The 288,358-nt window shown below is 44.5% G+C and overlaps 6 protein-coding genes across 10 annotated transcripts in view; 4 read left to right on the top strand and 2 right to left on the bottom strand.

Moving 5' to 3' along the window:
• PYGO1 (pygopus family PHD finger 1) overlaps window positions 1–11,500 on the top strand; it is a 17,545-nt gene extending 6,045 nt beyond the window's left edge. Inside the window, exons 1-3 of one of the 2 annotated variants that reach the window (XM_040342731.1) lie at window positions 1–202; window positions 8,543–8,628; window positions 9,719–11,500. The exon at window positions 1–202 is cut by the window's left edge and continues 122 nt beyond it. In XM_040342731.1, coding sequence (XP_040198665.1) covers window positions 175–202; window positions 8,543–8,628; window positions 9,719–10,777 — 1,173 coding nt within the window. In that variant the 5' untranslated portion in view covers window positions 1–174 and the 3' untranslated portion in view covers window positions 10,778–11,500. The remainder of the gene's footprint in view (window positions 203–8,542; window positions 8,629–9,718) is intronic. The other variant, XM_040342730.1, reaches the window with a different exon arrangement.
• A 37,476-nt stretch (window positions 11,501–48,976) lies between these two features.
• Window positions 48,977–109,796, top strand: DNAAF4 (dynein axonemal assembly factor 4). Its single transcript, XM_040342729.1, has 9 exons — window positions 48,977–49,173; window positions 55,010–55,157; window positions 57,058–57,191; window positions 58,901–59,108; window positions 70,392–70,519; window positions 76,918–77,027; window positions 87,958–88,111; window positions 101,793–101,898; window positions 109,578–109,796. Exons 1-9 carry the CDS (start codon window positions 49,051–49,053, stop codon window positions 109,688–109,690), a joined length of 1,224 nt encoding a protein of 407 aa, XP_040198663.1. The 5' UTR covers window positions 48,977–49,050; the 3' UTR covers window positions 109,691–109,796.
• Window positions 109,797–115,269: 5,473 nt separating this feature from the next.
• C3H15orf65 (chromosome 3 C15orf65 homolog) lies at window positions 115,270–115,617 on the bottom strand. The gene has a single exon (XM_040341548.1). It carries the CDS (start codon window positions 115,615–115,617, stop codon window positions 115,270–115,272), a length of 348 nt encoding a protein of 115 aa, XP_040197482.1.
• Window positions 115,618–133,660: 18,043 nt separating this feature from the next.
• Window positions 133,661–218,220, top strand: CCPG1 (cell cycle progression 1). Of its 3 annotated transcripts, XM_040342724.1 has the most exons (11): window positions 133,661–133,827; window positions 134,547–134,707; window positions 148,885–148,950; window positions 153,785–153,896; window positions 153,974–154,053; window positions 166,410–166,677; window positions 187,131–187,379; window positions 190,795–190,916; window positions 195,419–195,544; window positions 208,644–210,025; window positions 217,086–218,220. In XM_040342724.1, exons 3-11 carry the CDS (start codon window positions 148,891–148,893, stop codon window positions 217,249–217,251), a joined length of 2,565 nt encoding a protein of 854 aa, XP_040198658.1. In that variant the 5' UTR covers window positions 133,661–133,827; window positions 134,547–134,707; window positions 148,885–148,890; the 3' UTR covers window positions 217,252–218,220. The 3 variants fall into 3 exon arrangements, with proteins under 3 accessions (XP_040198658.1, XP_040198657.1, XP_040198656.1); XM_040342723.1 differs by lacking the exon at window positions 134,547–134,707; XM_040342722.1 differs by lacking the exons at window positions 133,661–133,827; window positions 134,547–134,707 and adding an exon at window positions 134,424–134,483.
• Window positions 218,221–218,222: 2 nt separating this feature from the next.
• PIGB (phosphatidylinositol glycan anchor biosynthesis class B) lies at window positions 218,223–278,661 on the bottom strand. Its single transcript, XM_040342725.1, has 12 exons — window positions 278,244–278,661; window positions 275,127–275,262; window positions 271,598–271,715; window positions 269,512–269,616; window positions 267,349–267,479; window positions 267,123–267,263; window positions 251,496–251,547; window positions 241,358–241,569; window positions 238,376–238,440; window positions 236,740–236,941; window positions 232,216–232,396; window positions 218,223–218,816 (listed from the first exon to the last, which is right to left on the bottom strand). The coding sequence occupies exons 1-12, from the start codon at window positions 278,368–278,370 to the stop codon at window positions 218,697–218,699; spliced, it is 1,590 nt and encodes a 529-aa protein (XP_040198659.1). The 5' UTR covers window positions 278,371–278,661; the 3' UTR covers window positions 218,223–218,696.
• Window positions 278,662–278,733: 72 nt separating this feature from the next.
• PIGBOS1 (PIGB opposite strand 1) lies at window positions 278,734–282,397 on the top strand. 2 transcript variants are annotated; one of them, XM_040342726.1, is made up of 2 exons: window positions 278,734–278,809; window positions 282,181–282,397. In XM_040342726.1, the coding sequence occupies exon 2, from the start codon at window positions 282,224–282,226 to the stop codon at window positions 282,380–282,382; it is 159 nt and encodes a 52-aa protein (XP_040198660.1). In that variant the 5' UTR covers window positions 278,734–278,809; window positions 282,181–282,223; the 3' UTR covers window positions 282,383–282,397. The 2 variants fall into 2 exon arrangements, with proteins under 2 accessions (XP_040198660.1, XP_040198661.1); XM_040342727.1 differs by having other exon boundaries at window positions 278,741–278,823.
• The last annotated feature ends 5,961 nt before the right edge of the window (window positions 282,398–288,358 follow it).

The following is a 288,358-nucleotide window of genomic DNA, read 5'->3' as shown; positions in this document are numbered from 1 at the left end:
CGCTGTGACACGCCGAGCCGGGGCACTCCTCGGAAAGTTTACAAAGTGCTGGGTGGAGGAAGAGGAGGAGGGGAGACGAGTCCTCCAGACAGGTCTGAGCTCTTCCGGCTCCATGTGTGTGATATGTCCGCAGGAGCAGCCGACTTCCCGCTGTGAGCCGCTCCGGGGCCTACCATGGAGAAGTCACTGTGGGACAAGGCAGGTGGGTCTGTCCTAAGAGTCCTCCTGTACCTCTCTTTATTTACAGCTGGGCTTCAGCGTGACACGGTGACCGGAAACCCACCGGAGGAATGACAGGGAGTCACCATAGGGGACACGCATGTAGACAGGAAGTGTCTGCCAAGAGGAAGCAGAAGATCAGCAGAGATTTTTATCAAGCTTCATTTTTTTTTATTAAGCTTCATTTTGTGTGGTTAGGGGGGGGGGGGGGTCAGTAAAAATGCACTGTTATATTATAGCTGCTGAATTTTGGCACTGTCCCAGGAGGCCGCAATGTCAGCACCCCAAGCTGATTCGTCCATCGGCTCCGTTGCAGGCATCACGAGTAAGGGAAACCGCTACTGCACATGCGTGAGTCGCGCTGAATGGTTCGTGTTGTCTTCTGTAAGGATGAGCTCCGGTGTGTTCACACAGCCCATGTGCAGAGCCTGCCAGGAAGTCGGCGCTGCGCTAATCACAGGCAGGGAGACATATTCCCGATCTCTGCAGCCGAGAATCGGGACACTGTCTCCCTGTCTGTGATTAGCGCAGTGCCGACTTCCTGGCGGGCTCTGCACGTGGGCTGTGCGAACACGCCGGAGCTCATCCTTAGGCCCCATACACACGAGAGGATTTATCCGCGAATACGGTCCAGCGGACCGTTTCCACGGATAAATCCTCTCGAGGATTTCCGCGGATTTCTATGCGATGGAGTGTACTCACCATCGCATGGAAATCTGCGCTGAAATCCTCTGGCGAAGACGTGTCGCGCCGTCGCCGCAATTATGACGCGGCGACGTGCGCGACGCTGTCATATAAGGAATTCCACACATGCGTCAAATCCTTACGACGCATGCGGGGGATCCCTTCGGACGGATGGATCCGGTGAGTCTATACAGACCAGCGGATCCATCCGTTGGGATGGACTCCAGCAGATGGATTTGTTTAGCATGTCAGCAAATATTCGATCTGCTGGAATCCATCCCAGGGGAGATATATCCGCGGAAACAGATCCGCTGGAGTGTACACACCATAGGATCTATCCGCTGAAACCCATTCGCTGGGATTTTTCAGCGGATGGATTCTATCGTGTGTATGGGGCCTTAGTCTTCTGACACACACAGGTCCCAGAAGAAGCGGCGGCCCGTCCACCTAATCTACATGCAGGGCGCCAGACACATGGATTATAATGGGGTGATTAGAGCCTGAGGCTCAAATTGGTTTACAAAAAAAAAGGGTTGGCCTGGGGTGCAGAGCACTGTGCCCACCCAGTTGTGACCACAGCAAATTAATATTCGCTATTGTAGTCCTGATTCTCCTTCTGGCCAAGGAAGCGGGTCCTGAGACCCAATTGGTGTCTTGGGACTCCCGGCCAGTCGGGTCTCGTTCTCAGGATCCACTTCCTGTTCGGCCGAGAGAAGGAACGGCCTGGAGTGAGCAGCAGCCATACCCCGGATCCTTGTCACCCGTCTCCCACAGGGGGATTTCCGCCTTTCTGTCTGTCTCCCTGGGGGCTGGATGGTGCCAGAAGACGGGGAAAGGGGGAGAACCCCATGCAACCGCGGAAGTGATGTACCAGAAACTGGGGTCAGTTGTTTGAGACAGTTCTCTTTTTTGCCTTGAACTCCACTTAAGCCCTGGATAATTTCGCTGGCCAATGACCAGGCCACTTTTGCAATTTGGCACTGTGTTGCTTTAACTGACAATTGCGCGGTCGTGCGACATGGCTTTGGTAAAAAAAAATCGCAATAAGCGTTTGGCTTGCGCAAAAGTTATAGTGTATACAAAATGGGGGGGCAGTAATGGCAATCGGCGAATTATTATTATAAATTCTCTTTTTTTTTTTTTTTTTTTTTTTTTTTTTATTGTGACTGCGACATTATGGCGGACACTTTTGACACCAATTTGGGACCATTGTCATATTTTTTTTTTTTTTTTTTTTTACAGCGATCAGTGCTATAAAAATGCACTTTTTTTTTTTTCCCCAGTAAAAATTGCACTGGCAGTGAAGGGGTTAACCTGTAGCGGTAAGTGTGACATAGGGAGTGCTTCTAACTTTTAAGGGGCGTGGCTTGCCGTGACACGTCGCTGATCGATTTTTTTTCCCCATGACAGGGAACAGACTATCAGGGGAAGGACTGGGAGATGTGTTTTACGCTGACATGTCCCCGTTCTTCGGCTCTGTGACCCGATCGCAGGACATCGAGTCCGCCGGCGCGGTCACGGAGCTCACGGCTCACAAATTAAAGGGGACGTGTATATCTATACGTCCATTTGCGCATCCGTGCCATTCTGTCGACGTATAAATTTGTGCGGCAGTCAGGAAGCGGTTAAGCTGCAAAGGAAAGGGTTGTTTACAGGGCTTGGCAAATATGCTTGGAATCTAGGAGCCAGCTAAAAAAGTTGGGAGCCAGGTGTTTATTTTTTTTTTTTTAACGACAAAGCTTTTATTTTCAATATAAAAAATGATGGCATGGCACAGTGGTAATAATTGATGGCACAGTGGCTATGTTTGATAGCATGGCACAGTGGCGACAATTGATGGGCACAGAGTGGCTGCAAGTGAACAATATCAATATGCCTGTGCCCTAACTCAGTGGTGCTAGTGTGAACCATAAGTGCAACAATCCTATAAATTATGTTTTTAAATTATAGTCTTTCTGGCTTCTCTTACCATAACCTGCTGTTCGCGCTCTGTGTGATCACGTGACCGCTGTGTTTACTCTGCAGCCTCCGGCCAGCTCCTTTCCTGTGTCTCCCCGTGGCAGTGACGGAGGTGGCACCGCCCCCTCAGAGGAATTACCCAATCCCCAGGGCGAGAGGCGGCCGGAGGCAGAGCGCCCGCAGCCTATCTGTTCTCTCTGCTTGTATCATCCCCGACCCGGCACAGCTGACGGCGGCTCCATGACATCTATCCATCCCGGCCGGCAGGCAGCTCGCCTCGCTCCAGACCCCTCGAAGCATAGGCCGCAAAGAAGCCGCGGCCTCAATTAGTGGCCATCGCTGCGAGATCACGTGATGGGGGGGGGGGGGGGTTTGCGCGGCCGACGCTCACAGGATACCCCAGCTCTGCTGCCATGGGCGCCAGGTCGATAATTTTCTAAATGTTTTGCGCCTACGGCGAAGTCCACCCGATATATAGTGATCGGCGTTTGGCAAGCCTGACCAACATGACGCATTCTGGCAAATGGGGGAAGCGCCACAACTGCTTGTGGTGTGTTTGTGAGGAGGCATCTCATCACTTCCTCGCTACCTGTCTGTAGCCTTCATAACACGATCCAAATGCAGATCATGATTGGACACACCAAAGATCAGCTGAAAATATAGGGTTTTCAGCGTTTGGTGAGGTTGAAGACCTCACACAAGTCTGTCAAGTCAACGTGTGTGTGTGTGTGTGTACTTTTTAGTATTAATAATATACAGGATTTGTATAGCGCCAACAGTTTGCGCAGCGCTTTACAACATCAGGGCAGACGTTACAATACAGGAGGGATCAGAGGGCCCGGCTCGTTGGAGCTTACAATCTAGTAGTACATTGTCCCTGTATGTTGTAGTTTAGGGGCCCATCTAATAATAAAAAAATAAAAAAAATCGCTGCCTTTGGAAGAGGATTCCATTCCCTACCACTCTGACAGTAAACAACCCTCTACGGAGTTTAACCACTTGCTGCCCACGTAACGTCATATGGCACTGCGGACTTTGAGCGGTGATATCTGAAATGATGGCTGCAGATACAGGCATCATTCAGATATTAGAGACAGCGATTCCCTTTACCGTAAGAACAATCATAGCGGCTGTTCAGCCACTTGATTGTTCTTGTAGGCATCGTGAGTTGCCTTCCTCCCTCTGGTGCTTCTCCCGGCTCGCCCTTGCCATCGGCGAACTGGAGAAGGAATCGACCTGCGCTGGATGCTGACAGATTTCCGGCGGGCGAGATGGTGCCGAAGTCTCTATGATCGTTTGGGCATGATGTTATGACGTCACACCCAGCCTCTGACACTGCCTCGGCTGGGAAGCCGAGAATAAAAAAATAAAAAAAATCTGGGGATTTATTGACCCCATGTCTCACTGTAAAGAGGATCTGTCATGCCTATTCCTAATTACAAGTCATGTTTATATTCCTTGTAATAGAAATTAAAGTGATAACAAATCTAAAGTGTGTCAAAATAGAAATGGTAAAATTAACAAAAGAAGCATGAGCGAAAGCATACGTAAGTCGCACCCACATATGTAAACAGCATTTAAACCACATGTAAGGTATCACCGCGAACGTTGGAGCGAGAGCGATAATTCTAGCATTAGACCAACTCTGTAACTCAAAACATGTAACCAGTAAACATTTTTAAGTACCAAAGAGCGTGTGCAATTTTGAAGTATGACATGTTGGTGATCTACCGTATTTTCCGGCATATAAGACGACCTTTTGTACTTAAAATGTCCCCCCAAAAGTCGGGGGTCGTCTTATATGTTGGTACTTGTATGCAGCATCAGACGTTGGGCGTCCATTGTTCAAAAGCCACGCCTCCTCCTCATCCTGTTCCCTGATAGGCAAACTCAGTTTCCCAGCAGAGCCTGTGTTCAGTGCTCCGCCTATCGAGGACGTCCGTGATAGGCAGAACAATGAACACAGGCTCTGCTGGGAAACTGAGTTTGCCTATCACAGATCAGGATGAGGAGGAGGCGCGGCTTTTGAACAATGGACGCCCGAAGTCTGACTCTGCATACAGGGATAAGGTATGGAGATCGGCACAGTGAGATAGGCAATGGGCACAGTGAGGTGAGTCGGAAGGGGGTCATTTTTTAAGGTGAGTATATCCCAAAACCAAGCTTTTAGCTGGAAAATTAGCCTTATACGCCGGCAAATACAGTATTTACTTGGCGTAACATCTTTCACATTATACAAACAAATTGGGCTATTTTTTTTTTTTTTAATGCATTAACCACTTCAGCCCCGGAAGATTTGGCCCTTAAAGACCAGGCCATTTTTTTGGCGATGCGTCACTTTAATGCGACGTTGTACAAAATTGACGTCCGTTTAAAAATAAATAAATAATTATTCACAAATTAATTCACAAATAGAGGTTTCTTCTAGTGGTATTTGATCACCTCCTGGGTTATTTTTATTTCCCGCTATAAAATATTTGTACTTTTGCTATAACAAAATATCACCCCAAAAAAAAAAAATCGATCTCCCTGACAGGCATTCCAATTCTATCCAAGACGGGGGGTGGGGGAGTTTGCTTTTACTGACTGTCTAAAAGTAGCGCTGAAGGCAGAACCTTTTTTCTTATTTTAGAAAGTTTAAGTTCACATCTATGCAGGCCGGGAACATGTGTATATTGCAAGTGTTCCTGCACCCAAAACGTACTGGTCTTTAGTAAGCTGCACAGGGGTGCCATTAATCGTTGAAACTCCAGCATTGTTTTAGGTGCATGACGACTCATGGTGCTGTTGCAACAGCATGTGACTCCATGGGGATGCCCTGTGGGTGTGTTTTTGTGTAAAGGGTAAGTGAATTTTTTTCCTTGCAGGTATAGCAGGCCATTCAAATGAATGGGCTGCTTTTTCCGCGCAACCATGCCTGGCATAGATGGGAGTCCAGCCATTGGGCCAGCTTACACTATAAATTATAAAAGCTGCATTCTAGCCCATATGTTTTTTGCATGCTCTTGCCAGCCCATGCATTTTAATGGCTAGAAGTATGACAGGCCTGTGTCCACTCTGCATACACAGAATGGACACAGGCCACTTCACTTTACTCTATGGAACCCCCCCCCCCAATCCTTCTTCCTCCTTTTTTATTTTTTTATGGCTATCCTGTGGGTTAGCTGCACTTGCCATAGACTTGTATTATATCCTGCAGGTGTAGTGCCCTTTCTGTGCACCAAACCCACAGGTAGTAACAGAAGTCTATGGCTCAGTGCAGGTTACCTGCAGGTGCGTTGCATCTGTGAATCAGTTTGAAAGCAGCCCAGTAACCACTGCAGACTAGATATGCCCATATACACGCTGTGATTTTAGTAATAAACTAACCTTAAATAGCAGTCTTCCATTCAGGTACTGCTGACTGTTGCGGTCCCAGGCGGAGTGCATTTGGTATAACCCAGCCTGTGACAGCAGTTGGCGCTATACAGTAGGCATAATCGGCTTATTCGACTGCAGCCGATTGCTTCATTCACAACGCTGATGCTCTGGGATGGCAGGTCAGCAACCCATGATCTGGGCTTGCCAACTTGTCGTCCCAAAGCAGGAGATCCCATTGCCTTACTACTTCAAGCCTTTTACTTTTCAGAGGCAGAAATTAAGAAGACTTGGCTCTATGATCTATTTCCAAGTGCTTGTCGTCTTGGCCTCTCTAGAATGATATAGATTTGACATTTGCTGATTGTCTTTATACAAAGAGCAAATACATGACCTCCCTCAATGTCCTCGTATTGTCCCAACTGCATGTAATGTCAGTGTTTTCTAGGAAATCTACAAGTCGTATGTCTTGATGACCTCTAGTGAATCTGACTGAACTGAGACACTGTTGGAGTGCTTTTGAAAAATGAAAGGCCATGAGTGTATATGGCCATGGTACATTTCAGTTGAATGCACTGCGTACTCTTCATGCATCAAACCCATGGAAACTAATACCATAGGTGAAGGTATAAATGCAGCCATTGGAACTCTACAAAGAAAGAAGGGATCTTTGTGCTACAAATAATGGAACATGCTGTACCTGTCATTGATGTCATTTTTTATCTGACTTTTTTTTAAAGGAGTATTATAATCTTGCCATCTGTGCTCAATGGGGAGATTTCCCATCACTTGTACTATAGCCAAAACGCGTAGTGAACGTAAATTTCTCCAAAGGCAGGGGATCCCTGGTAGTCACCAGATATAACCCCATTGGCTAACTGTCTGCAAGTAGTGATTTTTGTATTGACTCCACCTCCTGAATCTCCCCCTCTCAGCACCTCTGTAGTTCAGAAGGCAGGCTCTATGAAATGTGTGACACGGCAGTGTGTGCTGGATATGTGTCAAGGAAGTAAATATATAGAGATCTTCTCAAATTAAGTTTACAATTTTTCAGATTCCATAATGATACAGTAAGACACACATATGTGCATCCAGGAGGTGGGCTTTATTCCTGGGCACTCCATGTACAGTATGTGTTCTTGTGTATACAGCACAGAGACTGGGCTCTCACCAATGATCAGGACTCCCAGTTCACGATGGCCAATCAAAGGCTATCACAGCGATCAGGTTATCACAGTGATCAGTCACTTAGCAGCCCATCCAGTGTTTTTATTTCTCCTCTGGATGGAGAGACAGAAACATTGTAGCTGTCTCTCCTTACAGGAGTTTTTTATTTTTTATAAACTAGTTGGTTTGATTTAAAAAAAAAAAGCAAAATGCACACGAATACACCGAAGATACATTTATTGTGGTGATGTGTACAGTTTTATGAACATATGTCAAAATTTGGTCTGTTGAGATTATTTTTTACCCCTCGGTCATGAAGGGGTTAATGGGAGTAGGCAAGAAATATAATGTGAAGAGAAGTATATGATTAAATTGACCTGTAGATGCACTTTAAGCTGAAAGTTTAATTGGGCTTTAAAGAGGAAGTAAACCATGATCGGTTTTACTTCCTCTTTGTTCCCTGCACAGTAAAAGCATAATGGGCTAGTATGCATCGCCCTCCGGCTTTGCTATTGATAGTAGTCGCGTGAAGTCCCTCCCGTGTATGCGCGCAAGAGCCGCCGGTCACGGCACTATAGAAACTGCATGAATTGTGCCCTTTTTACTTTTGGTTTACTGTGTTTCAAAAACCAGCAGTGAGTTTTGCTAAAGTCTAATTTTGGATATTTTTCTTCACTTTCTGCCCCAAAGACAAAAGTGAGTTAAAATCTGGACAAGTACCCCCTCTAAGATTCACCCTCCTGTTCTTGTGACAACTGTAACATTTTTGAATTTCCTGTACATTCTGGGCAGGTGACATTGATCACCAGAACAAATGGAGGATATGTCTCTCCAACATAGACATAGGCTTCTTTCACAACCTGACCGATGTTCCAACCCAACCTTTCACTGTCCAAAATAAAATACGTTTTGGCATTATGTACTTCTTATTCCAAATGAGTCTTTCAATCAAATGAATTATTCTTTCATTTTAAACGCACTAACAGTTGTCAAATTTTGTTGCTGTGAATTTTTGGTAAAATGACTGTCTGTAAAAAAATATATAATTTTTTTTTTTTTTTGTGTGTGTGTGAACTCAAACCTGGTCGGGCCAAGTGCTACAACAGATGTTTTTGTATATTTTGTACACAGAACATATGTGACCTCTATTTTACAGGTGGTATCGGAGGATTGGATGGATTAATGAGATCCGGCCCACAAATGGGATGTCCCGAGAAGAAGAAGCGCAAGGCCAGTGGACAGGTACATGCTACATTAAGTATCCATAAGTCTTATTTCTGAATACTGTTAGCCAGATTCCGGTCGTTTTTTCCTCTGAGTATCATGTTTGATTCTGCCTCCCTTAACGTTTCTACCTGGGGTCTTCCCAGAATAAATGGATTGCCTGCCTACATGGTATGAGTTGAGTATCCCATCTGTACTCCCTGTGTGTTTATTTTGACATTTCCTTCTTTCCACACTCCCCTACAGGTAGCTGCCCTCTAAGAGAATTGGGTTTCAAAGGGTACTTTCACACTGGGGTGCTTTTCAGGCGTTTTAGCGCTAAAAATAGCGCCTCTCATGCCTCCCAAAAAGTGCTTTTACACTGGGGCGATGCGTTTTCAGGATGGGAAAAATCGGCAGCAGCACGGGCACTTTTAACCCTTTTAGCCAAAAAGTGGCGCTATATATCATGTAGTTATCCCAGAAGCTAAATAGTTTAAAGCTGCATTATGGCTTAACCCAGGGGTAGGCAACCTTTTTGAAAGGTGGAGATCTACCTGAGCAACAAAGATATATGAAAGGCCTAACTAAATGGTAGGGAAACCCTAGAAAAAACATTTCACTGTAAAATGTACTTGGCCTACGTTCAAAAAATGGGGTGTGTGTGTGTGTGTGTGTGTGTGTGTGTGTGTGTGTGTGTGTGTGTGTGTGTGTGTTTTTTTATTTATTTTACAATTTTTGGGGGACTTTTGTGAATGTCATCAGGGGTCTAAACGGACCCCAATGCTCACTTTTGAGATGGGGATTGAGGACCCGGTCCTCAATCACCTTCTCCATCTCTGCAGCCTCAGCTGCACAGAATGAATGAATAAGAAGGGCCCTTTCCAGTCTGCACAGGGAGACACAGGGCTCAAAACCCCCCCCCCCCCCCAAGCTGCTGCAGGAGGAAAATTCAGGGGGATCAGTTTCAGTAAATGCCGTCCCCACTCCAGGTTTCAGGGGTCCGCATGTAAGGGATGAAATCTACTTGTCCACCTGCCCATGATCAATGGGCGGCTTAAACAAAATGCTTGCTTTGGTAGATTTTCTAGAAATGGAACACTTGTTTATTTTCTTTCTTTTTCTTTAGGGATCCTCACTTCCTCCCCAATCGGAGTTTGCTCCCCCAACAAATACAAGCTCGGATCACCTCATCGCCAGCAATCCATTCGATGATGACTATAGTATACCTCCTATTTCAAGTTACACTTATTTTGGTAAACTTGGATATTCCAACATTGAAAGCTTTAATACTTTCAGGATGCCTCCAAATACCTCACCAAAAAGGCCTTCCCGCAATGTTGGCAACCAGATGTTAAGAGATCAGCAACCACCTTTTACAAAAGACCCAAGGGTGATGGGGAAATCCTTTCCCTTTAATTTGGGAGCGCAAGAGAAATCCAGTTTTGAAAGCGAGTCATTTTTTTACAGTGGGTTAGGACAAACGATCACAATGCCCGGACAGCACTTTAGAGCCAACCAGAATGATGAAGACCTCCATCGTATGATGAGTCTAAATTCTGCTCCAAGAAATGACTTTCAGCTTGCTTCTTACAGGCCCCAAGGTGTTAAAATGAATGTCATTCAAATTGACAGCAATAGTTCATTTAATCCTGCCCAACCACACTTCATGCCTTCAAGAATACCCGGCTCCAACCAAGGTTCAGTTCTTGTATCCAATAACAATTTGAGATCTGCTGGACTTCATGACAAGCTAAATCTGGATATACACTCTCGCCCTATATCAAGCCCAAACAATATTCGGGGTCCAGAACATTTTCAACCCGATGTTGTAGACCTTTCTGATTGTGTCCAGATTAATGGAATGCGTAACAGACCGGCACTTTCCAGACTGGCAAAGACAGATGTAACCCCTAGTGAGAAATGCAATAGGTGGCTTCTCCATTCTGACTTTTGTGGTACTTTGTCAACAGATAATTTGCACCCGTGTGGCATATGTTCTGTCGAAGTAAATAATATTGCGGATGCAATAATGTGTGAAGCCTCTTGTCGGAAGTGGTTTCACCGAACATGTACAGGGATGACGGAGATGGCCTATGCTCTACTTCGTGCGGAGCCCTCTGCTATTTGGGGCTGTGATACCTGTATGTCAAAGAAAGATATTCAGCTAGTGCGCACCAACAAGTAGATCAAATCATTAACCCTTTATTTTTTCATTATTCTCTTCCAATAAGCAAGACGGGTACAAGGTAATCAACTCCTGTATAGTGTGCTGTAAACCAGAGCAATGAACCCAAAGCTACAGGCTGTTTGTACCTGACATTGCAAAAACTGCTCTATCAGCAGTAGATCAAGATTAATCATTGCTCCTTTTTTCATGCCGAAGAACAGAAGCAGAATCTATTGTATCAAATTCATGAAAATTGACATTTGTGGTTCTATCCAGATTTTTGGAGTTCTCTTGCACTAAATGGATTTTCCTTTTTTATTAGAGGGCTGCTTACAAAGACAGTTCAAACACGTAGACCTCAAAGGAACTTGGTTATATTCTACTGAAAAAACCTTTATGTTGTTGGGAATGATACGGTTATGCAGAAGGTTAATACTAGAGATTGTATATTTTTTAAGAGTGGCACTTAGTACACAATCCCTTTTGAATGTGAGTTCTGAGTAAAAAAAGAAAGTCTTGAATATTTATAAAAAAACAAAAATGGCACTTTGAATTAACTTCTTGATTTTTAGATATTTTGTGAAACTGGTTTATATAGTAGCATCGCCTATATTTCAAAAATAAGTGCCTTTTTATTTCCAAGATGTACTGTAACAAACTTCACAAAAATCAAGCCTGCCAATAAATTACAAAAGTGTAATTTTGAACAGACTATATGCAATAAAGACCAAATATCTAGAAGGGTGCTTATTGTATATTGATGAATACAGAGCAACCTTAATGGTTGGTTAGAGCAAACCTTTAGTTATAAAAGCTCTTTAACGTAACATAAATTAATGGGGAGGGGGGGTTTGGGGGGGAGAGAAACGGATATCTTGAGGTGCCACTGCCTACCGCATGGTGTTCTGTTCAGACCTCCAGGGTGCACCCACAACTGCTTATGCAAATGCAAACTTTTTGAAAGTCTGATCATGTGTTTGTTCTTCAATGCGCATGTTGCTTTTTAGTGACCACAGGTTTGGTTTTTCAGGTTGATAACACCACAATCATACTTCTGTATTTCCGAGTTGAACTGGAATACTCACCTCTATGACCATATCTGCATGATTGCGTGGTCAGAGATGGACTGTATTCAAAGTTAGTTTCTGAGCAGATGCCCAAATTAATATAGTGTAAAACACAATTCGAGGGTCATTGGGTCTTTAAGTCACATGTCCGCCCAGGTTCACAATGAACTGAACTCGCACGATCTCACTCCCGCTTGTCAGTCCTGATTTCGGCCACAATTGGAGACATCTGTGCAGGTTTCTGCACAGATGTCAATGTAAATCACGTCCCGAAAATCACAAAGTAGTACAGAAACTTTTTGAAATTGATGTGGCGTTGCACGATTAGGACGGTGCCATTGCCGCCAACTTGACATGTCAAATCGCTCCAGGGTGCCACAGATTTTTGTTTATCTGATTCTCTAATGCTCTGTTCACATCTGGGGTTTTGGCATCTAGGGTAGAAAATCCCTTTGATTCTCCTCACAATCCCAAATTACATTAGTGGCAAAACGCACAATACATGTTTGGGTGCCACTTTAACATCAAAATGCAGTGCAGTTTTGCTGTGAATTGTTGCAGGATAGATAACAGCAAACCACATCACGTGAAGCTTGCCACCTAAAAAGGAGCAGGAGCTTCTTTTGGATGACAAGCTTTGTGTGATGTGGTTTTCTGCGATTTATAACGCGACCGCTGTGGAAAAACTGCACTGTATGTAGGTCTCATTAAAAATGGATGGCACCCAAACGCGTGTGGTGCATTTTGCTACTATTGCAGGCAGAATTGCAATGATTCTGCTGGAAAGCCCACAAATGCCAGATGTGACAGGGCATAATTTAACTCTTGGCACTTTACAAGGTGGGTTTTGTCTGATGTACAGCCTTGCTGTCCTTAATTCCCAGCAAGTTGTGTGAGCTCCAAGCCTGGCTCGGAGTAAGGCAGAGTGGTCATTGGAGTTACTGATATTTGTGGAATAATGTCCTTTGTCAGTCTGTCCTCACTTGTAAAGCTGATTTTACCAGAACATGCTGCGAGATTGGAGCTTAAGTTCTCTGATAGAAATGACAAAGACAGACTAGTAAGTAGAAATACTTTTGGCTCCATTTTTTTTGTTTTTTATTTGTGGCACTAGAGTTCCATCTCGCTAGGTTTTTAAATGAAAAATATGTATATTGGTCACAGAAGCCTAATTTTTTCAGGCTTTATTCTCGGACTGATCATAATTACGTGATTATTTATTTTTTGAGTATTTAATCTTCCCGGCCTGAAGGCATATGAACGACCAGCTTGTGGTTCTTTCAAATAATTATTTATCCCCATTTCAAAAATGTCCACTTGAGAATTGGGCTGCATGTAGAAAAGGGGATGCCTGTATCTGCCACTGTATATAAATGACTTTAGTTGTGGTTGTCGGGCATCATCAGATAATGCTTCATGATCCTCTTTCATTTGGACATTTCAGAAGTTTGTACTAATACTGTAAAATCCTGCAGGACTAGAGCTTTTGAGCCACTGTTCTGAATGTACGCCTAGACATAATGTACACAGTGGCTTATGAGATTAGTGTGTTTTAATTCACCTTTTATAATTTTTAAGCCATTGGTCATACTGTACTCCTAAAGGTCACCAGCAATGGATTAATACATATGTGGTAAGGAGATGAAATGATGTATCGTATGAGAAGGCTTTCCAATTTTGATCAACAATAAAACTTTTTCAAACTGCCTCAAAGCTCCATGTAAATTTTTATTTTTATTCTGCAAAAGATGTTAATTTGTGTATACATTTTTTTTATGGAGTAAATAAGTGGTTCTAAAGGCTCAGAGTTTTTTTACCTGCTATGCGTGAAGCCCACCCTAATGCTCGCCTGGGTCCCATCTCGATCCAGCAATATGCACAAGAGCCTTGGCTTACCATGGACTCTCCCTCCTCATTGACTGAGACAGCAGACATTGGCTTCTGCTTCTGTCAATCGCAGCCACTGAGGAGAGAGATGGTGGGGCCAAGCTGTGGTTCTGTGTGTGGCTTGGGTGCCCCCATTGCAAGCTGTTTGCTCTGGGGCACCTCTGCAGGAGGGAGGAGCTAGGAACACCAGTGAGTTACCTCAGAGAAGGATCAGGGTGGTCCTGCAAGACCACTTTACAGAGCAGGTGCATTTTTTGTTCTGTTCAGAAAAAAAAAAAACTTGTATTCAAATACAAGGCATGATAGATTGCACTGCATAGGTTTTTGCATGATCTGTCTGTAGTGTGAGAACTGACATTTCCAGTAAATAAACATATATCCCTGGATCTCTCAGTCATTGCTCTGCAGGTGACGAATCTAAAACAAATGGGCAGTGTTTAACAGAGAGCTCACCATGCAGCATTTCAGCACATTACCACTCCCAGATTTGTGATGCTACAGAAAGGAAATTGCAAGGCATGCATTGGAAGCTGTGTGATCTGAAAGTGACCTGTCCCTGGGGGGAGCAAGCAAGCTGAATTAATACATGGAGAATCGATCAGTCATGACACTACAAACTGCAGCCACAACATGTGAGCCCATCATTACAAGTAGGGTTGTCCTGATGCCACTTTTTTTAAGACCGAGTACAAGTATTTATTTTTATATATATATATATATATATATATATATATATATATATATATATATATATATATATAATCACACACACACTGCTTTCTTGGGGGGGGTGTGTGTCCCCTTTTTTTTTTTTTTTAAACCGGCTCCTACTGCGGCTCTCCATCCTGACAGAGGGGGTGGAGGAGGACATGGAGGGGGGAAGCAGCGGCACGGAGGGGGAGAGCAGAACGGCAGCGGCACAGAGGGGTGAGGGGGGGCATGGAGGGGGAGAGCATGAACCGAGGAGGACAGCAGCGGCACGGAGGGGGGGGGGGACACAGGAGCATGAAGGGAGAGAGCAGAATGCATGGGGGAACTGGAGGGTACAGGGAAAGTTAGGTATCGGGAAAAGTATCGGAGCATTTCCCCCCCGAGTACAAGTGCTCTGGGGGAAATGCTTTGTATCGGGACAACCCTAATTACAAGGTAAGGCAAACTAATAACACCAGGAATATAACTATACTAATAACTAGTTATAAGTATTATACACTTTGAAATGTTTTAAGTAAAACTTGCACTATTTTTCCCACACAGACATTTTAAAACGTCTTGGGAAAATCTCTGCAACTCGGCTGACTCTTCTTTCACCTCACTGAGAAGCAATAAACAAGTACTGTACATGTTGAATGAGTTGCCGCATAAAGAACTTTGTAGGCTTGTAGATATTTCACTCCCTGACCTTTTTTCAGGTTCATAGCTGAATCACTAAAGGCCCGTTCACACGAGCAGATATTCTGATAACAATTGTCCAATGGATGTGTTTTGTCTGACTGTCTGTATATTGAAAGTCCCAATGAGCACAGTGGCCTCCATCATCTGTAAATGGAAGAAGTTTGGAACCACCAACACTTCCTAGAGCGGGCCGCCTGACCAAAATGAGCGATCGGGGGAGAAGGGCCTTAGTAAGGGAGGTGACCAAGACCCTGATGCTCACTCTGACAGAGCGCCAGCGTTTCTCTGTGGAGAGAGGAGAACCTTTCAGAAGAACCACTATCGCTGCAGCACTTCACCAATCAGGCCTGTATGGTAGAGGGGGCCAGACAGAAGCCACTCCACAGTAAAAGGCACATGACCGCCCCCCTGGAGTTTTCTAAAAGGCACCTGAAGGACTCAGACAATGAGAAACAAAATTCTCTCGTCTGATGAAACAAAGATTGAACTTTAGCCTGAATGGCAAGCATCATGCCTAGAGGAAACCAGGCACCGCTCATTACTAATCCCTACATTGAAGCATGGTGGTGGCCGCAGGAACTGGGAGACTAGTCAGGATCGAGGGAAAGATGAATGCAGCAATATACAGAGGCATCCTTGATGAAAACATCCTCCAGAGCGCAGGAGCATGCTTGGTCTGCTAGTGACGATGTAAGCAGTCGCCATTATGGCAACAGAGTAAAATCGGGTAGACTGTGTCAATTTCTGTGTTTTGTGGACAGATTTTTATAGCTTTATATAGCGTATTTATTAACCACTTAAGCCCCGGACCAATATGCAGCCTAAAGGCCCAAGGTGTTTTTACAGTTCGGGACTGCGTCGCTTTAACAGACAATTGCGCGGTCGTGCGACGTGGCTCCCAAACAAAATTGGCGTCCTTTTTTCCCCACAAATAGAGCTTTCTTTTGGTGGTATTTGATCACATCTGCGGTTTTTAGTTTTTGCGCTATAAACAAAAATAGAGCGACAATTTTAAAAAAAAAGCAATATTTTTTACTTTTTGCTGTAATAAATATCCCCCAAAAACATATATAAAAACATTTTTTTTCCTCAGTTTAGGCCGATACGTATTCTTCTACCAATTTTTAGTAAAAAAAATCGCAATAAGCGTTTATCGATTGGTTTGCGCAAAATTTATAGTGTTTACAAAATAGGGGATAGTTTTATTGTATTTTTATTTTTTATTTTTTTTTTTACTACTAATGGCGGCGATCAGCAATTTTTTTTGTGACTGCGACATTATGGCGGACACTTCGGACAATTTTGACACATTTTTGGGACCATTGTCATTTTCACAGCAAAAAATGCATTTAAATTGCATTCTTTATTGTGAAAATGACAGTTGCAGTTTGGGAGTTAACCACAGGTGGCGCTGTAGGAGTTAGGGTGCACCTAGTATGTGTTTACAACTGTTTGGGGGTGTGGCTGTAGGAATGACGTCATCGATCGTGTCTTCCCTATAAAGGGAATGACGCGATCGATGCGCCGCCATAGTGAAGGACGGGGAAGCCGTGTTTACACACGGCTCTCCCCGTTCTTCAGCTCCGGGGAGCGATCGCGACGGAGCGGCTATAAACAAATAGCCGCGCCGTCGTCCCGGATCGCTCCCCGAGCGGACCCGACCTCCGCATGTAGCGGGGGGGGGGTCCCGATCGAACCCCCCACCCGATAATAGGCGAGGACGTACGTGTACGCCCATGTGCCTGTACATGCCATATTGTGGACGTATATGTACATGCGGGGGTCGGGAACTGGTTAAGCAGGCTAGGCTTATTACAGTATGGATTATTTTTTAGGTACAGGGAGTTTTACTTATTGTGACCAGTATCTTCAAGCTGATCTCCAGCTTTTAGTGAAGTTTAAAGTGGAGTTTCCACCCCAAAATTTATTTTTCATTATTGTGCTCATTAGACCTAAAAAAGTAAAACCTTTTTTTTTTTTTTTTTTTTTTACTCATCTGGAAATGCCTGTTGCTATGCGGTCCCACGAAATCTGCCTTTTGAAAGCACCTAGGATTCTGACATCATCTCCCTCTAATGCTCCTGGGAAATGTCTGTCATCATTTCCCAGGATGCAGTGCGCTGTCCAATTATCACTCCCCATCCAAGACTTCCAGGAAGTAAGTGCCTGTAGGCTTCACAATGCCCACAAGCAAAATGACAACGGTGTAGACATAGTTTTAAAAACTATCTTTTTTGAATATCTATGCGGATTTTAAAATAGTAAGTGACCGGATTTATATTATAAAAACGCAGGATGAAAGGACATACATTTTAAAAAATGCTAATTGTGGTTGGAACTCCGCTTTAAATAGCTCAAGCTGGTCCAAACAAACTATATACGGTACTTCACTAAGACGAGCAGAAGTTCTCCGCACTGTATGTAGCCTCAGTTGCATACAGTGCTGTGTATGGGGACTTCCTTTCCTGCTCCACCAGCAAAATCAAGTCAGGCTGAGCAATGTTTAGCCTTTCAGAAGGGAGCTTTGTATTTTATGAATGAATACAAAGCTTCCTCTGACTGGCTTAATTGCCAATCATGACATCATCGCCCACCTCTCCGACTGAGCCAATCAAATGAAGTTTTGTCTTCATTCATAGAATATAAAGCTTCCTGTGAAAGGCTGAAAACTGCTCAGCCCACCTCCGATTTTGTTTCCTGAGGCTACATACAGTGCTGAGAGCCCCTGCAGGTCCCAGTGAAGTAAATCATTGGTATGGACTAGCTTGAAATATTACACGAAGGTCTGGAGATCGGCTATCAAGCTTATTGATGGTCCTTTTTTAGGGATAAACTTGGAATGAAAAGAAACCATCATGTTTAAAAGAATTTAGGCCCATATTATTTAATGCTGCAAAGCATGGTGTATCACTAAAGCCCTGGTCATGTTCACATCTGGCGTTTTGGGATCTCTTTCTGCCTGTGATCCAAAATCGCATTGCAATAGTGGAAAATTGCACTACATGTGTTTTTTGTGTAAATGCAGTGCAGTTTTGCCAGGTGATAAAAGAGCAGGAGCTTCTTTTGGACAAAAAGCTTTGCAGTGGGATTTATCACGTGGCAAAACCGCACTGTGTTGGGTGCCATTAAAAATGAATGGCACCTAAACACGAGTAGTGGGTTTTGCCACTACTGCAGTGCAATTTGGAATCGCCAGAAAAATTGCAGCGATTGTCCGATGTGAACGGGGCCTAATGGTCACATGTGGGGGTTCATACCCATTGCCAACACAACCCTTATAGATGTCCCCAAATACAGAGTGTCTGGTTTATACATTTTCTAGGGTGAGTAATTCTAAATATGAAAAAGGGGGAAACTGCTGTAGCGTACAGACTGAAAAATAGGCAAAATATGACCATGCAGTATAATATGAAAAGGGTTTATTGGAAATTGTGATTCAAATGTATAGCCTGACATCCATGTAAATGGATCAATCCTCCAAAATTGGAAAAATAGCACAAAACATAAAGACATATGTTCCAGTCTTGATGAAGTTCGCGGATTGGTGGACAAAACGCAAGTGTCAACGGAGTGATGTCATCACACCCGGAAGTGTTACCAGGGTGTCCCCATGCTATGCCGATACACACGTGCTGACAGCTCATCACATAGCCAGCTTTTTACTGTTCACCGCGACCTGTGAGGACAATGGTACTAAAAAAGGGAGAGTACCTGAGCCATTTCCACTCTGGTGAAAGCACAGCTACATACTACTGAGCAACCTGCTCAAAAAGGAATGGCAATTGGAACCATCTGAAATTATCAGGAGAAGGTAGAGCAGTAAGTCAATCTTGACATGCAGGAATGAAATTGTGCGATTTCCTCATATCCACTGAGACTGCACTGAAATCTCTGTGTCGCATCAATTAATTTGGGTTATCGCATTATTCAGCAACCCACATAGGAATCAATTGGCACATTAATATTGGATATCAGAACCAATTCTCTCTTAGATAATCCATTTGGAATTTTCATCACCCTTGGTAACCACCGGAATTGTTTTTTACTTGTGTATGTCTGTATGTTTTGTGCCATTTTTCCAAATTTGGAGGATTGGTCCATTTACATCACAGGTGTCAAACGCAAGGCCCGCGGGCCAAATCCGGCCCTCCAGGCCATTTCATGTGGCCCTCGCACCTCTCCTGCAGCTGCAGGAGAGCTCCAGCCCTCCTCTGGTCCTACTCCAGACACTTACTTTCTGCTTTTAAAGCGGTTGTATACCCGCTGTCTTTTTTTTATTATTATTTTTTTTTTTTAAACCTGAAAAACAAAAGCCATAATCAGCTAGTATGCACCGCATACTAGCCGATTATGAAATACCTTGGAACGAGGTGAGAGGAACTTACCTGGTCCACGCCGAGGGAGATGTCATCTTTCCTCAGCGTGTCTTCCGGGTATCGCCGCTCCAGCGCTGTGATTGGCTGGCGCGGTGACTTCTCTCCGGCAAGATCTGGTGGCTGCCGGCCCTTTAGCCGAGGATCCCCGCTGCGCATGCACCACTGCAGTCAGCGGCGCATTGCGGGGGGAATATCTCCTAAACCTGTAAGGTTTAGGACAGGGATACTCAAACTACGGCCCTCCAGCTGTTGAGGAACTACACATCCCATGAGGCATTGTAAAACTCTGAAATTCACAGACATGACTAGGCATGATGGGAATTGTAGTTCCTGAACAACTGGAGGGCCATAGTTTGAAGACCCATGGTTTAGGAGATATTCTTATTTTTTTTATTTTTTTGATAGGAGATATTCTTTATACCTACAGGTAAGCCTTATTATAGGCCTTATTATAGGCTTACCTGTAGGTTAACCACTTAAAGACCTCAGGTGTTTTTCAGATTTGGTGTTTGCAAGACTAAAACATTTTTTTCTGCTAGAAAATTACTTAAAACCCCCAAACATTATATATATTTTTTTCTAACACCCTAGAGAATAAAATGGCGGTCATTGCAATACTTTTTGTCACACCGTATTTGCGCAGCAGTCTTACAAGCGCACTTTTTTTGGAAAAAATTCACTTTTTTGAATTAAAAAATAAGACAACAATAAATTTGGCCCAATTTTTTTATATATTGTGAAAGATAATGTTACGCCGAGTAAAATGATACCCAACATGTCACGCTTTAAAATTGCGCCCGCTCGTGGCATGGCGTCAAACTTTTACCCTTAAAAATCTAGATAGGCGACGTTTAAAAAATTCTATAAGTTGCATTTTTTGAGCTACAGAGTAGCTCTAGGGCTATAATTATTGCTCTCGCTCTAACGATCGCGGCGATACCTCACTTGTGTGATTTGAACACCGTTTTCATATGCGGGCGCTACTCACGTATGCGTTCGCTTCTGCGCGCGAGCTCGTCAGGACGGGGCGCTTTAAAAAAATTTTTTTTTTGTTTTCTTATTTAATTTTATTGATTTTATTATTTTTTACACTAAAATATAAAAAAAAATAAAAATGATCACTTTTATTCCTATTACAAGGAATGTAAACATCCCTTGTAATAGAAAAAAGCATGACAGGTCCTCTTAAATATGAGATCTGGGGTCAAAAAGACCTCAGATCTCATATTTAGGCTTAAATGCAAAAAAAAAAAAAAAAATGAAAATTTGTCATTTAAAAAAATGACAGAAAAAAAATTGTCTCTTTAAGAGGCTGGGCGGGACTGACGTGTTGACGTCACTTCCGCCCAGCAGAGCTATGAGGACGGGTGGGGGCCATCTTGCCCTCACTCAAGTCCTCACTCTCCTGGCGGCAGCATCGGATCTCCTCCGCCGCTACCGACGGCTCCGGTAAGCGGCGGAGGGCGCGGAAAAGAGGGGGGGGGGGGCCCTCTCCCGCCACCGATAACGGCGATCTCGCGGCGAATCCGCCGCGGAGACCGCCGTTATCGTTTACACGGCCGCCAGCTGAAAACATGGATATCTCAGTTGTGGCAGCAGCTGCTGCCGTTACTGAGATATCCATGTTTAAAAAGAGGACGTATATATACAGTGGGGGGTCCGTAAGTGGTTAAAGTGGTAGTACAGAGTTTACTACCACTTTAAGCAATGCATCCAGCTTCTTCCCAGCAGCAGCATAAGGAAAGGGGGTGCACTGTGATGTAAGGGAGAGTGGGGGACTCAACTTCTGATGGTGGGGTGGCTCTTGACATCTAATGTAAGGGGAGGGGATGCGCTGGACATCTAATCTTACAGATACAACCGGCCCTTTTGAGGGCAATCCTAATGCGACCCACGATGAAATTGAGTTTGACGCCCCTGATTTACATGGATGTCAGTCCATACATTTTATCACATTTCTAATGAACCTTTTTCATATTATACTGCATGGTCATCATTTTTTCCTACTTTTTAGTCTGCACTCTGCAACTGTTTCCCCCTTTTTAATTGACCTCTTGGCATAGACCACACCTAACTTGGCGAGTCAGTGAACAATTAACTCCTCGTTTCCCTGGGTTCAGCTACCCACCATTTAAATTCTACATATGCTTTTCACAGCCAGTAATGCAGAGGAAAGATTCTCATTTTTCTTGTATTCCACTAAACAAGCTTGAGTATTTACAGTAAACACAGGCTCTCTGGCATTGGCGGTGATTCCATAAGGGTGCACGGGCACCGTCCCCTCTCTCCAGCCACACTCTCTGACTAATGGATAGAATCATGCATAGCATGAATCTATCCATGGCAGCCGCTGCCATGCCCTATTCCGGTGCCTGAATTACAGTGACGGGGGCGGCGGGTGTTTTTGAAGCACCCGATTAGAGCCATAGGCATCCAAAAAAGGTGACCTGCGAGCGCGTCCACTCGGGTGTGTTAGAACAGCGAATAAATATTTGTTTTCCTAACACTGAACCGCCTCTCTGCAAAACAGGTGCTCGGGTCTGTTACCCATCACCTGATTGGCTGAAACAGGCACTGTGATTGGACGCCTGATGGGAGGAGATTCATAGAGGACGCCCCTCGTCGCCGTCACCTGCTGATCCACTGAGACAGGGTAAGTGCTGGGCAGACAGCGAGCGGGCACAGTGGCGGCATTTGGGCACATTGGCTGCGTTTGATGGGCACAGTGGCGGCTTTTGATGTTGTTGTTGTGTGTGTTTTTATTTCTATTTTTTTTCAGTTTGTTTGCGCCCCCCAAAAAAATTTGAGCACCAGCCGCCACTGCACTCTGGGCTAACTGAACAGATGTACTCCTTCAGCTAATCATCTAAATGGTGAGTACAGACTGCAGTTGCCTAATCATCAATTGACTAGCAGACCGCCCCGGTTCACACCGAATGCGGCTTTCAAATCGTGCAACTTCAGCGTGATTGCCGACATCTGTGCAATATTGTGCAAGTCGCACATGAAATCCCCAAAAATAGCGCAGGAACCTTTTTTCAAATCGGTGCAAGTTGGGAGTCCTCACCGATTTGAAAATTGGTTCCATAGGCACAGCTAAGGTGCGACTTTTCATGCGATTTTTGAACTGCCAAATTACATGACAATTTGCACCGGTGTGAACGGGGGGCTAAAAAAATTTAAGTAGTAGCATATTAACTTTTTTTTTCTCAATGAAAACTATTTTCTGTCCTTAAGCCCAGGTTTACACTGGAAGCGTGATTGAAATTGTGCAGGTTCAGCTGAACTCGCACAAAGTCTCGACTTCGGGGGCGATTTCAGAGACAACTGTGTAGGTTTCTGCATAGATGTCTATACAAATCACACCTCGAAGTCGCCAAAAGTAGTACAAAAGTACAGTAGTACTTTTGAGGATCGGTGTAGCGCTACACCGATATGGACAGTGCAATTTCTGGCAATAGCTGCCGATTTGACATGTCACATCGCATGCCAAGTCACTGAAATGTGAACCTAGGCTAAAGTTACATTCTATATAGAAATGAGCATTCGACTCGGGCAGGTGCATACCCCCTGAGTAGTTCACACCCTGTCACTTTGCCCCGGATTCTAATTGCTTGTAATGGTTTGTCCCAAACATCGGTAGTAAGGCTAGGAATTATTATATTATGTAAATTTGAATAGACACTGAGGATCTTGTTGACATATAAGCAACAGCTGCGATCTAAACAGTCATTTGTCTGTTGTAAATCACCATTGTGACCATTATAGTGTAATGGATGTCATTCTATTTGCATAACTTTGTCAATATTTACAGAAGATATTAGCAGGAAAAAATAAACTCTATGTGGAATGTGTGATTTCTAATACACTATTTTGTCAAAAGTATTGGGACATCTGCCTTTACACACATGGGCCCGTATTCAGATAGAATGCTCTATCTATCTGCGGGCGTAACGTATCTTAGATACGTTACGCCGTTGTAACTTTGGGCGCAAGTTCCGTATGCAGAAAGAACTTGCGCCCTTAGTTAAGGCGGTGTAACGTATGTGTGGCGGCGTAAGCCCGCCTAATTCAAATGGGGATGTTGTGGGCATGTTTTATTCAAATCTAAGATGACCCCGCGTTTTTTAAGTTTCTTTTTTAACGGCGCATGCGCCGTCCGTGAAATATCCCAGTGTGCATTGCTCCAAAGTATGCCGCAAGGACGTATTAGATTCGATGTGAACGTAAATGACGTCCAGCCCTATTCGCGAACGACTTACGCAAACAACGTAAAATTTTCAAAACTCTGCGCGGGAACGACGTCCATACTTAACATTAGCTACGCCTCATAAAGCAGGGGTAACTATATGCCGGAAAAAGCCGAATGCAAACGACGTAACAAAAAAAGCGACGGGCTGTCGTTCGTTTTTGATTTGGCGTAACTCCTCATTTGCATATTCCTCGCGTAATAATACGGAAGAGCCACATAGCGGCCGGCCTGGAATTGCAGCCTAAGATTCGACGGTGTAAGTCACTTACACCTGTCGGATCTTAGGGATATCTATGCGTAACCTGATTCTATGAATCAGGCGCATAAATACGACTGCCGGACTCAGAGATACGACGGCGTATCAGGAGATACGCCGTCGTATCTTCTTTCCGAATCCAGGCCATGAACTTTAACCACTTCCAGACCTTAGGTGTTTTTCAGATTCGGTGTTTGCAAGACTAAAACATTTTTTTCTGCTAGAAAATTACTTAAAACCCCCAAACATTATATATTTTTTTTTTCTAACACCCTAGAGAATAAAATAGTGGTCATTCCAATACTTTTTGTCACACCGTATTTGCGCAGCGGTCTTACAAGCGCACTTTTTTTGGAAAAAATTCACTTTTTTGAATTAAAAAATAAGACAACAATAAATTTGGCCCAATTGTTTTATATATTTTGAAAGATAATGTTACGCCGAGTAAAATGATGCCCAACATGTCACGCTTAAAAATTGCGCCCGCTCGTGGCATGGCGTCAAACTTTTACCCTTAAAAATCTTGATAGGCGACGTTTAAAAAATTCTACAGGTTGCATTTTTTGAGTTACAGAGTAGGCCTAAGGCTAAAATTATTGCTCTCGCTCTAACGATCGCGGCGATACCTCACTTGTGTGGTTTGAATACCGTTTTCATATGTCGGCGCTACTCGCGTATGCGTTCGCTTCTACGCGCGAGCTCGTCGGGACGGGGCGCTTTAAAAAAATTTTTTTTTGCTTTTCGCATTTATTTTTATTTATTTTAGAATTTTTAACACTGAAAAAAAAAAAAAAAAAAAATTATCACTTTTATTCCTATTACAAGGAATGTAAACATCCCTTGTAATAGAAAAAAGCATGACAGGTCCTCTTAAATATGAGATCTGGGGTCAAAAAGACCTCAGATCTCATATTTGGGCTTAAATGCAAAAAATAGAAAAAAAATAAAAAATGTCATTTTTTCAAATGACCAAAAAAAAAATTTGTCTCTTTAAGAGGCTGGGCGGGACTGACGTTTTGACGTCACTTCCGCCCAGCCGAGCTATGGGGACGGGCGAAGGAGATTTTTCCTTCAGTCCCGTCCCCGCTCACCAGCCGACAGCATCCGATCGCCTCCGCCGCTACCGACGGCTCCGGTAAGCGGCGGAGGGCACGGGAGAGCGGCGGGAGGGGGGGGGGCCCCTCTCCCGCCACCGATAACGGCGATCTCGCGGTGAATCCGCCGCGGAGACCGCCATTATCGGATTCCAGACCGCGCACCCTAAAGATGGATACCTCGGTTGTGACAGCAGCTGCTGCCGTTACCGAGATATCCGTCTTTAAAAATAGGACGTACATCGTCGTGCGCAGGTCTGGAAGTGGTTAAAGACATCCCAGTCTTGGTCCGCAGGGTTTAATATTGAGTTGGCCCACCCTTTGCCGCTATAACAGCTTCAACTCTTCTGGGAAGGCTGTCCACAAGGTTTAGGAGTGTGTCTATGGCAATGTTTGACAATTCTTCCAGAAGAGCATTTGTGAGGTCAGACACTGATGTTGGATGAGAAGGCCTGGCTCACAGTCTCCACTCTAATTCATCCCAAATATATAAATGTCTTTAAATATTAATTAAATATAAGTCCATATAACACATCAAGTAGGTTTGTGAAAAAATAATAATGGCTTCCAATCTTCCACCACACCCGGTGTCAGTGAATCCTCTCCCTTCAGATGCAAAACTCACCAACACAAATTGCCTTACACTCTCGTGTTCGGCGTGTAAGGCTGCATTCACACCTGAGCGTCGGTCGGTCGTTTTTTTCCGGCGTTTTGTCGCACGTATTCATGCTTATTTGCGCGTTTGCATACAGCGTCGTCCGACGTTTTTGTGCTTCAACGTTTTTTATTTTAGCCAATAGGAAAAATTATCATCTTTTCATCACTTGTTGCTATGTTGGTAGATTTTTTTTATCTTCTGCCTGGGTGAAAAGTTCTATTGATTAAAGCGACGAAACGCCCGTAGCAAACGCTCGTTGTCGCACTAGTCGCTTGAATCAAGCGTTTCCATTACTTTCTATGGGAAATGGAAACGCTCAAAAATGACCAAACCGCCCGATACACGCAACAAAAAAGGGTCCAGAACTTGTTTGAGCTTCAGGCGTTCGGCGTCAGGCGTTTTTGGAGTGGAGATGTGAACCATCTCCATAGGGAATAATGTATTTTTTTCCCCTCTAGTGTTTTTGAGCGTCACGCTTCAGGCAACAAAACGCTCAGGTGTGAATGCAGCCTCAGGCGTTCGGCGTCAGGCGTTTTGGAGTGGAGATGTGAACCATCTCCATAGGGAATAATGTATTTTTTTCCCCTCTAGCGTTTTTGAGCGTCGCGCTTCAGGCGACAAAACGCTCAGGTGTGAATGCAGCCTAAACGTGTGCAAAAATACCTCACTGGTAGGTATAGCAGATAATCCCAGTTCCAACCAATTCACTGCCAGAAAGCTCCGCAAGTAAATAAAAGAAGTGCTCAAAATAGCGTGATACCGTAAAATCAGTTTAACTACTTGCCGACCTGCCGCCGTCATTCTACGGCGGCAGGTTGGCTCTCCTGCGCGAGAGCCCGTAGCTCTACGTCGGCTCTCTCGCAGGTAACCAGAGATGGTTGTGTGTGAAAATCTCAGTAGATCAGAAGTTTGTGATTGGCTTATAAGCAATTTGTGTTACCAACCAATTGAGCAGGTGTACCTAATAAAGTAGCAGGTGAGTGTATATACTGGAGAAACATATAAGGGTAAGGCCTCTTTCACACGGAGCGGACCGTTTCCGGGTCCGCTCCGTGTGTCTCCGTCGGCTCAGCGGGGATCCCCGCTCAGGGACCGTGCAGGGACCGCCCTGTCTCTGCTCCTCTGTCCCCTATGGGGAACCTGATGCAGACGGACCGTCTGTCCGTCTGCATCAGTTCCGCTCCGCCGAACGGAGGACAAATAGGGTTTCTTCCGTTCTGAAAAGCGGATCCCGACTGACGCGGATGCTCCATCCGCTAACGGACGCGTTTCCATAGGGATTCATTACAAGTCCGTTAACGGACTTGTAATGAGCGGACGAATGGTCCGCTAGTGTGAAAGGACCCTAATGGCAGAAAAAGACTAGTCAATTAGTTCAGCCCCCCCCCCCCATTTTATTTTATTTTTAATTCGGGGGTATTCTTTAGTTTTCTGTTTTTGAATAAAAAAAATGTTATTTGTCATTTTAAAATGCTGCATCAATATTTCAATATTCTAAGTTGTTGTTGTTGTTTTTTTTTTTTTTTTATATATATATATATATATAAGCTGCATCTCAGTTGAATGGCCATTTCAATGACTGGTATTTTCATTACTGCATTATAATTTTAATGTATCCATTTCTGTAAACAGTGCATACTTGATCTGGGTTACCAGACATTTGCATAACCACCCTTGACACTGAACTCCTTGCCAACGGCAGCTTGTTGCCATGCAACGTAATGGGACAAGATATTAATGACATTATCTTTTGAGCTGGCTGCACTCTAAGGAATACATTGTTTATCTGATGCAAAGAAATCCAGTTAATTGGCAAATAAGTAACACCCAGTTACAATGGGCATCAATCAGCGGCAGAATGTACGCCGAGAATTATTCGGAGACCCGGGTTCAGGTCCCAGAGGAGACACTTTTCTTGCAAAATAGAAAAATAATAGTCCTGGGTAATTCTACACTTTTTAAATCGGTTACAGCGCTATATTCACAGATTTAAAAAAAAATTAAACTGTTATTAAAATGTTTCTAACTTCCTTACTGGGCACTTAAACCCCCCTCCTGCCCAGACCAATTTTCAGCTTTTAGCGCTTGTGCACTTTGAATGACAATTGCGCGGTCATGCAACACTGTACCCAAATTACATTTTTATCATTTTTTTCCCCCCACAAATAGAGCTTTCTTTTGGTGGTATTTGATCACCTCTGCAGTCTTTATATTTTGTTAAAAAAACAATCAAAAGACCAAATTAAAAAAATATATAATTTTTGTTTTTCATTGATGTACGCTGATGAGGCTGTACTGATGGGCACCGATAAGGCGGCACTGATGGGCAGCACTGCTAGGTGGCACTGATGAGGCACTGACTGGCACCACTGGTGGGCATTAATAGGTTGCAGTGATGGGCACTGATAGGTGGCACTTTATTTTACTTGTGTCACTGTGGGTACTGGCAGGTGGTACTGGTGGGCACTGGGGTCCGATGTCCCTCACACAGGAGCTGGTGATGGCCTTTTTTTTTGTCCTCACATTGTCGGCGAGAGGAGAAAAAAAAACGATTACCGAGCTTTGTTTATATAACGTGATCAGCTGTCATTGGCTGACAGCTGATCATGTGATAAGGGGCCCGAGACTGGCCCCTTACTCGGATCTGTGATCACCCGAGTCTTAGTGAATCGGTGATCACATTGCGTGCCCTGCGGGGGGCGTGTGCAAACGAGAGGACGTCTATTGACGGCCTCCCGGCAATTGGGGTCCACACTGTATCCGTCATTCGGCTATATCGCTGACGCGAAGTGGTTAATTTACCAGTTGGTCGCAACAATGCTCATTGATTACCGCTTCTCTTGGGTAAGATTAAAGGTTTGGTGTGGCCGGCATGCGGTGGAGTAGGCGGGATAATTAGGGTAGAGACGGGAGTGAGTGTGGCTGTGTCGGTGGTCAGAGAGGTGCGGAGAGAGGACGGTGAATGTCTTGTACATGAATAGTGTGACAGAGGTGACACTGGCAGCAAATGATTACATCCATGTGAGATACACCAACAACCATTTTATCCATGAGGCCGCCATTTGGGATTTTTAGCTCTCCACTGGATATTTCATCAGTGTGGTGGGGTCAGTCCACCTCAGCTCCTGGGGGCTGTCACCTTCCCGGCCACCTCTCTGCCCTCCTAGCATATGCCTATAGTCATTGACATATCTACTTCTACTTCATACCTTGCTCCTGAAGAGTGGCAGTAGCCATGAAACGCGTTGAGCCAATAGATGCCCCCCTTCATACTCGCTGCTACTGTACCACCTATTATTTTATATATCGATTTCATTTCTTATCATTCAATCATGGCTATAATTATTACAGAGACATTTTAATTAATTTGGTTTTGTACAATGTCTATATTATGAACCAATTATATATTACTAGGAGCCAATAGATGCCCCCTTGGTCAATATATGAAATTTTAACCACTTGCCGCCCGCCAATGACAGATTGACGGCGGCAAAGTGGTTGTAGAATCCTGATGACGTTCTCAGGATTCTGAGCCGCTGCACGCCCCTGGGGGCGCGCATCGCGGCGATCGTTGTTGCGGGGTGTCAGTCTGACACCCCGCAACACCGATCTCGGTAAAGAGTCTCTCACGGAGACTCTTTACCACGTGATCAGCCGTGTCCAACCACGGCTGATCACGATGTAAACAGGAAGAGCCGTTGACGGCTCTTCCTCACTCGCGTCTGACAGACGCGAGTAGAGGAGAGCCGAACGGCTGCTCTCCTGACAGGGGGGGTTCACGCTGATTGTTTATCAGCGCAGCCCCCCCTCGGATCGCCACACTGGACCACCAGGGAAGCCCACCCTGGACCACCAGGGAAGGACAAACTGAAAAAAATGCCACAAAAAAAAAAATGCTAAAAAAAAAAAAAGGCTGAAAAAAATAAAAAAAAGATGCCAATCAGTGCCCACAAATGGGCACTGACTGGCAACATAGGTGCCGCCCCACAGTGTCCATCAGTGCCACCCCAGTGTCCATCAGTGCCACCCCACAGTGTCCATCAGTGCCACCCCACAGTGCCCATCCATGCCCAGTGCCCACCTTTCAGTGCCCATCTGTGCCACCCATAAGTATCCATCAGTGCCACCCATGAGTGCCCATCTGTGCCGCCTATGAGTGCCCATCAGTGCCGCCCATGTGTGCCCATCAGTGCCGCCCATGTGTGCCCATCAGTGCCGCCTATGTGTGCCCATCAGTGCCGCCTATGTGTGCCGCATACCAGCGGCGCCAATCAGTGCCACCTTATCTGTGCCCATCAGTACTACCTCATCGATGTCCATCAGTGCCATCTCATCAGTGCCGCCATATCAGTGCCCGTAATTGAAAGAGAAAACTTACTTATTTACAAAAAAATTAACAGAAAAAAATAAAAACGTAATTTTTTTTTCAAAATTTTTAGTCTTTTTTTAGTTGTTGCGCAAAAAAAAAAAATCGCAGAGGTGATCAAATACCACCAAAAGAAAGCTCTATTTGTGGGGAAAAAAAGGACGCCAATTTTGTTTGGGTACAATGTAGCATGACCGCGCAATTGCCATTCAAAGTGCGACAGTGCTGAAAGCTGAAAATCGGCTTGGGCGGGAAGGTACGTAAGTGCCCTGTATGGAAGTGGTTAATTACCAACCATTTTTTTTATACCAATTGGAATGTACCAACTAGGGTTGTCCCGATACCACTTTTTTAGGACTGAGTACAAGTACCGATACTTTTCTTTATGTACTCGCCGATACCGAATACCGATACTTTTTTTAAAATGTGTCCCCAAATGCAGCCATGTCCCCTGTATGTCCAGCCATGTCCCCTGTATGTCCAGCCATGTCCCCTGTATGTCCAGCCATGTCCCCTGTATATCCAGCCATGTCCCCTGTATATCCAGCCATGTCCAGCCATGTCCCCTGTATGTCCAGCCATGTCCCCTGTATGTCCAGCCATGTCCCCCGTATGTCCAGCCATGTCCCCTGTATGTCCAGCAATGTCCCCCGTATATACAGCCATGTCCCCTGTATGTCCAGCCATGTCCCCTGTATGTCCAGCCATGTCCCCTGTATATCCAGCCATGTCCCCTGTATGTCCAGCCATGTCCCCTGTATGTCCAGCCATGTCCCCTGTATGTCCAGCAATGTCCCCCGTATATACAGCCATGTCCCCTGTATGTCCAGCCATGTCCCCTGTATATGCAGCCATGTCCCCCGTACCTACTGTTAATCACCACGGTGCGGGGAACATTACAGACAGCGTTCGTTTGAACAGCTGTTTTCCCCGCCGCGCATAGACACTCCCCCTTGCTCGCGATTGGACAGATCCGTCCAAGGGGGAGTGTCTATGCGCGGCGGGGAAAACAGCTATTCAAACGAAAGCTGTCTGTAATGTTCCCCGCAGTGATTAACGTTGTAGCGGGGGGGAGGGGGGAAGTATTCTATTCTAGTATCGGCGGTATTAGCGGGAGTACGAGTACTCCCACTAATACTCGGTATCGGTCCCGATACCGATACTGGTATCGGTATCGGGACAACCCTAGTACCAACGTATCAAGATTATATTTATATATTACGGAGACACGTTCCAATGAATTGGCTTCTTTTTATTGTTTCTAGTATGAACTAATCATGTTGTTTTATCTCTATTATTGATACTATGAATTGTTGGAACTTATGCAATATCAAATTATTTGACTATTGTACCAGGGTTATCATGGTTACATAGTTAGTCAGGTTGAAAAAAGACACAAGTCCATCAAGTTCAACCATAAGAAATAAAATAATAAAAATATCGTACAATCCCATATACCCAATTCCATACCCACAGTTGATCCAGAGGAAGGCAAAAAACCTCAGCAGAGCATGATCCAATTTGCTACAGCAGGGGAAAAAATTCCTTCCTGATCCCCCGAGAGGCAATCGGATATTCCCTGGATTGACTTTACCTATAAATGTCAGTACCCAGTTATATTCTGTATATTTAGGAAAGAACCCAGGCCTTTCCTAAAGCAATCTACTGAGCTGGCCAGAACCACCTCTGGAGGGAGTCTGTTCCACATTTTCACAGCTCTTACTGTGAAGAAACCTTTCTGTATTTGGAGATGAAATCTCTTTTCCTCTAGACATAAAGAGTGCCCCCTTGTCCTCAGTGTTGACCGTAAAGTGAATAACTCAACACCAAGTGCACTGTATGGACCTCTTATATATTTGTACATGTTGATCATATCCCCCCTTATTCTCCTCTTCTCAAGAGTGAATAAATTCAGTTCCTCTAATCTTTCCTCATAGCTGAGTTCCTCCATGCCTCTTATCAGTTTGGTTGCCCTTCTCTGCACTTTCTCCAGTTCTCCTATATCCTTTTTGAGAACTGGTGCCCAAAACTGAACTGCATATTCCAGATGAGGTCTTACTAATGATTTGTACAGGGGCAAAATTATATCTCTGTCTCTGGAGTCCATACCTCTCTTAATACAAGAGAGGTATGGACTTTGCTCGCTTTGGAAACCGCAGCTTGGCATTGCATGCCATTATTGAGCTTATCATCAACTAAAACCCCCAGATCCTTCTCCACTACAGACCCCCCCAGTTGTACTCCCCCTAGTATGTATGATGCATGCATATTCTTAGTCCCTAAGTGCATAACTTTACATTTATCTACATTAAACCTCATCTGCCACTTAGTCGCCCAATTAGACAGAGCATTGAGGTCGGCTTGTAAATTGGAGACATCCTGGAAGGACGTTATTCCACTGCATAGCTTGGTGAATCTGCAAAGACAGAAATGTTACTTTTGATCTCAGACCCAATATCATTTATAAATATATTGAAAAGTAAGGGTCCCAGCACTGAACCTTGGGGTACACCACTCATAACATTGGACCATTCAGAGTAAGAATCATTAACCACGACTCTCTGAATTCTGTCTTTCAGACAGTTTTCTATCCATAGAAGAAGTGTAGTGAAAATTTTTCACAAACAGATACAATTCTAACCATGAATGATGTTTTTGTTTGGGAAAAATTGTACTTTACAATTATTGCACATGCATTATCTTACAAAAGTAAGTACACCCCTCACATTTTTGTAAATATTTTATTAGATCTTTGAATGTGACAACACTGAAGAAATGACACTTTGCTACATTATAAAGTAGTGAGTGTGCAGCTTGTACAGTGCCTTGCAAAACATATTCACCACCTTGGCTTTTTTTTTACCTATTTTGTTACATTACAGCCTTTAGTTCAGTGTTTTTTTTTTTTTTGTTTTTTTTTTATCTGAATTATATGTGATGGATCAGAACACAATAATCTAAGTTGGTGAAGTAAAATTCTAAAAATATATACATAAAGCTATTTTTCAGAAATAAAAAAATGATAATTGGCATGTGCGTATGTATTCACCCCCTTTGTTATGAAGCCCATAAAAAGCTCTGGTGCAACCAATTACCTTCAGAAGTCACATAATTAGTGAAATGATGTCCACCTGTGTGCAATCTAATGCCCTGTACACACGATCGGTTTGTCTGATGAAAATGGACCGATGGACCAGTTTCATCGGACGAACCTATCGTGTGTGGGCCCCATCAGTTTTTTCCCCATCGGTGAAAAAAAATAGAACCCGTTTTAAATCTTTCGTATGGTTAAAAAAACAATAGAAAAAAACAATCGTCTGTGAGGAAATCCATCGGTCAAAAATCCACGCATACTCAGAATCAAGTCGACGCATGCTCGGAAGCACTGAACTTCATTTTTCTCAGCACGTCATAGTGTTTTATGTCACCGCGTTGAACACGATCGAAATTTTAACCGATGGTGTGTAGGCACGACTGATAAAAGTCAGCTTCATCGGATATCTGATATAAAAAATCCATCGGTTCGTTTTCATCAGACGAACCGATCGTGTGTACAGGGCATAAGTGTCACATGATCTGTCATTACATATACACTCCTTTTTGAAAGGCCCCAGAGGTTGCAACACCTAAGCAAGAGGCACCACTAACCGAACTTTGCCATGAAGACCAAGGAACTCTCCAAACAAGTGTAGCGCTACCTCCGCAGGAGCCGCTGGTTAGATTTGGGTCGGCGTGTTACCTTCTGTGATGTGTCTAGGGGTAGTGATGATGATGATGATGATGAAAGCAAATGACGGAATGTCCAAACAGCAGGGTTTCGTTTTCTGTGCTTTTATTCTTGCCCAACACGGCAAACAGTGAACTTGAGGTAGATAGAGAAAGGTTGGTGAAGAAGAGAAAGTTGCAGATTCAGGCTTGGATACAACAGAAGCAGTCCTGCTTCGCATAACACTCTACTTTCGTCGCCTCTCGGCCGAGAGGGTATGGTGTACCGGGACAGGCCTCTCACACCGACCTGGCAGCCAGGGTATCACTCGAAACTTGAGGAGAAATTAAGTCTCTGCCACAAACTTAATAGAACTGATGAGTCAGAACGGGACCTCTGCCACAAGTCCCTTCTCCAGAACATAGGTAGTGAGGTAAATAATCCTTGGTAAATTAGTGCCTGAATCTCCCTCAGGTAGTCTCTCAAATGGTCACCGACTGACAGGTTGCCATCAAACAAACTGTCAGTGTCCAGTCACCTCGATCCCCGATGGATTATCTAGGCCCTGTTGGATCGCCTGCCTCCGGGCTCACCTCAGACTGACTCCCCATCGAACAGCACAACTCGCTTGGGAATTCTTCTTCAGAATTTTGAGGACCCAGTAGATGACTGGGGCCCCGCCACAGCTTCAGTTGTTCCGGGCCATCGTGGTCCTGGAACTAAGGACACCGCATAGCACGTGCGCCCCGGTAGGCCATATCGCCGGGGCCCGTGATGTGCGCACACCCTGAAGGTGGGTGCCGCACCCGGAACCAGCAGAAGACGACCCCAAAAAATGGCGTCCGCTCTAGAAGTACCCTCCCCCAGCATGCCCCGCGAGGTTGAAACTCCTCTGATTGGCTGCTGGCAAGTGGCGCTTCAGACTGAACTCCACTGCTGCCACCTGTCGCCCAGAGATGGAAAGGTATCTCTGGAACACAGAATGAACTGGCAGTACAGCCCAGCTAGAGTAGAGGCCTAATTTACATGAATTAGTTAGATGAGAGTAAACTAACTCTCTCATCCCCCTCTAAATTTTTTACAAAATATATCTAGCAGAATACATATCGGCCTAAACTGATGAATACATTTAGTTTTTTTACAGTTTAGTTTTTGCAAACGTTTTTAGCAGAAAGTAAAAAAAAATGTTTTTTTCAAAACTGTCGCTCTGTTTGTTTTATAGCACATAAAATAAAACACAGAGGTGATCAAATACCACAAAAATAAAAAAAGAACAACAATGTTGTTTGGGTACAGTGTCGCATGACTGTGCAATTGCCAGTTAAAGCGATACAGTGCCGTATCTCAAAAAATGGCTGATCACATGTGTGGATTTACGCACAGCTTGAATTAGCGCTCCAATTTTTGAGTATTTACAATTAATAAGTAATCTGATTTTAATTTTTCCGGAGCACTTACACTTGAGAGGGCTGAAGCACCTAGACCTAGTGACCCCCCACCCCCCAGGTCATAGTTCATTAAATGCCCTTGGACCGCTCCAGTATGGTATCTTTAGGGTCTTGTTAATGGGAAGATTGTTGTAACATTTTAACCACTTCAGCCCCAGAAGAATTTACCCCCTTCCTGACCAGAGCACTTTTTGCGATTCGGCACTGCGACGCTTCAACTGACAATTGTGTGGTTGTGCGACGTTGCACCCAAACAAAAGTGTCCTTTTTTTCCCCACAAATAGAGCTTCCTTTTCGTGGTATTTGATCAACGTTTTTTTTATTTTGTGCACTATTAACAAAAAAAGAGCGACAATTTTGAAAAAAGCAATATTTTTTACTATAATAAATATCCCCCAAAATATATAAAAAAAATAAAAAAATTCTTTCTCAGTTTAGGCCGATACGTATTCTACATATTTTTGGTAAAAAAAAAATCGCAATAAGCGTACATTGATTGTTTTGCGCAAAAGTTATAGCGTCTACATAATAGGGGATAGTTTTATGGCATTTTTATTATATTTTTTATTAGTAATGGTGGCGATCAACGATTTTTATCATGACTGCGACATTATGGCAGACACTTTTGACACTATTTTGGGACCATTGTCATTTATACAGCGATCAGTGCTATAAAAATGCACGGATTAAAGTAATTTACTGTGTAAATGAAGCTGACAGTGAAGGGGTTAACCAGTAGGGGGCGATGAAGGGGTTAAGTGTGTCCTAGGGAGTGATTCTAACTGCGAGGGGGGCTGGGCTACAAGTGACACGACAGTGATCACTGCTCCCGATGACAGGGAGCAAAAGATCAGTGTCCTGTCACTAGGCAGAACAGGGAAATGCCTTGTTTACATAGGCATCTCCCCGTTCTGCAGCTCCGTGACACGATCGCGGGACACCGGCGGACATAGAGTCCGCGGGTCCCGTGGGCACGGCCACGTACAGCGAGAAATTCGCAGCCGTGCCATTCTGAACATCTACTGTTCTTATTCTAGTCTTCTCATGTATGGGACTCCCCATTCCATCATCCATGATGGCCCAAGTCCTAAATGGGTTAGAAAAAAATAAGACTTGTCGGTTTGCAGAAACGCTCTCTAATGGATCTGAATATAGATGTGTTCTTTGCTGTCAGTCCATCTGTTAATGTCAATCAGGATCTTTCGTCTATTTACTGTTTTACTCTTGGCAAGGGAAGCACATTATACTGTCAGTCACATAAGCCCTCGCCAGCGTAGAAGTATAGAGACTGATATCCTGGTGACAAGATAACTGGTATTACTTTTCACTTGAGTAAACAGACATGGTTGAATAATGTATTCCGGTGATCGCTGTCATAAACACTTATTTCACTTCTCTGAGTTCATCTGCGGGTAATTTATTCCGTCCTTGGGCCTGTGGTAACCTGTCTTCTTCTATGTAAGCTTAAAATTGTTTTACCAACTGTGCAATGCAAGCCTATGCAACTGGAATAGCTCATTGGTTATTGGTGGTGTAATAAAGATGCTTGGTTGCGTGCAGGATCATTTATTTCCAAATAAAATGATGATCTTTTCACGGTGCAATATTGAACATGTTTGCCAATCCTGACAAAGGAGAAGCATGCACACATTTCATTAGGGTGTGCACCCCAGAGTACAAAAACACATGCGTGTATATCAGAGCAGTGGATGGTGTCAGTAGGGCAGTGGAGGGTGTCAGTAGGGCAGATATTGGTGTCAGTAGAGCAGAGATTGGTGTCAGTAGGGCAGTGGACTGTGTCAGTAGAGCAGAGATTGGTATCAGAAGGGCAGTGGACTGTGTCAGTAGAGCAGAGATTGTTGTCCGTAGGGCAGTGGATGGTGTCAGTAGAGCAGAGATTGTTGTCAGTAGGGCAGTGGATGGTGTCAGTAGAGCAGAGATTGTTGTCAGTAGGGCAATGGACGGTGTCAGTAGAGCAGAGATTGGTGTCAGTAGGGCAGTGGACGATGTCAGTAGAGCAGAGATTGTTGTCAGTAGAGCAGAGATTGGTGTCAGTAGGGCAGTGGACGGTGTCAGTAGAGCAGAGATTGTTGTCAGTAGGGCAATGGACGGTGCCAGTAGAGCAGAGATTGGTGTCAGTAGAGCAGAGATTGTTGTCAGTAGGGCAGTGGACGGTGTCAGTAGAGCAGAGATTGTTGTCAGTAGGGCAATGGACGGTGTCAGTAGAGCAGAGATTGGTGTCAGTAGGGCAATGGACGGTGTCAGTAGAGCAGAGATTGGTGTCGGTGTCAGTAGGGCAGTGGACGGTGTCAGTAGAGCAGAGATTGGTGTCAGTAGGGCAGTGGACGGTGTCAGTAGAGAAGAGATTGTTGTCAGTAGGCCAATGGACGGTGTCAGTAGAGCAGAGATTGTTGTCAGTAGAGCAGAGATTGGTGTCAGTAGGGCAGTGGACTGTGTCAGTAGAGCAGAGATTGGTATCAGAAGGGCAGTGGACTGTGTCAGTAGAGCAGAGATTGTTGTCCGTAGGGCAGTGGATGGTGTCAGTAGAGCAGAGATTGTTGTCAGTAGGGCAGTGGATGGTGTCAGTAGAGCAGAGATTGTTGTCAGTAGGGCAATGGACGGTGTCAGTAGAGCAGAGATTGGTGTCAGTAGGGCAGTGGACGATGTCAGTAGAGCAGAGATTGTTGTCAGTAGAGCAGAGATTGGTGTCAGTAGGGCAGTGGACGGTGTCAGTAGAGCAGAGATTGTTGTCAGTAGGGCAATGGACGGTGCCAGTAGAGCAGAGATTGGTGTCAGTAGAGCAGAGATTGTTGTCAGTAGGGCAGTGGACGGTGTCAGTAGAGCAGAGATTGTTGTCAGTAGGGCAATGGACGGTGCCAGTAGAGCAGAGATTGGTGTCAGTAGGGCAGTGGACAGTGTCAGTAGAGCAGAGATTGTTGTCAGTAGGGCAGTGGACGGTGTCAGTAGAGCAGAGATTGTTGTCAGTAGGGCAGTGGACGGTGTCAGTAGAGCAGAGATTGTTGTCAGTAGGGCAGTGGATGGTGTCAGTAGAGCAGAGATTGTTGTCAGTAGGGCAATGGACGGTGTCAGTAGAGCAGAGATTGGTGTCAGTAGGGCAGTGGACGGTGTCAGTAGAGCAGAGATTGTTGTCAGTAGGGCAATGGACGGTGTCAGTAGAGCAGAGATTGGTGTCAGTAGGGCAATGGACGGTGTCAGTAGAGCAGAGATTGGTGTCGGTGTCAGTAGGGCAGTGGACGGTGTCAGTAGAGCAGAGATTGGTGTCAGTAGGGCAGTGGACGGTGTCAGTAGAGAAGAGATTGTTGTCAGTAGGCCAATGGACGGTGTCAGTAGAGCAGAGATTGTTGTCAGTAGAGCAGAGATTGGTGTCAGTAGGGCAGTGATTGTTGTCAGTAGGGCAATGGACGGTGTCAGTAGAGCAGAGATTGGTGTCAGTAGAGCAGAGATTGGTGTCAGTAGAGCAGAGATTGTTGTCAGTAGGGCAATGGACGGTGTCAGTAGAGCAGAGATTGTTGTCAATAGGGCAATGGACGGTGTCAGTAGAGCAGAGATTGTTGTCAGTAGGGCAGAGATTGTTGTCAGTAGAGCAGAGATTGGTGTCAGTAGGGCAGTGGACAGTGTCAGTAGAGCAGAGATTGTTGTCAGTAGGGCAGTGGACGGTGTCAGTAGAGCAGAGATTGTTGTCAGTAGGGCAGTGGATGGTGTCAGTAGAGCAGAGATTGTTGTCAGTAGGGCAGTGGATGGTGTCAGTAGAGCAGAGATTGTTGTCAGTAGGGCAATGGACGGTGTCAGTAGAGCAGAGATTGGTGTCAGTAGGGCAATGGACGGTGTCAGTAGAGCAGAGATTGGTGTCAGTAGGGCAGTGGACGGTGTCAGTAGAGCAGAGATTGTTGTCAGTAGGGCAGTGGACGGTGTCAGTAGAGCAGAGATTGTTGTCAGTAGGGCAGTGGATGGTGTCAGTAGAGCAGAGATTGTTGTCAGTAGGGCAATGGACGGTGTCAGTAGAGCAGAGATTGGTGTCAGTAGGGCAATGGACGGTGTCAGTAGAGCAGAGATTGGTGTCGGTGTCAGTAGGGCAGTGGACGGTGTCAGTAGAGCAGAGATTGGTGTCAGTAGGGCAGTGGACGGTGTCAGTAGAGAAGAGATTGTTGTCAGTAGGCCAATGGACGGTGTCAGTAGAGCAGAGATTGTTGTCAGTAGAGCAGAGATTGGTGTCAGTAGGGCAATGGACGGTGTCAGTAGAGCAGAGATTGGTGTCAGTAGAGCAGAGATTGGTGTCAGTAGAGCAGAGATTGTTGTCAGTAGGGCAATGGACGGTGTCAGTAGAGCAGAGATTGTTGTCAATAGGGCAATGGACGGTGTCAGTAGAGCAGAGATTGTTGTCAGTAGGGCAGAGATTGGTGTCAGTAGGGCAGTGATTGTTGTCAGTAGGGCAGTGATTGTTGTCAGTAGGGCAGAGATTGTTGTCAGTAGGGCAGAGATTGTTGTCAGTAGGGCAGTGGACGATGTCAGTAGAGCAGAGATTGTTGTCAGTAGGGCAGTGGATGGCATCAGTCGTTTTTTTTTTATCTTCAATTTTTTAATCATATTTTTTATGATTTTTTTTTTACAATGTTTTTAGGAGGGTTTGGTGGGGTATCAAGGGTCTAAACAAACCCCTGATGCCTCACTTTTGAGACTGAGAAATGGACCAAGAACAGAGCTTCCCCAGTCCCTTTCGCTGCAAACTCAGCTGCACTGGACAGGGAACAAATGGGAAGGGCTCTGTGCTGAGAAGCTTCCTGTTCATGCACAGACTGAAGCATAATAAACAGTTTTCTATGCTTCAGTTAAGAATGAACACAGAAGCGATCGGTACTCACATTCAGAAAAGAAGGGGGCTGGTAAATTAAATATTTACCAGCCCCTTCTCCCGTTCTCCTTCTTGAAACATCCCCTACAACAGCTGGAGGAGAGCACGCGCCTTTGTGTAACTTAAAGTGGAGGTTCACCCTAAAAAACATCTATATACCATTACATCCAGCATACTTCCGACATGTACAGTATGCTGGTATTTTTTTTTTTCCCGCTGTACATACCGTCTTATAGTTCTTTTTCACCCGGCTTCCGGGTTCTCACTCTAGCGGGGAATAGGCGTTCCTATGAAGAGGCGTAGATGATTGAAGTGCGGATAAGGCGCGTCACGCGTTCCGAAAATAGTCGGACTTGGAATCAGCTCATTTTTTTTGAACAACAAAAAAATTAATAATTTGTGGTCATCCTAACTTTCACAGAGCTGCATCACAGAACTTCCTGCTTTCTTGCCTAGGCAAGATTACGTAGAGTCCTCCGGCTGTGTCCTGGGATATCCATGTTACCCATATCAGGAGGCAGTGTTTTTGCAAATTCCGCATGCACAGTCACGACACCCACTGCCAGACGCTTGAGAACTGACGGAGACCTAGCAGCATGTCTGTGCATGTGCGGGGGGGGGATTCCTGCGCACACATGGTGCAGGTCTAGATATCAGATCCGAGTGTTGGACTGGGTTCACACAGGCAGGGCCGCCATCAGGGGGGTACAGGCAGTACACCTGTAAGGGGCCCGAAGGTCCCCAGGGGCCCGGATGGCAACCCCCTTTTTTTTTATTTTATTTTTTTTTAGATTTTTTTTTTTTAGGGGTCCGAAGGTCCCCAGGGGCCCGGAGGCCCACAGGGCCCCATATGGAAACTCCCCCTTTTTTTATTATTTTTTTATAAAAAATATATATATTTTTTTTTAAATATATTTTTATTTTATTTTTTATTAAAGGGCCAATTTTTTTATTTTTTTTAGAGGTCCAGAGGTCCCCAGGGGCCCGAAGGCCCCCAGGGCCCTGGATGGCAACCCCCCCTTTTTTTTATATAAAAAAAATTCTAATATATATTTTTATTTTATTTTTTATTAAAGGGCCATTTTTTTAGGGGTACGGGGGGCCCGGAGATCCCCAGGGCCCAGGATGACAATCCCCCTTTTTTTATAAAAAAAATAAGTATTTTTTTATATATCTTTTTATTTTATTTATATATATATATATATATATATATATATATATATATATATATATATTTATTATTATTATTATAGGGCCCAGAGGTCCCCAGGGCCCCGGATGGCAACCCCCCTTTTTTTTAATAATAAAAAAAAAAAATTATATTTTATTTCTTTTTTTTCTTTATATATATATATATACACATATATATATATATATATATATATATTATTGAAGGGCTCACTCAGAGGTCCCCAGGGCCCCATGTGGGAAAACCCCTTTTTTTATTTTTTATAAATGTTTATTTTATTTTTTTCTATTATTAAAGGGCCCAGAGGTCCACAGGGCCCTGGATGGCAACCCCCTTTTTTTTATAAAAAAATAAAAATCTGAGGTCCCCAGGGCTTCTCAATTCGCACCAGCCCCCCCCCCCCCCCCCCGCTTCTCAATTTCAGGCGGCACCCCCCCCCCCCGGTTCTCTGCTCCAAGGGGCCCATGCCTGAAGCTGTGTAAGGGGCCCCATATTTCCTGATGGCTGCCCTGCACACAGGTCCAGCTGCAGTTTGCAGTCTGGTGTCTTGTGCATTTGTGGGCACTGGTCCTAGTGCGATTCAGGTGCAAATGTTTTCCTGAATTCGTACCTGAACCGGACCCAAAAACGCACAGGGCCCTTTATAAATTCGCAGCCGCCCCAGACATGTGAGAACTGGCTCCATTGAAAGCCAGTCAAACTCACATGTTATGCGAATTGGATGTGGTGTGAAAACGCATTCCAATTTGCATATATGTAAACCCGGCCTTACCTGTGCGCATGCATGGAAAATCCCCAGAGCATGCACAGATGTGCCATAAGACCTGACAGAGACCTTCAGCATATATGCGCACATGTAGGATACTTAAAGATGGTAGTGTGGAAAAGAAGCAGTCGGATGAGGTTACCGGCGGGGTATTTACTTTAAACATGTGGCTTCCTTCAGCACAGATAAAAAGTAATTATGCTAATTTTTTTAACTCTGTACCTCCTGGTGACTCTAGGACAGCCAGACGCTATCACATGGGTGCAGGGAAGAGTTCTCAACTCGGTGTAAGCTCCAAAAAGACTTGGAACTTGAAGAGGGCTGTGTTTCCTCATTGCTACAGTGGAATGGAACAGCAGATGAGGGGACATTAAAACGGAGTTCCACACAAAAATGGAACTTCCTCTTTTTGGATCCCCCCCCCCCCCTGTGGTGACACATTTGGCACCTTTCAGGGGGGAGGGGGGTGCAGATACCTGTCTAATAGGTGGATTCAGAGTGAGTTACGCCGGCGTATCGGTAGATACGCCGTCATAACTCTGAATCTACGCCGGCGTTAATTTAAGAGTATTCTGGAAACCAGATAGGCTTAAATTAGGCTAAGATACGAGCGGCGTAAGTCTCCTACGCCGTCGTATCTTAAAGTGTAATTTTTAGGCTGGCCGCTAGGTGGCGCTTCCATTGAGTTCGGCGTAGAATATGTAAATGACTAGATACGCAGATTCACGAACGTACGCTTGCCCGTCGCAGTAAAGATATGCCGTTTCCGTAAGATACGCCGCGTAAAGATAAAGCTGCCCCTAGGAGGTGTAGTCAATGCTAAGTATGGCCGTCGTTCCCGCGTCGAAATTTGAAAATTTTACGTTGTTTGCGTAAGTCGTCCGTGAATGGGGCTGGACGTAATTTACGTTCACGTCGAAACTAATACGTCCTTGCGGCGTACTTTGGAGCAATGCACACTGGGATATGTACACGCCCCCCCCCCCCCCATCCTCATTTGAATTAGGCGTGCTTACGCCGGCCGCATTTATGCTCCTCCGCCGTAAGTTAGGAGGCAAGTACTTTGTGAATACAGTACTTGCCTCTCTGACTTAAGGCGGCGTAGCGTAAATACGATACGCTACGCCGTCTTAAAGTTGCGGCGCTCTATATGAATCTAGCTATAAGACAGGTATTTGCACCCACTTCCGGGCTTAGACTCCTGTGGGAGTCTACACCACAAGGCTTCACTTCCTGATTCCCTCACTTCCTGATTCCCTCACCGAGCATGGTGGCGGCAGCATCCAAGGACCGAGCGATTTCTCAGCCTCGTCTGCCGACATTGCGGGCGCGGTGGACAGGTCAGCAGCTGCAGTATTTGTAGCTGCTGGCTTTTAGAAAAAATAAATACATTTCGGCTGCACCTCGGCTTTAAAATCAAGATTTGCTGTGCTATTGGAAATATTTAGAATTGTTAATTGTGCCTGAACATTTATATTTTGTCTGGCATTCCTCCTAAAAATATCTGTGTACTTCCTGGTAAGTAACGGTGGCCAGGCAGCCCCGTGGCTACAGGCTTATAGCTGTGTAAAATACACACACACACACACACCACACACACACCTAAGGTGACCTGTGTCTCCAGGTCTCCCAAGATTTGGGGTGAGATTTGGTGATGTCACTACTGTGCTGCTCATTGGTCTACATACTAGAGAGGCTCTGTGAGGAAGCAAAACCCTTTTGAAAATGTAATCCATCAATGTGTTTATGTAGCAGTGTGTATTACATTGTATGACATTTGTAACTAAATCTCTTAGCAAGGTAGCCTGTTTGTAAGCTTCAGTAAGACATGACCTCAAGATCCCTTTCACACTGAGGTGGTTTTCAGGCATTTTGGCACTAGAAATAGCCTCTAAATAACGCCTGAAAACCGCCTCCCATTCTTTTCAGTGTGTCTTTTCACACTGGGGCGGGGCGCTTGCGCTAATCAGGAAGTGTGCACGGCGCTGCGCTAATCACAGCCAGGGAGACATTTCTCGATCTCTGCAGCCGAGCATCGGGAAATGTCTCCCTGGCTGTGATTAGCTCAGCGCCGTGCAGACTTCCTGGCGGGCTCTGCACGTGTACTATGCGAACACGCTAGAGCTCATCCTTAGTGAAGATGTCAGCAAGAGCAATTTGGCTACACCCACTGTTTGCTGCGGGACGCTATGCGCACCGCATTACTACTCTCCTTTGGCTTGAAGAAAAGGTGGCAACCCTAGCTGCAGTTTCCTCACACCGCGGGTGCAGTGCAGTGTACCTGCAGCATTCCTGGGTTTGCTGTGCTTAGCCATAGACTTATATTATATTCTGCGGGTTTGGTGCATTTTCTGAATGTAGGAGTTATGGTGAGCCTTCAGAAAGTGCACCACACCTGCAGATATAATAGAAGTCTATGGCGAAGCGCAGCTAACCTAGGAAAATCGCAAATGCACTGCACTCACGGTGGTGAAGAGAAACTGCAGCACATCAGCGTGAAAGCAGCCTTATAGGGGCTCAGAACAGTAGGGGGGGGGTCATTTACATTTGTAGTTTGATGTGTTTTTACCACTCCCCCCTTATATGTTCAGTCATAGTTTGTGTTCAAATGGAAAAAAAGCCGCTCTCTAAATGCCCTGCAACCTTGTGCAGTACAACAAACAAGAGGTTAAAGCAGGCAGCGTTGTGTTGCTTTCTCACCACCTACTTTAGCCCCTTGGATCCCACACAAGCAGTTGCGAGGTGCTCACAGAGTGTCCCCATTTACTTAAGTGGGTCACGATTGGCAGGTGATGGCGCCCACCAAAAGCAACAGGGGGTTTAATTCCTGCTGCGGCATGTGTGCACCTTTGGCTGCTGCCTTAGCAGCTAAAGGAGCAGATATTAGGGGTGGAAAATCCACGACGCAACCGCAGGGTTTTTTACATTTTGCAAACAGGTCATTTTTCTTCTTCATTGATGTGTGCCGATGAGGCTGCACTGATGAGGTGGCACTGATCAGGAGGCACTGATGAGGCTGCAATGATGGGCACTGGTAAGTGGCACTCATGATGAGGCACTGCTTAGCAGTACTGATGGGCACTGGTATGTAGGTGGCACTGGTGGACACTGCTTAGGAGCAGTGGCTGTCAGTGTGTGGGACAGATGTCCCTTTTACATGAGCTGGTAATTGGCTTGTGTTTTTCTCGTCACTCTGCCAGCATCAGGTGGGGGGGGGGGGGGGAAAGCTGATTAGCGGCTTCTGTTTACACTTGATCAGCTGTCATTGGCCGACAGCCAATCGGTGATCACATCACAAGGGAGCGTGAGCACAGTCCATGTGCGCCCTCCTGGCAGGGGTGGATCCAGAGTCTAATCCCAGGATGGGTACTGCCAAATTTTTTGCTGGTAATTTGTCAGGGAAATTGCTGATGTTGGTGCTTCAATCATTGAAGCGCATAATTTCTATTATTACATTGTAATGTATAAGGAAATAGTTCAACTCGCCCTAATGCTGAATCAGTGAGAGCCCTGAATGTGTCACTTGCCACCAGATGGGGATTGCCACTTGCTACGTCGCCTGTTATCAGATACCGCTTGCCACAGTTGCCTGTCACCAGATGCGGATTGTCACTTGTCACAGTCGCCTGATGCAGATTGTCACTTGTCAGTGGCCAGTGTCCCTGTTGTCCCAGATGTCATCTCTCTGCTGTCCGTGCCTGCACAGTAATGGCAGTCTTCTGTTAGATGCAGAAATGCAGGGGGACAGTGAGAGACAGTGGAGTCTCCAGCTTTCATATTTAGGGGGGCACAGGGACAAAAGTAGGAAGGCCAACTATAAAATGCAATTATACACACACCCACAGCCAGGTAACAGGGTGGATGCAGCCATGTGTAGGGGAGCACAGGGGGAGAGCAGCCAGTGATAAGGTCCTGTCCCTCTATGGAAGCCTGCATCCCTGCCACCCCATATCCCCATCCCCCTCACTCCCCCCACCTGGAGGTAAGTTCTTACCTTGGGGGGATACATAGCAGAATGACTGGTACTTTCTCTCTGACTCCCTCTCCCCTCTTCCTCCGCCCGCTAGGCATGTTGGGGGCTGCATTACACTCTCAGGGAATCGTTCTGGGGCCTGCTGGTATCCGGGACTACATGTCCCATAATCTTTTTTGTTGTTAGTTTCCCAGTCATCGACCCTGAATGCAGCCAATAGGAGCGGGCATTGCCGGTGTCTTGTCGAGCTGGTTCCTCCATCGATATGGTTCCTGCCTCGACTGCACAGGCGCAGTAGGAGGCCACGGAAATCTCAGAGCCTCAACAGCTGATTGTCAGCTTAGACGAGCTCGCTCCAGATGCCTGCGTATACACGGCGCTCTATAGTACACGCCTCTCTACGCAACAAGGGGTGGATGTGATATTGAGCAATGCTTTTTTGATTGGTTATCCACGCTGCTCTATACAGCAAGGGGCGGATGTGAGACGTCTATTTTATAAAGAAAAAAACATCCCCCAAAAAAGGACTGCTCAGTATCACATCCGCCCCTTGCTGTAAAGAGCGGCGTGGATAACCAATCAAAAAAACACTGGTCAATATCACATCCGCCCCTTGCTGTGTAGAGCGGCGTGTACTATAGAGTGTATAATCAGCCATCGGGAGCGAGCGCGTCTACAGCTGACGAACAGCTGTTCCCGCTCTGAGTTTTCCGTCGGCTCGGATTGCGCCTGCGCACTCTGGAAGGAACCATATCGATGGTAGGAACCAGCTCATCAGAACACGAGGTGAATGAGAGCTGTTCAGCTCAAGGAGGAGAGGGAGGGGTGAAATCCACCACAGCTGCGGCTCTGCCTGTATCTCTTCACAGAGCCTCTCAGTTTCGGCGCTGCTGCCCTGTGGCAGCAGCGCTGATGGAATTTGTGAGGGGGGGTGGTCGGCATCAGCACAAGCTACAAAAAAAAAAGGCTTTTTAATTGGGGGGGGGTCACAGTATAATGTCACCACTGCTCTCTGCTCGCTTACCCGTGGCGGCGGTGGTCCACTATGTCACCGACAGCCTGCTCACTATTTTCTCGGGTGGGAGGGCAATTGCCCCGCTTCCACCCAGCAATTTAAGCCTGCGCTGTAGCCATCTTTTGGCTATAGTGTGGGCATCCGATGTGAGGAGGTGACACTATGCCTGGTGATCTTTGACATCTCCCATGTTGTTCAGGTAGACCTCCACCTCTTTAACCACTTCCCGCCCGACCTATAGCCGATTTACGTCCGGGAAGTGGTTTTGAAATCCTGACTGGACGTCCTGCAGGATTTCATGCCGCGATCGGTGGAGGCTCTTTACCACGTGATCAGCTGTGTCCAATGACGGCTGATCACGATGTAAACAGTAAGAGCTGTTGATGGCTCTTCCTCACTCGCGTCTGACAGATGTGAGTAGAAGAGAGCCGATCGGTGGCACTCCTGACAGGGGGGGTTCGCGCTGATTGTTTATCAGCGCAGCCCCCCTTTGGATCGCCACACTGGACCACCAGGGAAGGGCAAAAAAAAAAAAAGCCTTGAAAAAAAAAAAAAAAGCTTTAAAAAAAAAAAAAAGATGCCAATCAGTGCCCAGAAATGGGCACTGACTGGCAACATGGGTAGATCAGTGCCGCCCCACAGTGTCCATCAGTGCCACCCAGGTGTCCATCAGTGCCACCCCACAGTGTCCATCAGTGCCACCCCACAGTGCCCATCCATGCCCAGTGCCCACCTATCAGTGCCCATCTGTGCCACCCATAAGTGCCACCCATGAGTGCCCATCTGTGCCGCCTATGAGTGCCCAGTGCCGCCCATGAGTGCCCATCAGTGCCGCCTATGTGTGCCCATCAGTGCCACCTATGTGTGCCCATCAGTGTCGCCTATGTGTGCCCATCAGTGCCGCCTATGTCTGCCCATCAGTGCCGCCTATGTGTGCCCATCAGTGCCGCATACCAGCGCTGCCAATCAGTGCCACCTCATCTGTGCCAGTCAGTACTACCTCATCGATGTCCATCAGTGCCATCTCATCGGTGCCCATCAGTGCCGCCATATCAGTGCCCGTAATTGAAAGAGAAAACTTACTTATTTACAAAAAAATTAACAGAAAAAAATAAAAACATAATTTTTTTCAAAATTTTCAGTCTTTTTTTAGTTGTTGCGCAAAAAAAAATCGCAGAGGTGATCAAATACCACCAAAAGAAACCTCTATTTGTGGGAAAAAGGACGCCAATTTTGTTTGGGAGCAACGTCGCACGACCGCGCAATTGCCATTCAAAGTGCGACAGTGCTAAAAGCTGAAAATTGGCCTGGGCGGGAAGGTGCGTAAGTGCCTGGTATGGAAGTGGTTAATGTTGCCTACCCCGACCCTACAGCTGACGCCTCATTACAGCTGGCGTCTGTTAGCCATTGCAGAGGACTCTATCTGTGTGAGGTAAATGCTCTGACTGGTTGCCTCCACCTCAGGAGCCCCGGGCACAGCCCATGTCTCTCACAGAACCCCAACCTTGGCTGTGGCTAATATGACAAGTAGAAGAGTCCCAGGAACAATCCATACATTCTCCCAATATCTCCAGTGGGACACTAGTAGGGGGATTTATTCCAATATAATTGCCCCCAGTTTCTAAGTCTGTGATAATGTGCAGGGGAGGAAACCCCTCACTGTCACCATAGACCTCCCAGGACAGGTGACAGAGGTGTGTGTACAGTGGGGAGGACAGAAGACATGTTTGTATTGTACAGTACAATTAATTATACAGCAGTCAATGGGAGTTCTGTTATGTCACATCGCTCTAATCTCCCTATAGAGGTGAGCCCGCCATCTGCACGAGGCTCAGTAAAACACAACACGTCATTCCCGCTCCCACCAATCAGCGGGAAGATGTACACAGCCGGATATGGCACTGCTACAGAATGCGGAAGACACCAGGAAGTTGTCAGTTGCCATAGCAACAGATGATACCGTTCGAACCGGGAACATGCCGATCATAGTGAAGGATTTCACCTGGCAGCAGACTGAGAAGGAGATTTTTATATCTGTGCCGCTAAAGGGAGCCAAGGCGTGCCAGAGTAATGTGCTCTGTACCGAGGACTACATCAAGGTGAGGTACTGATCACCTCCTCCTACTGAAAAGTCTGACAGTCATTGGGCACCTACCAAAAAGGCTAGAAACCTGGCTGTCAGGCACCTCCTGAAAATGCTAGATGTCTGGCTGTCCTGCTTAACGCCTCCTGAAATTGCTAGGCATCGGACTGTCATATGCATCTCACGAAAATGCTAAATACCTGGCTGGCTGTCATGCTGAACTCCTTCTGAAATTGCTAGACGCCTGGCTGTCACGCCGGTTGATACTTTGCGGCCTGGAACAAGCACGTCTACCAGGAAAGTTGTTTGGCAATACTCCTAATCTGCCTACTTGTTGTGGGCTAGTAATCCAGGGTGGAAGGTACTGAAAACACTGAGTCAGCATGACAGCCAGGTAGCTAGCATTTTCCCTAAAGGTGCGTTCAGCCATGGCAGCGTCCATACTTCCACACTACAGGTTTTCCTAAAAGGTGCATTCACACCTGCTGATGTGGGAAGCCCAGGGGCTGCCTGCTCAGGGCTAATTGCAGGAACTGCCGCTGGGGTCCTCACATCTAATGGCCGGTGATCTGATGATCTGGTTCCGGCTATCAAGATGGTTCCTGTAAGGACTGCGCAACGGACTTGCCAACGGAAATCTCCGAACCTCGGCCGGCATCCAGGGCGACGTGGAATTTGAGGAAAGTGGCCAGTCGGCCTCACGTCGTCGCTTCGCTCGGCCTCCTGGCTCTTTTTTTAACATCCTCCAATCCACGGGGATGTTAAGGAATGAGCCTGGATGCCGGCCGAGGTTCGGAGATTTCCGTCGGCAAGGATTGCGCATGCGCAGTCCTCGCAGGAACCATCTCGATAGGGGAACCTTAACGACAAGTCACCGGCAGTGTGTTTTCTCCGGTGTGGATGACCCCTAAAGCTGGACAATATTTCAATTAGGGTTGTCCAGATACCGATACCAGTATCGGTATCGGGACCGATACCGAGTATTTGCGGGAGTACTCGTACTCGCGCAAATACCCCCGATACCTAAATAGAATACTTTCCCCCCCCCCTTCCCCCCCCCCCCGCCGCTGCCGCCGCATCGCCGCGTCGAGGGCCATGGCTAGAGGGACATTGCTGCATATGTGAGGGACATGGCTAGAGGGACATTGCTGCATATGTGAGGGACGTGGCTGCATATGTGAGGGACATGGCTAGAGGGACATGGCTGCATATGTGAGGGACATGGCTAGAGGGACATTGCTGCATATGTGAGGGACATGGCTAGAGGGACAGTGCTGCATATGTGAGGGACATGGCTGCATATGTGAGGGACGTGGCTGCATATGTGAGGGACGTGGCTGCATATGTGAGGGACATGGCTAGAGGGACATGGCTGCATATGTGAGGGACATGGCTAGAGGGACATTGCTGCATATGTGAGGGACATGGCTAGAGGGACATGGCTGCATATGTGAGGGACGTGGCTGCATATGTGAGGGACATGGCTAGAGGGACATGGCTGCATATGTGAGGGACGTGGCTGCATATGTGAGGGACATGGCTAGAGGGACATTGCTGCATATGTGAGGGACATGGCTAGAGGGACAGTGCTGCATATGTGAGGGACATGGCTAGAGGGACATGGCTGCATATGTGAGGGACATGGCTGCATATGTGGGGGGACATGGCTGCATTTGGGGACACATTTAAAAAAAGTATCGGTATTCGGTATCGGCGACTACTTGAAAAAAAGTATCGGTACTTGTACTCGGTCCTAAAAAAGTGGTATCGGGACAACCCTAATTTCAATGGTTAAGGATCTAATACAGCGGGATTCTGCTCGGCTCTGCGTTGCTCCACCCACAGAGTTGTGTCATTCAATCACAGAAATCTGTTAATAGGGGAAAAAATAAGTAATGTCTTCTACAGTGGCATATGGGCTGCAGTTTTCAATGGAACATAAGCGTGATGACGTCACTTGTAGTCCATTGATCGAAGGTCTTCAGTACAGATCTGAGCTGCAGCAATAGTCTACAGGAGCCAGAGCATTGCACTCCCCATCCACTCATCATGGTTGCAATTCTTCCAAGACGCCAATGCAAAAAATAAATAATGCATGCAGTTTTTGCAATATGGGTGCATTTTTTATTTAATTTTTTTCAAAAGGTTTAAATTCTCCTTTTTAAAAATTGAATTCCAGCTATACATATTTTATACATCGTTACATTCTTCAGGCCTGGAACAATGTAACTATGTAATAGTATGTATATACTCTACCTGGCCTATGCCCCTGGAAGATGGAAATTACTGAAGAAGACACCGCAGCTCCCATGATCTCCACTTGTTTCCAGGTCCTGTGCTGAGCAGCTGCATTGTGAACACAGGTGGTTTGGTTAGCCTCTCAACTTGGGTGCCATTCACAGAATGCTTTGCATTTTCTGAATGAATGTAAAGCGTTCTCCGATTGGACGAGCTAGAGAGGCTGGATGGTGATGTCATGCTCTCCACTGTACAATCAGAGAAAACTTAGCATTCATACAGAAAATTCAAATAGCTAGAATCAGGTAGAGTTAGGTCGGCGTATCAGTAGATACGCCGACCTAACTCAGAATCTGCGCCGACCTATGTTTAAGTGTATTCTCAAACAGAGATACGCTTAAACATATCTAAGATACGATTGCGCCATCCTATCTTAGGTTGCAATATTTAGGCTGGCCGCTAGGTGGCGCTTCCATTGCGGTCGGCGTAGAATATGTAAATCAGTGGATACGCCTATTCACGAACGTACGCCCGGCCGATGCAATACAGATACGCCGTTTACGTAACGCTTTATCAGGCCTAAAGTTATTCCAACAAATAGTTGGAATAGTAATGTTAAAGTATGGCTGCCATTCCCGCTTCGAAATTCGAAAATTTTGCGTAAAGTCGTCCGTGAATAGGGATTTACGTCCACGTCGAAATCAATAGGCCCGTGCGGCGTTCGTTGCCGCAATGCACACTGGGAAATGTAGGCGGACGGCGCATGCGCCGTTCCCAAAAAACGTCAGGTCAACCTAGATTGAAATAAAACACGCCCCCTCAGCCTATTTTGAATTAGGCGCCCTTACGCCCGCCCGCTTTAGGCTACGCCGCCGTAACTTAGCAGGCAAGTACATTGTGAATCGTGTACTTGCCTCGCTAACTTACGGCGGCGTAGCCTAAATGCCATAAGCTACGCCGCCGCAGGTATGCGCTCTCCATCCTGAATCTAGCTAAAAGCATTCATGCTGTGTGGCAGACCTCCTAAATGGTGCCCGTGCTGTGCGGCAGACCTTCTGTGCTCACTAAGCAGCAAGGCAGCCACTTGGTGCGGGGCCCAGGAAGCCAAAGGTAATTCACTGGAGTTGCGATGTCTGCTTCAGTGATTTCCAGGGGGATCAGCCAGGTATGGTACTATACATAGGTCAAAGATAGACCACAGGAACTACAGTATGTATAAAATATCCATACATGGAATACACTTTGGAGGTTTTTTTTACTGCTTTCCTGGATTTTGAAGTCTTGATTTTACGAATGGTAAAGGGGAAGATCACAATCCAAAAATGTGGAAGCCTTCGCCCTGTTCCTTCACTGTAATAGGTTAAGCTAGAATTGGTTGTAAACCCTTACATTCCAGTGAAGTGACGGGCTTCAGGGATTAAACAAATCCTCCTATATACCGTGCCTTGAAAAAGTATTCATACCCCTTGAGATTTTCCACATTTTGTTATGTTACAACCAAAAACCAAATTTTTTTTTATTTGATAGACCAACACAAAGTGGCACATAATTGTGAAGTGGAAGGAAAATTATAAATGGTTTTCAATTTTTTTTTTTTTTTACAAATATGTGAAAAGTGTGGCACGCATTTGTATTCAGCCCCCCAGTCAATACTTTGTAGAACCACCTTTCACTGCAATTACAGCTGCAGATCTTTTTGGGGATGTCTCTACCAGCTTTGCACATTTAGAGAGTGACATTTTTGCCCATTCTTGTTTGAAAAATAGCTCACGCTCTGTCAGATTGGATGGAGAGCGTCTGTGAACAGCAATTTTCAAGTCTTGCCACAGATTCTCAATTAATACACGTATAGTGCAGCGATGACACATGTAACGTGACCTCAAAAATAAATTTAACATTGTGATATAATGGAATATTAAAGTTCATCAAAAAATAACATAACATCTAAAAAGAAAGGGGAAAAAAAAACAATAAATAGTGAAAAATAGATTTCAGTGTCCCAGAAGGGCAATATGCACAAGTGAAGAGTAAAACAGATAGCTACCGTGTTTCCCCGAAAATAAGACCTAGCGTTATTTTCCAGGAGGGTTGCAATATAAGCCTTACCCTGAAAATAAGCCCTAGTTTAAAAAAACCTGTAAAATCCTATAATCCACTATATTACAGTAGAATATAATGTACAATGTGTGTGTTTCTGTAATATAATTGCGGGGGAAGAGAGCTCTGGCGGGTCACAGAAGCGCAGAGCGGCGCTATAACGAAGGTATTTGGCACAATTGTATTACAGAAACACACATTGTACATCACATAATACTGTAATACAGTGATTTATAGGATTTTACAAGCATTTTAACTCAGTTCACACTGGGGATTCCTGACAGGCAGGGAGAGAGAGGAGGAGAGAAGACAGCACATTACATGGTAAGACCTACCCCAAAAATAAGCCCTACTGTGTCTTTTGTTGCCAAAATGAATATAAAACCCAGGATTATTTTCGGGGAAACACGGTATATGTATAGGAGAGCTTCCTCAGATCCTCTGTGTTATCCACCACCAATGTAGAAGATAGCAGCTTACCAGAATGTGGTGGCTTGCAAACTAATGGAAAAGCCAAAAGCACTGTAGGGGAAAACTTTCCCTGATGTATCCATAGAGGTGCTGGCGGTCCTGGAGTGTTTGGAATTACCATCTCGTACCCGATGCCAGCAAAATCGATTTGGTGCCATAGACTCGCTCGGAAGCAGCCAACATCTGCCAAACTCTGATGAACTGAACAACTTTTGGTCTTGGATGTAGGCCAGGATCCAGTCTTCTTGCTTGGGATGAAATAAAAGGCTCTGTATGTAAAAATTGAGTCAGTACTTTTGGTAGGTGGCTCCTTCGTCAGAACGAATTAGCAGACTTCTTTCAATCTCTGGGTTGGTCAGCAGCATGATCTGGGGGTCAAGGCAAGGGAGTGGCTCTATGTTGTCAGTCTAGAACAGGAGGTATGGTCACTGGCGGGACCTCCAGATCACGATTGGAGGGAAGTTATGCCGCGATACACACGATCGGGTTTCTCGGCGGTGAAAACACAGCCGAGAAACACAACGGGAAAACCGAGGACTGGCTTGGTTCCTTTTGCCTGTGTACACACGGTCAGTTTTCTCATCCAAGAGAAAACATGACAGTTTTCCTGGTGAGAAAACTGATCGTGTGTACGCGGCTTAACACACCCTCCTCCACACAGCAAATAGGAACAGAGCTGAGGTTGTCAATCAGCTGGAGGTCTCTCCCCTGTCACTTTTTTTCTCTTGGTGTCGGGAAAACTTGTCAAAAGTGATTCATGCTGATAGCAGAGGAACAAAGCAACAGAGAGAAATGACACTTAGTGCTCTTAATTGAGACAAGTACTCGCTATAGAGGAATATGCTTTGTTCTTATTCCTTGTCTGAAGTTTACAACCACTTTAACTACATACTTAAAAAATGAATACTACCAAACTGGCTTTGGATTGGCAGAGTGTGGTGAGTTAAAGAGTGAATGGTAGAGAGTGGTGGGGGCTGAGCTGCCTTTTTCTTTTATCTTACGATAATGAATAATAACCTGTTTTGTGTTCTTTTTCTAATATATAGGCAAGTTTTCCTCCATTCTTGTTTGAATTATTTCCACTGTCACCTATTGATGTTGACAAAAGTAGTGCAAAGATTGGCAATGGAGTCATCCTCTTTACCCTACATAAGCAGGAGCGGTCTATTTGGGACACCCTGTCTCCTGCTAATAGTAAGTATGTTCAAAGTTTTTTTTTTTTGCAGCAACACTGCAAAACAAGAGCCGTAAGACTGCATTTAATATGAGTTGCATTTTAAATAATACCTTTCTTGCTCTGCTTCCTAAAGTGTTTGTTAACCCCCCCCCCCCCCATCAAAAGAAATAGATCCTGCTCCTTTAAAGCATGTTATATGACACAGTGCTCGTCCTGTGTCATTTGGCCCCCTGCAACACCTAAAAAACCTGGCTGATCCTGCCAGTTTCTACCCTCCCCTCTGTAAACTGAACAAGGTGTATGATGGCTGCTGAGCCCTGACACCGGGTTCAGTTTACATGCCTCTGTCATCTGCATCCCTGCTATCTGTCTCCTCTCTGCTCCTGTGTCCTCCTATCTGAAACAGGCAGATAACATGAGCAGCATCTGAGCACAATGAGCAGATCCTATCAATGGATCACTGCTCCCTGGTAGGCAGAGAACGCCTAAATGTACCTTAAAGCCTCCCTTGTATGCAGGGAAACCCAAAACTTTGCTCGCACTTTAGCACCTACCAAAGAGGCTGCTACATCTGTATGGGACCCCATGGTTTCTAACAGCAGCTCTGCCCACACCGGTCGGCACATTGTATTCTGACAGCAGGTCCCACTAATTGGCTGTTGCCACGGAAAAAAAATAAATATTCCAACATGTACCTTCAACAGAAGTCAATTAAATGATCGACTTCTGTTAAGCGGGCATAGTCGCAAACTGATGGAAATTCTCCCAGTTCAGTGTGCAGTATAAAGGAAGTTACAATACAATTGAAGCCAAAGGGGGGCTAAGCTGGCTGCTTCCCGCTGTCCTGAATGAAAAAAACTGAATTGATTGTCCCATCAATACTTCTGAAGTGTATGGGGGTGAATGCCTCCCTGCTGCACTATTGTATTCTGACGACAGGGAGACTCTCCCTACCACTGTCTGAATACACAGATCAACGCTGGGGCCCTGTTGCCTGCAGTGCTGATTGAGCCGCTTTTCTCTGACAGAATAGCTTAAAAGGGTTGTAAAGTCTTGCCTCCTCTATGCAAGGGTTTTGCACAAAGTGGACCCGATCCTCCTCTTCTGGGGTCCCTTCCCTTCGCCACCTCCTCTTCTCGCGTGCCCCAGCAGAGAAGCACTTTTCCTGGGGGCACTCCTGTGTCCTGCTGCTGTGTCCATTGACACAGACAGCAGTTCCCGGCCCCGCTCCCGCATCATTGGACTTGATTGACAGCAGCGGGAGCCAATGGCTCCTGCTGCTATCTACCCAATCAGGACCCAGAGACAGCAGCTGAAGCTGCTGGGCTCATCCCTGTCGCTGGAAAGACTGGGTTCAGGTAAGTAAAAGGGCTCTGGAGGTCTGCTGCAGCACAGGAGGTTTTTCACCTTAATGCATAGATTTTTTTTTTTATTGTGTTGTACGAGAATTTTTGTCACTTTAGTAAACTTTCCATTTTTGATATGTGACTAGCAAGCAAATAAAAACACGGATGATCTGCCATTCGATTTTCAGATTGTGTGTACGGGCCATTAGGAGGGTGCAGACTAGTTCTGCAAGGCTGGAGAGGGGAGGGTCACTACATCAGGGCTCGACAAATCCCGGGCGCCAGGTCGCCATGGCGACTAGAAATAGGGTCCTGGCGACTTGGCTTGGAAGGGGGGGCAAAAAAAATAAAAAATTAGTCGGGACATGGCGCGTTTTCTGGCTCCTAACTTTTTTAGCTGGCTCCTAGATTCCAAGCACATTTTTCAACCCCTGCACTACATTTTAATAAATTACAACTGTTCTTGAACTAAAAAATATGCAGATCTTTTATGTTCACTTATGCAGACCCCCTAAAAAAACATGTTTAGCTACAAATACATTCAGTGTTTTTATTTTTTCTTATTTTCTAGTGGAAAAGGAAGCAATGCAGAAAGTCAGAGAGAAAGCTGTTGATAGAGTGCAGGAGAAAGCTAAAGAAGATGCAGAGGCCAAAGCGATGAGGAAGAGAGAAAACGAGAAGTACTCTCTGGAGGTCATGATGAAGGTCAGTAACATATATGTCTGATTTAATAAAAAGGAGCCCATGTCATGCCATTACAGAACATTTCCATAGTGAGACGGATTCATGCATCTGTAGAGGGGCTTAACATCGCTCTCAGATGTCGCAGAGGAACTAACGTGACTGATGACTTCTTATGCCTCACTGACACACAGCAATTTAGACACTTTTTTCCTTACTTGAAGTACAGGTGAAAGATCACATGTTTTTGGCCCCATAGACGCTCTAAAAAACATGCATCATCAAGTCTAGGGGGCCAAAAAAATGAAATTCTGCCCATAAGAATCTTGTGTATTTTTTTCAGCTTTGCGCTACATGCGATTGAACACACAAGTGCGATTGACCCTGTTAGGAATAATACGATTGTTCTTCTTGAGGTTTGTTGAATTTCGGGAAAGGTGTGAAACTCTCAGGTGTGAATGGGGGGCTTACAGATAAGCCTGGTACAGCTCAGGAGGAGCTTCTGTACTAACTATCCAATGTTAGTACAGTGATCTCCCCTGCTGTGCTATTGTGTTCTGACAGGGGGGCAGCCCTCCCGCCAGAATACTCCGGTCAGCACTCTCGGCCATTGGCTGATCAGGAGACCTTTTTCGGTCACGCTCCTTCGACAGAAGCCGGCCCGACTGCAGTACCCACGGGCTGAATGACGGCCAGTTTCTAATGAACCGGCTGATGCCACCTAAGATTTGGCCAGTATGTACTAGGCTTTAAAGTGATTTTAAAGGCCCATTTTTTTTATTATTATTATATAATGATGGCTCTGTATCCCATATACAGTATAGGGAGTCATATTCACATTGATTTAAAAATAAAAATAAATGTTAAAATTAGGGTTGTCCCGATACCGATACCAGTATCGGGACCGATACTGAGCATTTGCGGAAGTACTTGTACTCCCGCAAATGCCAGATCCGATACTGCCGTCGCCGCCGCAATGCCGCCGCATACCGCAACGCCCCCGCCGCCTATTTAATCAGCGTGCGGGGAACATTACAGCTTTCATTTGAATAGCTGTCTGTTCCCTGCCACGCCGCGTATAGACACTCCCCCTTGCTCGGGATTGGACAGGGTGATCTGTCTATCAAAGTGCAGATCACCCGTCCAATCCCGAGCAAGGGGGAGTGTCTATACGCGACGCACGCTGATTAACTAGGCGGCGGCATCTAGGTATGGGGGGACATGGCTGCATATGTGGGGGGACATGGCTGCATATGTGGGGGGACATGGCTGCATATGTGGGGGACATGGCTGCATATATGGGGGGACATGGCTGCATATGTGGGGGGACATGGCTGCATATGTGGGGGACATGGCTGCATATGTGGGGGACATGGCTGCATATGTGGGGGGACATGGCTGCATATGTGGGGGGACATGGCTGCATATGTGGGGGACATGGCTGCATATATGGGGGGACATGGCTGCATATGTGGGGGGACATGGCTGCATATGTGGGGGACATGGCTGCATATGTGGGGGACATGGCTGCATATGTGGGGGGACATGGCTGCATATGTGGGGGGACATGGCTGCATATGTGGGGGACATGGCTGCATATGTGGGGGACATGGCTGCATATATGGGGGACATGGCTGCATCTGTGGGGAAAAAAAGTATCGGTACTTGTACTCGGTCCTAAAAAAGTGGTATCGGGACAACCCTAGTTAAAATTATTTTAACCTTTTTTTTAGATTGACGAAGAAGAAAGAAAGCAAATAGAAACTATTAAAGAAGAGGAGAGGCGGAAAGCGAGTGAAGAGCTGGAAAGATTTAAGGAACGACAGAGAATAGAAGAGCAGAGGAGAATCCAGGAGGAGCAGCAGAGGAGAGAGGAAGAGAAGAGAAAAAATGCTATAAACAAATCCAAAAATGCTAATAATCAAAAAAAACATCCACAAGGTAATCTAGTTATTGTTATAGGTGACTGTCATTTACATAAAATGTTGTGTGACAGTGACTGAACTATTTATTTATTCTCCAAAAATAATCCATACACATCCACTACTTAAAGTGGTGTTCCAGCCACAAACTTTTTTTTAAAAGCCAGCAGTTACAAACACTGTAGCTGCTGACTTTTAATAAGGACACTTACCTGTCCAGGGAGCTTGTGATGTCGGGCCCCCTGTGGCCGATCCGTCCATTAGCTTGGGTGCAGGTGCCGCCATTGTAACTAAGGGAAACTGGCAGTGGAGCCTGCAGGTTTCACCGCCGGTTTCCTACTGCGCAAGCACAAGACGCGTGGCGCTTTCTGAATGGCCCGTCATCTTCTGGGACACACAGAGGTCCCAGAAGGCAGCGGGTGAAGGAGGAAATTATGCCGTGGGATGAAAGTAGACTCAGTACTTCACATAAGGTAAGTAAAAATAAATAAAAAATCATTATCCAAAAACAAGTGGTGGAGGGTAGGTCATTCCTTTCAGAACAAGTTGTAAAATAGGGTTGAACTCCGCTTTAAAGTAGTTGTATAGACAGAAGTATTTTTTTTTTATCTTTATGCATTCTATTCCCCCCCCCCCCTCAGCCCCCCAATACTAACTGAGAGGAAATTGACAATATATAGCCTATATTTACATTGATACAGAATATCAGCTAAAATATACACATAGCCATAATCTTTTATATAGCAATAGTTAGAGTTCCTCTGTAAGTAGGAAAATTACTGGTATAGGCCCAGATTCTCAAAGGAGATACAACGGCGTATCTCCAGATACGCTGTCATATCTCTGAGTCTGAGCGGTCTTATCTATGCGCCTGATTCTTAGAATCAGTTGCACATAGATTTCTATTAGATCCGACCGGCGTAAGTCTCTTACGCCGTCGGATCTTAACTGCATATTTACGCTGGCCGCTAGGTACGCAAATTTACAAACGTACGCCCGGCCGACACAGTACAGATACGCCGTTTACGTTAGGCTTTTGCCAGCGTAAAGTTACCCCTGCTATATGGTGGCGTAAGTGCGGCGTACCAATGTTAAGTATGGCCGTCGTTCCCGCAACGAAATTTGAAAATGTTACCTTGTTTGCGTAACTCGTCTGTGAATGGGGTTTTTTTAATTTACGCTCACGTCAAAACCAATACGTCCTTGCGGCGTATTAGGAGCAATGCACACAGGGAGATTCCCACGGACGGCGCATGCGCCATTCGTGAAAAACATCAATCACGTCGGGTCACAGAACATTTACATAAAACACGCCCCCCCTGTTCCAAATTTGAATTAGGCGGGCTTACGCCGGCCTATTTACGCTACGCCGCCGCAACTTACGGAGCAAGTGCTTTGAGAATACAGCACTTGCCCGTCTAAGTTGCGGAGGCGTAGCGTAAATAGGTTACGTTACGCCCGCACAAAGTTACGCCAAACTACGAGAATCTGGCCCTAAGTGTACAAACACCTGCCAACCCTAGGCCACATATCCTGGGATAAAAGGGATGACATTTGCTATAGCAAGAATTGTGGTAGATGTGTTATGTTATTAGCTATTGTTTGCGTCACAAATGTGACATGTCTTTTGTACTCTTTTTAACCTTGTATGTATCGGGGTAGATTTGATAAACTCGTTAATTGATTGGGCAATGGGGTGTTGGGAGGGTGTTAAGCTAAGGGGAGGTTTTGGGAGGTATAGGGAAATCTTGTGGTTTAAAGTTATAAATTGTCTTCGATGTAAAAAATTTTATACACAATCATTTTGAACCCATCACTGTGTATTGGTAATTTTTGATTGTCCGGCTAGCCAAAGGTTCACACACAGAACAAACCAAGGGTGCACCCGGGCTGAGGATCCCTACACTAACCTGATCCCATCTCGATCCAGCGATGTTGCAGGAGAGACTCGGCTGTCCAAGACTCTCCCTCCTTATTGGCTGAGACAGCAGTGAAGCGCCATTGGCTCCCGCTGCTGTCAATCAAAGTCAGTGAGCAAATGAGGAGAGAGAGGGGGTGGGGCTGGGCCACGGCTCCGTGTCTGAATGGACACAATGAGTAGCGACTCTGGTGCCCCCCATAGCAAGCTGCTTGCTGTGGGTGAACTCTACAGGAGGGAGAGTCCAGGAGTGACAAAGAGGGACCAGAGAAGAGGAGGATCGGGGCTGCTCTGTGCAAAACACTTCACAGAGCAGGTAGGTATAACATGTTTGTTATTTTTATAGAAGAAAAAAAAATAAGACTTTAGTATCACTTCGAAAGCGGACACTTTCACCCCCTTCCTGCCTAGGAAAATTTTCGGCTTTCAGCGCTGTCACACTGTGAATGACAATTGTGCGCCCATTAAACACTGTACCCATATTGTTATCATTTTTTTCACACAAATAGAACTTTCTTTTGGTGATATTTTTTTTTTTTTACTAAATAAATGAAAAAAAAACTTGTTTCTGTTTTAAGATTTTGCAAATAAATAATTGTTCTTCAAAAATTTAGCCCAAAATGTATACTGCTACATTTCTTTGGTGAAAATAACCCAAATCAGTGTATATTATTTAGTCTGTAGGAAAGTTATAGAGTCCACAAACTATGGCATGTATTTGAAAATCGATCAATCCTGATGTACTGATACTGACAGCCTAATTCTAATTCTTGAGGCCTGAAAATGCTAGAACAGTACAAATACCCCCAAATGACCCCTTTTTGGAAAGTAGACAGTACAGGGTATTTAGTAAGAGGCATCGCGACTTTTTTGAAGTTTGTAATTTTTTATCACAATTATTTTCATATATGGCAGTGATCAGGGACACTGACGTATATATTTAAAAAAAAAAATGCACTGACCACAGCAATACAGTGTTACCATAGTGATCAAGATTTTTTTTTTTTTTTTTACACATTATGATTGTATATACCAGTGAATTTTGTTGGTATAAGCAACCATTTTTACTGAAAGAAACTGGTTAATTAGGTATCAGATCGTGCCACTGGGTTGCCCTGCGAGAGGCGTGTTCTTAAAGGACGTCCCAGAACAACAGTGCTCCCGCCTGGCCATTGTTTTACTATAGGCCAGGCGGGAAGGTGTTAATGGCCCTATAATTTATTCTTCATGAAATTATTTCATACTGTGCATTACTGCCTCTTAGTAATGTCCTTTGGAACAAGCAGTGCACATCAGTTGTGATCATGCACATTCCTATAGTCCCTAGTCTTGGGGGGGCCCAACCAGTGGCCTGCGGAGCCCTCTGATGTGGCCCACGACCTTCTGCTCTGGGATAGAATAAAATAGAATACTGTTATTAAAGGTCAGTTTATTACTAAGATCACAGGGTATATTTGGGCATATCTGTTCTGCAGTGGTTACTGGGCTGCTTTCAAACTAATCTGCAGATGCAGAGCAGTGCACCTGCGGGTTACCTGTTATTTCTGTGAGTTTGGTGAGATTCATGAAAGTGCACCAAACCTGCAGAATATATTAGAAGTCTATTGCAAAGTGCAGAAAAGCGAAAGGTAGACTGCATTGCACCCGCGGTGCAGGTAACCGCAGAGCATCAGTGTGAAAGCAGCCATGGGCCCCTTTTACATAGTCAGTCAGTCTGACCCAATTGGACCCTCCATTCACCTCTAAGGAGTGGCAGATGTAAACCAACTTGTGTCCTACCTCCAATCCGATCAGGCTGTGTCCGTGTCCGCTTTTCATATGCAGAGCGGACACGGAACTGCCATCCGCCCGCTCCGCTGATTGTGGCCCACGACCAGTTACCAAGTCGCTTAAGTGGCCCTCGCTCCTCAAAAGGTTGGCGCCTTTGTCCATCTCAGAAGTGAGCTAGAGAGGATGGCTACCTCCTAAATACAGCATACAAAGAGATCCCTCTGGTGGGACTTTTAAGGGCAGAAGCTCCAAAGGGATCAAATATTTTGTATAAAAAATACATTTTATTAGAAATGGTTAAAACAGGAAGTTGGAAAGTACATAGGTGTACAACTACAGTTGATGCCGTTGCAAACAATGGTACACAGTAATTACAAGACATATAACCACCTTTTCTATCTGGTGGAACATGCATATACTGAGTATACCCAACGCATTTCAAGTTATAGCTATATATCCACATGATACTAGTGTTTTACCCATAACCACTCACCCCTGAAGAAGAGGATTAACGCTATACTGTGTACCATTGTTTGCACCGGCATCAACTGTAGTTGTACAAATATATCCAACTTCCTTTTTTAAAGCGGTGGTTCACCCTCAGTGACACGATTTTACCATCGAGACAGGCATTGTAGCGCGAGCTACAGTATGCCTGTCCCGATTTTTTTACCCCCGTACTCACTGTGTACTCGTACATTATAGATTTCGGCTCCCGCGGGGAATGGGCGTGCCTATGGAGAGGGAGGATGATTGACGGCCGGCCCTGGCACGTCACTCTCCCCGAAGACAGCCGGAGTAGGTCTCGGCTCTTCACGGCGCCTGCGCACAGGCTATGCGCAGGCGCCGTGAAGAGCCAAGCCTATTTCGGCTATTTCCGGAGAAGCGTGACGCACCAGAGCCGGCCGTCAATCATCCTCCGTCTCCATAGGCACGCCCATTCCCCGAGGGGAGTCGGTATCTTCGATGTACGAGTACACGGTAAATACGGGGATAAAAAAATCGGGACAGGCATACTGTAGCTCGCGCTACAATGCCTGATTTTATGGTAGAAGAAAAAAATATATATTTTTTGGGGTTTATAGGGTGAACCCCCGCTTTAACCATTTCTAATAAAATAATTTTTTTTATTAGGGCTGGGGAAATTAAAGATTAATTCCTCGATTTAATCTTTAATTTTTTTGATCGATCAAAATTCTTTACATCGCTGGACAGTGAGACTTACCCTGCTGAATGCTAACAAACTGCACCCATTGGATTGAGGTACCTCTGCATCTGTGGAGCAGGAGGATGCATCAGGCTCCATCAGGGGAAGGGGGCAAAAATAACCATTGTTTTCCTGTCCTAAGCAGTTTTGTGCAGACAATTCTTTGTGTATCGGCAACATCTGTTCCGTGCGAAAGACTGTTCAGTTCTTCAGGGTATATTGTCAATAAAATGCGATCATGTCTGCTTCCAGAAAATGTAAACACTCGGGTATGTCTGCGTGACTGGCTAAAGTGATGCCTACTTGCCTACTATAAAGTGACTGACAGTCAATATACTAGATAAGTTTTATAATTAAAGTTAAACTAATTTTCTACGTTTTTCTTAAAGTTTAATAAGAAAAAATTACTTACGTCAGTGCTACAGTTTGAATTTAAAATGTATTTGTGTGAAGTTAAGTCATGAATTGTCGGGTGATTGTATATAGTGTATACCACATTTAGCAATGCAGACTTTAGCTCTGACTAATGCAGAGTTGCAATGCAAGGAGATCAGCTAAAAGTAGTTGAATCTGAATGTGCGTTATAATTAATCGAAATTAATCGATTAAAAAAAAAAAAAAAATAATCGAACACGAAAATTTTAATCAGTAACAGCCCTATTATTTATACTAAATATTTGATTGCTTTGGAGCTTCTGCCCTTAAAAGTCCCACCAGAGGGATCTCTTTGTAGCTTGTTTGATTCATGGATGTGGGCACCATCTCCTACCCTTTCCCAATAGCATTCAGCATACCTCTAACTTTCTACATACAGTAGGACCATGTGGAACGATGATAACCCAACTCTCTAACAGGAAGTCAGATAACGGCAGCATAAAAAAAAAATAATAATAAATAAACAGAATTTTTTTTAAAGAAAATTCAGAGAAGGTCGAAAGTAACAGAAGATCCAATTTTTTATAGGAATACATACTTGAATGAAAAAAATGTTTTATTTAATTATTTTTTTTACACCAGAGTTTAAACCTAGAGCAGCAAGACATGGTACCCATACCTGTACTGCAGTGATGAGTATTACCGATGTATGCTTCTTTTCATCATCATCTTTTTTTACATTACTTTCTTGGTTAGACAGATATCATTACTCATGCTAACAGAATAGAAGCATGCTAAGTAATGAAGGAATTTCCCAATATGAACAGTCCTGACTGTCTCTGCAGGTAAATAAAGCTGTGTGTAATGGCTCTTGCCATTGGCATTGCATCAGAAAACGTTTTGCAATGACGTAGGAAGATTTATGTGACGTTATGTTACATTACATTTTTTTTACTCAGCAGCCATTCATTGATGTATTCATAGAAACCTTTACAAACCTAAATTATGAGATAAAATGTATCTAAATAAAGGAAAAATGGGGAAAGGGTAACCAACCCTGGGACTTTTAGAGGCGTCGAATTAAATAAGTCATATAAACATAGTAAAACATTTTTTTTTCTATTTTACAAAATCGAATATTAAACTTTAAACACAAATAGCCATCCCCAAGGACATAATATGCTCAACAAGTGATTTGAGCAGCTGTGTCCCACAAATAGTTGTATCTAAATAAAGTAAAAAAAAGCCACATAATTAATTTAGCATGTGCTTAGTATGTGTATGTATGAATGTGATTTAGGGACCTGAGATTGTAAGCTCCTTGAGGGCAGGGACTCATCTGAATGTACAATGTCCATGTAAAAGCACTGTGTAAATTGACTGCGTTTTACAAGTACCTGAAATAAATAAATAAATGTCAATGATAAAAATATTAGTCTATCATTTTTGAAGCAAATAGCGGTTTGTAAAATCAACACCTAGAGATTTTAAAATGATGACATGACAGTTACTGTATATAAATTTTACAGGCAAGTTTGTTGTGGGTTGTAGATTTTGTTTGCCCTCTAGTGGTGAAATCAGGAACACTTCAATAAAATGTTACATGATTACTATATAGTACAATCATTAAAGGGTAACTCCACTTTTGTGGGGGGGGAAAAAATAGCAAATAAAGAAAAAATATAGCACATATAATTTTGACACTAATCATATTGTAATGGAATGTTATTAAAAATTACCTTTTTTTTTTCAGTCTGCAGCCACTGTATTTTCTGAGAATACATTGCAATATAGCTACATGGAGTTGTTCTGTACACAAAGTGTGTACTTACCACCTCCAGAAACATAATTTCCTGCTTGTGTGATTGGCTCACCAATTGTCCCAGAAGTCTGCCTTAGATAAAAGTCATATTTCAGGCATTACCTGCAACAAAAATTTCATTTTGGGAGAGATGCTTTCAATAGCAGCACGTCTAAAGGGATGCAGGCCCATGCAGATGTCCTCATTAGTGTCCTGCAGCTACACACCTGACATTTAATTGTGAAACCACTCCCATTTAGACTCACTATGACGTCCTCTCAGGAAGGGTCAACCTTGGGTCGAGCAGCGCAACTTGTCACTGGTCGTGTCCACTTCCGAAAAACAGCGCCCCCCCCCCCCCCCCCTGCTGAAGGTTGCCAACTGTGTTACCAGAGGGGGGAAGGAAGCATATAAGCAGAGGTTCCACTTTTGGGTGAAACCCTTCTTTAAAGCAGAGCTCCACCCTAAAGTGGAACTCCCGCTGATTGGAACCCTCCCCCCTCCGATGTCACATTTGACACCTTTCAGGGGGGAGGGGGGTGCAGATACCTGTCTAAAGACAGGTATTTGCACCCACTTCTGACCACAGTCTTGGGTAAACTGCGGGCATGACGTCACCTCCTCCCCCTTCCACCCCCCCCCCCCGTTGTGTTCTGGGAACACTCGACTCCCAGGACACAGCAGGAGCCAATCGGCAGGCGTAGCGCGACTTGCGAATGCGCCGTAGGGAACCAGGCAGTGAAGCCGGAGCGCTTCACCGTCTGGTTCCCTCATCGAGGATGGCAGGGGACAGCAGAGTGACAAGCGATCGCTCGTCCTCTGCTGCGGACGGCGCTGGACTCCAGGACAGGTAAGTGTCCTAATATTAAAAGTCAGCAGTTGCAGTATTTGTAGCTGCTGGCTTTTAATATTTTTTTTTTTCAGTGGACATCCGCTTTAAGTATGTTAAGGATAAGTTCACTTTTGGGAACATGTTACAGCTCCGTGTGTCTAAATGAATTCCATGCCCTGACATTCTAATGTACTGTACACACGATCAGATTTTCCGTTGGAATAAACTCTGACGAGTTTTTCTGACGGAATTCCGTTCAAGCTGTCTTGCACACGGACACACCAAATTCCGACCATCGCGGTGACGTAAAACACTAATGCCACGTACAGACGGTCGTTTTTTGTGATGAAAAAAAACGACGTTTGAAATCATGAAATAAAACGACGTTTTTGAAACATCATTTTCAAAAACGATGTTGCCTACACACCATCGTTTTTTCACAGTGCTCTAGCAAAGCGAGGTTACGTTTCACCACTTTTTTCCATTGAAGCTCACTTCATAACTAGCTTCTGGGCATGCGCGGGTTTAAAAACGTCGTTTCAAACGTCGTTTTTTGCTACACACGGTCAATTTCTGTGAAACAAAAAACGACGTTTTGAAAAACGACACAAAAAATTCGAGCATGTTCGAATTTTTTTTTGGTCGTTTTTTTTAAGACATAAAACGACGTTTTGCCCACACACGATCATTTTGAATGACGTTTTTTAAAACGTCGTTTTTTTTCATCACAAAAAACGACCGTCTGTACGCGGCATAAGACAAGCCTAGAAAAATGAAGTTCAATGCTTCTGAGCATGTGTCGAATTGTTTCCGAGCATGCATGTTTTTTTCTCTGTCGGACTTCCATACAGATGAACGGAATTTCAGAATTTTTTTCTGTCGGAAAAAGTCAGAAATTCCGTCTGACTTTTTCCATCAGAAATTCTGATCCTGTGTACGAGGCATTGGCTGTTGTCAGGATGTAGTTCTCAATGAACTACCACAGCACTGTGGTAGTTCATTGAGTCTTTTTGTCTGATGCCGCGTACACACGATAATTTTTCGGCATGAAAAAAATGTTGAAAAACGTCATTTAAAATGATCGTGTGTGGGCTACACATCAGGTTCTGAAAAACGACAAAAAAAAAATTCGAACATGCTGCATTTTTTAACGTTGTTTTAAACGATGTCGTTTTTCGGGTTGTAAAAAATGATCGTGTGTGGGCTAAAACGACATTAAAAACCTGCGCATGCTCAGAAGCAAGTTATGAGACGGGAGCGCTCGTTCTGGTAAAACTACCGTTCATAGAGTAAGCACATTCATCACGCTGTAACAGAAAAAAAAGCACGAATCGTCTTTTACTAACAAGGAATCGGCTAAAGCAGCCCAAAGGCAAATAGAACTTCCCCTTTAGAGTGCCGTTGTACGTTACCGCGCTTTGTTCATCATTTTTTTAAAACGATGGTGTGTGGGCAACGTCGTTTTTAATGATGAAGTTGGAAAAACTTTGTTTTTTGGACATGCTGAAAAACAGAGTTTTTTTTCATGCCGAAAAATGATTGTGTGTACGCGGCATTAGAGTATCAGCTTACCTGTAGGGGTAAACCGATACACTGACGGCATGCAGGACACCTGCATGGCATCAGGTATCTGCTGATCGCTGGTGCAATGCTTTGCAGGCTCCTACTACAAAATATAATAAAGGCACATTTTTTTACCTGTGCAAAAAATGTGCATTTTTTTTTTTGTTTTTTGTTTTTTTAAGTGAACTTAGCCTTTAACCATTGAGGTGGTTATTACATATATCACATATTCTACTTTTGGAAGCTTGGTGGTTATGTTAGATTTGATGGGGCAGCATTCACGCATGAGAGTGTCTGACAAGACCAGTTTGGTTGGTTCTGCACAATAGCTGGAATATGGAGCCCCCACTCTGTGGAAAACATATTTGAGAGCTGGATGCTGCAATTACTTGGAATACCACCCTGTTCTTTTAAATTTATAATGGTTTTTATTAATTGATTGCTGTTTTGGTTATTTCCCCCATCTTTTCCTAAAGAAGCGGGTTCTAAACCCAAGAGACGCATTGAAGTTTGATATCTTGCTAAGGACCTGGTATGGAAACTTGGATTAACAAACAATTTACACATTTATATTGATGTGTTTGGATATCTGGCGTGAACTACTGTATTTTGCAACTAAAACTTTGGTTTAAGGTCAACTAAACCTTTAAAAGGTATGCGCTTTCCTCAATCAGTTGGACGTTCACATAATTTTGGTGGATGTAGTAAAAAGTCAGTAACTGTAACGAAACGTCCCACACTCCGCTAGAGTGCTTTAGTCATATACCACTTCCTTCCAGTCTGAATATAGATATCAGATATTCCAACCGCTAACAAGCACAAAACAAGACGATACTCGTTGGTTTGCTGAACGTGGACTGTTTATTAGAACAAGAATACAAGTCTTATAATACAGTTAAAGAGAAGGTTCACCCCTCCTGCTCAAATTACTCAATTAACAATACACCTGTAACCAGAAACTTAAATTAACATGAGCTAATTAACTAATACCTTTAAAGCAGCCGATGTGACTCCCTAACTACAATACACATTATCATACGTATCAACACAGAACTCCTTCATACAATTGCAGGGTTACTTGGCACAACCAACAATGGGTGAAAGAGAAGCCACACTAGACTCATTGACATTATAGCAGACAACAGACAGGTGGCTGGAGTTGACATCGGCATCTAACAGTATGTGTCCCAACATTATGAATCGGTCACTATTTCTAATATGGCATATACAGGGTTCCCAGAGTCTGTGTCTTGGGGGGGACATGGACCTGAATCCAAAGTAACACCACCTCAGGGGTCCCCAGGCATACAGCTCACAAAGAGCACCTTTTCCCAAATGCCAGGGCCCATAATCGGTAGCCAAAAGGCTAGCATTCAGTCCCCTCCAAAAGCCTCTGTCCCGGCTAGGTCTGTCACAGTAACCTTTTCATTGTCACTGATCCCTTTTATTGATCCTCAAGTGCTAAATTTCTATCTCTTGTCAAAATATGAATATTGTTATTAATGATATAGAATTTCTGTCAAATTATTGATTGTATCAAAATTAAAATAAGGTTTATTCCTCCCCTCCTAACCCCCACAATAAATGAAATATCATCTGACAACAGGCCTTGTATACCAATATGCTATGAATAAGAACCGGTTTAATCCTTCCAACCCGCTAAAAGTATTGCTATGGGCAAAACTTTAATTTTAATTTTGGATAGATTAAGGGAGGGTTATAACTGCTGTCAGATTTTTTTTTTTTGCCAGAAGAGGCCAGAAGAGTTAGGCCTTTATGTGGTCATTGTGCTAAAATGAAAAAAACAGTAACCAAATATTCTGTCTTATTTTTCAGCAGCTGAAAAACCTGGCAGTGAAAAAGTTTTGCCTCCCACCAGGAAAACTGGCAGTATAAAAATTCAGTTCACCCCCCGTGTTTTCCCAACGGCTCTCAGGGAATCTCGTTTGGCAGAGGAGGAAGAGGTAAGCAGCTATATTGCCCGAAGGATGCAGTTGTTCAAATTACTGATTAAAGGATTTGCAAGCCCAAGAACAACATCTTAATATTTGGCAGCTTTTCAGTTCTTAGATGTGTTGGTTCCATCGGTTTCCTTCTTTCAAGCCAAGAACCCTCCCTAGAGAAAAATACCTGTGGATCCTGCTAGATATCCAGTGTCACTGCAGCTTCTTGTGCACCGTACTGTTATTTTAAACAGTAACTTTGTGACTTGCATTGACTCAATACAGAAGTCATTTTGCAAGTCGCCTCTGAAGTCGTCTTGAGATCGCCTTGCCGAGTCGCCCCCAAAGTCGTGCCGCCCCTGTGTGAACCGGCTCTAACGGTGAAGAAACCTTTCCGTATTTTTCTCAAATAACTTTTTATTGAAAAGATAAGATTGCTTACAACATACAGGAACATATGATACAGCATAGGGAGAGATAAGGAAATAAGGCACGCATCTGCCTGTGTTACAGGCATTCAGGTAGTAATTAATGCGGACCGTCTCCGCGTACCTAGACAATAGCTAGCACAGAGCCGAGGTTGAGAATGCCATATCATAGCAACACATACAAGTACATTGCAAAAGGTTAAAAATGGGGGGAGTCACAAGGGTACTCCCAATAGGAGGGAGAAAGAAAGAAGGGACAGAAGAAAAATAAAATGAAGGGTAGAGAGGGAAGTAGAGGGAAACGTCATCGAAGTAGCTCATTTACCTGGTCACGGCGGGTCCTCCCGAAGGCGCCATGGCCCCCAGACAATGTCGTGGGCTTCTAATCTGTCCTGTATCCTGGCAGTCATTCTCTCCATCAGCTCCACATCCCTGATTCTAGCGTGCAAGGCCTCTGTGTTAGGGGGAGAGCGTTTTTTCCAATTTAGGGCTACAAGTCAGCGGGCAGCCGTGAGGATATGGCGTGTTAACTTTCTATAAGGCATAGAGGTTCTCAGGGGAGACCCAATAGGAAGAATTTGGGGGACATAGGGACCTGTGTGTCCAGAAGGCGGCTCAACAGTCGCTGCACCTCGGTCCAGTAGGGGGTGATCAACGGGCAACTCCAGTAAATGTGGAATTACGGAGCCTTTGTCTCCCTGACATCGCCAGCATCGATCAGAACTAGTGGGGTATATGGTGTGAAGCAACCTTTCCGTATTTTAAGATCAAATCTCTTTTTCTTCAGACGTAAAGAGTGCATTTTCCTAAAGAAGTGGGTTCTAAACCCAAGAGACGCATTTAAGTTTGATATCTTGCTAAGGACCTGGTATGGAAACTTGGATTAACAAACAATTTACACATTTATATTGATGTGTTTGGATATCTGGCGTGAACTACTGTATTTTGCAACTAAAACTTTGGTTTAAGGTCAACTAAACCTTTAAAAGGTATGCGCTTTCCTCAATCAGTTGGACGTTCACATAATTTTGGTGGATGTAGTAAAAAGTCAGTAACTGTAACGAAACGTCCCACACTCCGCTAGAGTGTGTCCTCTGTGATGGCCTTAAAGTGAATAACTCAACACCGAATTTACTATATGGACCACCTACGTATTTACACATGGTGATCATATCCCCATTTAATTTCCTCTTCTAAAGAGAGAATAAATTCAGTTTCTCTAATCTTTCCTCATAGCTATGCTCCTCCATGCCTCTTCAGTTTGGTTGCTCTTCTCTGCAGTTTCTACAATTCCCCAATGTTCTGGTGCCCAAAACTGAGCTGCATATTCCAGATGAGGTCTAATGATTTGTACAGGGGCAAAATTATAAATCTCTCTCTCTCTGGTGTCCATACCTCTCAATACAAGAAAGGCTTTTGCTTAGTTTGGAGCCCAAAACTTGGCATTGCATGCTATTGTTAAGCATATGATCTAGCAGAAAACCCAGATCATTTTCCACCATTGACTCCCCAGCTGTTCTCCTTCTATAGTTACATAGTTAGTCTGGTTGAAAAAAGACTCAAGTCCATCCAGTTCAACCAATGCTATCTTCTGTGAGCTTTAAAACTATAAACATTGAAAATAAGGCCCCTTTCACACGGGCTGTCCAATCAGGTACGCCTGTTAGTTTTTCAGGCAGGCCTGATCAGACCATCCATTCACCCCTATGGTGAGGCGGATGTCAGCAGTGACATGTCCGCTGACACCCGCTGCTATCCAATCCTGTCCGCCACATCCAGATGGATGGTGGTCCTGTTTTTCATTCATCTGGTAGATTGGATGGGCGGTCCATTTTCATTTGATTTCCCCATAAAGGAGAGCGAGACTCTGTTCCCTCCGCTCTGCACAGTAAGTGGAGACAGACCTGTCTGAGTCCACCAAACAGATCCGCCCGTGTAAAAGGGGCCTAAGAAGTAGGGGAGATGTTTGTAGTCTAAATCAAAAGTGCTGCCTAGGATGACAACACTGCTCCTATTAGATGCAGTACAGTGAGTGAGCGTTTTCACCCAAGGACAGGAAGCGTGTTACTGACTGGATAACCAGGTCATAAAAAATTGGTATGCCTGAAAAAATAATATGAGGTGCCACTCTTAAGAACTGGGAAACTGCAAAGTAATAGATTTTTGTGTTTTGGGTCTAGATATGCGTTAAGTCAAAGAACTGCAGGTCTTTTGCTATCCATAAAATCCTCTGGAAAACACGGATTCATCTTCATCCTAAGCATCTTCTTTCTCCTGCTTGGGATATAGGGGGAGGTAGGCTGAGCAGCCAAGATTCCCTTTATTCCACCAAGGACTCAAAGTGGCACTGGAGGTTTCCAAGGCTAGCTGGGAGATAGTCTTGGTCGGCCTAGGGACTTCTTCCAGTTGGGTATACCATGAACAGGACCCACATTGATTGGCTCTTGAGAAGAGAACTGGCTTACTCCATGGCACTTCTTTTAAGAAACACGCTGCACCAGGGGCGGTGTGGGAAATATGCATGGAACGTGCCTTTCCCCCACTGGGTTCTAGTGCGAACCGATTCTTGTTGCTTATACCTGCAACTGTCTATAAAAAGTTTGGACACAATAAGACAAATACGTTTTTCTGGAACATCAATGGTTTGCTTCACACCTCCCTCATCAAGACATGAGCTACTGTCTGTCCAGAATGTCAGCCTTTAACCACTTAAGCCCCGGACCATATTGCTGCCTAAAGACCCAAGGGGTTTTTACAGTTCGGGACTGCGTCGCTTTAACAGACAATTGCGCGGTCGTGCGACGTGGCTCCCAAACAAAATTGGCGTCCTTTTTTCCCCACAAATAGAGCTTTCTTTTGGTGGTATTTGATCACCTCTGCGGTTTTTATTTTTTATGCTATAAACAAAAATAGAGCGACAATTTTGAAAAAAATGCAATATTTTTTACTTTTTGCTGTAATAAATATCCCCCAAAAACATATATAACAATTTTTTTTTCCTCAGTTTAGGCCGATACGTATTCTTCTACCTATTTTTGGTAAAAAAAATCGCAATAATCGTTTATCGGTTGGTTTGCGCAAAATTTATAGCGTTTACAAAATAGGGGATAGTTTTTTTGCATTTTTATTTTTTTTATTTTTTTTACTACTAATGGCGGCGATCAGCGATTTTTTTCGTGACTGCGACATTATGGCGGACACTTCGGACAATTTTGACACATTTTTGGGACAATTGTCATTTTCACAGCAAAAAATGCATTTATATTGCATTCTTTATTGTGAAAATGACAGTTGCAGTTTGGGAGTTAACCACAGGGGGCGCTGTAGGAGTTAGGGTTTACTTTGTGTGTGTTTACTAGTGTAGGGGGGTGTGGCTGTAGGAATGACGTCATCGATCGTGTCTTCCCTATAAAGGGAATGACGCGATCGATGCGCCGACACAGTGAAGCACGGGGAAGCCGTGTTTACACACGGCTCTCCCCGTTCTTCAGCTCCGGGGAGCGATCGCGACGGAGCGGCTATAAACAAATAGCCGCGCCGTCGTCCCGGATCGCTCCCCGAGCGGACCCGACCTCCGCATGTACCGGGGGGGGTCCCGATCGGACCCCCCACCCACGTCTAGCAGAGGACGTACAGGTACGTGATTGTGCCTGTCCGTGCCATTCTGCCGACGTAAATGTACATGAGGAGGTCGGGAAGTGGTTAATATGCAAGTTTAAAGCTTCTTTGTTACATAGTTTCATAGTTGGTGAGGTTGAAAAAAGACACAAGTCCATCAAGTCCAACCTGTGTGTGCTTTTATGTTTATATTACATTGTATATCCCTGTATGTTGTGGTTGTTAAGGTGCCTATCTAATAGTTTTTCAAAATTATCAATCCTTCCCGCTAAAACCACTGCTTGTGGAAGAGAATTCCACATTCTTACAGTCAAGAACCCTTTACACAGTTTAAGGTTAAACCGCTTCTCTTCTAATTTTAGTGAATGGCCGTATGCCTTTTTAAATTCCCTTTCGTGTAATAGTTTTATCTTCGTTGTGGGGTCACCAGTACGTTATTTGTACATTGAAATCATATCCCCTCTCAAGCGTCTCTTCTCCAGAGAATAAGTTCAGTGCTTGCAGTCTTTCCCCATAGCTGAGATCCTCCAGTCCCCTTTATCAGCTTTGTTGCCCTTCTCTGGACTCTCTTCTGTTCCAGCACATCCCTTCTGAGGACTGGTGCCCAGTACTGGATGGTATACTCCAGGTGAGGCCGATCCAGAGTCTTGTAGAGTGGGGGAATTATTGTTTTATCTCTAGTGAATCCCCTTTCTAATGCATGCCAATATTCTGTTGGCTTTGCTTGCAGCAGCTTGGCATTGCATGCCATTGCTGAGCCTATCATCTACTAAGACACCCAGGTCCTTTTCCATCCTAGATTCCCCCAGTGGTTCTCCCCTAGTGAGTAGATTGCATTCATATTTTTGGCACCCGAATTCATTATTTAAACTTTTTCTACATTAAACCTAATTTGCCATGTAGTTGCCCACCCCATTAATCTGTTCAGATCTTCTTGCAAGGTTTCCACATACTGCGGAGAAGCTGTTGCCCTGCTTAGCTTAGTATCGTCCGCAAAAACTGAGATTGAGCCGTTTATCCCATCCTCCAGATAGTTTATAAATAAATTAAATAGGATTGGTCCCAGGACAGACCCCTGGCCGTCCCCGCTTTCATCATCCTCTGGACTTGCCCCCCATAGCCAGTTTTCAATCCATGTACTCACCCTTTGGTTAATGCCGGCAGACCACACCCTAACATTTCTTATTACATTCTTTGTAAAGTTGGAATGCTGATGATCCTTTGCTTTTATATGCATTTTAACGTTGAAGTTAAGCCACCCAGGACTTTTATTAGCTCTTTTAAATGTATTTCCCTTTGAGATGCACTGGCCAATGCCTTTTTATTCAATAAGCTCTTAAAGCACTCTCACTTTTCCTCCATGTTATTTGTTCCTAGGATTGTATCCCATTTAAAATCTTGTAGCAAGGAGTGCAGTTTAGCAAGTTGGCTCTTTTGAAATTCAGTGTCTTTATATTATCCTTGTGTTTCCTATTTGTGTGATTTATGCTAAAACTAATTGACCTGTGGTCGCTGTTTTCTAAATTGCCCCGTATTTCCGCATCCACGATCAGGTCTGTATTGTTGGTAATCAGTAGGTCTAGTAACGCATTGTTTCTTGTTGGTGCATTTATCATTTGACCCAAAAAATTGTCCTGCAATACATTTAGGAAAAGGTGAGCCTTAGCTGAATGTGCGGTTCCTTGCGCCCAGTCTTTGTCTGGATAATTAAAATCCCCTATTATAATGAAACTTCCCATCCTTGCCACCATTCCAAACTGTGCTAGGAGATCTGCCTCCCTCTGGTTGGGGGGTCTATAACATACTCCCAGTATTGCATTCCTTTTGGTTTCCTCTCTTTTGAAGCTCTAACCATAAGGATTCCACCTCCTCCCTAGTTCTATTAGTGATGTCACCCCTCACATTCACTTGTATTTAATTTTTGATATACAGGCATACCCCTCCCCCTTTTCTACCCTCCATATCTCCAATATAGGGAATACCCCTGAATAGATACCAGCCAATCTGTTAAACCAAGTCTCCAAAAATTCCAACAAAATCTAAATCCTTCTCATACATAATCAATAAATAACTTATATTGCAGCAAATGTATTTATGGGATTGTTGGCAGAATAAAACAGGCTGGTAGTTATGGAAGTTTTTTCTGTTGAGCTCTGTAGACACATTTGGTCCATACTGCTCACAAAGCTCCTTCATAGATTGTCACCAGACATAATACAATAAGCCTTGAATCTCTGGCTTATCTCTGACTTTTCTGTAAACTCAAGATGTCTATTAAAAGTTGTTCTTTTTGAAGTGGAGAACTTTGAATACAAAAAAAGAATGTTGTCTGTGAAAGATCACGCCATGGTCATTTTCTGATTTGTATTATAGTGGTTGCAGAAGCAGGCAGCAGCGCGCAGAGCCATTAACACGGAGAGCCTTGAGATTCAAGACTTAAAGGAAGAAGAAAAAAACCCTGAATGGCTGAAGGACAAAGCAAAGTACGTCAATTATACAGTTTTCCATGAAATGCATGAAAGCGAGACGTATGAAAAATTCCTGAAAAGTGACATATAGAAAGTTAGAGAGTAACTAATTCTGTGCTTTGAGAAATATTTGGTGAAATAGATGGAATTATCTTTCTCATAGCAACAAGTCAGCTACTGGCTTTATGCAGTCTAGTTTCACTAGATGAGCGGTGATTACTAAGGGCTTACACACAAGGTTACCTATGGAAGCCATTTTGCATTCAGCCCAGCTTGGCTCTTGTATAAAAATTGGTTACCAGTACCAACTAGCCATGTGATTTCATCTATTTCCCATGCTGCACTTTATAAGCGATCCAGAAGCGATTCAGTTCGCATGCGCCGCGCTTTATACGTTTTTCATTCATAAATGACTTCAAGAATCTCAATAGTTGCTGCGAACAGAAAATGTTTTACACACGTAGGACAGAAAATGGCCTGTGTCCTTTAGGCCTTGTACACACGAGCAGACATGTCCGATGAAAACGGTCAGCGGACCGTTTTCATCGGACATGTCTGCTGGGATCTTTTGGTCTGATGTGTGAACACACCATCAGACCAAAATCCCCGCGGACAGAGAACGCGGTGACGTAGAAGACACCGACGTTCTCTGACACGGGAGTTCAATGCTTCCATGCATGCGTCGAATCAATTCGACGCATGCGCGGGATTTCGGGCCAGCGGACATGTCCGATGAGTCGTACTAACAATCGGACATGTCCGACGGACAGGCTTCCAGCGGACAAGTTTCTTAGCATGCTAAGAAACTTTTGTCCGCTGGAAACCTGTCGGCTAGGGCGGAAAACTGTCCGGTAGGCTCTACACACGGTCGGACATGTCCGCGGAAACTGGACTAGTTTCAGCGGACATGTTCGGTCGTGTGTACAAGGCCTTAGGCCCCGTACAGACGACCGAACATGTCTGCTGAAGCTGGTCCGCGGACCAGTTTCAGCAGACATGTTCGGTCGTGTGTAGGCCCGAGCGGGCAGGATTCCAGCAAACATTTGCCTGCCGGGCCTTTTCCCAGCGGGCAAATATTTCTGGACTTGTTTTAAAACAGCCTGCTGAAATCCTGCCCGCTCGGACATGTTCGGTCGTCTGTACAGACCTACCGTACATGTCCGAGCGCCCGCCATCCCTCGCATGCGTCGAATGACTTCGACGCATGCGTGGAAGCATTTAACTGGCAGGGCCGCCCACGTTGCCGTGGAACACGCTTAACCCCTTGATCACCTCCTAGTGTTAATCCCTTCACTGCCAGTGTAATTTTTACATTAATTAGTGCATTTTTATAGCACTGATCAAAGTAATAATGTCACTGGTCCCCAAAAAGTGTAATTTGGGGTCAGATTTGTCCACCGCAATGTCTCAGTCCCGCTAAAAATCGCAGATCGCCGCCATTACTAGTAAAAACAATAAATATAAATAAAAGACCCTAAATCTATCCCATAGTTTGTAGACACGATGGCCCGGATTCTCGTAGCACTTACTTCGGCGTATCTACAGATGCGCCACGTAAGTGTAAATGTGCGCCGTCGTATCTATGCGCCGTGCCCATAGAACTAGATACGCCTGAAAATAGGCTTCCTCCGACCAACGTAAGTTTCCTATGCCGGCGTATCTTGGGTGCATATTTACGCTGGCTGCCTCATTGCAAATATGCAAATGAGTGAGATACCCCGATTCACGAACGTACCTGTGCCCGGCACATTAATATACGTGGTTTATGTAAGTCGTACGTCCGGCGTAAAGTTAAGCCACATAAAGCAGGTGTAAGTCATGTTAAGGTATGGACCAGGGAACAGCCGTCGTATTTTACGTTGTTTACGTAGTAGTACGTGAATGGGGCTGGGCGTAGGTTACGTTCACGTCGTAGGCATTGAGCCGTCATATCTTAGGGAGTATATTCGACGTGATTCCAAGCATGCGCCATTCGTTCGGACCATCATTTGCATGGGGTCACGCTTCATTTAAATGGATCACGCCCACTTTCCACCTACTTTGAATTAGGCGTGCTTACGCCGACGAATTTACGTTACGCCGGCGCAACGTTGAGAGCATTTGCATTGTGAATTGGGTGCTTGCCTCTCTGCTTTACGTCGCCCGCCTAAAAATGCACCGATCTACCTGAATCCGGCCCGATTACTTTTGCGCAAAAACCAATCAATATACGCCTATTGCGATATATTTTTTTTTTTTTTTTTTTTTTACCAAAATATGTAGAAGAATATATATAGCCTAAACTGATTAAATTTATATAATTATTTATTTTTGGTTATATATTCTAGCAGAAAGTAAAAAAAATTTAATAATTTTTTTCAAAATTTTCGCTATTTGTTGTTTATAGCGCAACAAAATTTAAACCGCAGAGGTGATCAAATACCACCAATAGAAAGCTCTATTTGTGGGAAAAGAAGGATGTCAATTTTGTTTGGGTACATCGTCGCACAACCGCGCAATTGCCATTTAAAGCGACGCATTGCCGTATCGCAAAAAAATGGCGTGGTCATTAAGAGGGCAAATCCTTTCCGGGGCTAAAGTGCTTAAAGCTCATGTGCAATGAAAAAGGCAGGCTTCCCAAGATAGGAAACAAGTAAATAATATAATTGCTCAAAGTGTTGTTTAATAAATTAAATTCAATAAATGAAATAAAATAAATAAAATAAATAAATAAAATAAGCAATTTAGTCTTTTTTATCATTGAACATTTTTTTTAGAACAGACAAAAACGTAAGCAACATGAAATGCCAGTCTGAACGTTCTTCAAAGTGAGTTGAATATTCAGCTTGTGGTAGATTGGTCTTCATCTTCAGCTGAAGAAAATACAAAGGAAGCCCTAAACATCAATAGAGAGTATCAGTATTAGTCTCATTATCTCATCCACTAATGTAAGGGAGAGTTTGGGGGGTCTTTCTCCCTAAACACTTCCTAATAGCAGCCAGCACACTTGGCTTGGCTGGTAATATTGACAAATTAAATACTTTACTGGCAACTTTGCCAACGTCATTTCACAGTATTATTTCCACACTTCTGCATCCTGCTGCTCATAGGCCTCTCGGTTGATTTACTAAAGGCAAATAGGCTGTTCATTTTGCGAGAGAATTCGCTCCAGAGCTTAGTGGATGAAGTGAAGCTCTGCTGACATCTACTGTATCATCTAATGATGCGCAAGCAAAAATGCTGTTTTTACTAGCTTGTGATAAAAGTCAAAATTCACTAGATTTGCTAAGCTTTAGCTTGCAGTCAGAAGAAGGCAGTGGACATCTTACTACACCCAGCTACGTCTTGAATTTTACAGTAATTTTAGCAATAAAGTGAGCGTATATAAATAAATATAGTATATTGACATCTGTGATGCTGTTTGGATGTTAAAATTTGAAAGGCTAAAGTTTTAGCGCTGAGCAGTGCGGGGTGTACCAACATGGCCTCCCCCAACTTCCTACTACTGGCATCCAGCTTCTTTCACAATGTAACAGCCAAACACCATCACAGATGTCAACATACTGGGCCAGATTCACATAGAGATACGACGGTGTATCTCCTGATACACCGTCGTATCTCCTGATACGCCGTCGTATCTCTAAATTGTGCCAGTCGTATCTATGCGCCTGATTCATAGAATCAGTTACGCATAGATATGCCTAAGATCCGACAGGTGTAACTGTGTTACACCGTCGGATCTTAGGCTGCAATTCCAGGCCAGCCGCTAGGTGGCGTTTCGGTTTATTTACGCGACGAATATGCAAATGAGGAGATACGCCGATTCAGAAAAGAGCGACCGCCCGGCGCTTTTTTTTTACGACGTTTGCGTTCGGCTTTTTCCGGCGGAGAGTTATCCCTGGGTCTATGAGGCGCAGCCAATGTTAAGTATGGCCGTCGTTCCCGCGACTAAATTTTAATTTTTTTACATCGTTTGCGCATACGGATGGACGTAATTTACGTAAATGTCGAAACCAATGACGTCCTTGCGACATCATTTGGAGCAATGCACGCTGGGAAAATTTCCGGACGACACATGCGCTGTTCGATCGGCGCGGGAACGCGCCTGATTTTAATAGTACACTCCCCCTAGCCGCGGAATTTGAATTCCGCCGGGAGATTTACGATACGCCGCCGCAAGTTTTGAGATAAGTGTTTTGTGAATTACCCACTTGTCTCAAAAACTTGCGGCGGCTAATCTTAAATCAGATAAGTTACGCGGATCTAAAGATCCGCTAACCTATGTGAATCTGGCCCTCTATATTTATATATACTCGTTTTATTGCTAAAATTACAGTGAATTCAAGACGTAGCTGGGTGTAGTAAGCTATCCGCCACTGCCGCCTTCTTCTTACTGCAGATATTCTGTCAGATTAGCAAACCTGGTACTGGTGGACGCATGTGCAGCTGACGGAACGTCACTTCCACTACCTAATCTGACAGGTCACCGATTCTGACGGAACACTGGCATCTACTGCTGGGTGCCAGTCTTTGTACATTGTCATTGGCTGGCACGGGGTGACGTTACTCCTGCGCATGCACAGGAGTCAGTCATCTTGACACACAGAAACTGTGCCGGTGGTTTAAGGTGAACTGCACATGCACAACTCTCTTTACATGCCATAGAAGACAGCAAGACAGTGAGCAGGCAGGGAAGTATATCCTTTGCAGAACTTTAGTTCCACTTGAAAGCTATGTTAATGGCCAGCACAGAAGGTAGCCTGATATTATTTCCAAGAAGGTACACATTTTAGCAGTATATTTACTTTGCATTTATTCACCCAGCAAGATTGTTAAATTATTTCAGTTTTGGATAGAGTACAGAGGGATCAGAACCGCAGTCTATTTGTATTGCTGTATTTATGGCCCAATTCAAGAGATTCACCCTCTCCATTTGTTCTGTTTACCATTGAAAGTGAAAGTGAAAGAAAATAAATGTGTAAGGAGGGCTACCTGCTTATCATAATCCCTTGGTGTGTTTCAACTGTAGTTGTTTGAATATACAAGTCTTGAGTTTCCATTGGTTCTTCCTTGTCCCCAACCCCTCTATGACAAGGCTAAGGGGAGTGTCCCGAATTGTGTTTAAAAGTGTATGTTTGGTACTTAAGAGTTTTTGCTCTGCATGTTTAACCCTCAACACCCGTGTGGCTTGTCTCGTGATTGAGGGGTTAAGGGCTGATTATGGCAAGTATGCAGACTGCGGGTGCGTTTGGAGGACAGGAGACACAGGTCCATTTGGGGTATCCGAGATCCGTCACAAGAACTATAGGCAAAACTTTTATTTTTTCATTTTGAATAGAGCAAGAATATACCCCATGTCCGATTTTTTTGCCATCTGTGTCTCATTGCGGAGATTTCGCTTCACTTCCAGGCCCAAAGCCAAAACAGGAAGTGAGAGGAAATCCCCTGCAAATTAAGAGAATTCCTTGGGGACCCCCAGGTCACCAGAACTAGTGAACCCAATGGGAAGATTTCCCCTCTATTACTTTTCTGGGGACAACCCAATTTGTGAAATTTGTTTTTGTTTTTATTTCGCTTTTAGTGATAACGGTAAACAAGACAAATCTCCCAAATCTCCCTAAAGCGGAGCTTCACCCAAAAGGGCAAGCTCTGCTCGTCTGCCTCCTCCTCCCCATCCGCTGCTACATTTGCCAACTTTTGTTGGAGGGGGGGGGGGGTGACCAGGTACCTGGATTTGACAGGTACCCGCTCTTACTTCCGGCTTACCTTGCTGTGGGGAAGTATGCCGAAAGTTTGGCCCCCTCCTCCTTCCCCCCCCCCTCCCCCACAGCTAATTCACAAAGTGCAGTGCGATTTGCACAAATGCAGTAGAAACCAGCTGTGAAGTCGCAAGGTGGAGGCTCCAGCACCTGTGAGAATCGGCTTGGGTGAGGACAACACTGGATGCTCGGAAAGGTAAGTTCCCTAATAGTAAAAGTCAGCAGCTACAGTGTTTGTAGCTGGTAAGGTTTCATTTTTGGGGATTGGGGGCCGGAACTCCCCTTTAAGGAGGGGCATAGACGGCAATAAAAACTGACAAGTGTCCTAATCCCTCTTCACTCTATCCAAAGGTAAAAAAAAAAAGAGTTTTGCCTTTTAGTTTTCCTTAATTTGCAGGGACTTCGTCTCACTTTCTGTTTGGCTATGGGACAGGACATGAAGGGAAATTTCCACAATGGGATACAGATGGCAGTAAAAAAACGGACATGGTTATAACCCTTCTTGCTCTATTTAAAATGGAAAAAAAAAAAAGTAATTTTACCTATAGTTCTACACCTTAGCTTTTCACTTTAGGCCTACTTTAAGTAAATATATAGCTGGATTCAGGTAGGGCGGCTTAATTTTGACCCGTAAGTCAGAGAGGCAAGTGCTGTATTCACAAAGCGTAAATGGGTGGGCCTAAGTGCGCCTAATTCAAATAAGGAACAGGGGGGCGTGTTTTATGTAAATGATTCGTGACCTGACGTGATTGGCATTTTTAACGAGCGGCACATGCGCCGTCCGTGGACATATCCCAGTGTGCATTGCTCCAAAGTACGCCGCAAGGACATATTGGTTTCGACGTGAACGTAAATTACGTCCAGCCCCATTCACGGACGACTTGCGCAAACGACGTAAAAATTTAAAAATTCGACGCGGGAACGACGTCCATACTTAACATTGGCTAGGCCAGCTTTTTGTTCGACTAACTTTACGCCGGAAAAAGCCTTACGTAAACGACGTAAAAAAATGCGCCGGGCGCACGTACGTTTCAGAATCGGCGTATCTAGCTCTTTTGCATATTCTACGCCAAAATCAACGGAAACGCCACCTAGCGGCCAGCGTAAATATGCACCCTAAGATACGATGGCGTAGGAGACTTGCGCCGCTCGTATCTTAGCCTAATTTAAGCGTATCTGTTTTCCAGAATACGCTTAAATTTATGACGGCGTAGATTCAGAGTTACGACTGCGTATCTACTGATACGCCGCCGTAACTCTCTCTGAATCTAGCTAATAGTATAGTATAGAATATAGTATAAATTGCTGTTAGACATCTAAGGCCCCGTACACACGAGAGGATCTATCCGCTGGAATTGATCTGCGGATCAGTTCCAGCGGATAGATCCGCTGGTGTGTACAACCCAGCGGATCTTTTTCCGCTGATTTTTTTCGGGCCGACCGATTTCCAGCAGATAAAAATTTCTTAGCATGCTAAGAAATCTATCCGCTGGAATCGGCTTCAGCGGATCGATCCGGTGGTCTGTACAGACTCACCGGATTGATCCGTCCGATTCCCTCCCTCGCATGCGTCGTAATGATTCGACGCATGCGTGTGTATCCTTGTATGACAGCGGCGCGACACGTCATCGCGATGGGATTTCGGCGCGGATTTCGATCCGATGGTGAGTACACTCCATCGGATCCAAATCCGCGGAAATCCCCGAGAGGATTTATCCGCGGATACGGTCCGGCGGACCGTATCCGCGGATCAATCCTCTCGTCTGTACCCGGCATAACAGTAAGTTAGAGGTGTAAATAACAGATTAAAGGTTGAAAAATCTAAACATATGACCATTCATACCTTTTTGTATATGTCGTCTCCTCCATATTGAGCATAGATTCGCCATTATCTATCCCAGAAGGGTTGTCCATAATAGATTGCTACTGTAAGGAGTATATGATGAATGGTTTCAGCTGTGAACTTGTAAAGCTCACAAGTTGTAGTGCGCCCTTCAATCTCTGCTGTGTTATCTGCAATGTTGGCAAAAAACTCCTCCATTACTGCTGTGTTATTTTCCATGTTGGTGAAATCGTCTTCCAACACTGCTGGTGTCCCGAATTCACTATCTAATAGTGGTGCCAGCATAAAGAGCATTAGGATTTCAGCCAATACAACAAGTATAGATTTCTTCTCCATTGCGGAAAAGTCCCGCATCCCTTCAGTAATACTCGAGCGTCTTCTCACAGAAGTGTCCCTAAATTGAGGACGGGTAGCAAATATTGAATCAGCCAGTTGACACTGAAGAGTGGTCATGAAATGAAGATTGAGGCTTGGGTCAACAGAAACCGTTACAGCTTCAACTGCCACTCAGGTGCAGGGTAGCATGAGACACTGGTGAGAAGGTCTCCTGCTACTCTGCTAGTTAGATAAGACTCAGACTCCTTTCACACGGAGGTGCTTTTTTGGTGTTTTAGCGCCTGAAAAGCACCTCTCAAGCCACCCCAGTGTAAGCAGCATCTTTGGGGCGGTGCGGGAGTGGTGTATACACCACTCACAAAACGCCTTGCCAAATAAAATGAATGGGCAGCGCTGCAAAGCGCTTCGGCAGTGGCACAATACGGGCGCTATTAACCCTTACTTCAGAAATTTAGAATCCCATTTAAATAAACCCAGGTTGATGCCAACATCCCAAATATTGCTAACAATAGAAGTAGGTACCCACTGGGATTTTAACCACTTCAATACCAGGCACTTTCCACCCTTCCTGCCCAGAACAATTTTTATCTTTCAGCCCTCGCACACTTTGAATGACAATTGCGCGGTCATGCAACACTGTACACAAACTACATTTTTATAATTTTCTTCCCACAAATAGAGCTTTCTTTTGGTGGTATTTGATCACCTCTGCGGTTTTTAATTTTTGCACTATAAACAAAAAAATACAGATAATTAAAAAAAAGGTAGGTGGCACTGTATAGGCAGCACTGATGAGGAGCTACTGACAGGCATTACTGAGTGGCACTGATTGGGGCACTGACAAGCATTACTGATGGGGCACTGATTGGCACTGTTGTGGGCACTGACATGCGTTTATTATGGGGACAGGCTGGCAAGTGTTGGGCACTGATTGGCAGCTGTTAGGCACCTTTTGATGGGGCTGTGCTGATAATCAATGTGCTGATTATCAGCACAGACCCCACCCTTTGACAGGGCGAGCCTGCTGATGATCGGCCTTAGCTGTCAGCGTGAACCAAGGAAAGACTTTTACCGGCACTTCCTGGTTCACTTAATGATCAGCTGTGATTGGTCACAGATGATCACTTGGTAAGAAGCTTCTGTCAGAGGCTACATACCACGATCACAAATGCAGTGTGTCAGACCAACACAAGGCATCTCTGATCACTGCGCTGCATGCCCTCGCGGGCGCGCCCCGGCTGTGTTATCCTGATCACGTCATATGACATCCTGTCAGGATTACACAACCACTTTGCTGGCATCATTCTGCTATATGTTAACGGCAACTGAGTACACAGATTAGTTAGAAAATGTTATTATACATTGTTAAATATTGGTGCATACATCACCATACAATAAAAATGGTATAACAGAGCTGATTGAAATGTAATTATCTCCAGATACATTGCCCGACACGTTTCAGGACCTGTAAAGAGTCCTTTCCTCAGGGGCTTTCCATAAGAAGCTTATTAGACAACACTCTAGAATAAAACACAGCAAACATTAAAAATCACATGACAAGTACATCATGGGATTGTCAGATAGGTAAAATAAAGTAGCAGTAGCAAATAGCACCATCCGAATCGCCATCCCTTTTTAGGATCATCCCCCAAAACACATTGGAACAATACATCTCCCCACATTCATACTTCCATCTTCCCCATTGAATAAGCAGATTATGGTTATGTATAAGCTGATTGTTGTAATATACTAGTCGGGTAGATGTATTGCGGCTACCTGATTATGTACAATCTGACAGCCAATCATTGCTATTTTTATCCTCTTGAGGAGGCAATAGTCCTCTTTTTACTATGTGTTTGTATTAAAAATATGAAGTTTTAAAAGTTGTACATATATTTTTTTTTCCAGGGGGTTAATACTATAAGCACCTTGAAAGTCCAACTCACCCTTCTTTTCTATTCATTCATGATATTAAAGCGGAGTTCCACCCAAAAATGGAACTTCTGCTTTTCGAATTCCCCCCTCCGCTGTCACATTTGGCACCTTTTGGGGGGGGGGGGAGATACCGGTCGAATCCAGGTATTTGCTCCCACTTCCAGGCATAGATCGCTGCAGTATCCACTGCAATTTACGCCATGTCAGGCCCCTCCTCTGCCCCCCCCCCCCGCTGTCTTCTGGGAGACACATGGGTCCCAGGAGACAGAAGGAACCAGTGAGAATGCACAGCGCGACTTGTGCAGTAAGGAAACAAGAAGTCAAGCCGCAAGGGAAGGGAGTCACCGCTCCAGGTGGATCTTTAGCAGACAATTGGAGGAACCTCCCAGGAGTTGCTGGCAATGCACTAGGCAAACATGGAAAACATGGAAATCGATGGACAGCCGCATTTCGGATAAACTTGAGGAAGTTGTCTTTATTGATAAAAGTAAGACATGTACATCCAAAGATACAGTCACATAAGGGGACAACCGACGCGTTTCACACACAATTAGTGCTTAGTCATGGCTCAAGGCTTCACTTCCTGATTCCCTTACCAAAGATGGCGGCGCCTCCACCCGGGAGCCGAAGGACAGATCGGCTTCGGGTGCCGACATCACTGGTGCCCTGGATTGTGTCCATAAATTAAAAGTCAGCAGTATTTTCAAACAAATTTCATGTGCATGTGTTTTTTCTTTAGAAAATTGCATCCCTTCCAAAATTGAATGTTAAAAGCAAACAAAATTTTGAAGTACTTTCAACAACATCGGTCAAGTCACCAAATTCCCTATTAGTGAACCTGTGTAGTTTTAAAAACGTTGGTTGTAAATTACCAAGTATATCATGTCAAAGGTAAATTTGCCTTCAGTGATTTCAGATATTCAAACTTGGCTCACAATTAATAAATCTTATAGTAACCATTTCTGTGAGGTACAAATTCAGTAAACAATTTTGAAAGGTTATCCGTGTCTACTGCAATTTTGGAGTTTACAAATTGACTAATTACCGGTAATTTCTATACATTTTTCTTTCTTTTTGCTTCTTTTGTCTACAGTAAGTTGTTTGTTGCCGGTGATTATCTTGCAGCTGTGGACGCTCTGAACCTGGGGATACGAATAAATGGCAAGATCCCAGGACTGTACCTTAATCGATCAGCCTGCCATCTTAAATTAAGGAACCTTCATAAAACCATTGAGGATGCCTCCAAGGTAAACCTAGGCGACACACTGCGTAGTTCTCAATGTGTGTTTATTGCGCACAGCAGGGAAAATGCGGAACTATTGTATGAGCACAAAACAGTCGGTAGCCTGAACTTTTCATGACCTTCAAAAAATTTATTTTATTCTGCTGTATTATGGATTGCATTCCAATCTTTGAAGAGTGTGTCTGCTTGTTTGGTTATTTGCTAATGATTTTATTACAAATGTTTCTTTACATATCGCCTCTAGCTTTAAAATAAATACAGGTACTACCAATTTATATTTTAAAGAATATATATCAATGAACATCACATATGTGAGAGTCATTGAAAGGCTGCGCACCCCAGTTACAGGATTTGGAGAGACATGGAGGATTCCCCGCTGGTTTTTTTAGCAGCAAAAGAAAATTAGTCAATGTAGGTGTTAAAAAACACAAATGTATTTTTATTAGCAAAAAGGATTTCACATTGATATCATACAAGAGGTTAAAATATGAGCTCTGGTGTACATCTAGCGAGAGAAGTATTGGCTTGATTCGGAATAATATACATCAAAGGCTAATACATTTATAAAACATATTTACATAGAAGTACCCCAATGCATTTCGACCTTTAAAGCCCTGTACACACGATTGGATATCTGATGGAATCTAATCGATGGATTTTTTTGTCAGATATCCAATGAAGCTGACTTTCATCAGTCTTGCCTACACACCATCAGTCAAAAATCCAACCGTGCCAAAACGCGGTGACGTACAACACTACGACGAGCCGAAAAAATGTAGTTCAATGCTTTCGAGCATGCGTCGACTTGATTCTGAGCATGCGTGGATTTTTCTCCGATGGAGTTCCACACAGACGATCAGATTTTTCTATCGTTTTTTTATCCATAGGAAAAATGTAAAACATGTTCTATTTTTTAACACCGATGGGAAAAAAGACCGATGGGGCCCACACACGATCGGTTTGTCCGATGAAAACAGTCCATCGGCTTAAGGGTTTCGGTTTTTTTCAGGGGGTTCGCACTTCGAGATATGATATGTTGTTGAAACACTTTTCTTTCGATGTATTTGTAGAGAAGTACGAACCCCCTGAAGAAGACCGAAGACCTTAAAGGTCGAAATGCATTGTGGTACTTCTATGCATCAGATGGTGTAAATATTAGCCTTTAATGTATATTATCCAGAATCAAGCCAATACTTCTCTCGCTAGATGTACACCAGAGCTCATATTTTAACCTCTTGTATGATATCAATGTGAAATGTAGCGGCTTGCTCCTTTTTGAGCTGGCGCTGCTGTAAATTTAGATGAAAGTCTGAGAGTTAGTTTACTCAGACGTGTGATTTTGAGCAAATTTGGCTTCTGTTCCAGCCATGGCTGTGCTGTGAGTGACCACTATTGTTCGCCTGGAGTGTGGTTGTTACTTCAGGCCAAGGGTGGCAGAAGCTAGGTCAGGGTGATTTGAGTATTTCCCCTCGGCAGCCAATCGGTGGGGTTGATCGTCCCGCTGTGCATGCTGGGGAGGGGCACTTAAGGGACAGACGTCACTGGACTGGAGTCGTCGATCCTGAGTCTGTCGTCCCATCACCCCCCTGTGTGGTCCTCCTGGCCAGGGGTAAGTGTTCCTGTAATCCTGGCTCCGGGACCACGTTGGTCCGGGTTGTGATCTTCTGAGTAGGCCCAGTAGGCAGATTGGGTCTACGCATTGGAAGGAGATCCTGTGCTGTCCGTCCTGAGGGAGGAAGCCACTTGATGAGGGACCTATCTTGGAGAGGACCGAGCATGAGGCTGGTGTCTCAAGAGAGGCCTTGAACTTCATCGAAGGATGCACCGTTTACTGAAAGGCTTGATGGTGATCGCCTGTCAGTTTCAAGTTCTACAAGAAGTTAACAACAAAACCTGGGGAATGCCCAGGGAAAAACCAAGCCTCCTTGCCGACCAGCCTGCAGAACAACCAAATTAACCTGTCTAACAGTATGCGTTAAAAACAGGGGTTTTGTCCGCACGCATTTGCAGACGCATGCGTGAGCCACAGAGCCGCGCCAAGGCACCCTGTAATCTGTGGTCCTAACACTAAACAATGAGCGTCCCCACAGTGGAGGCACATGCATTCTACATGCATCACCATTCTACAAGAAGTTACTCTGGAGAGATCCGGGTGCTGAATCCTGTACTGTGAGGATTCTGGACCGAAAATTGTCTCCATCTGTGAGAAGGTCTGTGGCAGAGACTGTACCATTTTCCGTGTGTCACCCCGGCTGCTGGGCTAGTGGGAGAAACCTGTCCGGGTGCGCAGGGCCCACTCTGGCTGGAGTGGCGACGAGAGCTGTGTCACTGGAAGCAGGAGTGTTTCCGGATTGAAACTACGCACCTGAACCTATCTACCTGTTACCCTTCCACCTCTTCATTCACTTATTTTATTCTTTTACCAAGTTAAGCAAATAAATCTTAGAAAAAGAAGTGCAAAGTGTGGACTTTGAACTTTTTCAGCTCTCATTTAGTACCCTGGACAGCGAGGAAATAAAGGTAACATGCCGCCCAAAAATATCCAGCAGTTCCTTCGGGGGTAGTGCTACACTAATAAAAAATAAATTGGTGTTTTTTAATTTAAAGTCCACTATGAGTCCATAACTATATGTGCACAAATAAACAATTCATAAAAATCCAGCAGTGCCATGTTAAATTGATCAATATCTTCCCAGTGAGTTCCACCACCATTCAAAAAAAATCTGCATCTTACCAAAGCACAAGACCCCAAATTATAGGAGGGGTTGTGAATGCTCAGTACATCCCGGGTAATGTCAGCCACAATCTGGTCACACAGCCCAGCATATGTCCAGTATGCAGAAAGAATGGATAGAAACCACAAAGCTCACCAACAGGGAAAATGGCTCAGCCGAGCTAAAGCTAAACCCCTTAAGGACGTCTGTTCAGACGAAACGCGTTGTGATGGGGCTTATGCTGACTTAATCACACCACCTGACCGCCGGTGGTGTGTCTGTAATTTGTGAAGAGCTTACACATTTGTTCTAAGTGAGTACCTTCCTTTCAGTATATAAAAAATGTTGGTGGTTTTACACTATGGAGCATTTATGATGTTTTTTGCCGGTGCTGAGTCATTTTCCATGTTGGTGAGCTTTGTTTTTTCCATCCATTCTTTGCAAAAGATCATAAATGCTTCATAGTGTAAAACTGCCAGAAGTATTTATTATCTGAAAGGAAGGTACTTGCTTAGAACAAACGCGTAAGCTTCTCAAAAATGTGAATTGGGAAATATGCCCTGCACCAACATGTTTCATCTAAAGAAACGTTCTTAACCACTTACCCCCCGGACCATATTGCTGCCCAAAGACCAGAGTACTTTTTGCGATTCGGGACTGCGTCGCTTTAACAGACAATTGCGCGGTCGTGCGACGTGGCTCCCAAACAAAATTGGCGTCCTTTTTTTCCCACAAATAGAGCTTTCTTTTGGTGGTATTTGATCACCTCTGCGGTTTTTATTTTTTGCGCTATAAACAAAAATAGAACGACAATTTTGAAAAAAATGAATATTTTTTACTTTTTGCTGTAATAAATATCCCCCAAAAATATATAAAAAAACATTATTTTTCCTCAGTTTAGGCCGATACGTATTCTTCTACATATTTTTCGTAAAAAAAAAATCGCAATAAGCGTTTATTGATTGGTTTGCGCAAAAGTTATAGCGTTTACAAAATAGGGGGTATTTTTATGGCATTTTTATTAATATTTTTTTTACTAGTAATGGCGGCGATCAGCGATTTTTTTTTTTGGTATTGCGACATTATGGCGGACACTTCGGACATTTTTGACACATTTTTGGGACCATTGGCATTTTTATAGCGATCAGTGCTATAAAAATGCATTAGATTACTATAAAAATGCCACTGGCAGTGAAGGGGTTAACACTAGGGGGCGGGGAAGGGGTTAAGTATGCCTGGGTGTGTTCTTACTGTGGGGGGGGGGGGGGGGCCTCACTAGGGGAAACACTGATCCTCGGTTCATACAGTGTATGAACCGAAGAAAAGCATTTCCCCTGCTGACAGGAACGAGAGCTGTGTGTTTACACACACAGCTCCCGTTCCCCGCTCTGTACCGAGCGATCGCGTGTGCCCGGCGGCGATCGCGCCCGCCGGGCACACGCACGGGAGTCGGGGGCGAGCGGGGGGCGCGTGCGCGCGCCTCCGGCGGCGCGCGTGCGCCCCTAGTGGCGGCTAAAAGGTAGGACGTCATAATACGTGATCTCGCCTAGGAGAGCCACCTTGTGGACGTATTATGACGGTGCGGCGACGGCAAGTGGTTAAGAGGATAGGCTCAAGCTCAGCCTGTTGGTGAGCTGTGTGGTTTCTATTCATTCTCTCTGCATACTGGACCTATGCTGAGCTGTGTGACCAGATTGTGGCTGACATTAATTGGGATGTACTGAGCATTCACAAGACCTCCTTTAATTTTTCCTTGTGTTTGTTTTTTGTTTTGTTTTTGTTTTTTTTCTCCTTCCTTCTTTCTCTCCTTTGCCTTGTGTTTGATTTTTTGTTGTTGTTGTTGTTGTTGAAAGAACTCACTGGGAAGCTATTGATCAAGTTAACATGGCACTGATGGATTTTTAATTTTCGCACATATGGTTATGGACACAGTTGGCTTTAATTTAAAGGCACAGTGACCTAACTGTGTCATTATTTTGTTAGTTTTTTTTTTTCACTGCTAAAGGTTTTTGATTACGATTATTTGATGATACAGTGCAAAATTGTGTTAATATATTTTGATACACATTGGTATGTGTATGTGTTTCTTGCAGCTGTATACACGTTTATGTTTTCACATATTCGCACCAATTTTTTTGTTTATTTGAAAACAAATGAAAAAAGTCTGAATAAGAGAAAAACTTTTAGTAAGCAACCCCCACTCCATGCTTCCTAAATGGTAGGGTTGTCCTGATACCACTTTTTTAGGACCGAGTACAAGTGCAGATACCGAATACCGATACTTTTTTTTAAATGCAGACACGTGTCCCCAAATGCAGCCTTGTGTCCCCAAATGCAGCCTTGTGTCCCCAAATGCAGCCATGTCCCTTAATTCAGCCATGTCCCTTAATGCAGCCATGTCCCTTAATGCAGCCATGTCCCTTAATGCAGCCATGTCCCTAATGCAGCCATGTCCCTAATGCAGCCTTGTGTCCCTAAATTCAGCCATGTCCCTAATGCAGCCTTGTGTTACCTTAAATTCAGCCATGTCCCTAATGCAGCCTTGTGTCCCGAAATTCAGCCATGTCCCTAATGCAGCCTTGTGTCCCCTAAGACAAAGCCAAGTCAATCCCCCCCCCCCTCCCCCCGCCACTGCCGACATCTAGTTACTATGCGCTGGGGTTACACAACAGCTTTCATTTGCATTTGAATAGCTGTGTGTTCCCGCGCCGTCATGTATAGCCCCTCCCCCTTGCCCAGAAACTTTGATAGACAGGTCACCCGTCGTATCAAAGTGCCCAGGCAAGGGGGAGGGGCTATACATGACGGCGCGGCGGGGAAACACACAGCTATTCAAATGCAAATGACAGCTGTTGTGTTCCCCAGCGCATAGTAACTAGATGTCGGCAGCGGCGGGGGGGATTGACTTTGCTTTGTCTAAGGCGGCAGCGGCAGCAGCTCTCCTCTCCCCCATATGAGGACTGCTGCTCCGCTCTCCACCCCCTCTCCACCCGCACTCCACCCACTCTCCACCCGCACTCGGGAAAAAAAAAGTATTCTATCAGGCATCAGGAGTATTTGCGCGAGTACAAGTACTAGCGCAAATACTCGGTATCGGTCCCGATACCGATACTAGTATCGGTATCAGGACAACCCTACTAAATGGCAGGACGTTGCAAGGGCATTCCCAACACCGAAGGATCGAGCAGGCCAGCTTTGTACTGTCCTGGCATTTTATGGACTCAAGAAATGAGTAAAGCCCCATACACACTATTGGTTTTCCTGCAGGTTTTTCTCTTCAGGTTTACCAAAACCATGTAGTGCAAGGGCCTGCCTGATTGCATACGAATTGAAACTCTTAAAGGGTTAGTAAAGGAATTTTTTTTTCCTTTAAAATAACAAACATGTTATACTTACCTCCACTGTGCAGTTCGTTTTGCACAGAGTGGCCCCGATCCTCCTCTTCTGGGGTCCCTCGGCGGCTGTCTCTGGTCCTCCCCGCAAGTTCTGACCACAGTAATGCGAGAGAGCTCGCATGGTGGTGAGTAATTGCGGGCGCGCTCCCGTGATACAGCAAGTGGCCATAGCCGCTCACTGTATCACTCGTCCCCGCCCCTCGGCACGCCACGTCACTGGATGTGATTGACAGCAGCGCCAGCCAATGGCTGCGCTGCTCTCAATCAATCCGCTCTAGCCAATCAACGGCCAGGCCAAGCGGCGAAGAGGATCTTGGGACCGAGCACAGGACTTTCGAGGGGTCAGGTAAGTATAACGGGGGCTCGGGGGGGGGGGGGGCAGCATTAGATGTTTTTTCACCTTAATGCATAGATTGCATTACGGTGAAAAAATGTTTTACTTTACAACTCCTTTAAGGTTTGACCTCATATTAGATGGTTTTGGTAAACCTGAAGAGAAAAACCTGCAGGAAAACGAATGGGGCTTTAGGCCGTCAGTACATCAGGATTGATAAATCTTCAGATATATCCCATAGTTTGTGGACTATATAACTTTCACACAGACTAAATAATATATACAGATTTGGGTTATTTTCACCAAAGAAATGTAACCGAATACATTTTGGACTAGATTTATAAAGAACAATTACTTATTTGCAAAATGTAAACAGAAACTCAAAAAAACATGTTTTCTCTTTCGTTCATAGACGGACACAGCCTTCATTGACCTTAGGGTTATGCTTCTTCCTACCAGGAGGCAGAATTCTACAGCACTTAAGGTGTTAAAAACTTTCCTTCATGCCGCTCCTCCCAGGGGGCGTGGCTCCCCCAGGCATAACCCACACCCTGCTTTAGCAGCCTCAGCCTCAGTTTGTTTTCTGCCTAACGACAGGAGGTCAAGGCTCTCTCTGGAGTTCCTGGACTCTGGAGTTTTTTTCTGGCGATTTTTCTCGCTTTTTTATTGTTTTGTTCCTGCATTTTGAATCCTGCGATTCTTCTATCAACAGCCGACTGGGTGACAGGCTGGGTCCTCGACCCTTGTAGTCCCCCCATGTTCGGCCTTCGAGCGTGTGCCGGCCCTCAGCTCAGCTTTGGGACGTCCACGACAGGCCCCATTGCTCCAGGGGCGGCCGGGGAACTTCGGTTCTAGGGCACACATATGACCGGTCTCTATGGCTTTGTCGCAGTGTGTCTGGCCGACAGCCATGCCGTTTACGGACGTTGGTTCTGTCTGGGATACCTCCAGCCGGGTAGTCGCAGGACAGGTAAGTAGTGGCCCCTTACTCAGGTAAGTGGTCTGGCTGGTGGTTTCCCTGGGGAGGTCGACTGAGGGTCCGCCCTGCTTTCCTCTCTCCCCTTCCTCTCCCTCCTTCCCCTGACTGGGTAGTGGCTGTGAAGGGGGGCCTCCTGGGTTTTCTTCGTTACCACCAGAGCCCGTGTGTTGTTAGGGGGACTGTGTTGTTACTCTGGGGGGTGCTGCTGTGTGCTGCTGTGTTCTATGAGGTAATTTTTACCTCAGACAGCGGCCATCTTGGAAATCTCCTTGGTAACGCTGTGATTCTTTTCTGAGGTGACAAAGCACAGTGACAGACAAAGCACAGCCAGTGCTGCTGTGTTCTATGAGGTAATTTTTACCTCAGACAGCGGCCGTCTTGGAAATCTCCTTGGTAACGCTGTGATTCTTTTCTAAATGTGACAGACAAAGCACAGCCAGTGCTGCTGTGTTCTATGAGGTAATTTTTACCTCAGATGGTGGCCATCTTGGAAATCTCCTTGGTAACGATGTGATTCTTCCCTGAGATGACTCATCACAGCCTCTGGTCTCTTTTACCAGTTTTTAGTGCTGTGAAACGCTGTGAATCTTCCATGAGGTGAAGACACATTATAACAAGCACATCAGAGCACACCTGAGGTTTTTTTCAGCTCCCTCTGCAGCTGGGTGGGGTGGTGAATACCGGGGGCCCCCATGCTCTGCAATAGCAGCAAGGAGGTGACCAGTGGGTTTTTTTTTGTCCTGCCTTGCAGGGTGGGTGACTCAGCGCTGACACTATGGAACTCAAGCTATGCCTGAGTTAACCCTTAACGCCCCTCCCCCTGCCACATCTGTTATGTTGGCTGTCCTGGGTTTCTTGCCAGGTTTGAAGCAGCTAGTGCCCGGATGGGGGGTAAAAAAGCGCCCCCTCCCTGAAGCCTGCTTCTGGGGATGACACAGAATCGCTGTTTTTTTCTGGTTCTGTTATGTCAGAGGCTGCGGGTTTAACCCTTATGGATAGTGAGGATGACTCTGCTGCAGTCAGTTGCTGGCAAGAATTTGTTGGAGCTCTTGTTTCTGCGGTGCGTGAGACTCTAAGAATTGAGGATGTGGCGGAGACACCTCCGTGTCAGTACCAGCACACTACCACGCACCGCTGAAGGGTTTCCTTGTGTTCCTTATTTGGACAATATGTTATACAAGGAATGGGATGCACCGCAAAAAGTTTGTCAAAAAACTTTGCAACCTGTTACCCCCTTGAGGGGGGCTTTAAAAAAAAAAAAAAAAAAAGTAGGTCTCTCCTCCGCCAGTGGACCCAGACTGCGCATGGCCACCACGTTGCCTGTGGAAGGGGCTCCTGCATTTCAGGATCCCGCTGATAGGAGAGTGGAGGCCGTGGCCCGCTCCCTATTTACGGTGGTGGGTTCGGCGGTGAGGCCGGCTCTGGCCGGGGCCCTGGTCAGGCCCCGACTTAAATGGCGAAGCTCCTGCTGCAGGAGCTGGAAGAAGGACCTCTAAGGTGGCCTTGGTGATGGCCGTTAAGGGTGAACGGTCCTTTTGGGTCTTCCCTGACTGGCATCATTGAGGATGCCACGGGTGGTAAGCGCATGCTGTTCCCACAGTCTGGGAAGGGCTAGGGACCTCGCCCTGTACAAGGACCCTCCTTGCCTACCTCCGAGCGTTTTTTCGCTCGCCCTGTGCGGTGGGGGTAGGTCTACATGGTGCTTGAATCCCCGCTGCGGGGTAGCAGCGCACCTGATACCGCATGCCTAACAAGTCTGCGGACATACCTGCTTCCGCCTGAAGGTCTGCTCCCGCCCGTGTCTCGGGTGGGAGACTGGCTTCGCATTGCAAAGTGTTTTTTCCTTGGGGTACAAGATTGAGTTTCTCTCTTGTCTGCCAAACAGGTTTTTTCCCTCCGGCTTCTGGCCTCCTCCGGTTCGCCGGTTGACTCCGTCGGGGGCTGTCCAGGATCTTCTGGTCAGGGGAGTGATTGTGCCAGTTCCCTCGTTGGAACGGTCTCGGGGTTTTACTCCATTCTGTTTGTGTCCCCACGGAGGATGGGGCCCGGTCGATCCTGGGCCTCAAGTCCCTCGTTTTGTTTTGTCAAGGTGGTGTCGATTCGCTTGGTAATAGCGGCACTTCATCAGGGGGATTTTCTGGCATCCTTGGATGTCATGAACGTGTACCTGCATATCCTCAAACCACCGGAGATTCTGTGCTTTGCGGTCGGGGGGGGCCATTTTCAATGGTGTCCTTCCCATTCGGCGGGTTTTCGCCAAGGTGCTCATCCCGATACTGGCCCGGCTGTGACAGCGGGGGTTTGTTATAATGGGATGTCTGGATGACATTCTCCTACGAGCTTCTTCGAGCTCTGCATTGGTAGAGCCGTGCCTATCACGTGTCAGGCTCTCCGAGTGTTCGGCTGGTTTCTGGATTGTCCTGAAATCAGGGTTGATTCCGTCTCAGGGATACCTGGGACTGGTCCTGGATTCCTCCGGGGCGGGAGTGTTTTTCTCCTAGCGGAAAAACTTCAGACTCTGCTATCTGCTGTGCAGCAGTTGCCGACCCAGAAGCGGTCATCTCTGCGATTCTGCAGGAAGGTTCTGGGTCAGTTGGTAGCCTCTTTCGAGGCGGTTCCGTATGCCCAATTTCACGCCAGGGTACTACGGAGGGAACTGCTGTCACGATGGGACTAGCTTCCGTCATCTCTGGATTACCAGATTCAGTTTAGTCATCTGATCATGTCTCCCCTGGTGTGGTGGCTGGCGTTTCCGGTGCTTCGGGCCGGAAAGTCATTTTTCTGCAGGCCACTGGACAGTGGTCACAACGGATGCCAGCCTCTCCGGTTGGGGAGGGGCGCTTGGGGCACCCAGTCAGCCCAGGGGCACTGGACTCAGGTGGAGTCCTGCTTACTGATCAACGTTCTGGAGCTCCGAGCAATCAAGCTTTGCCTTGCCAGGTGGTCCCTGGATCTACAGGCCTGACCGGTCAGGATCCTGTCCGATAACACCACGTCCGTGGCGTAGGTTGATTATCAGGGAGGCACACGGAGTTCTGTTGCAGCGACGGGGGTCGCGCGCATCCTTTTCGGTGGGCCAAAGGGTCCGTTCCGGCTCTATCGGCTGGGTACATTCCGGGAATACGGAATTGGCTAGCCGACTACCTAAGTCGCACTGCACTGGGCCAAGGAGAGTGGTATCTCCACCCGCAGGTGTTTCGGGGTCTGTGCCGAAAGTGGGGCACTCCGGACGTGGACCTTCTAGCGTCCCGTCTCTATCGGTAGGTGCCACGGTTCGTGGCCAGGTTTAAGGACCCGTGGGCGGACGCGTCAGGCGCGTTGATGGCTCCTTGGGGTCGCTGTCGCCTACTTTACACCTTCCCTCCTCGGAAGCTTCTTCCTCGCCTGCTGCGCAGAGTAGAAACTGTAGGGATTCTATCGGTCCTGATTGCCCCAGATTGGCCGCGTCGCTTCTGGTACGCGGACCAGGTGCGTCTGCTGGCAGACGCCCCCTAGCGTCTTCCCCTGGGAATTGATTTTCTGTTACAGGGTCCGATCTTCCACCCTGTTTCACAGCCACCGGCCTTAGCGGCGTGGCTGTTGAGAGCCAGGTGCTTAAGGACCGAGGCCTATTGGGCTTGGTGGTCTCTACCGTGCTGCCTGCACGGAAGTCTACCTCACGTAGGTTTTTTCCTCATACATGGAAGGCCTACTTCTCTGTGTGTGGGGAGATGAACTGGCACTCTCGTACATGCGTTGTGTTCAGGATTCTGCTGTCTTTGCAGCAGGGAGTGGTTCAGGCTCTCGCCTTACGTACGGTTAGGAGCCAGATTTCTGCTCTGGCTGTTTTTACTTGCAGCGACCCTTGGCATTGCACTCCTCGATGCGTGCGTTGGGTCAGGGGGTCTGGCAGGTGGCCCCTCCGGTGCGCCCTCCATTACCCCCATGGGACTTGAATTTAGTCCTTTCAGTGCTTCGGGATGCTCCCTTTGAGGACATTCGGGAGGTTTTTTGTTTATTGTCACAAAAGGTGATTTTATTTCTGGTAGCAATTACCTCGATCAGAGGGGTGTCTGTCTGTTCTGGCGGCCTTGTCTTGCAAGGCTCCCTGCTTGGTCATCCGTAAGGATGAGGTGGTGCTGCGGCCGCAGCCGTTTTTTCTCCCTAAGGTCGTTTCGGCTTTTCACTTGGATGTGGACATTGTTCTTCCATCCTTATGTCCTCAGCCGAAGAACCCGAAGGAGGCCTCTTTACATTCTCTGGATGTGGTTCGGGCCCTTCGAGTTTACTTGTCGGCGACAGCTCCGTTCCGGAAGTCGGACTCGCTGTTCGTGTCTGTGTCCGGTCCCAGTAAGGGCCTGGCAGTCTCGTCGGCCACCATTTCCAGGTGGATCCGATAGGTTGTGCTTCAGGCCTATGCCCTGAGGGGCGGGCGCCCCCCTTTCGGGTCATGGCGCATTCGACCAGGGCGATCGGGGCCTCTTGGGCTTTCCGACACCAAGCCTCTGTGTTACAGGTGTGTAAGGCTGCGACCTGGTCGTCGGTCCACGCTTTTTCAAAGTTTTATATGGTGGATGTGAGTGCATCTTCTGATGCCTCCTTCAACCGCAGGGTGTTACAGGCGGCAGTTTAAGGTTGGAGTTCCTCCGTTGAGTAACTCCGGTTTTTGTTTGGAGTGTAACCTGTTTTTGCTGTGTTATTTTTCCCACCCCTCGAATTTTTTGACACTGCTTGGGGACGTCCCTAAGGTCAATGAAGGCTGTGTCCGTCTATGAACGAAAGAGAAAAAAGGATTTTTGTACTCACCGTAAAATCCATTTCTCTGAGTTCATAGACGGACACAGCACCCACCCCTCCTTTGTTTGTACTGCTTGTTACGAACTGAGGCTGCTAAAGCAGGGTGTGGGTTATGCCTGGGGGAGCCATGCCCCCTGGGAGGAGCGGCATGAAGGAAAGTTTTTAACACCTTAAGTGCTGTAGAATTCTGCCTAAATCTCCTGGTAGGAAGAAGCATAACCCTAAGGTCAATGAAGGCTGTGTCCGTCTATGAACTCAGAGAAATGGATTTTACGGTGAGTACAAAAATCCTTTTTTTTTCTTTTTCAATGTTTCCGTCTTTTTTCGTTTATTTAGCAAGAAATAATAAAAAAAAACCCTGTGGTGATTAAATACCACCGAAAAAAAGCTCTAGCTGTGTGAACAAAATGATAAACATTTAGTTTGGGTACAGCGTTGCATGACCACGCAATTTGTCATTCAAAGTGTGACAGCGCTGAAAGCTGAAAATTGGCCTGGGCAGTAAAAAGGGTAATTGCAATTCAATACCACCCGGTATTGAAGTGGTTAAAACCTGGTATTTGCATAATGCTGGAATGATAGCTTTATTCCTAGAAAAGTTTTTTGATTAGACTTTGGGCCAGATCCACAAAGAAGTTACGTCGGCGTATCTATTGATACGCCGCGTAACTTCTAGGATGCTCCGGCGTATCTTTGTTTTGTATCCACCTGAATGGGGGCTAGATCCGACTGGCGTACGTCTTAGTACGTGTCGGATCTTAGGTGCATATTTACACTGGTAGTTTACGCAAGACTTTTTTCGGCGTAACGTTACCCCTGGGTCTATGAGGCGTACGCAATGTTAAGTATGAACGTCGGGCCAGCGTCGAATTTTCCGTTGTTTGCGGAAAACGTTTGCGAATAGGGCTTTGCTTAAATGACGTTCACGAAAGCATTGACTATTTGCAACGTGATTTCGAGCATGCGCACTGGGATACCCCCACGGACGGTGCATGCGCCGTTAAAAAAAAACGTAATTTACGTGGGGTCAAGTTGAATTAACATAAAACACGCCCACATCTTTGTCATTTGAATTCCGCGCCCTTACGCCGACACATTTACACTACGCGGCCGTAACTTACGGCACAAATTCTTTGTGGATAAGAAACCTCCGCACTAAGTTACGGCGGCGTAGTGTATCTGAGATACGTTACGCCCGCTTATATTTACGCCAAGGTACGTGGATCTGGCCCTTTGTGTTTTATTAGATTGTCACCAAATTTGAACTTTAGCTTTTTATGTTACAAATCATAAATGTGAGATAACATATGAGGGTATCGAGGAGCAAATGTCATATAATTATGAGTGAGCGGTTTTTCAGGATTTGCATCTTTTTAGCACTGTGACTTTTTTTATAAACCAAGTCATTCTCTAGGAAACTTTCTATTTCTACCATAATTGTCATTTGATTTTGTTAATGAACTTCTTATTGATGTGAATTATTTTAGGCCCTGGAGCTACTGACGCCACCTGTTCCAAACAATGCTTCTGCCAGACTCAAGGCTTATGTCAGGCGTGGAACTGCCTTTTGTGAGCTAGAACTCTACGTGCAAGGTATGGATTCTTCATATTGTCTCAGATGCAAAGATCTAATGGCATTGACTGCAGCTGATGTAAATTGATGGTTTATTCATAAGGATTCATTGACATGTGTTTCTAATGCACTGCACTTAGATGCATTCACTGTATTGTTTTGTATTCATCTAAACTCGGCACTATAGTAATTAATGGGGCCATACACACAGCAATGTCTACAAACATACATTGAGAGATTATTAGCCACTTCAGCCTTGGAGGATTTGGCTGCCAAATGACCAGAGCACTTTTTGCGATTCGGCACTGCGTCGCTTTAACTGACATTTGCGATATCGTGCGACGTGGCTCCCAAACAAAATTGACGTTGTTTTTTCTCACAAATAGAGCTTTCTTTTAGTGGTATTTGATCACCTCTGCAGTAAGGATGAGCTCCAGCGTGTTGGCATAGTACACGTGCAGAAAAATCTGCACGGCGCTGCGCTAATCACAGCCAGGGAGACATTTCCCGATCTCTGCAGCCGAGCATCGGGAAATGTCTCCCTGGCTGTGATTAGCACAGCGCCATGCGGGCTCTGCACGTGTACTATGCGAACACGCTGGAGCTCATCCTTATACACACGTTTTTTTTTGTGATGAAAAAAAAACGACATTTTTAAAAACGTCATTTAAAATGACCGTGTGTGGGGAAAACGTTGTTTTATGTCTTCTGAAAAACGACAAAAAATTTTTTTGAACATGCTTAAATTTTTTATGTTGTTTACAACAAAGTTTTTAAACCTGCGCATGCTCAGAAGCAAGTTATGACGCAAGCTTGAATGGAACAGAGTACCGCCGTATGTGCTGAACGTAACCGCACTTTGCTAGAACCTTTTTGAAAAATGGTGTGTAGGCAACGTCGTTTTTTTCATGAGAAAAAACAATGTTTTTTTACAAGACAAAAAACGACCGTGTGTACACGGCATCACTCTGCAGTTTTAATATTTTTTGCGCTATAAACAAAAATAGGGCGTCAATTTAGGCCGATACGTATTCTTATAAATATTTTTGGTAAAAAAAAATCACAATAAGCATTTGTTGATTCGTTTGCGCAAACGTTATAGCGTCTACAAAATAGGGGTTTAGTTTTATGGCATTTTTAATAATATTTTTTTACTAGTAATGCCACGATCAGCGTGACTGCGACATTATGGCGGACACATTGGACACTTTTGACACTATTTTTGGACCATTGTCATTTATACAACGATCAGTGCTATAAAAATGCAGGGGAAGGGGTTAAGTGTGTCCTAGGGAGTGATTCTAACTGTGTGGGGGCTGGGCTTACTGTGATAATGCTTTATCAGATTTGTTTTCACATTCAATAGCCATATAAAGGGCCAGATTTGTTACTAGGCTTAATGGACGTGCCTATAAGTGGCAAAAAGGCAAAGAGGCAGCTTTCTGTGTTTCTTTCTCATCAGTTACATTTTTAGAAACCTGCATAAGGATATTCAGGACAGAACAAGGCAAATAAGAAAAATATTTGTCCAAAAGAAGAGTTGCTTTAGGTACCAACGTTTGTGTGCTTGATCATATGGGTTATAGCAGAGATCTTCAAAGTACAGCTCATGTGCCACATTCCGAGCGCTAAGACTGAGCAGGGGCATAGATTTAAGGGGACTTTCTGATGGGGACACAGATGTAAAAGGGAACACATATGTAAAGGGGCACTCTGACAGGGACACAGATTTAAGGGGGGGCATTTTTATTCAGCCCCCTTTACTCTGATTTCCGGTTGGTTCCCTAACTAAACTTTAGTGGAACCAATTGCCTTCAGAAGTCACCTAATTAGTAAGTAGTGTCCACCTGTGTGTAATTTTATCTCAGTATAAATACAGTTGTTCTGTGAAGCCCTCAGAGGTTTATTAGAGAACCTTAATGAACAAACAGCATCATGAAGGCCAAGGAACACAGCAGACCGGTCAGGGAAAGCATTCATCAGAGAAGCAGCCAAGAGGCCCATTGTAACGCTGGAGGAGCTGCAGAGATCCACAGCTCAGGTGGGAGAATCTGTCCACAGGACAACTATGAGTCGTGCTCTCCACAAATCTGGCCTTTATGGAAGAGTGGTAAGAAGAAAGCCAATGTTAAAAGAAAGCCATAAGAAGTTCAGTTTGCAGTTTGCGAGAAGCCATGTGGGGGACACAACAAACATGTGGAAAAAGGTGCTCTGGTAACTATTTGGCCTAAAAGCAAAATGCTATGTGTGGCAGAAAACTTGCAGTGCACATCACCCTGAACACACCATCCCCACTGTGAAACATGGTGGTGGCAGCATCATGTTGTGGGATGGTTTTCTTCATCATGAGTAACCATTCCCTACTTGGTCAAAAATAGAAGAAAAATCTTGGTTTAGGATATACTTTAAATCAGCGTAGCTTAAGCTGGCCATCCACACATTGAAATTCGGCTGGTTCAGCAGGGAACGGCCAAATTTCTATCAGTGTGTAGAGGTCCCTGCTCAACAGAAGTCGATCATCTTAAAGACTTCTGTCGAGGGTTAAGATGGAAAAATGTTCTTGATCAACAGCTGCAGCCATTGATCAGTGTATTCTAATACTGGTGTGGGTGTAGCTTTCAAAATACAATGTCCCAGTCGGGATAGATTTCTTCATATATCTCGTTTGTGTGGATAGAGGAATATGTTACTTATTTTCTTTTTGTTCTGCCTAATGGCGTGATGAAAAAAAAAAAACTATCAGTGTATGGGTTGTAGGTAGGTGCAGTCTACTTTCTCCACTGCAGAGGCATTGTACGGGGAGAGGAAATCACGGGGAACATGGCTCCTCTATGGTTTCCTGGGTCAATGGGGAAGCTATCCAGTTAGATGCTGCCGCCCCATGTGACTGGTGGCCATCTTGGGTCTATTTTGTCACTGGCGCGCCCTTCGCATGTGGGTAGTGTAGGGACAGGTCATCTGTCTAAAGCAGGGGTCTCCAAACTGTGGCCCGAGGGCCGGTTGTGGCCCTTTGCTAGCTTTCATCCGGCCCTTGGGGCAGTGTTGCTCCCAACTATTTGAGGCACTATTCCTCCCAATGGCACCAACAATGGGGCACTATTTCTTAGACTAATATCAATGATGGAGCACTATTCCTCCTCCTACTGCCCACTAACACTGGGCCATGTTTATTCTCACTGATGGTTGGCCCTGGAGCATTTTCTACCCCGACTGGTCAGAATTTGGCCCCCCCTGAAGTCTGAAAGACCGTAAACTGGCCCTTTGCTTGAAAAGTATGGAGACCCCTGGTCTAAAGGGACAGTGATTGGTGGCAGGGAAAGGTTCTAGACTAGTAGGGAAAGGATAGGGACATGCCATCCTTCCCAGAAAGTCACCATTTGGGTACAGACCGGCCAGGCCACATTCCACCCCTCAAGATAGATGCTGTTGGCACATCTAAAACCTGCTCCACTACACACTGCTGTTATATGCCATGGGTGTTCCTGGTTGGGTGCCTTCCCGCCAAAATTACTGGATTCTACATTAATACAAGTTCTGTCCTCTGTATGACGGACCGCTAGGCGCCCTGCATGGGTGCTTCTGCCAAGATTCAGCTTTCTCCACTCTGGAACCAGGTATTATAGCTGAGCATTGCACCCAAGACCTAGACGACACTAGCTTAGGTGCAAATTGGAACTGACTTTATTGTAAATTCCCACAAATCAGGTAAGAGCTTGATCACATTACCCTAAACGATGTTGGCAGAGACCATCATGGCTCACCATCATTGTGATACTGTCATCTTGCATTATATACCCGGACATCTTCCTGAATGCTTGTAGCTCCCTAAAATGCCAGGGCCCATATTCAGTAGGCAAGCGGCTGCCCTGCAGTCCCCTCCAAAAGCCCCTGTCCCAATTGGGTCTGTTACACTCTGGAACTGGACTCTGAGTGTTTACTGCCACCGTACCACACTGCACCTCCCCACAGGCTGGCTTAAGGCCTCCTTCACATGGCTGTCTGGCCACATACATCAGATTACAGTGGAAAGAATCAGCGGATTCTTGTGGCTGGAGTGCATGGGAATAGCGGCAAAGTATTGACAGGCTGACAGCGGCCGTTACTGTTTGCATTTACCTGCACACCAAGCGGTTACCTGCAGTTAGGGATGGGTGTCCAAGCCTGGACGCATCTAACTTAAAGCCTCATACACACGCACGGTTTTCTCGGCAAGAAACAGCAAGAAAACTGCTGGCAGAGCTTTCTTGCCGAGTAACCATGCGTGTGTACGAGGCTTTGAGGTTTCTCGTCAAGAAAACTGCCCAGAATCTAGACGAGAAAAATAAGAGAACCTGCTCTCTATTTTCTCGCTGTGATTCTCCTACCGAGAAACCCGAGCGTGTGTATACTTGCCTGTCTCCATGGAAACCCGCGCATGCTCGAAATGACTTTGACGCATGCGCGGTAGCTTCCAAGGCATAGGTGGGGTGAAGCAAGATGTCGGCATCGAATGTGACGAGCTCATCGTAGTCATTGACGTCACCGCAATGGTGCCATTCAAAAGAACGTCGGTTCTTTTGAATCGTAAGTGTGTACACTCGGCTGGCAAGAGAATCTTGCCAGGAATCTCGTCAGGAAAAACAACGTTTTTTTCCTGACGAGAATCCGGGCCGTGTGTACAGGGCTTAAGAGTTGGTATTTGGTTGCAATGAGCCAGTACAGACCGTTCTTATCTCAGACACTTTGGTATGTAAGGTCCAGTGTCCCAGGTGTAGAGATGGATGGGTGGATTGCAGTGGCGGTTCGTCCATAGAGGGCGCTGGAGCGCCGCCCCCTCTGGCTCTCACCGCCACTGAAATAACATGGATTCATGCATTGCACTAATCTATGTTATTATCGCCGCTGCCGCTGTTATTCAGATGGACGGCGCTCATGTCCAGCCATCTGAATAACGCCAGCTGGTTGGCTGTACGGGGAATGTCTATCAAAGCCAACAGCTCTGATAGGCTTTCCCAATACAGCCCTCGGGTCCCGGAAGCTTATTCTCGGAGCGCACAGACTGTACGCCCCTTGGATAAGATGACAGGCGTCTCAGCCAATCAGGTTGGCCGGTTCTGGCTAGTCATCGAGGGCGGGAAAAGACATCGTGGGACGTGGATGCCTGACTCCAGTAAAGGTAAGTGCCGGGCTGGGGGGGGGGGGGAGAAAGCAATTTACAGGGCACAGTGGGGACCATTGGCACAGCGGCGACCATTAAAGGGCACAGTATTGACAATTGATGGCACAGTGGCTGCGTTTAATGGTATGGCACAGTGGTGACAATGGATGGCACAGTGGCTGTGTTTAATGGCAATGCAAAGTGGTGACAATGGATGGCACAGTGGTGACAATGGATGGCACAGTGGCTGCATTTAATGGCATGGCACAGTGGTGACAATGGATGGCACAGTGGCTGCGTTTAATGGCATGGCACAGTGGTGACAATGGATGGCACAGTGGTGACAATGGATGGCACAGTGGCTGCATTTAATGGCTTGGCACAGTGGTGACAATGGATGGCACAGTGGCTGCGTTTAATGGCATGGCACAGTGGTGACAATGGATGGCACAGTGGCTGCGTTTAATGGCATGGCACAGTGGTGACAATGGATGGCACAGTGACTGCGTTTAATCACATGGCACAGTGGTGCGAATTGATGGCACAGTGGCTGCATTTGATGGCATGGCACAGTGGTGCAAATTGATGGCACAGTGGCTGCATTTGATGGCATGGCACAGTGGTGCAAATGGATGGCACAGTGGCTGCGTTTGATGGCATGGCACAGTGGTGCAAATTGATGGCACAGTGGCTGCGTTTGATGGCATGGAACAGTGGCTGCGTTTGGGCACAGTAAGACTGCAATTTTTTTTTTCCTTTGCGCCCCCCCAAAAATTTTGAGCACCAGCCGCCACTGGTGGATTGTCTCCTCTGCCCTCCTGCGTGCTGGAAGTGCTGGAAGTTTGCTCTTTATAAAACTAATGGCGTTTTAAACTATGTGCACAGTTAGACAAAGGTTTTTCTTTTTTTTCAATAAGGTTACATGACCTTTAATTGAAACATCATTAAGAGCAATCTAAAGTCATTGAAGAGATTTGTCTGAATACACATTGCTGTTACAAAATCGGGTTCTTTGATTCACTGGCACAAAAGTAATATCGATTAGCAAAGTGATTTTCTCTTCACACTCGATCAGTGTTATCTTTTATCTTTTTTCATTTTTTTTTTTATTAAAATATTTTTTTCATTTCTGAGTTGTCTGATTGTTGTGGGAAATCTTGAAGAAAAAAGTATGAAAAGAGCTTTAGAGCCAAATAAAGGATATATTGTTCACCTCCTCAGCTTTATTCTTACAGAAAGGTCACTCTTATTTATTTTTGATGTTTGGAATTTCTTGTCATCGAAAGTGCCGACACAAGAAATAGATTAAGCTCAAGAGCATTTGACATTGAGGAGAATAATACAAGATGGTTCGAGCCTATCCTGAATAAAGCAATTTTCTCTGCATTTTTCGAGATGCTTTAGTACAATGGAGCCATTATCACTAGACAAGGCAATAAGTACAGTGGAGAAAATGACAGTTCAGCAGTCTTAAACACTTTCATAGGAGCTCTTTGTACTTGATGATACCTAAAAGAATCAGACATGTGTTAATCACTGAAGGACAGTACAAAGTAATTATAAATTGATTATCTGAAGTCTTATTGCTAGCTCTGATGCACCAATGAGGGACAGTTCTTGGTGAGAAAACTTTTTATTCCATTGTTTCTACCATAGTAATTGTGTGTCGTGATAGTCTGTTAGTCCGCGTACACACGGTCGGACAAAACCGATGAGAATGGACCGAGGTTCAGTTTCATCGGTCCAAACCGACCGTGTGTATGGCCCATTGGTCTATTGTCCTTCGGTCCAAAATGTTAAAACATGCTTTAAAATCGAACCGATGGCCCGCTGCCCGATCGGTCCAATAGTGTATCTCGGCGGCATAGTGTATCTCTCACGGCGTAAGGGCGCGGAATTCAAATGCGGCGAGTAGGGGGCGTGTTTAATTTAAATGAAGCGCGTCCCCGCGCCGAACGAACTGCGCATGCGCCGTCCCTAAACTTCCCACCATGCATTGCGCTAAATGACGTCGCAAGGACGTCATTGGTTTTGACGTGGACGTAACTTACATCCAGCCCCATTCACGGACGACTTGCGCAAACAAAATAAAAAAAATTCAAATTTGACGTGGGAACGACGGCCATACTTAACATTGCGTACGCCACCAAATAGCAGCTTTAACTATACGCCGAAAAAAGCCGAACGGAAACGACGTAAAAGAATGCGACGGCCGCTCGTACGTTCGTGGATCGTCGGAAATAGCTCATTTGCATACTCGACGCGGAATACGACGGGAACGCCACCCAGCGGACGCCGAAGAATTGCATCCAAGATCCGAAGGCGTACAAAGACGTACGCCTGTCGGATCTAACCCAGATGAGGATTCAAAACAAAGATACGACGCGGGAAATTTTAAAGTACGCCGGCGTATCAGTAGATACGCCGGCGTACTTTCTTTGTGGATCTGCCCCAGTCTGTCTCCACTCTTCAGGGTACTTATTGATCTTGTGCTGCTGTTACATTGTTTATGAAGGCACACAATAAAGGAAGTTAAATTAACAGTCATTTTGTATCTAACAGGTCTAGAAGACTATGAAGCTGCCCTTAAGATTGACCCTGCCAACCCCAGTCTGAAATCTGATGCTCAAAAGATTCGACTTATTATCCAAGGCTCCATTTCAGATCAGGAATGATGAAATATTTATATCACTTTATCTTCTTTTTACTAATTGCTGGTTGCTTTATTTTTGTGTTTATATGTCTCTTAATTTGTAATAAAACCTTCTGCTGTTTTGTATACTTGTTCTCAGCGTGGCTCATAAAAATCTTTCAGTTTCATCTTAGGGCACCTTTTCCAGTATATAAGCTTAAAGCCGAGTTCCACTCAAAAGTGTTTTTGACGACCGGTACCTGCTCCCACTTCCAGGTGATCGCGCCGTGACACGATCGCCCGTAAGTTCGGCCCCACTCCTCCTTCCTCTGCCGCCGGGCCATTCAGAATGCGCAGCAGAAAACCCGCTGGGAAGCCGCAAGGCTTCACTGCCGGTTTCTCTTAGAAGGAATGGCGGCAGAGGCAGCAGCAGCACCCATGAGCCAATGGAAAAATCAGCTGGGGTGCTGACATCGTGGACTCCCTGGACAGGTAAGTGGCCTAATATTAAAAGTCAGTGGCTACGGTATTTGTAGATGCTGACTCTTGTTTTTTTTCTGAAGGAGGGTGGACCTCCTCTTTAACCACTTATAGACCAGAAGATTTTCCTGCTTAATGACCAGGCCATTTTTAGCGATACAGCACTGCGTAGCTTTAACTGACAATCGCGCGATGTTGTACCCAAACAACATTTGCGTCCATTTTTTTTACCACAAATAAAGCTTTATTTTGGTGGTATTTGACCACCTCTGTGTTTTTTATTTTTTGCCCTATAAACAAAAAAAGCGACAATTTGGAAAAATATATATATATATATTTTTAACTTTTTGCTTTAATAAATATCCCCAAAAATGTTAAAAAAACGAATTTCTTCATCAGTTTAGGCCAAAATCTATTTATCGACATATTTTTGGTAAAAAAAATTGTAATAAGCATATATTGACTGGTTTGCGCAAAAGTTATAGCATCTACAAAATAGGGGATAGATTTATGGCATTTTTGACCATTGACATTTATACAACGATCAGTGCTATAAAAATGCACTGATTACTCTGTAAATGTCACTGGTAGGGAAGGTTGTTAACACTAGGGGGCGATCGAGGGGTTAAATGTGTTCCCTAGTTAGTGTTTCTTACTATGGGGGGGATGGGACTGACGGGGGAGGAGACATATCGCTGTTCCTACTTACTAGGAACAGATGATCTGTCTCCTCTCCCCTGACAGAACAGGGATTTGTGTGTTGCCAATCGTGCCCACTGGCCACGCCCATCAGGTCCCCCGCAGTGCAGGGCCTGCGGCTCTTAAAGGGGAAGACGTACCCATACGTTGTTTTGCGGGAACGTGCCACTTTGCCAACGTATATCGGCGTGAGCCAGTCAGCAAGTGGTTAAAGAGCAAGTCCACCTTTGTTGAGAAAAAAACAATCCCCTCTGGGTAATCTATGTACATTGCAAGTTTTTTATCAAACTTTGTAGCAGAGTCTTACTTGTTTCTGCTCTTAAAGCAGAGCTTTACTTTCTCAGTCAACACAAACTATTTGTAATCCTTATGCTGCTAGCATTAGTAAATAGATAGGAAGGTATATTATATTTTTCTTGTTTTAACCTATTTTTTTTTTTTATTTCTTCAGTTGCTTCCTGGTTTCTGGCCTAGGCCAAAATGATAACAGGAGTCTTCATGTATTTTCATCTGGGGGAGGGGAGGTGGGGTGTTCACAGCTAAGGGAAGATGGATTCCAATAAGTAAATGCTACATAAATCTTCTGCCCTTACTCAAGATGGCTGCAGCTAGAGGGGTGTTTGACCATTCTTCCAGAAGCACATTTGTGAGGTCAGACACTGATGTGAACGAGAAGACCTGGCTTGTAGTCTCTGCTCTAATTCATCCCAAAGGTCTTCTATCGGGTTGAGGTCAGGACTCTGTGCAGGCCAGTCAAGTTCCTTCATCCCAAACACGCTCACCCATGTGTTTATGGACCTCCTTTGTAATCCTTTGACATACTAACCCCCCTTTTCTAGCCAGGGGACTCCTCTGTACCACCCCCTCATCCAGTGCCTTCTCGCACCCCCAACCTTCCTAGTCCTTCTGCACACAACCCCTCTCTTCGGCTGGATTCACACTTATGCATTTTTAGTCCTTTTTGCATTTTGCAGATTTGCACTACAGAACGTGTTCCATAGGAAACCATGATAAATGGGCTGTAGTGCAAATCTGCAAAATGCAAAAAGCACTAAAAATGCATAGGTGTGAATCCAGCCTCATAGTCCTAACAAATGCCCTCCAGTTCTATGCAGGCTCTCCCATGTAAACCGTAGCTGGGATTACTCTCTCTCAGAAAAGGCATAGGCTGTTTGGGCACTGGGCAGGACTAAGAGGGAGACCTCACAGAGCTCCAGCATTTTGGCAGGGGTGCTGCCGCTCTAAGGGTGCCACTACCACCCAATCAAGTCTATTGGGCAGGCAGCGTCCGCTGCATAGTTTGGCAAATACCGGAGAAACAAATAAAAGGAGCGAGACCACACAGCGCACTTTGCTCCTCCCAACTGCCCAATATAAAAGCATTCCCGAGCTATGCTTTAGCTACTGTTGCTTAGCAACATAGCAATAGTAGCTGAAGCGTAGCTCAAGAATGCTTTTCTATTGGGCAGGCGGATGGGAGGAGCAGAGTGAATCAGCGCTAGTGTCCTGCAGTCTCCCTCCTTCTATTTGTTACTCTAGTATTTGCCTAACTATGCAGTTGGGGCAGCGCCATTCTAGATGCGGCGCTTTGGGGCACGTGCTCCCAATGCCCCCCCCCCTCCTAGTTTTGGCCCTGTCTGGTGACCATTATCAACAGCATTAAAAGTGAGAAAAAATTCAACATTTCGAGTTGTCACTAGAACAGAAATAGAAGGTTTATATTCCAATAGGGACACCTGTTTCTGTGACAATTGTATTAGAGGGGATTTACTGCAGTTTGGAGAGATTTCCTCTCACTTCTTGTTGTGTCTACAGGACAGTAAGTGGAGGGACATCTCTTTCATCTATTCCCTATTCTATGTGTACATAAACTCTAAACTCTAAAGACTCTAAATTCCTAACGCTCACATATTTTAAACCTACGGACAGGAACGGGTTTGTACCCACTCATAGTTGCCACCATCCCTCCTGGATAGGGGCAGTCCCCAAAGGACAATTTATGAGGTTGAAACGCAACTGTGACATTGAAGAAGATTTTGAGATTCAGGCCAAGCTCCTAACCACTAGATTTTTAGAGAAAGGGTATTCTGAGGTAACATTAAAACAAGCCTATGACCAAGTGGCGGTTTTGGGTTTTGTTGGTCCCTAAACCCAAGAAAGAGTATAAAAATGAAGTGCCTTTCATCTCTGGGTTTCATAGGCAATATCGCCAAGTGGAATCAGTGTTTAAACGCCATTGGCACATTTTGAGGAAGGATAAAGATCTTATCACATCCATCCCAAAAGTGCCAAAATGTATTTATAAGAGGGCTCCAGGCCTTAGGAATAAAATTGCTCCCAATGTTCCCGATCCACCAAAGAAGTTGGTCACTTTCTTGGATGGATCTGGTTTCCACCATTGCACAAGATGCAAAGCCTGTAGAACCACACGTAATCCTGGTGATAAAAATAAAAAAACGGAGTTCAGATCCAATGTGACAGGAGAATGTTTCAAAATTAAACCCCTGATCACATGTGGATCTGATCACGTTACATACGTGCTCGAATGTCCCTGTAATTTACAGTACGTGGGAAGAACTACACGTCAATTAAAGATTCGTATCAACGAACATTTAGCGAATATTAAAAAGAGTTTTCCTAACCACAGCGTATCAAAACATTTTGCCAGCCATCATGAAAGTGACCCTAGCCTCTGCACCTTTTATGGTATAGACAAAATTGATAGAAATTGGCGAGGCACACACATGCTGCGGAGTGTTTCACAAAATGAAATGAAATGGGTACACAAACTACGTACCATGCAACCATCAGGACTAAACGTTGAACTTGATCTCAACTGTTTTTTGACTGATGATTAACCTAATTTTTCTTCAAATTTGTTCCGGGAGTTTTCAAAACAATATAAAAACATTTTTTTCACTATTTTATGATGCTTTAAATCAAATTTTTAGAACTGGTATAACTTATATATCTATTAGAAACCAGTACCACATTGAATCTTATATTTTTTTAGTGTGAATTGACCTCTATGTATATATAGATTTATCCCTATCCATGCTTTGTATTTGGACATAAGATGCACTTCTAGAGGGAGACGGGGAAAGCCTTTGGGTTCTCCCCTTTCCTATATCATTGTTAATGTTCACATTTATGGTCTGGTTAAACATTATTCCTCACTGTTGGTGCTATCATAGTCAATGATGTACCTTAATTAATGTGCTGAGAGTTGCCTTATATCGTATCTGAGTTATATTATAGTGATCTTGCACATCCGGAGGGATGCGAGAGTAGCGCTTTTCTGTAAAACCATGTTATCCCCCTTTTTTAAAATTTTTAATTGCGGGTTTTTTTCATTATTATTTTTATACTTTCTTATGTAAAATATACCTTTGATTATAGAGTACAAGATATAGAACTTGTTTATATGTTCGCTGTATATTTGTGAGTGTCATCGCGGCACCGAGGCTGAACTTACACTTGATTTTCCATTCAACCAATTACCGGCCCGTACATACTACAAATACCATGATGCTTTAGTGACCAGGCACGCCCCCCTGATGACGTTAGCATAACGAAACGTACGTCGGAGGCAGTCCTGGTCACGTGACGTCCCCCCTGCGCTGTGGAGTGTCGGCAAGGATCCATTGGCGGTGAGATAGCGGCGGCTTCCACCCTCCTTCGAATCCCAAATTTGAAACCGCAGATTGGCGGTAACAAGTCCGTAGCCTCAGTGCCGGATGGGCACCCCCCAAAGTAAGAGGCCATTTGGCTGTTTTTATGTTTTTTTTAAGAATTTTAAATAAACGTTATCACACTATTGGTCTAACTGGCTTTCTTCTCTTGCATAAATATCCCATGTGGAGCTCCTGGATCTTATACTGGTTTGTCCATATCTTCATGTGCGCAGGCACAATCCTGCATAAGCTGGTGTGACCATCTTTTCATTAAAATGGGCAACTAGCTCTGGTAAGAGCAATTTATATATCAAGCACCTTGGGTGGAATTGAAGTTATTAAGAGCGGTGGTGGCACTTTCTCTCCTTGTAAGAAAATCACAACTAACGAAGTGGATTGCAAAATTTTCTTTATTGTTTGGGACTTTTTTTTATTTATTATTATTGATCACATTGGATTTTCACGCTGTTTTTTTCATTGTGCAGCGCTGTCTGCAATATATGGGACTTTATTTTGATTTTATTTGTTATATATTTACCCATTAGGGATTGTTAATTAATTGCCAATCTTAGTTGATTGGTGCATGGCATTATACACATTATCTGTATGGGCCCAGCGCCCTCTATTTCATATTCCCTATTCTATTCAATACAACATACTAAGTGAGGTACAGCAAAATGTTTTATTACAGAAGTCATTCTTTGGTTATTATATTTCTTGGTATTTAGGTTTACAACCGCCAATCTCGGAATTGTACTATAACACTTGGCTATAAAGTGTTGTGCAGGTTGATACAGTCATGTACTCTGTTTCTATCGGTGTCCGTGTTTAACGAGTTATTCCGGTACATCCCACAAGTACCCAGGTGTTCGGAAAACTTCTGAGACACGGGGTAGTGATAACATGGCGCCATCTCGTAGGTGGGACGCAGGGCGCCATATTCACCAGAGGTTGTCTTGAACAGGATGCTCACTGGTTTGGCCTGGAATACATTGCTGGTAGAGAGCTTTGGATTCATTGTACAGGAGAATACCGGATTACCAGGATTTGTACACGTTGTCTTGGTCTTCTCTTTGTCGTTTTCTGAAGCTGGTGTTCGGCCCTTGAAGGAAGACATGTTTTTTTTATCTGTGAAATAAGATTGATAAGGCAGCTGATCAATAATTTCATTCAATTTAGTAAATGAAACAACTCTGCATGCATTGATATAACAACTGAAGGATATCGATCATCAAATACAAAGTCATTCCCTTTTATCCAACCAACTAGAGCTGCACAATTCTGACCAAAATGAGAATCACGATTTTTTGGCTTTTGCCGCGTACACACGATCATTTTTCGGCATGAAAAAAAAACAACATTTTTCAGCATGTGGATAAAACAAAGTTTTTCCAACTTCATCATTAAAACGACGTTGACCACACACCATCGTTTTAAAAAAAAAATGCTCTAGCAAAGCGCGGTGACGTACAACACGTACAACGGCACTATAAAGGGGAAGTTCCATGCGGATGGCGTCACCCTTGGGGCTGCTTTAGCTGATTCCGTGTTAGTAAAAGACGATTCGCGCTTTTCTGTCTGTTACAGCGTGATGAATGTGCTTACTCCATTATGAACGGTAGTTTTACTAGAACGAGCGCTTCCATCTCATAACTTGCGCGGGTTCTTAACATCGTTTTAGCCCACACACGATCATTTTTTACAACCCGAAAAACAACATAGTTTAAAACGTCGTTAAAAAATGCAGCATGCTCGGGGAAAAAAAAATTTCTTTTTTCAGAAGCCGAAAAATGATGTGAAGCCCACACACGATCGTTTTAAATGACATTTTTTTAAAACAACGTTTTTTTCATGCCGAAAAATTATTGTGTGTACGCGGCATCAGGATAAAGATCACGATTATTGCGGCGTAAAATCTTTTACATTATACCAAAAAATGTGGGATAACTTTACTGGTTAGCTTTTAGTTTTTTTTTTATTCATTAAAGTAATTTTTTCCCCCAAAATTGCATTTGAAAGACAGCTGCGCAAATACAGTGTGACATAAAACATTGCTACAACCACCATTTTTTTCCCTCTAGGGTCTCTACATACAAAAAAAATTAAATATATATATATATATATATATATATATATATATATATATATATATATATATATATAGGGCCGGATTCAGATACCTGAGCGTATCTGTCCGGCCGGCGTAACGTATCTCTGATACGTTACGCCGCTCTAACTTTGGGCGCAAGTTCTTTATTCAGAAAGAACTTGCTCCCTTAGTTACGGCAGCGTAACGAATGTGTTGCGGCGTAAGGCCGCGTAATTCAAATGGGGATGTAGGGGGCGTGTTTTATTTAAATTTGGCTTGACCCCGCGTATTTGACGTTTTTTTTTTTACGGCGCATGCGCCGTTCGTGAAAACATCCCAGTGCGCATGCTCGAAAATCCGCCGCAAAACGTCATTGCTTTCGACGTGAACGTAAATTACGTCCAGCCGTATTCGTGAACGACTTACGCAAACGACGTAAAATTTCAAAACTCGGCGCAGGAACCACAGCCATACTTAACATTAGCTACGCCTCATATAGCAGGGGTAACTATACGCCGGAAAAAGCCGAACGCAAACGACGTAAAAAAAAAGCGCCGGGCGGTCGTTCGTTTCTGAATCGGCGTAAATACTAATTTGCATATTCCTTGCGTAAAAATACGGAAGCGCCACCTAGCGGCCAGCCTGAAATTGCAGACTAAGATACGACGGTGTAAGACACTTACACCTGTCAGATCTTAGGGATATCTATGCGTAACCTGATTCTCTGAATCAGGCGCATAGATACGACCGAGCGCACTCAGAGATACGACGGCGTATAAGGAGATACGCCGTCGTATCTCTTTCTGAATCCGGCCCATAATGTTTGGGGGTTCTAAGTCATTTTCTACCAAAAATTTTTTTTAACTTAAAACCAACAAATGTCAGAATAAGGTTTAGTGTTTAAGTGGTTAAACGTTCCTCATTTACATACAGAAGTCTATTCCTTTGATGTAAAGGACAAATTGTTAGAATGTATTGGCCATACACGGGTCCAATTTCAACAGAACTTTCTTTCAAAAATCTTATCTAAGAATTTTGGTTCGTATTTCGCACCATTAGTGGGCTGCAGCAACAGCCGATTTTCGAGCGGCGATCGAATTTTAATAGTCCAACAGGTTGTTTTTTGTTTGTTTTTTAACAAATGATTTTCTATTAGATGATGGGAGAATCCTGCGAGAAATGTACGCGAAAAGAAAATGCATGTGCAAGAAAATAATATTTTTTTCTGTAGGAACATGAGGTGAAATTGAAAATTTGGTCGGTCGAATTTCAAAATCAATGGTGGCACCATCGGATCACAAAACGCATGAATTTTCAGATTTCCAAAAGAAAGTTCTAAGGCCGGGTACACACGGGCAAACATGTACGATGAAACCGGTCCGTCAGACCGTTTTCACCGTACATGTCTGCCCGGGGACTTCTGCACGATGGCTGTACTAACCATCGTACAGAAGTCCGCGCGTAAACAATACGCGGGGCGTGTCCGCGCCGTCGCCGCGACAATGACGCGGCGATGACGCGGCGACATGGGCGGGCCTGCCTTTTAAATGCTTCCACGCATGCGTCAAAGTCATTCGACGCATGCGAGGGACGGCGGGCGCTCGGACATGTACGGTAGGTCTGTACTGACGACCATACATGTCCGAGCGGGCAGGATTCCAGCGGACGGTTTTAAAACAAGTCCAGGAATATTTGCCCGCTGGGAAAAGGCCTGGCGGGCAAATGTTTGCTGGAATTCTGCCCGCTCGCGCCTACACATGACCGAACATGTCTGCTGAAACTGGTCCGCGGACCAGTTTCAGCATACATGTTTGGTCGTGTGTACGGGGCCTTAAGGGCCCTTTCACACGTGCGGACAGTGGGCCCGATTCAGGTAGACTTACGACGGGCGTATCAGTAGATACGCTGTCGTAAGTCCGAATCCCCGCCGTCGTATATTTAAGCGTATTCTCAAACTGAGATACGCTTAAATATTGCTAAGATACGACCGGCGTAAGTCTCCTACGCCGTCGTATCTTAACTGCATATTTACGCTGGCCGCTAGGGGCGTGTACGCTGATTTACGCCTAGAATATGTAAATCAGCTAGATACGCCTATTCACGAACGTACGCCCGGCCGTCGCAGTAAAGATACGCCGTTTACGTAAGGGGTTTTCGGGCATAAAGATAAACCGCCAAAAAGATGGCGCAGCCAATGTTAAGTATGGACGTCGGAACCGCGTTGAATTTTTCAAGTTTGACGTCGTTTGCGTACCTCTTCCGTGAATGGGGCTGGCCGTAAGTTACGTTCACGTCGAAAGCATTGACGATTTGCCAACGTCATTTGGAGCATGCGTACTGGGATACGTCCACGGACGGCGCATGCGCCGTTCGATCGAAACGTCATTTACGTGGGGGTCACACTTAATATACATTAAACACGCCCACAGCTTCAACATTTGAATTAGGCGGGCTTACCCTGGCCCTAATACGCTACGCCGCCGTATCTTTGGGCGCACAATCTTTGAGAATACCATACTCGCCTCTCAAAGTTACGGCGGCGTAGCGTATAGGAGATACGCTACACCTGCCTAAAGGTATGTGAATCTAGCCCAGTATGTCCGTATTTGATCCATCCATTTTCGGATGAAATACGGACATACATGTATTTCTATGGGGTAGCGGATGTTAGCGGATGAACATCCACTGACACCCGATCTCATCGGTCCCCGCTATGGTCCATTTCTGCAGACAGAGGTAAAATCCTATTTTTCCATCCGTCTGCGGATCGGATCAGGTGAACACAGACAGACGGTCCTTGTTCATCTGATCCCCCCATAGAGGAGAGCGGAGATCAGTGTGCAGGGACCGCCCTGTCATCTACCGGCTCAGCAGGGGGGGGGGGGGCAATGGATTCCCTTAGTTTGCATAGATTTCCTCTCACTTCCTGTTTGGCTATGGGGCAGGAAGTGAAGGGAAATCTCTGCAATGGGACAGGGATGGTAAAAAATAAACTGACAGGGGCTATAACCCTCCCTTTACTCTATCCAAAATGAAAAAAAAAGTGTTGCCTATAGTTCTACTTTAAGCACAAATTTCTGATCATTTTATGGAGAGGACTAAGAAGATATAATCATGACAATGGTCCAGCATAAAACAGAGCACAATGAGGAAGGTTTGTGGTCTAGGATGATAGGACAGTCAAAATTAGAAGTGGCGCCCCCCACAGTTGCGGAATGCCAGCTGCCCGCCCGCATACCGGAAGCAGTGCAGGCGCTTTATGGGGGCGCTAAACTCATTTGCCTCTCAGCCCAGTCCACCCCATAAGACTGGCGCTACACTAACAGTGGCAGGGACTCTTTCCGTGCTGCCCCCCTGCAAAGTGCTGCCCTAGGCCTGGGCCTTGTCGGCCTAGGCCAGGATTCAGCGTTGGCAGGGGCGTTTTAGGAGCGCTGTATACAGTCAGTTGATTAGTTACTTGCAAATAGCAGTACAAATATAAGTGGTTACATGTGATTAGAGCCTCCAATAGACCCAGAATACAGCCCGTGCACCCAGGCTCTGTGTTTCTGTGAAGTTTTGGCTTCACACACACACTGGCGGTGGCTAAGATTGTCAGGATACAAGAGTCATGTGTACTCTGACTGGAATCTTAGTGGGCTTTGTGTATTTCTTTCAGATATGTGCAGTATTCCAGTGAGAAACGTTGCCTCTGTGCAGGAACTTCCTGTGTTAAAGAGGAAGCAAACCTAAATGGGCCCTAAAAGTGGTTCTAATGCCTTAAGTTTTTATTTTACCTTAATGTATTCTCTGTATTAAGGTAAAAAACCTTCTTGTACTGCAAAAAACCTGCACTGTTGTACAAAAAAAAAAAAAACGCACATCAGCGCTATACCTTAGTGTGCATGTAGCCTTAAATGGGCTGCCCTATGCATCAAAAACACGCCAAATAAGCTCCTCCACCTTTTCCAGCTGCTGAGCCTAGTGCTTTTTTTTAACTGCATGTCTTGTTGTGCGACAAAATGTGCGTTCACTGGCTGCGTTTGATATGCCATTAACAATTAATGGCACTGTAAACCTGATGCTTGTTTGTGGCATTTTTTTTATGCGCTTTCCTGGAATGTGCACGTGTGAATGGGGCACTAAATTGTTACTAACCCCAGGACTCTGCATTCACTAGATCTGGTCTCCCACACATGGAAATATAAACTGCTAAATAACTTTTCTCATTAGCAATATATAACAGTCTTGTGTAGGGTTGTCCCGATACCGATATCGGGACCGATACTGAGCATTTGCGGGAGTACTTGTACTCCCGCAAATGCCCCCGATGCCAGATCCGATACTATCCCCCCCGCCGCCAATGCCGCCGCATTCCGCAAAACGCCCCCGCCGCCTAGTTAATCAGCGTGCGGGGAACATTACAGCTTTCATTTGAATAGCTGTCTGTTCCCCGCCGCGCATAGACACTCCCCCTTGCTCGGGATTGGACGGGTGATCTGCACTTTTATAGACAGATCACCCGTCCGAACCTGAGCAAGGGGGAGTGTCTATACACGGTGCGGCGGGGAACAGACAGCTATTCAAATGAAAGCTGTAATGTTCCCCGCACGCTGATTAACTAGGCGGCGGCATCTAGGTATGGGAAGACATGGCTGCATATGTAGGGGGACATGGCTGCATATGTAGGGGACATGGCTGCATATGTGGGAGACATGGCTGCATATGTGGGAGACATGGCTGCATATGTGGGGGGCAGGGCCGGCGCTACCACTAGGCGAAGTAAGCAGCCGCTTGGAGCGCACTACCACCTAGGGCGCAAGCGCCAGCTGCGAGTGGGACAGATCAGCAGGGGGATCGGAGCACACTGAGAGCTCCAGAGAGAGAGATGAGCTGGGCGTATCACAGCCAGCTCTGACATCTATCCCCTCCCCTTGCTGCCCACACAGCCAGTTAGAGGAGAGGAGCTGCTTTTACTCCTCCCCTCCTCTCCTTGTGTCTGCCCCGCCCACTCTCCCCGGCACACAGGGGATGTGGGCGGGAATTTTTAAGCACAGCAAACAGAAGGGAAAGATGGAGGAGTGTGATATCCATCCAGTGAGTGAGTACACTGTACACTGATGTAGGGGTGGCCTTCATTCCCTTCTCTCTCTCTCTTCACCTTTCTTTCTTTCTCTCTCCCTATTATCTATCTATCTGTCAGATTATCTATCTATCTATCTATCTATCTGATTATCTATCTATCTGTCAGATTATCTATCTATCTATCTATCTATCTATCTATCTATCTATCTATCTATCTATCTGATTATCTATCTATCTGTCAGATTATCTATCTATCTATCTATCTATCTGTCAGATTATCTATCTATCTATCTATCTATCTATCTATCTATCTATCTATCTATCTGATTATCTATCTGTCAGATTATCTATCTATCTATCTATCTATCTATCAGATTATCTATCTATCTATCTATCTATCTATCTATCTATCTACCTATCTGTCAGATTATCTATCTATCTATCTATCTATCTATCTATCTATCTATCTATCTATCTACCTATCTGTCAGATTATCTATCTATCTATCTATCTATCTGTCAGATTATCTATCTATCTATCTATCTATCTATCTATCTATCTATCTATCTATCTATCTATCTATCTATCTATCTATCTAATTATCTATCTATCTGTCAGATTGATTATCTATCTATCTATCTATCTATCTATCTATCTATCTATCTATCTATCTATCTGTCAGATTATCTATCTATCTATCTATCTATCTATCTATCTATCTATCTTTCTTTCTTTTTCTCTTTCTTTCTTGCTTTCTTTCTCCTCCCTTTCTTTCTTTCTCTTTCTTTCTTTCTCCTCCCTCCCTTTCTTTCTCTTTCTTTCTTTCTTTCTTTCTTTCTTTCTTTCTTTCTCCTCCCTTTCTTTCTTTCTTTCTTTCTTTCTTTCTTTCTTTCTTTCTTTCTCCTCCCTTTCTTTCTTTCTCTTTCTTTCTTTCTTTCTCCTCCCTTTCTTTCTTTCTTTCTTTCTTTCTTTCTTTTCTTTCTTTCTCCTCCCTTTCTTTCTTACTTTCTTTCTTTTCTTTCTTTCTCCTCCCTTTCTTTCTTATTTTCTTTCTTTCTCCTCCCTTTCTTTCTTTCTTTTTCTTTCTCCTCCCTTTCTTTCTTTCTTTTCTTTTCTTTTCTTTCTTTCTCCTCCCTTTCTTTCTTTCTTTCTTTCTTTCTTTCTTTCTTTCTTTTCTTTTCTTTCTCCTCCCTTTCTTTCTTTTCTCTTTCTTTCTTTCTTTCTTTCTCCTCCCTTTCTTTCTTTCTTTCTCCTCCCTTTCTTTCTTTCTTTCTTTCTTTCTTTCTCCTCCCTTTCTTTCTTTCTTTCTTTCTTTCTTTCTTTCTTTCTTTCTTTCTTTCTTTCTTTCTCCTCCCTTTCTTTCTTTCTTTCTCTTTCTTTCTCCTCCCTTTCTTTCTTTCTCTTTCTTTCTCCTCTCTTTCTTTCTTTCTTTCTTTCTTTCTTTCTTTCTTTCTTTCTTTCTTTCTTTCTTTCTTTCTCCTCCCTTTCTTTCTTTCTTTCTTTCTCCTTTCTTTCTTTCTTTCTTTCTTTCTCCTCCCTTTCTTTCTTTCTCTTTCTTTCTCCTCCCTTTCTTTCTTTCTCTTTCTTTCTCCTCCCTTTCTTTCTTTCTCTTTCTTTCTCCTCCCTTTCTTTCTTTATTTCTTTCTTTCTTTCTTTCTTTCTTTCTCCTCCCTTTCTTTCTTTCTTTCTTCTCCCTTTCTTTCTTTCTTTCTTTCTTTCTTTCTTTCTTTCTCCTCCCTTTCTTTCTTTCTTTCTCCTCCCTTTCTTTCTTTCTTTCTTTCTTTCTTTCTCCTCCCTTTCTTTCTTTCTTTCTCCTCCCTTTCTTTCTTTCTTTCTCCTCCCTTTCTTTCTTTCTCCTCCCTTTCTTTCTTTCTTTCTTTCTTTTCTTTCTTTCTCCTCCCTTTCTTTCTTATTTTCTTTCTTTCTCCTCCCTTTCTTTCTTTCTCCTCCCTTTCTTTCTTATTTTCTTTCTTTCTTTCTTTCTTTCTTTCTTTCTTTCTTTCTTTCTCCTCCCTTTCTTTCTTTCTCCTCCCTTTCTTTCTTTCTTTCTCCTTCCTTTCTTTCTTTCTTTCTTTTCTTTCTCCTCCCTTCCTTTCTTTCTTTCTCCTCCCTTTCTCTTTCTTTCTTTCTTTCTTTCTTTCTTTCTTTCTCCTCCCTTTCTTTCTTTCTTTCTTTCTCCTCCCTTTCTTTCTTTCTTTCTTTCTTTCTTTCTTTCTCCTCCCTTTCTTTCTTTCTTTCTCCTCCCTTTCTTTCTTTCTTTCTTTCTTTCTTTCTTTCTTTCTTTCTTTCTTTCTCCTCCCTTTCTTTCTTTCTTTCTTTCTCCTCCCTTTCTTTCTTTCTTTCTCCTCCCTTTCTTTCTTTCTTTCTTTCTTTCTTTCTCCTCCCTTTCTTTCTTTCTTTCTTTCTTTCTCCTCCCTTTCTTTCTCTTTCTTTCTCATCCCTTTCTTTCTTTCTCCTCCCTTTCTTTCTTTCTCTTTCTTTCTCCTCCCTTTCTTTCTTTCTCCTCCCTTTCTTTCTTTCTTTCTCCTCCCTTTCTTTCTTTCTTTCTTTCTCCTCCCTTTCTTTCTTTCTTTCTTTCTCCTCCCTTTCTTTCTTTCTTTCTTTCTTTCTTTCTTTCTCCTCCCTTTCTTTCTTTCTTTCTCCTCCCTTTCTTTCTTTCTTTCTTTCTTTCTCCTCCCTTTCTTTCTTTCTTTCTTTCTCCTCCCTTTCTTTCTTTCTTTCTTTCTCCTCCCTTTCTTTCTTTCTTTCTTTCTTTCTTTCTCCTCCCTTTCTTTCTTTCTTTCTTTCTCCTCCCTTTCTTTCTTTCTTTCTTTCTTTCTTTCTTTCTTTCTTTCTTTCTTTCTTTCTTTCTTTCTTTCTTTCTTTCTTTCTTTCTTTCTTTCTCTTTCTTTCTCCTCCCTTTCTTTCTTTCTCTTTCTTTCTCTTTCTTTCTCCTCCCTTTCTTTCTTTCTCCTCCCTTTCTTTCTTTCTTTTTTTCTCAAAATTATCTATCTATCGGTGAAGATGGGGGGGGGCGCCACAGGCTTTGCTCGCACAGGGCGCCTGAACACCTAAGGCCAGCCCTGGGCGCAACCACAGCCCCTGTTCTGTGTGAGCTCGGCTCTCCTCTCCTAATCGCTCGTTGTGCGCCGCCACCACTAATCCCTCATGTGTCCCGCTGAGCGCCCTGCTGCACTGTTACATCTTCTAGACCGGTCACACAGCGCTGCTCCGGGACTCCTTTGCTCTAGCCTGTCCCTCTGGTGCAGCGCTGTGTGTCTGTGTGTGCAGCGGAGGGGCGGGGCTCAATGGAGATGGGAGCCCGGAGCATTGAGAGGAGCAGCTGACCTCCGTGGAGCGGGAGGATGGCGCTGGCCTGGTCTCCACTGTCTGTGGAGTGCCGAGTGGGGGTTCTGTCTGTGTGGTGTGTGTGAGAGTCAGGTGGGCCAGTCACAGTGTATGTGTCAGGTAAGGGGGGGTCAGTGTGTCAGGTAAGGGGGGGTCAGTGTGTCAGGTGAGGGGGGGTCAGTGTATGTGTCAGGTAAGGGGGGTCAGTGTATGTGTCAGGTAAGGGGGGTCAGTGTATGTGTCAGGTGAGGGGGGGTCAGTGTGTCAGCTGAGGGGGGGTCATTGTGTCAGGTGAGGGGGGTCAGTGTATGTGTCAGATAAGGGGGGTGTCAGATAGGTCACATGTGTTGCAAGGGCAGAGTAAAGTGATGTCAGGGTCGCAGCGGGGAGGGGGGGGTGCGCAAAATTAGGATTCGCCTAGGGTGTCAAAGATCCTTGCACCGGCCCTGGTGGGGGGACATGGCTGCATATGTAGGGGACATGGCTGCATATGTGGGAGACATGGCTGCATATGTGGGAGACATGGCTGCATATGTGGGGGGACATGGCTGCATATGTAGGGGACATGGCTGCATATGTGGGAGACATGGCTGCATATGTGGGAGACATGGCTGCATATGTGGGAGACATGGCTGCATATGTAGGGGACATGGCTGCATATGTGGGAGACATGGCTGCATATGTAGGGGACATGGCTGCATATGTGGGAGACATGGCTGCATATGTGGGGGACATGGCTGCATATGTGGGGGGACATGGCTGCATATGTGGGGGGACATGGCTGCATATGTGGGGGACATGGCTGCATATGTGGGAGACATGGCTGCATCTGTGGGAGACATGGCTGCATATGTGGGAGACATGGCTGCATATGTGGGGGGACATGGCTGCATCTGTGGGAGACATGGCTGCATCTGTGGGGGGACATGGCTGCATATGTGGGGGGACATGGCTGCATATGTGGGGGGACATGGCTGCATATGTGGGGGACATGGCTGCATATGTGGGAGACATGGCTGCATCTGTGGGAGACATGGCTGCATATGTGGGAGACATGGCTGCATATGTGGGGGGACATGGCTGCATATGTAGGGGACATGGCTGCATCTGTGGGGGGACATGGCTGCATATGTGGGAGACATGGCTGCATATGTGGGGGGACATGGCTGCATCTGTGGGAGACATGGCTGCATCTGTGGGAGACATGGCTGCATATGTGGGAGACATGGCTGCATATGTGGGGGGACATGGCTGCATATGTAGGGGACATGGCTGCATCTGTGGGGGGACATGGCTGCATATGTGGGAGACATGGCTGCATATGTGGGGGGACATGGCTGCATCTGTGGGAGACATGGCTGCATATGTGGGAGACATGGCTGCATATGTGGGGGGACATGGCTGCATCTGTGGGAGACATGGCTGCATCTGTGGGGGGACATGGCTGCATATGTGGGGGACATGGCTGCATATGTGGGGGACATGGCTGCATCTGTGGGGGGACATGGCTGCATTTGGGGACACATTTAAAAAAAAGTATTGGTATTCGGTATCGGCGAGTACTTGAAAAAAAGTATCGGTACTTGTACTCGGTCCTAAAAAAGTGGTATCGGGACAACCCTAGTCTTGTGACTTCTATCAGTGTCTGGTTAAAGCTTGTAGGAGGAGTTTTCTTTTTACTCTGACGGTCCTATGAGGCTGCAGGATACCTGACCCTCTGTCTGGACAGTGCTGATTGGTCCTGTGCTGATCATATGCCCCCTCCCAAGAAAAAAAAAAAAAAACTATCTAGCAATACACACCAAACTGAGCATGTGCAGAGTGCCCCTCTGTACTATCAGGATATAGATTGGGGGACAGAGAAAGAAGGGGAGGATCAAAGAGGATAGGATCAAACAGCCTTTTTACAGAATGCGCAGGAATAACCCTTTAGGTTCCACAGTGAGTATAACAAGCATGCTTTACTTTAGACTGATTTTACTGCTGTGGGTTTAGTAACACTTTAATGCCACCCTAAACACAGCCAGCAAATGTGTTTTTCGCAAGCGTGAAAAACACGCATGGTAGATCTGAGGTCTTTTTGATTAAGAGGACCTGTCATGCTTTTTTCTGTTACTGGGGGTGTTTACATTCCTTGTAATAGGAATAAAAGTGACCCAAATATATTTTTTTTATATATGTAAAAAAAAAAGTAAAATAAATAAGAAAAAAATATATATATTTTTTAAAGTGCTCCGTCACGACGAGCTCAAGTTCAGAAGCGAACGCATACATGAGTAGCGCACACATGTGAGGTATCGACGCGATCGGTAGAGCGAGAGCAATAATTCTAGTCCTAGACCTCCTCTGTAACTTAAAACACGCAACCTGTAAATGTCACCTATGGAGATTTTTAAGGGTAAAAGTTTGTCGCCATTCCACCAGCGGGCACAACTTTGAAGCGTGACATGTTGGGTATCAATTTACTCGGAGTAACATTATCTTTCACAATGTAAAAAAATTGAGCTAACTTTACTGTTGTCTTATTTTTTCATTCAAAAAGGTAATTTTTTTCCCCAAAAAAGTACGCTTGTAAGACCGCTGCGCAAATCTCTGATACGTTACGCCGCTCTAACTTTGGGCGCAAGTTCTTTATTCAGAAAGAACTTGCGCCCTTAGTTACGGCGGCGTAACGAATGTGTTGCGGCGTAAGGCCGCGTAATTCAAATGGGGATGTAGGGGGCGTGTTTTATTCAAATTTGGCTTGACCCCGCGTATTTGACGTTTTTTTTTTACGGCGCATGCGCCGTTCGTGAAAACATCCCAGTGCGCATGCTCGAAAATCCGCCGCAAAACGTCATTGCTTTCGACGTGAACGTAAATTACGTCCAGCCGTATTCGTGAACGACTTACGCAAACGACGTAAAATTTCAAAACTCGGCGCGGGAACCACAGCCATACTTAACATTAGCTACGCCTCATATAGCAGGGGTAACTATACGCCGGAAAAAGCCGAACGCAAACGACGTAAAAAAAAAGCGCCGGGCGGTCGTTCGTTTCTGAATCGGCGTAAATACTAATTTGCATATTCCTTGCGTAAAAATACGGAAGCGCCACCTAGCGGCCAGCCTGAAATTGCAGCCTAAGATACGACGGTGTAAGACACTTACACCTGTCAGATCTTAGGGATATCTATGCGTAACCTGATTCTCTGAATCAGGCGCATAGATACGACCGAGCGCACTCAGAGATACGACGGCGTATAAGGAGATACGCCGTCGTATCTCTTTCTGAATCCGGCCCATAATGTTTGGGGGTTCTAAGTCATTTTCTACCAAAATTTTTTTTTAACTTAAAACCAACAAATGTCAGAATAAGGTTTAGTGTTTAAGTGGTTAAACGTTCCTCATTTACATACAGAAGTCTATTCCTTTGATGTAAAGGACAAATTGTTAGAATGTATTGGCCATACACGGGTCCAATTTCAACAGAACTTTCTTTCAAAAATCTTATCTAAGAATTTTGGTTCGTATTTCGCACCATTAGTGGGCTGCAGCAACAGCCGATTTTCGAGCGGCGATCGAATTTTAATAGTCCAACAGGTTGTTTTTTGTTTGTTTTTTAACAAATGATTTTCTATTAGATGATGGGAGAATCCTGCGAGAAATGTACGCGAAAAGAAAATGCATGTGCAAGAAAATAATATTTTTTTCTGTAGGAACATGAGGTGAAATTGAAAATTTGGTCGGTCGAATTTCAAAATCAATGGTGGCACCATCGGATCACAAAACGCATGAATTTTCAGATTTCCAAAAGAAAGTTCTAAGGCCGGGTACACACGGGCAAACATGTACGATGAAACCGGTCCGTCAGACCGTTTTCACCGTACATGTCTGCCCGGGGACTTCTGCACGATGGCTGTACTAACCATCGTACAGAAGTCCGCGCGTAAACAATACGCGGGGCGTGTCCGCGCCGTCGCCGCGACAATGACGCGGCGATGACGCGGCGACATGGGCGGGCCTGCCTTTTAAATGCTTCCACGCATGCGTCAAAGTCATTCGACGCATGCGAGGGACGGCGGGCGCTCGGACATGTACTGTAGGTCTCTACTGACGACCATACATGTCCGAGCGGGCAGGATTCCAGCGGACGGTTTTAAAACAAGTCCAGGAATATTTGCCCGCTGGGAAAAGGCCTGGCGGGCAAATGTTTGCTGGAATTCTGCCCGCTCGCGCCTACACATGACCGAACATGTCTGCTGAAACTGGTCCGCGGACCAGTTTCAGCATACATGTTTGGTCGTGTGTACGGGGCCTTAAGGGCCCTTTCACACGTGCGGACAGTGGGCCCGATTCAGGTAGACTTACGACGGGCGTATCAGTAGATACGCTGTCGTAAGTCCGAATCCCCGCCGTCGTATATTTAAGCGTATTCTCAAACTGAGATACGCTTAAATATTGCTAAGATACGACCGGCGTAAGTCTCCTACGCCGTCGTATCTTAACTGCATATTTACGCTGGCCGCTAGGGGCGTGTACGCTGATTTACGCCTAGAATATGTAAATCAGCTAGATACGCCTATTCACGAACGTACGCCCGGCCGTCGCAGTAAAGATACGCCGTTTACGTAAGGGGTTTTCGGGCATAAAGATAAACCGCCAAAAAGATGGCGCAGCCAATGTTAAGTATGGACGTCGGAACCGCGTTGAATTTTTCAAGTTTGACGTCGTTTGCGTACCTCTTCCGTGAATGGGGCTGGCCGTAAGTTACGTTCACGTCGAAAGCATTGACGATTTGCCAACGTCATTTGGAGCATGCGTACTGGGATACGTTCACGGACGGCGCATGCGCCGTTCGATCGAAACGTCATTTACGTGGGGGTCACACTTAATATACATTAAACACGCCCACAGCTTCAACATTTGAATTAGGCGGGCTTACCCTGGCCCTAATACGCTACGCCGCCGTATCTTTGGGCGCACAATCTTTGAGAATACCATACTCGCCTCTCAAAGTTGCATATGTAGGGGGACATGGCTGCATATGTAGGGGACATGGCTGCATATGTGGGAGACATGGCTGCATATGTGGGAGACATGGCTGCATATGTGGGGGGACATGGCTGCATATGTAGGGGACATGGCTGCATATGTGGGAGACATGGCTGCATATGTGGGAGACATGGCTGCATATGTGGGGGGACATGGCTGCATATGTAGGGGACATGGCTGCATATGTGGGAGACATGGCTGCATATGTGGGAGACATGGCTGCATATGTGGGAGACATGGCTGCATATGTGGGGGGACATGGCTGCATATGTAGGGGACATGGCTGCATATGTGGGGGACATGGCTGCATATGTGGGGGGACATGGCTGCATATGTGGGGGGACATGGCTGCATATGTGGGGGACATGGCTGCATATGTGGGAGACATGGCTGCATCTGTGGGAGACATGGCTGCATATGTGGGAGACATGGCTGCATATGTGGGGGGACATGGCTGCATATGTGGGGGGACATGGCTGCATCTGTGGGGGGACATGGCTGCATATGTGGGGGGACATGGCTGCATATGTGGGGGACATGGCTGCATATGTGGGAGACATGGCTGCATCTGTGGGAGACATGGCTGCATATGTGGGAGACATGGCTGCATATGTGGGGGGACATGGCTGCATATGTAGGGGACATGGCTGCATCTGTGGGGGGACATGGCTGCATATGTGGGGGGACATGGCTGCATCTGTGGGAGACATGGCTGCATCTGTGGGAGACATGGCTGCATATGTGGGAGACATGGCTGCATATGTGGGGGGACATGGCTGCATATGTAGGGGACATGGCTGCATCTGTGGGGGGACATGGCTGCATATGTGGGGGGACATGGCTGCATCTGTGGGAGACATGGCTGCATATGTGGGAGACATGGCTGCATATGTGGGGGGACATGGCTGCATCTGTGGGAGACATGGCTGCATCTGTGGGGGGACATGGCTGCATATGTGGGGGGACATGGCTGCATCTGTGGGAGACATGGCTGCATCTGTGGGAAACATGGCTGCATATGTGGGGGGACATGGCTGCATCTGTGGGAGACATGGCTGCATCTGTGGGGGGACATGGCTGCATATGTGGGGGGACATGGCTGCATATGTGGGGGACATGGCTGCATATGTGGGGGACATGGCTGCATCTGTGGGGGGACATGGCTGCATTTGGGGACACATTTAAAAAAAAGTATTGGTATTCGGTATCGGCGAGTACTTGAAAAAAAGTATCGGTACTTGTACTCGGTCCTAAAAAAGTGGTATCGGGACAACCCTAGTCTTGTGACTTCTATCAGTGTCTGGTTAAAGCTTGTAGGAGGAGTTTTCTTTTTACTCTGACGGTCCTATGAGGCTGCAGGATACCTGACCCTCTGTCTGGACAGTGCTGATTGGTCCTGTGCTGATCATATGCCCCCTCCCAAGAAAAAAAAAAAAAAACTATCTAGCAATACACACCACACTGAGCATGTGCAGAGTGCCCCTCTGTACTATCAGGATATAGATTGGGGGACAGAGAAAGAAGGGGAGGATCAAAGAGGATAGGATCAAACAGCCTTTTTACAGAATGCGCAGGAATAACCCTTTAGGTTCCACAGTGAGTATAACAAGCATGCTTTACTTTAGACTGATTTTACTGCTGTGGGTTTAGTAACACTTTAATGCCACCCTAAACACAGCCAGCAAATGTGTTTTTCGCAAGCGTGAAAAACATGCATTGTAGATCTGAGGTCTTTTTGATTAAGAGGACCTGTCATGCTTTTTTCTGTTACTGGGGGTGTTTACATTCCTTGTAATAGGAATAAAAGTGACCCAAATATATTTTTTTTATATATGTAAAAAAAAAAAGTAAAATAAATAAGAAAAAAATATATATATTTTTTAAAGTGCTCCGTCACGACGAGCTCAAGTTCAGAAGCGAACGCATACATGAGTAGCGCACACATGTGAGGTATCGACGCGATCGGTAGAGCGAGAGCAATAATTCTAGTCCTAGACCTCCTCTGTAACTTAAAAAAACCGCAACCTGTAAATGTCACCTATGGAGATTTTTAAGGGTAAAAGTTTGTCGCCATTCCACCAGCGGGCACAACTTTGAAGCGTGACATGTTGGGTATCAATTTACTCGGAGTAACATTATCTTTCACAATGTAAAAAAATTGAGCTAACTTTACTGTTGTCTTATTTTTTCATTCAAAAAGGTAATTTTTTTCCCCAAAAAAGTACGCTTGTAAGACCGCTGCGCAAATACGGTGTGACAAAAAGTATTGCAATGACCGCCATTTTATTCTCTAGGGTGTTTTGGGGGTTCCAAGTGATTTTCTAGCAAAAAAAAAAAAAGATCTCAGAAAGAGACTCGGTCCTTAAAGTGGAGGTTCACCCTCAAAATTAACTTTTTTGCTAACCTATCTCTAGCCTTAAAGCGGTGTTTCACCCTAAAAAACACGTTTCTATGATAACATCAATCATACTAGCGCGAGCTACAGTACGCCTTTCTTTTTTTTTTTTTTTTCGCCGTACTCACAGTTTACTGCCGATTGACGGCCGGCTATGGCGCGTCACGCTTCCCGAAGATAGCCGAAATAGGACTTGCCTCTTCACGGCGCTATACGGCGCCTGCGCACAGACATCGGAGCTGACTGTGCAGACGCCGTGAAGAGGCAAGTCCTATTTCGGGAAGCGTGACGCGCCTTAGCCGGCCGTCAATCATCTTCCCTGTGCATAGGAACGCCCATTCCCCGCGGGGAGTCTGAAACTTCACTACGGCAGTAAACTGTGAGTACGGTGCCAAAAAATAAAATAAAGGCGTACTGTAGATTGCGCTTGATGGCATGCTAGAAAAAATGTTTTTTAGGGTGAACCCCCGCTTTAATAAAGGCTTGTAGCGTTGTATTTTTTTTTTTAATGTGTACACTTATCTGTCTTCAGGCGCACTTCCGGTTCTTCTTCCTTGCGGGGACTGGGCGTATCGCTCCTTTTCCCTGACGGGGAGCTCTGCATAGATGATTGACGTGCGCGTCATCGCCTTCCGAAAATATCTGACGGGGACTCGGCTCTCTACGGCGCCTGCGGTGTAGAGCTGACTGCGCAGGCGCCGTAAAGTGCCAAGTCCCCCTCGGATATTTTCGGAAGGCGATGACGCGCACGTCAATCATCTATGCAGAGCTTAGGAACGCCTACTCCCCGGGGGAGCGAGAAGCCGGGTGAAAACGACGGAAAAAGTAAGTACAGACCGAAAAAAAAAAAAATCCAGCATACTGTTGATGTCAGCAGATAAAACAGTCTATAGATATTTTAGGGTGAACCCCCGCTTTAGGGGGGTAAATCTTCCCGAGGTGAAATGGTTAATGGATCTTCTCCCAGCGTCACCTCTGTGAGTGAGCCTTACACGGGGCACACATAATCCCAAGGCTTGCACTGTGTATGGAGTAGGATTGTAATATAATATATGATGGATTGTAATGTATGAGAAGCGCAGAGCCCCCTCCAGTCCTATTACCTGTGTCGCCGTCCCCGTCTATCGCTGTGCTGCTGTATATCCATCCGTCTCCATAGCAACCCCGGCCGACCCGGCTCGCTCCGCCTCTTTGTTGACATCCCGAGCCAGGTAGGCGGGGCGGGACTACAGTTCCCGGCGTACCCCGCGGTGTGAGGACACGCCCCCCTGTCAGCTGTCTGTGGAGCGGGTGGCAGCGCAGTTGTTTTTATAGAGACGTCACTCGCTGGGGGATTGGAGGTGACCCGGAGCGGCGGGCGGAGGACGGGAGTGTAAACACGAGGCCTGGGGCTCCCCGGGGCCGGCCTGGCTCACAGCGGTAAATGGGAGGGGAGGGGCTCATCACACTGTCCTCTATGTATGTCACCGCCTGACCTCTGTGTATGGGGTGTCCTGTCATAGATGATCACCAGGAGGGGGGCCTGGATGTGGTTGTCCATGGAAACGTTGCAGCCAATCAGAGGTGGCCATTGCTCACCTCCTATGGAGAATAGAGGGGGGCTGGCACTGCCATCAGGAGTTGTGACTTCACCTGCTCAGGCCTCATTCACACCTGAGCGCCCCACCGCATAGATAGCCCTTCGCTTGGCTTATGTGTGAAAACGCAGACATGTAGCTGGTGGGGGCGCTGTGCCGGGTCCTGGTCTGCGCATGTTTGGTGTGCCATTTATTGGCACCGAAAGGTGTGACACGCGGTTTTGGCGTGTTGCGGGAAGGTGAATGGGCGCTAAGTGATGCAGAACATAAGATGAAGGCCTGGCAGATGACATCTGTAGTTGGCCTACAGGTTCCCCTCATACAGGGTCATGTTTTCTGTGTGTCTGTGATAATCTAGAATAATCTAGAACCCAGCGGGGGAAGGGAAAGGACCTCTGTTGTCATCAGGGTTGTCATTTAGGAGATTAGCCCGACGTCCTGCAGATGCAAGAGATGATGGGAAGTTTCTCCAATGGGAATACCGACTTCTACAACTGGGTAAGAGACTCTTTTACACTCAGTGCCCTCTGAAGAGCTGATCACTTTTGGTTTGCTTTTCAGAGGGCATTTGACAGGCTCAGAGAAGGCGTTATAAAGGGTTCCTCCAGTGGTTTCAAGGAGTTCCTTGAGTAGTAAACAGTGGCGGGTTGATCTCCTGCCTGACGGTGTCCAACACCCCTCTGCAAAGCCAACCTCATGGGACGTCGCTTCTACTTTCTCAGGTAAGTAGCCACTCGCACCAATGATCATGTTGGCAGTCTGTAAGGGGAACATTCACCCCGCTGTCCACCAATGGAAGGGGCATTCCTGCCACTGACCACCGATGGAAGGGGCGTCCCTGCCACTGTCCACCGATGGAAGGGGCGTCCCTGCCACTGTCCACCGATGGAAGGGGCGTCCCTGCCACTGTCCACCGATGGAAGGGGCGTCCCTGCCACTGTCCACCGATGGAAGGGGCGTCCCTGCCACTGTCCACCGATGGAAGGGGCGTCCCTGCCACTGTCCACCGATGGAAGGGGCGTCCCTGCCACTGATGGAAGGGGCGTCCCTGCCACTGTCCATCGATGGAAGGGGCGTCCCTGCCACTGTCCTCCGATGGAAGGGGCGTCCCTACCACTGATGGAAGGGGCGTCCCTACCACTGTCCACCGATGGAAGGGGCGTCCCTGCCACTGTCCACCAATGGAAGGGGCATTCCTGCCGCTGACCACCGATGGAAGGGGCGTCCCTGCCACTGTCCTCCGATGGAAGGGGCGTCCCTACCGCTGACCACTGTCCACCGATGGAAGGGGCGTCCCTGCCACTGTCCACTGATGGAAGGGGCGTCCCTGCCACTGATGGAAGGGGCGTCCCTGCCACTGTCCACCGATGGAAGGGGCGTCCCTGCCACTGTCCTCCGATGGAAGGGGCGTTCTTCTCATTGAGTATAAGTAACATGGCATGACTTCCACTGGTGGTGTGGCTGATGTACGGTGAGCTGTAGCTATCACTTTTAGCAGAGCTTCTCTGAGATCAGATAATTCTTTCAAGGGCTCCTTCATGGCAGATGGGGTGAGAAGGGCTGATATGAGGGGATGGGGGGGTGAGAAGGGCTGATATGGGGGGGGTGAGAAGGGCTTGTATGGGGGGGGGGTGAGAAGGGCTTGTATGGGGGGGGGGGTGAGAAGAGCTTGTATGGGGGGGGGGTGAGAAGGGCTTGTATGGGGGGGGGGTGAGAAGAGCTTGTATGGGGGGGGGGGTGAGAAGGGCTTGTATGGGGGGGGGGGGAGAAGAGGTTGTATGGGGGGGGGGGGGTGAGAAGGGCTTGTATGGGGGGGGGGTGAGAAGAGCTTGTATGGGGGGGGGGTGAGAGGGCTGATATGGGGGGGGGGGAGAAGGGCTGATATAAAGTGTCTGTGGTCTCAGTTGGGTGTGTGTTGCTTCTAGGTTGTCTAAGGCAGTATTGTCTTGGGGTACGTTGGGTTACATCAGCCCCTTGTAGCTCGTCTCTGGGGACTGTAATGTGGAGGAAGTGCAGGTTCCCGTGTGTTGTTTTCGTAGAGCTCGGTTTTGGTTTCCTGTGCAGTAAATCAATCTCCTCACCTCCCAGTACACAAGTGTTGCAGAATCCCTGTCACCATTTCATCAGCTGTGTTACCAAACATTTGAATTCATAAGGAAATGTATGAGTGGTGTGCTGAGGACGGTAACTGTACATACAAAGGACAGCAAACTATTATTGCCTATTCTAGGACTGACTACACAACTTTTAAAGAGCAACTCCACTTTTGTTGAGACAATAATAATCCTGTCTGGGTGATCAATGTACATTGCAAGGATTTTATCCACATTAGCGCTGGACCTATTCTGACACTTCTCACATATATGGAAAAATCTGCATTATTTTGCTTGAAAGTTACTTGGAACCCCCAAAACATTTATATATATATATATATGTGTGTGTGTGTGTGTGTGTGTGTATGTGTATATATATATATATATATATATGTATATATATATATGTGTGTGTGTGTGTGTGTGTGTGTGTGTTATTGTGCAGCTGTTTTTGAAACAGTTTTTTGTTAAAGTACACTTTAATGAATTTTAGTGCAAACACAATATATAACCTGATTTTTTTATCAGCATGTCACGATTTACACAGGAGGTGCTAGAATTATTGCTCTCTTGCTGACATTTTGCAGTGGTGCAATTGCTGTTCACATTTGCGCGCAAGTAGTGGAGGGCAGAGTGCTTTTTAAAATAAAAATGTTACTTTATTTTAAAAAAAATATATTTTTTTTATATATTTTTTTTTTTTCTCGAAACATTTTATTTATTTTTTTTATAAACTTTGGGCCAGATTCACAGAAGAGATACGCCGTCGTATCTCCTGATACGCCGTCGTATCTCCTGATACGCCGTCGTATCTCCTGATACGCCGTCGTATCTCCTGATACGCTGTCGTATGTCTGTGATCCGCCCGTCCTAACTATGCGGCTGATTCATAGAATCAGTTACGCATAGCTAGCCCTAAGATCTGACAGGTGTAATTGACTTACACTGTCGGATCTTAGGATGCAATTCTATGCCGGCCGCTAGGTGGCGAGGCCATTGCGGCGTAGAATATGCAAATGACTAGTTACGTCGATCCACGAACGTCCGCGTTACCCGTCGCTCTAACTTTACGTCGTTTCCGTCGAGATACGTGTCGTAAAATTAGGGCTGAGCCCTAGGTGTTCTAAGCCATGTTAAGTATGGCCGTCGTTCCCGCGTCAAAATTTAAAAAAATCACGTCATTTGTGTAAGTCGTCCGTGAATGGCACTGGACGCCATTTACGTTAACGTCTAAACAAATGACGTCCGTGCGTCACGCGCCTAATTTAAATGGTGCCCGCCCCATTTGAATAGGGCGGGCTTGCGCTGAGCGCATTTACGTTACACCGCCGCAAGTTTACAGCGGAAATGTATGTGAATTTGGCCCTTTATTGCTATCACTAGGAATTACCAACATCCCTTGTGATAGCATGGACAGTGACAGGTATGCTTTACTGAAAGATCTGGGGTCTATTAGACCCCAGATCTCTCCCCTGCCCATAACAAGCATCAGATCAAACCAAGATTGGTTTGATGCAATGTTTTCCCAAGCCAGTAAGGCCTGGTTCACACCTATGCCGTTAGCTTTTGATCCTTTTTGCACTGATTTTTTTGCACATGTGTTTGTTTTTTTTTGTTTTTTTTATTTATGTGTTTTGCATTCTTATGCTTTTTTTTTTTTTTTCCAATTTGTCATTGGGCAGATTAAAAAATATAAAACGTAAATCGCAGGAAAAAGCGCACTTCAGGCTTTTCTGCAGGTTCTCTGTTGAAGTCTATTGAGTAAAAAATTCACAGTTTTACATTTTAAAAAGTCCAAGACCCTTTCCAAAAACGCAGCAGCTGAAAAAAAACATAGATGTGAACGTGTACCATAGGAAACCATGTTAAAGAGGAAGTAAACCCTTATGGCTTGTTTACATTGCTTCTGGTTTCTTAGACCATAGAGATGATTGGGGACGTTCAGTTGGAATATGAAAGCTGAGGAAAGCAGCGTCTGTAAAGGTGATCAAGCCGCTAATTAACAGCTAGGAACGATTTTGCAACAAAGAGCATTGGCTTGCTGAAAGATAAAATACTGGGATGCTCGATGTACTGATAAGTGGAAGTGGTTGACAAACCTTTTTGCAGATTTCTACCTGTTTCTGCTCTGAAGGAATAGCTATTAGTTTGACCATGTCCTTTGGATACTTATTCTGAACTGGAGGGTCTGGTTTATTATAATCACCTGGTGCACTCTATAAGTGATCTGATGAGAAATGTTGCAGGGTCTGCAACCCTTTTAGAAGTAATTAACCCTTAGATAGTATCTCGCCAAAAAATATAGGGCCAGATTCACAAACGAGATACGACGGCGTATCTCCTGATACGCCGTCGTATCTCTGTTTCTAACTATGCGACTGATTCATAGAATCGGTTACGCATAGCTAGCCCTAAGATCCGACAGGTGTAATGGACTCACACTGTCCGGATCTTAGGATGCAGTACCGCGGCCGCCGCTGGGGGGAGTTCTCATTGTAAACCAGCGTCGGGTATGCAAATTAGCACTTACGGAGATCCACAAAGCTTTTTCCCTTCGTTAAGTCGCCGTAAGTGTTAGTTTGCCGTCGCAAAGATAGGGTACCTTTTACAAAGTGTAAAGTTAGTACACCATGTAAAAGTGTACCCGTCTTTCCCGCGTCGCTGTCAAATTTTTTTTAAATTATTATTTTTTTTTCCCGGCGCAACTCTTTTTTACCCGTCGCGATTCACAAAACCTCGGCGCATCGTAACTTCGCGCAAAGCACGTCGGGAAATTTGCGTCGGGAGCATGCGCAGTACGTCCGGTGCGGGAGCGTGCCTAATTTAAATGGGACTCGCCCCATTTGAATTGGCCCGCCTTGCGCCGGCCGGATTACGGATACACCGCCGCAAATTTCCAGGTAAGTGCTTTGTGGATCGGGCACGACGAATTGCGACGGTGTAACTTAAATCGGAAAAGTTAAGTTGCGCCCGGGCTACGTGAATCTGGCCCATAATTTCTATTGCTGAGGATACCCAAAATGTGACTATTTTAGTACAGACTTCTGGGAAATCCAGTGAGCCAATCAGAAGCAGGAAACATCATTTTTGGAGGCATTCTGTACACCAACAGTATACAGAACATCTTCAGGTAGCCATATTGCATTGAAGCTTACAGAAAAAGTGGAGTTGCCCTTTAAGGAAGCTGCTGATTTCACACTATTGCATCACTGTTAGGAAAAGAGCAGTGACATTGATTTGATGTCTGTGTATTAATTCTCGGTATATAAGATGCTGGGACATGTCCCTCTCCCTGGAAGCGGCTTTCTGTAGGAGTTCAGAGTTTAGCCTCCAGTGATATAATTATAGTCTGTATTTAGAAACCAACTCGATGACTCCTCCTAAGGCTTGTTAATCTTGTGACTCTCAGATGCCGTTTGTTCTCTTATGACGTTCTTCTAGGAATTTACTCTTTAAAGTTCACATATTCAGGAACAAAAAGGTGAACTAACATTCTCCACCCTCCCCCGTCCCTGCTGTACTCACCTCTGTGGGTGATGAGTGGTCAGTGCCCACATAGCCCATGTAGTGGTCTGAAGATCTGAAATCCACACCTTCCCGTAGGGCTTGTATGTATTCTGCTACATATTTTTGCGAAAAAATCCCAATAAGTGTATATTGATTAGTTGATACAAACGTTATAGCATCTGCGAACTATGGGATATGTTTATGGAATTTTTTTGCTAGTAATGATGGCAATCAGCGACTTATAGCGGGACTGCGATAGTGTAGCAGACAAATTGGACACTGACACTTTTTGGTGACATTTGTACAGTAATCATTGCTAAAAAAAAATATGCACTGTCACTGTACTAATGACACTGGCTGGGAAGGGGTTACCATCAGGGGCAGTCAAAGGGCTTTGCAGGAACACAAGATCGATGCCTTCCCAACTGACAGAACAGGGATCTGCCTTGTTTACATAGGCAGATCGGCGCTCTGGCTCTCTGCCTAATGATCGGCGGGTGCTGGCAGACATCGACAACACAGATCAGCTCCCGCTGTGTATAATCAGAGCAGGACGCTGGCAGCACACATGCGTGCCCCAAACCCGGAAGTGCAGGATCACGTACTGGGTACGTGATTCTGTGCAGCAGAGCCGCCTTGGCGCTGTATATGTAATACGGTCGGCAAGCAGTTAAAGCGGGAGTTCACCCAAAAATCAACTTTCTGCAGTTAGATCCAGCATACTGCTGACATCTGCAGTATGCTGGTCTTTTTTTTTTTGTGGTACTTATCGTTTTAGCAGTAATTCTTCTATGCCTCCGAGCGGGGATTACTTCCTGGTATAGGCGTTCCCTTCAAGACAAGCAAGTTGATTGACAGCCTTCGATAGCGCGTCACGGCTTCCGAAGATACACGAGTGACGCTCAGCAATTTACGGCGCCTGCGCAGTCAGCTCTACACGGCAGGCGCCGTAAACAGCCAAGTGTCATCTCGGCTGTTTTCGGAAGCCGTGACGCGCTATCGAAGGCCGTCAATCAACTTGCTTGCCTTCGGGAACGCCCATTCCCCGCTCGAAGCCATAGAAGAAATACTGCTATAACGATAAGTACCAAAAAAAAAAAAAAAGACCAGCATACTGCAGATGTCAGCAGTATGCTGGATCTAACTGCAGAAACTTGATTTTTGGGTGAACTCCCACTTTAAATAATAAAACAATTTTTTTACCATTTGCAATATCTCAGTGCTGCTAATTTGCGGCTGCTTTTATTTTTGTGTATGTATATGTGTAAAAAAAACCTGACAGATGTTCCAGTCCCTCTCCATTCTATCCAAAACTAAAGGAAAAAATAGGTTTTGCCTTTTAGTTATACTTAAAGTGGTATTAAAGGTTCAGCTTTAAAAAAAAAATGTCATGCTTACCTGCTCTGTACAATACATGAAGGTAAACAACCTTAATCCTTTACAACCCCTTTAAAATCTCTTCTGTTGCTCTTGGCCTCCTCCAAATTTCCAGCTTCCCTTTTTTATTTATTTTTTTGTTTGCTGCTGTGATCTGACTTCCTGTTAGACCACAGGTGTCAAACACAAGGCCCACGGGCCGATTCCGGCCCTCCAGACCATTTCATGTGGCCCTCGCACCTCTCCTGCAGCTGCAGGAAAGCTCCAGCCCTCCTCTGGTTCTCCTTCAGACCCTTACTTTTTTCTTTTAAGCAATGCATCCAGCTTCTTCCCAGCAGCAGCATAAGGAAAGGGGGTGCACTATGATGTGGTGGACTCAACTTCTAAAGGTGGGGTGGCTCTTGACATCTAATATATGGGGAGGGGATGCGCTGGACATCTAATCTTACAGATACAACCGGCCCTTTTGAGGGCAATCCTAATGCTGATGCGGCCCACTATGAAATTGAGTTTGACACTATGGTGCCAATATATGTAGGACTGTAGCCACCCTCTCTTGTTCCCTCCCAACATGGTTAGTGGGATGTGTAGTGTGTGTGTGTGTGTGTGTGTGTGTGTGTGTGTGTATAGAGCAGTGTACATGACTGCAGCTTACATGCGCTGCTCAGTCCAAAGAAAAGGAAGTGAGAGGGAAAGCAGAGGTTTGGGAGCTCATGAAGAACGTTACAAGGAGGCAGAAAAATACAGTAAGATACAATTTCAAAAAATAAATTAAAAGACCCCCCCCCCCCCTTTATACTTGGGTAGATGCAACATGGAACTGATGATGCATCTGTCCCCCCGCATCTCTACACCAAGAACCAAGTGATTGAACACAGCTGATGGCTCAGTTCTTAACTCCCTGAGCAGAGAGCTGCTGCCTGTCGGTCAGCAGCTCTCCGCTCTGCTCTTTTCCCTCCGTGCTCACTGGAGCGCTGAGCTGTGGAGGGGCGGGTTCAACCATCTCAGGCTCTCAGGGGCTTGCTGAGAGGCTGAGACAGGCATCAATCCAGGCTCCTGGCGGATCCAAATGTCATTGTCGATTTGACGCGGTGCCTGGACTGAACTTGGTGATGTCAGCAGAGAGCGGACTTCAGACTACTCTCTGCTAAAAACGGCTCATAGGAGAGCAAAACAAATTGCCCTCCTGTGACCCAAAGGAGAAGCCCAGCCAAACGAGCTCTGGCTGGACTTCTCCTTCTCCCTTTTAAGGCTTCATGTACACGGGACGTTGTTCAATCTTTCCTGAACAAATTAACTTGACGGCTAGAAAGCGGTGTCTAAAAATGGCTGTTTAGCCACGTTTACATGCCGTGTTTAGCCGCTTTTGCGTCTAGAAGCGTTTGGAATTATTAAAAAAATAACAATTTTAACTGAAAAACGTCTGTAAACGAAACGCTTCTGAACGTGGGTTACCACGTTTAGCCGCATTTGGCGCTTGAAATGCCTCTAAACACAAGCTTCTGAACGCATTTTTTTTTTTTTTTTGGGTTCCAGAAAAAGCCTCTAAACTCGACTGCCTATAAACGACTATAAACAACCCTGTATGTACTGATAAGATGATATGGAGGAGAGTTCACGAGCAGTTGAAAAAAATCCCCAACTGCTCCTAAACGCATTAGGCCTAAGGCCCCATGCACACGAGACGATGGTAAACTCGAGTTCAGAGGCATTTGGGCATTTTTTTCAACTGCCCCTGAACACATTTAATGTTATCCTATGTGTCCATGCACACATTCACGTTTTTTTTTTTGCGTTTTAAAGCAGTTGGGTTTAGGCTAGTTTTTTTCAGACGCAAAATTTTGGGTTCAGACGCAAACGTTTTTGCGTTTCAAAGCTTTGGGAGGGTCTACAATGTCTTTGTTATGAACGCTGATAGCCGCAAACGCGGTTAAACGCGGCAAAACGCTGCGTAAGGGGTGGATGTGTATAGGTTATTTTTGGAGACTAAAGCCTCATACACACGGTCGGACTTCAAACAAACTTTTCAGATTTTTGTTTGAAGGGCGTTGGCCGTGAACTTGGGATGCATACACACGGCAGGACTTTTTCAGCAAACTCCCAAAATCACATGTTTTTTTTCTGCTCTGTACAGCCACCCTTTGGTCAACTTCTGCTATTGTTGGTTGATTTTAACATTGGTTCTGAGCATACGTGTTTGTACTTTGGAAAAAAGTCAGATGGACTTCTGTAGATACGATAGGACTTTGCACCGTAGGACTTTTGTTGCCGAAAAGTTTGTCTGTTTGCAGAGCGATCTTTTGTCCGATGAAAACCGAAAAAGTTTTTTTGAAAACCTGCTCATTTTGAAGTTTGTTGTCAATAAGTCTGACCGTGTGTATGGGCCTTAAGAATAATGTTTGGTGTTGTTTTTAAAGGGTATTTAAACCCAAAAGTAAAACTGTAATCTATTGCAGTTTATCAATTCTTGGATATGGGGACTGCATTAACAGCTTTCCGTCAGGCCATAGTACACAAATGGCCAGGTGGGAGTAGCACCAATATGGGTGGACATGCCTGTATGTTCATCCGCATCGCCCACTCACGTGGGCTCTCCAAAACTCAGAGCTGCGGGATCGGTGACCTGCTGTGTCCACCAGACATAGACAATTACCGATCTTTGTACCGGCTGCTGTGTGTTTACTACTGTGTAAGCTCTGTGATTGCGGCCCTGTACCATGTGATCACTGTGACCATCTACAGCAGGGGTGGCAAACTCAAATTCATTGTGCGCTACGTATACAGTGCATGGGTCAGGATTGCGCTACGTATACAGTGCATGGGTCAGGATTGCGCTACGTATACAGTGCATGGGTCAGGATTGCGCCTAAAAATTCCTCACATCTGTACTCTCTCCTACCTTCCTACCTGGACCAGCTCTGGTACCTCCCTGTATAGGCGGCTCTCTCCCTTTGTATTGGGCTATAGTGGTACCATCCCTCTGTGGGCGGATCTCCTGTGTTAAGTATCAGTACTTTGCTTTTTTTATTTTTTTCACCAAAACTGTAAAATAGCAGCACACACTTTATTAAGAAGAGCCACAAGACGCAGCCCGCTGGATGTGGGGGGGGAAAAAAATGCCCAAAAAGCTGCCAGCAATCTCTGCCACTATGCACAGTCAGTGGCATGCAAAAAAGCCGGCATCGCTGGCTGGAGGGACTGGGGAGGCGGGGTGGAGGTGGAGACGGGGCGGTGGTGGAGGCGGAGACCAGAGCGGCATTGTAAGCCGACATGGCTGGAAAAAAAGTGGAGGAGGAGGCGGACACCAGAGCGGCATTGTAAGCCGACATGGCTGGAGACAGAGCGGTGGTAGGGGCCAGAGTGGCAGCCTGAGATGCGGGGGCGGAGACAGAGCAGAGCAGTATTGATTGTGTTTCTCCCACAGCGAAACATTTGTTGTTCTTCTCTGACCAGTAGACTAAAAAACTGTTGGATGGTACCCCTGTGAGCCAGGTGTAGGAATGCTGGTGAAGGCTGCACTTGCCTGCCGCCTCAGAGCTTCTCGCAAGTCGCCCCCAAAAAAATGCATTTATGCAGGCAGTTTTGGCATTTCAAATCCCACGGTGCTCAGCAGCTCGGGTCTCCTCCCTGGTCTTCCCCTGGAATCCGATAGACAGAACACCAGGGGAAGCCTTTGCGTGCTCCAAGCCTCATTCTCAGGCTGAACTTCCTGTCACAGCAGGAAGAGGTGGAGCAACCCCCCGGAAGTAGGTTGAAAGCATGGAGGAGACGCTGAACCCGCGTAGCTGCAGAGACTGATGCATTCCTTGGCATAGCAGGACTCAGTGATATGCGAAGAGCTAACAGTCTGTCTGAGCCCACCTCATGGACAAGGAGGATGGAAAGACGACACAGGTGGCTGCAGGCAAAAGCAAACCGGGACCGGCTAAGTGCCGTTTTCTTGCCTATTTGGGGGTTATTTGATATTGGATGGTCCCTGGTAATCCACCATGCCTTTCCTCTGGGGAAAAGAAGGGGTCTGCAGCCATGTTATAGGGGACAGCAAGAATGATTATTATAGCGTACGAAAGCTCAGGCATACCTGCACCAGAAAAGTTGAGAGCACACTCAACTAGAGCTCTAGCAACCTCATGGGCCGAAAAAGCAGGGGCCTCCTGGGAGCAGATCCGTAACGCAGCCACCTGGTCCAGTCAAGACACCTTCCTGAAGCACTACAGAGTGGAGGTCCCATCGCAGCAAGACCTAGCCTTTGGTCGAAAAGTGTTACAGGCAGTGGTCCCACCCTAAGGTAGGCCTGTGGATTCCTTTATTATCCTCTCATGTGTTGCCGTCCTGGAAGGTGAGGTGAGAAAATCGACGGTTACTTACCGATAACGGTGTTTCTACGAAACCTTCCAGGACGGCAGGCCTACTTCCCGCCCTGTTATGGGTGGAGGAGTATGTACACATTAATTGGTAAGTACCTAACTGTTGGATAACCCTTGTGAACTGGTGGGAGTATTACTTTACAACTACTGAGGGACATGGGGTAAGATGGGGCCTTATAAACAGCTGTGGTTTGATTGTGTTTCCTGTTGGGTGGAGTGTTTCCTGTTGGGTGGAGCCTATCATCTCTCATGTGTTGACGTCCTGGTTTCGTAGAGACACCGTTATCGGTAAGTAACAGTCGTGTTTTTTTTTTTTTTTTTTTTTTTTTTTTTTAGAATCTTTTTAAATACACAGGCCCATAGGCTTCTTGCACACGGACGTAATAATTTACTGATTTTTATACTCTGGATCTTTACAGCTCTGTGCATTGACCCATAGATGACAATGCACCTGTGTTTAGATACATATAGCTAGATTCACAGAGAGTTAGGCCGGCGTATCAGTAGATACCCCGACCTAACTCGGAATCTGCGCCGTCCTAAGTTTAAGTGTATTCTCAAACAGAGATACACTTAAACCTATCTAAGATACGACGGCTTGCGCCGTCGTATCTTAGGGTGCAATATTTAGGCTGGCCGCTAGGTGGCGCTTCCATTGTGCTCGGCGTAGAATATGTAAATCACTAGATACGCCTATTCACGAACGTACGTTCGCCCGTCACAGTAAACATACGCCGTTTATGTAAGGCATTTTCAGGCGTAAAGTTATTCCATCAAATAGCTGGACTAGTAATGTTAAGTATGGCCGTCGTTCCCGCGTCGAAATTTGAAAATTTTACGTCGTTTGCGTAAGTCGTCCGTGAATAGGGCTGAACGTAATTTACGTCCACGTCGAAACCAATACCTCCTTGCGGCATACTTTGCCGCAATGCACACTGGGATATGTACACGGACGGCGCATGCGCCGTTCTTAAAAAAAAAAAAAACGTCAATCACGTCAGGTCACCCTACATTAACATAAAACACGCCCCCTCAGCATAATTTGAATTAGGCGCGCTTACGCCGGCCGCATTTACGCTACGCCGCCGTAACTTAGCAGGCAAGTACTTTGTGAATACAGTACTTGCCTAGCCAACTTACGGCGGCGTAGTGTAAATACGATACGCTACGCCGCCGCAAAGATGCGGCGGTCTATTTGAATCCAGCTAATAGAAAGAAAAATGCTACAATGAAGGTTTTTTTCACCCATTTGTAAAGGGCCATATTCTTTACTTGTCATGCAGCTTGACTGCAAAATAATGATGATTGTTCTGTAAAAGTTTCTGTTTCTGGGAAGGAAATAAGAAGTTCACTTCCTTTGTATTTCTTGCAAATGTTTCTCTTGCATGTCGGTGATTACAGCTCTGCGGGGTTCGACAGTTTCCATAAAAGCATAGAAGAGTTTTCAGATCTCACAATTTGAAAGGCATTACAGAGCTGTATATAATCTATGAATTCTGTTCTTTATATCGGGGATGGCAGCCCATGGCCTTGCATACAAGAAGAGATTGGTCATGTTGACACTTGTGGTTTATTAGAAGCCAGAAGGTCAGCGCTATGAATAAATGTGGTTTGAATGAAATTAGCTTTTTAATTGTTAGATGGATTTGTAAAGAAACTACCTAACAATTACTGTATATTCAAGTAAAGTAATGGCGTCTTTTTTATTAGACCACTTTTCAGTCTGGATTGTCCTTTTATTGCATTAGTTGGAATGGAAAACGCTCTCTTCTGTACTTGGGAATATTTCATAAAAGTAATACTTTCTTTGAAATGGAACATAAATCAACAGAGGAATTAGCATGACAAATGGTTCAATATAATGACCAAAACACCATTCGGCAAACTCTTCCGATAGATTGCAAAGATGGCTTTTGTCATTGTCTATTAAATTGAAAAACACAAGCGGGACGCTGGAGTTGGTAGAACTAAAGAAACACCATTAATTGAACAATAGAAAAGTTACATGTTAAGTGCACTTTATCCAGCTTGAGGTGGAACATGGAGAAACCATAAAACGTCACGGTGTACAGAAACTGGCCGATCATGCAGTAGAAAGTAGCAGTGCAGCGGCAAATAGAAACGCCAAGGCGGGCAGACCGGCGGCGTCTACGCCGCACGCAGAGGAGGCGAACGGTCAGATGCACAAGGTGATGTCATATGTGGGTGGGCTACTACATGTTTCGAGTGTGCCTCCCCCTTTCTTAAAGCGGGGGTTCACCCTAAAATTTTTTTTTTTTTTCTAGCATACTAGCACGAGCTACAGTATGCCTTTATTTTATTGTTTTGCGCTGTACTCACTGTTTAATCCCGTAGTTAAGTTTCAGTCTAGTAGGCATTCCTATGCAGAGGTGAACATGATTGACGGCCGGCTATGGCGCTTCACGGAAATAGCCGAAATAGGACTTGGCTCTTCACGGCGCCTGCACAGTCAGCTCCTAGTCTGTGCGCAGGCGCCGTAAAGCGCCATGAAGAGCCGAGTCCTACTCGGGAAGCGTGACGCGCCATAGCTGGCCGTCAATCATTGTCCCCTCTGCATAGGAACGCCCATTCCCCGCGGGGAGTCTGAAACTTATCTCCGGGATTAAACATTGAGTATGGCGCAAAAAATAAAAATAAATGTATACTGTAGCTCACGCTACTATGCTGGATTTCATGGTAGAAACTTGCATTTTAGGGTGATCCATCGCTTTAAGACAAAGTTTACATGCAATGGAGATGCAGCAACTTGTTTGTTTTTGACAAGCAGTTATGAAACTTGATCTGCCATTTTAATTTTCTGGTTTTGCCAATGCCATTAGGGATAGTGGAACGTTCCGTACAATCAAGAGAGAACTCTATAACAAATATATTTATTTCACACTAAGAACACAACTGTCAATATTCTAAAAACTGGTCAATACAGACTTGTATGGACCGTTGTGCGCCTCATACATTGTTTTTAGATTTGGTTTAGTTTGCCAAGCTTGACAAAGAGGGTGGCGCCCCCGAAACATAGTAGCCCGCTCACATCTATCATCACCTAGTGCATCTGACAGCTAGCGGCCGTAGACACTGCCGGTTTGCCTGCCTTGGTGTTTTCATTTGTAGCTGCACTGCTACTTGCTGCTGCGTGATTGGACACCGTTTCTGTACGCCATGCTGTTTGATGGTTTCTCCATGTTCCAGGATCTCAGGCTGGATAAAGTGCGTTTAACATGCAAGTGTGTTATTATTCAATCAATTTTGTTGCTTTAATTCTACTAACTCAAGGGCCCTGCTTATGCTTTTCTCTACAGGTGAGTGGATCCTTCCCAGATCTATTTCAGGAGCTGCAGAAGTTTTTGGATCCTTTTTGTCCCCTCTTCCCTTTTCTATTGGGGGTGCTGTATACAAGGACCTATGGTTATCCGCAATGAACACCACACCTTGTGCGTGTGTTTTTATTTTTTTTGTTTGTTTTAAGTGTTATAACCTTTTTCAGGTCTGTTTGAGTCCAGAGGAATGTTGGACTGAATTATTTTTTTTGTTTTTTAGAAAAACATGTCTGAAAACTCTAGTGACAGTGAATCATCGTGCGGATGGACAATTATCAACCAAGAGGCAAGTAACTGTATCCCTTTGTTCTTTTATTGGGCAACGTGTTTACTCATATATGTTTTTATATGTCTGCATCTACATTCTGGGTCACATGCTCCCTTTTGGAATATTCTTGAACAGTGGTCTCCAAAAACCGTAGTCTGTCGAACGGATGCGCCCATTTGCTTGCCTTAATCTGGCCCTTGGGACACTATTCCTCTCATTGACGACAACAACAATGGGGTATTTCTTCCCACCGACACAAATGATAGAACATAAATTCTTCCTCTGACACCAATGATGGGACACTATTCCTCCCACTGACACCAATGATGGGAGCACTGTCCTTCCCACTGACACCAATGATGGGACACTATTCCTCCCACTGACACCAATGATGGGAGCACTGTCCTTCCCACTGACACCAATGATGGGAGCACTGTCCTTCCCACTGACACCAATGATGGGAGCACTGTCCTTCCCACTGACACCAATGATGGGAGCACTGTCCTTCCCACTGACACCAATGATGGGAGCACTGTCCTTCCCACTGACACCAATGATGGGAGCACTGTCCCTCCCACTGACACCAATGATGGGAGCACTGTCCCTCCCACTGACACCAATGATGGGAGCACTGTCCCTCCCACTGACACCAATGATGGGAGCACTGTCCCTCCCACTGACACCAATGATGGGAGCACTGTCCCTCCCACTGACACCAATGATGGGAGCACTGTCCCTCCCACTGACACCAATGATGGGAGCACTGTCCCTCCCACTGACACCAATGATGGGAGCACTGTCCCTCCCACTGACACCAATGATGGGGGGGCACTGTCCTTCCCACTGACACCAATGATGGGGGGCACTGTCCTTCCCACTGACACCAATGATGGGGGGCACTGTCCTTCCCACTGACACCAATGATGGGGGGCACTGTCCTTCCCACTGACACCAATGATGGGGGGCACTGTCCTTCCCACTGACACCAATGATGGGGGGCACTGTCCTTCCCACTGACACCAATGATGGGGGGCACTGTCCTTCCCACTGACACCAATGATGGGGAGCTATTCCTCATCCACCTAACCACAGGGGTGATATGTAATTTTTTACTTCCACTGACCACAAGGGCTGAGGCATTATCTATTCCCACTCTCCAGTCTGCCCCCCTAAAGTCTGAAGGGCCATAAACTGGCCCTTTGTTTTAAAAAGTTTGGAGACTTCTGTTCTAGATGCTGAAGCCCAACTCTCTTGCTAAAGAAATGAAGGCAATGGTGTTGCTAAACCTGGACATCCCTGGCATACACCCTGGGTCACCTGCCGGGTGCCCTGGTTTTCGTGCTCATCACCAACACCGCTAAATGTCATCTCCACTCTATTGATATGGCAGAATCTGAAAGCACGTGGAAAAACCTGCTCATGTAATTCTTTTTCTGCACCCGTTGCTTCCAGAACACTTTCCTTACATGAGTTGTAGATGTATCTCCACTAGAATGTAGTGATGCTGGTTTGTCAGTTCCCTCTGGTGCTGGACCTTACATGTAGGATCTTAAGGGACACTAGGTACATTTTGGGGCTTTGGTCCCTGATTGCACTGGAAAGAGAAATGGGCAAAGTGGAGATAATGCCACTTCCTACAGGTAAGGTCCTGGACTGCCGACGAGCTGATATACTGGTAATGAGGTAGAGATGCAACAACTTGCTTTTTATTTGACAAGTAGTTATGAAACTTTTGATGTGAAGGTGGGGTTCTGCCATGCAAGTTTTTCGTTTTTCCAATGCCATTAGGAATAGGGGGAACTTTACATACAGTTAATTCATGACCCCTTACCAACTATACTTCATGCTAAGAACACAACTGTTAATAATTTAAACTTGTCGATACAGACTCCTATGGACCACTGTGTTCCTCATATATTGATTTTAGATTTGGTTTATACTTTGTTTTTGTATTTAGTGCAGAGATATTTAACATATCAATAATAAATCTTGTAAATCTGACCTAAAGTGTAGTTCTACTCAAAAGTGGAACTTCCACTTATCCGTCTCCTCCCCACCTCCGGTGCCACATTTTGGCACCTTTTCAGGGGGGAATGGGTACCAGTTTTTGACAGGTACCATTCCTCACTTCCAGGAGACCGTGCTGCGGCCCGGTCTCTTGGATGTGTACCCCCCTCCTTTCTTCGTCACCGTACCAATTAGAAAGTGCGCTTCGTGCATTAACAGTAGGGAACCAGCTGTGAAGCCGAAAGGCTTCACTGCCGGGTTCCCCTACCAGGAATAGCATCGGCTGCACCCAACAGCCAAACCTAAGATCGGCTGGGGTTCCGACTTGCCAGGCTCCCTGGACAGGTAAGTGTATACAGTGCCTTGCGAAAGTATTTGGCCCCCTTGAACTTTGCGACCTTTTGCCACATTTCAGGCTTCAAACATAAACGTATAAAACTGTATTTTTTTTTTTTTTTGAAGAACAAAAGAGAAAGAGAGTGGTACATCCTAAAATGTACCATAAGGGGTTTTAATACTGTACGAGTGGAAGGGACTCAGGGAGCACTAAATGTTCGTGGGTTAGGGGCGCAAATTACTTGGGACAACCCACACTACGAAAATAATTTTACTGTTCGGGGTCCCCACAACTTGGGAAATTTTATCAAGGGGTCACGGCACTAGAAAGGTTGAGAACCGCTGTTTTAGAAGCTTATTGTGAATAATGTTCTGTACCTCAGTGGCATAACTAGAACCTTCAGGGCCCCAGTGCAAGAAACCCTGCAGCTACCCCTGGCCGTAGCTCTTCCCTCTAAGCTCTGTGGCAGAACGCCAGTGGCCGGTCGCAAGTGCAACCTTTTTTATGTCCCAATAGGAGGGGGGGCTTAGGTGAAATATCAAGGGGCTAAACAAGACCTCTGATGTTTCACCTTTAAAACAGAGAAAGATTAAGGACACATCCCTCAATCTTTCTAAGCAGCCTTAGCTGCGCTGAATGAATGGACAGGCATTTCTCTGTACAGAGCTTCACATTTACAAACTGAAGCATAGGTGCTGAAAGCCTGCAGGAGAGATCAGTTTCCCTATATGTAGCTGCCCCCGCTGCTTCTCCTATCCTGGTGAGGGGCCAGGTTGCAATTGCGACCCCTGTAGTTATTCCCCTGCTGTACCTCTTAATTGTCAGCTACGGTAGCTGTGGTCAGTTTAAAACAAGGAAGAAATGTGACCGTGAGGAAAAAGTACATGAAAATAATAGAGACTTTGGCATTGATTTACTAAAATTGGAGAGTGCAAAATCTGGTGCAGCTGTGAATGGTAGCTAGTCAGTTTCTAACATTAGCTTGTTCAGTAAAGCTCTGATAAATAAAATAAAAATGCAGAGCTGCACCAGATTTTGCACTCTCCAGTTTTAATAAATCAACCCCTATGATTTAAAGCGGTGGTTCACCCTGCAGAACAACATTTTAGCCTAAAATTCGGCATAGTAGCGCGAGCTACAGTATGCCGGTCTTAATTTTTTTATCGCCGTACTCAGTGTAATCGTACATAGTAGATTCTGACTGCCCGCGGGGAATGGGCGTTCCTTTCAAGAGGGAGGGTGATTGACGGCCGGCTCTGGCACGTCACGCTCCCCGAAGACAGCCGGAGTAGGTCTCGGCTCTTCACGGCGCCTGCGCACAGACTATGCGCAGGCGCCGTGAAGAGCCAAGCCTATTTCGGCTATTTCCGGAGAAGCGTGACGCGCCAGAGCCGGCCGTCAATCACCTTCCGTCTGGATTGGAACGCCCATTCCCCGTGGGCAGTCGGAATCTACTATTGTAGCTCGCGCTACAATGCCGAATTTTAGGCTAGAAATTTTTTTATTTTATTTTATAGGGTGAACCCCCGCTTTAAGAATACACATATGTGAACACACACACACACACACACAGAGAAAACAAAAATAATTATTTAGGGTAACATACATTTAAAACTCTGCTTAACGTGTAACACCTTTACAGAAAAAATTTGTAAGGTGAACATATACAGGACCCCCCCCCCCCCCGACAGATATCTCCCGCTCTGAGCCCCGGGATATCCGCGTCAGGAGTCTGGGGGCTCAGAAACCCCCTCGGCATTCACACGTCTTCATAGCTGACAGGATGGGCTATGCAGCTGCTGATTGGTCGGCTCCACCCATGTGATGGCGCTGACCAATTAGGACGCTCCGAACCGTCCCTTCTGACGAGGTACGTTTTGGACATTTGGCTCAGGGGATTTCTAAGCCCTGGACTCCTGACGCAGATATACCGGAAGATTGCCAAGGTCCAGGTTAGTGGGAACATTGGGGGGGGGGGGGGGGTGTTGTGAGGGTGAGGAGGGGGCCCTGTGTAAGTTCACCTTGCAGATTTTTCTGTAAAGGTGAGCTTACCCTTTTAAATGCATTACTTTGAATTGTGCGTATGTTTTAGCAAGCGTGTGTGGGTGTTGCCCAATTCTACTCTACCCTGCCAGGTACCCCTTGTCTTTTGGCTGCTCTGAAAAAAGACGGTGTAGTTTCAAGGAGCACAATCTGACGGTACACAAAAAAAAACGGTTACAAGATGCCCAACAACTCCTTGACACGCCTCACAAGGCTTTTTTGTGGCTTCATTATTTAAAAAAGAAGCCAAACAACTATGTGATAATAAATGGCTTTATATTGCTATCCTTTTTGCCATGATCAGTCCTATTTTCCAAATCTGTGCCAAAATGTCATGATTTCTGCCAGGGTATGCAAACTTTTGAGCACAACTGTAATTGCGTTGGGTTATTTGGTTTTTATGTTTGCAGTTTTTAGGCTAATATTATACACCTATTTATACTACATGTATAAACTCTTTTTTAGGGTTCAGATATAGAGACCCTGCACTCAGAACCTGGAGAAGCTGACCTTCCTTCAGAACACAGTGCGACATTTGTCGAAGGTTTGCAGCCAGATTCTCCACCAGAGGCAACAGGTAAATGAGGAATGTTAAAAGAAGTTTAAATCGAGTAAAGTCAATGCACCAATTGTCTCTTGTTTAATCATTTCTAGATACACGTATCAATGAGGGTTCCTTGGCTGCTGTAGAGAATTTACAACCTGCTACAGAAGAGCGTTTGCTGATTTCTGAGGTAGGCATGTGTTGTAGGGAAATATGGGATGTTGCTATATCTCTTCAATACCAGAATGTTCCCAAGCCAATAATGGTGCCAGGTGATTTTATCTACCAGCATATTGTCTAATTTTCAGTAGAGTTCCAGCATGTATCTGGGATTTGTAATATACAAGGGGTTTTTAAGAATTGGGACCACAAAGATGTTTAATATTGGGCTAGGTTCACACATGTCCAGTGTGAATTTTCCTTCCATTTTCAATGCACATTTCTGAATTTAGATACAGTTCAGATGCACAGTTTTGTAGCAGATGACCACCGGTGTCTTTAACAGTAGCTGGTTGTTAGCGACTGGCTTCCTGGCCAGCATCCTATGTCCTTAACAAAGGATGACTCATCTGCTGTCAGCAGTGTTCCCCGCTGACAGCTGAATGTAAAAAAAACTCATTGGCGGCAATAAAAAATTGTGGCCCTTTTTGGGTCTGGTACAGATTTTAAGGGAAACCCCTCTCCAAATTTTTTTTTTTTTTTTTTTTAAACGGCTGTGTCCCCCACCCAAATCCATACCAGACCCTTATCGGAGCATGCAGCATACCAGGCGTCAATCACGATGAACGCTGCCACAGACCCGAATAAAAGTAAAAAAGCTTTGCACCCAACACTGGCTCCTCCCTGTGATGTCATCGACCCAGCATGCACCTGTTGACGTCACAAGGGGCTGGCCACCTGGTGACTTTGTCGGGTGGCCTTGCTCCTTAACTACCTTCTGCCCGCCATATTTTAAATTGACAGCGGGATCCCTTCTCATTTTGGGGCAATGTCGTATGACGTTCACCCCAGTGTCACCGCTCCCACGCGCTAGGGTCACGGCGTGCTCCCAAACTCGGTAAAGAGCCGATGACGTGGCTACTTTCCCATGTGATCGGCTGGTGAGCCGATCAGCAGCATCTCTTCGCAGGGGAGAATGTACAAGTAATCAGGGCACTGATTATCAGTGACACCAATCAGTGTGGCATATTTGTGCCTCCTCATCAGTGCTGTTCATCAGTGCCGCCTCATCGGCGCACATCAGTGAAGGAGAAAAATTACTCATCTACAAAATTTACTGACTGAAAGGAACACTGCATTGCATGACCGCGCAATTGTCATTCAAAGTGCGACAGTGCTGAAAATGATTGTCCTGGGCAGGAAGGGGGTCCTGTATTGCAGCGGATAAGAAATGTCTTGTACATGTTTATATTGTAATCTTAAGTGAAACTCAAAACTGCAATGCTACTGATCCTGCTATCTGATAGTTATAACTATGTAGAATTGTTAATCTTCAACTTTTAATAAAGATTTGATTGTGAAAAAAAAAATGTCCGATGACAGGAGCCAGCGACGGGTGCAGAGCTATTTATTTTATTTTTTTTCCGGGTCGGCGGCATTCATCTTGATTAAGGATGGATCTAAATTGGGGGACGTTTTTTTTTTTTGTTTTTAATAAAGAAATTGTCAAAATTGTCTGTATTCTTACTTCTTTTTGAAACTTTTTTTTTTTTTTGGTAAAATTAGTACTCTATATTCATTCGCCTTCTGAAATTCCCCCTGCCCGCAGACCCCCACAACAACTACCAGCCAGGGTGGGGAGGAAGCCCTTGTCCCCGTCCCCCTCTGTCCCAAAGCACCCCTCCGATGTGGCCTGATATATAGCTCGGGGCGCGCGTTCGCTTGACCCCCTCTTCTGGCCTGCCAGGCTGCATGCTCAGATAAGGGCCTAGAATTTGTGTGTGTGTGTGTGTTGTGTTTTTTTTCCCCCTCATTAAATTCATGTTTAAAACTGATGAGATTTGCGATTCAGATGCATTCCCCTAGAAGACATTGAGCTTGGTATTCGCATCTGAATAGCACCGCAGTGCTCAGAGAATGCATAGGACTCTTAATTTTGCAGTGAATTGGCACTGCTGGTTTGGTTCACATGTCATGCGAATTGGATGCAGTTCAAAATGCATCCAATTTGCATATATGTGAATCACAGTATTTCATGTACAAACATACAGCTCACTCTTCGTTCACATGGGCAGCCAAGAGTTGTTCAACCTTTGAACTGCCCAATGGCAAGTTGATATTGCTGGCGGAGAGGTCTGTATGCATCAAAGTGAATAGGACTGTGCCACAACTGCATCAAATGTACATGGTTGTGGCACAGTGCTACGGGATCCCCCCTCAAAAAATTGTATTCAGAAGGCAGCACATCACCTCTGATCCATCGGTCAACTGACTCTGAAAAGTAATTTGTGGTGGAATGGTTTCCAGAGAGTAACATCTGCATGTGTGAATAAGGCCTTACATTTCACAGTTAAAGTGGAGGTCCACCCTTAAAAAAAAATAAAAAAAGCCAAAAAGGCTACAAAAAATTAGAAGTGTCTGTTTCTTGGCAGATCTCCTAAACTGCCACTTCCTCGTCCGCGGTGGTCTTCTTTCTTCTCCTCCTCGTGCTGCCTCCTGGGAAATGGGGAGTGGTGTCTTCTGGGACCTTGTGTGTCCCTCAGGAGACATCCGCATTGTGCTGCGTGGCTCGCGCATGCGCAGTAGGGAATCGGGCAGTGAAGACGCAACGCTTCACTTACTGATTTCCTCACCGAGGCTGGCGGCGGGGCAGCCGAGACCCGAGCGATTATTCGGCTGCTGACATCACGGGCACCCTGGACAGGTAAGTGTCCTTCTTAAAAGTCAGCAGCTACTGTGTTTGTAACTGCTGACCTCCGCTTTAAATATTAAAATTGAAAGTAAAGTTTTGACATGTACGGTACATTTAGGGGACACAGCTTAGTTGCCTCTGAATATTGCTCCAGACACTAACTAAAATCCCCTTGATTCCTGCCATGTAAAACCAGTTTTTGAGCAAGTTTAGTATGCAAGCTAGATATTGTATTATCTTACACGTAGGGAAGTTACATAGTGTCATGTGACGCGAGGCTGGAGTCCTTTCCAAAAGCATATACATAGATACACATGTGAGAAATTAACATGGATTATGTGGACGTTTAGACTATAGCACAGTTTAACTCCATGCACACACTGGGCAATTAACCCCAGTCCAAAGCATTTGGGTATGAGCGGTGGGCACAGATGTACCATCCAGGCCAACTGCTGGCAGCCTGTCAAATTGGGAAAGCCTGACAGCTGCTGGACAATGCAACTAGTGGTACTTCTGTTTAGGTTAGTATGGGCCCAGGGATGAATAGCCAGAACAGTGTATACTGCCTTAAATATAAAGCGGAGCTCCAGTCCCCCCACATAAAAACTAAGTCAGTCACACATACTGTAGCTGCTGACTTTTAATATTGGGACACTTGGAGTGAGAAATAGAGGCGCTAGGTAGTAGTGTGAGAACACTGAGAAATATTATGCATAAATATCTAAATATAAATGAGTGAGTATGAAATAAGAATTATATAAATAAATAATAGTGACCACATATAACAAAAATTATCACAATAATTGTTAAAAACAATCAATAAAAAGATTAGCACAATATAATGTGAAAAATGTGATAAGAAATATATAAAGATAAAATAGAGTCCATATATGTATAAATGATGAATCTTCAATAATATAGACAGAAGATCTTCCACCTTCACCAAGATATAGAAAGACCACCAAAAGTGCTCATGGATGGCACCTTACCGCAAATAATGGACCACTTTAACTAAAAAGAGGTCAATTAGGCAGATTGGAGAAAATTTCCCAGGCTTAGATCCCTCAGTCTCACAGTCTTGATAGCGCAAAACTCCACGCCACATGAGGTATTAAAACAAGAGAAGGAAAATCGCCATAGAATAATATTGTTTTTATTGTATAAAACAGAAGAACAAACGCCAAATGGCCTCTTACTTGATGGGGTGCCTAGCCCCGGCACTGAGGTTGAAGGCGTGAGTATTATGGGGAGATGAGATGGAGTCCTGTCACCGGCATAAACATGCAGAGCCGCAATCGCGTGGTTGGCGTGCGTTCCACCCTCCAAGATTGGAGAACCAGCAGGACCAGGAAGTGGGTGGGTCGAGCGTGACCTGTAAGCCTCGACGTACGTTTCGTGATGATGTCACGTCGTCAGGAAGCATTGGGACACTTCCTTCCAGGAATCCAGCAATGTCGGCACCCCAGCCTTGCAGCTTCACAGCCGATTCTCTACTGGGCATGCGCAAAGCGCGCTGTGCTTTCTGAATGGCCTGGCGGTGAGGAAGGAAGAGGGAACCGAACTTCTGATGTACCTCACCGCGGTGAGATCTGACGGAAGTGGGGACAGGTACCTGTCAAAAACAGCTACCCACAATCTCCTGCCATATAAATTGGATGTGGTGAAACCTGCATCCAATTCGCTATAATGTGTACCCAGCCTCAGTCTTTAGATCCATTTAAAACTAAAACGGCTAGTCATTTTCAAACTTGAAATGTGATAGAAAATTCTGATGCTGGAGGGTTTCTATAGCTGACACTACAGATTATTGTAAGTAAGCAAGATACAGGCATGAACAGGATGATCTGCTACCATGATATGTTTCCAAATACATCCTCAGTTGAAATTTATCGTGGATCTAATATTAAGGGCTAGGTGTGGGACTGAGGCCAGGTTCACACTATTGAGAATTGGATGCAGATTTTCCACATCCAATTCGCAATAGTGGGAGATTTTGACCCTTTATGGAGCCGGTTTACATATCTCCGGTGCGAATTTGCACAGCAGTCCTGTGTGTCTTTTGGTCCATTTCAGGCCCAAATTCGGACCTGAAACGGTGAACGGGGGGCACACCGGACCCTCGCTGTGAACCGGCATGCAAAGATAGTAAGAACCCAGCCTGAAGGAAGCTTTGTTTAATGTGGCGATATAGAAAGAAGTACATTCTTGACGCGGAGGTCCACACTGTAACGGTCACCACCGTTTACGACTTCCATCCCATCCAAGACCGCTTATTGACACTCCAACCAACAGGACCTGATCCATAAGAATTCCCCCCAGACACGAGACACACAGCTCTGTGCTTCTGGTTTCAAATGTAATGATACTTTAATGGTTTCTTCTCAGCTTTTTATGCAGTTACAATCATGTGACAGTATTCAAAGGGACAATGAGATCTCCACCCCCCTAATCACACACCAAGGCTAATTACTAAACATTCTAGACGTGTCGGCGCCGGCCTATAATTATCATCATCTAATCACTGCACATTCCTTCATTAACAGCATAACAAACAAAACACCATCACACACTGAGTTCCCTAGGCAGACACTCCGTCTCCGACAAGTACATTCCACACATAAACAGTATACATAATGAGAGGGTCTAGGAGCCAGCCTGACTCTCTTAGTTTCAATCCACAGAAGCAGTCTTAGTTAGCATCTCAACAGCCTCACACAATGGAAGGCCTTTCAAGAGCCAGCCTCATTTAACATGTCACTAGGCTATCCAGAGAGATGAGTCACTATTGACTGGTTGGGTCACAATTAACCAACAACTTGCAATCTCTCAAGATCCTGCAATATGAACTATTATTAATGTCCCATCTCATATAATACATGAATTATGATTCACTTGCCACCCCATGCCCAAAGGGCACAGGGTGGACTCAGACCCAAGAGTTATCAGTGACGCTGACACAGGAGTATCCCCCATCCTCACAAAGTCTCTGGGTGTCACCGGTCATCCTGTTACACACACAAAAAGTGAACCTCTGCTTTTCGGAACCCTCCCCCCTCCGGTGTCACACTTGCCACCTTTCAGGGGGTGCAGATACCTGTATAATACAGGTCTTTGCACCCACTTCCCGGAATAGACTTCCGCGGGAGTCACACCCCTTCGTCTGCCCCCGCTGTCTTCTGGGAAACACACTGTTTCCAGGAGACAGCGGGGACCAGTGAGGATGGGCCGCGCTGCATGCGCAGTAGGGAACGGCGGAGTGAAGCCGCAACCCTTCACTTCCTGATTCCCTCACCAAGGATGGCGGCGGAGGCAGCCGAGAGACTAGCGGGCGCACTGGACAGGTAGGTGTCCATTTATTAAAAGTCAGCAGCTGCAGTGTTTTTTTGTAGCTGCTGGCTTTTAATTTTTTTTTTTTTTGTGGGACCTCCGCTTTAAGCCAGTCCTAGATGGAGCGATTTAGAAGTGGAGTTGAGAATTTTACCCTTGCTTTACATCTCCACTCACCACCAGTATTTAACTTCTGGATGGAGTTGTTAACACATATCTGTCCTCCTGAGAAATCTTTTGAAACATCTGTCCCTGCCCTCCAGCCACGCCGCCGCACATGTTTGCTTCTCTGCTAAGCCTGCCATATGTTCGTACTATGTGTGTTTTTCTACATTAACTAGGTTAATCGCTTCATGACAGCCTTGAAATGACTAACGATAGCTGTGATGTTGCATAATGCATGTACACGGTGCACCAAGTATTTGCCTTGCAGAGAAATACAACACTTCATTGTGCTGTGCTGAAGAGGTGTGATTGGATAGTTCCTTCCCCGTCCACTAACTTGGAGAGTGACTCAATGGAAATAGCTGGGTGCATCAACAGTCAAAAAAATAAGTACATCATCCTAATAAAAAATGCTAACAATAAAGAAATCTATTGTTAACTGTAATTAGCATCTTGTATACTACTAAAATAGTCAGCCGGAAATTGCCATTTGTGTGCTGCTTAAGTTTAAACTTTGCATGTTTTATATGTATTCATCCAACGTGGCTTGTTTTATGCTCCTATTTTATTTATTATAGGTACTTGTATAGAACCAATAATTTACGTAGTGCATTACATAATATTATTTGCTTTATTTCCTGCTCTCGAAGAGCTTACAATCTAAGGTTCCTATCATATATCATACAGCGCATCCGGAAAGTATTTACAGCGCTTCACTTTTTCCACAGCCAAAATGGATTAAATGATTTTCCTCAAAATTCTACAAACAATACCCCATAACGACAGCCTGAAAGAAGTTTGTTTTTAAGTCTTTGCAAATTTGTTAGAAATAAAAAAGACTCTGGCAGGGTGTCAAAAAAATCCCGTAGGACGCCGTTCACACTGGGGCGTTTTTTCAGGTGCTTTGGTGTTAAAAAAAGCGCATGTAAAGCGCCTGAAAGAAGCCTCATTTGCAATCCCAATGTGAAAGCCAGAGTGCTTTCAGAGCCCTTTTACACTGCCCACGCCTGAAAAATGCTGGTAAAGCTCCGCCAAGACCCCTTTCGCACTGGGGCTTTTTTCAGGCGCTTTGGTGTGAAAAAAAGTGCCTGTAAAGCGCCTGAAAGAAGCCTCATCTGCAATCTCAATGTGAAAGCCCGAGTGCTTTCAGAGCCCTTTTACACTGCCCACGCCCGAGAAATGCTGGTAAAGCTCCGCCAAGACCCCTATCACACTGGGGCGTTTTTCAGGCGGTTTGGAGTTAAATAAGGCGCCTCAGTGGGAAGGGACGCTTTAGTAGTGGTGTATTCACTGCTCCTAAAGTGCTGCAAAGAAGCTGTTTGCAGGAAATTCTTTGATGCCCTGCCAGCGCAGCGACTCGGTGTGAAAACCCTCTGGCTTTCACATTGGGATTGCAGGTGCTTTTTTTAATGCTAAGACCCCTTTCACACTGGGGTCTTTTTCAGGCGCTTTAGTGTGAAAGCACTCAGGCTTTCACATTGGGATTGCAGAGGCAGCTTCTTTCAGGCGCTTTTTTTTAACGTTAAGCGCCTGAAAAACACCCCAGTGTGAAAGGGGTCTAACAGTGCATGTCGGAGCACAAAGCAAGCCATGAAGTCCATGGAATTGTCTGTAGACCTCAGACAGGATTGTAGCGAGGCACAGATCTGGGGAAGGGTACAGAAGAATTTCTGCAGCATTGAAGGTCCCAATAAGCACAGTGGCCTCCGTTATCCATAAATGTAAGAAGTTTGGAACCACCAGGACTCTTCCTAGAGCGGGCCGACTGGCCAAACTGAGCAATCGGAGAAGAAGGACCTCAGTCAGGGAGGTGACCAAGAACCCGATGGTCGCTCTGACAGAGCTCCAGCTTTTCTCTGTGGAGGGAGGAGAACCTTCCAGAAGAACAACCATGAACTCCACCAATCAGGTCTGTATGGTAGAGGGGGCCAGACAGAAGTCACTCCTCAGTAAAAGGCACATGACAACCCGTCTGGAGGTTGTCAAAAGGCACCTGAAGGACTCTGACCATGAGAAACCAAATTCTCTGGTCTGATGAAACCAAGATTGAACTCTTTGGCCTGAATGGCAAGCATCATGTCTGGAGGAAACCAGGCACCGCTCATCACCTGGCCAATGCCATCCCTACAGTGAAGCATGGTGGTGGCAGCATCATGCTGTAGGGATGTTTTTCAGTGGCAGGAACTGGGAGACTAGTCAGGAATGAAGATCTGAAAATGGCTGTGCACTGACGCTCCTCATCCAACCTGATGGAGCTTGAGAGGTCCTGCAAAGAAGAATCTGCCCAAAAATTGGTGTGCCAAGCTTGTAACATCCATACTCAAAATTTGTAATTGGGGCCAAAGGCGCATCAGCAAAGTACTGAGCAAAGGCTGTGAATACTTATGTACTTTTTTTTTTTTTTTTTTTTTAAATTTGCAAAGATTTCAAACAAACTTCTTTCACGTTGTCATGGGAAAATGATCAATTTAATCTATTTTGGAATAAGGCTGTTACATAATAAAATGTGGAAAAGGTGAAGTGCTGTAAATACGTTTCGGATGCACTGTATTCTAGTGCCAGTTAACCTAGCAGCACAGAGTGTTGGAGGAAACCAGAGTACCCAGAGGAAGCTCACACAAACCTAGAGGGAACATGCAAGCTACATGTAGACAGTGTTGTGGCTGGGACTGCACCAAGGCATTGTACTGCTCTTGCATTTTTCTATGTAATCCCGCATCTCGTCTCTGTTGCTGTTTATCTGGATGCCACAAAAATGCTATTCGCAACAGCAAACAGTTAAAAATGCTGCTACTCCAGAACATGCTCACAAGTATTCTCAGTAATGCTGATATCCACAAATTATAACCACAGGCACTACAGTGTTTGTTACATTTCTCTCCTTTTAACCACTTCCTGACTGACGTCTGTGTGTGTGTCTTTACACGCACGCACACACACACACACACCAATCCTCAGTAAATGGTGTTGATATCAAGATGATGGGCCAGATTCAGATAGATCAGCGGATCTTTAGATCTGCGTAATCTATCTGATTTAAGAGCCGCTGCCGCAAGTTTTAGAGGCAAGTGGGTAATTCACAAAACACTTACCTCCAAAATTCAAATTCCGCGGCTAGGGGGAGTGTGCTATTCAAATCAGGCGCGTCCCCGCGCCGATCGAATAGCGCATGCGCCGTCCGAAAATTTTCCCAGCGTGCATTGCTCCAAATGACGTCGCAACGACGTCATTGGTTTCGACGCTTACGTAAATGACGTCCATCCGTATTCACGAACCACTTACGCAAACGACGTAAAAAATTCAAATTTAGTCGCGGCAACGACGGCCATACTTAACATTGGCTGCGCCTCATACAAGCAGGGGTAACTATGCGCCGGGAAAACCCTTACGTAAACGTCGTAAAAACACTGCGTCGGGCCCGCGTACGTTCGTGAATTGGCATATCTCGCTGATTTACATATTCTCTGCGTAAATCAGCGAGAACGCCCCCAGCGGCCATTTTTAAATTGCAGTTAAGATCCGACGGTGTAACACAGTTACACCTGTCGGATCTTAGGCATATCTATGCGTAACTGATTCTATGAATCAGTCGCATAGATACGACCGACGCAACTCTGAGATACGACGGTGTATCAGGAGATACACCGTCGTACCTCTATGTGAATCTGGCCCGATAGCTGCAGCTATCATCCTGGTGTAATTTTTAGGGCCAATGATTCCCTATCTGGTAAAAGTGATGTAAACGCATATACAATTGTTCGATCACTGTTACAAGCAGCGGGAAGTGGCTGCTCCTCCTGCCGCTGCAAACCACTGTTTTCAGGCTTTCCTGTCCCATCGGGGGGCCCGGGGCTGCAGCCAGCAGTTGTGCCGACTGACCATAGAGATGATGGAGGACCATCCATTGTCTCTATGGGGTGTGAAAGGATTTTGTCGCTTCCAGGTTTGTTTTTTGTCGACTAGTAAAGCAGTCGATCTTTGTTTTGCTACTTTGGATTGCAGAGGTATACTAGACCCCAGATCTCTCCATAAAGAGTACCTGTCATTGCCTATTGCTATCACAGGGGATATTTATATCCCCTGTGAGAACAATAAAAGTGATAAAAAGAAAAAAAAATGACAGCGACAGTGTAAAAAGAAAAAAATGATATATAAAAAGGGAACCCGCCCCTCCTATGCTCGCGTGCAAAGGCGAACGCATGCATTGGTCCCACATGCACGCAAAGCACAATCATCCCACACATGTGAGGTATCACTGCTAATGTCAGATCGTGTAACTCCAGCACCAGACCTCCTGTGTAACGCTAAAGTGGTAACTTGTAAAGACTTTTAAAGCGGTGCCTATGGATAGTAAAATTTACGTTGTCGTACAGACATGCGCAGTTTTAAATTGTGACATGTTTGTTATCTATTTACGCAATGTAACATCATCTTTTACGTTTACCAAAGAATTGGGTATTATATTTTTTTGTGCATAATTTTTTTTTAAAGTGTATTTTTTTCCCCCCCCAAAAAATAGCATTTTGAAAAACCACTGTGCAAATACCGTGTGACATAAAAAAAAAATTGCAACACCCGCCAATTTATTCTCTAGGCCATCTGTTTTTAAAATCTAAATATACAGTATCTCACAAAAGTGAGTACACCTCTCACATTTTTGTAAATATTTTTTTACATCTTTTCATATGACAACACTGAAGAAATTACACTTTTCTACAATGTAAAGTAGTGAGTGTACAGCTTGTATAACAGTGTATATTTGCTGTCCCCTCAAAATAACTCAACACACAGCCATTCATGTCTAAACCACTGGCAAGAAAAGTGAGTGCACCCCTAAGTGAAAATGTCCAAATTGCGCCCAATTAGCCATTTTCCCTCCCCTTTGTAATGTGCTAGAAGGCCGGCGATGCTGCTCTGGATGGATGGATGGATTTCTCATCGCTGGACCGGAAAGATCACCCGTCGCTGGATACAGACAACGTTGGAGCGGGGAGCCGCATCGAGAGTGGATTTTTTTTCTTTTTTTTTTTATTAATAAAGGACTTTTTCCTACGGTGTCTGTGTGTTTTTTTTTCACAAGAATTTACACTTCCTTCGTGAAATGGTAGGGGTTCCCCATTACCAATTCACATAGGGGGGGCAGGATCTGGGGGTCCCCTTTGTTAAAGGGGTCTTCCAGATTCTGATAAGCCCCCCGCCCGCAGACCCCCACAACCACCGGGCAAGGGTTGAGGGGATGAGGTCCTTGTCCCCATCAACATGGGGACATCCTCCCCATGTTGAGGGTATGTGGCCTGGTACGGTTCAGGAGAGGGGGGGCGCACTCTGTCCCCCCCTCTCTTCTGCGGCCGGCCAGGTTAACATACTCGGATAAGGGTCTGGTGTGGATTTTGGGGGGAACTCCACGCCATTTTTTTTAAATTTGGGGTGGAGTTTCCCTTAAAATCCACACCAGACCTGAAGGGTCTGGAATGGATATTTGGGGGGAACCCCACATAATTTTTTTTTAAATTGAGGGCGGGGTTGCCCTTAATATCCATACCAGACCTGAAGTGCCTGGTAATTGAATTTGGGGGGACCCCCATGCAATTTTTTTTTTTATGAATGAATCCTCTCTGAATTGCCGAACCTGACAATTCATTAGAGCCGCAAAGCCGGTTTTAAATTGCTTTTTTTCCTTTCAGAAATTACACTTTGTGCAGAGACCGTTCTAAGTTTATTTTTATGTATTTTTATGTTATTTTAAGTTATTTCCCTATCCACATTTGTTTGCAGAGTACTTGCAATGCTCTTACCGACATTTTGCTGCCATTTGCAGCCCTCTAGCCCTTTCCATTAGTTTTTTAGAGACATTTTAGTAGTCAAAAGTCCGGGTCCCCATTGACTTCAATGGGGTTCGGGGTCAAGTTCGGGTCCTGAACCCGGACTTTTTTCCGAAGCTCGGCCGAGCCCGAACATCCAGGTGTCCGCTCAACTCTACTCACAAGGTGTTGCAAGCCACCAGCATGGCTCCCAGAGGCAGAGGAATGGTAGGACTTGTAATTTCACCACAGATTTTGTGCCAAGGTTGCCTACCCCTGCTTTATGCACTGCACTTCCCCTATAACGTTGTGTTCCTGTAAATGTACCCTACTCCTTTTAAAGGATAAACAAATGTACTTGTACTTTGTAATGTAATTGTATTTTTCTCTCACTTTTGTAAGGCTCTGTCCTCTTCGGGTGCAGTATCTGATAACTCGCCTAGAAGTGCAGAATGTGACAATAAGGAAGGTATCTCGGTTGATGGTGGTCACTGCGAGGCCGTCAGCGATGACTCTGACATTGTCACTTTGGATCCTCCCAAGACAAATGAAGCTGGGACTCAAGGAGAAGAGGAGGAGGAAGAAATTCCGGAGGATGCCGCTGAAATCAATGACATGAACATGAGCTTTTCTTCAAGTAGTCAGTACACATTCAGCCAGCCAGAAACTGGTAAGATTCTGCATTACAGAGTATTATCATAGCTGGACCTTTCACGGTACCAGTAATAGATGGGTGGCCTTGTCCCAATGTTTGTAGATCTACAGTGGATATAAAAAGTCTACACACCCCTGTTTTAAAATTTCAGGTTTCTGTGATGTTAAAAAAATGAGACAAATAAATAATTTCAAAACTTTTTCCACCTTTAACCACCCCTTCACGCCGATTTACGTCGGCAGAATGGCACGGCTGGGCACATCAACGTATATATGTACGTTGCCCTTTAAGCCCAGCCGTGGGGTCGCGCGTGCACGCGACCCAGTCCGAAGCTCCGTGACCACGACCACGGCCGCGGGACTCGCGGACCCGATCGCTGCTGGAGTCCCGCGATCGCCCCCCGGAGCTGAAGAACCGGGAGAGCTGTGTGTAAACACAGCTTCCCCGTTCTTCATTGTGGCACCGTGTTCGATCGATTGTGTGCCCTTATATAGGGAATCACAATCGATGACGTCACACCTACAGCCACACTCCCCTACAGTTAGAAACAGACATGAGGTCACACATAACCCAATCAGCGCCCCCTTGTGGTTAACTCCCAAACCGCAATTGTAATTTTCACAGTAAACAATGCATTTTAAATGCATTTTTTGTGTGATCAAATGCCACCAAAAGAAAGCTCTATTTGTGGGAAAAAAAGGATGGCAATTTTGTTTGGGAGCCACGTCGCACGAGCGCGCAATTGTCAGTTAAAGCGACGCAGTGCCGAATCGCAAAAACTGGCCTTGTCCTTTAGCTGCCTAAAGGTCTGGGTCTTAAGTGGTTATTGTGACCTATAAACTGTACAACTCAGTTGAACACCAAACTGAAATATTTTAGGTGGAAGTAAAAATAAAATAATATGGTTGCATAATTGTGCACACCCTAAACTAATACTTTGTTGAAGCACCTTTTGATTTTATTACAGCACTCAGTCTTTTTGGTTATGAGTCCATCAGCATGGCACATCTTGATTTGGTAATATTTGCCCACTATTCTTTGCAAAAACACTCTAAATCTGTCAGATTGTGAGGGCATCTCCTGTGCACAGATCACCTCACATATTTTCAATGGGATTCAAGTCTGGGCTCTGGCTAGGCCATTCCAAAATGTTAATCTTCTTCTGGTAAAGCCATTCCTTTTGTTGATTTGGATGTATGCTTTGGGTCGTTGTCATGCTGAAAGATGAAGTTCCTCTTCATGTTCAGCCCTCTAGCAGAAGCCTGAAGGTTTTGTGCCAATATTGACTGGTATTTGGAACTGTTCATAATTCCCTCTACCTTAACCAAGGCCCCTTTTACAGCTGAAGAAAAACAGTCTCAAAGCATCATGCTGCCACCACCATGCTTCACTGTGGGTATGGTGTTCTTTTGGTGATGGGTAGTGTTGTTTTTGCACCAAACATATCTTTTGGAATTATGGCCAAAAAATTCAACCTTGGTTTCCATCAGACCATAACACATTTTCCCACATGCTTTTGGGAGACTTCAGATGTGTTTTTGCAAAATGTAGCCAGGCCTGGATGTTTTTCTTTGTAAGAAAAGTCTTCCTTCTTGCCAATCTACCCCATAGCCCAGACATATGAAGAACACGGGAGATTGTTGTCACATGTACCACACAGCCAGTACTTGCCAGATATTCCTGCAGATCCTTTAATGTTGCTGTAATGCCACGTACACACGATCATTTTTCGGGTTGTTTTTTAAAAATGGTCGTGCGTGGGCTCCAGAGCATTTTTCGGGTTCTGAAAAATGGGCCAACATTTTTTCGAACATGCTCTATTTTTTCACGACGTATTAAACTGTCGTTTTTTGGGTTGTAAAAAATTATTGTGTGTGGGCTTTAACGACGTGAAAAACCCGCGCATGCTCAGAAGCAAGTTATAAGACGGGAGCGCTCGTTCTGGTAAAACTACCGTTCCTAATGGAGTAAGCACATTCATCACGCTGTAACAGAAAAGCGCAAATCGTCTTTTACTAACACGAAATCAGCTAAAGCAGCCCAAAGGGTGGCGTCATCCGAATGGAACTTCCCCTTTATAGTGCCGTTGTACGTGTTGTACGTCACCGCGCTTTGCTAGAGCATTTTTTTTAACGATTGTGTGTAGGCAAGGCCGTTTTAATGATGAAGTTGAAAAATGATCGTGTGTACGCGGCATAAGTCTCTTGGCAGCTTCCCTGACCATTTTTTTTTCTCGTCTTTTCATACATTTTGGAAGGACGTCCAGTTCTTAGTAATGTCACTATTGTGCCATATTTTCTCCACTTGATGATGACTGTCTTCACTGTGTTCCATGGTATATCCAATGCCTTGGAAATCCTTTTGTACCCTTCTCCTGACTGATACCTTTTAACAATGAGACCCCTCTGATGCTTTAGAAGCTCTCTGTGGACCATGGCTTTTGCTGTAGGATGCGACTAAGAAAATGTCAGGAAAGACCTACTAGAACAGCTGAACTTTTATCTGGGGTTAATCAGAGGCACTTCAAATGGATGACAGGTGTGTACTGACTCCTATTTGACATCAGTTTGAATGTGATTGCTTAATTCTGAACACAGCTACATGCCCAGTTATAACAGGGTGTGCACACATATGCAACCACATTATTTTATTTTTACTTGTACAGTTTATAGGTCACATTTAAAGATGGAAAAGGTTCTGAAATGAAAACCTGACATTTTAACAGGGCTGTGTAGATATTTTCTATCCACTGTAAATTACCAAATAGACCGTCATTCACACTATGGACAGATTTACTAAAACTGGAAAATCTGGTGCAGCTGCGCATGGTAGCCATCAGCTTCTAACTTCAGCTTGTTCAGTTAACCACTTGTGGACCACCCACTGTACATATACTGCGGCAGGGCAGCCGCTCTGTGCCAGATCACGTACCTAGTACATGATCTGACACTTCCGGGTCTGGGGCGCGCCGCCCTCTTGCTGTGATCACACACAATGAGAGCCCAGTGGTGGGTAGCATGGACTTGATCGTCGACATCTGCCGATTATTCAGTACGCCGGCAGAATGGCTATCTGCCTATATACACAGGGCAGATTGCTGTTCTGTGAGGAGGGAAGGCATTGATCCTGTGTTCTAGCAAGGCAGGGACACCGATCTATCCCTTCTATTAGTAAAAATGCCTCCCCCACAATACAGCACTGGCTAGGAACACGTTTAAGGCCCCGTACACACGACCGAGTTTCTCGGCAGAATTCAGCCAGAAACTCGATCGGAGCTGGATTCTGCCGAGAAACTCGGTCGTGTGTACACTTTTCACCGAGGAAGCCGACGAGGAAGTCGTCGGGCCAAATAGAGAACATGTTCTCTATTTCCTCGTTGTTCAATGAGGAAAGTTGGCCCGCCGAGATCCTCGGCGGCTTCAACACAGAACTCGACGAGGAACTCGATGTGTTTGGCACGTCGAGTTCCTCGGACGTGTGTACGGGGCCTAACCCTTTGATTGCTCCTGATGTTAACCTCTCCCCAGCTAGTGTCAGTACAGAGACAACGCATTTTTTTTTTTTTAGCACTGATCACTGTATTGGTGTCACTGGTCCCCAAAAAGTGTCAGTGTCCGATTTGTCTGCTGCAATATCGCAGTCCTGCTATAAGTTGCTGATTGCCACCATTACCAATAAAAATATCCCATTGTTTCTAGATGCTATAACTTTTACGCAAACCAATCAATATATGCTTATTGGGATTTTTTTGTACCAAAACTATGTAGCAGAATATATTGGCCTAAATTTTCTGAAGAAATGTAAAAAAAAATTGTATTTTTTTTATTTTTTCAATTTTTTTTATTGGATGTTTTATAGCAGAAAGTAAAAAATATTGTTTTATTTTTTTCAAAATTTACGCAATTTTTTTGTTTTAAAAAATAAATACGGCAGAGGTGATCGCCAACAAAAGAAAGCTCTATTTGCGGGGGAATAAAAGACATAGGGCCAGATTCTCAAAAGAGATAAGATGGCGTATCTCCAGATACGCCGTCGTGTCTCTGAGTTGTGCCGTCGTATCTATGCTCCTGATTCTTAGAATCAGTTACGCATAGATTTCTATTAGATCCGACAGGCGTAAGTCTCTTACGCCGTCGGATCGTAACTGCATATTTACGCTGGCCGCTAGGGGCGTGTACGCTGATTTACGCCTAGAAATATGTAAATCAGCTAGATACGCAAATTCACGAACATACGCCCGGCCGACACAGTACAGTTATGCCATTTACGTTAGGCTTTTCCCGGCGTAAATTTACCCCTGCTATATGGTGGCGTACATGCGGCGTACCAATGTTAAGTATGGACGTCGTTCCCGCGTCAAATTTTTAATATTTTACGTCGTTTGCGTAAGTCGTCCGTGAATGGGGCTGGACATCATTTATGTTCACGTCGAAACCAATACGTCCTTGTGGCGTACTTTGGAGCAATGCACACTGGGATATTCCACGGACGGCGCATGCGCCGTTCGTAAAAAACGTCAATCACGTCGGGTCACACGTTATTTACATAAAACACGCCACCCTGTTCCACATTTGAATTAGACGGCTAACGCCGGCCGATTTACGCTACGTCCGCCACAACTTACGGAGCAAGTGCTTTGAGAATACAGCACTTGCCCGTCTAAGTTGCGGAGGCGTAACGTAAATCGGATACGTTACGCTCGCGCAAAGATACGCGGATCTACGAGAATCTGGCCCATACATTTTATTTGGATAACGCATCACGTGACCACACAATTGTCAGTTAAAATAACGCAGTGCCGTATCGCAAAAAAATTGCCTGGTCATGATGGGTAAAAATCTTCCAGAGGGCAAGTGTTAAACTTTGACCAAAAAAAAATGGGATCTGATTGGTTATTATGCAGAGCTGCGCCAGATTTTGCACTCTCCAATTTTAGTAAATTAACCCCTATGTTGTTGTTGAAAACTGAGGTTTATCTCCAAAGTACATAAACAATCGCAGGGTGCAGCCAAACAAATGATGAACATCCTACATTTGATTTATGGTGCTAGAAGAGCTTTTTTTAGGATCTAATCAGCCTGTTTCCCCACAGCATTTAGCTGCAGAGAGAACCACTAATCTCTGCATGGAAGCTGGGGTCACTCTGCAGCAATCCAACGCCCCCTATCTGCTAAGCCTGAAATAGAGCTAGGCAATCGTAAAAAGAGCATCCTTCCACACACAGAGCAGCAGCAGTCCTCTCTACAGCGCATTTCTGATTTACAAATCTTGAATTAGGGAATAAAAAGAAAAAACCGAAGGGGGGAAAAAAATGATCCTTATGCCGCGTACACACCATCACTTTATGTGATGAAAAAAAATGACGTTTTTAAAAACGTCACTTTAATTGACTGTGTGTGGGGGAAAACGTTGTTTTATGTCTTGTAAAAAACGACCAAAAAAAATTGAAGCATGCTTCAATTTTATGTGTCGTTTTTCAAAAGTGCACTTTTTACTTCACAGAAATTGACCGTGTGTAGCAAAAAACGTCGTTTTCTAAGACGTTTTTTCATCCACGCATGCCCAGAAGCTACTTATGAAGCAAGCTTCAATGGTAAAACGTGGTGGAACGTAACCTCACTTTGCAAGAACATTGTGAGAAAACGATGGTGTGTAGGCAACTTCGTCTTTGAAAATTGAAGTTTCAAAAACGTCATTTTTTACTTCACAGAAAGTGTCGTTTTTTTTCATCACATAAAGTGATGGTGTGTACGCGGCATTACACTAAAGTAAATAACAAAAGAGACCCAAAGCAGATTCTTTATTCCATAGTAGGATGCATTAGGTCATTTTTTTTTCACTCTGCTCAATAACGATCTAACGTTCTTCCTTCCTCTTTCTTTCTTCTTCCAAATCATGTTTTGTGTTCTTTACAAATGGTGTCCAGTGGAGCAGTGAGTAAGAGGCCTATTATGTGAGGGCATGGCTTAGTGAACAAAAGCATGTTATTTCCTAAAGAATATTCTAATAGTATGAAACTCATTTAAAAAAGCTGCAAAACTGCTAACACAAAATTGTAACAAGCAAAGTTTATCTTTTTTAATCGATGGTGCATGTTAACAAGCAATTTGTTTAAACCAGCTTGTGATATGTTCAAGCGCAGCTTCTACACAGCAGACTTGTTTGCTCAAATGGTATTTAATATAATGTGGCCTGTCAACCTAAAGGTAATCGGTAAATAAGACGTGGACAGGACATTAGAGTGTGTGTGTTTGCCTTGTACAGAGAGGAGACTGGAATGTGTGACATTGGATAGTTAAAGCTGATGTCCAGGTTTACTTTTATTTTAAATAGTTCATTTGAGACAAGCTGGCCCAAACAAATTATTTTCTTTATAAGGCGTGCACCCACTAGGCAGGCTTTATAAATCGAAGAGGCGAGCTGATGACATCACAATCTCTGATCACAGGAAGGTCTTGGCACACACCCGGAGCACAGCGCTGTATACTGAATGTAGCTGGGGCAAAAGACAGTCGATACAGCTCGTCTGGCTGGTGCATATATTAATAATAAAAAAAAAATTTATGTGGGCCAAATTAACTATTTAAAGTGAAAGTAAACCTGGACATCAGCTTTACCAAAATATAGCAGCTCCTGATGAGCAGTTTAATATATATATATATATATATATATATATTTATATATATATATATATATATATATTATATATATATAAATGTGTGTGTGTGTATTGTACTATATAACCATCTATGTTTTTGTCTTTTGAATGAATACATTTGAATATTTGCTTTTATTTAACTTATCCTGCACAAATTGACTGTAATCTCTGTGGAAGCAATTCTTGCTCCCTGTTCTTTTTCACTTTTCAGCCTATATATTTTATATTGCAATCATGCCTGGTCTAGCAGAGAAGAGAATGTGCTAATCTAATTCATCTAATGAATGTATGCCCAGCAAGCTAAAGTGAAACATGGAAAATCAAAAGACTGGAAGCATTCCCAGGCACTGCAGATTCTTCATGAGCCTGCAGGAGAAGTGGCTCTGGGTGGCCGTGGAGCCTATGGCATACCCGCAGTTCCTCAAGTGCCAGGCTGAGAGAGGGGCTGTAGGGCATGGGGCTGAGAGAGGGGCTGTGGGGCGTGGGGCTGAAAGAGGGGCTGTGGGGCTGAAAGAGGGGCTGTGGGGCCGAGAGGGAGGCTGTAGGGCGTGGGGCAGAGAGGGAGGCTGTAGGGCGTGGGGCCGAGAGGGAGGCTGTAGGGCCGAGAGGGAGGCTGTAGGGCGTGGGGCCAAGAGGGAGGCTGTAAGGCGTGGGGCTGAGGGAGAGGCTGCAGAGCACCAGGCATAGAGAAAACCTTTCCACCTGCATTAATTGAAGGTGGCTAAGCTTGAGCAACAGCATCAGGATCAGTCCCTTGGTTCCCCTGAGCAGTAATGTAGAAGGGCAGTGATCCTAATATTTATTTGGTACCCATTGAAAAAAATGTCGTCACTAATTACCACAGATAGAGTAGCTCCAGTATCTGACACCAGGGCTGGGAGGGAAAACCCCGGAGGCCAATGTGGAATTGGCATCCGAGGATTACGATTACAAGGCCATAAATGTAGCTATGATCACACAGTTTCAATTGACTCCAGAGGAATATGGAAAGAAGTTCAGGTTAGTGCCGAAAAAGACCTGCAAACACCTACACATATGCCACCAAATTCTGGCAGTGGGCTAAAGGAGTGAAAGGACCCATTTCTTTCTGCTGTTCATCAATAGAGCAACACCAACAACCTACAGCCTGTTGCTATGGGCAGCCAAATCGTTACTGGTTTTTGAGAGACTCACACAGAGGTCACACTCGTTCACTCCGATACCACAGCATACCTTCAGAGGTCTACTAGTGTCCATGCCTTGATGGCAAAAAGCAGACCTACTCAGTATTAGATGGGTGGTCATTGAGTTATGGCTGTATGCTGTAGAGGTTTATGGAGTCTCAAGGAATAGACTGGGAGCTATATCTGATTAACCTGCTATGTGTCTACAGAGAGGTCCCAATAGTCCATAAGCATTTGAACCCCTGTACTGAAGGCGAGTGAGAGGATCCTCAGACCTTATCTAGGAGACATGTGAGGGCAAGAATGCAGGCTCTGATGTCTTTGGTGGATTGTGTAATAAGGTTCTGGGACAAAATAGAGACATTAATAGGAATAGTATGGAAGAAAATTAAACCGGTTGAGTTAGTAATATATCACATTCTGATCCTGTCTTCTGTAATCTCACATTCAGATATATATATATATATAATTATATTATATTATATTTTAGGTGATTGCAAAATTAGCAAACAGTGTGACCAGGTAGTGGGAAAAGCAAATAGAATTCTAGGATGTATCACTAGAGCAGTGTTTCTTAACCTTTTTGCAGTCGGGGCACCCTTAAAAAGTATTTTCAGTCTTGAGGCACCCCAGTCCAAGGCTTGGTTCTCATTATGGTGTGTCGCAGAACACACGCAAAATCGCGCTCATTCCTGACACACAGACAAATGCTCTGCTCTTTAGGGGTGCCATTAATTCTTAATGGCACCCCCACACATTGGAAAACGTGGGGTGCTTTTGCTGCAGTGCAATTAAAAAAAAAAAGGTTGGGGACTTGTTTCCCTGCATTTTTGTGGGTACGGAAATGAATGGACTGCCCTACATGCAGCTACACAGATGTGAACCAAGGGTTGTTATAGGGGCGGTAAAACCATATGGTTGAGCTGTTTTTACCACCCCCAACTTCTCCACCTTTAGCTGCAGAGGCAGCAGCTGGAGGTATAACGAGGGTGAATGGGGCTGCACTGCAACTACCCCGCAACTGTGTGCATTGCACGGTTGTGGTATAGTGATGATGCCTCTTTACCGCCTGTCAAATGCCTCAGAAAAGCAATCTATGCATGGATTGCTTTTCAGAGGAGCAGCAGTCCTTGCTGCTATCAAACCAGCCCTACAGAAGCTATTCTGATGGTACAGGAATGGGGGGTCGGGTCAGGATTAAAAGCAACATACATACAGACAGACAGACACATGCTTACACACGCATACACACACACATGCATGCACACACACACACACACACACATACATGCACACACATACATACAGACACTCACATGTGCAGACACAGACACATGTATAAAGCCATTTTAAAATTAATCTAGCTTCTAGCTCAGTACCTTTCCAGATTTCTCATTCAGCCAGGTACTGCACTCTAGGAGGAAGCAGAGAGCACAGCACAATCCTCTGCACTTTACTTTCACTTTTGAAGCCGACAGAGCTTCTCACAGTTCAGCAGGAGAGCAGGCTCATCTGACAGCCTTCTCTCCACTGACCCCGCGGCACACCTGAGAACCTCTGACGGCACACCAGTGTGCCGCGGCACACTGGTTGAGAAAGACTGCTCTAGAGGAATCACCAGCAGGAGGAAGGAGGTTCTGATTTTTCTGTATAGATCTTTAGTGAGACCTCATTTAGAATGCTGTGTCCAGTTCTGGAGACATCGCTTACAAAAAGATATTGATAAGATGGAACGAGTTCAGAGACGGGTAACAAAAATGGTGAAAGATCTGGGGAATAAAACATATCAAGAGAGACTTCAGGAATTTAGTATGTGCAGTCTGGAGGAAAGAAGAAAACGGGGAGATATACTGTTTTTTTTGGCGTATAACACGCACAGGCGTATAACATGCACCCTAATATTAAGAGAGAAGTTTTAGGAAAAAAACGTTCCACGGCCCCCTGCGTATAACACACTGGTACAGTTTACCCTCTATTTTCAGGGTAAAAAAGTGAGTGTTATACGCCAATAAATACAGTAATTAAAACCTTTAAATATATCAAGGGGATTAATAAGGTTCAGGAGGGCAGCGGGACATGACCTCAAACTAACTGGAGGAAAGTTATTTTACTGAAAGGATAGTTGGTACTTGTAATAAACTTCCAGCTGAGGTAGTGAGACAGTCAACAGTAAATGGCGTCAAACCTGCTTGGGACAAACATAGATCTATAGTCAGACAAAAAAGTTAACGGACAAATATGGTCTTTTTCTTTTTTTTTTCATTCAAATTTAAGTTTATTTTCAATAAAATAAATACATATATGTGTATTTAATTAGCAAGAAATAAGTCAATAGCACGCAGAAATATAATAATTTAAATACATTTCAATTCATAATAATCATTCCTGTCTTATTAACTGCCACTTATATCTATCCATCCTATATGCTCTACACCATGTGGTGAAAGTAAGGCAGTTCACATAAGCTAAATTAAAAGACTATTTCAAAGTAATACTTTAAACTTGAAAGAGAAACAGAATATTTTTATATATCAAGGAATTCCTAGGTCTAGCGTTATCACACAATAAGTTATATAAGGGATAAAACTAATTGAGCGTACCAGATTAAATTACTTAGAATAATTAAAGGATAAGATATCCGGAGTGCATCAACCTCTCCGACACCCCTAACGGGAACTTTCTGTGTCCAAGAGGTTGAGCAAAACCTCCAATCCTCCTTCCCTCCCTCCAATAACTATTACTGGAACTCTCCGATAACCGAAAACAAATTTTCGGAATCCCCATCAAATCTAATTATTTCAAAGGTTTGGTAGAATCCTTCAATTACTTAAACATAAACTTATCTTTTCAAAATAAAACAAACTGAGGACCAAAAATCTTAAGGATTCTATCCCCAGAGATAAAATAATGAGATAAAACCTAAGAAGAATCAGAAGAAAAAAAAGAAAGAGTGACAAAAGACAAGAGAGGAAGTGAAAAAAGAAAGCCAGAAGAAAATCAGGAGAGATAGAAAATTAGCCTGCCTGCCATCTACCAGCATCGTCCAAAAGACACTGATGTCATCAAAACCTTCACGGAGTATAAGTTATCCCCATGTATTCCAACCAAGGTTCCCAGATTTCATAGAAAAGAGTAGACTTATCCAACATGGAGCAGACCCTTTTCTCTTGTTCCATAATCCATGTGACCTTTCTTTTCATATATAGGATGGAAACATTAGTCTTTTTCCATGCAGCTGCGAGTGTAATCCTGGCACCCGTCATAATATATAAGATGAGTTTTCTGGTAACCTTAGAAGTTAGAGGTAACATTCCGTTAAGTAAAGCAATAGTAGGAGATTGATGCAGGTTACAGCCTGTGACTCGTCTGATTATATTGAACACCTTATTCCAGTAACCCCGAATTTTGGGACATTCCCACCAAATATGTATCATAGACCCCAATCCATGGCAGCCTCTGAAACATAGGGGAGAAGTTGTCGGATACATAGAGGTCAGTTTGACGGGAACTAAATACCAACTAGTATAAATTTTTATGTTCGCTTCTATAAGAGAGACATTCACATAACCTTTAATGGATCTGGTATAATTCTTATACCAGTCCGACAAATCCCATTCGTTATTAAGTTCCTTTTCCCATGCCAGCATATGCGGCAATTTGGTGTCATTAGTAGCAAGTGAATTATATATAATTGAAATATTCCCCTTCCTGGACAAACCCTGATCACATTTACTTTCATAGGGTGTCAAAAGTCCAGATATCGAGTTGTTATCCCATAGGCTTTGAGCGTAGTCATGTAGTTGAGAAAATCTTAGTTTTTCTGAAACAGGAAGGTCTAGCTTGTCAATAAAATGTTGCTCGGGGAGGGGACCCGAACGAGAAAAGAAGCGTCCTATACGATACAACCCCTTATCATGCCACCATTTAAAGGAATCTTTATCAATTTTAGAAGTAAAGAATGGGTCTATGAAAATATTCGATAAAGGCCTACCTTTAGAGATTAGAGAGGGATTGTTTTTAAGTGAATCCCATAAAACTAAAGTTTGAGATAGAGTCGGAGATAATATAGAAGGCCTTTTCTTGGTATGACTCCACATTAAATCCTCTATCGTTAGATTCGGAATCGCCTGTTCTTCGATGTCTATCCAATCAGGACGTTCATTTTTAAGAAAAATTTCTGATAATTGCGCTAATCTCGCTGATTGGTAGTACCATATCAAATTAGGCACACCTAGACCGCCTTGTTCAGATAAGTTATAGAGAGTGCGAGATGGAAGGCGTGGACCCTTGTTGTTCCATATAAACTTGGTAATTTTGCCTTGAAAGGATTTTAGTTGACTTTTGATTATCGGTATAGGTAATGATCGAAAGAGATACAAAAGCCTAGGGAGAAGAGTCATCTTGACCGAATTAATTCTACCAATCCAACCTATATTCTGAGTACCCCAGTCTTTCAGATCCTTCTCAAGTTTTCTATACATAGGGGGATACTTGGCTAGATATAAATTCTGAATATTGGGGGTCAAATTATTGCCTAGGTATTTAATATAAGAGGCGTCCCATTTGAATCTATAACGTTCTTTCAGTAGAGAAACAGTGGACTCAGTAAGTGAAACATTGAGGGCCCTGGATTTGGCTATGTTTACAGCAAGACCTGAAACCAGAGAAAATTCGTCCATAAGAGAGTATACTTCGGGCAGGGATGTTTCTGGTGCAGTCAAAAAAAGTAAAAGGTCGTCTGCAAATAAGGCACACTTATGTTCCTTTTTGGCACATCGAACACCCCTGATATTTGCATTTTCATGAATAGCTATAGCCAGGGATTCAATCACAATTGCAAATATCAGGGGAGATAAAGGGCATCCCTGCCTTGTACCTCTACGGATCTCGATAGATTCTGAAAAAATACCTTGAAAGCGTACTTTAGCTTCAGGGGAATAGTAAAGTGCAGACAGGATACCCAGAAATTTAGCGCCAAACCCCCAATGGTTCATCACCTTGAACATAAAAGGCCAAGACACTGAGTCAAATGCTTTCTGAAGATCTATGGAAAGAAGCATACCCTTCTGACCAGTATCACCAGACCATCCTGAGTTCAGTATAGAAATCAGATCAATAGCTCTCCTAACCTGATCCGGACCTTGCCTCCCAGTAATGAAGCCAACTTGATCTTTACTAACATATTGACCAATGAAAGAAGATAACCTATTGGCCATTATTTTAGTAAGTATCTTAAGATCGTTATTGATAAGAGATATCGGTCTATAGTTCTCCACCAGGCTATGATCCTTTTCCGGCTTAGGGATCACCGATATATAAGCCAAATTGAGTTGTCTTTCTATAGGATCTCCCTCGGTCATGTGGTCGCAAAAACTCACCAAATAGGGCGTTAAAATGCTTGAAAATGTTTTGTAATATGAACTCGAAAATCCATCAGGTCCCGGGGCTTTATCTAATTTTAGGTGTTTAATCACTGTCGATACTTCCTCAATTGAAATGGGAGCCTCCATCACCTCTGTATGTATTTCAGACAATTTAGATTCAGATTGCTAAGAAAATCATCTATCCTCTCTGAAGAAGAATCCTCAGTAGAGGTATAAAGCTTAGAATAAAAGTCATGGAAGGCCTCCATTATTCTCCTAGGGTTTAGGGAGAATGAACCATCAATCATCTTTATTTTAGGTAGAGTTCTTGATTGAAATCTAGGTGACAATTTATGTGCTAGCATTGGACCTATTTTATCTTTAAATTTATAGAAATTAGCTCCAGTCCATTTTATATCTTCCCCCGCCTTAGTCGTAAGTACCAGGTTCAGAGCAGATCTGGCCGCATCAAGTGCCTGAGTAGGAAAGTTATGAGGATCAGTTTTATGTTTTCTACACAGGTCTAAATAGTTGATTTCCAGTCTTTTTATTTCTAGGTTCTTCTGTTTTTTGAGGTTAGCGGCCAATTGTATTATTTTGCCCCTGATAGAAGCCTTGTGAGCAGCCCACAAAGTTTCAGGGGATATATCATCTGTATCATTGTGTTCAAAATATTCTAGAAGGGATTGCTCAATATCCTTTATTAGGACAGGATTTTTCAAAATAGATCTATTAAGTGTCCAATGAGATACTTTAGGAGAAGTATCCTCTCTCCTTAGTGACAAAAGAACCATTGAGTGATCCGACCAGGAAACATCAACTATATTAGATTTAATGGCTGCCGGGACGTGATGGTTTGATATCAATATATGATCTATACGAGAGTAAGACTGGTGGGGGTTAGAATAGTGAGTATAGTCTTTAGTTCTTGGGTTTAATTCCCTCCAGATATCAGTCAGTCTGTTTTGATGTAAAATACGTGCTACTTGTAAACTAATTTTAGTCGGTCTGATGACCTTATCGGCTTTAGATTTGGATTTGTCCAATCCAATGTCGAAAGCCAGGTTAGAGTCTCCTCCCATAACAATAATTCCCTCCATAAATGGACGGAGGGTATCAAGCATCTGAGTGAAAAACCGCTTTTGACCTCTGTTAGGAGCATAATAAGAAACGAATGTGTACATTTTTTCGTCAAGAGTACCTTTTATCAAGATAAACCTACCTTCCGGGTCTCCATATTCCTTGATCAAGTTAAAATTACAGTATCTAGAGAACAAAACGGCCACACCTTTAGTTTTGTTTTCAGCTTTAGCTAGAAAAAATAATGGATAGTGAGCATGCATAAAAGTGGGGTTGTATCGTTTAGGGAAGTGGGTTTCTTGAAGGAAAACCACATCTACATGAAGAGATTTGTAAACTTGAAGAGCTTTGCGTCTCTTAATAGGAGAATTCAACCCCTGAGTGTTGTGAGTGACAACACTAAGGGGTTTAGATACATCATTTGATCCAGCCATAAGTCTTGTCTACTACTATGGTTAGGCAGGACCGCAAGGATATCATCTGTAACACCGTTATTACGAGCAATGGCAGGCAGGCTAAAGAGAAGAAGAGGGCGAGAAGGAAAAAAGGGAAACCAGAAAGAAGAGGCAAAAAGACAAGAATAAAAAAACATACTGCACAACAAGTCACTAAATCGTGCAAGGTCAAATCGTGACCCAGAATGGGGGAAGAGAAAGAGTCTCCTTCCCTCATTCAAACGAAAAACATTAGCATAGTCCCTTAAATGGACTATATTCTTACCCATTGGGTCGACAAAGTGTCGCTCCAAGAGGTAAGTTGAGGTCCAATACCTCACCGTCGTCAGTCGTCGACAGATTAAACTTTACATCATAAAAACTTTTTCAAGAACAATGGCATTCAATTAATAGGGACCATAAAAAATAAAAAATAAATAAGGAGAGAGGGGTAAAAAAAGAAAGGGGGAAACCCATACTATATATGTATTATATTATATATTTCAGAAATGAAGAAGTAACCTCCTCCGTATTAAATAGTAAAAATAAGAGGGGAAAAAAAATAATAATAATTTCCCTTCTCCCTTTTCCCTCTCTCCTAAAAAAAAAAAAAAAATCATCTCGGACACTGTGTGACATAAAAAAAATCCTGAGAGATACTTCCTGGGTAAGACTATTCAATATTCAAGTGATGGAGTCTTTTCCAACTTTTCTGTATTTGACCTTGTTCCAAGGATTCAGATTTGGACTAGTAGGTGTGGTCCTCTTGCCTGATGGTAGTTGAGGTGAAGTAGTGTCCATAGCTGGTTTAAGAGAGATAATTTTTAGATCAATTAGAAGTTTTTCACCCTCGCGGAGATTATGTATCACATGGTGTCTGCCATTGTGATTGAACTTTAAGGCGAAGGGAAAGGCCCATTTGTATTTGATGTCATTGTCCATGAGGGCCGACAATAACGGTTTCATCGCTCTTCTTCTCTGGATGGTGTATGGAGAAATGTCAGAAAATATTTGTATTGTAGCACCATGGTATTGGAGATTCTCCTGTTGTCTAGATCTTTTCATAACGTCCTCCTTGGTGGAGAAATAATGAGGCTTGACCACCACATCTCTGGGTAAACCATCTCTTCTTAGTGGACCCAATGATCTATGAGCCCTGTCTAATTCCATTTTTGGAGTAGGTATAGATGGTAGAAGGATTTTTATAATGTCCTGTATTGCTGAGTGGACATCCACAATGGATTCAGGAAGACCCCTGACCCTAAAATTCTCCCTTCTTGACCTGTTTTCTAAATCATCAATCTTATCCTGAGCAGCCTCCAGTTGATCTTGCAAGAAATGCATATGGCTATCATGTTGTTCAGTTTTCGAAACATTAGCATCTAACTTATGTTCTATAGAATCAATCCTGTTGCCAAGACAATGAAAGTCAGCCCTGATATCGTTAGTGATTTTCTCGGCAGTAAGAGCTAAACCCCTTTCCATCATTTCAGATATTTTGTTATACAGTTCAGCAACATTGAAAGAAGCTTCCGGAACATGTTCAGTATTTGCAGTTACCTGTTTAGGATCCTGAGAGACGGACTCAATAGGAATCATGTGGTCAGCCATTGTAGTTGTGAGAGCTCCCCCAATTGTAGAAGGATATAAATTTAGAAGCTTTGCTGAACCCAGAGAAGGAGGTGATGAGGTGGGAAGTAGAAGTGACGAGACTTGTCCGTTGAACTCAGTATCTCCAACAGATGTCTGAGGGCTTGTAGAAGGAGGGGAGTCTATATCATAAAGAGACTCTTTGATGATTCTATTTTTGTTTTTTTTACTTTGTTTCCCCTTCATATATATGAAGTGTTAAAATAAATATCTGACAACAGTATTCAAATATCAATGTATTGCGAAATCTGCAGTGTACTCCTATACCAGCTCCCTTAGGTAGAACTCTCTTACCACAATTATCAGTCAGCAGAAGTTAATCTTGCGAACAGCCTAAACCCAGCTTAGAGTACATAAGTAAAGGAAAAGACCATCTTTATGGGAATGCCATAAATTTCATACCATTCAGATATCCTATTAATGTATAGAGAGTCAAATCTGCTTCTTTCGTCGACAGACTTCGGACGGTGTGTAAGAATACCTCAGTGAATTCCCATTACAGGGATAATCATAGTATAATCCGACGGTGTATATGACAGCCACTGAGAACTGTATCCAGTCGGTAGCCTGACTTTGATATCAGCGGACAGTTTCCTAGTGCAGTCAGGTGGTCAGGGCATATGAATAAATAATCCAGTTTAGAAAGAAATAATAGCACAAAATATTAAAAAAGAAAAAATATATATAAGAGAAAAAAAAAACACTATAAAGTTGTCAGAAATTCATATTGACATTGACAGTCCTGTTCCTTTAATCTTCACAAAACCGAGGTATTATGGTCCATTTGTATAGTGAAATGTTATGGTGTCCAGACAACTAGATTTAATAAGATACTGTCAGTGCCCTGTAAGCGAATAGCTGGGTAATGGTTTTATGCTGTAATAAACGTGTATACCACAAGATGACGTTGTTACCTCAATGGAAGAGTTTCACAGTGCATCACAACCAGGCAATTCCTGCATTCAGGTAGCTAGATAGTAATAAAGCAATTCAGTAAGGGAAAGATTACCCGTTAGGTATCAAATATTGATAATATCAATAATAGACCGGGTCTTAAATCCTGCACTGTAGTGTGTTAACATGAATCACATAAATTGCAAACAGTTACATGAGACTTCTGAGGAGAAGGTGTTTCAAGAAACTATCAGGCCCTTGTAAATATATTGCTGGATTATGAGCCTCTGTCCCCACACTGAGCTGCAGTCTCCTGAGGTAAATTATATGAGGACAGCGGTCAAGTACATTAATTATCACCTCAGTTTATGTATTTCTAGCACTTGGAGATCCTAAAATGGTTTCGGATTCCTATTATATAACATATAATTATCTCTTGTCCGTGCAGAGTCTACAAAAGAGGGATGTCACATAGCCTCCTCAGAGCATATCCATATACCTCCCGTCCTGGCCTCTGACACCCTTTCAACTGTTACATATAACCATCAAAGGGTATTATGCCATAAAATAAAGAAATGGCCTATCCACCTTGAAGGATGTAGGGGAAGCAGTATTGAGCCCTGAGGAGAAAGGGGTATATGAGAGTTGAGGCAGTGGGTGAAGCAAGATGGCCGCCAGGCCTCCGGAGGTAGGCCGAGACCACGGGCCTTGAGTGACTGAGGGAGGTGAGGGAGTGTCGCCTGTCACTTCTGACGCCTATAGCAGTGTATCCCGGGTGGACGGAGGGGTGGATGCAGCTTAATGGGCTCAGCGATCCGTACTCGAGTCCGGGGCTGTCCGATAATCTGTAGGCCTCAAAATGGCGATGACGCCACTGTATGAAGAGGAGGCCCCGGGTCACAGCAATGGATGAGTTTGTATCGAAACTCCTCAAGAAAGGTATTTTATAGATCAGGTAAAGTCGCTGATACAGGATGGGGTGTTTTTGTAATTAAAACGGTAATACCGGTAACCGATGGCTCCAGATTACAATCTGCTAGACAGAGCTCGTCCAGAAAGCGTCCATCACCATCCTCGTCCGGCCACGCCCCCCAATATGGTCTTTTTCTGACGTCTCTTCTCTATGTTTCTATGATATGTTGTAATAATAATGTTATAACTGAACACACACAGACCACCAAGAGAATTTAAACATCAACAGGGTGAGGGTCTTGCTCTAGTGAGAAACCCATCTTGATATTCTTACTAATAGTATTAATATTTAGAATGATATTTGGTTGCTTACTAAAAATCTATAAGATGTGCACTATAATCGAGGATATGTATTGGAACCTTACATGTTATACGAGTTTACTGGATCGGATCCTCTTCGCCCTTGGTGACATTCATTTGGTGGGGAGTTAAGCTGGGTATACACGTACGGCAGCAGAATAGATCCCTGCATCCACATCATGTGCATAGAGGCAGGGATATGTGAGCTTTTCCTTCAACCCGCTATTTTTATCCTCTATTTAGCTCTTTAGACTGAATCATTTCAGCGCTTCAGGTGCAGCATTTGTTTACACAAACCAGCAGTCCATACACCACCATTCCTGACTAAAGCTGGGTATACACCAGACCTGACTAAAGCTGGGTATACACCAGACCTGACTAAAGCTGGGTATACACCAGACCTGACTAAAGCTGGGTATACACCAGACCTGACTAAAGCCGGGTATACACCAGACCTGACTAAAGCCGGGTATACACCATTCCTGACTAAAGCTGGGTATACACCAGACCTGACTAAAGCTGGGTATACACCAGACCTGACTAAAGCTGGGTATACACCAGACCTGACTAAAGCTGGGTATACACCAGACCTGACTAAAGCTAGGTATACACCAGACCTGACTAAAGCTAGGTATACACCAGACCTGACTAAAGCCGGGTATACACCAGACCTGACTAAAGCTGGGTATACACCAGACCTGACTAAAGCTGGGTATACACCAGACCTGACTAAAACTGGGTATAAACCAGACCTGACTAAAGCTGGGTATACACCATTCCTGACTAAAGCTGGGTCTACACCAGACCTGACTAAAGCTAGGTATACACCAGACCTGACTAAAGCTGGGTATACACCAGACCTGAGTAAAGCTAGGTATACACCAGACCTGACTAAAGCTGGGTATACACCAGACCTGACTAAAGCCGGGTATACACCATTCCTGACTAAAGCTGGGTATACACCAGACCTGACTAAAGCTGGGTATACACCAGACCTGGCTAAAGCTGGGTATACACCAGACCTGACTAAAACTGGGTATAAACCAGACCTGACTAAAGCTGGGTATACACCATTCCTGACTAAAGCTGGGTCTACACCAGACCTGACTAAAGCTGGAGTAGACATGTTTATGCCCACTAACCATCGCACTAATGTATCATGAGTTGTAGCTATAGTAACTTTTAGCAGGGGTTCCTTGAGACTGGAAAGTTATTTCAAGGGTTTCTGCATGTTGAAAAGATTGAGAAAGGCTGCTTTAGACCCCTTTCACACTGGGGTGTTTTTCAGGCTCTTTAGCGCTAAAAATAGCGCCTGGAAGAAGCCAAATCTGCAATCCCAATGTGAAAACCCGAGTGCTTTCACACCTGAGGCGCTGCGCTAGCAGGGCATCAAAAAAAGTCCTGCAAGCAGCTTCTTTGCAGCGCTTTACGAGCGGCGAATACACAGCTCCTAAAGCGCCCCTTCCCATTGAAATCAATAGGAAGCACTAAAACTAGCAGCGCTTTACCGGCATTTTTCAAGCACTAGCGGGGTGCTTTTAACCCCCACTAGTGGCCGAATAAAGGGTTAAAAGCGCCACTGCCAAGGCGCTTTGTGGGCGCTTTTAACCCTTTATTCGGCCACTAGCGGGGGTTAAAAGCACCCCGCTAGTGCTTGAAAAATGCCGGTAAAGCGCTGCTAGTTTTAGTGGCGATTTACCAGCGTTTTTCGGCCACTGGCAATGTGAAAGGACTCTTATAGAGTTAATAAAATTAGTGTTCTAACGTTCAAGATACAGTAAAATTCCATTCAGCTATACAAGGTAACCTGTGTTGCTGTTAATTAGGGAGCAAGTATAATCTGATCAGTGTCATGCCAAATAACACCCCCTACCCCTGTGTTTGGTGTGAACACATTTTTCTGACTTGGCTACAGGTTGTAGAATTGGTGAAAGTAACGTTTCTCTCTTTCCAGTGTATCCCTCCCAGCACAGTGCAGATGAGTCCAGCAACGATGAAGCAAGCGACGATTCAGGACCCATCCTGCGACGGCGACGTTCTAAAAGATCGACTGCATCTGTATCAGAGTCTGAGAACAAGCCCACCCCTGACCATACCGTCCTTCCTGAGCTCAGAACACCAGCAAAAAGCGGGAACAATCTAAACAAGTGTGTTATTCTTGCTCTGGTCATTGCTGTAAGCATGGGCTTTGGACATTTCTACGGTAAGTATATTTCTCTGTTTATGTTTTGTAGCCTAAACTGTAACTTTAGATTTTGCCATCCCTTACCTTAAACCCCTTTTGAATCTTCTTCTTTTTTTTTTTAATGTATACCCTTTTTATTTCCTGCAGTCTTTGGGCCAGGGTGGTGACATCAAGGGTCCTTCCTTGGCATCACTGGTGGGCAGTCCTTCTTTCACGCATATGTCTATATATAGATATATGAGCAATGCACAGTCCATTGGTACTGTATGCTCAGGCTTCATGGTGTGTCCATGATAGCCTGGGCTCACAATAAATAGAGTGAATGATGCAGGCCATAATTTAACCTGGAAGTGAATGAAGCAGGAAGCAGGGGGTAGTTGTGGAGCATGAAGAGGGTGAGTAGTGTTTCTCCACATAGGAGGGCCTATAATTAAAAAAAAAATGTTAGAGATATGCTTTAACCACTTAAGGACCGCCTCCTGCACATTTACTTCGGCAGAATGGCACGGCTGGGCACATGCATGGTCCGAAGCTGCGGGACCCACGGACCTGATCACCATTGGAGTCCCGCGATCGGCCCCCGGAGATGAAGAGCGGGGAGAGCTGTGTGTAAACACAGCTTCCCCGTTCTTCACTGTGGCAGCGGCATCGATCGTGTGATCCCTTTTATAGGGATACACAATCGATGATGTCACACCTACAGCCACACCCCCTACCGTTGTAAACACACATGAGGTCACACATAACCCCATCAGCGCCCCCTTGTGGGTAACTCCCAAACTGCAATTGTCATTTGCACAGTAAACAATGCATTTTAAATGCATTTTTTTGCTGTGAAAATGACAATGGTCCCAAAAATGTGTCAAAATTGTCCGAAGTGTCTGCCATAATGTCGCAGTCACGAAAAAAATCGATAATCGCCGCCATTAGTAGTAAAAAAAATATATTAATAAAAAGGCAATAAAACTATCCCCTATTTTGTAAACGCTATAAATTTTGCGCAAACCACCCGATAAACGCTTATTGCGATTTTTTTTTTTTTACCAAAAATAGGTAGAAGAATACGTATCGGCCTTAACTGAGGGAAAAATATTTTTTTATATATATTTTTGGGGGATATTTATTATAGCAAAAAGTAAAAAATATAGATTTTTTTTCAAAATTGTCGCTCTATTTTTGTTTATAGCGCAAAAAATAAAAACCGCAGAGGTTATCAAATACCACCAAAAGAAAGCGCTATTTGTGGGAAAAAAAGGACGCCAATTTTGTTTGGGAGCCACGTCGCACGATCGCGCAATTGTCTGTTAACCCTCCTGGCGGTATCCCCGAGCGTGACTCGGGGTTGATTTTTTTGGCTGAAATCGGTAACCCCGAGTCACGCTCGGGGAAGATATGCAGAGCCTGCAGCGCGCGCTGGCTTACCTTCTCCTGGATCCAGCGATGTCACTGCGCTGTGTGAGCGAGTGGGACCTCGCTCGATTCACACAGCGTCCTCCTGTGCCGCCGATCTCCGTTCCCTGCGACGTTACGACGCACGGGAGCGGAGATCGGCGCCAAATTCAAAAACGTAAACAAACACATTACATACAGTATACTGTAATCTTATAGATTACAGTACTGTATGTAAAAAAAACACACCCCCCTGTCCCTAGTGGTCTGCCCAGTGCCCTACGTGTTCTTTTATATAATAAAAACTGTTCTTTCTCCCTGCAAACTGTAGATTGTCCATAGCAACCAAAAGTGTCCCTTTATGTCAAAAATGGTTTTAGATCAGCTAAAAAACAGCGATAATAAATTATAATCACTTGCAGAATTGTGCGATAGCGATTTGTGGGGAAATTCGACATAAAAAAAAAAATAATGACAGCACAATTCTGCAACTGAGCAAATATCAGTGATTTTGAGTTGATTACATTATTGAATCATTTTTATTAGAATTATATTATTATTTGTTATAATTATTTATAATTTTGTTTTTAAAAAAATGTCATACCCAGGATGCCTATTAAACTCTTGTTTGGTCAGATTTAAGTGAGTTATTCCTAAGAATTACAGGCCTACAGTATAAAACGCCAAATTTCCTTGCAAATAATTGTACCGCTTTCAGCATGTTTTTTCTGAAAGAATCATACCGACAGGGAGGTTAAAGTGACGCAGTGCCGAATCGCAAAACCTGGCCAGGTCCTTTAGCTGCATTTAGGTCTGGGTCTTAAGTGGTTAAGATTTGCACAGGATATGCTCTGTCTTTTAGTTCTCCGTTGTCCAGGGATGGGCTATCATTACTAACCACCACCTAAAAAATTCTAGTTGTCTAGCTATTTCCTGCTCCTCCATTACTTTCTGAGGTACTGCCAAAGAGCAAAACACAGATACAGATCAGAACATAAGGACACATTGAACAATTTGAAGTCTGACCTATACCTGCAGGCATAGACTGCACTTCAGCATTTGTTACCTTGGACATATTTGAAGCCATGTCAGGTTCCCTTTGAAGCCAAACAACTAGAATGAGTAGGTTAGCAGCCGTGGTGGCCTCCATGTTTCTTTCATGTTTAGTATTTGGATTCAATGGCCCAGATTCAGGTAGAGCCGCGCAATATTTGCGTGGGCAAAGGGCAACGATTTTTGCTCTGCGCCCACGCAAATATTTGGATTTGCCCACGATTCACGGAGCAGTAGCTCCGTAAATTGCGCGGGCGCTATGCTAATTTGCCCTGCGTAAGGGCGCCTAATGTAAATGATCCTCTCCTGGGGGCAGGAATCATTTAAATTAGGCACGCTCCCGCGCCGAGCGAACAGCGCATGCTCCGTCGGGAAACTTTCCCGACGTGCATTGCGGCAAATGACGTCGCAAGGACGTCATTTGCTTCTAAGTGAACGTGAATGGCGTCCAGCGCCATTCACGAATCACTTACGTAAACGACGTGAAATTCAAATTTCACGAGCGGGAAGGGTGGCTATACTTTAGCATTGGCTGCGCCTACTATGAGTAGGAGCAGCCTTATGCTAAAGTCGCCGTACGGAAACTCCGTACCTTGCGTGCGCAGGGCCCGCGCAACTTTTGTGAATCGGTGTTAGTATGCAATTTGCATACTATACACAGATCACAATGGCCGCGCCCCCTAGCGGCCAACGCAAGAATGCAGCCAAAGATATGAAGGCATAAGGAGGCTTATGCCTGTCATATCTTAGGCTGCAGTCGGTGTAACAAGGTTCCTGAATCAGGAGCACTCGTTACACCGGAGCAAGTAAGCACTTGCGCCGCGCAACCTATGGTTGCGCGGGCGCAAGTGCTTCTTGAATCTGGGCCAATGTATTTTTTAAAGTATTCTCATCTAGGCCTTATGTACACTGGGTGTTTTTAATGCTGCTTCTAGGGAATAGGCCTTAGTCTTAAATTGCATGAGAAACTTTTTTTTTTTTTCATTTAAAGGTACTGTTGAAATACTGGAACGTCAAAAATTTGTTGAAAAAATCTGTGAAAATGGTCTAAATGACATGAAGGACGACCTGGTTCAGTGTCAAAAGGACCAAGAATCCACAATAGAACAGAAAGTGAGTCCCAATACATATAAAGCACATTCATTAACCTTGTGTGCATGTTTTGGATTGAAAACTTCTGTGTTGTACTTTGTGCATGGTGGTGGAATCGGGGGAGGGACATGGCTTAGTTCACTGACATGGCGTAAAGAAAAGGACAATTCAAAGAACTGAGTAGAAAAAGAGACACTGAAAAGTCATGATGAAGCTTGCACAATGCCAGTGATTACTAAGCCAAGTATCAGCATGGTAATAAGGCAGCACACTATAGTTATTGTCGTTGGATAAAATTTTATTGACGTTACTTATTAGAATTGGTATGGACTGCCAAAAGCTCCTACTGCACCCTTTATAAAGAGAACACATATAAAGTGCTCTTCTTTTGGTATATGACCCCTGATCGTCTCAAAGCTGTATACTGTTTGGCTTTTGAACGCTGCTGGCAATGTCACAGTGATCGCGGTATCTTGCACCATGTTTACTGACAATGTCCACTCTTGCAACCTTACTGGAGGTCAATACAGGATCTCCTTCAATGACTGTTTTATATGGACTTCCCTGTTTGCCCTAAGGTCTTCCTATTAGGGGTTGCTTCCAGCTAGATCGCCCAGGTTAACTAAGCCATCACGTCGTATTCTTACATCCACTAGATGTCTGGTAGCCCTTCAATGGAAGAGGCAGACTTTGTCGACTTCTATTGATCTGTATGACAGGATCAAGGATGTTAAAATTCTGGAGTGCCTTACAGCTCGACATGGTTGAGCGGCACAACACAACCTGGGAGTCTTGGCATCTGCGGGAAGATACCCGTGAAGCTCTAATAACTCCACGTTTGTGACACAGGCATGCTCTAATACCCCAGGAGTGATAACTACAGACCTCATCACGCTTACTTACGCTTCCTTTTCTCTACGTTTTCTTGTTTTCTTTATTGTTATTAATGGCCGTTGTTTAAGGACTTTGTGTAAGGTTGGTCCTAATTATATACCTTGTTCAGTTTGGACTGACCTCTTAGGCCTTGTACACACGATCAGTCCAAACTGATGAAAACGGACTGAAGTCCAGTTTCATCAGTCCAAACCTACCATGTGTATGCCCCATCGGACTTTTGTCCTTCAGACCAAAGTTTTAGAACTTGCTTTAAAATCAGACTGATGGACTGATGACCGATCGGTCAAAACCGATGCTTAGTATGCAAAAGCATCGGTTCAAAACCCACGCATGCTCAGAATCAAGTCGACACATGCTTGGAAGCATTGAACTTCGTTTTTTTCAGCACGTTGTTGTGTTTTACGTCACCGTGTTGGACTCGGTCGGTTTTTGAACCGATGGTGTGTAGGCACATCAGACCATCAGTCCGTTTTCATCCGTTTGGACTGATTGTGTGTACAATGCCTTATGGGCTCAGCTGCTTACGTTTTGTAATGCTAAACGGTTTCTTTTGAATTCTTGGTTAACCCGTATTCTTACGCTCAAATCGGTCATGCTCCTTTAACACTTGCATTTCCTTTGAACCACTGATTTTCTTGTATACTGGTGTGTTGTAGACTTCATGTGATGTCCTTTTGCTTGTTAGGTTTTTTATTTTATAAAATAAAGAAAAAATAATAAAATGTGTCAATTAAAAAAAAAAAGAATTGGTATGGACTACCAGAAGCGTATTCCAACTTCCGATGGAAAAATGTGATATCTATAGAGCCCTGTCAGATTCCAGGCTTTTTTTCTAGTGTAGTTTAGGCAATAACTGCTAAAGTTTCATTGCTTTACTATTAGAAACATCCACTTGGTATCATCTCCAAGTATAGTATGGGTCAGATATTGTACTACCTCATATTTTACATTTGGTAAAGGGGTTTCCTCTTCAGACTGCAGTAGCATAAGAAGCTGAATAATTTTAGATGTTGTCCGACACTATAGGGGTGACGTTTTTGTGTTTCTAGGAATTAAAGTGTTACTAAACCCATGACAGTAAAATCAGTCTGTATATGCAATAAAGCACGCTTGTTATACTCGCTGTGGAACTAAGCGGTTAATCCTGCGCATTGTGAAAAAAAAGGCTGTTTGATCCTGTCTTCTGTGCTCCTTTCACTGTCCCCTAACCATCTCCTAAACAAACCGATCCCTTGGAGTTACTCTGCACATGCTCAGTTTGGTGTGTATTGCTAGAGAGTTTTTTTTTTTTTTTCTTGGGAGGGTGCATGTGATTGGCAAAAGAGCCAATCAACACTGCCTCATTGGTCAGAGTCCTCCTACAATCTTTAACCAGGAACTGATAGAAGTCACAAGACTGCTATATACTGCTGATGAGAAAGGGTATTTGGCAGTTGATATTTACTAAAATAATTGCATTTCCGTGTACTGTGGGAGATCAGATATAGTGAATGCAGGGTCCTGAGTTTAGTAACACTTTAAATCAATACAGCACATTACTCCTATATATGTATATTTTTTGATTACGTCTATGTCTAAGTATTTGTAACAGGACTAAAATTTACTGTATTTATTGCCATATAACACTCACTTTGTCACCCTGCAAATGGGTTGCAAATAGCGTGTGTGTGTTATACTCCAATACTGCAATTTGGGCTGCCTCGGAGAGAAAGGGGAGGGGGCGGGACGAGCGCCGTCAGATTACATACAGCGAGAATCTCCTGTTTACTTAGTGGCCTCTGTAATAGGAAGTCCCGTCTCCTGGGCCAGGATTGGACCAGTGTTCTGTCTATCATAGAAGCCGGTCCAGGAGGCGGGACTTTGTATTAAAGAGGCTGCTGAGAAAACAGGAGATTCTCGCTGTATGTAATCTGACAGTGCTCATCCCACCCCCATCCCTGAGATGGGCGTTGATCAGGCTGCATTCATGGCAATGGGGAGGCTGCAGATGGGCATTGATCAAGCTGCATTGATTGGCAATGGTGACGCTACAGATGGGCATTGATCAAGCGGCATTGATGGGCAATTTCGAGGCTGCAGATGGGCATTGATCAGGTTGCATTGATGGGCACTGACCCTTATGTTGCTCCAAAGTTCTTTATTTAAAATTTAAGTTTTTTTTTTTTTCTGAAACTTTCCTCTTAAAATGAAGGTGCGTGTTATATGTTGATAAATATGGTATTTAACCACTTCCCGCCCGGTCAATAGCAGATTGACGTCTGGGAAGTGGTTCTGAAATCCTGACTGGACGTCTATTGACGTCCTGCAGGATTTCATGACGACGCGCGGCGATTGGTGATGCGGGGTGTCAGTCTGACACCCTGCATCTCCGATCTTGGTAAAGAGCCTCCAGCAGAGGCTCTTTACCACGTGATCAGCCGTGTCCAATCACGGCTGATCACGATGTAAACACGATGTAAACAGGATGTAAACACGATGTAAACAGGAAGAGCCATTGATGGCTCTTCCTCACTCGCGTCTGACAGACACGAGTACAGGAGAGCTGATCGGCGGCTCTCCTGACAGGGGGGGTTCGCGCTGATTGTTTACAGCGCAGCCCCCCTCGGAAGCCCACACTGGACCACCAGGGAAGGGCTAAAAAAATAAGGGGCAGTAAAAAAAAAAAAAAAAAAAAAAAAGATGCCTAGCAACATGGATCCATCAGTGCCACCCCTCAGTGTCCATCAGTGCCCATCTGTGCCCACCTATCAGTGCCCATCTGTGCCACCCATAAGTACCCATCGGTGCCGCCCATCTGTGCTGCCCATGAGTGTCCATCAGTGCCGCCCATGAGTGCCCATCAGTGCCGCCCATCAGTGCCGCCTATGAGTGCCCATCAGTGCCGCCTATGAGTGCCCGTCAGTGCCGCCTATGAGTACCCATCAGTGCCCCCTATGAGTGCCCATCAGTGCCGCATGCCAGCACTGCCTATCAGTGACCATCAGTACTACCTCATCGGTGTCCATCAGTGCCACCTCATCAGTGCCCACCAGTGCCGCCATATCAGTGCCGTAATTGAAAGAGAAAACGTACTTATTTACAAAAAAATTAACAGAAAAAAATAAAAACTTAATTTTTTTCAAAATTTTCAGTCTTTTCTTAGTTGTTGCGCAAAAAAAAAAAATCGCAGAGGTGATCAAATACCACCAAAAGAAAGCTCTATTTGTGGGGAAAAAAGGATGGCAACTTTCTTTGGGTACAGTGTAGCAATTGTCATTCAAAGTGCAACAGTGCTGAAAGCTGAAAATTGGCTTGGGCAGGAAGGTGCGTAAGTGCCTGGTATGGAAGTGGTAAAGAAGACCTTCCACCTCCCCATCCCCTGGTCCTTTGATAGATAATGTCACGACTAAAACATAACTAAGTACAGTTGCCCACCTCCATGCTGCCTCTCTTTCTTTTTGGTCCTCTTGATGGTGCATCTGTGTTCTTCCTTCCTTCCCATACTGGTGTCTTTTTCTGAGGTCTCCTTGCAATATAGTCCTTTTGCACAATATTTGGCAGGTAGTCAGATCAGTTTGGAAGAGAGACGCACACAAGTATAACCGCAAGATTATAATAGCAAGATATATTTTGAATGTATTTTTCAGGAGGTTGTGGAGCAGCTTACAGAAGATCTAGAGGAGAGACAAGATTTGGTACTATCTCTGGAGGGACTGATGGATAAAATTGCCAAAGAAAATCAGAAGCTCAAGCAAGAACACACAGAGTTGAAGGTATCGTGTCTGCAATTTAGTTTTTGTCATTTCTGGTTTATATCCTGTATGCATGGCATACCTGCACTGCTTTAATACAATCAGAGTGCATGTAATGTTTGGGCCTTGTAGGCAAATTATTATTATTTTTTATTTTGCCAATCTTCCCCATTGGGGGATTTTCTTTCACTTCCTTTCTTATAGCCAAAACAGGAAGTGAGAGAAAATCCCTCTAAAGTGAGGGAATCCCTGGTTGTCACCAGAACTAGTGTCCCCATGGGAAGATTTCCTCTCTCTTCCTGTTCTAGTGACAATCCAAAATTTGGGATTTTCTTTCACTTTCAATGATAACAGAGGAAAAGCGAAGGCGAATCTCCCTGACGGGGCACAGACAGCAATAGAAACTAGCAGGAGTTCCAATCCCTCTTCACTCTATACAAAACGGAAAAAAAAAGACTCGCCTTTAGTAATAATTTAACTAGAAAAGAAATCCTAAAAAAAGACTTGAAAGTTTGTAGGGTTTTGCCTGTAAAACAAATCGTTATCTGTTACTGAATGTTATCTGAAATATATATAGTGCTCACTACCTCAGATATTTTGTTACATATTCTATTGAAACAATTAGGCCTCTTTCACACTAGCGGACCGTTCGTCCGCTTATTACAAGTCCGTTTACAGACTTGTAATGGTTCCCTACGTGATCGCGTCCGTTAGCGGATGGAGCATCCGCTAACGTCCGCGACCATCCGCGTCCGTCAGGATCCGCTTTTGCGGACGGAAGAAAACCCTATTTTTCTTCCGTCCGGGGGAACGGATAGGATGAAGACGGACACACGGTCCGTCTTCATCTGATTCCCCATAGGGGAGAGCGGAGGAGAGACAGGGCGGTCTCTGCGCTGTGTGCGTGGACCGCCCTATCCGCCGACAGCTCAGCGGGGATTACGGATGCTCCCCGCTGAGCTTTTGCGGACACACGGAGCGGACACAAAAACGGTCCGCTCCGTGTGAAAGAGGCCTTACATTGGCTTTAGATATCCTCTACGCCTAAGGTGGCGGGTGGCCTCGCCCTCCCTAATCCTTGGGTATATTATTTTGCGACTCAGGCGCAACACATCGCCAGGGCTATGCCAAAGGGTCAGGTTCTTGAGGGTGGCGAGGGGCGGTCGGATCCCATTAGGGCCCTGATGTGTTATGCCACTGGCTTCGATAGCGTACCTACTGGTATGGAGGCCCTGGCATACGCATTATCTAACAAAAAGTTTCCCACGTATGCGCTGTTGCAAAAAATTTGGAACAAACTTAGACAGATGCAGGAGGTAGAGGGGTTCACGGGTTTCAGCCCGATCTGGGACAATAGGCACTATGAGGAGTTACTCTCATTGGACTGTGGGGCGCGGTGGAGAAGACATGGTGTTAAGCTTCTGAAGCATATTTTTGTTGAGGGTGAGCTAATCCCCTTCCCTGAACTGAGGGAGAGGTATCGCCTTCCACAGTCTATGTTTTTCCAGTACATGCAGTTAAGACATGCGGTGATGGCGCAGGCAGGGGGGGCCCCGTGGGTTCTTTCGAAAGCGCCGATATTCAAATTTATGGCTGAGGTGTCTCAGTTTAAGGGTTTTATCTCTGACGCTTATTCAATGATCCTCAATATCTACCTAGATGACTTTCCTCTTGGGGTGTCCGCGAAGTGGGAGAGGGACGTGGGGACCTTCGAGGACGAACAATGGGAGGAGGCACTTCAGGCAGTGCAGCTGTGCTCCCTGAACGTGGCCCAGCGGCTATCCCAACTGTATATTGTGCTCAGAGTGCATTACACACCTGTCAGACTATTTAAAATGGGGGTAAGGTCAGACTCCAATTGTACTAGATGCGCAAGGGACCATGGCGACCTAATTCATTTACTATGGCGGTGCCCCAAGCTTCACTTATTCTGGTCAGGGGTCGTGGCTCTCCTTAACAGTGTTTATCGGACTAACATTCCTGTTGACCCAAAACCGTGTCTTCTTGGAATTATAGATGATACGTTAATGGACGATAATAGCAGGCAAGCCTTGTTGAGAGCTCTGTTTCAGGCCCGTAGGCTAATCCTTCGGCATTGGAAGGCAGTTGATCCTCCAACGTTGAAGGAATGGATTGCTCAAATGGGTGACGCCATAAGATTGGAGAAGTATGTTTATCAACACAGGGGGTGCTCAAGAAAATTTGAGCAAGTGTGGGCTCCATGGTTAGATTCCCCTGGCTTATCCCCAGTAGATCTGGTCATGGATAGGCTGCTTAGATAGATGGGGGGGTAGTCAGCCATAGGGGGCAGTCAGAAAGTGGGGAGGTTGATTCTTTGGAAATATGCTGTGTATGGCATTTGGAGGATGTGGGTATTCCAGTGGGGCTAGTGCCTTCTAAACAGTTGCCTCGGACTGAGGTTGTATGTTGTATGGGAGTCTGCTGTACTATCTGTGTGAACTGTTATTTGCACTGGTAGAATGTTTCGGTGATGTGTCTATGAGCTGTGTACTTGCTGTGACTTTCTTTTCTGTTTAAGAAAAATGTTTTTGTTTCTCTTAATAAACATCTTTGATTTAAAAAAAGATATCCTCTACAGCCGTTCCCCCAGCTTTGGTATTTATAGTGTAAGGCCCAGATTTCCAAAGGAGATACGACGGCGTATCTCCAGATACACCGTCGTATCTCTGAGTTGCGCCATCGTATCTATGCGCCTGATTCATAGAATCAGTTACGCATAGATTTCTATTAGATCCGACCAGCGTAAGTCTCTTACGCCGTCGGATCTTAACTGCATATTTACGCTGGCCGCTAGGGGCGTGTACGCTGATTTACGCCTAGAAATATGTAAATCAGCCAGATATACGCAAATTCACACACGTTCACCCGGCCGACGCAGTACAGATATGCCGTTTACGTTAGGCTTTTCCCAGCGTAAAGTTACCCCTGCTATATGGTTGCGTACATGCGGCGTACCACGTTAAGTATGGACGTCGTTTCCGCGTAGAATTTTGAATATTTTACGTCGTTTGCGTAAGTCGTCCGTGAATGGGGCTGGACGTAATTTACGTTCACGTCGAAACCAATACGTCCTTGCGGCGTACTTTGGAGCAATGCACACTGGGATATTCCACGGACGGCGCATGCACCGTTCGTGAAAAACGTCAATCACGTCGGGTCACAAGTTATTTACATAAAACACGCCCCCCTGTTCCACATTTAAATTAGGCCGGCTTACGCCAGCCTATTTACACTACGCCGCCGCAACTTATGGAGCAAGTGCTTTGAGAATACTGCACTTGCCCATCTAAGTTGCGGAGGCGTAACGTAAATAGGATACGCTACGCCGGAACAAAGATACGCTATTCTACGAGAATCTGGCCCTAAGTGTTACTTCTTAGGGCCCCCTTCACACCTGTGTGGTCTGATGCCGTGCATTATTGCACATTGTGTTCCACATTAATGGACTGAAACTCGCACCTGCATCATTTTTTTGCCAATGCGGCTCATCATAACGCACAGTATGTGGTGGGGTGCTACATTGTAGGTGTGTTGTTTAAAGCCAAACTCCAGGAAACTTGAAAATGTTGCCCTACAGTGGGTGCAAGGGTTCACTGCTCATTTAGTCTAGGGGCAGGGGTCTCCAAACTTTTTGAACAAAGGGCCAGTTTACTGTCATTCTGTCAAAATGCATTTTTTCTTGCATACAATTGGATGATGGAAGTCAGCAGAGATCCTGCTCATTTACTAAGGTCTGGAGCAACTGCACTTGCAGAGTGCACAGTCATTTTGCCTTTAGTACATCAACCCCAGTGTCTCGATGCGCGGCTGCAGAGACCGGAAAATGTCTCGCTACCTGTGATTAGCGCAGCGCCGACTTCCTGGCAGGCTCTGCACGTGGCGCTTGTGAACACACCTGAGTTCATCCTTAATGTACATAAAGTTGAACAGAACCACCAGGTGAATCGCTAATGTATATATGACACATTAAAGTGTTGCTACTTCAATGGCAAGAAATTGTACATATTTCTGATGGGGAAAATGTTGTCTAGAGCAGGAGTCTTACAAGATTTTATCCAGCTTGCAGCTAGGGTCAGTAACAGTTCTAATGTGCACTGATTGAGGATTAAGGTCAGCAGAGGGTGCCTATGATCTCTGCTTCTGATGTAAATGGGGACATTAATGTAAGGAGGAAAGAAATCCAATAGGGACACTGATGTGAAGGGGGGGCTTTGCGGGGAACCCTAATTTGGGGGGAATCCTAGAGTGGACTCTAATGTAAAAGGGCCTCTGATGGGAACCCCAATGTAAGGCAGGACTCTGATATAGGCCCTGATGTAAGGGGGGGGGGGACTCTGCTACAAGATTTTTTCCAGCTCGCAACTAGGGTTAGGGACATATCCTTAATGTGTACTGATTGTGGATTAAGGTCAGCAGAGACTTCCTATGGTCTCCACTTCTGATGTAAGTGGGGACTCTTATGGAGATCCTAATGTAAAGGGGGACCCCAATAGTGACACTAATGTAAAGGGGCTTTGAAGGGGACCCTGATGTAAGGCGGGACTCTTACAGTAGACTCTGATGTAAAAGGGCCTCTGATGGTACCCTAATGTAAGGTGGGACTCGGATGTGGGCCCTGATGTAAGGGGGGGGGGAGAGGGGGAGAGACTCTGCTACAAGCTTTATACAGCTCACAGCTAGGGTCAGTGGCCTATCCTCAATGTGCACTGATTGAGGATTAAGGTCAGCATCGGCTGTATATGGTCTCCACTTCTGATGTAATTGGGGACTCTGATGGAGACCCTTATGTATAGAGGGAATGCAGTAGGGACCCTGATGTCAAGAGGGACTCCTATAGTAGACTCTGATGTAAAAGGACCTCTGATGGGTACATTGTATAGGGGGGACTCTGTTACAGGATTTTATACAGCTCTGATGTAATTGGGGACTCTGATGGAGACCCTTATGTATAGAGGGAATTAAGTAGGGACCCTGATGTAAAGAGGGACTCCTATAGTAGGCTCTGATGTAAAAGGACCTCTGATGAGTACGTTGTATAGGGGGGGACTCTGATGGATTGTATACAGCTCTGATGTAAGTGGGGACTCTGATGGGCACCATATTGTAGGGGGGATTCTGATGTAAGTGGGGACTCTGATAAAGACCCAGATGTAAAGGGGCCCGATGCTTTTTTTTTTTCCCACCCCCCTGATTTATACATAAAAACTACAATGTGGACCACATACTGCAAAGTTTGGAGACTCCTGCCCTGGTCTGGAGCAACAAAACTTGGAATATCATGTATTACATTGTTGGTTTCAAAGAAATAGATTCCAGCATTAGCAAGGTGATGTAAGTACTTTCTATTTGGATTAGAATACATTGAATCAGTGATGCATTGTAGTGTAACAGCCTTTACTTCAGAATTCCATTACTTCCTGCAATTTAGAGATTTAGGAAGCATAGAGGTCAGATTTTTTTTCTTGCATCAATGTATTTGAACTTGGTGTCCTTTTACACGGAGGTGACATGATTTGCTTAGTTAATAATTCACTTCTTTGTCCTGTATCTAGGGGGCAGCACTGAATTATTCACAATGCAGTACATGAAGAATTTATCATAGGTTCTTAAAGCAGTGGCAGTAATCACGTTTGAATGAGCACATATATTAGGAAATCTATATTGTATACATAGGAGAAGATCGTGTATCAATCTGATCAGTCACAAACTATCATTCAGATGTGTTTAAAATTAATTCTACAGTACTTTTACTTAATGGGGAATTCAGCAACATGTATTTGATCTGGAACTTAGGAAGTATATTTAAAAAAATATATATTTTTGCAAGTTTTTATGGACATTTATTGAAGAAAAGTATTTTTATATATCAAGAGTCTAAAAATGAAGCAAAAATATTTTGGAAAGCAATTCTATAAAATAATTAGAACATAATTCATAAGAAATGTGTGTGTGTTTGTATGTATGTATGTATGTGTGTATTATATATATATATATATATATATATATATATATATATATATATATATATATATATATATATATATAGCTTTTTTCCCCAAAGAATGGGTGCAGCACTGTCCCTTAGTTCCACCCCTTACCACATCTCAGTATCGCCATTTTTAGATAATACAGAACCAAGTATAATTTTGTGGCGCTAAGTAATTTATATGAAAAGTGTTAATAAAAAGCACAAAAAGCAGTAGCATGACTCCCCTGCAGCCAGCAACAATAGAACCCCCCACAACAATAAATCCTTGCCAGCAACAGTAGATCTCCAAACAGCCAGCATCAGGAGACCACCCCCTCAACAATATTTATGTGTGTGTGTGTGTGTGTGTGTGTGTATATATATATATATATATATATATATATATATATATATATATATACACGCGTACGTGAAACTCGAAAAATTAGAATATCGTGCAAAAGTTCATTTATTTCACTAATGCAACTTAAAAGGTGAAACTAATATATGAGAGACTCATTACATGCAAAGCAAGATAGTTCAAGCCGTGATTTGTCATAATTGTAATGATTATGGCTTACAGCTCCCAAAACCCCAAATCCACAATCTCAGAAAATTAGAATATTGTGAAAAGGTACAATATTCTAGGCTCAAGGGGCCAGATTCAGGTACAAATGCGGCGGCGTAACGTATCGTCCTCGTAAGTGCTTGATTCACAAAGCACTTGAGTATAAACTTGCGGCGGACTAACGTACAGACGTCCGGCGCAAGCCCGTCTAATTCAAATGGGGCGTGTACCATTTAAATTAGGCGCGCTCCCGCGCCGAACGTTCTGCGCATGCTCCGTTAGTAAATTTCCCGACGTGCTTTGCGCGAAATTACGGCGCCCCGACGTGTTTGTGAATGGTGACGTGCGTAACGTACTTACGCCGAAATTTTTTTTTTTTTTAATTCGACGCGGGAACCATGGCCATACTTTAACATGGCTGGTGTAAAGTTAAGCCATGAAAAAGCAGGCTTAACTTTGCGACAGGAAAAAACGACGTAACGCACGCGAGTAGCTTCGTGGATCGCCGTAAAAGCTAATTTGCATACCCGACGCTGGAAAACGACGCGAACTCCACCCAGCGGCGGCCGAAGTATTGCAGCCTAAGATCCGAAGGCGTACGAAGCCGTAAGCCTGTCGGATCTTAGCCAAATGCCGTCGTATGTTGTTTGTGAATCACAAATTAAGATACGACGCAGCAAATTTGAAAATACGCCGGAGTATCAGTAGATACTCCGGCGTATTTCTTCTGTGAATCTGGCCCAAAGTGTCCCACTCTAATCAGCTAATTAAGCCATAACACCTGTAAAGGGTTCCTGAACCCTTAAATGGTCTTGGTCTGGTTCAGTAGGAATCACTATCATGGGAAAGACTGCTGACCTGACAGTTGTACAGAAAACCATCATTGACAGGGAAAGCCTCAAAAGGTAATTGCAAAAGAAGTTGGATGTTCCCAAAGTGCTGTATTAAAGCACATTAATAGAAAGTTATGTGGAAGGGAAAAGTGTGGAAGAAAAAGTTGCACAAGCAGCAGGGATGAGCGCAGCCTGGAGAGGATTGTCAGGAAAAGGCCATTCAAAGGTGTTGGGGACTTTCACAAGGAGTGGACTGAGGCTGGAGTCAGTGCATCAAGAGCCACCACACAGATGGATCCTGGACATGGGCTTCAAATGTCGTATTCCTCTTGTCAAGCCACTCCTGAACAACAAACAACGTCAGAAGCATCTTACCTGGGCTAAAGAAAAACGGACTTGGTCTGTTCTCAGTGGTCCAAAGTCCTCTTTTCTGATGAGAGCAAATTTGACATCTCATTTGGAAACCAAGGAGCCGGAGTATGGAGGAAGAATGGAGAGGCGCACACTGCAAGATGCTTGTAGTCAAGTGTGAAGTTTTCACAGTCTGTGTTGATTTGGGGATCCATGTGATCTTCTGGTGTTGGTCCACTGTGCTTCATTAAGTCCGAGGTCACCGCAGCCATCTACCAGGAGATTTTGGGGAACTTCATGCTTCCTTCCGCAGACAATCTCTATGGGGATGCAGACTTCATTTTCCAGCAGGACTTGGCACCTGCCCACACTGCCAAAAGCACCAAAACCTGGTTCAATGACCGTGGGATTACTGTGCTTGATTGGCCAGCAAACTCGCCTGACCTGAACCATAACACCTAAGCAGTGCCTCAGGCTGATAGCTTCCATGCCACGCCGCATTGAGGCAGTATTTGCTGCAAAAGTTGCCCAAACCAAGTACTGAGTACATATGCATGCTTCTACTTTTCAGAGGTCCGCTATTGTTCTATGTACAATCCTTGTTTTATTGATTGCATGTAATATTCAAATTTTCTGAGATCGTGAATTTGGGGTTTTCATGAGCTGGAAGCCATAATCATCATAATTGTGACAAGTCACAGCTTGAACTATCTGGCTTTGCATGTAATAAATCTATCACATATATTAGTTTCACCTTTTAAGTTGCATTAGTGAAATAAATGAACTTTTGCACGATATTCAAATTTTTCGAGTTTCACCTGTATATAAATAAAGTGATCTTCATAAGGACAGAAAATGGATGATTTCATAGAAAAACCGACCCCTGTTTTACCTGTTGAGTATATGATGAATATAAATACTGTAGACGTTTTACATATTAATTTCAGGAGTCTGGACCCTTAGCTTGTGTATGATCTCTTTTTAATAATGAGAAATGGCAAATATAACAAAAATTGTAAGCTCAAGAAATTCTGAATAGAATATAATATCTTTTTGACACATGGTTATGTGTGTTTAATGCCAACATATTAAACCGAATATGACTTCACCTTGATTGGCAGGGTTTCCCTTGCCAGGCAGCTCATGGGAACTGCAGTGTAAAAGGCTTCAGGTTTGGGAACAACGCTGATAGATGTGAATGGCTGATACAAATGACTCTAACAATTAGAAAATATTAAAGACTTGTTTGCATAGGTTTTAGCTTGTGTAAAAGCAGTGTATACAGCAGGCTTTGAAAAAGCTGAAAAAGCAGGTTTTGCTCAGCTTGGTTGAAGCTTTTCATGTACCATTCTACTCTAATTTGGGGCGGCGCATATCTTAATGGCAGTGTTGACTGTCACTTTAAACAAGCTGTTAGCAAGTTTCACGTCTACCAGAAGCTTATTAAAAGCATGCCAAAGCCTGTTAGCTGCTTGTTTAACCTCCCTGGCGGTATGATTCTTTCTGAAAAAACATGCTGAAAGCGGTACAATTATTTGCAAGGAAATTTGGCGTTTTATACTGTAGGCCTGTGATTTTTAGAAATAACTCACTTAAATCTGACCAAACAAGAGTCTAGTAGGCATCCCGGGTATGACATTTTTTTAAAAACAAAATTTTAAATTATAATATAATAAATAATTATAAATAATTATAGCAAGTAATAATATAATTTAAAATAAAAATTATTCAATAATGTAATCAACTCAAAATCACTGAAATTTGCTCAGTTGCAGAATTGTCGCTGTCATTATTTTTTTTTTTATGACGAATTTCCCCACAAATCGCTATCGCACAATTCTGCAAGTGATTATAATTTATTATCGCTGTTTTCTAGCTGATCTAAAACCATTTTTGACATAAAAAGACACTTTTGGTTGCTATGGACAATCTACAGTTTTCAGGCAGAAAGAAAGGTTTTTATTATATAAAAGAACATGCATGACACAGGGCAGACCACTAAGGACAAGGGGGGTGTGTATTTTTTACATACAGTACTGTAATCTATAAGATTACAGTATATTGTATGTATAGTGTTTGTTTACTTTTTTGAATTTGGCGCCGATCTCCGCTCCCCTGCGTCGTAACGTCGCAGGGAACGGAGATCGGCGGCACAGGAGGACGCTGTGTGAATCGAGCGAGGTCCCGCTCGCTCACACAGCGTGGTGACATCGCTGGATCCAGGAGAAGGTAAGGCAGCGCGCGCTGCAGGCTCTGCATATCTCCCCTGACTCGGGGATACCGATTTTGGTAGAAAAAATCCAACCCGAGTCACGCTCTGGGATACCGCCAGGAGGGTTAAAGTGACAGCTCTCCCATTAAAAACTTTGTTTAAAAGTGTGCATTCAGACCCATGCTTTGCCGTAAGGCATGGCACATACTTCATGTTACGCACCAAGTTCACCTTTAAAAAATAAAAATAAACGCACATATTTCACAGTAACCGACAAAGCATTGCACCCAAGATCAGTGGAGCCCTGGACAGCCAGGCTAATTTCAAAAGTGACAGCGGCTGTGGGGAGAGAAGAATACATGCACGCTGGCATGGTGGAGGCAACTTTTTGTGCCATGTTACACCCTGAATATGGGTGTAACGTAACATAGTGCAAAGGGTGGAGTTGGCCTTTAAACGGCACTCCAGGTGTACTAAACCAACACACCTATGCTAAATGGCAACACACTATGTGCATGTGTTAATGCATCTTGTTGGGCTGGATAGATCCAAATACAGTGCCTACTAAGCTGCACAATGCTTGCCAAAAGCTTTACAAAATCTTGCTGTACACACTGCCCTTAGAGTGATTTTTTTTTTCATAAAACCGATAAAAATAACATAACTTGCATGTATTATCTCTTATTTTTTTATACATTTCCTACTCTTGATTTTACGCTTCAAATTGTCCCTTGGCTGCACTGACGCACTCCCCTTACTTTCTCTGCGCCCTGTGCTGCCAGGATCCATAGAGCCCTGTATGAGTCTCCTCTAAGTGTCTGCTCCTGTTCTGTACTACAACTCTACGTGCAGCCAGTGCTACACACACAGTCCGTGCTGGAGGGATACAGAGCCGCTGTCAATCACAGATGTGGAGGAGGAGAGGCATTGCTTTTGCTCTGTGTCCCACAGCGCTGCCTATGTGTCCAGCAATTACAACTGCTGCATGCAGAGTTGTAGTATGTAGCAGAAGCGCATATATAGAGGAGACTCGTATGTGACTCCATGGGTCTTGGCAGATCAGGGGTGTGTTGCTATGGCCATTTTAGTGATATCTATAGCATAAATATAGAATGATGACCATGTATTGTTTTAGAAGCTAGGCCTCCCCTGTTCATGTGCTAACAAATCTGTTGAAGTGCTTTGCAAGCTCAGGACACTAAATGATGCTACAGGAAAGAGGGGGAGCCGAAAGGACTTTAATAAGCCATGTGTTGGAAGTTGTTTGCAGGACCCTGAGAAGGAAGGATCCAAAAAATGTAAAGTCAGCAGCTTACAAATACTGTAGCCGCTGACTTTTAACATAAGGACAATTGCCTGTTCAGGCATCCAGCGCTGTCTGCACCCGAACCAATTCTTCAATCTGCTTTGGGTGCAGACGCGGGAATCTCAAGTAAGGGAAACAGGCAATGAAGCCTTGCGGTTTCCTACTGTGCATGCATGAGACGCACTGCGCCTTGTGAGAACGTTCCCGTAGTCTTCTGGGTACTGTGATGTGGCCCAAAAGACTGCAGGGGAAAGAGGGGGGCCGAAATGTCACCTCAGATTGCTGTGGCAATCTGAGCCGGAAGTGGAAGCAGGTACCTGTCAAAACCAGGTGTCCACTCCCACCCCCCGAAAAAAAAATCAAAATGTGGCAGTGGAGGGGAGAAGGGTGCAAACAAGTGTAACTTCCCCTTTTGGGTGGAGCTCTGCTTTAAGTAGATGTTTAGTATACTTATTGCATACATTGTACATGCTTATTTGTTAGAATGCATGGATAGCGTGTGCACGTTGTAGACAAGGGAGGGGGCAAGCACGCTGACTAACACCCAATCAGAACGGCTCAGATGATGGGGGCAAGCTTACTGAGAAGAAACAAAGTGAGAAATTCACACAAAGAAAAAAAACATTTAGAAGGGAAATGGAAGGAAAAGGTAAGTGAACCAACAATGCACTAGCTTAGAGGAACCTATTTAGAAAATAAAAAAACAAACCTTTACAGCCCCTTTAACCACTTAGAGCTTTCTATGGTATTTGATCACCTCTGTGGATTATATAAACAAAAAACCCTGAAAATTTTGAAAATATATATATATATATATATATATATATATATATATATATATATATATTATACTTTCTGCCATAAGACATACCCAATAAAAAAAATGTAAAATCAAATTTCTTCATCAATTTAGGCCAATATGTATTCTGCTACATATTTTTGGTAAACACAAATCCCAATAAGTGTATATTGATTGGTTTGCGCAAAAGTTATACCGTCTAGAACTATGGGATGTTTATTTTTATTTTTTTTAACTAGTAACGGCGGTGATCAGCGACTTATAGCGGGACTGCGATATTGTGGCAGACAAATCTGGTGCTTTTGGGGGACCGGTGACACCAATACAGTGATCAGTGCTAAAAAAAATATGCACTGTCACTGTACTAATGACACTGGCTGGGAAGGGGTTAACAGGGGCGATCAAAGCATTAACTGTGTGCCTAACCCAGTGATGGCGAACTTTGGCACCCCAGATGTTTTGGAACTACATTTCCCATGATGCTCAACTACACTGCAGAGTGCATGAGCATCATGGGAAATGTAGTTCCAAAACATCTGTAGTGCCAAGGTTCGCCATCACTGGCCTAGCCTGTGCTTTCTTACTGTATGGGAGGTGCTTTGACTAGGGGAAGGCATTGATTCATGTTCCTGCTTTGCAGAGACACAAGATCAATACCTTCCCTTCTGACAGAACGGCAATCTGCCTTGTTTACTAGGGAGATTGCCGTTCTGCCTGTGTACTGTAATCGGACTGCCAGCGACGTGCTAGCCCCAGACCCAGAAGTGTCAGATCATGTACTAGGTACGTGATCTGGCACAGACCGGCTGCCCTACCATAGTATATGTATGGTGGGTGGTCCACAAGTGGTTAAAGGAGCAATTTATAGAGATAACAGATAATACATGTAAGATATGTTATTTGTGTTTGATTTATGAAATAAAAGACCCTATGAAGTCCTTTTAGTTTTAGAGTGAATATTAAAGTCGCTTTTACATCACAAGAATGATAGTTGGTACGTTATGTAAAAGTGGATGAAAAAACAGATACACACCAAGTGTGTTTTCCTTTTGTATGTTGCAGTTAGAGGCGGGTGACCTGGCAACCAGCTTAAAAACAACAGAAGTGCAAAATGGGAATCTGGCTCTGGAAAACCAGCACCTTAGGGAGTCTTTAGAAAAAGAAGAGCAAGCTTTATCTTCTCTTAAAGAGGAACTAAGAAAATTGAGAGAACAGATAAGAAACCTAGAAGAAAAAGGAAGGCATGAGACGGTACAGTCTGAAAACCAGAAGCTGAAAGAACATTTAAAAGAAGAGCGGCAAAAGATCCGCAGTTTTCGAACACAGAAGGAAGCATTGCTAAGCGAAGCCCAGGTTCTCAGGAAAGAACTTGACAACGAGAGGCAAATTACAGACTCTCTGAAGGTGGAGCTTGAAGAGATAAGCAATCGGAGAGCTTCTAGTGTCACCTATGATGCTATTAAGAGTAATGAAGAGATTGAACATTTCAAAAACCGTCTTTCCGAGTTAGAGAAGAAACTCAATTTTGAGCAGCAGAGGTCAGATTTGTGGGAACGGCTTTACATTGAAGCCAAAGAACAGAATGAGAAAAAAGATGGCAAAAATCCACGTACTCGTCCAGAGTCAGAAAATTCCAACGACGGTAAATCAAGCAAACAAAAAAAGAAAGGTAAATCCACATTTTTTAACTCGGTTAAAGATACTTTTGATGCAATGACAAATTCAACCAAAGACTTTGTGAGACATCATAAGGAAAAAATCAAACAGGCAAAAGAAGCAGTAAAGGAGAATTTAAAGAAGTTCTCAGATTCAGTGAAAACCACATTCCGCCAGTTTAAAGACTCCACTAAAGGCATGTTTGACAAAAACCGCTACAGAAAACATGCAGACAGACGGAGGGAGGAATCCAAAGAAGCACATACCGTACGCCGAGAATTTAAGCCTGGCTTTGAGAAGACTTTTCCCAACAAAGAAACTGCCACCGAGCACAAATACGAAAGCTCACAAGATGCTCCTAAATCTGAGGACTTTAAAGATGAATCCACCCAGCCATTAAATAATGATGAAAAGACCAAAAGCCACCAGCAAAAGGGTTGTTCTGATATTTTTGAATGTGCTCGCCAAGAATCAGTTAGTCTCTTCAACAAGGTGCTGGACCCCGTGACAGTAGAAGAATTCCACGATTTGTTGCAAGTATATTTACAAGAGCAAGTGGGTGATTTCCGACACTGGAAAGAACTAGAGCAATTCATTAGTCAATTTTTTCAGAATGGTGTTTTTATTCATGATCAGATGCTATTTACCGATTTTGTGAATGATGTTGAAGATTACCTTGAGGATATGAAGGAATATCAGACTAATACTGGAGGAGTCTTTGAAGACCTTGATGAATATGTTTACAGACACTTCTTTGGGAGTGCTTATTCCAATCCATATGGACCAAGGTTGGTTTATACTTAAAATGTCAACATATTGATGCTGTCAAAAGATTTTAGTAAGCAAACTAATATCTGTCCTAAATATTAGTGCTGTCAGGCCTCCCATGCCACTTTCATTGTTCAATAGCGGTTAGTAGGGAGCATTCTTGTTGGATAGAGGGTTAGTCATTGGCCCAGCATGCAGATACATTTGGGAAACCTTGAACTGCAGGCAGAACAATTTAGGAATAAACCAGGCATAACTAGTAATAATGATAATACTGATTAGAGATAGGCGAGTTGTTCAGAATTCATTCCACCACCGATTTGAGTTTTTTTACCCACAGGTTTTTCTGTGGGTGTCAAGCTGACTAAAGGGTTAATTTTGTACTTTAATAATACAATCGGAAATGTGCTCAGAAAAGGATAAAGAATAAAAAAAAGATGAGAAAGAGGGAAACGTGTTTTTTCAGCATAAAATTTCCTACGTGACAATTTATAAACCTTGAGCTGTGATAAAGATGTGTTTGAGGTTCTCTAAAAAGAGATCAGTATAGGACAGGGGTGCCCAACCAGTGGCCCAGGGGCCACATTTGGCCCGCAGAGCCCTCTGATATGGCTCTTGACCTCCTGCTCTGGGATGGCAGATTGGCAAGCCCAAATCACGAGTTGCCGAACCGCCATCCCAGAGCAGCAGTTTTGTGAATGAAGCTACTGGTAGAGAAAGCAAGTGGCTGCGGAGCATCAGTGTGAAAGCAGCCTTAGGCCCCTTTCAAATAATCGATCTGACCCAATCGGACTCACTATTTACCTCTATGAAGCAGCATATGTAAACAGGCTTGTGTCTGTTTACACTCCCCTACCTAAAAAAAAAAATAGAAAGGGATCTGCCCCCTTCCGTCTGGGCGGATCAGATCTGAGGGCCCATAGATTAGAGTGGGCTGTTTCCATGGACACGGACCTGTCATCCTCCCGTTCTGCTCATTGTGGCCCGCAACCGGTTACCAATTTGCTTAAGTGGCCCTCGCTCTTCAAAAGGTTGGGCACCCCTGGTGTAGGAGATGTATGTATTTATTTTTATTTTTTTATTTTTTGAGGAATAATATTACCAAAGGCAAAACCTAAAGATTTGTTCCAATCCTATAAATGTCTAGTCCCAGTCCTGATCTTCAGCACCCTAGAGTTTTTTTTTTTATACATGTGAATTTTTATAATTGCAAAATGGTAACTAGGATGTAAATATTTAGAGAGCTGTATTCCATGTTGTGTGATGGTAACCCACAGACCTTAAAGCACATCTAATATTGCAGCTCCCACCTCCGGGACCCAAATGTTTTTGACTGTCCTTTTTTAATGCCCAACAGACTGAATTACTGGTAAGTGGAATGTGATCCTATAAAGTTCATGTTTTCTTTTATTTTTGGTTGAGGTAGCTTTTGTAACGGTCATGGCTGATGTTCATGGCCATGACAAGTTTAATGATGGCAGTAGTTTGTAGTGGACTGGTTTCTAATGGACCAACAATAGCAAGATGGCTATGCCCAATGGCAACAGAATGTATGCCAATATTTCAACAACCAGTAGAAAGCTCTGGACTATGCTGGTTAAAGTTCTGACTTAATGCAAATCCATCACAAATTCAGGAATAAACACTGTTGAAGGCTTCCTGGACTTCTAAAGGGTCTTTATTACTGTTGGAAGACAACTTAATTACTCCAACCCTTCCCCTTGGCTTCCATGCCTGAAACTGAGATGTGCCGACTTAGGATGGAGAAATCTCTCCCTGGGACAGAAGTTGCGGAAAGATGGGGAGCTGAATTGGTAGGCAGAGACTTCCATGGCCAGGTTAAAATCATGGCCTGAGGGGTAGGGTAGGATAGATATCACCATGAACCTTTTCAACAGGAACCTCGTGACCAGAGGTATTGGCGGCAAAAAAAAGATAGTCCTTGATCTCGGGCCAACGGGCACGCATAGTGAGAAAGAAATCTGGATATCTTGTGGTTGGTTGGGGAAGCTAACAAATCCAGCTGAGGAAGACCCCACAACTGAGTGAACTGTAAAAGAGGGATCCGGATCTACTTGCTGGGATAAAGGAAAAAGTGATGGTATGCCCTAACATTCTGTACCTTCTTTTGTAAAATGTTATTAGATGCCACTTCTCTGAGAAGAATCCTGGATGGTTGCAAACGGCTCCCCAGCCTGTCATGCTGGCATCAGTAGTAACAATAGTTATGGCAACAGACCTAAGGGAGGAGCTTGAGTGAGGGTTCCTTTGCATATCTACTACCATAAGCTCTTGCGCATCTGGGCCTTTAAGGTGTCAGTGGGCCCATTGAGATACAAAATGCCATTGTATGCAGGAGGCTCAAGCACTGGGAAACTGACATCATCGTCCATTTAATAGTTGATACTCTGGGTGGGTTCTAGCTGGCTCTTCCTGAAATTCACTATACAGCCAAACCTTCCTAGGTTGTCCAGAAGAGTTTTCTTCTGAAATAAATGTTGAATTCAGTCTTGGGCTAGAAGCAAAATGTTGCCCAGATTATGATGGACTTGGATACCCCTGTTACAGAGGTGCTAGGACAGCAATCAGGACCTTTCTAAAGGGGCAGGCAGGAAGATGAAAAAAAAAAAATGTTCTTTGCCCATGGTCAACCTGAGGAATCTCTGGAATGATGGCAGAATGGAAATATGTAGAAAAGCATCCTGTCCCCTGGTTGCACTGCTTGGAGAATTGTGTGCAAAGACCATCTGGACCCTTTCCATGTGAATGAAGCGATTCCACTTTTCCAAGTCGATAACCAATCTCCGGTCTTTTTTTGAACGAGAAGAGGAGGCAAGTAAAACCTGTATATCTCTCTGAGTCTCACAAAGAGACTTGGCGTCAGACATTGCATTCTGCACTACCCATTCAAATAAACAAGATGCCCGGGATTGTTGTAAGAGGAATTCTGTGAGTGACAGAGAGGTCACAGGGGGTTGGCAAGCCATACAATCTTTCAGTGTGCCGGGCCTGCAGTTAACTTCGTGCCAAAAGATAGCTGCTGGGGACGGTATGCCACAGCGGTGAGAAGGCACAGAGTAAAAGATTTTAATCAGAAAAGTTGACACCTACAGGCAATGGTATACATACCATTGCACAAACCTTTAAGAAAAAAAAAAAATACACTATACTTTAAATTTAATCTGGTATGCCTAATGCAGGACAAAATGTTAGAATGTATCCTCAGCTAAAAATCTTATAAGACAGCTTTAGTTTATAGCAGCGGCTCTCAACCTGTGGATCTCGATTCCTGGAGCCTCTGACCGCCCACATGGGTTGTTCCTGGAGGCTGCGGCCACCCATTCAGTTCATGGCATGAGAGAGAGATGGTAGTTCAGCTGACTGGTGAGAAAAGTGAAGTGGGAGGGGCTACAGGAGACCCTATCTCCTGATTTTGTAATAGGTATTAATGCTTTAAAACACCATGGAGCCAGAGACACAGTGAGTAACATTGCCTATGATTTATAGTTGCCATTAAGTCTCTGATACAGTTCTCAGATCAACAGATGACCTTGATCAAGAGCACCCAAGTTGGCTGATCAGAACCCTCCCCCCCCCAAATCAAGGAGTAAGAACGACTAAAGAGAGTGGAAAAGAGGGGGGGGGGGGGACAAAGATAAAGGGAGAGAAAGAACAAGAAACACGGATAGTGAAAGATTGGAGGGGGGGAGACAAGAAACTAGGATAGAGAGAGATAAAAGGGAAAGAAAGGCGAGAGAGTGGTACAGCCTAAAATGTACCATAAGGGGTTTTAATACTGTACGAGGGATTTAGGGAGCGCTAAATGTCCACAGGTTAGGGATGCAAATTACTTGCCTTCGGTGCCGACAATCCACGGTACGAAAATACGTTTACTGTTAGGGGTCCCCACAACTTGAGACATTTTATCAAGGCGTTACAGCACTAAAAAAGTTGAGAACCACTGGTTTATACCTCTACAAAAAGTAGACGTTTGCATTAATGTGTGTGGAATTAATACCTTTGACATAACAAATCATTATTCGTATTGCTTCTACATCTATAACTTACACTGATCAGCTATAACTTTATGATCACTCGCCTAATAGGGAGTAGGTACCCCTTTTTTCCTGCCAAAACAACCCTTACTTTGCAAGGCCCCATGGATTGGAATTGTTTTCCCAGCACATCCCACAGATGCTTGATCGCATTGAGAGCTGGAGAATTTGGAGGTCAAATCAATACCTCAAACTCGTGTTCCGCAGCCATTTTTACAGTGTGGCATGGCGCATTATTCTGCTTAAAGACGCTACTGCCATTCGAGAATACGGTTTCCAAGAAGGGGTTCACTTGGTCAGCAGCAATGTTTAGGTCGGTGGTACGTGTCACTGTAGGTGTATTCGGTTATGGACACACTGACTAGTCTCCGACTACACCGTCCCAAACACTGAATACAAGCCACAGTACAATGTGAAGACAGTGAAGCATGGCGGTGCAAGCATCATGATATGGGGATGTTTCTCATACTATGGTGTTGGGCCTATTTATTGCATACCTTGGATCAGTTTGAATACATCAAAATACTTGAAGAGGTCATGTTGCCTTATGCTGAAGAGGAAATGGCAACAAGACAAACACGCCAGCAAGAGAGCAGCATCTTGGTTCCAGATCAACATTATAGAGCGGTGTTTCTCAACTCCAGTCCTCAAGGCGCCCCAACAAGTCATGTTTTCAGGATTTCCCTCAGTTGAAACAGCTGTGGTAATTACTAAGGCAGTGAAACTGATCAAATCACTGATGCAAAAGAATGGGAAGCCTGAAAACATGACCTGTTGGGGCGCCTTGAGGACTGGAGTTGAGAAACCCTGTTATAGAGTGACCAGTCTGATCCCCGGACTCTAATCCAATAGAAAACTTGTAGGCTGATGACATAAATGCTGTTTCTGAGGTAAAAGAAAAAAAATACAGAGGGATGTAGTGCAATCATCCTGGGCTGGAATACTAGTATACAGGTGCCAGAAGTTTCTTGACTCCGTGCAAAACGGATGTGAAGCTGTTCTCAGGAAACATGCTTATACAACTAAATATTAGTTAAGTGATTCACAGGAAAGATTACAGACTGAGATTTACTTACCTTTTTAAACACTATTTTTTATCACAACTGTATATCCGTTGGGCACAAATCACACCTATGCATTGTGTGTTAAAAGGGGTTGTAAAGGTTTCGTTTTTTTTTTTCTCCCAAATAGGTTCCTTTAAGCTAGTGCATTGTTGGTTCACTTACCCTTTCCTTCAATTTCCCTTCTAAATATTTTCTTTTGTCTGAATTTCTCACTTCCTGTTCCTCCTCTGTAAGCTTGCCCGCATCATCTGAGCTGTTCGGGCTGGGGGTTAGTCAGCATGCTTGCCCCCTCCCTTGAGGACTACATCCCTGCGGGGAGACACTGTGTTCACAGTATCTCCCCGCAGGGATGTAGTCCCCAAGGGAGGGGGCAAGCATGCAGACTAACCCCCAGCCCGAACAGTTCAGATGATGCGGGCAAGCTTACAGAGGAGGAACAGGAAGTGAGAAATTCAGACAAAAGGAAAAAAAAACATTTAGCAGGGAAATCAAAGGAAAAGATAAGTGAACCAACAATGCACTAGCTTAAAAGAAACCTTTACGACACATATTCCAACATGTGTTGCATTGCCATTAATTAAAACCACGGGTTGAAGGAAAGAAAGTTACACATTTCCCCCATCAATACAGCCAGTGCTCACAGGGGACTCCCTATTGAGTAATTGTTCCCTGTTGGAGAAGACAGCAATTTATTGCTAGCGGATATAGCAGTCCCTACTGACAATCGCAAGTGAATCGGACAGGCTGTTGTACCCAAGTTGATTGATCAATCGACTTGGTACATTCAGCCTGCCCACATACGGTTTCGAACGGTCTATGGTCGGCCTTAAATGATACAATTTTCTTATTCAAGTTCCTTTAGATTTACATACCTTCAACTATGTTGTACAAGGGCCTGCCTGATTGCATATAAATTTGAAAGTGTTCAGGTTTGACCTCATATTATATGGTTTTGGTAAATCTAAAAGTAAGATTGTATAATGTATGGGCAGCTTTAGTAGGCTGGTGAAGTTAAAGTGGAGTTCCACCCATAAATATAACATTACATCAGTAGTTTTAAAAAACTTTTTTTTTTGATGCCTTCAAAGTGTTGTTGCTAGGCAGAATAGTTAATCTTCCCACTTCCTGCACCTAGGTGCTTAATGCTTCCTAACCTACACCGCACAGACTCCTGGGAATGTAGTGGGTGTAACTTTCCAGGAGTCTGTGCACTCCCCAGTCTCAAAGAATCATGTGACTTGGACAGCACAGGTAGAGAAACCTGATTTGACACTGCTTGTGCAGCACTGAGCATGTGCGAGATCTTCAAGGCTGAAATCCAGGAAGTCATACAGTCTGGCTTCATGATGCCCACACTTAAGATGGCCCCAGTCAATTTCTATTTTATAAAGTGTCTAAATGCTGTAACAACCTAACAAAACTGACCTTAGTTTACAGACTAACTTTACTAGAATACATTAAGCTTGTGTATTACAGGGGTATTTATATTTAAAAAGTGAAATTGTGGCCAGAACTCTTTAAGATAACTCTGAAAACTGAACCAGAAAATAGGCGGGTCGTCTGCCTGGCTGTGCTTTAGGTCAGTGGTTCTCAACCCTGTCCTCAAATACCCAAAAGGTCATGTTTTGGGAATGTCTCTTAAACAAAATAGCTGTTCAAAATACCAAGCCATTGACTCAGATTTAAAGCACCTGTGCAAGATAAAGGAAAACCTGCAAACATGGCCCGTTGGGGGTACTTGAGGACTGAGGTTGAGAGCCACTGCTTTAGGCCACAGTTCTGTAAATTAAAAGGCTGACTGAACAGAATCACAAATACCCACTGTGTTTTCAGCTGATTTCCAGGAGTGAGTTCCACTTGTTGAGCCATTCATACCACTCTGGTCTATTACTGTGTTTTAATAATGTGCATTTAGCATGTGTGACTACTTTTCTACATTTGTAATTACTGTCGTTTTCTAGGAAACCTGAAAAAGTACCTGTTTACAAAGAGAGAAAACAGGAACAGAAGAATCCAGCTCGATATAAAAGGGAAGGTAAATGGCATAAGCATGGGCGTGCCAATGGAAGACACATGGCGAATGTGGAAATAGAATTAGGGCAGTTGCCCTTTGATCCAAAATATTGAATAGCATGAATCACTTTCAATCATATAGTTAGCCTTAGAGCCAAGATATGCAGTTGGTTACTGTGGACATTTTTAAACCTTTACCCATTTCTTACTGTTAGAGAAACTGTGGGGGACTTCCAAAGAAAGGCACGGTGATGGACAGATTCTTACTGGAAATTGATAGTCTTCAAATTTGTGATTTTCGTGTCATCCCATGATCTGGGGGGGCTGGGTAACACTCTGACCCCCCTCAGCATACAAATTTGACATATTTCGTGTCAGTTCTCAATAGTTTTTTGGTTTTAAAAGCATTAAATGTTGGGAGTGCATTTTATACAGGTTGTGGTGTACTAGTAACTTCTAGATGAGAATTTTACAATTGAAGCTGTAAGTAAGGCTGGCCATACGCTTTGCAATCTGATTGCACAATCAATTTTAGATTTTCCAAATCTATGTAGGGTGAGGGCCTATCTAAATAAGCCATTCAATTTGTATCCAATCAGGCTGGCTCTTGCCATACATAGCGATTGGTAGAGCTAAAGGAAATTGATTGTACAATCAAATTGTCCCGTGTATTGTCCCCCTGTTATTTCATCTCAGACACTGCACTGTCTCTCCTTGTGCCTTGATTTCTAAATGACACCCCCCTATCCTGTTATCCTGGCTCTAAGTGGCTGGTGTTCTCTGTTGTGAAATCTGTTTAGGCTTTGCTAAGATTTTTCATTTAGTAATGAACAGATTACTTTTGGTTGCTTGCATGACTCCGTGTCATCTATGATCCCCGAATCACAACAAATAATTGTCGGATGTGTTTCTGTGCTAATAGATGTGCAGTGTTCAGTTTCTTTTCCTATTAACAGAATTTTCGCTTATAATTTGTATGTTCTGATTTCATTTCTTGCAGTTCAGAAAAAAAATTGTTTCTCAGTGTTTGCAGGAAAAATAAGACACTGAATAAAAAAAATAAAAAAACTTTATTTAAAATCATCTTTTTGTCAGCAATTTATACATACACACGTATCCAGTAGCAACTTTGATTTGCGGCTCTTGCTTGCTTAGGTACCTTGAAGGGCAAACTATTTGAAGTGTAGTTCTCCTCTCCCCAAAAAAACAATTTGCTGCTTGTATTCGATCACACCGCTCACAATAGGGAACGCTCTGCCATCCATTGTCCAGACAGACAAACCACGTCTGTCCATCCAGCCATATAGTAACATCTGACAAATCCATCTCTTCAAAGATCCCAATACCAATTAGAGAAGTGCTTTGAGTCCCCAGGGTGCAAAGCCTCATAGAAATATTAGTGTTGCGTCACAGTGATCAAGTTAATTGAGGTAAGTTTATAGGAATGGCATTGTCACTTCAATATGAATATTGCATCTTTATGTTCTATTTAGTTGGGCCTACAAAGGATCTTATGCCCTTACGATGACATATAGCATGACCCAAAACATCACCCTCCTTCAGTTCAGCTCCCGTTCATACATGTAGATGTGGCTTCCAATTCGACCCTCTGGCACATGAGTATGGAATATAGATGCTTTCTTCACATAACTGTTTGTAGTCAGAAATGTACTTATTTCCTGTGCAAAAGAAAACATTGGTCATTATTCAGAGGCTCAGAGTAAATATGGCTGAGCCATGTTAATCCAGAAGTAGATTTTTTACTGAACACCAGCTCTTATTTCAACTAATGGAATTTTAGATGTTAAAAAAAGCAGCACCGGATTACCAAAGAATGAGGAACAAAAATCCATTGTAGAGGAGATTTGTAAAAACATTAAAAAGCATGTAGTTTGATCTTAACCACCTCCCACTGCACATAAACGGCCCTCAGAATGCGTGCTCGCAGCGTGGCGTGCTACGGCTTGATCCTGTGATTATTATGATCACAGAATCCATTAGAGCTGCACGATTAATTGCAAAAAGATCGCAATCTCGATTCACCCCCCCCCGCACGATCTCTAGGCTGGATGACGCACGATTTTCGGGTGCGGCCATAGAAAAGTCCCCGGCTTCGGCCTAGCCCTGGAGCGGCGGCCATCTTGGTACACCCAGCGGCAGCTGTCTCATCAGGAAGTGAGGTTTCGTCGCCATCTTGCTCCACCCCACACTCCTGGCACAGTAATGTTAGCGAGAAGGGGGCAAGCGGACATCTTGTTACACCCAGAGTTTTAAATTTCAGTTATTTTCAACACAAAAAACTGAGCTTATGTGCTTAAATACAGTATTTGTAAATCTGATGGACTGTTTACATGATAAATTTTAAAAGCAGCAGCAAACCTTACATGCTTGCTAATGTGACAGAACACCTCTGATTTTCACATTTAGTTAAATGTGAAAAACAGAGCTGTTCTTTCACATTAGCAAGCATATGGTCAGCAGGTTTGCTGCGGCTTTTAAAATTTAACATGTAAACAGTCCATCAGATTTACATATCCTGGGCCAGATTCAGAAAGGAGATACTGCTTTTTGCTTTTTGGTCCAGAATAGACCAGCGGACCTCCTTCCAGCGCTTAGACACACCCTTCAGGGTGTATGTGGCGCTGTAAAGAAATATTAAAATCAATCAATCAATCAATCAAAATCAATACGACGGCGTATCTCCGGATACGCCGTCGTATCTCCGAGTGTGCGGCGTCTTATCTATGCGACTGATTCACAGAATCAGTTACGCATAGATTTCCCCAAGATCCGACCGGCATAAGTGTCTTACACCGTCGTATCTTAGGCTGCATATTTACGCTGGCCGCTAGGTGGCGCTTCCATATAGTTACGCAATGAATATGCTAATTAGGTAGATACGCCGATTTAGAAACGTACGTCCGGAGCATTTTTTTACGTCGTTTACGTTAGGTTTTTTCCGGCGTAAAGTTACCCTTGCTATATATGGCGTATCCAATGTTAAGTATGGTAGTCCTTCCCGCGTCAAGTTTTGAAAATTTTACGTCGTTTGCATAAGTCGTTCGCGAATAGGGCTGTACGTAAGTTACGTTCACGTCTAAAGCAATGACTATTTGCGGCGTAATTTCGAGCATGCGCACTGGGATTTTTTCGCGAACGGCGCATGCGGCGTTCATAAAATACATCAAATACGCGGGGTCACCAGTCATTTAAATAAAACACGCCCACATCATCCCCATTTGAATTAGGCGGGATAACGCCGGACTACATACGTTACGCCGCAACCAATTTACGGCGGCGTAACGTATCTGAGATACGTTACGCCTCACCTAAAGATACTCCAAAGTATCTGAATCCGGCCCCCTGTATTTAAGAACATAAGCTCTGTTTCGTGTAACTTTAAATAAAAAATGTTTTGAGAATCGTGATCTTCATTTTATGCAAAAGAATCGCGATTCTCATTTTTCCCCAGAATTGTGCAGCTCTAGAATCCAGCTGAGCAGAGATCGGGATATGGGCACTGTGATTGGCCCTCCCGATCACGTGATGGCTGTGTCCAACAAAAAAAAAATGAATAAAAAAATCTTCAGGCTTCCCACCGGCGCATACAGCGCGTCACAAGTTGCCGAAAGAAGCCGGACTGCGAGTCGGCTCTATACGGCGCCTGCGCACCGACGTTCGGCTTATTTCGGCAACTCTTGACGCGCTGTATGCGCCGGTGGGAAGCATGTCAATCAATTAGCATGTGAATAGGAACGCCCAGTCCCGCAGGATTACATACCCGGAAGCCGCGGTGAAAATTTAGATAAAACAGTATGTACGGCAAGAGAATAAAAAAGGTCAGCATAATGTCATTCTCACAACTCGGCTCAATGTAATGTAATGTTAGAATTTTTTTAGGGTGAACCCCCGCTTCAATGCATTCTCTACATAATGCCGCGTACAGACGGTCGTTTTTTGCGATGAAAAAAAACGACGTTTTGAAAAACGTCATTTCAAATGACCGTGTGTGGGGAAAACGTCGATTTATGTCTTGAGAAAAACGACCAAAAAAAAATTCGAACATGCTCGAATTTTTTGTGTCGTTTTTCAAAACGTCGTTTTCTGTGTCAATTAAAATGATAGTGTGTGGGCAAAACGACGTTGAAAACGACGTTTTAAACCCGCGCCTGCTCAGAAGCAATTTCTGAGACGGGAGCGCTTGTTGTGGTAAATCTACTGTCCAGAATGGCTTCAGCACATTCGTTCGTTTTAATAGTAATGAAGAAAAGACTGCGCAGCATTTGACACAATGCATTTAAATGCTACACTAAAACCCTAGTTTGTTGTGGCTCATCTTGTTACATAGTTCTGACAACCTTTTTTGTTTTTGAATTATTTTTGTTAATTTTCTTTTTTTTTGGTTTATGCACATCTCCATGTCCCTTTTTTATTTTGGGTTGTTTAATGTATTTGAGCAAATGAATACCATGTTTAATGTTTGTTATTTTGGAGTGTGTGAAGTCACCACAACAACATAATATCTTATTATGCAAATTACCCACAAGGAGGTTGTTGTCCCTTGTTAATTTTTTTTTTTTTTTTTTTTTGGTGAAATGTGTTTGCCTCCTCACTAATGATCTCTATATATGTTTCAAAAAAACACATGTGAACTTTTTTCAGAAACAAACAAATACATTTATTCATGTATAAAATAAATAAAATAAACTTAAACACATCTGTCAAACCAAAACATATAAACAAAAAAAAAAAAAAGCCCGGAATAAAGTAAAGGAGACCCTGCTTGGATTTTGCAAGGCAAGGGTCCAGCAAGCAAATAATCCAGGCTGGCAATGCCAATGTTTTGGGATTAGGGGCACCATCTCCTCACTTCTTCCTCTTTGGTTGAGGCTTCCCTGCAGGCTTCCCTGCAGGCTTCCCTGCAGCCTTCCCTGCAGCCTTCCCTGCAGCCTTCCCTGCAGCCTTCCCTGCAGTCTGCCTCCTCGGGGGCTGGGTTTCATGAGCCAAGTTTGTGGCAGGAACCAGAGCAGGCTCAGGAAGAGGAGGAGAAGGATCAGGAGCAGGAGAAGGAGCAGGAGTAGGAGAAGGAGCAGGAGTAGGATCAGGAGCAGGAGAATGAGCAGGAAGAGCAGAAAGCACAGGAGTGGGAATCAGCCCAAGATCTATATTCTCATGTAGGTTGCCCAGTGAGGCCATGCTTATGGCCTTGAATATGATATATTCGCAGCGCACACGCTGGGCCCGCTCTAGATTTTGTAGCTTGGCTGCGATGAGCGCTGCGAATCCCTCTTCCTCAGATGGTTGTTCTCTGATGGCCGCAGCTGCTTGACGGAGAATGGCCTGGGTCTCCTCCTCCATTTGCATCAGTCTCCTTGTTCTTTTTCCTGGAGCGCGAAAAGGAGGGATCTGGGAGATGCAATCCCGCCTGCGTGACTCCTGTATCCCACTGGGGCCTGCCACCTCCTGGCTCCGAGTGGCCTCTGCCTCACCCTGTCTCCTTGTTGGGCCTGCCACCTCCTGGCTCCGAGTGGCCTCTGCCTCACCCTGGCTCCCTGTGGGGCCTGCCTCCTCCTGGCTTTGCTCTGTGTGTGTCTACAAAAAAAAGGATATTATTTAATTTTTTGGCTTCATTAATCACACACATTTTACAAATCATGACATATGCGAAGTGAATGCGGAAATAGATTTAAATGAGGCCCGCCATCCCTAATTATGTTGCCCCTTACCCAGCTTCAGATATTTGCCCCCTGGAGTTGTGTGGGGGGGGGGGGTTGATGCTGACTGAACCTGCTAAGTAGGGTGCGTTTCTCAAAGCTAGGAATGTCTGTTTAGTTAAAAAAAAGTAGAAAAAATGTTAATGAACACAAAGTTTGTTAGATATCTGTGACCCCTTCCAGGTGTCTAGCGTTTACCCCCCTAATGGCGTAACATAAAATTACCCACAATCATTATGACCTCTGCATTTATGTATCTTGTCCCCATTCTGTTTTGGCCGTATTGGCTATTGCTATTTTACCAATGTTTTGACAACTCAGCTAAATTTTACACCACTTCTAACCTACATTTCTAATCATTATTATACTTTGCATTTCATTAATTAGTATTAAAATGCAATACCTGGCTCGATGGGTCACAATCTGTGTCCTCCATGAAGTCTAGATCTTCATCAGATGTAGCCTGCTCTTGGCTGCCGGGAAGACTGGACTGATTCCTTGGGGGAAGGGTAGACACGGATGCCCGTGTTTCGAGCTGGTCATCAATGAACTGCATCTGACCATAGTACCACAGGTTGGGTTTGTAGATGCTGTCAGCTGCAGCTCCAGATCTCATAGAGGCCAGGACTTGTGACCGTTGGGTCCTGTAGGTGCCCCTAATCGAATTAATTTTGTTTTTGACCGTGTCAGTAGTTGCGTGTGGGAGCCTTGGGCTAACAAATGCAAGCAGGGTCTCCAGTGCTTGCTTCCTGGCATCTTTGTTTTTGTTGATTTTGCTTTTTGTTTGCCAGAGCACAGGAAGTTCTTTCCAGCGTTGTATAAACTCCGTGAAAAATTCTGGCTCCTTGAAGGGGTCCATAATTTCTGTATGTAAAAATTAAATAAAAAACAAAGTGTCAGTAAAGCCACTACTACTACAACAAGCTTTTACCCCAGGGATCTGCAATTAGTGGACCTACAGCTGTTGCAAAACTACAAGTCCCATCATGCCTCTGTCTCTGGGTGTCATGCTTGTGGCTGTCAGAGTTTCACTATGCATCATGGGACTTGTAGTTCCGCACCAGCTGGAGGTCCGAGAATTGCATTTCCCTGTTTTACACCATATCATCTAGCCCACAAACTGATCCACTCTTCAGTAATAGAAATGTCAAAAATAGAGTTACGTACCGTCGTATTTCACGATCGTTTACTTCCGCCTTTTTCTTCAGACTGTATACGTCGCTTTCAATGACGTCGGATCCCTTTAAACACTGCGCACGTGTGACGCAACGCACGATACCCCGCCCCTGACGTTCCGTCTCGTCCTTTACACGCCCCTTTCTCGTTCTTTTTTTGTGGGTGTGATTTATGGTGTTGGAAGACAAGCAGCAAAAAATGTCAGGCTCAAGACATGAGGTAGGCCAGGCCCAGGCAACAGGAAGATCCAGGCGGAGGTACAAGGCCAAAAACATGGCATTCCAGGAGATGGTAGAGATGGTCACCATCTTCACTAATGAAGATTATGATGGGAAGCACGGGCCTTACCTGCACCCCAATAAGGTTAAGGCGGACATTACTGATAAAGTAATCAGAAGGCTCCGGCTGAAATTTGGTGAACGCAGGTCAAGAGAACAAATAAGAAAGAGGTGGTCAGACCTGAAAAAAAGAGAGCCAGAGCAACTTCGGGCAATAAAAAGATTGATTCGAGCAAAAAGTAAGTGAATTTTATGTTCCCTAATTTTAGGTGTTTGTTCTTTGTGCCATGTGCTTTTCCATTCAGGTTGAAATGTATTTGTGTGGGCACTAAAAATTGTCGTATGTGTTGTCGTTCATTCGTTAATTTAACTAATATAAAACGACGAGATTCCCGATAATTTGCAACATGCCTATTTCACATGGACAAATTGTAGTGCAATCACTGTATCAGCCACAAATAAAAACGTATTTGTCTGATTTATGTTATAACGAACGACGACTCATACGACCATTTCCTGTGTTCCCAAATATTCCAGTTACAATAAATTTATTGGGTTTAATGTGACATCAATTTGTAAACATTTATGTACATGTTTACCTAATTAGATCTTAATAATTTCGATATAAAATATGCACAAAAAGGACAGTGTACTCAGCAGAGGATTTATACACATAGGGATTTATTTGTTTGAAAATTGTGAGCTAAAGTTTCATCTAAAATTTTTCCATTGTGTTTTCCCTTTCTTCAATCTCGTAGGGCGAAAGGAAGCATCAAGGCAGGACGCAAGTTCACAAGCCACACCCCCGAGGGATCTTGATGAATGTGAACCTGCCACCACATCTGGTAAAGTATCATATTCAAAAGATACCCAGGTAATGTAGATGTAGGAGAAACATATTTGTAATACATGGTTTGCTTGCACATTTCAGGAGCAACTCGTGCTGGCTCCTCAATTGACAGGGACACTGCCCAGCTCCTCATTGCCGAAATTTGGTCCTGCCGGGAAAAAAATGAAGAACTACAGATAGCAGCCCGGAAAATAATCAAAAATGCAAAAAGTGTTGAGGTCCAGTTGAAAAATTTACTGGATGTTTTGGGTAGGGTGTGAAAAAAACCAAAAAAAAAAAAAAAAAATTATTTCATCTCATTCTTGAATTACAAAAAAATACAAAAAAATAAAAAAAAAGATTTTATATATGTTGATTGATCCAAAAAAAAAAAAAAAATGAAAAAAAAGATTTTATATATGTTGATTGATCCAAAAAAAAAAAAAAAATGAAAAAAAAGATTTTATATATGTTGATTGATCAAAAAAATACAAAAAAATGAAAAAAAAGATTTTATATATGTTGATTGATCAAAAAAATACAAAAAAATGAAAAAAAAGATTTTATATATGTTGATTGATCAAAAAAATACAAAAAAATGAAAAAAAAGATTTTATATATGTTGATTGATCAAAAAAATACAAAAAAATGAAAAAAAAGATTTTATATATGTTGATTGATCAAAAAAATACAAAAAAATGAAAAAAAAGATTTTATATATGTTGATTGATCAAAAAAATACAAAAAAATGAAAAAAAAGATTTTCTATGTTTACTGATCAAAAAAATAAAAAAAAAAAAAAAAAAATAATATGTGATTTTACTTGTTCGACCAACCAAAAAACACATGTGAGACTGAAAATTTGGTTTCACAAAATATGTAAAATAAAAATTATGCAGATCAATATATTTGTGGCTTGTTATTTTAGATCAATGATGACATTAAACCTAAAAAAAAGTGAAATTTAGGCTGGGAACATAGAACGAGGAAGGATATTTAGTCCATCCAAAACACATGCAACTATGATAACCTAGGAGACAAAGAAAATACACAAACATTCAAAACAATAAGAACAAAAAATACAATGTTTCTTGCATAAAATATTTATTATGTTCATTCACCAAAGATCAGGCATTGGAATGGCCCCCCTACCCATAAAATAGTCAACATATGCCTGGCGCACTGCACGTGCGTTTCGGGGGGCCAAGCCTGGATGGCCTGCCTCATGGGCCGCCTCTGGGACATCAACTCCCTCATCAGGCAATAATGTCAAATAATTTGAAGAATGTCTTCGTAGAAAGTTATGTAATATACAACAACATAAAATAATATTGTTCCACTTATATTCTGCCATGTTTATGGCGGTTAAAAACAAGCGAAATCGACTGACCATAATGCCAAACGCATTTTCCACCACTCTTCGGGCTCTGGCCAGCCTATAATTAAAGACCCTCCTCTCATGGGTGAGGGCACGTTGGGGAAATGGCCTCATGAGGTGGGGACCCAAGGCAAATGCCTCATCACCAATAAAAACAAAGGGCAGCCCCTCTTCATTATCCTCCGCACGTGGCAATGCAAGGTCCTCCGCCTGAAGCCGTTGGGCAAACTCGGTCTCGGCAAAGACCCCGCCGTCTGACATCCGCCCATTTTTCCCCACATCAACATAGAGAAAGTCATAATTGGCAGACACCACCGCCATCAGTACGACACTGTGGAACCCTTTGTAGTTGAAATAATGGGATCCAGAATGGGGTGGTGGCACGATGCGGACGTGCTTGCCATCAATAGCTCCTCCACAGTTTGGAAAATTCCATCGCTGAGAGAAGTCCGCTGCCACAGTCTGCCATTCCTGTGGTGTTGTGGGGAACTGTAAATAAAGCAGAATTTTTTTTTTAAGATAGTACATTACTAACAGAATATCAGCAAAGATTATTGGATCCTAAAAATAAAAAATATTAGTTCAGGTATTATTGTAAAAACAACAATATTAAGGGATCACTAAGCAGATTAATCACACCCTCTCATGGTAAGAAAAATTAACATAAAAGTGTGATGGGGGCCCCCCCCCTTGATCAGTTTGTGACCTCCAAAAAATGATGGTTTAACATCAAATTAATACAAATAGACAGTTACAAAAATAACATTGGGGGGGGGGGGGGGGTTGGTCGTGCACTACAATGGAGAAAAAAAATCAAGGGGGATATAGGGACTAAGCTAGGTGGGTTTGCCACTAACAAAATAACCCAAAATGGACATGTGGGCTAGATAAAAAATGCATGTAGGACCCAAAAATAAAAAAAATATACATGCATGGAGACAAAGGTAACATTACCAGCATATTATTAAAAAAAGGTTAATTAGGGACTGTTTAAAAAACAAAAGAAGAAACATAGTCTATGCATTTAAAGGACAGAACTTACCTTAATATAGTCCTCCTGCAAAACCTGGATTATGGCAGAACACGTCTCCGGGATTATGACGCCCAGAGACTGGGGGGAGATGCCCGTCGAGAACTTCAAGTCCTGCAGACTTCTCCCTGTTGCAAGGTATCGCAACGTAGCAACTAGCCGCTGCTCAGCAGTTATGGCTTCCCGCATATTGGTGTCCTGCCTGGTGATATATGGCGACACCGAAGCCAAAAGCTGCTGGAATACGGGGTCAGACATCCGAAGAAAATTCCTGAAATCATCAGGGTTATTTTCTTGGATCTCCCGCAGCAGAGGCATATGAGAGAACTGGTCCCTGCAAAGAAACCAGTTCTTGGCCCACAAAGTCCTTCTCCTCCTCCTCAAGGACCGGAGCCGGGATGCAGCACACATCATAACAACATGCACAGCACGATCTCGGCGACGAGAACGTACCCGCAACATGGCTAGAAAACGGTCGTCAAATCAGATCGGACTAAAAATTCTGCCCTGAAGTACAGAAAGGCCTCTGAAGAACGACCTGCAAAACAGCAACGTGCACACAAGAACGCACTTGCAAAACAAATACGTCCTAAATACAAGCACTGTATCACAGATCCGACTACAAATACACAAACTGTACGACAGAAAACGAAATTTTAAGCACAACCACTGAAAAGCACGAATCGTCTCTCACCAAACTTTTACTAACACGCAGCAACACGATATCAGCAAAAGAGGGCGTCTTCCGCATGCAAATTACCCTTTATAGTCCCGTCGTACGTGATGGACGTCAGCGCGCATTGCTAGAGATTTTGCAAAAAACGATGGTCTGTATGCTACATCGTTTTTGAAAATGAAGTTTCAAAAACGTCGTTTTTTTCATCACATCAAACGTCGTTTTTTTTTCATCGCAAAAAACGACCGTCTGTACGCGGCATTAGGATTAAAAAAAAAAAAAAAAAAAAAAAAACACACACCTGTGTTGCTCCACCTATACATACCTGAGCCCGATCTCGATCCAAAGATGTGCACAAGCGCAGAGGCTCTTTCCCTCCTCATTGGCTCATGCACAGCAGTGGGAGCCATTGGCTCCCATTGCGGTCAATCGCAGTCAGTGATGAGGAGGAGCTTAGCCACACTGCATGCCTAAAGCTGGCCATAGATGTCACGGGTTGCAGGAAAGAGGGTCCCTCCTGTGCAGCCATTGTGTTCTCCTGGGGGGGGGGCGCGAGTAAGTAAAGAATACGTCTGTGGCAAAAATAATTCAACACTGAATATTGATGTTATGAATTCCTCACATTCGTTTGTATACTTTAGTTGGCGAAGCTAAAAAAAGTGCACTTTTAATGCAAATACGCTTATTGGTCAATGCCCCACTGTGCAGCCTTTTCGGCTCTGCATAGTTTTTACAACAAATTCTTCACTGTTGGGCAACCTCCACCTACTTATGGGCGCAGCACTCTGTTCTGTATTCCAGGACAAATGGAGTACACCCTTTGCTGGGATTGAATGGGGAATTGTGGGACTCAGGATCAGCAAGAGCTGAACTTGCAGGTGAAGACTTTAAAGAAGGGGTTGTGTGGTGTTGAGCATGCCACAAAGATCTCAGTGGAATGGGGACAAGGGAAAACCTAAGTGAAGCCAAAAAACTAAATTAAGTTACAGTCAGTAGTATGTATCCCTTGTGTCGATTTTTCTGGTGCATTGGGGGTTAATACAGCTAAAGGCTCATCAAGAGAGCCCGACTATGCCTGTCCTTTCCACACATCTTTGCCATTCATAGTAGCCCAAGTACAACTTCTATGAATGGAGGGGCAGAGCTCTCAATCACCCACCCCTCCTCCATTCATAGAAGCCGTATTATAGTTACAGTGGAGAATTATCGTTAACAGCAGAGGAAGCAATACAGGGGACTCATTCTACTAAAGTATCTCCCTTGTGCAGATTTTTCTGTTCTTGATTTTGGCTGCACTTAGGCTTTGAATACGAGACTTGAAAGGGGGTTGGGCAGGGGTATTTAAAGTATTTCTACTTTTGCAGCCAAATTAGAATAACACCTACCTGTATTCTATATCTGTTACATGTGTTTTAGATCCTCATCTCTGGAAACTCCAGCATAGAAAAATCTCACTAGTTCTTTGTTTATGAGGGGGCTGTGAAGCTGCGTTTACCATAATTAAACCTGTCTGCACGGCGCAGGCAGATCTCTCATAAGTTGCACTAGCTTTGAACACGGTGTTAAAGTGTTACTAAACCCAGGACCCTGCATTTACTATATCTGGTCTCCCACAGTACACAGAACATGGAAATGCAATCATTTTAGAAAATCTAAACTGCCAAATACCTTTTCTCATCAGCAGTATAGCGCAGTCTTGTGACTTCTATCAGTGTCCAGCCGAGCACTGGTTAAAGCTTGTAGGAGGAGTTTTCATTCTCCTGACTGTCCCATCAGGCTGCATGACCCCCCTGACCCTCTGTCTGGACAGGCCGATTGGTCACATGCTGATCACATGCACTGCACCACCCCGCCCCAAATAAAATCATCAACACTTTCTAGCACTACACACCAAACTGAGCATGTGCAGAGTGACTCCAATACTCTACCATCAGCAGATGGATTGGGGACAATAAAAGGGGAGGATCAAACAGCCTTTACACAATGCAGAGCATTAACCCCTTAGGCCAGGGATAGGCAACCTTGGCCCTCCAGCTGTTTTGAAAGTCCCATGAGATATTGCAAGACCCCAACAATCACAGGCATGACTCCTAGAGGCAGAGGCATGATGGGATTTGTAGTTTCACCACAGCTGGAGGGCCAAGGTTGCCTACAGCCTTAGGCTGTATATGCTTACTGCACATACTAAACCCACAATGGTAAAATGTCTGTAACACTTTAACGAAGGGTTAAACATTTAGGAGCGGGGCTTCTCCATTGTTTGGTAATGAAATGTCCTTAAAGCTGGCCATAGACCGATTAAAATTCAGCTGGTTAAGCAGTGACGTTTGAAAAAAAAAAAAGTCCATCGACTTCTCTCAAATGTTGGAAAACTTTTCTCGCTCAGCAGCTGCAGCCAATTGGCTGCAACTGCTGATCAGTGTATTCTAAAGAGAGTCCCCTGCTAATAGGATGTCTCAGCAGGCAAGATTCCTCCATCTACCTGGATGGAGGAACTAGTTTGGCTTTCTTCAACCACTTCCAGCTCCGAAAGGTTTTACCCACTTCCTGACCAGGCAATTTTTTCCCATATATGGCACTGCGATGCTTCAACTGACAATTGCGCAGTTGTGCAACAATGTACAAAAATAAAATGTATTTTTCCCCCCACAAATACCGTATTTATCGGTGTATACCGTGAAAAACAGGGCAAAATCGTGGGTGCGCGATATACGCCGATACCCACTCTTTGTTCGAACCACTGCGCCAACATATACCGAGCGCAGTACACTCTGGTATAGTGGGGCAGGCTCGGCTCCTCTCGCTGTCACGTCGTGTGGGTCCTGTACGTCGTTTACACGAGAGGAGCCGTGCCCACCCCGACTATACCCGAGTGTACTCCGCTCGGTATATGTCGGCGCAGTGGTTCGAACACAGCGCGGGGATGGCCGCAGGACGACGCCGGACCGGACGAGGCCGCCGATGGACAAGACACCGATTAGGGGCATCCAAACTAAGTATTTTTTTTTTTTTGCAGGAATCTTCCTTCAAGTTCGGGGTTGCGCGCTATACGCCGGGGCGCGTTATAGCCCGATAAATACGGTAGCTTTCTTTTGGTGGAATTTGATCACCTCTGCGGTTTTTATATTTTGTGCTATAAACAAAAATAGACCGACAATTTTGAATATAAAAACAATATTTTCTTTCGTTCTGCTATAAATAATTCCCCCAAAAAAATATCTATTTTTTTTTTTTATCGATTTAGACCAATATGTATTCTGCTACATATTTTTGTTACACACCCCCCCCCCCCCAATAAGCGCATATGGATTGGTTTGGACAAAAAGTTACAGCATCTACAACCTATGGGATAGATTTAGGGAATTTTATTTTTTACTATGACGGCAATCAGCAATTTTTAGTGGGACTGCGACATTGTGGTGGACAAATTGGACACCAATACAGTGACCAGTGCTAAATAAAAAATGCAGTCACAGTATAAATGACACTGGCAGGGAAGGGGTTAACACCAGGGGCGGTCATGAGATTAAGGGTGTGCCTGGGAAGTGTTTCTAACTTTGGGAGAGTGGATACACTGGAGGAAAAGAGATCGCGTTTCAGCCAAGATCTCGCTTTTGCTCCTCGACAGATCAGCGGTTTGCCTTGTTTACATAGGCACGCTGCTGCTCTGTCTATCCACAGAACGATCGGTGGGTTGCAGCCGCTGGACCTGCTGATTGGTTCCCGCTGTTTCCAATGACAGCGGGAGCACCCCCTACACATGCACAAAATGACATACAGGTACGTGATTTTGCGCAGTTGGGCCGCCCTGCTCCAGTATATATGCGGTGGGTGGTCCGGAAGCGGTTAGACTGCAAAAGTGGAAATCCTCTTTAAGACCGATAAGTAGAACTACACCAAAAGCTGAACTGCACTTTAACACTTGCACAAAGTTACATTTGATTACTATTACAGCCAATCATTTCTCCAGATCAGTCAAGCACTTTACTATTCTCACCTTTTCTAGAGCACTGAACATTACCAGATGTGTGGGTAGTCTGGTGGGATCATGAAATTCTGCATTAAGCCAGGCTATGGGGCTCATATAAAAGAGCTCAGCTTCATCCACATACATCTCAGGGTCTCCAATATCCGGGGGACACTCAAGAAAATCCATCTTTAGAGGGCAGTGGACATGACTAGAAATATAAAAATAAAAATAAGCACACCTACAGTAAACGTGAGAATAAAATATACATATCTTCAATGAGAAAATTCAACTGAAGAGGTCTGCCCTTTTCATCAATATTGGAGGAGATTAAAAGCTATACTTAAAGTGGAAATAAACCTGACCTTTTCTATTGGTCATAAGTGCTTCTCCCGGTGCATTGCCATGAAATGAGATTTGCCATGGAATGAGATGGTCCGCCTCCATCTCATCCTATTGGCTCACTCATGTCACGTGACAAAACATCAGTCACAGCTAGGCTATCATAGGGAGAGGATCTCCTCTCCCTGTGATAGCCCGATAGCGCTGGCGGGAGGCACGCTACTGACAGTGCTAAGTACACCCCGCGCCCGCAGCTCTACTCCCCGTCCCCCGTTAAGGCTCAGGGAACGGGGCGAGTCTACGCTATTAGCGTAGACCTAGCGTTGGCTATGTTAGTAGCGTAACGTAGCCAACGCTAGGTCTACGCTAATAGCGTAGACTCGCCCCAGAATGATGGCAGAGCTGGTGGTCTAATAGCGTAGACTCTAATAGCGTAGACTCGCCCCGTTCCCTGAGCCTTAACGGGGGACGGGGAGCAGAGCTGCGGGCGCGGGGTGTACGTAATCGGGGAGTAGAGCTGCGGGCGCGGGGTGTACTTAGCGCTGGCGGGAGGCACGCTGCTGACAGTGCTATCGGGCTATCACAGGGAGAGGAGATCCTCTACCTATGATAGCCTAGCTGTGACTGATGTTTTGTCACGTGACATGAGTGAGCCAATAGGATGGGATGGAGGCGGACCATCTCATTCCATGGCAAATCTCATTTCATGGCAATGCACCGGCATTACTGTACAATATGCCACACATGCAAAGCTCAGAGTACATTTATGACGCAGCTCTGTGCCACGAGGATGTGACTCCTGCGTGCATGCACAGAAGTATGGCATTGTGGCCCAGCCAATCAAGTGCTCGGAACAGTCCGAAACTGGAAGACCGGAGGAAGATGGAAGTGCCTGTGACCAGCGGGAGCGCCGACAGCACAGGATGGGACCATGACAGGCAAGTCTGCCATATTGTGCCAATATGTGGTGCATACTAGCACATTATGGGGGGGGGGGATGCAGAGTTTAATGCTGCTTTAGGGAATTGTTCAGTAGTGCCCAAATAAAGCAAAGCCAGTACTTTGCAGTGAATTCACAAATAACTAAAAAGGGCTCAGTAAGTACTGATAGTTTCATTTGGGCATGAAATATGAACAAAACATATCCCTCTGTAGTGTGTACTTGTTTCAATTAAGAGCACTAAGTGTCATTTCTGTCTGCTGCTTAGTTCCTCTATCAGCATGAATCACTTCTGACAAGTATTCCTGACACCAAGAGCAAAAAGGTGACAGGCGAGGAAGCACAAGCTGATCGACAGCCTCAGCTGTGTAAGAGGGGAGGGGTTGGGTGTTCTTTCCCTTTAAGTCAGCTCTCAGAGCCCTCCTCACTGAGCAATGCAGTGTGTAAGTTTAGCTCTCTGCTCCCTTCTTTCTGACTTCTCAGACAAGCTTTATAAATAATGGCGGATGAAGAGAAGACAGCGGATGAAGAGATACAACTTATACATGTGTATCACCTGAGGCCAGTGACTTTACTAGCGTTTACAACTACTTTAATGCTAGTGAAGTAAAGCTTGATTTACATACCCAATCATATGATCATTTGCAGGAGAATTTAGAAGATAGGAGTTTCTCCTAACCTCTCCTGAGATAATGGCCTGACCTCATATGCCAATAAGGTTATGTGTCTAAGAAAACAAATGCAGTGCCTCCAAATATAGAATATTACAAACTAAAAGCATGTGCTATCAACACAGCATTCGTAATGTGCAAAAAGCTTCCACAGTACTCAAAAATGACTCCGTATGAGTAAAGGTCCAATGCAAAAGAGTCCAAAATATGTGAAAAATATCACGCAAAGAAAGTGTCCTCTACCAACTAATGGAAATTCTTTCCACCGCACATGAGCAACAGGCCCAAAATGCATTTGTAACGGACCTATGAACGATTCTGCCTACAGAGGACTGCATGACTGGTTACTGAGCTCAAAGGGTTAATTGTAAAGGGACTTTTTCACTGCTAAATGCTAATTGACTCTCTGTTGTGTATTACCAGTAACAGCCTCCTGCCAGGTGTATGCTAAAGTGATGATCTGTGAGTGTATATTGTTCTAAAGGTTAATTGAATTCTATTGAGAAAGGAATGTGCCCGGCCAGGTCATGTTAAGTAGATCTCGGTGCCGGAACGTCTAGAGACTGATTGATTCAAGGAGATCATTGTGTTTGAGTTCTGGTAATGAAGAAATGTTTATAATTAGCTCAAAGAAGGTGATTGAAGCTTCCCCACAGTGTGATGTGTGGGTGGGGACAGTTTGATTGTTCATGTGCCTTGAATACTGTATAAAATCTCAGAGTGAACCATTAAAAATCAGTCCTGCTTGACTCTGCAAACGTAGCCCGTCTCGTTTCTTGAAAGGGCATTCGATGGGATATACCGGCGGTACCTGCATATCGCAGCTTGCCAGGGAAAAGGACTTCTCCAACGGCTGATACCCTCTCACTAGCCTGGGTAGCCGTTACAGCATTCACCGACATTAAAGCTGCCAGAGGAAAGCAGCAACATGCGTGTTTGGCGTCAACAGGATCCTTCACTCGTGGTCAACTAGCTCCATTTTCGTAAAGGAGACACCCTGCAGTACTGCTTCTCACCACTGGGGACAGCCAGAAGGTTTTCTTGATACTGTCTGGGTACTGCAGGGTGTCCCCATTACAAAAATGGAGCTGGTTGACCACGAGTGAAGGATCCTGTTGACACAAACGCACATGTTGCTGCTTTCCTCTGGCAGCTTTAATGTTAGTGAGTGCATTTTAGTTCTGTTGCTCATGTGTGGTGGAGAGGATTTCAATTTTCTGGTAGAGGACACTTTCTTTGCAGTGATATTTATCAAGTTTTGGACTTTTATTCACATGGATTTATTTTTATTATAATTTTTGAATATTGTGGAAGCTTTTTGCACATTATGAATGCTGTGTTGATAGCACACGCTTTAGGTTTGTAATATTCTAGATTTAGAGGCGCTGTAGTGCTTTGCCCAAAAAAAAAAAAAAAAAAACACAGAAACCTTTTCAAAACTGCACTGGGGCCGCCCTGCACATGTGTCAACTGGCTCCATTGAAAGCTGGTCAAATGCACATGTTATGCAAATTGGACAAAATAAAGAGTGAATAACTTGAGCGCTGATAAGATTTAAAAACCAGATGTAATCAAAGATTACTAAATTAATACAGCTGCAAGCATTGAGTAGTGATCTGACACCAATTTGATAATGATATAGATATAATTGTGCGCAAAAAACTATTAATATTCTTGAGAAAGTCACATGACCTGTGACGCAACGCGTCGGGAGGAGCCAGTGACGTCACTTCGGTGCTCCATTACACGGAGGTGCAGTGAGGAGGAGTAAGCTGAACTTTGTGTGTGTGTGTGTGTGTGTATTAATTCATCATACAAGTCCATGTTGATCTAGCAATCTGGAGCAATGTTATTTATCCTTTTTGAGACCCACTATACACAGAGAATTTATGAAAGATCATCCTCTGAAGTCAGATCTGATCGTAACCTGTTTATTTAAAAAGCGACACATATTTGCTTTGCTTGGAAGGTGAGCGGGCAGTCCACACACAGGTGAACTTTTATATGTTTATGCATTTTTAAAGGGCACTGTGCAATATTATTAATAGGTTGTTTTTAGTGCACTATTGTATCTATAGCAATATAGCAATATTGTATCTATAGCAAAAAAACGCATCCTTCGCATATATGTGAACCCATCCTAAGACTGGGCCAGCATTATTTTCAAAGAGGAAAGTTAGCAATGGCAGCATCCATGTTCCTCCCTTGGCAGAATTCCCCTTAAGGCTGGGTTCACACTACTACACTACTTTCATCCTACTTTGCTCTGTGTTCAATGTTTCCCTATGAGAGCGTCTTGTAGTGTCCTACACAAGTCGGTCCGACTTTGAAAATGCTCCCTGTACTACTTTTGGTCCTACATTGATCCTACTTCAGGCCCATTGAATATCATTGAAGTGGGACCAAAGTAGTATCCTGTTCATGAAAGTAGGATGGATGTAGGACCAATGTAGGATAAATGTAGGACCAATGTAGCAGAGCAAAGTAGGATGAAAGTAGTGTAGTAGTGTGAACCCAGCCTAAGACTGAAAAGTGGGTTTTTTTTTTGTGCACGTACAGTTATTACCGATTCTTTTAATTGTTCGTGCCAAGTGTGCTCACCTGTAGTAGGGAATGGAGTGACAGGGCATTAGAACCAGGAGGGAGGAATTCTCTTTGGTACACAGCTGTTGAATATTAGACATCACATCAAGAGCTCCTCGTTGATGAACTAAGCCAGTGTAAAGGGCAGGAAGGAGGTTTGACATCACCAAAACACCAACAGCTGTCTTCTTCCAACGTTTGAAACGCGAAAAGGAGAAACCTAATAATCAAAAAAAATAAATAAATTATAATACACATACATACATATATATACACATATATATATATATATATATATATATATATATATATATATATATATATATATATATATATATATATATATCACACACACACACACACATATATATACACACACATATACACACACACACTTTTTTTCTCATTCATTTAAATTAAGCTTGTTGAAACTTCCATCTTTAGTTTCAAATGTATTAAATGACAATGAAACATTTTTTTGCTCCCCTGCTCAATTTAGATTACAACCATACTTGTCATATTTTTCTATGTTAACACAAATGCACATGTCATAACTACGAGATACATACAGTATATTACCCAATTGCTTATTCCCACTGTACTCAAGACAAGTGCTCAGCTAACAGTCTGTGATTATTATAAAGAATATTCCCTTAGGTAATTTGTCACTATGTGGGTGACTGAAGGGTATGGATGAGCAGGAGTTTGGTCCGAACATGACCCTCTTAGGTCAATTATGTCATGATCATGATCACCTCTGTTATGCCCAGTGAGAAAGGCCTTGGATATGGCCGATGGGTGGGAGCGACGGCTTGATTCTGGTTTGGTCTGAGCCCAAATACGGACCACACCTGTGCTCATCCCTACTGAAGAGGAGTACAGAACTCCCGTCAGACAATAAGGAAGGGAGGAGGGGGGGGGCTGAACTGCGGCTCCGTGTCCAAATAGATACACGGAGCTGCAGCTCAGCTCGGGTGCCCCCATAGCAAGCTGCCCACATGACCACCAACATGAAGTCTAAGAACTGACAAACGATCCCTCGCACCAGCTGCCAGAAATCTCTGGCATTTGTGGGAACAATGAATGACGTCACCATAGCTAAAATAAGTCATTTGGGCTAAAAACAATATAAAAAAAGTGGCTGGCAGGGAAAAGATGAAGCAATTCAGCATTAAATAATCTTAAAGTGATTGTAAAGTCTTTTATTTTTTTTTATATTAAAACAACATGTTATACTTACCTGCCCTGTTGCAGTGGTTTTGTACAGAGCAGTCCTGATCCTCCTCTTCTCGGGTCCCTGACTGGAGCTCATGGCCCCTCCCGCCTGTTGAGTGCCCCCACAGCAAGCAGCTTGCTATGGGGGCACACGAGCTGAGCTGCAGCTCCGCATATCAATTTAGACACAGAGCTGCGATTTAGCCCTGCCCCCTCTCTTTCCTTATTGTCAGAGTTTGATTGACAGCAGCCGGAGCCAATTGCGCCGCTGCTGAGATCCAGCAAATCAGGAGGGAGAGTCCCGGACAGCAGAGGGACTTGTGGACAACGCTGGATAGAGATGGAGATCAGGTAAGTATTTGGGGGGGGGGGGCCTGACTTTACAACCACTTTAACAAGTAGTAAATAAAAAAACAAGTGTCTTGAATCATCATCTTACCACAGAAGATCATGCAGAGCGGCAACACCGGATAGATAAATCGAAATTCTTTATGGCTTAAAAAGCTTTAAACAATAAATAAACAAAAATTATAAAAAAGAAAACATTGTAATGCAATAAAAAAAAAAAAAAAAAAAAAAAGTCATTGCAAACCAATAGAACAAGGAGACCCTAAACAGAGTAGCCAGGTAATTTTCTTTGTAGCATTAATTATGGCATATTGTATTCCACATGGTTTAGAAATCCTTGTACATGTACAGTACATCTTTATTATCCACACTAAATTAACCAATTTATATATAACCTTATTTACAATTATAAGAATGAAAACTTAGCTTAGAATTTATATAGAACAAAACACCCGGATACCTTGGTCAAAAAAAACAAAACAAACACACACACACACACACACACACCTTTTAGTAAAGAGTCACCAACTTACAAAATTGCAGGTAAAAACCCCAGAAAAATAAATCGAGTCTCAAAGTTCAAATTCAGGTATGATCTTTATTGCATACTTACGCTGGTCCAGCTTGGAGCAATGTAATGCTGTATAGTTCACACCTCAGGGGGAGCGGACAATCACTGCAGTGGTCCACGCTACTACAATGATAGCTGCAATCTTCCAAGACTTTGTGGCGAGCGGTTTGGACACGGACCACAGGGGGTCACCAGCTTGGCCCTGCTGCAATTTACAGAAGGCCTTGTATTTTTTTTTTTTATAAATACAAGGCCTTCTCTGATTGGATGTGGTGATGAAGGATGGTGAAGTCAGGATCTCCACCTTGTCCAAAGCAGCTAGTCACAGGACCCAGATGATCACGACCATCACTGTAGCAGCGTGGACTATTACAGCAATTGTCAGCTTCCCCAGTGGCCATTCTGGTGTGAAATATGTATACTTACATTGGTGGATAGAGATGGTGATGTCAGGATCTCCACCTCAACCAGAGAATGTGTTGTATTCATTGAAATTTATAAAAACACAAAGAACACACACAAAAGGTTTTGTAAATTGCTGCAGTGCTGTTTGTCAGAGTGGAAAGGGGTAGCCGCTTGACATAAAACCCAAAACCCCAACCCTAATTTAGATTACTACAGTGATCAAGTTTTCTATTGGATTAAGGTCCGGGGGTTGGGCTGGCCACTCCATAATGGTAATCTTGTTGGTCTAGAACCAAAATGCTGCTTGCTTACTGGTGTGTTTGGGGTCATTGTCTTGTTGAAACAGCCATTTCAAGGGCATTTCCTCTACGGCAGGGGTCTCCAAACCCCGGGCCACATCCGGCCCGCTTGTGCGTTTTATCCGGCCCGCAGTGTAAACAAAGCCGCCCATGCTGCCACGCCGTTTTTTTTTGTTTTTTTTTAAAGAGAAGCCGAGGCGCCCCGCGGCACTTCCCCTCTTCCCGCCCGCTGTTTGAAGTTGCGACTCCACGAGTGACGTCACAGGCGCGGCACCTCCCCTCTTCCTGCTCGCTGTTAATTCGAACAGCAATGGGCAGGAAGGGGGGAGGTGCCGCACATCGGTGACAGTAGCTGCAGAAGACCAGAAGTCATCTAGTTCGGAGGTCAGAGGCTGATCTTGTTATTGTGTTACATTGCTGTGCTGATGGGAACATTACTGGGGACACCGCTAATGGGGACACATCAGCGGTGTCCCCATCAGCAATGATGGGGACACCACTGATGGGGACACAGGGTCACTGCTGATGGGGACACCGGCATCCCCATCAGCGGTGTCCCCATTATTGGTGTGCCCATCAGCAGTGTCCCCATCAACAATGATGGGGACTCCGCTGATGGGGACCAGTGTCCCCATCATTGGTGTACCCATCAGCAGTGTCCCCATCAGCAATGATGGGGACACTGCTGATTGGGATGCTGTTGATGGGGACACCGCTAATGGGGACACCAGTGTCCCCATCAGCGGCGTCCCCATCAGCAATGATGGGGACACTGCTGATGGGTATAGTGAAAAGGACTACAGCGCTACTAACAAATAATCTCAAAGAAACCACACAAAAAATAAAAACTAAATAATACAGCAGTGATCAAAAAACGGTGAACTAAACCAAATGATAAATGAATAAATACTGATGCGCTCGTATTAACTCATGTGCAATGTGAATCGTACATATACAATCAAGCAAAAAACCTGGTGAAGAAAATCTTAATATATAACTCTTAATATATGCGACACTGCTGATGGGGATGCTATTGATGGGGACACCGTTGATATTTTATACATAACCGATTTTTTTTTTCGGCCCCCGAAAACTTGTAAAATCTACAATGTGGCCCTCGTGTTGAAAAGTTTGGAGACCCCTGCTCTACGGCATAAGGCAACATGACCTCTTCAAATATTTTGATGAATGCAAACTGATCCATGATCCCTGGTATGCCAAATAAATAGGCCCAACACCATAGTATGAGTGAGAAACATCCCCATATTGTGATGCTTGCACCGCCATGCTTCACAGTCTTTACAGCGTACTGTGGCTTGAATTCAGTGTTTGGGGGGAGAGGGGGGGGTGCCTGACAAACGGTCTGCGGTCCCTAGACCCAAAAAGAACAATCTTGCTTTCATCAGTCCACAAAATGTTGCGCAATTTCTCTTTAGGTCAGTCAGTCAATGTGTTCTTTGGCAAATTGTAACCTCTTCAGGACAAGTCTTTTTTTCAATAATGGGACTTTGCGGGGGCTTCTTGCTGACAGCTTGGCTACTTGACTACTACTACACCTATTAGTAAATTATTTGCCATGTAGAAATATAATTTATACCAAAAACAGCGATTGATCTGGTTAGTGATATTGGACTATTATTTTGAACACAACTGTATAATGCAGAAAATATCACATTCTCTAAACATTCACTGCAAATGAATCATTCGCTGTAGTTTAAAGCACATGCACCAGAAAGATTTACTTGCAAATTTCACATTCATGGCTTTATAAAAATATATCCCACGGCATTTTACTTACCTGTATATTAGCAAAGTCCAAGCTATAGCTACCAACAGAACTATGTATCGTCTTGGTGCCACCACAACACCATGTATAAAGAATGGTAGGTGTGTGCCAATGATGACTGGAAATCCTTGGCTGATGTACCAGTGCCATGGATGAGACCCATAGAATGACCCGATATTTTGCAGAACATTAAATTTCAGAAAATTCCACTGAACAACTGTCCACTAGAAAGAAAAGAAGACAGATATAATTAGGGATCCTGAAAGCATAGTACTAACTCACGTACTATAGCGGAGTTAGTGAAAATGTAAAACCCCAAAATTAAATTCCATTTTTAAAATGTATAATTTTTAAATGTAATTTAATTTTAACTTTTTGATTCTGTAAATTAAAGTTTGGCTGTGGGAATGTTTTCTTTCCTTGGGTTTCAAGCCAGTGTTTAAAATAAAAAAGCAGCGTGGTCCAAACAGAAACATTTGTTTCTTTTTGCCACAAGATGTCCAGTCTTCTGGGTAAAAGTGGTTCTAAAGAAAAAAAAAGTATTTTTTTGCCTTAAAGTGGTACTTTAGTTAGAAAATTAAAGTCCTGCTAGACGACTTTGGGCTGGCCCATTTTCCAGGTAGACAAAAAAAAAAAAACACAAACACACACACACACACACACACACACTAAAAATAACTGGCCTGGATTCAGAGAGCAATTGCGCCTGCGTAACCATAGTTACGCAGCGCAATTGCTTACTTGCGCCGGCGTAACGAATGCTCCCGATTCAGGAACCTCGTTACGCCGACTGCAGCCTAAGATATGCGTGGCATAAGGCTCTTATGCTCGCATATCTTAGGCTGCATTCTTGCGATGGCCGCTAGGTGGCGTTCCCATTGTGCTCAGCGTATAGTATGCAAATTGCATACCAACGCCGATTCACAACGTTACGCGAGCCCTGCGGACGCAGTTTACGTTGTTTGCGTACGGAGGTTTTCGCGCAAGGCAGCCAATGTTACGTATACCCGTCGTTCCCGCGTCGCGAAATTTGAACTTTACGTAGTTTGCGTAAGTGAATCGTGAATGGCGCTGGACGCCATTCACGTTCACTTTGAAGCAAATGACGTCCTTGCGACGTCATTTGCTGCAATGCACGTCGGGAAAGTTTCCCGACGGAGCATGCGCTCTACGATCGGCGCGGGAACGCGCCTAATTTAAATGATTCCCGGCCCCTACGGGATCATTTAAATTGCACGCGCTTACGACGGGCATTTTGCCGGAGCGCCCACGCAATTTACGGAGCTACTGCTCCGTGAATCGCGGGTAGCGCAGAAAATTTGCGGGGGCGCAGGGCAAAAACGTTGCCCTGCGCCTCCGTAAAAACTGCGCAAAGGTACCTGAATCTACCCCACTGTCTATATAGTTTAAAATCCAGTAACACCCTGTCTCATTCTGCACATACTCCACTGCTCTATTTTTTTGCCCAGGCACACCCTAATCACCATGTGCAGCATAGATTCTCCCTACTGCCCTACTGCCCTAGCTACTCCCTCTAGCCCCTGCACCGCTACCAGCTTCCCTCCTCTCCCGGTGGATGTTGCTGCGGGGATGTTTTAAGACGAATGGGGGAAAGGGCCAGTTTATATGTTATTTACTGGCCCCTTTCCTTTCTGAATGAAGATAGTGAGCGATCGGTAGGTAGTGTTATGAGCTTTTTTTTTTAATGCAATAGGCTGTGCACACCTATGTGTAGGTATAAACTCTTTTTTTTTATATAAAAAGATATTTTGCCTTGACAATCACATTAAATTACACCCAGTGTCATTCAACCTGGAAGACTGAAGAAAATACTGCGAGTGTAGGGAAAGGGTAGGCAACCTCGGCCCTTCATGAGTCATACCTGCGATTGTCAGGGTCTTGTCGTTTCAAAACAGCTGGAGGAACAAGGTTACCTACCCCTGAGCCCTGTCCTTGCAGTGTACTAATGCAGAGAAAGGCCCTGTTGTCTTCATAAAAAAAACACACACACACACACACACACACACACACGGGGGGGGGGGGGGGGGCATTAAGGTTTCAAATATAAACTAAATTTTGTACCCACGTCATGAAGATTTTATTATTTTCAATTGTTAGGGAAACCTGTCTGCAAAAATAGTTTTCTGTCCATAATGCTCATACCTATAGATTTCATAGTATCTCACATGCAATACTGATGCTGCATTAGTAATGTTTTAGTATTATTAGGTTAACAGACGAATGTCAGCCTATATATTACAGGTTATAGGCATCAGACAGGAATAGAAAATTATAAAGAAAATACTTATAGTTGATTAGTTCCCTTCTCACAGCGTACATAAACATAAAATGTAGAGAATGTGTATTCTCCGGTCATAAAAACCACCAAAAACGGAAAAGCCTATGCAAAGGGTCTCTCTACAGGAGATAGAAGTGATGTGGAAGTCAGCAGGAGGAGCCAGGTAATCAACAACTCTGGAAGTGTCGGCTTCCAGACAATTTTGGGGGCCAATTTTTTTTATATAAACATACAAGTTTTAGGCTCTGTAGATGGTAGGAAATTATATACACTTTTTTTATGGAATTAGCACACCTGTAGTGTAGCAACAAGGCGATTTTCAGCTGCGGTTTGGTGACGCGCTTGTTACTTGAGTAAATACTAACATGCTGTGGTGAAATTTTATTTTGAATTGCACCCTAACACACTAATGGCCGTACACACGTTCCGAATATCGTACAACTTTTTTTGCATAATAGTCACAAGCGCAAATTGAATAAGTTACTAAAGTCACGAAAATTCTCGTACAACAGAAAAAGGGAAAAAAAAGGAAAAAATAATAGGAAGTGATGTCGTGTGTTGTAATGTATTTGTATTGTATTTTTGGACGACAACTGTACTGACTAAACAAAAATCGTAAGATCTGGTATTGTATGAAGAAAACTTGTGCTTGTCCGATGTAATATCGGATGAACTGTGGTGTGTACGGGCCATAAGGCAAAGCAGCTCCAATGCACAAATGTTACACAGCAGCGCAATACATGGTAACACACTGCAGTTTGTGCTGCCAAAAATAGTGCATGTCCGTGGTGCATTGCCAGAATATTCATTGGAATGGGCAGTCTTAATGCAATGCACGGTAACATGTGAAAAACATGCATCAACACACCTCGATCTAAATGGACCTTAATGCCCCATACACACGAGCGGAATTTCCGCCAGCAAAAGTCTGATGTGAGCTTTTCAATTGGAAATTCCGACCGTGTGCATGTGCCATCAGACTTTTTTTTTTTTTTTTTATTTATCAACAAAAAGCCAGTCCTCACGGACCTTCAACATACATTGCATATGTATGTATGTATGATATAATAAACATCCCGTATCGGGCAAATAGCAGTGAGTGTTACATGTATACCGATAGACGTTGTAGTCTACCACATTCGGGTTTCCGATTACACCATAACATTACTTCCGTGTGACATAGTAAGCTACCCTGTCCGGTCAGGCCGGCTTCTCGATCCATTTTCCTTTTTCCATATAGCAAAAGAGTAGCAAGATGAGAGACAGCGAGAGAGTAAAAGAGAGTGAGATAATAGGGGGGGGAGAGGGGGAGGAAGGGGGGGGGCTGCACAGATATGGTAAGCGCATCCAAAGCGCCCCTAAGGGCGTGTATCAAGTTTCCACAACCGTGGAGTAGCTGGTTTGTCGAATTATCTCAGGGACAGGGGACACGTACCCCCTATTCCATTTCCCTGAGTTTCTGACCTTCTTCTGAATATTTAAATATGTTGTATATCTGCCATGTTTCCGAATACGTCTCTCGACGTTGTTGGCTGGAGAGGATCAGATCCTCCATCCGGCTAATCTCGTCTATTTTGTTTAACCACATCGCTATGGTCGGCGGCTGAGGGGATTTCCAGAGGAGAGGCACGCAAGCCTTTGCGGCGTCCAGCAAATGGCGCACCACTGACTTCTTATACACCCCGGGGGATAGGTCGTTTGCATGTAATAGAAAGTAAGCTGGGTCGTCTGGTACTACATGACCCGCAAACTGTTGGGTGATTCGGCGTACCTCCTCCCAGAAGCCCCTGATCCGCGGACATGACCAAAATATGTGCAGGAGAGTGCCTCTGTCCTGCAGACATCTCCAGCAGTTGGCCGTGGTGTCTGGGAATATCTTATTCAACTGATCCGGGGTCCTATACCATCGTGTAAGTAACTTAAAATTCGTCTCCTGTGTTTTGGCGCAGATAGACGATTTATGCGTGAAGCGGACTATGTTCTGTCTTTTGTTGGCCGAAAATTGTATGCCTAGTTCTCCCTCCCACTTAGTGAGGGCTGGGATTCGATAATCATCCGCTGGAGTGTTGAGTATCGAGTGCATCTGAGATAGGGCGTGAGGGAGGTTTCCCGTCTCACTGCACAGTTCCTCTAAGGTCGTCAGAGGTGTTTGGTCGGGCGGGGGCGTAGGGAGGCTATTCAGAAAATGGCTGAGCTGTTGTGCTCTTAAAAAATCAAGCCGGTATGCACCAACCGGGTTCGACAATTCTGCCGCTGATCTCCACCTCCCTCCAGAACTAAAATGTGAGGCCTGGAACATGCCCGCCCTTGCCATGTCCAGGAATTTTCTGTCTCTTAGGCCTGGTCCAAACTGCGGGTGTCCCACTATGGGTCTCAGAGGGGAGTTCTGTGATGAAAGTGAATATCTGTCAAAAAGGTCTGCACATACCCTGATCGTGTTTCCTATTAAAGGGTGTCTTGTCACAGCGGGGGGGAGTGTTTTGTGTGCCCAAGGGGCCCGGTGGAGAGGAGTTTCGCATTGACTCTGTTCTACCTGCGTCCACGACTTGATATGTTTATGTCTGCACCAGTCAATCAATCTGACTAAGTGTGCGGCATGGTAGTATGTCCTGACGTCTGGTAACGCCAATCCGCCGTTTAATTTGGGAAGTGATAATATTCTCCTATGGAGTCTTGCCTTCCTTCCCGCCCATAGAAAGCGCGAGAATACAGAGTGGATTTGTTTAAAGTATGTACTAGGTATGTGAATCGGAAGAGCCTGGAGGAGGTAGAGGAACTTGGGCAGTACCGTCATCTTTAGGATATTGCATCTACCTAGCCAGGAGTGTAGTCCGCCCGTCCATTGTGTCAACAATCTCCGCACCTCCGACAGGAGTGGGGGGAAATTTAGCCCGAACAGCTGAGAAAGCGAGGGGGGTATATGTGTGCCTAGGTATTTTAAGGCTCTCGTCGTCCATTTCAAGCGATCAAGCCGTTGTTGTGGGATTCCCACCCCCATTGCTTCCGACTTGGTCATGTTGATTTTCAGATTGGACAGTTTGCCGTAGGCCTCGAATTCTCTTAAGAGGGCTGGAAGGGATGTTTCCGGCTCTATGAGGCTAAATAAAAGATCATCCGCGTAAGCGGAGACCTTGTATTGCGCGTCCATGGTGCGGATACCTTGGATGTCAGTGTTTTGACGAACGTGACAGAGAAAGGGTTCCAGCGAAAGTGCAAATAGCAGGGGTGAGAGTGGACACCCCTGCCTTGTCCCATTCGTGATAGGAAAAGCTTCTGATAGCACCCCGTTAACCCGAACCCTCGCCGTCGGTCCCCTGTATACAGCTGCTATCCGATTCCTCATTTTTTCCCCTAGCCCGATATGTTCCAGGGTGGAAGTCATGAACTGCCAGTCCACCCGGTCAAACGCCTTTTCGGCGTCAGTTCCTACGAATAGGCTGGGTGTCTTACTAGAGGAGGCTATGTGTAGTAGATTGAGGACTTTGGCAGTGTTGTCCCGGGCTTCCCTTGTAGGTACAAATCCCACCTGGTCTAGGTGAATTAAATGTGGGAGGTGGTTCTGGAGTCTGGAGGCAAGGATTTTGGTATATAATTTGAGGTCTGTATTAAGAAGGGATATGGGACGGTAATTGCTGCAGCTAGTGGGATCTCTGCCTTCCTTTGGGATTACCGAGATTTGAGCTTGCAAAGTGGTAACATGGAAAGATTTCCCCGTTCCCAGGTCGTTAAACAACCGAACCATGTGTTGACCTACTGAAGGGAACAGTGACTTGTAATATGCTATTGTGAGACCATCAGGCCCAGGGGCCTTACCGGGTTTGGCGCTTTTTAATGCGCCTTGGAGTTCAAGTAAGGTAATAGGCTCCTCCAGGCTCTCCCTATCTTCAGGCGACAAAGAAGGCATTAGGGACCCGGAGATGTAATCTTGTATCATGTCTCGCGTAGGGGGGGTCTTGGTCAGGTTATACAGGGTGTCATAGTACCGACGGAACTCTTACGTAATGTGCCGAGGTGTAGTCTTCTTTTGTCCGTTTGATGTCAATACCTGGGGAACGTATGAGGCTAGCCGACGTGTCCGGATTGTGTTTGCTAACAATCTGCCACATTTGTTGCCTGACTCGTATGTAACCCGTCGACATGTCTGCAATGCAGCCTTAGCCTGAAAATGCAGAAGATCCGTTATCTGTGCCCGAACGATATCGAGTTCCGCGCCTATCCGCCTGTCCGGTGTCATTTTATGTTTAGTTTCTATCGTTTGCAGTTTGGTGAGGAGTTGGTTCAATTGTGGTAAGCGTTCCTTCTTTAGTCTTGCTCCATGTTTTATAAATATTCCCCGGATTACCGCCTTATGGGCTTCCCACACGGTTCCTGTGTCACTGTCTGGCGTGTTATTAGTGGAGAAGTAGTGTCCCAACTCTCTCCCCACTTCTGTCATGACCTCGGAATTGTGTAGTAGGCTCTCATTGAGCCTCCACACTGGTTTATGGTCTCTGTTGTTGTTGAATATTGCGTATGTCAGTGTGATCGGGGCATGGTCTGACCATGTGATTGACCCAATGCTAATCCCCTTGACCGCATCTAGCTGACCGTGTGGTAAAAGGAAGTAGTCCAGTCTCGAGTACGTCTGGTGGGGCTTGGAGAAAAATGTGTAGTCCCTGTCTCCAGGGTGCCAGAGACGCCAGGTATCTATCAATTGCATAGCGTGAAGAGAGACGCCGATGCGTTTAATAACGTCACGCGTCAAGGATGACTTCCCGGCGGATGTGTCTTCGGTCGGGTTTAGGGGTACATTCAAGTCCCCGCCTATGATCAGGTGTCCCTCTGTGAAGCGTCTGAGTTGGTTTAGTCGTTTCTTGATAAAAACGTCTTGCTGCACATTCGGGGCGTAGAGGTTTGCAAGGGTCACTATTTTGTCGCCTATTTTGCCCTTCAGAAAGAGGAAACGTCCCTCTCTGTCTGTCAGGGTGTCTAAGTGTGTCCATGGTATCTTTGCTGAGATCAAGATGGACACCCCCCTGGATTTAGCTTCCGAGTATTGTGAGTGGTGTGCAATAGGGAAGAATTTGTTTTTCAGCAATGGCAGGTTGCATTCTTTGAAGTGTGTCTCCTGTAGGAGCACCACGTCTGCTCCCATGCGTCGCATGTCTTGTAGCAGCATGCGCCGCTTTTCGGGTGTATTGAGTCCCTTTACGTTCAGCGAGATTACTGTAAGGTCTCCCATAACTGTGCAGTGGGGGGGAAGGGGAGTGAGTGAGGGGAAGGAGGGGTCAAGAGGAGGGGAAGGGTAGTAGAGAGAGAGGGGGAGGTAAGTAGGAGGAGGTAGAAAGAGAATTCAAAGGGTAGGCTCCAGGTGGGGCCTCCAAGAAGTTCCTACTGAGATAGCTAAATCAGCTATAGGCACTCTCTGGGATATTCCCAGACGACGAGTGCCGCCCTAGTTGGGGGAGATGGGCTAGACAGGGGCGGGGATCGAGTCCCCGACCCTCTCCACCCAATCCCGGCCAAAAGCTTCACATCATGGAATATCATACAGTATCAAAACATAATAAAAACATAAAAACATAAACCGGCATGGCATATCATAAGCAACAATAACAGTAACACTGGCTTCAATGGGAGCAGTTTAATTACTCGTAACTAAATAAGGCAACATAGTGCAGGAAGTGCAAATAACATATCCAGGGGTGAACCTGACCCAGGACCCCGGGCGTCTTCCCCCCGAGGCCAAGAGCCACCCCACCCCCCGGATCCCCAGCCCCCCATCAACGTCGTACGACGGGTAATTCTTCCCCCCATATAGCCGCCACAGCCGTGACGGCCATAGGACATGTAGCCCTCAAAGATGGTCCCTCCGCGTAGGACCGCAGTTCCCCCCCGGTGGTAGACCCCCCCAAAACGCCGGATCCCCCCACCCCCCCCCCCCCATCGAAAGGAGTGTCAAACCTGAGTTCGGTACCGTTAGCCCTCTGTGCTATGGTCATTGTCTCGTCCTGTGAGGAGGCCATACAGCCAGCAGTCTCGGTGTCTGCAGGGCCCTGCAGTGGTCGGGCTGGAGCATCAGTGGGTCTCCCCAGGGGGGAGCAGAGAGATTAGATCAACCTTTCGTCCAGGACAGGGGAGGCTCGCTCAGCCGAGCGGTCTCGGAGCCAGGGGGGGGGGGGCGACCCCCCGAAACACCAGGGGGGGGCCCGCCCGGGGCATCAAATAGGCAATGACCCGAAAACGGGGCGGCCATGAGTAGCGTGGACTGATGGAGGGGAGAAACCCCCCGCAGGGGTCTCCATCCGGCACCGGCCGGGCCATAGATGTCCAGGGACAGCGTCAGTCGGGGATGGGGGGCGCAGGTAGTAACCGATGGGGGGTGTTGTTGTAAGGCAGGGATGGTGAGCGGGCCTAGGCTGGGGGCACGGATGTGTGGCCTATGTCCTACTCACGTGCTCCACCTCGGGCCGAGTTACGGCGTCGCCTGCCTCTCTGTGGTCGTGGCGCAAAGGGACCTCTGTAGGCTTGAGCCCCCGAGCGGCCGGCCTGGCGGGGGAAAAACTGGAGCCAATCCGGTACCGGAACGGGTTCCGTGGCCATCAGACTTTTGCTGGCGGAATCTCTGCCAGCAAAAGTTTGAGAGCAGGTTCTCAATTTTTCAGACGGAAAAAAATCCTATCGGAAAATCCGTTCGTCTGTATGCAATTTCCGAAGAGAAAAAAAAAAACATGCATGCTCGGAAGCATGGAACTTCTTTTTCTCGGCCTCGTCGTAGTGTTGTACGTCACCGCGTTCTTAACGCTCGAAAGTTCAGAGAACTTGTGTGACCGTGTGTATGCAAGCCAAGCTTGAGCGGAATTCCGTCTGAAAAACCATCCAACTTTTTTCCGAAGGAAATTCCGCTTGTGTGTACAGGGCAGGGTTTGACAATTTTGCTTGGAATCTAGGAGCCAGATAAAAAAGTTAGGAGCCAGAAAACGCACCCGTCCCGACGAGCTCGCGCGCAGAAGCGAACACATACGTGAGCAGCGCCCGCATATGTAAACCGTGTTTAAGCGTCGCCTATGAAGATTTTAAAGGGTAAAAGTTTGTCGGCATGTTGGGTATGAATTTACTCGGCGTAACATTATCTTTCATAATATAAAAAAAATGGGGATAACTTTACTGTTGTCTTATTTTTTAATTAAAAAAAGTGTAATTTTTTCACAAAAAAAGTGCGCTTGTAAGACCGCTGCGCAAATACGGCGTGACAGAAAGTATTGCAACAATCGCCATTTTATTCTCTAGGGTGTTAGGATAAAATTATTATATATATATATATATATATATATATATATATATATATATATATATATATATATATATATATATATATATATATATATATATAAAATGTTTGGGGGTTCCAATTAGAGGGAAGAAGATGGCAGTGAAAAATAGTGAAAAATTACATTAGAATTGCTGTTTAACTTGTAATGCTCAACTTGTAATACCAACGGCCACCACCAGATGGCGCCAGCTCACAAAGCCAAGTCGCCAGGACACCATTTCTAGTCGCCATGGCGACCTGGCGCCCAGGATTTGTCGAGCCCTGGTACAGGGCATAAGAGTTTTTCAAATTCACGTGTGTAGAATGTGTGGTTCTAGCCGAGCATTCAGCTGACACCACCCCTTTATAGTGATTTTTATTTATTTTGGCAGTTGACAAACCCCCAATCATCATGTACCTATAGCAAATGTGCATCCATTGTCCAATCATTCTGTTTTTTTCTATAGAACATTAGAGAATACGGTCAAATTATACAAAGGGTTAAGAAACTGAAGCTTTACAACATACCAATGTTAACTTTAGTCTCCACTGAAACATACCTTATCAAAAAATACTCTGTCAATTATCAGTGAGGCCCCAAAAGTAAAGAGTCTGCAAAACACACATGTAATTAACATTCTTGGGGTGGTCAGTAAAAAGTTAATATAGTTAGTGAAAGGCACATGCATTTCCCCCCCCCCCGCCCCCCCTTTATTTTATAACCAAAAACTCTATTAAAAAAGAAGGAGACATGAGGAGAAACATCACAATAGTCACAATTGAATTACAAAGATCAACAAAAAGGAGGATTCCCACATATAAACATAAAATCGGTACACAGGCATCCAAGAGCTCCATCTGCACCTTGTACAAGGAAAATCAGAGAATTTTTTACTATCACTGGTACCAAACCCCAGACCTGCTTCACTCCGTATATCCCTCCGCTGACCGCTGTTGCAAAAAAGACCCGAGCACATTGTACTGCATCTCATGGTCCTGCCCATTAATTGTTCTTTGGATGGTTCATTCACTACGCTACTTCTTTATGTATCCTGGCTTCATTTTAATTGCAAAACCTTCCTCCTGAGTCTCCCACCTTATTCTTCTATAAACTTTCTTTAAAAGACAACAACTTTGTGCAGGTGATGACTGCAGCGCGATGCTTGGTTTATATTTAAATGGAAGAAACGGGAGCCCCCCCCCCCCCCCCTCTTTGTGTGAATTGCACTCTAGGATCCAAGATATGAAGTGAATGGAATACCCGACTGCCTCCTTAACTGACACACTGGAGCCCATAACCAGGTTTGGGAATTGTTGGACCTCTTAGAAGCTCCCCAGTCGGACATATCCATGGCCGTGTCACAACGTGCATGGATGGCAGCTTCCGAATTGGGTATGCTTCAGACACAGGTGGATACTCTACACCAGGGATAAGCAATTAGCGGACCTCCAGATGTTGCCAAACTACAAGTCCCATGAGGCATAGCGAGACTCTGACAGCATCAAGCATGACTCCCAGAGGCAGAGGCATGATGGGACTTGTAGTTTGGCAACAGCTGGAGGTCCGCTAATTGCTTATGCCTGCTCTACACTAATCAACCCCTTTCTCCCCCCCCCCCCCCCCTTATTCGTCTTTCCCTCTTGTATTTTCCCATCTTTTCTTTGTGTCTAGTACAGTGGCTTTTGATATCTGGTTGCACACCTTAGCACAGATAGGACCTAGTTGAGCCAATGTAATCTACCCCCCCCCCTCCCTACTGGAAGCCAATTTGTTGATCTTATTATGCCAACACCATGTCTGGTGATAATACATTTTGTAACCCGTTTAGGGGTCCAATTAGCCCATCCTCGCTTCTTTATATTATATTCTCTAAACTGGTACTTTGTGGTTTGCCAATCTGAAAGTCTTGTACCTTCTTTGTTTTAGGTTGAAGTAGTAACAACAAATAAAATTGTCAGTTAATTTTTAAAATAAAATATGTATGTATGTATGTATGTATGTATGTATGTATGTATGATATATAGAGATGGATACCAATAATACCAGTTTAATAGATGGTAGCTCATAATGGTGCAAGTTAAGTAGATGTGGCAGGTAATATAGTGTGTACGTGAAGTAGACACTTATATACCCACAGAGTCACTGCATGTAGAGGAATGTTCTGGCCACCTTTGCCAGATCTTATGATATTTAGCCGGGCACCCACTATGGATAAAAAAAAATCTCTTGTATGGCAGCCACCCAGTTCTAGACTGTCAGGGATGAAGTCCTGATCCATACCCTAGCAATCAACATTATAGCCATAAAAAAAAAAGAGTTTCTTGCAAGAAAATATATCAATATTTATCACTTTCCAGATCAGGGAAGATCCCAAGAGGCACTGCTTGAGGCAGAGGGTTCATGGAGAGCCAATTTGATCATGCAGGAACCAAACCACCTGTGACCAATAGCCTTGAATAGCAAGCAGGGCATGCCCACACCAAACGGTAAAATGTGCCATTTGTCTCACCAGATCTGGGGCACAAAGGACTAGGGTGGCCGGTACCTAGAAAGTCGAATGGGAGTTAGGTAGGTTCTATGCAGAACAAACAAGTGAGGTGCTCAGAGAGGATTGGGGAGACTAGCTTACATGATTCAAGATCATCTCATTCTTCATCCCCAAGCTTCCTAATGACCACCACCTATCGAGTTTTTAATTTTCAAGCTAGGCTAGTAGCCACTGGACAAAGGAGGCAGTTGTAGAAAGTAGATCTTAGATGTTTTTACAAGTTCAGACGCAAAAAAGCTAACAGGTATAGTGACTGGAAAAATCAGAGATGCACTCCCCAAAAAACAGAAATGTTTATTTTTTCTTATCAGCCTTGTTGGGGGGGGGGGGTGTCAGGGGGTAAACAGACCCCTGACATCTCCCCTTTGAGCCAGGAAAAGGGACTGAGGACACAGATTCCCCAGTCCTGTTATCTGCAGCCTCAGCTGCACTGAAGATGGAGAGAAGACAGAGGCTCCTCTTCATTCATAAAACTGGTATGAATGGACAGTCCGTAATCACCGACTCCGTTCGTTCAGAAAAAGTAAAGAGCACGTAACATTGGTCCTTCCTCCACTCTCCATCCTGACAGATCTGTGACGGGGGGGGAGGGGGGGGGGACCAGAGGACAACATGGAGGACCCAGGGGACGACACGACACGAGGGACAGTCAGGGTGATCGGTGCGGTCAGTTGACAAGCACCGATCTCCCTGTATAGTTTTTAATAAAGCAGCTGAAAGCCACGGGAGGGAGAGGAGGAGAAGCAGCTGTCAGTTGCTTTATTAAAAGCTATACAGGGAGATCGGTCTTGTAACTGCCCTCACCGCCACACCAATCACCTATAAGGCTGCCTAGGTGTCGGTTTAAGCATTTGCATGAGTACAAGTACTCGTGCAAATGCTTGGCATCGGCACCGATACTAGCATCAGTGAAAACCCATTTTAATTGTTTTATTACCACTTACTGGATAAATGAATCAGGCACCGCAAGCTTTTCTGGCAGGCAAGGATTACCCCCAAAAAAAGAGAAGCAAATGCATTTCTACCATATTTTAGAACGTTCTTGTAAAACAATTAGACACAATGGGCCTGATTTACCAAGCCTTTACTCCATGACTCATGGAGTAAAAGCAGGAGTAGCAGCCGTTTGGCCATTTACTAAAGAAATACGCTGCTAGTGCAGTGTATTTCCCTAGTTACTAATGTGCTCCGTGCGCCCAGGAGAGGGTGCATTGTGCACCAGTACAGACCTGGCGCACGGCACATTAAACTGTAAATTGCGGGGGTTTGGGCGGGAGTTTATTAGGGGGGGAGGTGGGGGGATGCAGGGGAAGTGAAGTGACATGTGTTTTAAAGTGTTTGGCGGGCCGAATTGAAAGGGAAAGTGTTTTTTGAAAACAGATCCCCGTACGCTTGCACAGTGCGCCTGAACCTCGGGAGGTTCATTTGCATACTGGGCATGCGCAGAGAGAAAAGTCAGGGATTCCCGTGCGCCTTGTCAGTACGCCGTGAAAATCTTGGTAAATACCAAGCGGCGTACCCGTGATTGCGCTGCGTGACGCGGCGCACGGGAATCTCCGAGCTGTTTTCAGCCCTGAAGGGGAACTCCGCGCCAAATTTCAAACTTGAAATCGGCGCGGGTCCCCCTTCAGGGCTACATTAGGCTCTTAGGCTTGGTCCGGAACGTGAGGGGTTAAACCCGCGCCGATTCGGCGCGGGGGTCCCCCCAGATCCAAACCAAGCCCTCATCCCAAGCATGCAGTCTGGCCCGGACAGGAATGGGGGAGGGGACGAGCGAGCGGCCCCCCCCCCCTCCTGAGCCGTACCAGACCGCATGCCCTCAACATGGGGGAGTGTGTGCTGTGGGGGAGGGGGGCACTGCCCCCCCACCCCACAGCACTCTTGCCCCCATGTCGATAGGGACAAGAGCCTCTTCCCGACAACCCTTGCCATTGGTTGTCGGGGTATGCGGGCGGGGCTAATCGGAATCTGCGAGCTCCCTTTAATAAGGGGGCCCCCAGATGCCGGCCCCCCACCCTATGTGAATGAGTATGGGGTACATCGTACCTCTACCCATTCACATGGGGGAAATGTAAAGTAAAATAAAACACCACACAGAATAAAATATTTTATTAATCTGCTCCGGAGCCCCCCCTTTCTTCTTTAGCTCTCTTAGAAGGGGGGGTTTCTTCTCTCCCGATCTTCCGCCGGGACCCTGGGCTTCGGTGATTTCTGCCGGGGGAGGGCGCCATCCCTCGGTCCTCTCCGGAGCCTTCCGCCGGATGCCCCCACCCCATTTAAGCTCTTTTTCATTAGGGAGGGGCATCCGGACTTCGGGGTCTTCTGCCGGGGGATGGCGCCTATCCCCCGGTCTTTCCGGTGCCTTCCGCCAGGGTTCCGGTCTTCCTGGTCTTCTGCCGGGGGTGCGCCAACTCCCCGGTCTTTTCTCTTCTGTCTTCTCTGCTCCCTCTTCTGCCTGGCTCCCCCGCGGAGCCAGGGCTTTCTTCCGTCTTCTTTCTTCTCTCTTCCTTCTTCTGCCTGTCTCCTCCGGGAGCCCAGGGCTTGTCTCCGCTGTCTTCTTGCTTCTCTTCCATTGGATGTTGACACGACGAGGTCCGGCGCTGGAATGCCGTCTGAGCAGTGGGCATGGACTTATATAGGGCAATGCCACCATGTGACCTCAACCCATGTGACATCACATTCCCATCATGCCCAGGGAATGTGATGTCACATGGGTTGAGGTCACATGGTGGCATTACCCTATATAAGTCCATGCCCGCCGCTGACACGGCATGTCAGCGCGGAACCTCGTCGTGTCAACATCGAATGGAAGAGAAGGAAGAAGACAGCGGAGACAAGCCCTGGGCTCCCGGAGGAGACAGGCAGAAGAAGGAAGAGAGAAGAAAGAAGACGGAAGAAAGCCCTGGCTCCGCGGGGGAGCCAGGCAGAAGAGGGAGCAGAGAAGACAGAAGAGAAAAGACCGGGGAGTTGGCGCACCCCCGGCAGAAGACCAGGAAGACCGGAACCCTGGCGGAAGGCACCGGAAAGACCGGGGGATAGGCGCCATCCCCCGGCAGAAGTCGCCGAAGTCCGGATGCCCCTCCCTAATGAAAAAGAGCTTAAATGGGGTGGGGGCATCCGGCGGAAGGCTCCGGAGAGGACCGAGGGATGGCGCCCTCCCCCGGCAGAAATCACCGAAGCCCAGGGTCCCGGCGGAAGATCGGGAGAGAAGAAACCCCCCCTTCTAAGAGAGCTAAAGAAGAAAGGGGGGGCTCCGGAGCAGATTAATAAAATATTTTATTCTGTGTGGTGTGTTTTTTTTACTTTACATTTCCCCCATGTGAATGGGTAGAGGTACGATGTACCCCATACTCATTCACATAGGGTGGGGGGCCGGAATCTGGGGACCCCTTTATTAAAGGGGCCTCTCAGATTCTGATAAGCCCTCCGCCCGCATACCCCGACAACCAACGGCCAGGGTTGTCGGGAAGAGGCTCTTGTCCCTATCGACATGGGGGCAAGAGTGCTTTGGGGTGGGGGGGCAGTGCCCCCCTCCCCCACAGCACACACTCCCCCATGTTGAGGGCATGTGGTCTGGTATGGCTCAGGAGGGAGGGGGGCGCTCGCTCGTCCCCACCCCCATTCCTGTCTGACCAGACTGCGTGCCTGGGATAAGTGCTTGGTTTGGATCTTGGGGGGGACCCCACGCTATTTTTTTTTGCACGGGTTTAACCCCTTATGTTCCAGACCAAGCCTAAGAGCCTGGTATGCATCTGGAGGGAACCCACCTTATTTTTTTTTGGGGGGGGGTCTGGAGTTCCCCTTCATGAACATCGATCTGTCATTTACACATGTCAGTCCCCCCCCCCTACAGTTAGAACACACCCAGGGAACATATTTAACCCCTCCCTTGCACCTAGTGTTAACCCCTTCCCTGCCAGTGGCATTTTTTGAGTAAGCAATGCATTTTTTACAGCACTGATCGCTAGAAAAATGCCAATGGTTCCAAAAAAGTGTTCGATGTGTCCGCCATAATGTCGCAGTACCGATAAAAATCGCTGATCGCCCCAATAACTAGTTAAAACAACCAAAAAAAAAAATTTGTAGACGCTATAACTTTTGCAAAAACCAAACACTAAACGCTATTTGCGATTTTTTGGAACCAAAAAGATGTAGAATACGTATCGGCCTAAACTGAGGGGTTTTTTAGTTTTTTCAATATATATTTTTGGGGATATTTATTATAGCAAAAAGTAAAACTAATTTTTACATATGTGGCCGGGACTTACGCAAGTCCCGCCCACATATATAAACATCGTTCAAACCACACATGTGAGGTATTGACGCGTGCGTTAGAGCGAGAGCAATACTTTTACCACTAGACCTTCTTTGTAACTATAAACTGGTAACCTGGAAAAAAAAGAAAAAGGTCGCCTATGGGGATATTCACGGAATTCATTTTGGCCCCATTGCAGGAGTGTTTCCAATAGTAAAGCGTGACATGTAAGGTATCTATTTACTCGGTGTAACATCATCTTTCACATTATCTCCAAAAATTGGGCTCACTTTTGTGTTTTGTTAATTTTTAACCACTTGAGCCCGGACCATATTTCTGGTCAATGACCGGGCAAGTTTTTGTGATTCGGCACGGCGTCGCTTTAACTGACAATTGCGCAGTCGTGCGACGTGGCTCCTAAACAAAATTGGCAACCTTTTTTTTCACACAAATAGATTATTAAATGTGCGTGTTTACTTCTGTCTTTAACACCTCCCCTTCAGGCTGGAAAGCATCAGATCAGGGGAAACCAAAAAAAAAAAGCTCTCATTCCATTGCAGCTTGGTTCCTACATGTGTGATGAACTGAGCATGCTCAAACACTTAGAAAAAAAATATCCTTTCTTTTTAAAAGGTGAAAAACACTCATTGGATGCTCATAGAGCGTGGTTTGGATTAATTGCAGGTGTGCCCAATTACAAGCTCACCCAAACTAGAGACTGCAATTTGTTCATGTGATTCCAATTGCTTCATTACTAGCACTGTTATAAAAAGCTTGGATCGATCAGTCCTCAGCTGCCCTCAGAAGGGGCAGGCTGGCAGAAATGCTGTTGCTAAACACAAATGTGGTTTGTTGCATGGGTTTTGTTTTATTTTGCCAATGGTTTTGGTTTATTTTTAAATGATGTTCACTTTGATGTATTTGTCTATGTGGCCTTATTTTATGAAAAATGTGTAAAGCTATGGTTATTTAGAATTTTGAAATGTATTTTTGTTTGTTTGTCTTTTTTTGCTTTCATTGTTTTGTTGACCAATAAAAATTACTTTAAAATTGTTAAGTTTGTCTTTTGTTACTTTTTCATGCTACATATGTTGACAGCTGCAGCTGAACTAGGTTTGGGCCTAACAAATTATGTGTGATTTTTGTCTAAGCTTCTTTCCTGGTGTGTAATCATGAAATGTTTGCCATGTTTATTCTCCCTGACTTTAAAGACAAAAACTGGTAAGTATTTTATTTATTCTGCAGTGGTCCTCAGCCCTCAAGTACCCCCAACAGGACATGTTTTGGGGATTTCTCTTATCAAGAATTGCTGTCCAGACTGTATTTTAAAGCACATGTGCAAGATGAAGGAAAACCTGCAAACATGGCCTGTGGGGGGGGTTTGCTATTGGTGGACAGGCTTGACGTGCTGATTTACAGCACTGTGCTTAAATCTAGCGCAAGGCAATCCTATTCAAATTGTGGGTGTTTGAGGGAAGCCAAGTGAGTGTTAGAACCCCTGCTTTGTGTTTTTTTATTTTTGTGTTGAGCTTTGTGTCCCTTTTCTTAAAATTGGCTTCACTTCCTGTCACACAGCTGAACAGGAAGTGAGGTTAAAACCCTACCAGTGTCATTTCTTGGGGACACAGGTCAATCTAACTAGTGTCCCCATTAAGCAAATTGCACTCCAGCACTGCTGTGTACACCCCAAATCATGGGTCTTCAAACTACGGCCCTCCAGTTGTTCAGGAACTACAATTCCCATCATGCCTAGTCATGTCTGTGAATGTCAGTGCATTACAAGGCCTCATGGGATGTGTAGTTCTAAAACAGCTGGAGGGCCGTAGTTTGAGGATCCCTGCCCCAAATGATTATTTAGTTTGGGGTTTAGTAAAGGCAAAGCCACTCTGCAGTACAAGCATAGTTGCTGAAAATCAGAGAGGAAGCACTGATGGTTTTAACATCCAATCCTGTAGAAGCAAAGTTGTTTTGTTTTCTTTCTTCCTTGCTTTGCACTTGTAGTGCAAAGTGGATTTGCCTTTAGTCAATGGACCCCAAAGTCCAAGATCCCTAATAATTTGGGGTGTACACAGCAAAATGCTAGAGTGCAATTTACATAATGGGAAACTATTTAGCTTGATCTCTGTGTCCCCAAGAAAAGATATTAGTAAGGTTTTACCCTCACTTCCTGTTTGGCTATGTGACAGGAAGTGAATGAATTAGAAAGGGTGAAGACACCTCACAAATGTTGTCACTATCAGGGGTGCAGACATCCCCAAAAAATGAGCAGATAATACTTATTTGCAAATTAATAACGCACACATTCCTACATATTAGCAACGCTCTATCCTGGCCTATTGGCATGGTTATATTTTTTGGGGCTCTCAATAAAACTCTATGAAATTTGTGCTTAAACTAGAACCAGGGGCGGACTGACAACTCATGTGGCCCCTGGGCAATAGAAGATTATGGGGCCCCTCTGGCTTACAGATGACCACCACGCCAGGAGGTAGTGCAGAGGCGGGCAGCTAAAATCTTGGGATATTCACATTAAAAGCATGTCATTTTCGGACATATCAGGGACAGATCTAAAAAAAACACAGATTTTTACATACTGTCCCTGGTTTTACTGAGCCTGGCAACCCGGATGGGGCCCCCTAGTGGCATGGGGCCCTTGGGCAGTGCCCGAGTGACTCAATGGTCAGTCCGCCCCTGACAAGAACTATAATCAACAAGTTTTATTTTCTTTAATTTTGGATAGAGTGAGGGAGGGTTATAGGCCCTGTCAGTTTATTTTGTATTATCTGTGTCCAATTGGGGAGATTTGCCTTCACTTCCTGCCCCATAGCCAAACAGGGAGTGAGAGAAAAACTATGCAAATTAACCACTTCCCGCCCAGCCTATGGCCGATTTACGTCCGGGAAGTGGTTACACAATCCTGACAGGACGTCCTGCAGGATTTCATGCCGCACGCGCCTGTGGGGGCACGCAGTGCGGCGATCAGTGATGCGGGGTGTCAGTCTAACACCCTGCATCTCCGATCTCGGTAAAGAGTCTCTCACGGAGACGGAGACTCTTTACCACGTGATCAGCCGTGTCCAATCACGGCTGATCACGATGTAAACAGGAAGAGCCATCGATGGCTCTTCCTCACTCGCGTCTGATAGACGCGAGTATAGGAGAGCCGATCGGCGGCTCTCCTGACAGGGGGCGTTCGCGCTGATTGTTTATCAGCGCAGCCCCCCCTCGGATCACCACACTGGACCACCAGGGATGCCCACCCTGGACCACCAGGGTGTGCAAAAACAAAAAAAATATAGAACAAAAAAACAAAAAGCAATAAAAAATAAGAAAAAAGATGCCAATCAGTGCCCACAAATAGGCACTGACTGGGAAAATCAGTGCCACCCCACAGTGTCCATCAGTGCCACCCCACAGTGCCCATCCATGCACAGTGCCCACCTATCAGTGCCCACCTGTGCCACCCATAAGTATCCATCAGTGCCACCCATAAGTGCCGCCCATCTGTGCCGCCCATGAGTGCCCATCAGTGCCGCCTATGAGTGCCCATCAGTGCCGCATAGCAGCGCCGCCAATCAATGCCACCTCATCTGTGCCGTCAGTACTACCTCATCGATGTCCATCAGTGCCATCTCATCGGTGCCCATCAGTGCCGCCATATCAGTGCCCGTAATTGAAAGAGAAAAACTTATTTACAAAAAAATTAACCTAAAAAAATAAAAACGTTTTTTGTTTCAAAATTTGCAGTCTTTTTTTAGTTGTTGCGCAAAAAAAAAAAACGCAGAGGTGATCAAATAACAACAAAAGAAAGCTCTATTTGTGGGGGAAAAAGGACGCCAATTTTGTTTGGGTACAGTGTTGTATGACCGCGCAATTGCCATTCAAAGTGCGACAGTGTTGAAAGCTGAAAATTGGCTTGGCGGGAAGGTGCGTAAGTGCCTGGTATGGAAGTGGTTAAGGGAATCCAGTGCCCCCCCAGAACTAGTGTGTGGGTCCCCTGAAAATTACTGGGCGGGGTTATACAAAAACAGGGTGTGACCTTGACAGGAAGGGGTGGGTCATTTTTCTATTAGGAGGTGCAGATATGTAGTCAGGCCTAGGGCAGAACCAAACCTAAATATACTACTGCATATTAGGGCTTATTTAGACCGGAACCGATTTACAGCGTGTTTTTATATTGTGGGAGGAAACCCACGCAGGCACAGGGAGAACATGCAAACTCCATGCAGATGCTGTCACGGGCGGGATTCGAACCAACGACTCTTTTGCTGCTAGGTCAAAGTGCTATACACTACACCACTGTGGTGAACGAACATGATTGCAGCTGAAAGCATGAGACCTTTTTTTTTTTTTTTCAATACCATGCTTTCCAGCCTTATTGACCCCGCCTCCCTCCATAAAGAGGACCTGTCACACACTAGTCCTATTACAAGGGATGTTTACATTCCTTGTAATAGGAAGAAAACTGATCATTTTTTTTTTATTTTTTTATTTCAGTGTAAAACATTATAAAACTAAATAAAAATAAATAAGAAAACCCCAAAAAAAAAATTTAAAGCGCCCCGTCCCGACGAGCTCGCGCACAGAAGCAAACGCATACGCGAGTAGCGCCCGCATATGAAAACGGTATTCAAACCACACAAGTGAGGTATCGCCGCGATCGTTAGAGTGAGAGCAATAATTCTAGCCCTAGACCTACTCTGCAACTCAAAAAATGCAACCTGTATAATTTTTTAAACGTCGCCTATCGAGATTTTTAAAGGGTAAAAGTTTGATGCCATGCCACGAGCGGGCGCAATTTTTAAGCGTGACATGTTGGGTATCATTTTACTCGGCGTAACATTATCTTTCACAATATATAAAAAAATTGGGCAAAATGTATTGTTGTCTTATTTTTTAATTCAAAAAAGTGATTTTTATCCAAAAAAAGTGCGCTTGTAAGACCGCTGCGCAAATACGGTGTGACAAAAAGTATTGCAATGACTGCCATTTTATTCCCTAGGATGTCTGCTAAAAAAAAATATATAAATGTTTGGGGGTTCTGATTAATTTTCTAGCCAAAAAATTGTGATTTTCACATGAAGGAGAGAAGTGCCAGAATTAACCCGGTGGGCAAGTGGTTAAAGTACTCATGGCTATAAAGAATAGAGTCATTGCTCATTAAAAAAAAAAAAAAAAAAAAAGGGGGTCCCTCCAATTTAAATTACCAGGCCCTTCAGGTCTGGAATGGATATTAAGGGGAACCCCGCCGTAAAAACCCCCCCAAAAAATGGTGTGGGGTCCCCCCAAATATCCATACCAGACCCTTCAGGTCTGGTGTGGATTTTAAGGGGAACTCCACCCCAAATTGAAAAAAAAATGGCGTGGAGTCCCCCTAAAAATCCACACCAGACCCTTATCCGAGCACGTTGACCTGGCCGGCCGCAGAAAAGAGGGGGGGACAGAGTGCGGCCCCCCCTCTCTCCTGAACCGCACCAGGCCACATGCCCTCAACATGGGGAGGATGTCCCCATGTTGATGGGGACAAGGGTCTCATCCCCACAACCCTTGCCCGGTGGTTGTGGGGGTATGCGGGCGGGGGGCTTATCAGAATCTGGAAGACCCCTTTAACAAAGGGGACCCCCAGATCCTGGCCCCCCCCCTATGTGAAATGGTAATGGGGTACATTGTACCTCTACCATTTCACCCCAAAAAAAATGTCAAAGTGTTAAAAATGACAGTAGCCGGTTTTTGACAAATCTTTTAATAAAATCTTCTTTTCTTCTTTCCTTCGGGTTTCTTCCGCTGCTTCTTTCTTCTCGTTCACATCTTGCCCGACGTGTTCTTCTATCTTCTCCGTCCGTCCTTCAGCCTTCTGGTCCCGCATCTTGCCCGTTGTCTTGTCCTGTCTTCTTCTCCGTCCGCCTCCTCGTCCGCATCTTGGGTCTTCTGCGGTGTTCTTCTAGTCCCCGGACCCAGCGTTTGAATTTGATTTGGCCGCCGTTTTCCCGCTCCTGGGACCCGCCCCCCTCTGACGCCACAAGTAAACTCCTTAGAAGGTCATGTGCGTCAGAGGGGGGCGGGGTCACATGAGTGTGACACGGCGGGAACTTCTTCTCCGGGCGGCGCGATTGAAATTGAATTCCCCCGCTGTGTGACGCTCTGCGACCCCGCCCCCCTCTGACGCACATGACCTTCTAAGGAGTTTACTTGTGGCGTCAGAGGGGGGCGGGGTCACATGAGTGTGACACGGCGGGAACTTCTTCTCCGGGCGGCGCGATTGAAATTGAATTCCCCCGCTGTGTGACGCTCTGCGACCCCGCCCCCCTCTGACGCACATGACCTTCTAAGGAGTTTACTTGTGGCGTCAGAGGGGGGCGGGGTCACATGAGTGTGACACGGCGGGAACTTCTTCTCCGGGCGGCGCGATTGAAATTGAATTCCCCCGCTGTGTGACGCTCTGCGACCCCGCCCCCCTCTGACGCACATGACCTTCTAAGGAGTTTACTTGTGGCGTCAGAGGGGGGCGGGTCCCAGGAGCGGGAAAACGGCGGCCAAATCAAATTCAAACGCTGGGTCCGGGGACTAGAAGAACACCGCAGAAGACCCAAGATGCGGACGAGGAGGAGACAGGACAAGACAACGGGCAAGATGCGGGACCAGAAGGCTGAAGGACGGACGGAGAAGATAGAAGAACACGTCGGGCAAGATGTGAACGAGAAGAAAGAAGCAGCGGAAGAAACCCGAAGGAAAGACGAAAAGAAGATTTTATTAAAAGATTTGTCAAAAACCGGCTACTGTCATTTTTAACACTTTGACATTTTTTTTTGGGTGAAATGGTAGAGGTACAATGTACCCCATTACCATTTCACACAGGGGGGGGGGTCAGGATCTGGGGGTCCCCTTTGTTAAAGGGGTCTTCCAGATTCTGATAAACCTCCCGCCCGCATACCCCCACAACCACCGGGCAAGGGTTGTGGGGATGAGACCCTTGTCCCCATCAACATGGGGACATCCTCCCCATGTTGAGGGCATGTGGCCTGGTGCGGTTCAGGAGAGGGGGGGGGGCCGCACTCTGTCCCCCCCTCTTTTCTGCGGCCGGCCAGGTCAACGTGCTCGGATAAGGGTCTGGTGTGGATTTTTAGGGGGACTCCACGCCATTTTTTTTTTCAATTTGGGGTGGAGTTCCCCTTAAAATCCACACCAGACCTGAAGGGTCTGGAATGGATATTTGCCGGGAACCGCACGTCTTTTTTTTTTTTGGTTTTTACGGCGGGGTTCCCCTTAATATCCATTCCAGACCTGAAGGGCCTGGTAATTTAATTTGCGGGAACCCCTACACATTTTTTTGTTTGTTTTATGAATGAATCCCTTTAGAATTGTCAGAGCCGACAATTCATTATAGCCGCGTGTGAATTTTTAAATGACTTTTTTCCTTCTGAATGTCACTTTGTGCAGGGGGAGTTCTAAGTGCGGGAAAAATGCGCTATTTCACATGCTGACATTACACCCCCCCTAGGTACGAAATTTAAAGGAATATTTCACTTTTATTGTTTCACTTTAAGAATTATTAATTTCACTGCTCCCGAAAAAACGGCCGTTTTAAAAAATAAAAAAAGCATTGATACATGTTCCCTGGGACAGGACTGAGGTCCCCAAACACTTTTTAGGACAAAACTTGCAGATTAGCCTTTAAAATGAACACTTTTGATTTCTCCCATAGACTTCTATAGGGAGTTCGGCGCGGCTTTACATATTAGTTTCAATGCGCCGGCTGCTACGCTGGTTCATGCGCCCAATTAAGCCTCCACCCGGAGTACTAATTAACGCATGAACCAGCGCAGCGCACAGAGCATAGTAAATCAGGCCCAATGTTTTGTTTATGGGCCTTTTTTCATCCCGATTATTGTTAAGCCTGACTTGCCTACACACGATTGTGAAAAAAAATGCTCTAGCAAAGCGCGGTGACATACAACGGCACTATAAAGGGGAAGTTCCATTCAGATGGCGCCACCCTTGGGGCCGCTTTTGCTGATTCGCGCTTTTCAGTCTTCGTGCTCTTCAGTCTGTTACAACGTGATGAATGTGCCATCTCCATTACGAATGCTAGTTTTACCAGAACGAGCGCTCCCGTCTCATAACTTGCTTTGGAGCATGTGCGTTATTTTCACGTCGTTAAAGCCCACACACGACCATTTTTTACGACGTTAAGAACGACACGAAAATTTAGAGCATGTTCTAAATTTTTAATGCCCATTTTTAACGTCGCAAAGAAATGCTCTGGAGCCCCCACACGATCGTTTTTAAAGGACATTAAAAAAAAAAAAAAGATGTCATTTTTCACATCGCGAAAAACGCGGCATCAGGCTACATTTCCAAAAATGTGAATGCAAAAATATTTAGCATTATGCCACTGGTGGGCAATACCTACTTGCTATGGTTGTCCGTGCCATTTAGTAGCTATACCACATTAGAGAATAAACATCCGGCATAGGCCCCTTTCACATAGCTGGTTAGCTACTAAATGCCTGCGGTAAGAATTGGCAATCGCAGTCAGCTGCATCCAGGCTCAGACATCTGTCCCTAACTGCTCTGTGTGTGGCTACATGCAAACAGCAGTGTCCCGTCAGCCCAGCATTAGTTTATATGGGCTGAGCGATTAATGCCGATTCCATAACCCGGTCACTCCAGCAGCAAGAATCTGCTAATTCTTGCTGCAGGAATCCAGCAGCCACAGCTACCTGGCCATGAGAAAGGGGCCTTAATGTGAGCCAGCCTGGAGTGTAATCACATGGATTTTAAAATACTGAAGCCCTCTAACACTTAAAAATTTAAGCGGATGGATCCAAGTCAGTAAAAGCCAGTCAAGTCCTACATGGATCGAAATCCATCTGGTCTCAGCTGAACTTCAATCCATGGATGGGCTAGCTGGTTAGATTTACTTGTGCACAACCAGTCTGTCAGGTTTCACCCAAATAAATAGTGATGCCTGTTATAGATGGCAACACCAATCATTGTATTCTGCCTGTGGGGAGGGCTCCCGCTGACAGAATACAATGGCACTGTGGGAGCGATTCCCCCATCCACCTCCAATGTATGGCTGGGGGAATCAGACTACTTATTTTTTTCTTCCTTCAATCTTCTAGTTGAATGAAGCATTACCTTCCTGAGGCATTCAAGGAAGCAGATAAACCAGTACTTGTACAGTATTTATTAATAATAAAGCAATGGGGTACTAGGGTACACATCACCACATACATATATTTTTAGGAGTACAGCTAAAGCCTATAAAATAAAGTTGCGTTCACTTTAGGTGTGTACTGATATATTGGTGTACTTAAATCACACAGCTTGTAAAAGAATGTACAGTATGTTATTCACTTTAATGCAATGTAAAGACTTACCCAACAGGTAAACATTGTTGTAGCACCAAATCAAGTTTTTTCGGCTCTTTAAAGAAGTGATAGATGAGCAATGGAATCCAAAGAATGATGGCGGTTGGTCGCATAAGAAAAGCCAAAGCCACAAATAGCAAGTATTTAGTACTAGAAAACAAGACGACAGATTTAGAATGACAATCCACAGCAAAGTCAGATATGGAAGAAGTTGTTTGTCTAGTTTTTCTTTCACCTGCTCTTTGTTGGTGAACCTTCCAGTGGGAATGAATACAGAGCCAATGTGCCAAGTACAGTTTCCATCGTGTTTGTGAGAGTTCTTGTGCAACAAAACCAGGTAAACCACGAACACAGCTGACAAAAGTACTGAAAAGAAGAAAAATTATATATATATATATATATATATAAAAGCGTTAATGGTACAACAAAACACAAAGAAAAACACACACAAGCCAAAGTGGACTTGAAAGAAAAGCAAGCCTCTGTTGCCTATAGCCAACAATTGGTCTTTATCTTTGCATTTGCCATTAGGGCAATTACATTGGATGATATGGGCAGTCAACTTTTTTTTCTGCTTTTAGGAGAGAAGCAAGTGTTTAATAATTTTTTTACTGGACCTGTACTTTTCCCCCTCTCAGCAATGCACCACAATGAACGGTATTGCAAGTGGTGGTGTGCTGCAGTGTGGTTCCACCAACACCTATTGTACTGTGCTGGTTGTGGTGCCATTCATTTAGAACTGCACCACACGGAATATAGTGCTATGTGTTATGGTAATGCATGATAAACTGCAATGCACAGGTGTGAAGCCAGCCTAAGGCAGGCCATACACGGAGCGAGTTTCTTTCCTGCAACTGCAGGAACACCATGTCAATTTGTGAATCCTTCCTGCTGAGCCATTGGATTCTCCAGGCAGGGGGAGTCGTTTAATGCACACAAAGCACTGGGTTTTCTGTGGGGTTAGAGGGAACTTCTATAAACTGTTGACACAGAAAACTTAGGGAAATGTTGAGCAATGACTTTGTTAGGCCAGCCATAGAAGGTCTGAATCTAGGCCGGTTCAGCAGGAAGTGACCGAGATTCGAACAATGTGTAGGCAGGCTAACTGTACCCAAGTCGATCAATTAATTTGGGTACAATCAGCCTGCGGTATTTTACATATGGTTATTGCTAGTGGCTGGTATAGCTGCTAGCAATAATCACTTGTCTTCTTTCGCTAAAGACAACTTCTACTGCCTGGAGATTACAATGGCTCAGCAGTTGTAGGAAAGAAACTCGCTTTGTGTATGGCCTGCCTTAGGGATGGAATAAGAAGAGCTACAAGTACTAGGCAGAGGATCAACTCCTGCCCCATTCTATGCATCATGTGAAATATTGTTTTAGGTGGAGTTTTGCTTTGGTAGAGAGTTTGGTTTTTTACAGTAAGGCCGGTCATACACGGTCTGAATCTCTGTTATGTTTTTAATGCTGTGTCCCCGCTGGGGAGATACTCTTTTCTGCTGACAGGAGTTTCAACATTCACCAAATCCAAAAAAACTAAAAAGTTTTATTAGCGTATTTATCGGGGTATTGCGCGCTCCGGCGTATAGCGCGCACCCCTAAAGTGGACCCACATTCCTGTGAAAAAAAAGATTTTAGTACTTACAGTTTTGGTGTCTTCCGCGGCAGCCTCGTCGGGTCCGGCGTCCGTCTGCGGCGGTGTCCTCCTCGTCGGGTCCGGCGTCCTTCTGCGGTGTCCTCCCCGCTCGATCTCCGCTTCCCGCGCTGAGTTTTAACTACTGCGCCGGCATATACCGAGCGCAGTACACTCGTGTATAGTCGGGCAGGCTCGGCTCCTCTCGCGGTCACGTCCTAGGTGTCCTGTACGTCCAGGACGTGACTGCGAGAGGAGCCGAGCCTGCCCGACGATTCACGAGTGTACTGCGCTCGGTATATGCCGGCGCAGTAGTTCAAACTTGGCGCGGGAAGCGGGTATTGGCGTATATCACGCACCCACGTGATAAAAAGTGCACGGTATATGCCGATAAATACGGTATATATATTTATTCACATAAAATACATATTACAAATTAGGATACAATAGGAGAGGCACTACGTGGCACATCCTATGCACATAAGTATGTCAAGGGTCCAACACAAGTACTTATTTGGAGGGGGGGGCAATACTGAACCCAAATCACAGGAATAAGTAGGTGAAAGATTAAAAAAAAGGGGGGGGGGGGGGATTAGATAAAAGGGAAAGGAAAGGAAAGGGAAGGTCCATATTACCAGACCATGGTGTCTGCCAGGACCAGAAGGACCCACCTATTGCTGTTGTGACCATATACTATACTTGCAATTCCTGCTATGCTTGCAATTTATTGTCCTAAAAGACATCCAATGATCAGTTTTTACATACCACCCATTTTGCCACATTTTCATTTTCCAGGCGCCTCATTAGGCCGTACAGTCTTACATCTGCAAGGCCAGAAAATACAGCCTGTATCAATCTTGGAATCCAGACCTATAAAAAGATTATTAAAATTTAAAGTTGAGCATGTAATGCACGTTTTAGATTGATTAAATTAGGGCTGCAACTAATGATTATTTTCATAATCGATTAGTTGGTCGATTATTGTTTCGATTAATCGGATAATAGCCTTACAAAAACACATTACGTGCTTTTCTGCAGCTTCTCCATTGAAGTATATTGAACCAAAAAAAATAAAAAATAGCATCGTTTTGCATTAAAAAGTCCCCGCCCCTTTCCAAATACGCAGCAGCTGAAATAAAAAACATGGATGTGAAGGTGTCCCATAAGAAAACATGTAAATGAACTGTAGTGTGTTTCTGCAAAAAGCACCAAAAAACAGAGGTGTGACCCAGGCCTGAGATGTTTAGTAACATAACAGAGTTAAAAAAAACAGAAATAAGTACAAAAAGAGCAAATAATCGCTACTGTAAGGAGTTCATTTTTTTACTGTGGGACAGTGAAAGTAATATTTTTTTTGTTTACAAACGTTTATTGTAATAATAATGAATGGTTGCACAAATATAATGACAATGTAATCAATAACAGAAAGTCAGTAGAATTGTACATATTATAGTATTCAATCATTATAATTGTTATCAAACTATTGTAAAGGTAATAATAACCAGGTAGCAGTATTCAAATGTATCGTAACCTAGCAATACCTCATATAGCAGGGATATGCAATTAGCGGACCTATAGCTGTTGCCAAACTACAAGTCCCATCATGACTCTGCCTCTGGGTGTCATGCTTGATGCTGTCAGTCTCGCTATGCCTCATGGGACTTGTAGTTTGGCAACAGCTGGAGGTCCGCTAATTGCATATCCCTGTCATATAGTATGGGTAGTGATGGTTAAGAAAAGGGGAAGGGAGAGAAGAACATTGAGTATCATGGTATGTTCCAATTTGACCATTTAGAGTCATAAATCTGGAGGTTGTCATTTAATGTATGATATATTTTTTCAGAGAGCTTATAAACCTCCATTCTCTCCAATACTTGCGACCAAAGGATAGTATTAGATTTCCAATTAAGGGCGATCATCCATTGGATCAAGCTGCATAGGGAATGGAATAATCTCATGTGTGAAGTTGGTATATCTGGAATTGTAGCATACAAAAGACAGATTTGTGGGGTAAGAGAAATGTTATGACCATAGGATGACTCAAATCTAGATGTTGCCGCACTCCATATTTGGTCTAGAAAAGGGCAGCTCCAAAATATATGTAATAAGGTGCCATGTTCTGTGCAACCTCTAAAACAATTGAGAGATATCGAGGGAGTGAAAGTAATATTTACAGTAGTGATTTGCTTTTTTTGTACTATTAAGGGCTAATTTTAGTTGTTTTAACCCCATTATGTTACTGGCCGATTAATCGATTATGAAAATTGTAATCGATTAGTTGTTTCGGCCCTAGATTAAATAGGATTTGTATGAATATTCAGAACATGAAGTCCAGCAAACAGAGAAGCCCTCCCTCCCATTGGAGTACTGGCCACCTAAAATAAGGTATCTACACTTAATATGTTCCCCGTGTTCCAATACCAATCCAGGGGGGTAGGAAATGTAAGGAGGAAAGGATCACCACTATTTCCGACCAGCCCAGGTGAATAAACAATAAAAGTGGCTTCAGTCTATGGATCTCCACAAACCACACGCTGATGCATTTCACCCCGCCCACCGCGGCCTAATCATAGGGTCATAGGCCTGTAGACTGAGGCCACCCTCCATCATTTATTCACCTGGGCTGGTAAGAAATAGCGGAGATCCTTTCCTCTTTACAGAACTGGATTCAGGTTAACAATTACAACAGACATCCATGAGACACCAGGGTGAGATCAAATGTTAGTTTGCCAGCTTGAAAGTATTCTGAAAATTCCCCTATTGGGATTCCCTAAACTACAAACCATTTCATTTATAAAAAGATATTCAGATACTAATCAGTCTCAAATGCAAGACTTCTGAATATACATACCAAGAAGAAGACTTCATCCTTGCCAATCCAATCCAAAACTTTATACACAGAGGCAAAGAGCAATGGGTAAGTGAAGCCCCTCAGTCCTTCATTCCATTCCCATGTTAAATAGCCATAATTACTATTGTTAAAGTGAAATAATATTCATTGCGATTATTTGATATGTAAAGAAAAATGCAAAACGCTGTATATTTACAACAGGTATTTATAAAGTGCTAACAATTTAACAAAATGTAACATTTTTAGAAAAAAAAAAAAATTTAAAAAATGTTTACTAAACTAATGGCAACAACACTTCCAAAAAAAAAGTTGAGACAGGGCAACACAAAGCTGGCAAAGCAAGTGTTAGTAACAAGGAATAACTAGAAGAACATTTTGCAACAGCGGAGCTTCCCCTAATTTCAGATCTACCCCTCAGATTTACAGCGACTGCACTTCCAAGTGCAATTTCGTAAATAACCCCCAGAGTGTCTCAGAAGAAAAGATGCGCAGAGGTTCACCAATCTCGAGTTGATTTACTAAAACTGGTGCACACGGAATCTGGTGAAGCTGTGCATATTAACCAATCAGCTTCCAAGTTTTATTGTCAAAGCTTAATTGAAGAAGCTGAATTAAGAAGCCAATTGGCTACTATGCACAGTTGCACCAGATTCTGTGTGTGCCAGTTAAAAAAAAATATTACCCCCATGAAGTCTAAAACAATAAAAATAAAATAAAAACAACTGTTGAGCAATTTCAGAATTAATGTTCCTCAATATAAAATTACGAAGCCTTAAACTATATCAAAAACATCTACACTACTATCAAATGTATTTTAATAAAATGCTTTTGGAGTAAGAAAAAAAAAATATCTAAAGATAGGTTTTCTATTTAAGATACATTAATAATTTAGTTTATTCAGCATGAAATGGAGCGTGAGGCTATAAATATTCTACAATTAGTGCATATGGAAGGGGCAGCTTGCACATCTGGAAAAGCACCATCAATATTGACAGACATATCCAGGTTTTAGAGCAGCATATGCTTCCATCCAGATGATGTCTATTTCAGGGAAGGCCTTGCATATTTTCGCAGGACAATGCTAAGCCCCATACTCCATCTATGACAACAGCATGGCTTCATAGTAAATGAGCCCAGGAGCTTAAATGGCCTGCCTGCAGTCCAGACCTTCCACCAATTGAAAATATTTGGCTCATCTTCAAAAAAAAAAAAAAAAAAATGCGACAAAGACAACCCAGAACTGTTGAGTAGTTAGAATCCTATATCAGGCAAGACTGGGACAACATTCCTCTATTAAAGCTCCAGCAACTGGTCCCCTCAGTTTTCAGACATTTAGAGAGTGTTATTAAAGCAGTAGTAAAGCCTGCTTTGTGATTTTTACCTACAGGTAAGCCTACAATAAGGTTTTACCTGGAAGTAAAAGGAATATCCCCAAAACGTGCACCATTTAGGAGAGATTCACCCTGGATGCAGCCAGTGAGGTCACCGGCACTTATGGTCTGAATGCCCTAACCATTGGAACCTGGTGCCAGAAACTAAGGCTTCATGCGTGCATGTGACGTCATGACGCAGTTCGGACAATTACACAGCCAGAGCATGCAAACTCAAAAGAAAGACCCAATTTACTAAAACTGATAATATAAATATATAAAAAAAAAAAAAAGTGATTAGTATGAAAACGTATAAAAAGGAATCATTTATCCGCATATGATGCTAAAACTTCTACAGACGATGGGGGTCCATCTTCCATGAAAAAGTCGCCAAGAAAGTTAATGACTGAGCGAAAAAAAAAAAAGACCCAGGGAAGAAGTGACAGCCCTCTCGGTGGTTACAGTGCGCCGCTTTGTTCCATGACAAGACTTTCAAATGTGGCAGTAGGCAATCCATACTACCACATTATTGCAATTGTTTATAGGTTTTTTTTTTTTTTTTTAACCAGCCACGGTTTACTACCGCTTTAAATGAAGAGGTGATGCTACAATGTGGTAAACATGGCCCTTTCCCAACTTTTTTGAGACTTGTTGCTGCCATCAATTTCAACATGGCCTTATGTTTTTCCTTAAATTGATCCATATCCTCGGTTTATGAGTTATGTAAATCATTGTATTCTGGTTTTATGTAGACTTTACACAGCGCCCTAACTTTTTGGGAATTGGGGACTGTATATATTGAATGTGTACAGAAACAAAAAGATTTTCCGGTACCCAGAGAACAAAAGCTCTGGATTTGTATATAAAAAATTAAAAAGCAAATGTTGGATCTTATAAAAAAAAAAAAAAAACATTGTAAAAATTATTTTTACATAACCACTGACCTCAGAAGTCCATTTTTTGTTGCCATTTCTGTACATATTCCTCTAGGATTATAGGATATGGTACTTTTTATTCAGAGCCCACCTTGAAATACAGTATCTATCTTTATATATTGTACATTTGCATCAGCCTCCGGAGCCAAATTAACCTACCAGCATGTCTCTGGAGGACACCGGAGTATCAAGAAAAATCTCACACAACCAGAAAATGAACATGCACACTTCATGCAGGTAGGGTGTTGGCTGAAACTCCAACTGATGACCATAGTACTGCAGGGAACAAGTGCTAACCACTCAACAATTGTGCTGCCCAATATGTGTATAATATACACATCAACACTTGCATTTATAGTGCTCATTCAATATTAATGGATGGTCTTTGCCCCCGCCATATTTCTGCCTTTCATCATCTGTTCCCGGTTCTTCTCTGACTAATGAAATGGGAAGCAGCAAAGACATAATCACTTCTGGATACAGAGTGGTCAATCCCTGGCTGCTACAGCCAGGGAAGCAGCTAACCAAGCACAATTAGCTGTATTGGAGGACAGTGGAGACATTGGTGGTCTGATAGTCTTCATAAAGAGTACCTGCCACCTTCCCAAAGCTATACCATAGGGCGCTTGTTCACACCCTTATAATAGCAATAAAGGCAAATTGAAAAAAAAAAAAAAAAAGGGGAGGGGGGGCATTCAATAAATTAAAAATAAATACCCCCATTCCTCTACACAAATGCACGTAGGTGTAAAGAATATTGTACCACACATACTACTGTATGAGGTATCAGTGCAAACTTCAGTGTAAGAGCAATCATTCCAGGGCCATAATTCACTATTAACTCTACGCCAATAACCTGTAGAGGCTTTTAAAGCCAATAACAAATTTTAGATACTGTAATTTCTCACCATTTCACAGGTGAAGACAATTTTAAGTCTCGAAATGTTTGGTATCTATTTACTCAATGCAACATCATCTTTTATATTTCCCCAAAAAGCGTGTATTATATTTGGTTTGTGTGCACAGGCAACTGACATTCCCAGACACATTGAATGCCAAATAGTTTGAGGAAGACTTTGGTGTTCTGTTCTAACAAACGACTCTACCTGCTAGCATTATGTTAAATATTAAGTTCAATTACACTAAACGCTTTTATTTCTGGTATTTAAAAAAAACATGACTTTACCCATTCAGAAAACACACTGCAATTACAATAAAGGATATTTAAAAGTCATATTATGAGCAACTTCCAGGGATTGCCAATATTCATCCGGAACAAAGCTGGTCTGCACCATGAAGCAGTTAAACACTCGAAAGGCAAATGTCAGCAAAACAAAGATGGAATTTTCTCCAAAGAGACCTAAAATGGGGAGAAAAAAAAAAAAAAAAAATCAGTAAAATATAAAATTGACCACTTGCTTACTGGGTACTTAAACCCCCCTCCTGCCCAGACCAAATTTCAGCGCTGACGCACTTTGAATGACAATTGCACGGTCATACAACACTGTACCTAAATTACATTTTTATCATTTTTCCCCCCACAGAGTTTTCTTTTGGTGGTATTTGATCACCTCTGCGGTTTTTATTTTTTATTAAAAAAAAACAATATTTTTTTTTATATTTTGTTATAAAATTTAGCAAACGGGTAATTTTTCTCCTTCATTGGATGTACGCTGATGAGGCTGCAATGATGGGCACCGATAACGCAGCACTGAGAGGTGACATAGAGGTGGCACTGAAGGGCATTGCTAGGTGGCACTGACTGCACAGAGGAGTCAGAATTGCCTCCTACCTCTTCAGGACCGACGTCCCTTACACATAAGCCAGTGATCTTTTTTTTTCAGCCCCGCCTTTTGTCATTGTTGCACGGCAGCTTTAGTGTCTTAACCACTTGACCACTGGGCACTTAAACCCCCTTCCTAACCAGACCAATTTTCAGCTTTCGGTGCTCTCACAATTTGAATGACAATTACTCAGTCATACAACATTGTGCCCACAAATAGAGCTTTCTTTTGGTGGTATTTGATCACCTCTGGGTTTTTTATTTTTTGCGCTATAAAAGAAAAAACACTGAAAATTCTGTAAAAAAAAAAAAAAAAAAAAATTATCGTTTCTGTCATATTAGCAGGTATTGCAGAGTATGGGGGGTATTGCAGAGTATGGGGGGTATTGCAGAGTATTGCGCAGGGATGGATGGCTGGATCTGTGACTGCATTTGTCACAGATCCAGCCCACAGCAGCTGCTGCTGCTGCTTCCGCTCTCCCCCTCTCCTCTCGCAGTGTACCAATCGGTACAGAGAGGAGAGGGAGGAACCGGCGTCATCACATGACGCCGGTTTGTTTACAAGTGATCGCTCCGTCATTTGACGGAGCGATCACGTGGTAAACGGCCGCTATCAGCGGCAATTTACCGCGATCTGTGATGCGCCGGGTCTTCTGTGGCGAGCGAGAGGAGGATTCTGGGAGGACGTCCCAGGGACGTCCTCCCAGAACAACTCGACCGCGCTGTAGACGTCTTTTGTCTATGGCGCGGTGGCAAAGAGGTTAATCAGCGCCGGTTGCCCGTGTGTAAGGAAGAATTGCAACACAGACTAAATCTTTTGCGAAATACGCCAAAAAAAAAAAAAAAAAAAAGAAAAGAAAAAAGGAGCGGACATTTTCAAAAAAATATATATATTTTTGGTTTTAAAAGAAATCCAATAAAATCAAATTTTGTCATAAATTTAAGCCAAAGTGTATTCTGCTTCATGTCTTTGGTAAAAAAAAACAATCCCGTTAAGTGTAGAATAATTGGTTTGTGTGATCACGAACATATGTGTGCAGATGATCACTGGGACATGTGATTTTACTGTTACATATGTGGGGAACAGGTGTTTTTATTGCGTTAGGACACCATTTTGGGGACACTGTGCAAAAAGCTATATATATATATATGAAGAAGAAAAAGAAAAAAAAAAAAAAAGAAGGAGGAAGCAGAAGAAAAAGAAAAAAAGAAGAAGGAGGAAGAAGAAAAAGAAAAAAAAAAGAAGAAAGAAGCTCATACTTACTGATCACCGGCTGGCTGCAGAGATCTGCTCTCCTCTCTGACTACTTCCGTGTGAGGAGAGGAGAGCCGATCGCCCGGCAACAGGCCTCTGTTTATATCACATGACGGCTGTGATTGGACACAGCCATCATGTGATCAGGAGGGCCAATCGCAGAGCCCGCCCGACGATCGGAGAAGCGCCGTGCCCAGGTGACACGAGCACATCAGGATCGCGCCATTGCGTGGGCACGTGTGATCCCCCTCCTCCTGAACAGGTGGGAGGTGGTTAACACAGCCACAAGCCACCCTGCAACAGTGAGACATAATGTAACAGCTACGGTGTCCCTCCGCTCTGCATATAGCTTTCAATAGTGTCTGTGAAATTCCTTCTCCCGCCTCCTGTGATGTGTGCATGCGCCATGATCACGTCATTCCAGCTGATCTGTGAATCAGCTGGAGGGCGGCTCCTTCCTGCGCATCCACGGGCACTATTCGACGGAGGGAACTTCTTGATAGAACACTGGCTCCATAGAGAGACAGTCACAATATCCTGACATGGAGGGAAAAACCACATCCAATTCACAATAGTGTGAACCCAGCCTTAGACGGTGATAAGTTCACCCACACAGCACACATCATCGGGAGTTTTACTGGCATTGGAACACACAAGCTGATTTACTAAAGGCAAACAGGCTGCTCAGTAAGGATGAGCTCCGGCGTGTTTGCATAGAACACGTGTCGAGCCCGCCAGGAAGTCGGCACCTGCGCTGCGCTAATCACAGCCAGGCAGACATTTCCCGATCTCTGCAGCCGAGCATCGGACAAGGTCTGCCTGGCTGTGATTAGCGCAGCGCGGGTGCCGACTTCCTGGCGGGCTTGACACGTGTTCTATGCGAACACGCCGGAGCTCATCCTTACTGCTCAGTCTGCAGGGGGATTTTTCCCTTAGCCTAATGAAGGAGGTGACATTTCTCTTTGCAAACAATATCCAATCACATGCAAGGAAAAAATTAAAAACAGCAACACATGAAGGGAGTCAGCAGAGCTTCACCTCATTCACTAAACCAGGAGACAATTATCTTGCAAAAAGTGAGCAGTTTAGTAAATCAAGGAAAAAAATTATAATATATGTATGTATATAGTAAAGTAATACTTTTTTTCAGTAAAATAGTAAATTAATACAAATAAATAGTTAAAATGTAAAATTAAAGTAAAAAGAATAAGTACAATAAAAGTGTCTTTAGTAAATTCCCCTATGCAGATCACCCCACCCCCACAGGAATATGGTGACTCTGGGGTCCCATTCATACAGTTACCTCCCCCTGTATTCGCCCCCCGGGGGTCCTTGCTGTACAGCTTGGATTTCCTCTTCCTCAGTTGCACGGAGCGGGGGTCGCTCGGCCTCCTGAACACGGACAGAGCTCGGCTCCGGATCGCCTCCATGCCGCACTTTGTTATGGTCGCACGCCCCGCCCCATTGTCACTTTCCCCGGTGACTGCAACTAGAGGCCGAGTCACCCCTCGTGAGTGTCACACAGCCCGCGGCCATGTTGTCGGAGACCGGGGTTACGGACTTCTGAGGCGGACCTTCATAAAATGGTTTCTATTATGGAGACAAGAAACGACGTTTTTTTCGCTACATTTCTGAAGGACTTTTCCACCGTGTGAGCGCCCAAAAGCAAGGTGTTTTTTAGTTACAGCACAGCGAACAACGCAAGTGGTGGGAAAAAGCTCGTGCCGCTGACTTCACTGTAGAAGAGTCTATGGAGAGCGACGCCTGAATAATGAAGTTTGGGCCCTACGAGGCGCCTTACGTCACTAGAGGGGGCTGTGTGGGTCTAGTGAAGGTCACGTGACCTCTGAATCCCGCACATGACTGCAGGTAGGCTGACCTGGGTAAAGTATAAATTCAGCATGCTTTGTTGCCTTTGGTTCTCCTGGTACAGATATTATGTGGGATTGGGATTATTATGGGATGTCCTGCATCATGTATGAGATAAATGTCCACAGACAGATATTTTCTGAGGTGTCTGCCAATCACACATCCATTTTTTTTTCTGCCAGTAAATACCTCATACAGACCACTTCCTGTTTCCTGTCTGGTAAAAATCCCAGGCTTATGACATCATGCACAGCTCTCTCTGTCACCCTTGTGAGCATTTGCCAGGAAGGGATGAGTCGTAAGAGGGCCAATGAGAGCTGCAGAGCTCGTGGTGTAAATCCAGAAAGTGAACAGGCAGCAGCTTCAGCTGCCCACGGTTAAAATGGCTGCAGCCAGACTTGGTGGAGGGAGATGTCTGCAGCATATTTGGCAAGTACAGAATCTCAGTGTGTGTGTGTGTGTATATATATATATATATATATATATATATATATATATATATATATATAGAAGCAAAGTGGTTGGAGGGAAGCTTCAGAATGGCAAAGATGTTTTTATTACAAATGATGTGAGCATACTGCAGTTCCTCTTTCACCTTTACATACAATTTAGGCCAATATGTATTCTACATATTTTAGGTAAAAAAAAAACATTCCAATAAGAGCCCTTACACACCGGGGCCGCCCTCCTCCCACCGCCATCCGGTGCTTCTCCAGAGTCTCCCGTGCCATCGGTGGGCCCAGAGAACAAATTGGTTGGCGGCGGCTCACGACGATGGAGATTTCTCTATGACTGTCGGAGGCCCGGGCGCGGCATTGTGACGTCACGCCCGTGTACCCGGAAGTAAACCTAGTGTAGTATTATAAGAACCCCCTGCTTTATTGAATATGAAATGCACTTACAAGTAAAAACCAATCACTGGCACAAAGTAAATCCCCTTTGTCTGACAGCTCACCAGTACCGCTCACTGCTTCTGGATGTGGTAGTGATGTCACCCTGGCTCCGCCCTGACGCATTGCATCACTGATCACATGGCTTAATTTGAGGATGCATGCCAAAAGCATACAAACCGCTAAAAGCGTTAAACCGCAAAACTCCAGTCTGGACGAGATGTAGAAATGTTGCCAAGAGACCCAGGAATCGCTCAGACTCGCAGGCTGACTTGTTTTGAGGGCTCTTCCTCAGAGCTTTGGATGCGTTTTCATTTGGTAATGCATTAGTCCTTTGCAACCTCCTTATGTATTTATTTTTCTTCACATAATAGATCCAAAAATGTTTTAAAGAAACTCGCTCATAATCTCTTAACTCTAAACTAATGACCTGTAAGAGCCGGTTCACACTGGGGCGGCACAACTTAGGGGGCGACTCGGCCAGGCGACCTGAAGACGACTTCTAAGGCAACTTGCAAAATGACTTCTGTATAGAAGTCAATGCAAGTCGCCCAGAGTTTCCCCCGAAGTCGTACAAGAACCTTTTTCTAAGTCGGAGCCACTTGCGTCGCTCCTATCAGAACGGTTCTATTCACTAGAATGGCACGCGACTTGTCAGGCGGCTGCGTCGCCTGATGAGTCGCCCCAGTGTCAACCGGGTCTAAGAGCTTTTGATGTGTCTCCTATAGACAATTTTGGGTAGCAAAGTCTGTCACCATTTCGCAGGCATGTGCAGTTTTAAAGCTTAACATGTTTGGTATCTCTTTACTCAATGCGACTTTAGCTTTTCTATTTTGCAAATGGAAAAAAATTGTGTTTGCATGCACTAAAATTAACTTTTCATAACCGAATAGTTGGGCGATTATTTTTTCAATTAATCGGTTAATAATCTTAAAAAAAAAAAAGGTGATTATTTTTATTTTTTTTTGCAGCAATTTTTTATATATTTTTTGGGGAATATTTATTATAGCAAAAAGTAAAATATTGATATTTTTTTCCAAATTGTCGCTCTTTTTTTGTTTAACGCAAAAAATATAAATCACAGAGGTGATCAAATACCTCCAAAAGCTCTATTTGTGGGGAAAAAGGACATACATTTTGTTTGGGAGCCACGTCGCGCGACCATTCAATTGTCAGTTAAAGCGACGCAGTGCCGAATCGCAAAAAGTGGCCTGGTCTTTGACCACCAAAATGGTCCGGGGCTGAAGCGGTTAAAAAACACAAATTGCCGCAAAGACGCATTGCATGCTTTTCTGCAGCATCTCCACTGAAGTATATTGAACCAAAAAAACAAAATGGCACTGTTTTGCATTAAAAAAAAAAAAAAAGGCCTTTCCCTTTCCAAATACGCAGCAGCTGAAAAAAGCATAGATGTGAACGTGTCCCATAGGAAACCATGTAATTGAACTGTAATGTGTTTCTGCAAAAAGCAGCAAAAAACAAAGGTGTAACCCAGGCCTCAGATGTTTAGTAACCTAATGTGGTTAAAAAAACAAAAATTGGTACAAAAAGAGCAAATAATCACTACTGCAAGGGGTTAATTTTTTACTGTGGAACAGTGAAAGTAATATTTACAGTAGCAATTTGCTCTTTTTGTACTATGAAGGGCCAATATATATATATATATATATATATATATATATATATATATATATATATATATATATATATATATATATATATATATATATATATATATATATTTTTAACCCCATTATGTTACTGGCCGATTAATCGATTATGAAAATGGTAATCGATTAATTTCATTATATTACGTTAGTGTATTTTCTACTGAAAATGTGCTAATGTTGTGTAACATAAAAAAAATTGCAACTCCCACTATTTTATTCTACATGGAGCCCTGGTTCACACTTGGCTGCGGGAGTGAAACTGTGCGAGTTCAGCTGAACTCGCACGATTTCACTCCCACCGGCAGTCCCGATTTCGGCCGCGATTTAAGAGACATCTGTGCAGGTTTCTGCACAGATGTCAATGTGAATCGCGGCCCTAGATCGCAAAAAGTATTACAGGAACTGCTTTTTGAAATCGGTGCAGCGTCGCACCGATTAGGGCAGTGTCATTGCCGGCAAATGCCGCCGATTTGAGATGCGATTTCACAGGTGAAATCGCATCTCAAATCGAAGCAAATCGTACCCGGTGTGAACCTGGGCGGAATCTGCTTTCAGAAAATGTATCCTGTTTTGGGAAGAGGGTCACTACTCCTCAGGCCGTATGTTTTATCTGTATGCAAGAAAATGCAAATGTCTGTGGCAGTGAAAGGGTTAAAGTGGTGTACCGATCAGGTTTATTATTGGCGGCTGGTGGGGAGGGTCAACACCTTGCATGGGTCTGAACAAGCACCATTTTAATATAATAGTTTTTTGCGGTTTCATGCATTTCTATTTCTTCTAACTTATAAGTGTGAATGGTTTTCTCTTCCAGGTTCACGGCCTTTCCTTCAGAAGAACACATTCCTGCTGTGAAGATGATCCGTAGACTGCCTTTCGGTCAGCTCATGCTGGCAACGCTACTTGGAGTTGGTGCCGGCTTATATATTTATAAGCCACTTATAGAAAGGCATCAGTTTGAACAGAGACAGCTAAACACCAAAGTTCAAATTACTGATGTCAAAGAAAATAAATAACACTTTTTCTAATTATTTTGCTGTTTGTATTTTTTAATTGGTGAAATTTAAATAAAAAGCCCTTAAGCAAATCAAATTTAGCTCATCCGGCACTTCTGGAAAGATAATCTATAATAAAATTTAGCAGCTGCTATAATAAAATGGTAACACAAAGCTCTAGAGGTCCATAAATGTAATTCATAAGCTATAGCAGCGCTTTGAAATAAAAACATCAAAGTCCAATGGTGATGGTATGCCCTCTGAAGGGCGAGACCAAAGGGCATCAGGCGATCCTAAAGGTATTCATATGGTGTTTTTTTTCCAAAGAATAAAAACCTTCACCGTCCCCCCCCCCCCCCCCCCCAAAAAAAAACGGACTCACCAGAACAATGTAATAAAGACGCCTTGTTACAATGATGTATCATTTGCCTATAGCAAGGCCGCGTCTTCAGTCGGCATACAAAGAGGTCTACTCATTCAGACCCCTTTCACATTGGAGCGTATTGCAGGCACTATAGCATTAAAAATAGTGCCTGCAATCCGCCCTCAAACGGCAGTACACGGGGGGCTTTCACACTGGAGCGTTGCGCTAGCAGGACGGTAAAAAAAAGTCCTGCTAGCCGCATTTTTGGAGCACTGAAGGAGCGGTGTGTTTACCGTTCCTTCGCTGCTGCCCATTGAAATTAATGGGACAGCGCGGCCATACCTGAAGCGGCGCATTGCGGGCGGTTTTAACCCTTTCTCGGCCACTAGCGGGGGGGTAAAACTGCCCCGCTAGCGGCCGAAATGCACCGCAAATCCTCCCATAGTGTCGGCGGTAAAAATAGCAGAGCTTTACCGCCGACGCTATGGCCGGCTCAGTGTGAAAGGGGTCTCAGAGAAGGGTGTTGCTTTGTTGTCTCGTTTAACATAAACCATAAGGAAACGGAGAAGGAATTCTCATAGTGTAAAACAGTTAATTTTTTTAAGAACAATCCCCACTTTTAAGAAATATGCTTATAAAATAGCATCTCATGGTAATAGTGTCTCTACAGTTCATAAAAAAATAAATGTATTAAAGATAAAGCATCAGCTTCTAGAATAAGGTCAATTATAACGGGGTTAGCACTAAAGAAAAGAAATGGGCAGCTTGCAATAGGTAAATATACAGTACTCAAACCAACAAAGAAAATGATGCAATGCCTCCAAATAAAGAATGTTGCATGTGCTATTAACACAGCATTCAAAATGTGCAAATAGGATCCACAATATTCATAAATGATGATGAAAAATAAACCAGTGTGATTAACCACTTCAATACTGGGAATTTTCACCCCCCTTCCTGCCCAGGCCAATTTTCAGCTTTCAGCGCTGTAACATTTTGAATGACAATTGCGCGGTCACGCAACACTGCACTCAAATGCTATTGCGCCCCCCCCCCCTACAAATAGAGCTTTCTTTTGATGGTATTTGATCACCTCTGCGGTTTTTATTTTTTGCGCTATAAACAAAAAAAAGAGCGACAAGTTTGAAAAAAAACCACAATATTTTTTACTTTTTGCTATGATAAATATCCCAATTTAAAAAAAGAAAACATATTTTTTCTTCAGTTTAGGCCAATATGTATCCTTCTACATATTTTTGGTAAAAAAAATCACAATAACTGTATATAGATTGGTTTGCGTAAAGGTTGTAGTGCCTACAAAATAGGTTATTGATTTATGGCATGTTTATCTATTTTCTACTAGTAATGGCAGTGATCTGCGATTGATTTTTTTTTTTTTTTTTTATCGTGATTTCGGTGGACAGATCAGATAATTTTGACACTATTTTGGGAACAGTGACATTTATACAGCGCTCAGTGCTATAAAAATGCTCTGATTACTGTATAAATGTAACTGGTAGGGGGGGGGCAATCAAGGGGTTAAATGTGTTACCTAGGGAGTGATTCTAACTGTGGGGGGATGGGACTGACTGGGGGAGGTGACTGATTTGTGTTCCTATATACTAGGAACACACAATCTGTCTGCTCTCCCCTGATAGGACGTGGATCTGTGTGTTTATACACACCGATCGACGCTCCTGCTCTATCACGAGCGATCGTGGGTACCTGGCGGACATCGCGGCTGGCGGGCACATGTATCGGCTTCTCAGTGGCGGATGTGCGGGTTCGCCCCCAATACCGCCGAGGACGTCATATGATGCCTGCCCCCGAATTGGGAGATACCAGCTGTGAACTCCATATGACAAGGGGCGGAATGGGAAAAGGTTAAAGTCCAATGCAAAATTCCAAAATATGTCCCCATTGTGAGGATGGAGCTGGTTGACCACAAGTGAAAGATCCTGCTGACAAATGCACATGTTGCTGCTTTCTTCTGCTCTAGCTCTTTCACCTATACTTCCACATTCCGATCCACGTCTACTCCCGCCCTGAGCACTTGACTTCATCAGGGAGTAGCGGTGGGTGGACTCCATATCTTCAAATACCTAATTGGTTCCAGTAGATTGGTGGCCATTTTGCAAAAACTAGCCATTTTGCCTAGGGTATAATACTAAAACTGGCAGCCATTTTGTTGAAGTCAATAGCAGAGATCGGTGCATGGGAAGTACTTTTACATAAATCACCATATATAGTTATTCTTGCTACACTATTTGTTATTTCAAACTAAGATATACTTGTTGTGTGTATGTGGGAGGAGATGATGTGAAGGGGACAGAGGACCACCACAGCATACCTCCCAACTTTTTGGGATAGGAAAGAGGGACACCTATTAACAAAAAGACACACCCCCTGCCACGCCCCTTTCAGGACAAATTTACAAACAAATTGATTAGTTAAACTCACAATTGCTTTTTTTACCACTACAATTCCTTTATGCTGGCCTTTGAAATTTACAATTGCAGCAATTTAGGATTCGGATCAAAAGTTTAGCTCTGGGAAAGACTTTTTGAAAGATAAAAAGTGCATTTTATATACAACTATCTAGATCGGACCTAAATGAGGAGCAAAGAGGGACAGAGGGACTTTGTTCCAAATCAGGGACAGTTGGGAGCTATGCTACAGTGGGGGGGAGAGACACTGCTTTGGGGGTATGTGGAGGAAGATGACATGGGGGGGGGGGGGGGCAGAGGACACTGCTATGGGGGGGGTCATGTGAAAGGGTCAGAGGACACTGCTTGGGGTGGACATTATTGTGGGGGAAGGGGGCAGAGCACACTACAGTGGGGGGGGGGTGATGTAAAGAGGGAAGTGGACACTGCATTAGGGGGTACAAGACACTACTGTGGGGGGGGGGGGGGTGATGTAAAGGGGGCAGTGGACACTGCATTGGGAGGTACAGTACACTACTGTGGGGGAAGGGGCAGAGGACACTACAGTGGGGGGGGGGGGGGTATGTAAAGGGGAAGTGGACACTGTATTGGGAGATACAGTACACTACTGTGGGGGAAGGAGGCAGAGGACACTATAGTGGGGGGTGATGTAAAGGGGGCAGTGGACATTGTTTTGGGGGGTACAGTACACTACTATGGGGGAAGGGGGCAGAGGACACTACAGGGGGGTGTAAAGGGGGCAGTGTACACTGTATTGGGGGGTACAGGACACTACTGTGGGGGAAGGGGGCAGAGGACACTACAGGGGGGTGTAAAGGGGGCAGTTTACACTGTATTGGGGGGTACAGGACACTACTGTGGGGGAAGGGGGCAGAGGACACTACAGGGGGGGGGTGTAAAGGGGGCAGTGTACACTGTATTGGGGGGTACAGGACACTACTGTGGGGGAAGGGGGCAGAGGACACTACAGGGGGGTGTAAAGGGCAGTGTACACTGTATTGGGGGGTACAGGACACTACTGTGGGGGAAGGGGGCAGAGGACACTACAGGGGGGGGGGGGTAAAGGGGGCAGTGTACACTGTATTGGGGGGTACAGGACACTACTGTGGGGGAAGGGGGCAGAGGACACTACAGTGGGGAGGAGGTGTAAAAGGGGCAGAAAGCTTGCAAAGCTTGCAAATGTAAAGGCTTTTAGGCTAATACAGTACTTGCAATGCAGTGAATGTGCACAGTGACTGGGATTGGGTATGGAGGGTTTCCTTAGGAATTCATTGAGAATTATTAAGATCATAATAAATAGGTAAAAGTAGTTGGTGCCAATAAGTGCAATGTTGCACTGCTGCTGTTTTTAACACCTGTGAGCGGCTAGCTGTGTCTGGCGAGCCTGTACACTTTAATGACACAATGCCAGCGGCTGCAGCTATTTGTGTTTGTTCACGCAGCCAACGATTATCTGCAGTGATTCCTACTCTGCCGCCATTTGCGTCGGGAGGGAAAATGAATGTAAATGTAGCCTAAATGTGTTCCTGTGTGTCTGACAAGCTGTGATTAGATCCTGGAAATATACTGTTTGTCCAGAAGATGGCAGTGTGTTTCAGAAAATCTAGGGCAATATAGAGTAGACTTCATTGTTTCTTCTGACAACTTAATGGCAGCATAAATAGTAGGTTAACATCTTCTCCTGTAACCCTTAGGACCAGCGTATAGATCCCTGGTGCCCAACCGGCAGCCCCTTAGTATATGATGTGTGGCCCCCTGACCTTAGCAGGCTGTAGTGGGAACATTGATTATGGTAATAACATTGATTTCTACTAGCCTCATGTAACATGATGCCAGATTCATATGATCTTCTGTAGCATATCCCCAGCCAAAAATATATCCTGTCCACACTCTCTGGCCCTCATTTCCTTTAATAGGTCTGCAGTTTCTGACAGTCCTCTCAAGCAATGCAAACAGGTCCATATATATTTGGACACAGGCACAATTTTCATACTTTTGGCTCTGTATGGCTTCAGAATAAAATTAAAACGTAACAATCCAAATTAATTTGAAGTAAAGACTTTCCTCTTTAATTCAAGGGGTTGAACATAAATATCAAGTACAAATTTTAGGAACTGCAATTTTTTTATACACCCACCCCCATTTTCAGAGGCTTAAATGTAATTGGACAAATTAAAGTGGAGTTCCACCCAAAAAATTGAACTTTCGCTTATCCAGTTACCCCCCCCCCCCCCCCCCGGTGTCATATTTGGCACCTTTCAGGGGGGAGGAGGGAGCAGATACCTGCCTAATACAGGTGTTCTGCTCCCACTTCCAGGCATAGATATCCGAGCCACCCGTGGGTATCTACTCCCCTTCTGGCCCCTCCCCCCAGTGTCTTCTGGGAGATACACGGGTCCCAGGCGGCAGCAGGGATCAGTGGGAACACGCAGTGCGAGTCGCGCATGCGCAGTAGGGAACCAGGTGGTGAAGCTGCAAGGCTTCAATTTCTGATTCCCTTAACAAAGATGGCGGCAGCAGCAACCGAGAGCCGAGGAAGAGATCGGCTTCAGGTGCCGACATCGCGGGCGCCCAGGACAGGTAAGTGTCCTTATTTTAAAAGTCCAGCAGCTGCAGTATTTGTAGCTGCCGACTTTAAAAAAAAAAAAATAATCGGCGGACCTCCGCTTTATTAGAATCATTTAATACAATTTTAAATATTTTGTTGAGAATTCTTTACTGGCAATGACTGCCTGAATTCTGGAACCCATGGACATTACCAAAGACTGTGGCCCAGATTCTCAAAGACTTACGACGGCGTATCTCCAGATACGCCGTCGTAAGTCCGAATGAGCGCCGTCGTATGTATGCGCCTGATTCATAGAATCAGTTACGCATACATTCTGCCAAGATACGAGCGGCGTAAGTCTCCTACGCTGTCGTATCTTGGGTGCATATTTACGCTGGCCGCTAGGTGGCGCTTCCGTTGATTTCTGCGTTGAATATGCAAATGAGCTAGATACGACGATTCACGAACGTACGTGCGCCCGTCGCGTTTAGTTACGCCGTTTACATAAGACATACCCCGGCGTAAAGATAAAGCAGGTCTCTAGGTGGCGCAGCCCATGCAAAGTATGGACGTCGGAACAAGCATATCTTTTTACGTTGTTTGCGTAAGTCGTACGCGAATAGGGCTGTGCGTAAGTT

The sequence above is a fragment of the Rana temporaria genome, chromosome 3 (genome assembly GCF_905171775.1).
Source record: "Rana temporaria chromosome 3, aRanTem1.1, whole genome shotgun sequence".
NCBI classification, from domain to species: domain Eukaryota; kingdom Metazoa; phylum Chordata; class Amphibia; order Anura; family Ranidae; genus Rana; species Rana temporaria.
The sequence above is the reverse complement of the archived record's forward strand: the minus strand, read 5'-3'. Positions and strand labels throughout refer to the sequence as shown.

Excerpts from the sequence above, each read along its gene's own strand:
- DNAAF4 (XM_040342729.1), top strand. The coding sequence starts at position 49,051 with ATGCCGATCATAGTGAAGGATTTCACCTGGCAGCAGACTGAGAAGGAG. Across the intron at positions 49,174-55,009 it reads GTACCGAGGACTACATCAAG|GCAAGTTTTCCTCCATTCTT; the intron begins GTGAGGTACTGA and ends TCTAATATATAG. Across the intron at positions 101,899-109,577 it reads GCTAGAACTCTACGTGCAAG|GTCTAGAAGACTATGAAGCT; the intron begins GTATGGATTCTT and ends TGTATCTAACAG.
- CCPG1 (XM_040342722.1), top strand. The coding sequence starts at position 134,430 with ATGCAAGAGATGATGGGAAGTTTCTCCAATGGGAATACCGACTTCTAC. Across the intron at positions 148,951-153,784 it reads GGACAATTATCAACCAAGAG|GGTTCAGATATAGAGACCCT; the intron begins GCAAGTAACTGT and ends ACTCTTTTTTAG. Across the intron at positions 190,917-195,418 it reads AATCCACAATAGAACAGAAA|GAGGTTGTGGAGCAGCTTAC; the intron begins GTGAGTCCCAAT and ends TGTATTTTTCAG.
- PIGBOS1 (XM_040342726.1), top strand. The coding sequence starts at position 282,224 with ATGATCCGTAGACTGCCTTTCGGTCAGCTCATGCTGGCAACGCTACTT.
- C3H15orf65 (XM_040341548.1), bottom strand. The coding sequence starts at position 115,617 with ATGTCTTCCTTCAAGGGCCGAACACCAGCTTCAGAAAACGACAAAGAG.
- PIGB (XM_040342725.1), bottom strand. The coding sequence starts at position 278,370 with ATGGAGGCGATCCGGAGCCGAGCTCTGTCCGTGTTCAGGAGGCCGAGC. Across the intron at positions 251,548-267,122 it reads CAACAATGTTTACCTGTTGG|ACTCTTTACTTTTGGGGCCT; the intron begins GTAAGTCTTTAC and ends TGTGTTTTGCAG. Across the intron at positions 232,397-236,739 it reads CACTCCATTCCCTACTACAG|TCATGTCCACTGCCCTCTAA; the intron begins GTGAGCACACTT and ends TTATATTTCTAG.